This window comes from Xiphophorus maculatus, chromosome 8, assembly GCF_002775205.1.
Source record: "Xiphophorus maculatus strain JP 163 A chromosome 8, X_maculatus-5.0-male, whole genome shotgun sequence".
Taxonomy (NCBI): domain Eukaryota; kingdom Metazoa; phylum Chordata; class Actinopteri; order Cyprinodontiformes; family Poeciliidae; genus Xiphophorus; species Xiphophorus maculatus.
The window spans coordinates 7,555,905-7,844,262 of NC_036450.1; the positions used below are offsets into that span (position 1 = coordinate 7,555,905).

A 288,358-nucleotide genomic window follows, 5' to 3' on the forward strand; every position below is an offset into this window, starting at 1 on the left:
AACAGATCTGAAATCGAATCAGTGGAACATAGTAAATTACTGAAAATGTCATTTATTTCGGAATTTCAATTCAAAAAGGGAAACTCCTGTGTTAAGACACACATTTTGAAGTCAACCCTTTTTTCATACTCTGGGACATAACCTACTGAATTTAACTTTCTCAAAGAGATCAATGTCTAGGTTGGACTCTGCCAGAGACTCTTAATTCTCAGATTTACTGTTGTGTTTTGGATCATCCTCATTGTGCAGGATGTTCCAACAACATAGAAATCTAAAATCTGGAGATTGGACTTGATTTAACACAAATTCAAATCAGTTCAGAACCGCGGATAGTGATCGATCATTTTAACACTTTATCAATTTCAACTCAGAGCCTGAAGCCTGGTTGACTCGTTGAACCGAGCACGCAGCAGCGGGTGTCGCAGCACCACGTGCACCTCTGGATCTTTGTAACTCGGCGTGGATCGCGCGCGCCGCCGTTCACACAAACTGGGCGAGCTGGAAGATGCTCTTCCAGGCGGCTCCAATGCAAACCTTGACTAGGCCTGGGCCGGGGGCCCGCCACCCCAAAGTGCCCCCTGCAGCTCCACCCCTGGATTCATCTCTTTATCTCTCTCTCTCTCCCTGATAAATATTACTCTAGCCACAGCTGCTGTCCCTGGCTACTTCAAAAAAAGCACTTGTGGAACCATTAGCAACAACAAAAAAATCTCCATTCATCAGTTTTAAAGAAATGACGTTAAAGTTTTCTTCTGCTTTGAATTTTTTTTAAGAGGCTTCAGTTCACTTAAAACTATTTCACAAAATAAGATAGCACTTTGAAGAGCTTTTATTCACCTTTGTTCATCAGGTTCAGAGCAGTGTTGGTGTCAGGGTACAACTGTACAGCGGTTCAAGTGTTTCGGTTCTGGCAGACGTGGGGACTTTTCCTTGGCTCTGTCCTTCGGGACAGCAATAATTTACTAAAAAAACAAATAACAAAAAATAAGTACAAGGAATTTGTTATGGCCACTCTAAAGCATTATTTCTGCTGTTTTTGCACCTGTATATCACATCAAACAAGGGACTGAACATAGAGCCCTGAGTAACTCCGTAGGTGAACAGAAAAACTCCTGCCTACGAGATGTTATACATTAGGACAAATGCATCTTTAATTTCAGCAACAGGCTTAAATTATGACACCAACATTTTATGATCATAAGTGAAAAGCTGTCAAAAAGCCTAATAGTACAATGACAAAGCTTATTGAATAAATGTTAAAAAGAACACCATAAAACGATTCTTGGAAACTTTTAAGATGTTAGACATTAGAAAAAAACACTGAATAAAAAAGGTAGAAAGGTTTATTTTCAACATTTAAAATATGTACAGAAACAGATAAAAAAAACAACAAACGTTTAACATGTAACAACTTTTGGTCCTCAGAGCGAGATATAAATAGAGAACAACAAAGATTATGAGTCAGTGTCTTCTGAACTTGAGTTGGTGGAGGCACAATCTGACAAACTGCTGCTTGTGCTGACAGACTGAGAGGCACTTTTGCTGGTCTTCTCTGGAGAATGTAAAGGAAACAAAGCACCATCAAAATCTTATTATCAAATCATTCAAGAATAGCTTTGTGCCAATATGCTTTACTTACTTTGATATTTTTTGAATTTCTTGAACAGGCAGGTTCTGACATATTGCTCGAGCTTCCGCAGAGTGGACGGCTTCAGTAACTCAAAGTCGATCTCAATCTCATCCAGGTTATTGGTGCACATGGTGGGCTCCGACGCTTGAAGGATTTCGACCACGCGGGCCAGCTTCATGCCAGGAAGGCGATTGATGTCGAGGCTCAGCTGATGTTTTTCCTCATACGTCATCGGCAAGGCTTTATTGTCTGAATCCCGTCTTTCCTCGTGTGTAGCCGGCAAAGCTTTCTCTCTCAAATCCCAATCTTTGTTTTCTTTCAATGGATTCCTGAAATTAGATAAAGTACGAGTAAACTTGCATGTAATGTATAGAAACAGCACTAAGTCAATAATCATACCGAACTATAGGGTTTGAAGCACTTTTAGGTACATCCCCGCCATGTTCTTTCTGGTCATTCTCCTTCCGCAGGTTTGGGGTTTGAAAAACGGCTGCATGCTGTCCGTCAACGGTCTTTAGCTAGGCAGAAAAAACACCAGAACATTATTTTTATGTGGTGAAGCCTTTCTAATAAAGCTCCAAAACAATTAAAAGCACCAAGAAGCCAAAGATGTTGAAAAGAAGCGAAGAAAGAAATGCAGCCGTTTTCACACATGAACACCAGAGTTCTAGAGAATGTTCTGGCAGGTTTTGATTTAGACATTTTCTGTTAGGAACACTCTAGAAATGTGGTGGAATGGCAGAACACAACGCAAAAATACACTGAGGAAATCAGTGTATTTCCTCAGTGAATACACTGGGGAAATACACTCAGTGCTTTACTACAGCTCCTTCCTGGCAAAAAGCAAGCAGAGATCAACAAATCAGGAGAGCAGAAAGGAGATTGAAGCAGCCATTTTGTACTGGAAGCACGCTGGCTAACTTGCAGTAAACACTCTGCGAGATCTGCCATCTCACCCGCTGACATTCCAGACATTCAACTCAAACGAAAAATGTCTTGCAGGCGTCCAAAGCGGACGTTGTGGAAATTCATTGACACATATTTCACCAATCAGGAACATCTCTAGAACATTTAAGTGCACGTGTGAAAATGGCTCTGGGGCACATCTGCAAGGGAACGCAACACAGTTAACACATCAATATTTAGGTTACAAATAGCACCTTCCGTTCATTAGCACCCCTGGAGAAGATGTGGAGAACATATATTTTATTGCACTGATATGAAATTGTAACAAAAAATCTAACCGTTGATTTAATTGTATTTTAGTGCAGAAAATGTACTGATAAAATGTCTTTAAAACAAGTAGAACTAATAATCACCCTTGTCTATGGGCCTATTTCTTTAAACTACTCTGCAAAATGGATAAGAACACAACATTTCATGTCAATAAATAAATAAATAAATAGATGACTCCTCAAAGTCCATCGTCCAGGTGGGTTTTCATGAATATGTTTAGTGGAGGACACTCTGGGCAACTTTCTGTTTCAAACATCTTGGCATTATAAATTCCTTCACATTGTAAATAAAGCAATACAAAATGCAGCCACAAAAACAACACAGAATTGGTTTATCGGACAATAAAAGCACCGCATCATCTCTCAAATCTACTGTAAATCTCAGATTTGTCAGATGAGCATCTTTGATTTTCTGAAAAACAATTATTTTTTTCTTTCAGATGAAGCCCACCTGTTTTCGTGCCTCAGCAAACCGGGTGGAGTCCTCCACTGTTGACTCAGATCTGTCCAAACTAGCCGGACTGCTGATGGTGCAGCTGGGAGCGGTGACCCCCACTTGCTCATCTGGCATCTTAGCAAACCTCTGTTCGAACACTCCCTTCAAGCATCCATAAGCAAGCATGAAATGGAGAGAATTACTAAAAAAAATAATACAGTATTATAATTCGCAACACACCTGAAGCTTTCTGGCCATGTCGACCACAGTGTGATGGGAGGGGTTGTACTTGTAGCAATTGGAAAAAATTAAGCGGATATCTGCAGCGAACTGCTGCGCATCCTGGTACTCTCCTCCATCCATCTTTTTCTGCAGATGAACAGAAATCCTTTAAGTGATGCCAAGATTACACTTCAATCCACATAAAGGTAAAAAAAAAGTAGCTCTACTTTCACAGTGCTGAGATCCATTGGGTATTTGATGATGTCGTGGTAATCGTGAATCCCCAGAGCTTTAGCGTCTACAGGCCTGTAGAATGGCCAGGCGTAGGCGGAATGTTTTTTCGACAGCATCTCCTTCAGGATGTTGCTGCAGTACTTCAGCTGCTCCCTCAGTCCTCCATGTTCTGTGTTTGGGTTTGGAATGTCCCTTGCTTCAAAGTCGCTCTTGGTAGGAGTGGTTGCTCGGCCCGTGCCTTCAGGCCTCATCCTTTTTTCTGAAAGGAGCAGCAAAGGGTATTCACACCTCTTGAAATTTTTAGATTGTGTCAAACTACAATACAGACCAACACACAAATGTAGTGCAAGTAAACAAGAAAAAAACAAAAGAGAAAAACTAGAAAAACAAAATTTCTGAAGAAATTTAGCCGGGGCCTGCCAAGGCGCGCCCGTCGGGCTTGGGCCCGGCGTCGTCACGCCACAAATTGGCGTCGACGCTAAAGAACGCCGCAACGTAATCAGTGGCACGCGGAGAACCACAAGAACGTTAAGCGAGGCGGACGTGCACCATTCAGTACGATTTAAAATGTTGTCAAGGCTTTTATTTTGGAAGTTCTGTTAAACTTCATTTCAAAGGGCCAAACTAATCCCATGCGTAATAGTCCTTGGGTTAAAATAGTTATATAATGCTCAAAACACAAGTAGCTGATGTAAAAATATTCAAGGCTTTTATTTTGAAATTTTCAGTATGCTCCATTTTAAAGTTCCGAACTAATCCCATGTGTAACAGTGCTTTGGATGAAAAAGTCATATACGGCCAAAAAAAGCAATTACGTCATGTAAAATATTCAAGGCTTTTATTTTGAAATTTTCAGTATGCTTAATTTTAAAGTTCCAAACTAATCCCATGTGTAACAGTGCTTTGGATGAAAAAGTCACATAAAGCCAAAAACAGCAATTACCTGATGTAAAAATATTCAAGGCTTTTATTTTGAAATTATTATTATGCTCCATTTTAAAGTTCCGAACTAATCCCATGTGTAACATTGCTTTGGATGAAAAAGTCATATACGGCCAAAAAGAGCAATTACGTCATGTAAAATATTCAAGGCTTTTATTTTGAAATTTTCAGTATGCTTAATTTTAAAGTTCCAAAATAATCCCATGTGTAACAGTTACTGAGTTAAATCAGTTATATACAGCCCATAGCAGCGGGTAGTTCTAAAGGCCAGTTCTCAGTCCTGATCTGTTTCAACTGAGGATAGATAGAACTACAGCGATGCGAATTTGTAGTCCAAATCAGCAGCCAATAGCCTCTTGAGATCCGTTGCTATGGCAAATAATGGTCTCAGCAGGTGTGAGCTGTGAGTCATACATGCTCAAACACACAATTGTGTGTTTGAGCCAACACGGTTTACTGAAAAAAAGCATTGGAAACAAATCCTTCTTGTTCGGGAACCGTAATACATATTCGAAAAGCGTTTCGAGCGTATGAGAGGCCTATGTGTCTTCTGCGATAGTCCCGAGATTCATATCTGTACCTCACTCAGAGCATTTACAGTGATGAGAGAAAGAAATGTTGTGCCCAGATCTGAAATTCTATTCAAATACATGGGAGAGAGCCTCAGACAGCCTCAGAAAATCCTGTCGCATGACTTTGCTCTGAAGCACCGTGACAGAAAACCGTACGGTCTAGATAAATTTCGAAAACATTTTACCGGAGCAGACAGGCGTATCAATGTCAGGACCGATTGTGATACTAATCGTGCGATATTTGTGGGCGTGATGGCGATTTCAAAAATGATTTGGGCTGAAAAAGTTGTCTTCATCTCTCACTCTAAGCAGCCAGAGACGCACTCTAACTTTAGGAAAAATGAGAAACTTTGGGTCGCTTAGAGGCAAATTGTGGACAAACCGTAACTGGTATCGACGAGCCGTCTTCACTTTTGAAGAGATCACAGACGTATCTACAAAATGAAATTTGAATGGCATTTCTAGGTGAATTTGTGACGACACAGAAAATCCTCAAAAATAGGGTATTTCTAGGATTTTTCCCATTGACTTATAATGGGGTTTTTTTCGTAGTTTTTTGCGAATTATGTCGCCACGTTAAGCCCAAATCCCACCAGAAGTAATAGCTGGAATGGCGTGAATTTTCTGCAGGTTTTGATACCTCATTTGTAGGTGTGCACCAAGCGGTATGAGCCGCATTAACGGTTACGGAAGAAAAATAAAGAATAAAGAAACACTTTCTCCGACAATAGCAATAGGTTCCTGCCATTGCTTTGCATGGCAGGCCCCAATAAAAGATATGTAACCTCCTGGAAGTGCCAGGCCTCCGATGACAGAAACCGCTTATTAAAGTGGCACAAATAATTTTTGTATTATCTTGTGTGACCCCTGACCCTTCTGCAAATATTTTTTTTGGGGAAAAAAACATGATTTAAATGACATTAATGGAAATTTTCTTAAAAATCCCAAAGCTTCAGTTAAGAGTTGATATTTACAATTTGAGAAAAGACAATATGAGGATAGGCTGAATTTTTTTTTTTTGATGGTGAGGAAATATGCACTGGCTGTAAATTCTGATTGTTTGTCCTTGTGTGTTGGACTGTTCATATGTGGAATGGATGTTTGATTCATGTTTAGAAGATTAAACAGTTTTAGTCGTTTGAGATTCCAAGTTTGTTTGTTTTGATTCTGGTTTTTCCTGAAAGGAGGAAGGCTTGCTGTCAGTAGGACTTTTTGCTGTAACACACACGTTTGAGTCGCATCCTGACCGGACGATGTTTTAGATGTATTGTGAAGGTCTTGTGTGAATGAATGATACATTCTATTTGTACTCAAAAGGGTGGAAATCTAGAAATTTTACTTTAGACTCTGTATTTTATTATATGCATGTAATGGTTAATGATTAGGTAAAAATAGAGCAGAGTGTATGAAGGACATCAACAAATAGGTGCAAGTTGGGAGTCTTGCACCAGCTGTTGGAATGTACAGCTCATCTTGAGTGTGTGAGGAGAGAGAGGGGTGTTTTCAAGATCAACACACACTGGTATTGGTGCCAACAAGCAGACAGAGCTCTCATTGTTATACCAGGCCTTAATAAAAACTCTCAAAGATAAAGTGTTTGAATCTTATTAATTATTTAACAGAAAATTCTGAAAAAACCAATAAAATAAAGTGACGTTTATGATTATAATGTGACAGAATTTGAGTACGAATTATTTTGCAATGCGCTGTACGTCTCACCTCACATCAGCCGTTTGCAGAAGCGACTACATTACCTGGAGGGATGCTTTTTCTGCCTTTCCCTTTGCCTGCATGAGGAACAATCTCCTCCTCTTTCTGAGGCATCTGGGAAACTTTTTGCAAGAAAATCTTCTCCAAGGCAAGAGCCATCAGCACGATGTCATCGGTAGGCTGCACGGGAGGATTGAGAAAAATCAGTTAGGACTTAAATATCCAGGACTTTACCTTCTTTAAACCAAGAAGCTCCTAACCTTGTTATATATGTAACAGTTGGTAAACATGGTGTTGAAGTCTTGCAGGCATTCGCTTGAACTCCAGTAGTAGTTGTTCTCCAGGCGTTTCTTGATGGTGCCCAAGTCCATGGGAGATGTTATGATCTTATGATAGTCCTGTTGCAATAGAGGCGAGTTTGGATGTAAGAGACAGTCTGTCCGGGTATGACTGACAATGCAGGGCAGTTCTTATCTGGCAACAATGTGAGCTAAAAAAACAAACAAATAGATTACTCACTGGTAGCCCGAGACTGACTGCATCAACAGGCTGGTAAAACGGCCAAGCGAACTGGTGCCGCCACAGAGCTTTCACCACCACTTTCTCCATGTACTGCAGCTGGTTGGTCCGTCGGCCAGGCTTGTTGGGATCGGTCACCTCTGGAGGAGGGGGATTCACGGGCATTTTGGGATCTGGCTCAGCGTCGGAGGACATGATGCAGGTGAAACGGGGTTCGCCGTTATCTCGTTTTAGCCAGGTAGTGTGTGCCTTTCAGCTCAGTGGAGACTCCGAGGGAACGCCAGCCTGCTTCGTGCATATTTTTCATGCCACACAACCTGTTTATCAAACAGCAAACAGTTAGAACTGTGCACTTCTAACAACTCTGTGGTTTATTAAGACATCACAGTTGTCTGCCAGGGAATTGTAGAGGTTTTGTTATGCTTGCCTCTTCTCTTTTTGTTCATCTTATGTATGTTTGTTCAACAACTTTATGGCGTAATAACCTAAATTAACTGAAATAAATACTTGGAAGTATTTCAGTCTGTCTAACAAATTTGCATATTCTAAGACTAGCTTTCATTTAATGGAATTTGCTCAGTAAATTAGCTTATATAATCGTACAAAAACAAGGAAAAAAATTGGGAAATTAAATTTCGTTGCTTTAATAGAACAGATTTATGTACTCAATAAAATGCTAGGTCTTATTAAGCAGAAAAAAAAAACCTTAAGAAATATATTATTCCTTTTTGAACCCCAGTGCTCTAAACTTGACAATTTGGGCCATCAGGGCAAAATCACTGTTTTACAATGTTCAGCTTTATGGGATGGTATTTAGTGACGGGCTGTGTCATTACAATAGCATGAAAAACACCGAAAATGGTGGACGTTACAAAAAGAAACACGTTTTGAATGACTATCACTGGGATTTTAAAAAATAAATCTTAGTCTAAGTATTTTTAGTTTTATCGAACAAGTTCAAAGAAGAGTTTAACCAACAGTTACTGAAACGGTAAACTCGTTTACAGCAACAAACAGCACTGGATGCTGTCGAAATAATACAACGTATCCTTTATTGAATACTGCTAACTGTTGAACATTTTATAAGCGCTTTTTTCCCCCCCACAAAGTAAAAAAAAAAACAACAGCGGTAACACATTACAGCAACACTCGCTAGCTCAACTTGGCTAGCTGGTTTTCATAAAGTGCTACTAACTAGCGGGTTAAAGCGCCAACAAAACTCAAAAGCCCAGTATGGATCGGCAATAATCAAGTTTCACATAAACAAAGCCAACCTGGAGTAGCCTTTCTTTGTTTTGTGGTGGTCGACTTCTAGTTTAGCAAGTCTTGACGCCGAACCTTCGTGTTGTCATTTAACTACGCAAAAGTATCCTTTCCAACAACTGACCAGAAAAATAACGGTTGAACAAAAACTGAAGGGTTTGTGAACTCTTTTTTTTTTTTCTCGTGAGAGGGAGTTGAAGTGATCTTCTGAAGACTTTGTTTTTCTGAACAAAGAAAGTTATTACTGAAGGGAAATGAAATCAGAAAGCCGAACTGGATTTACTTCAGAGTGCAGGAGTGGGGTACCAACTGAAAACTAACTGACCAGTAGCTGACATGGCTGGAGCAGGAGTGGAGGGAGAGGCGTTCCTCTTCACACCGCCACCTGTTGAACCGGAGTGTCTAGAGCAGCGGTTCTCAAACACGGGGTCGGCTTCCCAGGGCGGGTCGTCAAAACACATGAATCAAGACTGGCCTGAGAGATTGTTTGCTGTTGATGTTAGTCTACAAGAAAAAAAAATATATATATATAAAACAAACATAAAAGTTGTGGGTAATGCATAAACCATTTGTGCACAGTGACCACTTGAGTATCCATTTGTCATGCTACGCATGCAGGCTATTAACGTTTCAAAATTGCACATAGTATGAATTAGCTACACATATTCAAATAAAACCATCTTGCACAAATAATCCTTTATCCCACTGCTGCTTCGTTTATCATTTTCTACCATTTTTGAAATGGGAGAAAGAACCGCAAAAGACCAATTTTATGTTGTTTTGTAGCAGAGACTTAGAGTGCCTGTGGACTCTATTTGATATTGTGTATCAGGGCTTGTGTCCTGATTCACACACTGCAAGGTGTTGACCACACTTACCTTCCCAGAAAGCCATTTTGTCAGGACTAAGCCCTCTCTGATATCCATTTAGCCGAGATGTGGCAGAGGGTGTGATGTGTCGAGGAGGTGAATCAACAGACTAAGTGAGATGTTAGGAGGTGTGGGTGTCGATTGGTTCAATAAATTAACCCTGTTTTCTCTCCGTTTTTTTCTCTCTCAGTTTTAGCTGTTCTTGTGTATCTTGGACGTGTTTGGCAGGGGGGGTTGGAATCTTGTGCTGGTGCTGCAACAGTGAAACTGTGCACAATCTGAGACCATCTGTCTCCACGTTCTTCTAAAACATTTTTTTGCGTTATAGTCATATGCATAATGGAGAATTTTTGTTTTGTTGATCAGGCACAACATAAACAGAACATTGTCTCTGGTTAGATTCAAATATCATAGATGGACTGGACACAAAACTGTATCAAAGTGTGAAACACCCATATTATTAAGTACTTAAATATCAAAATTAGACATAAAAAAACACAAGACAAACATATTTTTGCTTGAACGATAGTACAGAAGATAATGAATAGATTTATAAGATTAAATTATGAAATTGAACTTGGGACTTCTAACTAACAATATTGGAATTCTGACTTCTGTGGGATTCGTTTTTGTTTTTTCTGCTTGCAACTAAGAAGTTCTAAGTATAAATCTGTAACAATTAAAGTATTAGAGACCTTTTTTTTTACACAATTACTGAACCAAAACCCACTTATGTAATAGTTTCAAAATACATTTTTATCCAGTAACCAAATAACGGAGAATAACACAAGTTTACCAACACAGCAAAAATAACAGCGCTAAGGCACACTTTTGATCCTTGTAAGTTCCCGTACCTTCCCCTCGTAACGCGCTTGCGCAGAATCTTAGCAGACCACATTCCCCGCTTCTCCTTCTCCTCGCAGGTCCTCCCAGCTCAACGCAAACATTAAGAAGCGAGCTGCTTGGCTTAGCCGCTCAGCAGGGCCTTTTCCTTCACTGTGCGGGTTTTCCTCCCCTCTTTCTTACTTTCCGATGAAATAATATCTGACTGTGCAGCAGCATCAATCCTCGTGAGTATTAGCATAAAAGCAAAAGCTCATTGTTTGAATGGAAGATGGCCCCCCCTTCGTGGCTGCTGCTTGTCAACAGCGCAGCACGAAAAGGCCACTACTCGCTTTTTGTAAAAAATTGGTATTTTTTTTTGTCGGTTAATTTGTTTTAGTAAAACTTGGTTCACATTCTATGTAGCCGTCTTTGGAATACTATTTGTGTTTTGAGCGTTGAGCACCACAGAAACACAACTAAGCGATCCCGTCTTGCTCTTTGTTTAACGTTACTTTTCCACATTTTATTTGATTTCAGCGAACATGTATAAATCACCTCGTGTTTAAAAGTAACCTTAAACCCAACAAGATGGTTGTTAAGGTGTTTATACCTTTTCCCTTTCTCAAAATATTAACATTTTAACGTTAGTTAACTGAAGCTAGCTGCGCTAGCTAACTGTGGTGCAACGGTTGAGCTGCTACAGGTATTTATGAAGCAGTTGGCAACAGTAAGCAGCCACATTACTTCCCAATTAGATTTGTTATGACATATACTGAATACGGTAAGGACGTTTAAAGGTTAGAAATGCAGCTATGCTGGTAAAACTTTGAAGTAGTGTGTAAAAGTAGCTAATCGTTGTGCTAGCAAGCCGTTTAGTTGAGCACATCTTTTTAAAATCAGTAGCCTGCATGTTTGTTGTCAGAAGGCCGGTAGTTTAATTCCCTTTCTTTAGGACTGTCGGCAATTTCAGATGAAATATTTATGTTAGAACAAATTATGTCATTTGAAAGCTAATTTAAAAAGGCTTCATAAACAATCACGGTTGTTGTCTAGAAATTAAACAGTTACGGTGTTTTGGATGCAAAATAAATGATTAAGCACCCGATTGAAGACAAAAAAAAAAAAAAAATCAGTTGACATGCTCCCCAATTTACAATGAAACCCAAGTAGCCAAACATTTTAATGGGTTTATTGTTATGTAGAGTGACAACAATTAGAAACAGTGTCGTAATTTTCCATTTCTAGAGCTCATGTATTTACAAAGTTTTGGTATATTAGTATGTAAAACATGTTTCAGCAGTTGCACCGTATGCATAGAGTAGAATATTATATTGGCATTGCATTAGAATGTGTCCATTGGAACTCTGCTTTTCAATTACATATTTGGGCATTAAAATGGACTTTCACTGTCCTTTATGGCCATAATTTGCCACAGATTTTAGTGATTTCAGAAAGCCCAGGGAGAGTTAAATGTGAGCTATCATCACAATATTCCATCCATCCATTTTCTGGACACCCTTGTCCCTAGTGTGGTCGGGAGGGGTGCTGGTGCCTCCCTCCAGTGAACGTTTTGGGCGAGAGGCAGGGTTCACCCTGGACAGGTCGCCAGTCTGTCGCAGCATCACAATATTCAACATCAGGATTGCAATGTCATATTTTCTAATAAATGTTCTGCCCTCGTAGTTCCAGATCACAAAAGCTGGAGCAAATTACCTATCATCAAGCAAGAATGTCTAATTTTGATATATCTGCAGACAGTTGTCACACATATGTGAAGAATTCAACTTAAGTTGATTGAATTCCTGGTCCAAAAAATGTCAGATTCTGCTCAACAAGAAGTGGTCCAACTGATTGTGTCAAATCTTGGCTGTCCCATCTTGAGCAAGCATCAGGTGACAGTGGGGAGAAATTACCTCCTGATAACAGTTAAAAAAACCTCCCAGCAGAACCGGAACCACCATCCATCTGGACCTTCCAGAGGGATGAGAGGAACCTAAATGATAAGATCAGGAGGACTCCAAGTTTTGCTACTTTATTCACATCTTCTTAACCTTCTGAGTTTTATTAAGTATTTTTAAAGAACATTACATTGTCTAAGACATGCAGCATTTTTACTGTTCAGGACCTTAGAGTCTAAGGAAAGTTTGCCTCTGAAGCCTGTTTAGTCCAATCAGGTCTATAAATACTGAAAATCAAAGATAAAAGTCTGTGCTGTGTGTCTCAGATTATCATTTACTTTACCTGCTTGTTCTCTATTTCAGGTTAGCGTCAAATCAATGTTAGTGTCCTCACCATGGCAACAGAAGACAAGAAACCAGAAACTGACACTAAGCCTCCAGTGGTTCCATCAGCGTCTGCCAGCCAAAGCAAGGTCTGACGAATTAAAACGATCAATCCCGCTTCCTGTTTGTCTCTTCCCTGCAGACCGCCTGATCACTGTGGCTGCGCTGATCTTTTCTGCTGCTCTCGTTCACAGTCTGCGCCTGCGAAGCCAAACTACAGCCTGAAATTCACATTAGCAGGACACACCAAGGCCGTGTCGTCCGTCAAGTTCAGCCCGAGCGGAGAATGGCTCGCCAGCTCATGTGAGTCCATTAAACATCATTGTGATGCTAGTCTGACTCTGAATTCAATGTGATACTAATGCCAGTAAAGTATTGAAATGTTAATTTGTATAGAAATGCCCTTTAACGTAATGCTTCTACGCTCCATAGCAGACATTAACTTTTTTGACATTAACAGCAAAACTTTGATAATTTGCAAAGTTCTCTGAGCTTCAGATCTTGTCATTTCATCCTAGTTTCTTTTTTTTCCACCCAATATGTTACCACGGGAACAAATGAAAAACTTCCTTAATGCTATTGTAGCGATGATATCGAATAGCTAGACAGGCAGTCTGAGAAAACTGATTCAGTACAAGTCAGCAAAACCTTCAAAATAAGAGTCTCAAACTCTGATACATCAAGTTTCAAACAAAAATCACAAACTTTCATATGTTTGTTTGTGAACATGACATCTTTCACAATCAGACTGCCTCTGATCAACACTTCATGGAGACATTTTCACTTTAATTTGAAGTTGTGTTAAAGAATTAGTGCTCATATTGGAGCAAGACTTGTATGGAAATACAAGTGATTTAAATTGTGATATATCAGTAATATTAGTCCACACTAATATTTGGGTAGTAATAAGTAGAAAAGAAGCTCAAATAAATGAGGGAATTCCTAATAAATGAGGGAATCTACAAAACACAAAATAATAATTCATACACACTGTCAGTGCTGTTGGAAACCAAAATAATAGTGTTGTAAATGTCAGTATTAGTTATTAGAATAATAATCATTATTTCTGCGTCGTCTGTCTCCAGAGGTTTAGATGATTAAAGTGATTTCTGTTGATTATTTTTTTCCATGACCTGCAGCACAAATTTCTTACATAATACACATTTAGATAAGTTCCTTTTAGGTTAACGTTTCCGACGAAAGATTTTCAGTCCTCTGTTATAAAAATGGTCATCTGTAACTTACAGCCTTATTGTCCTGCTCTCAGCAGATGCGCCAACATTAGTGTTAAGGTTGTTTTCCAAACAGTCCTGACTGAGTTTCTGTGTCTGCTGCAGCTGCTGATAAACTCATAAAAATCTGGGGCGCGTACGATGGAAAGTTTGAGAAAACCATCTCTGGACACAAGCTGGTGAGTAGAACTGGACTTTCCGTCTGAGCGGGTTTGTCTTCAAAGCTTCGTTCGTGACGTTTGGTCCTACACCTGCAGGGCATCTCTGACGTGGCGTGGTCCTCGGACTCCAACCTGCTGGTGTCGGCGTCCGACGACAAAACCCTGAAAATCTGGGACGTCAACTCGGTAAGGCGGCTCAGACGGGCGGGAGGAAGCGTCAAACCCGCGGTGCTGGGATTAGCAGACGTGAGACTCTGAATATTTTCTTTTCAATCCAGGGAAAGTGCTTAAAAACCCTGAAGGGCCACAGCAACTACGTGTTCTGCTGCAACTTCAACCCGCAGTCCAACCTCATCGTGTCGGGATCGGTGAGTGCGCTCACAGCTCCTGGCAACAACACTCCATCAGAAACACGGAGCAGATGTTGGACTGCAGCCAGAGCTCTCTCCCATTAGCAGCAAAGCTTTAGTGACTGTGACTGAAACTCTCATCCGGTGTGTATGTGTTTTTTTTCCTTTTTCTTTTTGGCGTCTAGTTCGATGAGAGTGTGAGGATATGGGACGTGAAGACTGGGAAGTGTTTGAAAACACTGCCGGCTCACTCCGATCCCGTCTCTGCTGTGAGTTGGATTCTGTTTTTTCTTATTTATTCTGTTTGAAACAGGAAAACATGAAATCTGCTTAAATCTGCAGGTTCACTTCAACAGAGACGGATCTCTGATCGTGTCCAGTAGCTACGACGGACTCTGGTAAAACACTCCACTCTGAGATCCTGTTTTTATTTTATTTTATTTGTGTTTGTCTTGTTAACTAACAGTTTGGTTTATATTTCAGCCGAATCTGGGACACGGCATCGGGGCAGTGTTTAAAAACTCTCATCGGTAAGATCAGCCACTAAAAACAAAAGATGTAAACCAATAGACTTTTAACGTCGTCAAGAAGTTATTGTTCCAATTGATTCGATGACTGGATTCAAAAAGGGATTGTTGCACTTAGTGATGAGTTTTGACTTTAGAAAGTTAGGTGGAAGGAAAATGTGAGGCAGGGAAAAGGTACACAAGCAACAAATGTAGTGTGAAGCCATGAGAGGATTGTGAAGCAGAATATCTATATAGATATAGATTTTATACAAATTTATACATTTACTTACTGAAATGAACTTTTCAATGATTTCCTGATGCACCAATATAAAATATTATTCTGTTACGTGAATTATTCAACAGTAGACCTTAAAATCATTTCTAATATCGTCAGCAGTATAATAACCGACACATCCACCTGCAGCTGCTCCCTAATGAGAATCATAAATATCACAGAGATGAAATGAGAATCATCCAGACAGAAATCCTAACAGGTTCACATTTGTTTGCTAACGTTGCTCCTGCTTCTAACAGACGATGACAACCCTCCTGTGTCGTTTGTGAAGTTTTCTCCCAATGGGAAGTACATCCTGGCTGCTACTCTGGATAAGTGAGTGCTGCACATTTACAGAGCAAAGTTGTTTACAGACGCTGCTCACTCGGGTTGTGTGTGAGGCTCACCTGCAGAGGGCAGCACAACGCCACATGTAGCTGGACTGTGGAGTTTGTTTTACAGTTTGTGTTCATGGTTTGTCTTTGCAGCACGCTGAAGCTGTGGGACTACAGCAAAGGAAAGGTGAGAAAACATCTTTTTAAAAAACGATTGTTTTTTCTTTCTTTTTACCCGAGTCTGTCAAGTGTTTCCACCCAGTCTGTTTAAAAGAATGCCTTAGTTCTTCCTTTTTCAATCATTTGAAACAAGTGAAGCCGCCTGCTGTTTTCGTTCACAGTAGCAGTTCTGATCGTCTTCTGAATGTTTCTCATAATTTCAGTGCTTGAAGACGTACACAGGCCATAAGAACGAGAAGTACTGCATTTTTGCTAATTTCTCTGTCACCGGAGGGAAGGTAAGTCCCCGTCTCGTCTCGTCTCAGTCCGCTGGTGTTTCTCAGAGTTTGAACGATGCCGCGTGCGGCTAAACGTGACTCTCTGGCCGCTGTCCTGCAGTGGATTGTGTCCGGCTCTGAGGACAACATGGTTTACATCTGGAACCTGCAGACGAAGGAGATCGTGCAGAAACTGCAGGGCCACACAGGTACAGCACATGAGTTGTCTATTTTATTCCCTGCTGAGTTTGAAGTCTTTAGAAAAATCTTTATAAATGAAAAACGGGACTTAATAATTCCAAACTTGATTTATGTGTCATTAAAATTAATGCTTTTGATCAGTCAGGAAAACATTTTAATCCTAACTGGAAAAATATCCCCAAAGCATAATGCTTCCACCTTCGTATCGATTGATTACTTGCACATCATACCTTTGAAAAAATATTTTTTTCCCCCGTTTCTGCTCAGACGTCGTCATTTCGACCGCCTGCCACCCGACAGAGAACATCATCGCATCTGCTGCTTTAGAAAACGACAAAACCATCAAGCTATGGAAAAGCGACTGCTAATTCAGTTTTTGGGATATTTTTGGCCTATTCACCTTTCTATATAAATATATGTTGTTTTTTTTTCTACATTGTGTTGCAAGACAAGAGGACCTTTTTCGTTTTTTTTTTTTTTTTTAATGGAGCTCCGGATGGATGCAGAGAACTGTACCTGAAGTTCAGCAAGGAGTAGCAAACCCGTCAACCACACATCGGCTTCGCAGTGCAGATCTTCCTCACGTCTGAAGTGCGTCACGTTTATTCGTCTCCTTAAAGAAAGCAAGTAAATCGTGTTAAACCTTCAGCTGCTTCAGTATTTTTGACTCTGCCTCTCTGTTTTTAACAGCTTCTGTACAATAAATGTAATTGTTTCCAGGCTTGTTGTTCCTCGAATTCCTGTGTGACTGTAAAGAACCATTTAAATGAAGAGGGGATATTTACATTAACCTTCAGTCTTAATGAAATGGGGGAGAAAAAAAAAAAAAGCCGTATCAATATTGCATTTTTATCTTCCCTAAACGTCGGATCTTTGTGCCACTTTTTGTTTTTTTCAAAAAATGCCTCAGAAACTGAGTTTAACTTGGTGTGGAAAGTTAATTTTAAAACTTGTTTTAATATTTTATTTTAGCATAATTGTACGAGCAACCAGTCACAATTCTTGTGTTCCATTTGTACATATGAACTGATTTTTTTTTTTGTTTTGGGTTGCTTATGCTCTACTAGTACACACCTGTGTGAAAACAACAAGCAACATCCGATTTCTGTAGTTAATCTGGATTTCAGTGGAATACTTGTTTGCAGCTCTCAGATATAATCTGCAGCCTAATAAAGTTTTGTATGTTTCATGTTGTGTAAGTTGTTTTGGTACCTAAATGTGCATCAGTTAATTCTTTGTAAAGTTTTCTGTGTGTGCATGTGGAGTTGGATGGATCTCAAGGCTTACAGCCATATCTCTTTTCCAAATCAACGCAAACTTCACATTGGACATTTTCCTCCAGAACCCGTTACAGCTGTCATTTCATCTCATATAATAACAGATCCACTTTCATCAGTTTAAAGTTTTTTTTAATAACTTTTAGCTTCTTTTCATGAGAGAACATCAGAACAATCCACAAACATATGACAAAAAAAACCCAACAAAAGACAACCTTTTGTCTTCTTAAAAACAGAAAAATAAAAATATAACCATCAGAGATGTTCCCATCTTGCAGTGACAAGTTGAAAATGGCAAAATAAAAGGCGACACAGTTACCAAAGTGCCAAAGCGGACAATCCTTCCCTCCCACTCCCCACAAAAAAATTACACTTTCAGTCTGAAGCTGAGGAAGCTTTTCCACAAAACAGCCACAGAGAAGGAAAAGAACAGAGTAAATAAGCAGGGGATAAAATTACCTTTGTACAAAAATAGATCTTTTTCCCAAGTGATTTTTTTTTCTTCTTTTTTTTTTATAAACTAGAACATTTAACCGTTTATGCAACAAACAAAGCAGTGATTGTGTCACAAGCTCAGCTTTTCCTGATTACACGTTTTCAACATACATTTGCTAAGCAACATATACATTTAGGAGAGTTGAAATTGATTTTTTTTTTTTCATTTTTGCCTCTCCTGATTTTTTGAGGTCACAGAAAACGGCTTAAGCTGGTTTCTTTTGAGTTCAGAGCTGCTGCGCTTCTGCTGGTGGATTATTGTGTTTTTTTTAAATTTTATTTTGTTTTTAATAAAAGTTACAATCCAACCCTCCCCACCTGTATTTGTGATAATAAAAACACCTTTAAACTCCCACAGTTTAGGAAAATTCTGACTTTTTTTTTTTTTTATTTTCAGTTTTGGAATATTCAATGAGCAGATCTGCTGATATATATTTATAAATATATACAAATATACATATTAACAAAATATAGCTTTATGTTATAAAGCATCCGTTTAGGTTTTCATTCTATGTGGACAGTTATTTCCTCATCTTTTCCCACATCTATCAATTTCCTGCAGGGGACGTGAACTTTTTGCACGTCACACACTTTATATGGCTTTTGCACGATTGTTTCCAATCAGCCAGTAATGAAGAGGATGTTCATATATATATATATTTTTTTTTTAATATTTGGGAAACAAATCTTTGACAGTTTGAAATGAGTTTTTCTTGATTCAAATCAGAAAAATCTACAAAACACAGAGCATATTCTGCATCAGGAAAACCAACATGTTTTCCCAGAATATAAATACTGTAAACTGAGCCCAAGCTGGCAGGTAATACTGTCACCTGGATAGGTTGCACAAACACAAACCACCGTGCTTAAGTTCATCTTAGCAATAAACATCACGCTGATGGGTTAAACTGAAGTTATTGCTACTTTCTCATTGCTACTTTTCTGCTCGGCGCAGAGCATCTGTGACAATTAGAAAGCTGTGACAAAGTGCCTTCTGTTTGTCCACTTAAATACTTCTAGAAAACAATTTCAAGTAACGCTGCAGCGCTGCTTCTCATCCACCAGAGGGAGCGCACGGCACACAAATCACCACACTTTTTTTTTACTTCGACTCGAGGTAAATCCATCCAGCACATTTCATTTCTATCACATCTGACATTTCCGAGCTGGCTTTTCAACAGAAGGAATAACTGGAAACAATTTCACAAGATGGAGCAACATCCAACCCGAAATAGCGAGGAAAAAAGCAAACAAAAAAAAAAACAAACCCCAAACTGATTTAAGCACATTCTACCGTTGGTGATTTATGTATAAATTCTCTGTGGAGTCTCTGTGGGGCTACTGGAAAAGTATGGAAATTTCATAGTGCTTAAATATGTAATTATATGAGAAGGAAAGCTAGTAAAACATAAGAGAAAGGGAGCAATGAAAGCGGTCAATATCCGACAGCCTTCAGCTCATAGAGTTCTGTTTTTTTTCTTTTCTTTTGTACTCATTTCTTCTATATTTTACTTTTCACATTATACGTTCTGGGCAGTAAAGAGGGAACAGGGAATATTGGCGAGCTGTTCCAGCCAGCTTCTATATATGGGGCCCACATGGGTAAGTAATGAGCTGGAAAATGGGCCCCAAATCGGATTGTCACTGGGTTACATAACAACCCCATGTCAAATGCCTCCATAGGCTTTATGTAGGGACAAGATGTGATAATCAATTCAGACCGATTTTCTAAGAATTCATGTCAGAGCCAGCTGTGAGTCATATATGGTGCCCAGCTATAGTCCCCAAAACCAAAGTCCACTTAATACCAGCAGAGGAGATGCAAAAATGTATATGGGGCCCTTATCCAGTGGGGGGGGGGTCCAAACTTAGAAGCTATTTGATTTTTAACAAACTAAAATTTAATTTAGGTTCCATGAAGACATCAATTAGTTAACATACTATCGTTAGAACTGTTTGGAAGTTTTGAAATAGATTTAGTTAAAATTTTATTCTGCTATAAAATGACAATTTCTATTATTTTGTGCGTTGCAAAATGCTAGAAATAGCATCCATGAGGTGAAACGTGATTGCTGTCAAGAACCCAAGATTTGTTTGCTCGTGTTGCTTTTGAAGTCTCAGTCCAACGGTTGATAAAAACAGTCAATGCTTAGGTTTGTTCTCATTTACCGTTTCCAGACAATCAGGAGTCATGTGAATATGTTTGGTGCTTTTTAGTTTGCAAGAATTTCTATGGTGCATTCCATTCACCTTGAAAGGAGAAATTTTCATGGATATAAGAATTAGATCAGCCCTATCTACCCAACTGACTCTTAAAGCTTTTCAACTTCAAATGTGGAAACTTTGAATTCAGAGTAAAAACAGGACAGGCTTCTCTTTACATAAACGACAACCGTATTGAATTTTTAGGTTGGGATTAGTAATAAACCTCAGTTTCCGGGGTATAATCCTGAGCTTTTCCGGCAAAAAAACTCAGAAATTCTACATTTCAAGTAGAACCAAAGTGTCCCATTAGCTAACATTTAAGGCAAACTGTTTGTAATTCCTAGTTTAGCCAGTCGATTTATGCTTTGCTCCATTTTTCATAGAATCCAGAACTTATTAGGCACAAATAATTATGACATAATTTCTAACTTAACTGCTGTAGTAGCAAGTTAGAAACCAGTGGGATTTTTTTCCCCATACAAGACCAACCTAGCTACAAGTAGCAATAAAACCCCCAAATAATTCATTCCTGTGTCAGGCATTCAAGCAGTGAAGCCAAACATTGTACATTGTTATAAGTGATGCCAAATTATTTTTTAAGTGAAAAAATAAATGTTTAGCTAATTTCCTCCAACTTGGAATTTGGAAAATTTGACTTCCAAGCACAAATGGAACGCACCATTAGATGATTTCAACTAATATGCTGAGCCGCTAATGGCTAAAGCTAATCTTTTCAGCTAATGGTTTCCGCTACCAACTTAGTTTATCTGAAGGTGATTAAACCAGATTAAAGTGAGTATCTATTTCTGAATAATGGAGACCTCCACCTCCCAAACATTTACTCTCGTTAAGACGCTCTGCAGACAGTCTTTGGAAATGAACACTATGCATAGTTTTGCAGCAGCTTCAGCATTTAGAGAAAAGCAGGAAAGGGCAAAAAACAATAAAAGAATGCGGACACAAAACACGTTTACACATAAAGACCTTTAACATTTCAGTTCAACTTAAATGTCACTTGGTTGTCCAGAGAAGTGCACAGAGTGAATGTGTGTGTGTTCTTTTCAGGAGGAAAAGTACTGAGGCGTTCTTGAACGGGAGAGTGTCAAACTCCACCGCAGAGGTCGATCACATCAACATCCACTCTCCATCTAGAAACCCAATTACACTGTCATGAGGTTAAGTGCCAAGTAACAAACAAACAAACAATGGCTCTGCCACGACAAACTAGCTCTCCTCCCATATTCTCTAAATCCTACATGAGTGAATGGAAACAGAGGTATTTGTGCATTTCTGAAAATAAGGTCAATACTGTTGTAGCTTTCAGTACAGGTAGATATGAGGTGTTGGAAAGAAAGAAGTGATGCCTACTGCAACGAGCAGAGGGATTTCTGAGCGTGGAGGTGTGTCTGCCTGGCAGAAGTTAGCATGAAATGTGAGGCAGAGAGAGGACTATGAGGAGCTCAGAGTCTGACAGAATGATGACATTTCCTCTCGTGTGGGACTGTGTGTTGAGGCAAAAAAAAAAAAAAAAAAAAAAATTAAGTCTGAAAAAAGTTGACATGTTGTCCCTGCACCTGCTGGAGGCCTCCTGGAGCATCCAATGACGCTCAAGTCTCATAAAGCTAATTTACATCAGTTTACGGGCACAGAGAGTTACAGAGATTGTACTAAACAAGATTTTCCAAGTCATTCTGAGTACTTGAGGGTTGATTTGTGGACTGCTAAGACATCCTTCCCTAACGCCGCTCAGTGCTGGTACAGTAAGACATGGTTGGGTCTGTTGGAATTGGCCAGAGACCTGAGGTTTGTGAGAACTTGCCCTCTTGTTAAGCCACTTCTGAGTTCTACGCTGGCAAGCTCACTCTTCCAAAAAATAAACACCTGGTGCAAGAGCTGACATGTTCAGTCAGATTGAAGAGACAAGTTCCTTTGCGTTGATGTGTTGTTGTTGTTTTCCCCCCAAGCTGTCCAGTCCTAAAAAGCAAAAGCAGGCTCAGATCCCAGATTAAACATCCCAGAGGTTCCACAGAATGTGCGATTGTCCCGATCACAATGCCTGTGACATCGTCGCTGTTTTGCTGAGCACTGTGGGTGTTGAAAACCTGATCGTCTCTGCTGTTTCCTCGTCAGGGGGATCCGACAAGCAAAGACGAAAACCATGGCTCAGTATGTTTATGTCCTCGTTTCAGTCCTGTCCCGTCACTTACGTTGATGGTGTTTTATATATATATATATATAGATATTTTTTCTTATTTATAAATTTTACAAGGTATAAAAGAGACCCATATTCATGATGGATTCCTCATTTTGAAACACTTCAGAGAGATGGTGAACAGAGAAGATGGATGAGGGACAAAAGCAAGAAGGGAGATGTTCATTTTTGTTGTTTATTCTTTAAGTCTGCCCTTTTGTAGATGTTCTGGATCCAAGGCAGCTGGGGTGATGCATGTTGGGAGTTTAAGTGTGGGAGGAGGGTCCGGGGGGTCATGAGGGGTCACTCCTATTATGTCATTTGATGAGGAGCTTCTAGCATCTCCATGAGGAAGGTGTCAATAGGTGTGTCGCCAATCAGCTTGAAGAAGAAAAGGTGCTCCAAACACTTGAGCCCGATGGAGCGCAGCGCTGGTAACCGTAGCAACAGCTTAGCGAACCTGTTCAGAAATCGTACAAAAAAATATATACATGTTAATGGTTTGAATAAATGGTGAAATTAGGCTGCACTTTTTTTTTTACACAAGACCTTACATATTTCTTTCTTTTTGACTGAGATCAGCAGCTGGTTGTCGGCTACGGCGCACATTACATGCACCTCCATTTTGCTTTTCTATTTTAGTAATTAAACATGGAGAGCATTTTATTCTGAAACTATCAAAAGTAAATGTTATGCCTAGGTGTGCTTACACACATGGCTCTTGAGGTTTAGTACTGCAGGGATGGAGTGAGTCCAGGTGAGGGAGAAAAATGAAAGATATTGTTTTGTTTCCAACATATTTTTCTAATATTTTATCACAGGCAGAATGTCTTGCTTTAGTTCCACAGGGCTCCATTTTAGGTCCTGTGCCGTTTTCTCCACATACATTACCATTGTTTTACATCTTAAATAGTTTTCTGAGGATATCCAGATTTATTAACCTGAAATAAAAAAATAACTTGCATTGTCTTAACTCTAGATGCAGCTGGAAGTCTTTCTTACATGTCTGATTTAGATTCGACCTCTAAACTAAAACACCAGTTTAATTTTTTAATGGGCACAGAAAGAGAAATGTTAAAGCAAATTATGTAAAGCATTTTATTTTCTGAATATTACATTGTAGAGCAAAGAAAAATTATTAACAATATGACATTCTTGGACTTGGTGGTGTCTTGTTGGGATCCCTAAGCCTAAATAATTTGTACAAAAGTAGATAAGAAATTGCCAGCATTTTAATATAAATAATTAATTTAAAAGTGTTTTAATTATATTTGTGCACATGTTTTATAAATCTACAATCTACATATAAATTCTAAAAATTAGGTTTACCTGTTTGTGGGTGTTAAAAAGTGAACTAATAACATAGAAAACTAGTAAAGAACCACACATAAAGACTTTATGAAAGGAAGATGTCATCTACATAACATAGAACATATGATATTGTTTATGTGATTCTTTCACTGCTTTTTAATCTCACCTGCCTGGCTGCTCTGGGTATTTCTGTTTGCAGTAAGCCTCTAAAGACGCGTAGACTTTCTCTCTCAGAGCTTCCACCTCACCTGGGTTGGACAAACCTTTAGAGTCTGCAAACACACAAGAAGAAATAACCTGGGTTAGATCAGACCTCACTACAGTCAAAACGTCCTTTCCTCATTTTCTTACGTTCTTCTGAAGGTCGTGCCAAAAGTGGCAGTTGATTAAATAAATATTTATGTAAAAAAAAAAAAAAAAAAATTGAAAATACATGGAAATCCTTTAGGTTTACACATATATATATATATACAAACAAATATAGTTCAATTACATTTTGGGTTAATTTTATGATAAAACTCAAAATTGTCTCAATAATATTGTAGTCCCGTGTTTATTGTACTAAGTGGTAAATAATATTTATTATATAGACAAGAATATTGGTCTGCTGTTTGACCAATCAAATAATAGTGTGTAGTTGGATATTATTTCATGATATCAAACAAATACTAATAAAATTTAATGGTGAATCTTTTCATTTAACAATTTATTGCATATTTTAAGTTTACGTATTAAACAAATAAATACAATTTTTATTTATGTCTTTATTTAAACTATTATTGGATAGAGGAACGTTTGGCTCTCGAACATTAAAGCCTTGTGACCAAAAATATTATTACTAAAATAAGTGGTTCAATTTTTAACATTTTAAAATGAAATTGCAATGCAGGCTTCAAAAGAGCCTCAAAACTAAAATAACATAGAAAAGGACAATGAGTCGTGTCAACACGTTTTGTAATGATGCAGTGACAAACAACGTTTAGCTAATTAAGCTAATAATAACTGGGTTGTATTTATTTACTTTTACAAAGCACTGTAATTTTCCTGGATAGTTAGGATGTGACTTCCACATTAAGCTTTAACCCTCTGAGCTCAATCCAAACCCGCTCGGCCCGGTCCGGGTTAGTCCAATTAAGGCTGCGCTAATTTAGGCTCAACAGAAAGACACTGGGAAACAAACACGTCATTGATGGAACATTTCTGCTCGACAAAGGACTGTACTTTTAATAATGGCTGGACTAGTTCGCATGGTGTGGGAAAGGAATGACTGAGGGCCCCTTTTAGCGTCATCCCCCCTCTACGCCCACAACCCTTTGCGCCCTCAGATAGTCCGAATCTCGCAAACCGCTAATTAACAGGAATCAGGCAGCAAAGCAAACCGAGGCCAGTGAACCTGGATGTGGCTGGAACAAAATGTTGAGCATAAGGGGATCAGCGCGTCTGGGGTTAGCAGATCCACCGTGGCCCCTGGAGGGACCAGGGAGGCTCCAGTACTGAGCCATTTAACACCCTGACTCACATTAACAGGAAGCTTTGGTAAACATGGATAACATTTGGCTTGATAAGGTTTTGTGACACATGCCTCTGTAATAGGCTGAACCTCAAATCAGGAGGTTTTTTCCCCTCTTTGACACAAACTTTACAGGAAAATACAAAAGTAAACAATATAGGAGCTCCCATATGGGTCAAAATGAAGAAAAAAGATATCTAGGGTCTAAAATTGTTAAACAACATAATATTTGGATGAATGGATGAACAGAATATATAGATCCATATATTTTTGCAGTTTTCTTTATGGAGGATTTACTTCTTTCAGTATTTATAGGTAACTAGAAATAAACTCTAACCTCCAAACCTATACATTCATCCATAAGAAATGACACAAGCTCTAGAGATGAACTGGTGTTGTGTCTGCATACAGGAGGACTTGGAAAAAAAAAAAATCAGAAATCTTATCTCTAGGCTGTCCTAGCCGAGAATACTATTTATCTTTATCCATCAAAGTAACTCCTGAAGAACTCTTTGGAGCACCACTGTGTTCTAAAAGTTTATAGAAAACTTGACAAGTGGAGGATGAAATGAAAATAATGTTTGCTTGCACGGAAAACGAGCGGTGTACTTTCTGGGAAATAAGAAAGAGATGTTCTTTTGAAGGTACACAGTCTGAACTGAAATTTTTTTTTAAAAAAGTGCTTCGATAAACCTTCACAAAGTTGGTAGAACAATTCAAGAGCATGTTCAAATATCATAAAAACAGTCTGGCTTTTGGAAGCAAAATACAAAGAAATAATGGCAGACTCAAGACTTTTGGACAGCACTCAATATATGAATAAATACAGGGCTCCTGCGCCCTGTTATTACCCTCTTTAGAAGCATAACTGGGTTTTTTATGCTCCTCCTTTATAACCCTCACTTTGCAGACCTTTTTCAAAGCTCCTGCTGAAAGTGAAAGCTTGCTTATGATTGTCACCTGGGTTGAAAAGGACGATGGCTCGGAGGCAGCCCAGCTCAGTCTTATCCATCTGCATGTCTCTCATCTTTGACACCAGCTCTGTGAGCACCCTGAACACAAGAAAAGACAGGAGCAAGATGAGAATATATATATAAAATAAAGGCAGATCTGTGGTTTTTCAAAGACCAGAACTCCAGTTCAGTTTTTTTTTCTTGGCTACTGTTTTATGTCAAACAACCAAACAAGAACCAGAAAAGTTCACATCACAGAAAACCACTTGACTGTAATTGGTACATTTTTTTTTGCTGCTAACTTCATGTTAATTATCCAGACTGGTATATTAAAAATATGTTTTCAACCGCTAACCAGCTCACATCTGTTTAAAAATAAACGCACACGAACACGCTGCGAGGCACCGTTAGATGAGTGGAAAAGTTTACAACCCTACAGAGCAATTATATTTAGTTTGTGGTTTTCATGCAGAAAGAGCCGCAGAGTAAACACAAGCTGTAATCCAACACCAGCACACCCACTGTCTGTGTGTGACATCACAGGGTACTGTAGGTTTGCCCGAACTCCTCACCCCTCTCTGACTGGGTCACACCCTCGCCGTGCCGCCTGCTCTTATTTTCTCCTTTTCTTTCAGGCCCTCAGGATTGTTAAGTCAATTGTGACTCACTGCTAATTTAATTTGCTCCGAGGAGGAACGACAGAGCCAAAAGAGAGAAAAAAAAAAAGAGACTAAAGTGTGTAAGTTAATCAGTCTCTTCATTTGTATGGGCAAAGAGAGAGAAAGGAGTTGATAAGGAAGCATAATCTGTGCTCTGGATCTTAATACTTGCCACAGTTAATGCAGAGATGGAAAATGTCCTGTGGCTCAACAGCTGGCCTGTTGACAGCAGCTGTCTGTCCTCTGCTGGCTCCAGCTCACTGCTCATTTTCCTGATAAATAATCCCTAATGCTGATATGGATCGATAAAAAAAAAAAACTAAACGTCTGAACAACTCAGCAGATTAAACGCCGCCTTTCTGCAGCAAAGCATTGTCTTTTTGCAGAACCCGACCGCGTCCAAGTTTCAACTGTCTGATCCAAACGGCTACCATCAAGTGACATAAAATCGTTTAGGATGTTCAAGAAAAACCCAGGAACCATCAGGCTTTTTTCCCACACTTGAATTTTTCAATGCAGTCATTTATTACATCCACAAAAGAAACCAATCTGTCCTACATAGAAATAATAATCTCCCCTTTGTTAATTCCTGAATTAACTGTGCTTAACCAAGTCTTTTGGACAGTTGAACATGGTTTGATTACAGCCAGACCTGTTGAGTCAAGAAATCAGATAAATATAACCAGTCTGACAACATGAAGTGGGTTAAATGATCTCACCAACTAACCAACAACCACGCTTTGCTAAACAGTTCTGTACAACTAAATGTTTTGCAACACAGTGATGTTTAAAAGTGCTAAAAAACTCAATGTTTTCATCATCAATAATAAAATAAGTGAGTCAAATAACTCAGAGTAAATTAGGGGCGACAACACGACCTTGTGGAACACCACAGGTTTTAAATCAGTCTAGGTGGTGATTTGAAATTGAATTTTGCAAAAGAAATCCATAGCTCAACCAGATATGCCCACCCAATATTTTAATATTCAGATGAATAGCATGATCTGTAGAGTCAAACGCTGACCATATGGTCATTCTGGCTGTAGATTTTCTTGCATCCCTACATAGATTAGAGACGGAGGAGCACTGACTCAGTAGAGTGGCTTTTCCAAAAAGTAGACCAAAATTTCTCCAAGATATTAAAGTCATCATCTAAATCTGTTGTAGGAGTTTTAGTAATACTGTGGAGTTTAGACATGAGCCTACATTTTCTATGTGCTGGTGAATCAAAAATGTGTTAAAAAGGCCCAAAATCTATCAATTATTTGTAAATTCGAAAAATGATATATGTGTTGAAGTGGTTTCTGGGTTACTTGGGTTTCCATGGTTTAGTTATAAAAACTAGTAATTTCTGACATGTTTTGGAATACAAGATTCCCTCAGGGAGTCAAACAGAATGAAATGAACCACCAGCCCTTTTAAAGACAACAAGAGTCCACCAACAGATGTGCTCCATCTGAATTAAATCATCCATCAACAAGACTCCACCCCTAAAAATCTAACACATGAGTACCTCATTAAAAAGAACAGCAGTAGGAATCAACAGTGGTTTCAAGTTGAAGGCAAACCTTGATACAACAGGGATAAACTAAAACCAAAACTGCAGAAAAAGAAACTTATAAAAACGTAAAGCACACAAGCTTTATTTAGTCACTCATGAGAATGGGACAAACTTTAAATTGTGCACACAGTTCTGAACAAAACTGTACTTTGCACAAAAAGATATGTTTTATCTAAACATCTCACTTTTACTCCACTGCAGTCGGCAGTTTTTGATGCCGACTGAAAGCTCTAGTCATCTTAGCGATGATCTTACATGCTTAGCCTGGCTCTCCTTTGTACACTTCTCTAAATTCTTCTTGGCAGAAATGTTTGAAATAACTTAAACTGCGTGAATGATGTCTGTCAACAGCCTGGAATGTTTTTGTTTCTTTTGCTGTGTCACTCAATGATATTTAGAAGGTGTTCTAAAAGCTCAGTTGCGTTCTCATTTTAAAACGTTAACTCTTGTATTACATCGACCTACAAATCATGTGGTTAAAGATCTTCACTTGGGCTAGGTTTTTATTTTTCTGGAGCTCTCTTTTGCTCGATCATGTGACCATGTGTTGTTGAGGAAGAGTTTTAGTTGGCAGTTGCATCGTGGCTGGATTTGTTGTCTTCCTGAATCAGTTTTCATTTCCACTTATTGACTACTATTCAAAGAGTTGGTTATCTGTTTAAGGAATGTGTTTTATTCGAGATAATTCTTCCTTCCCTGTTTGGATAAGACAGCTATGGATGTTGATTCTGCAGTCAGGAATGTATATATTTGAAACTTTTCCACTTCTATTACTTCTGCTCAAGTTGTGATGCAGCAGAACACATGCCATGGTCTCATGCGATATCTCAAGACAGCCAGTCAGTTCTCTGCCACGCAATGTCAATAACAACCACCAGGGTGGTTCCTGCTATGCTCCAAACTTGGCTGTGACTGAACTTTGCATGGATTTTTTGACATTTTCTGAAGCAGCTCAGGGTTCTCTCTGAGAGCCCTGATGCACCCAGGTGTAAATATTTAATACAGTGGAGTTAATCAATAATTTCTGTGCTGCTTCACCCTCAGCGAAGCAACCCTGTGGTTTGCAGTCAATGTAATGTTTTCATTGAAGAACCAGAAATGTCATATGCTGTCAAAAAGATGAAATTACTTTACTCAAATGTACTTATAAAAGGCTGAAAACTTCACTTGGTTTTAAAAGCTAGTTAGCTGTACAGAAAGTGAAAAAAATGAACTTTGTCGACTCAGTCAAAAGAATTCTTGGAACCAACAAACTTTAGTCATCACAAAGATGCATCTCAAAAATTTAAATCTCATTGAAAAGTTAATTTATACTAGTAATTCATTTCAAAAAGTGAGACACTTTTTTTTTTAAAGATTATTCACACAGAGCGACACATTTTAAGCATTTGAAGATACTTTTGATGATCCTGCCTGTGGAAACTTCTGATTGGACCTCAAGCTATCCTCTCCTCTTTCCCCCCAGGCTCTGTGTGCAAATGAATTGCAAGCTTTGCTTCCATCAGAAAGATGACTTTGAACCATATATTATTATATTAAAAATATCTTTTAATTTCTGAAATGCTAAGATTTTGGATTTCACTAATTTTAGACAATATCGCTTTGTGCATAATGTGTCTTGGTTGACCCATTATGCAATTTCTCTAGATTTATAAACCAAAAAAGTAAGTCCAACTAACAGACTTTGTAGGAAATGAAAAATAGTAACATTGACCTGTCAAAGATGGCTCCCACTCCGGCACTATGGGCGCTGTTGCGATGCACGTGCAGCCCCGTCGCCAACAAAATCCCGTCCTTTACTGCGATGGAACGGTGCGAAAATGACGCAATGAGGAGTTCATTCCAACCTGAGATGAGGAGAGGGATCAAGGCAAAGGATAGTTTAAAAAAATACAAAGGAAAAGGTAAATCCAAGTACAAAAGTTCACACAGCGTTCAAGCAAAATTAAAACGACAACAAAGGCAGAATTCCAATGAATCAATTAAAGCCGAGCCGCAAAAACCCTGCAGCTCCCTCAAGCACAAGCATCAGGTTATCACTGAGACATTGGAATCATGCTTTCTAAGGAGACAAGCGTGTAAAAGGGATGAACTGCGCCTGCCATCACAATAAAGACAACAAGCTTGACGTGCCAAGGCAGGGGGTCTGACACGGGGGAGCGGCACAGACGAAAGACGCCGGCGGATGAGCGACAGGGTTCCTTTAACTGTTCTGCCTGGCAACAACTCGCCTCTTCTCCCTACAGTTGAGTTTGGCCATGAGAGGAGCCGTGATGCTTTTATCTGTGATACAGCAGAACTAAAGTGGTTATTTATAGAAAACCTGGGAGACGAGAAGAGACGAGCTCTGCAGAATAATATCTCACTCCAGTTTGGTGAAGTCTCTGCATCGTTATATGTGCGAAGGCTTGAGGAGCAAACATGGGAGGAGGGGATTTTTTTTTCCCGCCCGTTCGTTTTCTTATGGATGGAGAGATAACATAATGGTGTAATTTGGAGTGACAGGCAAAGAATGAAGGCAATGTGTTGCCATCCTACTTGTGACGTTGGCGAATGTAGCTGAAGTGACAGATGATTCACTCTGTACTCCACGTAGCTGCATCACTAATACTTAGCAGCTAGCTTATGTCATTTTCCACAAGATGCAAATGGCAACTGGAGGCCTGTCTCTTGATTTAGGTCACACAATCTGGGTTGGTAGAAACAGCTTTTAGCCCGCTTGAATAGGGATGCACTGAGTTAGAGCTATTGTCTTCTGTATCTATTTCTTAGGTTTTCTTAAAATCACACCAACAGAATAATAATAACTTTCAACCCAAAAAATAAACAAACTCCAAGCCAAACAGAGCATTTCAAAATTTTCCAGTTGAGAACCATAATCTCACACTTGAATCTAATCTTGGACCCTTTGTACTTGGTTGTAATGGGCTCCAGTGATTGATGAAGACTACAACTTGAAGATACAAACTGTACCCCGTCATGTGCGACAAGTAAGTCCAAGGTTCCTGAACCAGAGACGCTCCTCTCCAAGAATATGCCATGAGATTCTGTCTCTGAACATCACAACAAGATAGACGAGAACTGAGAGTTTGGACAGAGTCCAACTCACAGTGAAGTTCTAGTTTGCTGAGAATGTGGGAACAGCTTCTGATTTAATAATATTAGGACCAAATAGCTCTTAAAAGATAATGCATACACATACCGTTCACAGATCAGTAAAGATCACCCCACACCTCCTGTCAGTTGTGAATTTCCCTGAATCAGCGTCTGCTTAATGCAGATTGGAATTATTTTGTGCTGCTCGATGCACATTCCACATCTATCAAAGATCATTGTGTAAGCAAATTGCCACCATTTTTTCGTTAGAGTCTGAGCAACGTCCCACATTGATTTAGCTGTATATTTCATCATCATGTTGGTCATTCTGTGTGTAAGATCGACTGTCAAATTGGCCTCTTGCCCAATGACCCTGGAGATAGGCAACACCCCTACTGCAATATTGCACAATAAACCAGGGAGGTCCATCTAAATATTACAGCTATTGTTGGCAAAAATAGTAATATTTAAAGGAAATACAATTCACCACAGTCTGTCATATTTTTTTTTTTGAACTCCTGAACTCGTGCTAACATACCTGCTCGTAGCAGGATGACCTGGTCGTCCAGCGGCAGCTCCGAGAAGTGGGGAATCCTCTTGGCCCACTCCACCAGAGTAAAAAGCTGTTTGTCTGCTGCCTGACAGATATTTGTCACTGGGTCGTTGGGCTGCAGGAAAGCACACACACACGAGAAGAAGCACAAGCACAATGAATAGGTGTCATTTTGTGTGTGTGTGTTTTTGTTACTTTAGTGTGTTTTGGCCCAGAGCCTGATCTCGGGATACCTGTGAGCTACAAATCACCGTGCCTTCACACACATAATGACGGCAACATGAGTGCTACGCTGGGAGTGATAGCCTGTCAAAAGGAAGGCAAGCAGGAAGACAAAACAAACAGTGATTCTGTCCCAGCTTGTGGAGGAAATACCTGCAGAGAGCTGCTGGTGAAAAAACAAGCTTTGCTGAGCGAGCTCCATCTTTGGGGAGCTTTTAGCTGAAACACTATTGGAGAAGTAGAAGAGCTCAAGAGGGCCTTCGAGAGGCTCAACTGACACTTTACTACTAAACAACTCAGAGGGAGCTTTATTGCCAACCAGAAGGGGACTGTAAAATGTGCAACCTAAATTATGTGCATAACTCATACATATCTACCCCTAGTTATTCAGCTAAAAGAGGTTTCCAAGATCTCTTGTTTTACCCCATATAAAAAAAACAAATAAATTCAGGAACGGTGCCTATTTTAGTTTTTCCAGTGATTTAGGAGCTCAGAAGATTAACTAGAGTGTAATCATTAATGTGTGTTAAATGATAAAACTAAGCTCCCAGGATTGTGTTGTCTGTTACTGGATTGAGCTTACGGTGCCAAGAACAAGAACACTGATTAGTTTCTCTTTCTGATAAATAGTGCAGATGAACCAGAATAAAAGCCAGAATAATTTACTGATTTGACTTTATGGGACTCCACAGGCCTTGAGGAGATGTGATCATAAAAGCAGTAAAACAGAAAGATCTTACAGCTCTTAGAAAATGGGTTTTAAAGCCTGTCATCTCTTTCAGTCCCAAAACGTAACATTTGCAGTAATGTTGCTTAATCAAATGTCGCAGTGCACAGAATTTTCTAATTATGTCTAAAAATTTGGTCCTCCTTTTATTTAGGTCTACAATGAGTTCATGTTAGTAATTTACATTCACTAACAATATGAATAAAGGTCATGTCAATGGCATCCTAAGTATAGAAATTATAGAGCATTAAACTTTCATAAGTTTTAAACACAAGATCAATTTTCCTACAAGTAAAAAAAACTTCAGAATTAAACAGCTGTACATGTCAGCATTTTGTCAAGGAGACCTAAACTACCCACCTCAAATGAAAGGAAATTTCTAACTTCACCTCAAGTCAGTAACTAAATGTTTGAAACTCAAACACTGGTAGATCCAACAGGCCAATGAACCCAAACATACACAGGTGTTATAAACATGTCTGACAGAATTGCCAATAATACTTTATTTGACGAGGTGTGCATAAGACTGACATGACACTGTCATAAACATGAAGGAGTCTTTATGAATGTCAATGACTGTTGTTATGAAGTGTCATTCGGCAAATAATGATACTTTTAATGCAAAGTTGCTCTAAAAGTTGCATTGAAAGTCCATTAAAACTGCCAACTTTGCATTAAAGTGTCATTATTTACAAAATAATAACAGGTGTTGGTAGCGGATGGAAGTATTTTGAGCTTATTTTGCTTAAAGAAAATCTGCAGTAAATTCAAAATGTGTGCTCCCACTACTGGTTTCAAAATATAATTCATGCCCTTAATGATTAAATATAACCCCATACTGCCATTTTTATCACATTTTATTTTCAATGACACTTGGAAACTTTTTTAACCAGAAAGTACTCAGCATCCTAGAACTCTTAGAGAACATTTCAGCTACCTAAGGTCATGGAAACATTTCTTTTTGAAGAAGACAAAAAGAAAATCGTTCTTGTTTGCACCAAACCAACATCAAACACAGCTTCTCATACGGTGTTCCTGTGCTTTAGATTCAGAGGTACAATATCACGGTCCAATGGGAATCGCTGCAGAATACTAATGCAACACATGCATACTGTATGACTACTTTGCTAAGATGAAACTCCTTTTGGACATCCTGAACAATACTGTCAGTCTTTGACAAGAAGTTTACCATCATCCCAGGAGTCCAAACCACTGATATGCACATGTATAAACAGGCACACTTGTCTTTTTTTTGCATAAAATTAAGTCTAGTAAATATTCTTAAATGACGAGTCCCCGTGTGAACTCGCAGTCTGCTGAATAGAGTCAGTAACTTCTCCCCGACTTCCTAAACCAAATCCCACAGATCGATGCTAAAAGCTGGGAAGATCCTGACATCAACTGCTGCTCTCTAGAGAAGATTAGTTCAAGATGAAGGAGAAAACTCGAATCCTCTGTTCTTAATGTGCAGGCCAAAGGCGACCCAGTCCTCTTTTCCCCGTTCCACCCCAAACAGTCTAAGATTTGTGATGCCTGCAGAGCATTGCAGATGTCTATCTGAGATGAATTTGTGTATGTATATACATATATATATATATAGAGAGAATTTAAACCAGAAACAAAGCTTGAACTGTTCTTGAAACTAAAAGTTGTCTTATTTTCCCAGTGGGGCCACAGAGACAACTGGCGTCTTATGAATATTTCAGCATCTGATCTCCGTGGGAAACGATGGACGGCGCAGCTCTGAGCGACAGTTTTTGAGAGCTGCGTTTCCTCTCAGAAACACAAACAGATTGAGCTAATTCCTTCCAAAGGGCAGGCTGGGCGAAAAACAAAGAAAAAACAAAAAAAGGAGTAGAAGGGGGGCTCCGATGTGTGCCACCATCATGCCACCAACCCCCAGTCTCCTCCTCTTCTTCAATAGAATAAGAGTCCCGGGATTCTTGTTAGACACTACGGGTCTCATGAATGTTGTATGGATATCTTAGCCGTGTTTACACTGACCTTGTTTCTTTGCCTCCGTCGGAGGAGATGACAGGGGAGAGGAGCTTACACTTTCCTGAGACAATTTACGAGCATCGCGTTACTGTACTTACTGCTCGGGTCATGGAACAGTATTTGGGGTGTTATCAGTCTGCAGGAAAAGAATCTGCACTGAGCTGTGCCACTGTAACTGTAACTGTAACCTCACTGTATGGAAACACTTGACTGGAACTGCAGCCTGCCAAAAGTCCGAAGTGAAGGAGGAATTTGTGTGAAAGATATTTTCCCTGTGACCATAAACCGGCTGTGTTTGTTCTAGGCAAATCGAAGGACTTACAGCACACATGCGCTTCATCACCATCATCCCCACTACTTAAGAGAATTGCCAGGCTTGCATACTGTCCTATGAAATTTTCATCACTTGTGGAAGGGTGGAGAAAGATTTCCCTCTCAATTTTTCATTATTCCACTTGAACCAGACTTCACCAGTGTGACAAGAGGGAAAACTGAGCTGCAATGAAGATTGGTATGAAAAAAAAAATAGCTCATGTGCCATTTTTTTTTTTTATTTAAGGGCCATTGTTCTGTTGAAGAATGAAGTCTTTTAAACTGTCTAACATATTTTGTTAGATCATTTCTCTATAGTGGTCCATTTATCTCCCATTAACTCTGACCAGCTTCTCTCCCTCTTCTGAGGAAAAGCCTGGAAAAAGCATAATGCTGCCAACACCATATTTGCCCATTTTTGTCATGATTTTATTGATATTTACAAGTGGATGAATGTAAGAACATTCAGAAACTATGTGTTAATCTATTACATAAAATCCTGAAAAAAAGTCATGTTTTAGGTTGTTTTATGACAAACTGTGAAAGATTGCTAAGGGAATTAATGTTTTTGAGAGGTGCTTTTAAAAAACACTTCTGTATTATCCTTTAAATAAATGTGTGTACTGTAAGTATTACAAAGTCACAGCCTTGAAATATCAAAAATACCAAAAAATAAAAATAAGAGCCTCAGGTAGGACAGCGAATGATAGCTTTGTTTCCGTCTGCTGAGGAAGAGATCTCTCCTCTCCTCTCCTAGTGAAGGCATATTACTAACGCCTCTTTAACTCCTGTTCTAGGTCACCATGAGATAAACACACTTTCATTCAGCCAGACCAGACCCCAGCCATTAGACAGTGGCAGCAGCCTATTCACGGGGTACACCCATAACCCGGGCCCTGTGATTAATTATAGCATGGGGCAGCGACTCTCAATGGACACCGGCAGGGGGGGTTGGACGCGGACGTTATTCGGAAAGAAAGGGAAGCCCTGCTGGTCGGGCCGCCTGAATGCTGGAACTGTGCCAAAATTGTCGGCTCTACTTTAGTGAAAGGGTCAGCGCCCCCAAATCAGAGAAACAAAAATCAGGCTGTTTTCCTTGCCACCGTTACTTCCATGTTGTTAGCAGAGACATTGCATAACACATTGACAGGAGGATAACCTTGAACTAATGCAAAATGCTATGGTTTCATGCTGTTAAGCAATGCAATACAGATTATTGATGCTGTTTTTATTAAAATACAAAAACGCAACTACTTTTGCAGCTACAATGTCACATAATACTCAGAATTATATTATTGATTTATATGAATTTCCAAGAACAGATGCACATAAACAGTGTGTGAAACACAGAAACTAACAATGTGTGTAATGCAGAGTTAGCTATATTTAAAACCAAGGCTTAAGTCCTAATCCAGCCTCAAGTGCTGAGATGAAACTAAACACCAGAGTAAGCAGGCTATTTTTAAAGACATTAAGATTTATGAAATGTAAATAATGATGGAGGGAAGAAAAAAATATAAACACTAACTAAATTTGGTTAGAGTGGTGCTCCAGTATTTATGGGGGTTAAGTAGCACAATAGCTAAAAACTGAATATGCCAGCCAGTAAAGCGTTAGGTAGCATTGCACCTTTAGATTTAATGCTTTATGGACAAATCTGGGTTTCTTATGTAAATAGGTTTTCCACAGAAAAACTGGTGAATAGGTGAATCTGTGAATGTGGAACTTCTTAAGTAGCCTAAAAAGAATATTGTGCAGAGATTAATATACTCTGCTTTTGTTAAAAATGTGACATTAGGAGTCTAAGTGGACATGATTAATAACAGGGGGAGCATTATAGTGAAAACTTGCCATTTCTTATTAAACTGTAATATCAAATAATCCCATAGGAATTTGTTTAAACTTAAAAAGTATATACAACTTCTAGTTCTGGACAGCTTGCAAAAGTTTCTTTTATCCGTTCAGAAGTCCTCTTGTGTTGGCGCTGGGCAGGCAACAAACGCCGAGGGAGCCAGCATGACTGAGCGCAGACACACTCAGTGCATTACTGAGTTTTCACTGCCAGGCGCTCCCTTCTGAATCCTAACTCCTCCTCTTTCTCCCTTATGTCAACACTCATCTCCTACATTTCCATCTCCCCCCCAAAATAGTTCTCATTTACTCTCATAACATCCCTCACATTTCTACCTTTACTTCACAGGACATTTCCCTCCCTTCTGAAGCAGATAATTCCCAGAAGCCCTCCATGCCTCCCTCCCGCCTTCGGGTCCTTTGGTAAGCTGCAGCGCAGCTCCTCTGCTTCCCATGTTGCAACAGAATTCCAGAAAAAGCAGAGGCTTATGTGGGATGCTTTCAGGAACAGTCTGTCTGTTGCAATATTCATCACTCTTTAGTCTCCTCTGTGTCAGAGGCGGCCCAACTGATACTGGGAGCAGGAAGAATGAAACTCGCAGCTGAGTAAAGAAAGTGAACAGCTAAACCTGCGTTCTAAAGCAACCACATCCAACACCAGATAAAAAAAAAATCTAAAACAAAAACAAACACATTTGTAGCATATGAAATATTAACTATATACAAGTAACATTGCCAAAAAAAGCTATTTTCTCTCCTAAGTTTACTCGTTTTGCACTTAGTACAAGGCAAAACTAAAAAAGATCAGAACTATAAAAAGAAGAAATATTTTTTGAACATTTTGCCACAGATGGAAAAGCTCTTGATGATTCTAAAATACAAGTTACATCTTCAAGTTCATGCAGAATAGGATAAAATTATGGCATTGTGTAGAATCTATTTTTCACAGGCATGTGGGCTTAGAAATGCTTCTGTTTAAAGACTTTTACAAATATCCCTTATACTGTTTGAGTGGTTAAAAGAACGTAATGAAATATCAGATAAAGTGGCAGGACAGCATTATTATTCCAGAGTATAATATTGTAGTGTTGTCCACCCCCCACTTGTTGCTCTGCACTGTTGGTCATCTGGTTGAAAGAAGGACAGTCCACCGTTTCTGTGCTTCATCAGAAAGACAAATCCATACAGATAGTGTGAAAACTGAAGGGCCACCACCCATAATGTGGCTTTGAAACTACAGTCTGGGTCACCGAAACTCACTGAATTAAAAATAAAAGCAGAAATATCTAAATGGTCCAATAACAGCGGACATGATTCATCAAATGGGATAAAATTTATAAAAAACTCATTACATTGATTCTCAAGTTGTGGCATAAATAGACGTCAATGTTCAGGCTACTACTTGAGTGGTACTCATTAAATATTTGGGCCTCAACTATTCCCCAGATGAATACAAAGAAAATTGGCTAATGTAAAGATAACAAGCTCGACGGCCAAAAAGATGAGTAATTTGGCCTTGTTGATAATTACTTCAAAAACAAACTCCTCAAAAAGGAAATGAAGAGGGGACAATTTTAAGAATCCCTGCCATTAGAAACTAAAATAGACATACAGAGAACCAGGAAGTGCCACTGACAACTTAATTTGTGTCACATTTACCCCTGAAGTCAGAAACTAGATGTTGAAATGAGACCTAATCTAACTTAAGCAAGCAAGATCAAAAGGAAAACCATTAGAACATTTTATTCAGTGACCAGGCTACTTACTTTTAGCAATGCAAGCTAATAGCAGCACATCTCTTGACATTTTATACATGTTCACAAACAGAAGCTGCTACATGTATTTATGTGTGGGGATGATTTATTCTTATACAAACTCCCAGAAATGCAAATAAACTGTTTCTTACTGCAGATGGCAGCCTCTCTAAGGTCAGGATTAGTGACAAACATCCACCGTTGACTTGCTTTATTTTTGTTCAACTTGGAAGTTGGACATTTTGACATAAATCAAAAGAAAAAAAGCTCAAATGCTGTTGTAACGCCGTTTTAAAAAGCGTTACAACAATGCTTTCTTTGTGGTGAAACTTGTGGTTCACCACACTAAACCACAAGTTTAGTGTGGTGAATCTTGGAAAATGTAGTAGTTAATAAGTTGGCTATCTGATAATTGCTCCTGGAGGAGACTGCAGAAAGAATACAGAACAAGAATCCAGAATCTGATACCCGTACCTCGGACAAGCAGCTTCATGGTGGCTAAAACTTTCCATAGGAATAAACTCCATGCAGGAGTCTCTGCAGAAGTACAGGAACGAGTTGCTCCTCTCTCAATTCTTCACCTCTTAGACTCAGCCAGAGTTTCTACTTCAGCTACTGTACTTTCTCTGCGTTATTGAGTGACTTCTCAGTGCAGATAGAAAATGCCTAGAGGAGACATTGAAATGCAGCTTTTACCTCCTGCACTGCAAAGTCTACAGGAGCTGCACACATTACAATTTATTTCACTAAATTTGTAGAAAAATATGGTAATAAAACAGTGCACAACTAATATGGTTCCGGATTAAAGTAGTTTTTGTTCTGGCTCAAGAATGCAGAACAATAGTGCAGAATATTCTGCACAATAAAAAACCAATATGAGCTTTAGCGAGTGTTTATTCTATATCCTGAAACAAAACAACAAGCAAGTATTGAATATAACTTTACTCTAACTGATTATATGCTGTTGTAGCTTTGTGAAAACATGCTACCCTCTGATTTTAGTTAAAGATAAACAAATTGCACTTTTGCTTGAAAGTTTTGTGAAAATATAGTAAAATTGTGCTATTTTTTAATCAAGTTGATTATTCTCTGAGAATCTCATTATGTGAAAACACAGAAAAATAAAACGGAAGAAGCTTGAACTTTAACAGCTGTTTAGTTACTCTATCATTAAAGATTTGTCTTATTTCACCTATTTAGTTTTGCTAATAAGCTGGAACCTTTTTTCATTTTACCAGTACTATATTAGTAACAAAAACACACAATCTGATATCTAAATTTAGGGGTATTAAACAAGCAGAAGTAGAGAATAGTGGCCATTTCCAGCAGTAGGCCTGACGTGTTGGAAAAAGACACAGTTTGTTATCAGAGGAGAATCTGCGCTCACCGAGTTGGACGGCATCCCCAGGTTGGTCTCGATGTAGGTCTCGGTTTTGGGCTCCACCGCCTCCTCGGCCTCCAGGATCTTCTCCACGGGCATGTCCTCGTTCACGCAGCTGGTGGACTCCACCTCGTTCTCGTTCTTGTCCTTGGCTCTCTGGCGCTCCTCCTGGACGGCTGCATGTAACAAAACTGATTCCGTTCACTACTGCTGTTTACTGCTGACGTCAGCACCCACCCGACATGTTTTCAGTTGACGTAGCAGAACACCGTTTAGCTCCCGCATGAAACAGCTGACAGGTATTTGCAAAGCCAAACTTTTGATTAAAGCTGAGAGTTTTTGTCAAATTCAACAAACAGTCTTTTTTTTTTTTTAAAGTGTGCATTGACTTTAAAGGGGACCTTGGTCCTATAAAAGGATCAACAAAGCAGCGAAGAAACGTTCAGGGACTCCTTCCAGTTTCCACATCAAAGCAACCTGTTTTCCTCTGCTGTGCTCAATGACAAACAGCTATAGCCTTCTCCATACAAGTCCTTCATTCACACATAAATAATGCAAGGACTTTCACTTCTCCCTTACACCACAAATACAGTGCCTTTCAGCAGTATTCATATCACTTAACCGCGTCAAATTCCGACATATTTTTCTTAGAATTTCTGCACCGACTAACACAAAGTAACTGATTCACAGTTTTCACATTATTTAAAAAAAAAAAAAAAAGACAATCTGAAAAGTGTGGCATGCACTTGTTTTTAGACACCGAATCAATACCCTGCAGGACAACCTTTTGCTTTGGTTACAGCTGTAAATGTCATGGGGCGTGTCTCTACCAGATTTGTAAATAATGACATTTATGCCTTTTTATTTACTTAAACTGGAAGGACAGTCTCTGTAAAACATCAATTCTTAAGTTTTGCAACAGATTCCTAATTAGATTTAGGTCTGGCCCTTCTAACACATGATAATGTATTGATTAGATATTCCATTGAAACTCTAGTTGCATGTTTGTTTTTATTGCTGCCTAAAACACGTTTTCTTCAAGGATTGTTTTAGATTTAGCTCCTCCACCCATTTTCAAATCAACTTTAACTCTTGCACAGTATGATGCTGCCATTCCCATGAATCAGCATAGTGATGTTTTTTTTTTCTAAGAATGATCAGTTGTTTTAGTTTGCTGTTCATTTCATTTTTTGTTTGTCATAAAATAGCATTTTGAAGTTTTTGGCTGCAATGTGATCAAATGCAACAAAGTTCAGAAAGTTTTAGGAATATAAATACTTTTCCAAGATCCTATAAGTCCTTTCTCTCTTTCTTTAACAGCATAAAAACAATAAAAAGCTGGAGTAGAAATCAATGAGGACTTTGTCGTGCATAAAAAAAAAAGAGATATAAAGAAAACTGTTGATTTTGTCATCTGATTGACTCGGAGACAGGAAATGATTTTGTTGCTGGGCAGACAGACAGGCTCATAGCTGAGGCGGGAGAAACCGCATGTCCACCCTCGAGTGAAAAAGAAAAAAAAAATCAGTACAAGTATGTTTTTGCCTTTTCAGAAGGCTGTAATTTATTTAATCCGAGGCACCGTATATAAACGTTTAAACGAATTGTGGCTTTTAATTTCAATTGCGAATTAATAGAGCTTTTTTTTGTTAAGTGTTACATAAAGGAAGGTTTTTAGAAAGCTAATGTGAGCATCCAGGTCTGCACACACCCTTAAGACACACACATTACACACTGGGTGTGCAGGACGGCCTGTCTTCTTAAGTTTTCCCTGCTCTGGTTTCCATTTCAGGTTGAGAACTGGAGAGGCCTCGGCCTTGTTGTGAGGGAAAGGGAAGCAGAGGTTGTCAGAGGAGAAGGAGAAAGGGGCCCCAGTTTTGGAGAAACGGCTGTCTGGCAGTGGAGGTCAGCCCAAGGGTAGAATACTTGTGTTGGAGTCACACAGAGGTGAGGAGGGCTGAAATCATGTTAGCTTTATTCTCCCCTCTTCCCTCCTCCTCTGCTGTCCTGACTGGGAGCGCATAAATTCATTTAATCCTGTTTTTCTGTGGATTCGCTTAGCCTTTTGGGCTACTGCTGCTGCCTTGTTCGCTAACCACAGCCCTCGGGGTGCGGGGGAAAGGCGGTGGGGTGGGGGGAGGAGTGGCGGTGAGCGGGGAGTGAGGCAAGAGGTAGTAAACGATAATATCCTTGAAAGAAGTATGGAGCCCAACAATGACATAAACAAAAGCGTGAGGGAGGGGACAGGGGGCCAGGATAAGGTCAAGAAAAATGGAGAGAAATCTAAAATACTTTCTTTGAGCTAAACAAGCCCTAAATAAAGCTGCACTGATACAACACAATCATCGGTTTTTCTGCTTAGTTTCACACATGCCTTTAAAATAGGCCTTATTTTTAACAAACGTGCAAGTATTTTTGTCTAGTTTTTAGCACTAAAAACTAGACAAAGTATGAGACAGTATTATGCTGCCATTCCCATGTATCAGCATTTCAAGTGTACAAATATCTTTGCACACTTGAAATGAAACTAACTTACAAGTAACTTTTCAGAAAGATATAGGAGCTTATTTTAAGTTAATAATCCCTGATGGAAAAAGCACTAGCTCCAATGGTGGATTAGTTCACTTATAAAAATACACTTTTCCCATAGTATATGTGAAATAATCTACCAGTGGAACTAGTAATTTTTCGTCGAAATTAAGGAATTATTGACTTAAAGCAAGATCCTATGTAAAAATGACTTAGTTCTTAGTTGTGTCTCAAATGATCTATTTAAAAAAAAAAACTATTGAAATTGTAAAACAATTGTAACACCTGCATATATCCCAATTTTTATCCAGCCTTACTGTGGATCAAATTCATATGGAGCCATTATGAAAACTGTGAACAATTCCATCTGGGGGCTATTTGTCAGAAAAACTCTTACCCGCATGGATCCAACACGTAACTCTTGGGAAGGCAGCTGGAAAATTGCAGTAAAAAGAGAGTTCTTTTTATTTTGATATTTTACTTTCGATAACCATGTGTTATTTTCCTTCCACAACTATCTTTGTGTTGGTTTATCACATAAAATCACAATAAAATACAGTGGAGTTTATGATTTTAATGTGGCAAAATGTAAAAATTTGCAAGGCACTGTAATCTGCACTCTCCATTTAAAAACCTCTTTACCACAATGGAAAGATGAATTGATTTATTTGCTCAATGTGAGAAGGAGAGCTTAACAGCACTGCTGAGAGCACAAATATTTTTAACACCTTCATGGAGTGTTAAAATTCACACCTCGCTGCCTGTTTTTCTTCCCCTCACATAACAAAACTCTCCTGGTTTCAAGGCCCACTGTGGCCCAATCTCTGCCGTCTCCACAGTGAGGCTCAAATGTGATCGACCACCTCTGGGTTTAATCAAAGCTGTTCGCTGGGCAAGAGGGACAGGAGAGAGCAAAACGTCATCATCAAATTCCCGGGAGTTTTCTTTGTTCAGAAGATGCAACAGTGACTTGCAAAAATTACCATGGCGACAAATTTTGTTTTTATATGAGCAAGGTCTCATTCAAGGATAAATGTTTGCAGTTTTACTTAGATTTGCTTGTTCACTTGTGGTATGAGCATGGAGCAATGGTCCAAATTTATATCCACATAAACTGATGGATTTTGTGTCAAAAATGAGGGAAAAAGTGTTAACTGCTAGCTAATTCATAAAAACTATCAATTATAAATCTGCTGAACAATTGACAATATTAACCTGCTTATGTTTTCAGAAGTATAAATAATTAATTAAATAAAGACTCTTTATCATGTGTGTGACTAAATCACTAACTCGTTTTGAGAAACAGGAAAAAGTCTTTGCATGGCATACGTATTATTGCTAGTACCCTGAACAATACTTTTAAAATAAATGTAGCTATATAACTTTTTTTATATTGATTCATTCCTTTTTAAATTTTGATCAAGGTTTCTAGGAAGCTTAGCATTTCTTTTAGCCTTTGGACTCAAAGCTGGGTGAGGATACATACAGGTCAAACATCTTTTCTGTTCAACTAATAAGTAGTTTTCTCTTGGCACAAAGTGGATGATCTTTTTAAGCTTTTTTTAAATTCTTTTTTTTAGGTATTTTTAAAATTCATGCTACTGCAATGAAAAAAGAAGTTTGTTGAATAAATATTCTGCTTCAAAAAATTTTTTCAAACAAATTAAACATTCAGCTTAGATGAAAGACTGTGATCTCTTTCTGCTTCTGGAGGTGAAACCTAAATTAAATTAAAGAATGATTTCTGAAAAGAAAACACACTGATTGAAGCAGGTTTGTACAAGATGGGGGTTTTGTTTAAGCAGGACTTTATCCTCAACGGTATGTGCTGTACCTTCTCTCTTCATGCCCATGGCCAAGCACTTCTGGTAGCGGCAGTATTGACAGCGGTTCCTCTGGCGCTTATCGATAACACAGTTCTTGTTGTCACGGCAGGTGTAGGTCAAGTCCTTGCGAACGGTTCGTTTGAAGAAACCTTTGCAGCCTTCACAACTGTAGACACCATAGTGTTTTCCTGGAAACGGGAGAAGATGGAGGATGTTTGCCTTGGGTTTTAACAGGATGTTTCCTGGATTATGCTAAAGTGAGTCTCACATCAGATAAAATACAGTAGAAACAGCAATAAATTCAGGGCATGCATGAGATTATTATTCACTAAGTGAAGCAATGTAGCAAAAAAGTAAAGAAAATCAATATTCAGATGACTGGTATTACAGAGAATGGTAGAAATGACTTTTCCAATAATCTCTCCCATGTGCTGCTCTCTTTTTCACATTTTGTCACATTACAACCACAGAGTTTAATGTCTCTTATTGGGATTTTATAATAATAATAATAATAATAATACATTTTATTTGAAAGGCGCCTTTCTGGCACTCAAGGACACCGTACAGAGAACGAAAAATAGCAAAAACAATAAAATATAGCAATTAAAAATAGGTAGAATAAATACACAACAATGTATCTATATAAAATCTATATGTAAATCTATGTAAAAAATCTATATAAAAATCAAGCAAACCAATTGTGTCATGTTGAAAAGGCAGATCTAAAAAGGTGTGTTTTAAGTTCGGTTTTAAATTTAGGGAATGAATTTATGTTTCTAAGGTGAGGTGGTAATGAGTTCCAGAGTTGATGTCCTAGATCAACATGAAGAAAGGTGCAACAGTGAAGGAAAATCAAATATCAAACAAAAATCTGAGGATTGTGACATGCATACAAATTTAGCTCCCTTTTATTTGATACTCCTGAATAGAAATCCAGTGCCACCAATTTCTTTTTCCACTTTAAACAGAAAACTAACACTGACTGAACACACCAATCTTAAACTGAAACATGATGGTGGTAGCATCATGATGTGGTGGATGCTTTTTTTCTGCAGGGACATAAGAGCTAGAAAGAAATGGATAAAGGACCATTCTGAATAGAGCAGAACAAAAACATGCAGCCAGAGCTATAATAGACAAAATTTTAGTTTGAAGACTAAAAGCTCCTAGACTTAGAGTAACTGAGGAGCTGAATACATATACATGCCACACTTTTCAGATTTTTTATTTGCAAAACTAAACAAATAAATAAAATAAAATAAAAAACATGCACAGTCGATCCCCACCTATTCACAATTCATTATTTGTGCATTCAGCTATACCCTGAGTGAAGAACATCGGCACAATGCTGCATGACATGCTATAGGCCGGCGTGTGCAAACCAGCCAATCCAGGAGCTCCATTCTCTTTTTTCAGTTTTCTCTGTGTGTATTAATGAATATTAAAGTATATTTAGTGTTTGAACTATTAAAATAGGCAGCGTTCTTTGAAGGGATCTGAAGTACTTGTGTATTACAGATATTTGCAGACTGTTGTGGTTCCTAACTACCAAATTACATGTTGGACTAAGACACAAGTTCTCTCCAAAGTAAAGTAAAGGTTTGTGTCTGTAACATAAAAATACATGAAGATTACATCTGTTTTCCACCTTGGGTCAAAGCAGGCATCCTAATGCTCTCCACAGGTGCTTATTTATGTGACACACAGCTCTGAATAAGTAATTAAGACGAACTGCAGCACTCAAGTTGTGCTCAAAACACAAAAACAGCTGCTACCTAACAACCTGCTACTTACACTGAAGATATGGTGCTAATGCGCAGTCATGGCAGCAGCATATGGGAACTGTAGTTTGATAAGCATCTGATCATAATTATTTCTTTGTTCTATCAAAGTGAACAGACTCTTGAGTTTGTAGTTTATGTTGTGGTTGTGAAAGGAAACAAAGACTCACTGAGGACAGACTCCACCAGGACTCTGTTCTCATGTCGGCCTCTTGTTCCTAACAGCTACAGCTTTTGTTTTTTATGATGGATGGAGCCCGTTTTCCATCTTCAGTGTTGCTCAAACTGTTTGTTCAATATCTGCTGCTTAGACCACCAGAGAAGATAAATAAAGCCCTTGAGCAACACCAAATGAAGCATGACTTGCTATTTAACGCTGTTTTGATTCTCCCTCCTCCCCTATCGGGCAGAAGCAACTCCGATGACGCAGGATGACAACAAAATTCACCTAACCCCTAAAGGTTAAAAGCTTTTAACGCTCATCCCAGGGGAAAATGATTCAACAGACATCTATTTGTTTATGATGGAAAAGGAAAAATAAGAAATTGATTAAAGTTTTGACTGCAAAAACCTTTAGAGTTACTCATTCTTGAAAGTTGAAGCGGCTGAGTTAATTCTAGGTCAAATGATAACTCATGATCATCATAACTTTGAAAGGCAGATGCTTTGTTAAATAGCACTTTTAGCAATATCACTTTTCAAATCAGAGTAAATAATTTTGAAATATTAAAAGTGTAACCTATATTTTGCTGATTTACACTTTTTAAAGCCAAAGCAAAATTTAGGCCAAGTTTGTCAGAATTATGTCACGAAGTACAAAATGCAAAATTAATATGTTATTGTGTTTTGTATTTGACACTGAACAGTAATATATTTCTATTCGGTTCAATCTGTTTGTTTTCACCTCCAGCTGCACCTCTTCCCCACTAATAACATCAACGTTGTGCAGTTTCCCGCACATACAGTATTTCTCTATTTCAGTAGAAGTTGATGTGAGGTTTGGTTGCCTCATGATTTATGTTTGTTCTGAAGCACCTCCTTGCTGCAGCCTTCATGTGCTTTTCCCCCCAAAGTGTGGCCTGACTCTGGCTTTCCTACCACATAGCCGAGATTTCTGAAGAATTACGCTGACTGTTGTCCTTCCAGGAGGAGTCCCCCTGCAAGAAGCTGAAGTCTGTAGTTGTGCCAGAGTGGTCAGCGAGGTTGCTCTCTGCCGACGATCGTGTTTAGATCTCCTTCGGAGGTTTTTTAGTGCGGCTCCAAAAGGATTAAGCAAGATTTGGGATAGTCCGACTTCCTTTTAATTAGGCAATAATGAGAGACGATGTCATCCGAGCTGTTTACAGATTATTTCAAACCTTCCAGGGATCAACAGCTCATTATGATATAATGAGGGAGAGAGTGGGATAGAGTTTCTTTTCTGTTGATTTTGATGAGATCATAAAAACCCCAACAGGAGACCAATAAAAACAGATTTCAGGAGAGATATTATTATTGTTTTATGGGGATGTTTTGACCTTCACAAACATAGACTTTACAAATGTCAATAAAGAGAACTAAGCGTACAGTGCTATGAGCAAGCTTATTAATGAAGTTAAGTGAAAGGAAAAAGTCTCTATGCCTTTTGAATCTACTCTTACTGCTTGACTGGACTTTGTTTAACAATCCTCTCCAGGGCTTGGTTATGCCTGTTGCTTGTGCAAGTTTCTACTGTATTTTTTTCTTTTCACTCAATTTCTCACTAATGTGCTTGGATGCAACACTCTGCGACTTACCCTTGCTTTCTATCTTACCGTTAAAGATTGACGTCGGTTAGTTTCCATAAGAAAAACTTGTTTTTCTTAGCTAAAGTGACCATTTTGAAGATTTCGCTATGAATGCTTAAAATATAGCATTCTGTGTGTAATAAACATACAGAATATATTAAGAAATTTGTATTTTTTTGGAGAATAGTGGCCTTTATTTATGAGTAGCAGGGCAGGAAGTAGGGTAGCGAAATAACCCAGGGAATTGAACCCAGTGGTGTTCAATTCCCTGGGAATCGAACCCCAAATTCACTTTTTGAATGAAATGACTAATTGAACTTGTCAATAACATTCCAATTGACTGAGACACACCTGTGCTGTATCGATGGCCGTCCCGGTGTCGGTGCACTCACCTGAGGAGCGGTCGCCGCAGATGGCGCAGATGTGTTTGGTGAGCGACAGAGCCGTGCCTGAGGGCTGAGCGGGCACCTTCATCACGCCATTGAGGCCCAGCGGGGGCTTAATGTCCTCCGTGCTGCTGACCGAGTTCATTGGAGAGTTCAACTGAAACATCAACACACACAAACACACACGCCGACGGGTCACAAAACCAGACCCTCTGAACTCAAAACAGGCAATATTACACACTTCACTGCACAGCGGCTGCTAGATAGTTTCTGTGGAGTTAAATACATGTTACTTAAAGCAGACATTAGAATGAAGTTTGTCGTGTGGAGTATTAACCACTTGACCAAACTTAAGAAGAAAAAAAAAAAAAAGGAAATTATGTAAAGTGAATTATTAGCAGTCCCAGAAGTTTTCTTCCCTCCTCTTCGCTCCTGTTTTAGATCTAAATCTGGTGCGGCGGGGATGCTGCACCACTCAACCTCAGAAACTCTTTTATTCATGCCCCCTACAAGCCCCGCTGGCTCCAAAATGCTCAGTGCTAGCATAACTACCCTGCAAAATTTAACAGCACAGCGGAATAAAGAGGCAGAATTTGTTGCAGCAGCAGTGCAAACGGCAGCTTTTAAACACAACTTCAGCTGCTGCCTGATACCTTCTGTTTGAGAAATGTTCTCCCAAGGAGGCCTCTCTTTGCCTTCTGTTGAAACCGAAAAGCCAGGAGGGTCAAATTATTTCAACTGCCTAAACGTTGCTTCCAGAGAGGATAAATGTTGCATGGCCAGATGCATATACTTCACAATGACTAAATGCAGTTCATTAAACAAGCTAGCCAAAAGAACTACCTCATGACAAAATGAGAAATGTAAAAGTCTGCTAGTTCAGCACAAGTTGGCAAAGCAAATGAAAGCTATTTTATTAAATATATACATGTGGACAACAACTTTCTCAGCTTGAGAACACGCTCTGGGTGTAGGACAGAAAATCACAAGGGAAACCTGAAGAAACAAAAATTTCCTTCTTGGTTTTGGTTTCATACAAGATCTCTTCAGCCATGTTTATAATCATCTGACAGAGTATGGCAGCTACTAAATGAAACATTTTGTATCCCTGTCACGTAGATATATTGTAAAAAAGAAAAGAACATTTCTAGTATAAATAGGGGTAACATAGGTTGAATAATTATTTGTCAATTCTTTAGCTCCACATGTCACTTTTATATCCAGATTTGATTCTGCACCTCACTGCACACCTCTATATTTATTTGTACAAGATCTATGATTGATTGTTAGTCCATCCCAGACATCCTGAGACTGAAATAAGTCTGGACGAGATTAGCTTCACATTTCTTTGTTTTTGCAAGGAAAAGTTTTAAGAGCAGTTTGTGAATATAAATTTATGTTTGAGAACTTAAGAAATGTTTCCAAAGTAATCAAAAGCCCAAAATGTTCTCCATACAGGGCTATTAGATGAGCTGGAAATTTTTCATTTACTTTCTCATCTTATTAGGATAAATTGTGAAGGACCACTATTGTGAAGTAAAAGAACAAGCTAAATGTTACTCAATGTCATCTAAATGTGTCTTGAAGGAGTTGTAAAATCTCTAAGTGATACCAAAGCATTAAGTTTGCAGTGAAGATTATTTTTTGACCAAGATTCAAGATAAGAATGCAGTTCTACAGAGTTCAGAACAAAGTCTGGCAGAGAAAAGAGAAGCCAACTCATTCATCACAAATCATAGCAGGAGTTTGAAGGTGTGACCCAGAAAAGCTTTGAACTTAAAAAATATATCTTGTCTCGTTAAACTAATCAAGTGCCAAGAAACCAACTTGTCAAGTACAGGTTGTTAATCTATTAATCTAGTCAATTTAGAAAAAATGCATCAGGCAAGTTGTCAAACAAAACAGAAAACTTTATGCATTTGTTCCATTTACAGGTTTAGGGTGTTTTTTTAGCACTAGTGTATCTACCTCCATAATGCAATTCAGCAATTTTCATTAGACCTTCCAGCTACGGGTCAGAAAACTCCCTTACAGTAATACAGAACATTATGCTGCTGTTCTCACAGGGCTCCATGAGCTGCTGTGGCTCCAGGCCTCTTTTTTCATCTTTTTTTTAAAACTCCAACAGCCCAGAGTATGAGTCCTGCTTAACAGCATCGCTACGAAAAACGCAGCTTATGCAGTCCATCCATGAACAGAAATACTCCTGACCACAGTGCTCACCATCGGCTAAAATAGAAAAATTCAAAAATACAGATTTCTTTGCTTCCTTTCATCCATGTTTCTGTACGATTAAGCATGACATATGGAGTGTTACAGCAACTCCGGGAATATGAGCAGAATTTCAGACTGAAAGGGTTTGAATTACTGACAGATATTTCCCAGATGCATCCACAAAAATGGATGATTTCACTGCAACACAGGAATATCTTCAGGTCACGCTGTGTCATCACCTCCTGGTTTGATCTTCATGATTTATTTTTTCATAAGAACACAGAAAATGTTGCACACAATCAAGTATTAATGCTTTGAAAAAGATTTAAACTGAAAGAAAAAGTCAATTAGTAAAATAAGGGAAACCTTTTTTATGGTTTGTAGTTGAAAAGATCACAAATCACAAAATTGAATTAAAAAAATCTAACATAAATGGCCTACAAAATCTGACTTGGCAGTTGTTGAACAGTCAGTGACACCATTCATGAGGAGGGTAAGTCACATTAATGGCAATAGAAATAGTAATATTAATGGAAAGTTTAGTGGAAGGACAAAGTGGAGAAATCTCATGTCATCTGCTGCAGTTGGTCCAGAGTGTTTTACCAAAGTCAGCACAGGTAAATGCAAACCTGGTTCTTCCCCAAAACATCAGCAAAGTCACAGGTGTGTGCAATGATTCATGAGAACGTTGCCCTAATGAAGTTCTGTACAGTATAGATTTCAGTAAGTTGATATTTCAATATTATGTCATTTTTATTCACCTCCTCTAATATTATAATTATAAATATGTTCCTGTCATATGTTGAAAAAACACTTTTTGTTTAGAAAACCAAAGAAAATCAAGAAAAAAAGGGGGAAAATACCTTATCTGAACTATAAAAGCTGAAAACATGACATGACTGCACGTTCATTTACAGGATTACACACACACACACAAACACACTCACAGTATGAGGTCTTACCTCCCTCAAATGCCTGACTCTAGTTTTTTTTCCCCCCGTAGCGCAGCACTCGCAGAGCTGTCTCCTCGGCCGGGATTGTCTCTATCAAACCCTCTGTCTGCCTGACAGAAAAGATTCTGCCTCTCAGGCTATTTTCAGTAAACTTGCAACTCAATCCCAGCAAGACAGAGGCAGAAAGCCTGGGAGGGGTGGGCAAACTGGGGGCCGGGGGGGTTTCTTTCTCTATTGCCAATGGCAATAGAGACAAGGCAAGGGGATTAAAGTAGCTCAGGACCAGTACTGGAAATAGAATACACGAGCTCTCCCTTACAACACACACACAAACACACACCCCCACACACGCGATGCTTCATAGGGAGGTATATCAGCTGCAGGTGGAACTACGCTGCTCGGGGATACCCCAGCTACAATACTTTCCTCAGCACACAGGGTCAAAGGCTAATAGGAAGCCTTAGACTTAAACTTAATCAGAATATGGAAGAGGAACGATTCATTTCAAGGACTGAAATGTAGGACAGAAGATTTCCTGAGGAACAATGTACAGCGTGAGCGGCTGGAACGCTTCGTGTGCTGCAGGTGTTATGTAATGTGCCGTGAAGGACGTCTAACTGGTGCAGTTTCAGCTAGTGGGTGTTAAATTCGTCGCAGAACTGTTGCATTTGATTATATGTTCTGTGCTGGAACACGGAACGTCACATTAAACAAGATACATTATGAGTTTCCTGGGGGAAAAGCGGGTCCGTTCAACTGTTAGCATGCTAAGACACAGAGTGGAGGAGTCGTCCTTTGAGGCAACAGAGGACAAAAAAGAAAGAAGAGCTGAAACAGAAGAAGCCTCAGCCTAAGACGGGCTTAGAATGATTCAGAGTCAGAGCCACAATGGCACTTCAAACGGAGAAATCAACTCCTCATGTGGCTCTTCACCTGCTTTTTATTCAAGGGCACCTTGGTTAATGTAGAAGAACTTATCTTTAACTGTTTTCTTCTAAAAAGCTGTAATGGAACTCCTTCAAAAGGTTTTCCATTATGCAGCAGGAGCGGCATATCCAGGAATAGAGCACTCTACTTTACAATCCACTGTTACAGATCTCACTGCCCGCCACTGTATCACCAGCTGCAAGCTGCTTATCTTAAGTATGATTAATTTTTTGTAGCTTTAATTTACTTTTGCCTCAAGGCGTGAAGCTTTAAAAAAAACAAAAAATACATCCAAAAATAGAAAATGAAGTGCCAGGAAGTCAGCGGGCACTGTTCAAATCCCCTGTTGAAAGAAGGGAGAGGCCTAAATGGCAAACTCAGGAGAGGTGAGGACAGGGATCAGGTCGAGATCTCACCTCCAGATAACCCCGCTGCCCTTTCACCTCTGACACCTTGTGACGATTACTTCCTCCTAAAAGCAAACTTATCTGGACAGCTCCGTAAAGGACGGGAGGAGTGAGGAGGAACTTTCTTCTGCTCGATGCGGTGTGTGTTTGTGTGTGAGAGTCTTATCCGGACACATATCAGCAGAGATAGTGGATCAGGTTTCACACAGGGAGGCCTGTTAATGGACCCCTGACTAGCCTGTGAGCCTTCAGGGGATCGCAGTGAGACAAGCCTCTCTCTCCTGGGACCGTTTGAATATCAGACACCGGTTTGAACGCAAACGGCTCACCAAGAAACACGCAAAGGTTTGATTATCCGTGGAAACATTTACCCTGCATCTCTTTGTGGATGAACTTGCAGAATCAGAATGCAGGAAAGCTGTGTTTTAAACCTGCACTGACTTGGACATCAATCATGTTTGAAAACTGATTCCTTGGACAGTCTCTAGCTGCATTTCCATTAACCATGACATTTTGCAAATTAAACTTACAAAAAAAAATTTGCTTAATGGAAACATGACAATTTTGAGAAATAAAAAACATGTTTTTTGTTAAAAGTTTTTGTGCTAAGACAAGGTGGCTTTTCAGTTGTAAAAAAATAAATGTTTTAGCTAAATTTAAATGGAAACATTTTTTTTGCATCACACAAGTCACGTGATCAACACTGAATCAATACTGAATATATGTTATGTAACTGTTAACATATGTCGTTGCCATTTTTATCAAGTTGGACAACCTGATTCACATTTGATTTTAATTTAATTTCTTATTTAACGGAAACATCGCAATTGCGAAATTGCGTTTTTTCCATTTTAGCAGAAAAAGATTTACACACATTTGTAATGGAAATAAAACTGCTTACTTCACTCAACAAAATATGCAAACAAGGGAGTGAAGTTATTCAGCAACTTCTACAATAGTCAATAGCTACTTTTCCCACTGACGAGTTGGCACTGCATCAAACTCAAAGTCAGTGGCAGGCTGCAGATTTTCTCAAAACATCTGTAGCTTAGGTTTTCTTGGACACTGTGTATCATTTCCTCACAGCCATGTTACATTTTCAACTCAAATTTGATGGTAAGCAGAACAGAGTCCAGCCAAAACAAGCAGAAAAGAAAACTATTCCTGAATATGCAGTCAAAATGGCCATATCACAAATCCACCTTTTAGGAATCTCAATTTTTGGCGCCAAAAACCTGGTTTCCATGAAGGTAGAAGGTGCAAATGCAGCAGAAAATCTCTTGTCTAGGAAATTATCCGCATTAGTGAGGACTAAGTGAGCAAGTAATTATTTATCAACCATTAGCAAAATCCTTCTGTGGTTACATAAAAATTCCTTTAAAGCAATCCTTCATGTAAAAACTTCATGATTATTGTCGCAGGCTCTAATAAAACACAGTCTCGGTTCTCTCCTAGTGGCTTAGTAGTAGCAGACATGATTCCAGACAGCTCGGAGGTTTACAACTCGCCCCATGCTGTGCCACAACAGATAAAACGAAGCCCTACTGGCTCAGTTTAGATATATGTGTGTGTGTGAGAGAGAGAGTTGCTGTGGAGTTCTCTTGCTGCGGAAAAAAGGCGATTTTAGTGAGACTATCAGTGGCATAAAACAGCTGAACCTTATGGGGCAAAGTGGAAATATGCAGTGACTTTCAGCTGTTGTGTCACCTCAGCGTGGCAGCATCAGAGCGTGCGTTTTCTTCGCTGTTTTTAGTATTTGTGAGAGCGCACGCAGAGCTCGGGTGCATTTCAAACATGCGTTTGTATGTTTTTGTTGCGTGTGCACCCCAGCGTGTGATTTTATGTGTGCAAGCAGACATGACTGTAACACATACTCCTCCATGCGTGCGGCTGATTCTGTACTTTCAGGCTTCTGTGAGTACTGAAGAGGATATGATGTTTTATGTGGAACAGATCCTCACATGTGGGCAAATGTCACACTGCCCATTACAGAAAAACTTCACTGTGGCAACCTTATTCTAGCTGGTGTAAATAAGAGTTAAAATGCGTGATATCTTGCATCTTTCCCCCTAAACATATTGCATTGTACTGTGACCAAACATCTCTATGTTGATCAATGATCATTGTTTGACTCCCCTTATGGTTTAGTAAGGTGTAACTTGGTTCAAGTCATGCTTCAATTTTATTTTAAGACAGAAGAAGCGTTCTCTTTCAACCTTTCCTTTGTTTTTTTCTAATCAGCCGGTTGAGTATGAGGTGAAGTTCTTTGTGGGTTTTCTTTCTTGTAGTTTCTCTGAACATTGTCTGACTTTTTGATGAATTTGCTAAAACGTCCTGCCTGAGTGAATTAGTAGCAGTTTTAAATGTTTCTACTTAACACCATAACGTGTCTATAAATTGTCTTTATGGCCGTATAACCCTTCCCAGATTGACGTAAGGGAGACTCTGCTTCCTTAACATGATTACAGATGTCTTTCCTTCTTGACATTGTGCTAACACACTCATGCATGCATCAGTCCTGATTATGTATAATCACCTTGGTGACCATCAACTATTCAGTTTCTTGAATAAACAGTACTTGACTATTAGACATAGCTGTTTATAGCTAGTTATACTGGCAATTATTAAAACTAGTTTTCCATTACTGTAAATAGAATTGAAATATTATTCAAAAATGTCTGCTGTCTCCGAAATAATGCATGCAGACATAAACTTTTTAATGTATTCTGTCCAATTGTGCAAGAACTACATCCGAGCGATCCCTAAGGTGTTTTCCCAAATGTTGGTTTGCCTCCGTTTGCCAACATTTCCCATCCATCTGGCTGCGTGTGTGTGGGTGTGTATGTGTGTGTGTGTGCGTGTGTTGAGAAAACAGTTCAAAAGTTCAAACAAAGTCAGACTCTGGCAGTAGCTCTACTTATTTACATTTATTGTGAAACTATTTAGGACATGAATGTCATCTTTTATTAAAATCTTGAGATCTTGTAGCTCGTTTTTGGATCTAAAAGCCTTTTCAGCATAAAGATGAGATAAAGTCCAGGTATACATTTTCTGTATGTATGCAATCATCTGGTGATAGATCATATCTTTCTAAGTGTGCTCTGCTGTGCTACATGAGCATGAGCAGAGGCAATTTCTTTTGTCAAACTACACATAATCCAGTAATAATTCAAGGGGTATTTTTGTGTCAAACCACAACGGCGTTTAGGATTTATTTGATTAATTCCTTCCTGTCTGTCCCTGAGTAGATAATGGGGTGGGTAAATCCCCGTGCAAGTGATCCAGCTTTTAAAAGACTTCTTTACTTGAGTATTAAGGTGTCACACAGCCACTGTGTTCAATATTTAATGACTATTTCCACCTTGAAACTGAGAAGCAAACAGGTTTTTTCTGCCTTATTAGACCCTTAAACAAGCATGAAATGGGATAAAAAGAGACGGAGAACAGCAATCACACAGTCTGGTCTTTGCTGTGAGCTTATTGAGGTCCAGACAAGTTAAATGTCTTTCAAAGAATTAATTAACACCAGTCGCAAAGTCTAGTGCTGCGAGGGATTTGGTTCCTTTTTTGTTTTTAAAGGACAGAGGTCCAGAATTAAAACACCTATTGCCAATTCACTGACACCTACACACAGAATGTCATTGTTAAATTATTTTACTGGACGATAAATTGTCCCAGTAATTACTGTGATCAACAATAATGTTGTTTTGAAACCATTTTCAAGTAGTGTATTGATAATGGCATAATAATGCATGTTTGGCCCCTCACATTTTGTCGAGAACAGTTAACGTTAAAACTGGAAGGTATTTTGAATATCCAAAATAAAATACTACAACCAAAAACAATACATATAATGGGAATAAAAGCCACTTATAATCGAACATATCTATTGATTTTTTTTGTTAACAAAATTGCTGTAGCTTTTGATTTTGATTATTAATATTCAAAAGATATTAAATGCAGCTCAATCTGATTAATCATGCGATTAACTGATTTATTGCAACAAACACCCCACAATAATGCAGCTTTCCAACCAAAAGAGACCCAGACCACGTTCTGTACTTTGCATGTGAAGCTTTATCTACTAAACTTTTTCCTTCCTCTCAATTTTCCAACTTTGTGCAGCTATACAAATGACAAGAAATGTCTTTTTGTGGCAAACTCTCTCTGTAGATGGTGTCAGTGAGTCTCTGTTAGGACATCTGTCAAAATAGCAATCTTCTCTACACTGAAAAAAATAACTCTTTGGATGAACATAAAAAAAATTATGAAAAGTATTTCCACCTGATTACTTTGCTTTATTTCAGCACCATGTGATTCTGTTACTCCTATTTAGAGCAAATGTCAATAATAATAATAACAGAGATCAACAAGACATTGAAATAAAAGAAACATGGAAAAAATCCACTTACTAACTTCACCTTTCACATGTGGGAGAGTCGGTATTGTACTTCATAGACATGCCACGGTGTACATTTCATCCCACAGACAGTATTGTGTTGCAGTAAGATCACACCAATAGATGCAATTAACTCCAAAAGAGATTATTCCAAGCTCAAAATAAATGTGTTCCCCTGAGGCACTTCAACCGCAAAGCCATGCGCCTGCTTTCGTAGAACATTGTTTGAAACTTAAGACCAATGTCACTGTTTCTGTTGCCCTATAGATATGCACATGTTGGCATCTACTTTGAATTTCCAACACAAGTCAGAGCAAAACAACAAGTCCTGGAGTTTTCATATTAACGTTTTAGAAAACTTAGTTTCAGAATAATTTGAATTGACTAACTTGTAATCCTTTTCTCACATTGCAGCTTCATGTGGGATTCTATGCAAGCTCAACGTTTTATAAAAATATTTTAACAAGCTTCTTAATCACATTCATTTCTCTGGCCAATCTCCACTCCCCGTTTTTGTCTAAAATCTCTAAAAAGCATTTCTGAAACAAAAGTGAACCCGCCTGGTGTTTCAGTGCAGCTTCAAAGTGAATTACAGTATTAAAGCCGTTTGGTTCAAAAATATCTCACATTGTCACACAGTCTTGAGTGTATCATCAGGATCAGATAATGTAGTTTCAGTCATATCTATGTGACACATTGCATTTGTAAATATGAATGATGGATCTGTTAATAGCGTGAAGTATGGTGTTCTGCAGGACTCAGTTGTAGGTCCAGTTTGTTTTTTTTCTACACATCCTTCATTTTGGCAGTATAAAATGAAAATATGAGATCCATCGCTGACAGGATTAAATGAAACTTTTAAAGAATAAAGAACATCATCATTTACAGGTGTGCTTTAAAGACAAACCATGGAATGTCCATTAAACCAAAGTAATCAGTCTTTGGATGGCTTCTTCCTGTATCTTAATCCACCATGTTAAAATGCTTAATCATCCCAAACTCCCTCCTTTAATATATGATGGTAGGTTTCCTGCCTCCAGTGACCTCCAGTGAATGCACAAGTCAATTCAGCAGAGCACATTAGGGATGGGTTGGAACGGGAGATTTAGATCATGAATTTACAGTCGGTAAATCTGCAGCAACTGTATGATGTTATCTAAATCAGGGACAAAATCACTAAGATTGTTTGAAAAAGTGAAGAATTAGGACTGTTCTGAAGGTGAAAGAAGGTCCAACCCATTACTGGTAAACTGTACAGTATTTATGTCACCGAGAATACATTTTGGTTTTTATTTTATTATTGCTAGCTTTATGTTTTGTACATCAATCTACTATATTTGAATCCTTGTTTATTCTTTGTGTAAAGCACCGAGGATTACAATTATGCTTGAAAAGGGCAATTAAAATAAAGTTTTGTCAGGTTTCATTTCCAAATCAGGACGTACATTTTATCAAAACAAATAATTGAAAGCCAAAATAAAGCACTGGAAATGTGCTGTACTGTTTTCCTTTTTCACAAAGAAACCTATGTTTTGAGTCAAGGCCTTTGCTCTCCGTGCGTTCATGCATTTCAACGTCTTTACAGCAACAATTCCTACGTATATTTCAGACTAAAAGCCCTCTCTGGCAGGAACTTGAATTTTGTCCCAACAATGGGTGGAACGATTATAATATGGAACAGATGCAGCAGAGTCTACTTGTACTTCTCAAAATAAGGATTTGCGTCAAAGAGGAGCAAAGCTTCCCTAAACAATGACTTAAGTGCTGTGTGCTAAGTGCATGTAAACTGAACCATTACATTAGCTGCAGAAAGGAGTATTGGGGAAAAAATAATATTTTCGTCTGATTTTATTTGCTACCTGCAAAGAAGTTTTGCAAAAAAAAAAGATTTTCCAATATAAGGTTAATTGACATGAGAGACCCTTAATGGTTACTTAAGGAGCCTAAACAGAGTCCCTTTATGTGACATGGCAACCATGACATCATGCAGAGTGACCGCAATAGCCATCAAAACCTTAAGTAGTGGAATGGACTTCATGACTCCCATGCAGGAATAGACTGAGCTCCACTGATTTCATTCTTTTGAATATTTTCTGTTTTTGTCTCCTAGCGACTCCCGTCTGAACACGTTGCCCTTGGAGCTGGAACATGACATCACCGCCGCCGCTCATTTATAACTTATTAAGTGCGCGTTCCGTTTTCTTGTAAAACATTTACACCTTTTTTCTGCATCAGTGTTTATGTTGCGTCCAAATCCAGGCACAGTCATGCTTTGTATGTATTTTTCTTTTTTTTTAAAGGCAAACTGGGAAACTGAGAAACAACAGGGGCCCGTTGTTGGTTTAGGATCCTCGGGGAGATTTCAGAACCGAAGCGCAGAAGCCAAAGGGGTACTGGTTTAAGCCGCAAAATGGAAAGTTGGACCCTGCAGTGGTCTGATAATAAAGGACCCCTTTTTCAGCAAAAGACAACAGCCAGACAACTCCTGCTATTGTAAGTGGAAGTGTGAAATGTGTTCCAACCCCAACACATAATCCCTTCCAGCTGCACAAAAAAGTTGTGGCGTCTCTGATAGAGAAGGACGGTCTGTATTGTCGGTGTGTTGAACCCTAAGGACCAAACCGCTGAAGAGTCTGATCAGAAAGAGCCCTGTTGTGGCCTGTGAAGCCTTAAAACCACATGCTGAAGCTTGAATCCTGCAGATTTCCTTGTCCTTTACCTCCACAAACAAAGACCAGCCTTCAGAAAGCAAACTCACAGACCCTCCATGCATTTTGAGTGACAGTAAAACTCAGTCAACATGTGGCCTCTTTGCAAAAATATGTAGTTTCCTTTCTGATCTCCTTCATCAAAACCAAGGAGGCAACCAGAACGCAGTCATCAGCCATGAGAAACCTACAACGTTCTTCCTGAAAAGTTAAAAAGGACAGCTCAGGACAGATGAGAAGCATGGCTGTTTTAGATGTAAGAACTGACTGGTGAAAAAGGCTTTAGATGCGGTTTGGTTTCTGAAACATGCAAAACTACTGAAAGAACAGAACATTTAGTCATCTTATCCCTGCTTTCGTCAAGCAGTCTTGTGGATATTTGATGTTACGCCTCACTTATTTTTATTATTATCATATTTAGGGGAAAATAAAGCAGGTTCCTGTAAGAAATGGAGTGTTTTACTGTGATTTTAAACGCTATTACATGTTTTTGTACTTGGGGAAAAAAAGCACTTGATTGCAGTTCATGCTGAGAAGAAGCTTCTTGAGGGCAGGAAGAAGTAAAGGAGGGACGGTGCACAGCACGATATATGCCTGGTAAATCATCAAAATTAAAGTATATGCCTGTAAAATGTGTGTGGTTAGCAAAGGCAGGGCGGTTAAATACAGTAGAGGCTGAGCTGGGCAGTGACCTCGTTCCAGTTAAGTGCTCTTGAGAAAGGCTAGTCAGCCAAGTGTTAAGAGCAAGCGGCATACGCCGTCTGACTCAAATCACGTCTCATCAGAGGTGCCGCGCCTCACGACCACAGGGCAACACCACCGTTTTTAACCTCTGAGCCCATCCAACTGCTGATCTCCACCCTCCTGCAGCAGCAGTCAGAAGCTTACAGGGTCTCAGCTAAGCAAACAGGGACTGGTGAGCACCTGTAAAGCACGGGGGTCACGCAGGAAAAAGTGTAAAGATTTGAGTGAATTTGCCAAGGACCAAGTTTTGTTCTGTGAGGTGTTCCATATCTGCAGTGGTCAGTATCTATCAAAAGGTTTTGGTCTGTCAAAGGAACAACGATTAGAAGGAGTTTCTCAAATTCCTGAAGAGGTTAACGCTGCTTCTCATAGCTTCTCAACTGTCTGTCAAGTCAATCTACCATAAAGGACTGATTGATGAAGTGTGTTAGCACTGGTTGACCTTGTGGCTAGTTCCTCTAGATTCCCCAGAGAACACCAGATTCTTGGTCATCACTCTGATCAAGGCTTCTTCTTTGATTACTTAGACTAGTCAGGCACTCAGTTCTAGGGATGATCTCAGTTATTGCAGCTAAATGTCCAAAGTTCCTGTTACAGAAGCTGAAAATAATAATAATAATTAAAAAAAATATATATATTTTTCAACTAAAGATCAGGAATAACATACCATTTAAGTCTTGCTTTATTCCATCTCACAGAAGACTCAGAAAGGCGTTTCCTGTGTCGGTCCAACATGAGCGAAGAAAAATAAAAGGTACTACAAAAACTTTTCACCGGTGTCATCAACAAACTAATGCTCTCCCTACCATTACCACAACCAAGACACATTCCTCCCTTAAGAGTCCTTGAAGTACATACAGTACAGTTAGCAACCTTTAACTTTAAATAAAGAGATTTACAAAATATATTTTAAACATTAACCATGCTTTTCTTATCTTGTTTTTAAGGGAATATCTTAAATATTCAAAAGAAAATAAAGCTTGAGAGGTTGAAATCCCTCAGTGCAATAATGCTTGACATGCTACTGGCTGGAGTTTGCAAACCAGCCAATCCAAAAACGGCATTAATTTTCCTTGGTGATGATTGGAAGACCGCTAATATTAGCTTCTGTTTGAACGCTGGTACAGTTTCCACTGTGCATGTTTATGAATGTTAAGGTATATATGGTGTTTAAACTGTTAAAATAATTAGAGTTTTTAGAGAGTCTCAGGTATTTGTGTACTTTAGCTATTCATGGGTGGTAGCGACCTCTAACCCCACACATAGCGCGGGTCCATTGCACATACATTTTGCATTTAAGCCTCAGGCAAACATCATTAGGAAGCCTTAATCCGATCCCCAAAAGTCGTAGATCGGATGTTTCGAATTTTCTTTTGCGTACCACTGAAGGAACATCGCATACGCCTCCATCAGGGATTCAAATGAGACAGATAAACCCAAATTCACCCCTTTCCAAAACACTTCTAACCTGAAAGCCTAAAGTATGCTACTACAGTACATGAAGAGGAGCCCAAACAAACGTTCTGGGAATAAAAAGAAAAGAAGAATCAGAACGAAGAGGATGGGCAGAAGGACGGGAGCTTTCTAGCTATGAAAAATATCATCCGTTTTCATAAAGTGGCCCTAATCCCCTCCTAACTCTATTACATGTGGGACGCGTTCCTTATGAAGGTGCAGATGAGCTTAACAACAGAGAGAGAGAGAGGGAGGGAGGGAGCCCATCCCTAAATAGCAGCGCATTGTCTGGATTCTTTAACTCAATTATCAATAAACACAAAAAAGGTCTAGCGAATGCATTTTGTGGGGAGAAACAATTTTAATTTCAGATATGGGTCCAGACTGAAACTGGGACACTGGAGGCTTTGATGTCTTAATTGTGTATGTGTGTGTGTGCATGTGTGTGTTTCGGCGTGTCTGTGTGTGTATTGTTAATGCCAAGGAGCCTTTTTGATGGAAGACAAGAGACAGATCAGGAAAAAATGGGAAAATTGAAACGATGTGACAAAAAAAAAAGAAATAACGAAAAAGGCAAACGGGAGAAAGGAGCCCAGACAAAAAGAAAAAGAGAGAGAACCAGTGGGAGAAAGTGACATGGATGCTTTAGTAATAAAAGCGCAGAGCTGAAGCTGGTGTTTTTGAATAGGCCTTGATTGACTATGCCACGGGGTCAAAGCGGGGCCTCTGTGGAAAATTGTATAATGGTATACGCGTCTGAGTGTGCAAGTCTTAAGGGCCTCTGATTTGCACTTATGGGATGTTTGAGTGCAGTTTGTAAGAGATGAAACATGACCATTTTGTCTGCTTGGTTTACAGGGCAGCTGTGTTGGCCTGTGATTTAGGAAAACCATAGTGGTGGCTGCTAAACATCGATCTTTCTGGTTTCGCAAGGTGTAATTAAACTCAAAACAAGCTAAAGGCAAGTATTTTAAGAAAACATGCTTATTTGATGTGTTGCTGAAAGCTAACCCCGAAAGAAATATGGGTATTTTCCCCTGATCTTGACTTCTAACAAATTTTCCTTTTTGAAAAACCACAATTTATCAGAAATGTATAACTGAGAACAAAAGTGGTGAAATTAAAATGCATTTTTTCCACTTTGTACAAGTATTTTAGTTTTGAAATGGGCTTATCTAAATCTGCTTTGAAAGAGTATTGCAGTATTTTAAAAATGTAGAAACTAAAAGTAAAATATTTAGCTGTTCAAAACAATATTTCACTGTATTTTTCAAAAATCTAAGTTACATTTGATCACTTGTGACTCACAATACTAAATATACCCTGAGCACAGGTTTTATTGAAACACAGGTTGAAATATTTGTGAAAACACACAAAAAAGGAATTTTCCAGAAGTTTTGACATTGGGGCAATTTACACCAAGAGAGCTGTGAAAGATGCAATAGTTAATAAATTTCTATTTTCTCAATTTGTAATTGGAACAACTTCACATGATTCCTCCACTATTTTCTTTCTCTCCCGTCTCTCTTTTTTTCTTAGCATGTTTTAACAGCTTTATCCAGTGTTCAGCAAACTAAACATGATAAATATCATAAATCTTTTCATGTCAATATGTGTTCTAATGTTATTAAAAATTGTTGAAAGCTCTGTAAAAATGTTAGTCTTTGCTTGGCTGGTTCTGAAACATGAAGAGTCACTGTTCCCAAAATGTCTCAGTCACACTTATGTCATACTCGAATTTAAAGACAACCAATAAGTTTAAAGGAAAGCAAGGTTTACATAAGAAAATAACTAAATGAGCTGTTTTTGATTAGGTGGTTTTGGGTCACTTGTGCAGTCACCGTCAGAGACTCCAGAAACACTAAATAAAAACGTCTCATAAACAGACTGGCTAAAACCAAACAAGTAATCCTGCTGCAATTTCCTAACCCGGCCTCATCCAACAGAGCTGTTCTGGTCCAAAACTTGTGCCGAAATTAGATCTGGTTATTTTAGTTTCCAAAAAGCACAGTCCGGAACAAAGACCTGTTGTATGAAAGGTTGCTGTGTGGCTGTATATGAAGAAAAACTCTTTCCTAATGGTGTTTACGTGAAGACAAACTGAAATGAGCCAAATTACAAACATTAATTAGTGTTTATAGTAATAAAGCAAAATACAATTAGAGAGTAATGTTCTCCATTAACTGCAAATGACAATTTTCTAGGGCTAAAAAGGCTTAATAAATCCTGCACTTGCTATTATGATAAAGGAGCTTCCATCATTCTCATCAGCATCTAGAGCGCTGTTGCTTGAATGAGGTGCGGGCATCCACTGCAGTGGGACTCTAAGATGCCTAATATACATAATATGTTAGAGGTATGCAAAGTGGAAATTCATGACACAACCAAAAAATACTGCACTAGTAGTCGATAGCTATCCCAACAATGAGCACAATGCCCCCAAATTCATCTATCACTGAACTAAGACAATCTTTTTTAAACATTAATGGTCTGGTTAAAAAATGGTCAAAAAAATGCCATAATTGTGCCAAATACAAACTCAATAAAGATGAAGTAGGTGTGGACAGACGCGGTAAAATTTATACACCAAAACGTATTCTTAGAGTTTCGAGTTTAAAGTGCCTCATAGATCGGGTAAGAAGTCTCCATCACATTTATATACAAACATCTTAACAGTATGCAGCACTTCTATTATATAATGTAATAGTAATCCTTGAAGTATTTGATGTTTAATCACAACAAAACAAAACCAAACATTTATGTGACAGACCAACGCAAAGTAGAGAAGGATTTGGAAAGTGGAAGACAATGACTTGCAGAGGTACTTTTCATTGCATTGCAGCTACAGCTGCCAATGTCTTGTGGTATGTTTCTAGTTTCTCTGTTGGATCAGATTTAGAGTATTATCACAGATTATCAATGAATTGTTGAATTAATTCAACAATTCATGTTGTGTCAGAAGACAACTATGTCAAAGTGATGGCAAACTGTTTGAATTAAATGCCAAATAGAAGAATTTGATTTGTTTTGATGTGCCAAATTAAAGCTGCCTAAAACCATATACACACGCCACATTTTTTAGATCTTATCACAAAATCCCAATTCTGCTACACTGAAATTTGTGGTTAGAATGTCGCGTAATGTGGGAAAAGTTCAAAGTGTGTATTCGCAAAACACAGATTGTGTATGTCTGCCTGAGGCCTCACCTGTGGGCTGATGCTGGGGCCGTAGCCCATGCCAGGCGAGTTCATGGAGTGCGGCCCCATGGGTGAGCTAATGACTGAAAAGGGTGAGGTGAGGCCGTTCATTGGTGAACTCAGGGTGCTGATGGGAGAATGGAGAGAGCCAGAGGGTCCCATGGAGGTGGGGCTCAGCAAAGAGGGATGCATTCCACGATGGGAAGTAGGAGAGCCTAAAGGTGAGGAGGTCACCTGTCCTGAAGAATCTGGTCGGAAAAAAAAGAGAGAAGGATTATTAATGAATGTCAAAGAATCAACAGCATTTTTGTTTTGAGGTTTTATAAGCCCCACAGCTCCATAAATGTATATTTTCCCATGAAACCTTAATGATCTGTTTTCTAGAGCACCCTCAGAAGATAATTACAGCTTTTCTTGACCACAGCTGTTAGCACCAAAAGTCTAGCACATCTGCTAAAGTGTAAAAGCAGGTGTCAAATCTGGGCACTGTCCAGGAAAAAACGGACAATTTAGCAAAAAAAACAACAACAACAAAACAAAACACAAAAAAACCCACCTCAAACTATTTCAACAGGATTAGTTCAGAGAGGAAAAAAAGAGCTCAAGCTAACACGAGGGCCAAATGGGAATTGGCGGTGTCGACACAGTTGCTCTGCTGCTCTCTCTAGTTCTGTCCCTCAAACTTCAAAAGTGCTTCCCTCAGGAATGCAGGAGGTCAGCATGCAGAATAAACCTACTGTATAATGCATGTGGCCGATGAGTGGGGTAGTAAACTTGAGAGAACAGAAAAAAACATGACCTTGCAGCACAGCCCAGGAGAAAACCTGCAGCTGGGTTGTAAGTCACAGACGGCAATGAAGCTAAGGTCGTGTATGCAAGAGCTCATCTGACTTCAAAAACTAGACGTTTCTTTGACTTAGGTTTTACTGAGCTGTCATCACAGAGATCTAAGACAGACAGAAACATGAGCAAAGACACAGTGATGAGAGTTTTGGAACAGGGTTTCAATGCATGTTGATAGAAACGTTTTTCTCGTTTGCCTCTTTCGGTGCTGCAGTTCCCTGAACTACAATCTTTACTTCCATTCTCCATAAACTTTCTTAAAGCAATTTACTTGTAATGTTAATCTTGCAGAAAATTAAATATTTAATTTATTGATGTTTTGTTTAAATTTTGAGGTGTAATAACAACAACAATTACATTTTATTTGAGACATCCAGTGATGGTGAGAAATCTAATATTTTTCTGAAAAAGCTGCTCACATGCGAAACATTTTATTCAATTAGACGATAAAAAAAGAAACGATAATTTAAATGACACCACTTTTAATTCTTATATTATTTCACATAAGCCTTTTGATATGCAATTGACACTAGCCTACACTATTTAATCCCTCAATGATCAAGGCTGCCAGATTTGGTACATGTGTGCCACTGAAACAGAAACACATTTCCTTCAATATGGCTCCAATGATCCAAAAATAACAATGCTTAATCTGCTACATTATTTTGTCTGCACTGATGAGGTTAAACTCACCTTCTAGCAGACTTAAACTGAAAGTGAAACTGATAGCATTACCTATTTTCTGATTAATTTGATTCACAATCATCTGGTCACTTTGAGTTTATAACAGAGAACAATTTCTTCTTCAAATGGTCAATAAAATCTTGTATATTAACCCAAAAGTGACATACCCCACCCAGATGCAGCAGAACACTGTGAATTCCACATCCTTGACACAATACTAAAGCCGTATTCAGGACAAAAGCACAGGAAAAGTGACCCATGTACTTCAAAGTTGTTGCGGGACATAAGGCTTCAACGATTCCTCATGTTCAGAACTACGTTAACATGCTTTTTCAATATGCAGGCAGATGTGGAAAGAGGAAACAGCTACTCGCATGAAAATCTGAGTAATCTAAAACTGATAGTAGGAGATTTATAATGACCACTGGCAAAGAAAGCTGCAGCTGGTGCATCTGTGTCATAAACATATGGGTAGCATTTCTATCATACTCACATGTGTAATAATTTAGTGGCTTCTCCAGCTTCACTCACCAGAACAAAAGAAAAAAAAAATAACAGTGGATCTATCCTATGTCTCCTGCCTGATCCATGTGTCGTACGAATACATAGACACAATCACAATAAGTGGAAGAGAAAAAAAAACACATTCCTAATGGCTAACAACTGCTCTGCACATTCACAAATCAGTTCAGTCTGTAATCTCCAGACTGATACATCATGAATGTCTATCTATCTGATTACTTTTCTACTGTTTCTAGAATGTGCCCACCCACATAATTCCTGAAAAACATTAAATAAATAAATAAATTTGAAAAAAGGCTCTTCCTGAACCAGCAATTCCCACAGCTGTTCCTCCAACTGGGTTTTAATTCAGGCAGATAAAGCGAGCTGTGGTATTAGGGTTGCCAATTCACCATTGTACGGCTCAGCAGGAGATGGCGCGGGGGCGTGTGTGTGTGTGGGCGTGTGTGTGTGATGAGCTGGGGAGTGGGAGGGCTTAACTGACAGCAAGGCTCCACCTGAAGGGGGGATGACAGAGACGAGCTGGGAGGTAAAGCCGGCTGCTTATGTCTCTTTCTCTTCCATTCATCCTTTATGCTTTTCTTTTCTGTTTATTTCATTGATTAAAGAACTTTTCTGGGTGACATTATGTTACAATGTGATACAGTTTGGTGTGGATTATCTAGTTTGGTAAAACCTCCCAGTTCAGAAAGCTTTCTCAAAGCAAAATATGCTTGCATGCTCTTGTGTGTGTGTGTGTGTGTGTGTGTGTGTGTGTGTGTGTGTGTGTGTGTGCGTGTGTGCGTGCACGTTTGTGTGCTTTTGTCTTGTTAGAGATGGGTAAATGGTGTCGGATTACAGCTGGATATAAAGGACTCTGTCCTAATCCTTGAAAAGCCACACATTTTTTCTCATCTCCAAATTCCCCATTTTTTCTGAATGAAACATCCAGAGTTGTCCAGATATTTGTAGTATAAATACAAAGTTTATTCTGGATTAATGGCATATACTGTATATATATATATATATATATATATATATATATATATATATATATATATATATATATATATATATATATATATATACATTTTTTTTTTTTTTTTTTTTTTTTACAAAGGAAGGTTTTAAATATAGGACCGACATAAAAACAAGGATAGGATGGCTGGAATAATAGTGTAAAAGTATACAAAATGAACAAATAAATAAATGGATGGATGGAACAAAAACTTTCTTTGTATTACACTGGAACGCCCCGGCAAATATTTTTAGAAATTTTCATAGATTTCCAAATGGCAAAGAGACCTTCAAGTACATGATAATGAGCAAAAGAAAGGCTGAAAAGAAATGAAACTAGAACAACATGTGTAAAATAACCAAATACACAAGGGAAGTACAGCAGTAAAGAATTCAGTGAGGGGCAGAACGTTATAGGACTGACAAACTGTTCGTTCCTGCGTTTTTATCACATCTCGCAGAGTTGAGGACAGTCTCAAGAGCTCAACATTTCTGGCATCAATTTGCTTCATTTCACAAGCAGCATAAAATAAACAAACTTTCAAAGATTAGATAAAAGCTTAAGCAAATTAGTGAACATAGGCAGGACAGATAAGACTGCAGTAAAAGCATCTATAAATATGAGCAACATCTGCCCAAGTACTACAAGTGTCAGATAAAAAAAAAGCTGACTTAGGGTTAAATAGGAGCAGAAAAAGTCTTTGTCGCCTCTAGCTGCTGCCTGTCAATTGCTCCAAATTGCTTGGCACATTAAAGCAAAAGTGACAGCTACAAATAAGCAAATTAGGGCCCAATCTTCCTGGCAGGCACAGACAAGAGCTTCCCCTACTTATCGGCTCTCCTCTTCATTCAAGCATCTCCTGTTTCTAAACAATAGCTCCCTCCCTCTTGCCTTCCTTACTCTTTTGTTCTGTTTTTTGGATGTGATTACATGGAGGGAAACTGCCAGTTCAAGCGCTGGCTCTCGCAGGCTTATGTGTTTAGAATGTGATAAATGGATGATGCAGATGAGAGCAGTTAGTGAGATGAAAAAGAGAAAGCGTTCCACGTACAAACAGAATCGCGTGGCATTTCTTCCTGCGCCGGAAACAACTTGTTTACATTCTTCGGCTAGAGTGAAACTGATGTGATAGAGACTGATGACAACTTTCCAGAAAAATGACACTTGCACAAAGCTCTTCAGGTTTGTCTGGAATGAAACGGAAGGGATTGTCATGACACGGCATGAGTTTTACTGTAGAAACAAAAGAATGCCTGCAGATCACGAGTGTAGTATAAATTCTCCTTTCTAGAAATATTTTGAGCTTTGCTTGTCTAAACATAGCCGATAGCTTTGATATGTTGGTGGTGGATGTTGCAATCCTATTCATGTTGTAAAATGCACACAGTATGTGCTTTTCAAACTAGCCTTTGTGGCCAATCTGGCCCACAATAGTTGTGGTGGTTAGCTGTGAACAGCTAAATTCCACCATTCAAAACTACATATTTTAATTGTTCAAACACCTACTATGCCTTAATATGCATAAATACACACAGTGGAAACTATTTTACCGCTATCACAGAAGCTAATATCTACAATTTTCCTTATCTACACACAGTCAGGAAAAAAATGTCAGTCCAGGATTTGGAGCTACATTCCACAGGAACAATTATTATTGGCCATTACAAAAAAAGTAAGAAAAAGTCTCATGTGAATGTTGGCACATGGCCATGATGGCTAAACAACAAACATGTGGAACAAGATGCTCTAATGAGATAAGACAAAACTGTTGCAAGACTTCAAATGATCAATTCTGATGGAAATATGCAAAGAAAAATGAGTAACATCAGTCTGTCAGTATATTGCAGTGACAGATCCTAAAAGGGTTGCATCTCTATGCAGATGACACTTTTAAAATTTGTATTTGCAAAAACAACCCAACTATTGTAAAAAATCCTTTCAGTTAGTAGTTAGGTATTACCTTTTGTTGGTCTATTTCTCAAAATCCCAATGAAATACATTTAAAAAACAACATAAATAGTGAAACATTTGCAAAATTCTGTAATAAAGATAATTAGTTAAGTTAGATTTTCCTGCTAAAATATTTGCTCAATTGACCTCATCAGCACTAGAAAAAGAAAATAAATAATTGTTGATCATAATAAAAGACACAGACAGATTCTGCAGAACTCTGAAGAACCAAGCCTGAATTTTTTATCGAGCCCATAAGCTGGAGTTGTCTGTGCCATCAGCAAGGGAAAATGCATTATGAAAAGAAAGGATGCAAAAACCTTCTTATGGTAGTTTGAACTACCCTAAAAGCAGCAGAAAAAAAGAGTGTGTATCTTTAGCCTGCTTTTACAAATGACAAATGTAGCTCATAACAGCTAAATCTTCACTTTGCTTCTGGTGACTGAGTTTCTTTTCTTAATAAAAAAAAACCCCAAACATTTATAACCTTGAGCAGATACAATTGTTTCTTGCTTGAAGGCCAACTTCTCTTCCTCTGTTATCCAACTACTTGTGGAACAGCAGCGATTAGGTGGAGAATATGTGGGACACAGCAAAAAGAGAGAGAAAAAGAAGACAAAGGGAGAAAGCTCGCAAATCCCTGCAAATCACACACTTTGCATCCAGCTGCCTTTCTGAAACTGAGGCGCTTAAATCTTGATCAGTGGAATTGACCCTCTATAGGCAACGATCATAATGCTTTGCATTTGATTGAGGCTGATGCATACAGATTTAGGTTAATACCCCCCTGTCCAATCATCACATTCCTCTGAGACTCTGGGATTTTCACCAAAACGACACACATGCATATAAACATCCAGACGGGCTATATGAGGGTCCTCATACAGACAATTTGTTTTCTATACCTCCATGCAGAGGGGGTTTCAGAGCACAAAAAGTGAGATACCAGCCAAAACAACATTTTATGCACTGAGTTTGCTGTGCATCCATACAGTACTGTAACAGCAAAACTTCAGCTCTAACAGGAAGAAAACTTGATGAAAACCGCAATCTTTGTTTCTGTTACTGTTAATATTCACAGGGACATTTTAGGCGAGGCAGGTGAGTCACTTTTAGAAGCTTGCAGAGCAGAGCAGAACAGCGCAGCGCAGCACAGCACAGCACAGCCAGGATGAAACGTTAGTCATTAGCATTTCTCCGGATGTGTTCAGAGGAAGGGGAGAGAAGAAGGGAGGAGGAGAGGGAGGAAAGACGTGGCTAAAAAACCCAAGAGATTCAGTTTGTTGCATTAAAAAAAAAATGCTCAAAATAACACAATAGTCTGCGTAACAGCTTTATTTTCCAGAGTTTTTACTTCTGACGTCTGTATCACCATGACGACAACAGGCTGATATTTCAATCTACCCGCTCGGTTGGTGCTTGCTTAAAAAATTAGACCAATATTCATCACCTTGCCATCGTCAGCATCCAACTATGTGCAGAGTCAACATGTTGTGTGTGCATATCCATGTGTGCTCATTACTGGTAACCGTCCGTCTACTGTTTTGCACAGCATAAACAGACTAATCTGGTCCTTTCGGTGGAGATAGAAAGTGTAAATATCTGAGTCTGAAATGTTTACTCTGTGGATGGTGGGAGTGTGGAGGGAGTAATGATGGGAAAAAGGCGAACGAAAGGCAACAGGTGACGTGGGGCGTATTAATGAGGTGGAAGTGTGGAAAAAACAGGGTGAATATCTCATTTAAAAGATTGTGCAATCGCTTCACAAATGAATCAGGCCCACCATTTTAAAACACCTGCTACCAGTGTGTTGGCCCTTCTTCTTGCTGCCAAAACAGGCCTGACCTATTGAAGCATGAACTCTACTAGATCCTGCAAGTAGTGTTATTGTATTTGCCAACAAGCTGCAAGGTTAGAAAAGAAAACACCTATTTTTATTTTTATGTTTTTGAAACTTAGATGTTGCAGTAATTAAGAGAAACAGAAATCAGATGTAAGCAGCATCAGTAAGTGAGAACTTTACTGAATTAGAAATGATGTGACTACTGCATCTGTAAATGGAAATATTTGTGTTTTTCTCAAGTTATGTAATTAACTGGTAGGTAGAAAAAGCATTTGCAGATATGTTGAGTAGTGTCGTTTTTTTTATATTTAGATTGATCAATAATCATTAATTTTAGTTATTCTTTTTCAAATGTAAAATTTTAACCATTTACAAAAGGCTACTTGAAGGTAAAAAACATTATTGCATTTTAACTAATGTCAATAAAAACGTTTCCAAACATATCTACTTTTTGGCGCAAATTTGTTTGATGAATAAAAAAATAATATTTGATCAATAAAATTACATCCATGTTATTTTTCCTCCTCAGTGTCGGCCCACATTTATGCACAAAGAGCTTTGTGATGATTCAGTAAGCAGAGGGGAAATGAAAAGGGTCATTCAATAAATAATAATGACAGTTTTACTTCCTGTTTACACAAGTAAATGGCAATTTGAATCAATGGAACGTGGAATTAACTCTGTTTCAGAAAGAGTTTGATACAAATCGTACTTCTTTTCCCCACACATCCTGCTGTTTGTAAAAATTTCACTTCTAAATGAAAATAAAAGACAATACAGAACATGTAAAACCTGAACAGATGGAGAGAAATTGTAATGCAAACCGATGCATAAAGGAACCTTAGCGGATAAGGAGATAATAATGAGGTTTAAAAGAATTCACATGTAAGTCTTGGTGGAAACAAGGCCTTATGTTGTTATCTCTGCTTTAACACTCCATAAAAGAAAGAAAAATCAGCCTTCAAGTAAGGTCTTTCCATTTACATCAAATCCTCATTACAGTCAGAGAGGATTAAGAAAAGTGCACAAAGCCAGGTGATGAAGGTTGTAGGCGTTACTGTAATTCTTCCCATGATGAGATTTGATCAGGCATATCTTCCTGACAGCTCTAATCAAAAGTACCAAAGCCCCTTCAGGGTATCTGTCGCCGCCCCTATCTGCTGCCACTGTGAACCAACTTGTAGGCTAATAGAAAGAATGTGTGAGCAAACACATACAAAAGCCTTAATGTTGGATAAAAGACGGAAAAGAACCCAAACAGGCCACCCATCATTTCACAGTAGGTGGGCCACTAACAGCCATCATTTGATACACTGTGTTGATATAACCTGATTCTTTTTGCCTGCTGAAACAACTGCCCTAATTAAAGACTTAATTCCTTCCCTCCCATTGCTTTTTCTTTTACATTTTTCTGTCTCTTGTGGGCTTCCCCTTCTCTCTCTCTCTCTCCGTTTTATTTCCCTGCTTGCAGGCGGATGAAAGTGCCAGCCCTGAGCCATGTCTGTGCCCTCCGTGACTCTTAAGTGTCTGAACAGGCCATGGAGCCACGGCTCGCCGTGGCGCGGCGCCAGCTAAGCCAAAGATTACTGGCACTATTGCTAACTGTGAACTCGGCTGCCAACACTCTGATCTGTTGATATGGCCTAATTGTTCTCTTTAGCTCAGAGGTGATACACAAACTCTCCCTGGGTGCTCTGAGTCTCAGTCTGCACTGGATTATGGATAAAGCAACAAAAGATCTGGCTGAGCAAATTTTACTTTGCCAGAAAGACAAACATTACGGGGATGATCATTTATGCATGTAGTCAAGCTATGTTTGAATTTTCTTTTTTAATTTCTTTCAAAAATGAAACGTATTATGGGTTTCATCAGGTTCCTCCCATAACTTGGCCTGAAATACAGTCATGGGAAAACTAAAGCACATATTTGTTGCTTTTCATAGGAATTAAGAGCAAAAGAAGCAAGTTTCATAATGAAATGCAATTAAAAGTGTCTTTAAAAGAAAGTGTTGAGGCAGTTTGTTGGTCTGGAGGATACAGGTGTGCAGAAACACAATGCCAGGATGGTGAGAAATCAACAGAAACCCAGGAGAAGCGACTCCTGCTGAAACCATTAATCTGGAAAGGGTTATAAGGTCATTCTGTGTAAATCCAAAGTATCTCATTGTGAAAAACGTAATTCGAGTGACTCATTTTAAAAAATATTCCTTCCAAAGAATGGACATTCCCATAATCTCCAGCTCTGAGGTTTAGTTCAGGAGGAAAATTCAATGCATTTTTTTTTTGTAGCTACAGGATCAGGGGACTTTACAGTCATGGACTTGTATACTAAAATATTGTATTCATGGATAAAGCTTAAACTTAGCCATCAAGCCTCACCTTAAATAGCCTTAGGGATATGTCATGTTCTCTTCAAAGCACACCAATGACAATAGCCTGGTTTATTAGCACAGAAAACATACACCCTTTTCATGCTAGAAAGTGAGATGGTACGTCATGTAATGAATCTAAAATAGCCGAGAGACCAACCTACAAGTAGACAAAAAGAGAGGGAAATGCAGGATATGGATGAAAGACAGCCAACATGGTAAAATTATTACACTAGCTGTGCTTTGGTCAGCAGCTAATGTCCTGTGCAGTAACGCACAATGCAATGTGATCAAAGAGGTGGCATGAAGCCATAATTACCAGTCCAACCCGTGGAGCAGCTGTAAGAACAAGAAGATTATGTTGTAATTCTTCTTCTAAAAAAACCTGTGAGAAGACGGCATAGATTAGGGAGCAAGTGAACATTTTGTTCTGAAAACTGATCAGTCAGAAGCAGGGGATATGAGACGTGGAAATGGGATCAAAGGATCTGACAGGGGCTAAATTGTGATGGCAAACGCGGTTGCATTGATGCATCCTGGGAACGAGTTCTCCTAAAATGTCTTTCTGCATCCGGAAGGGCAGACAAAGAGCATCAGAACTCTTGCAAAACTGGAGCAAAAGTGAAGAAGGTGGCCTAAACAAAGGAATAACATTTTGTGTGCAAAAGAACAGAATAATTCAGAGTGACGCGTTTGGGAATGTTGTATGAAATCTTGGGTTTTACAGATTCTGTACTACCTCACTAAGAATTATTGTAGATTATGTACAATCTTTTGTCCCACACACCGTACACCGGTTAGTGTGGCCTCTGTCAGCATCAACATTTACAAAAATGGTTCCAAATTCCCCAGATCTTAATCCAATCTAACATCTGAGGAATGTAACGGCTAAACAAATGCAATTGATGGAGGTTCCCCCTTTCAATTTTAAAGGAACTCATTCTAACATCTTAGTGTCTGATACCACATCTGAGCTTCAGGGATCCAACAATGTCTATGTATTTTATGACAGCTAAAAGGGCAGCCAATCTGTATACAGTCTTAAAATAATAATAATAATAATAATAAAACAATTGCCTATATATATTTTGGAACTAGAACTGCAAGGCTGCAAGGAAGAGCTGCTACTTCATCAAGCTTCCGATTTGCTTGAGCTCAGAGACGGAAATCACAACACAAGCCCTTATCTGCTGTGCTCACTGCCAAAACACACTTGAAAGCACACAACCGAGCCTAAACATAAAGAGATAATAACATGAGCGAAAAACACAACCTTGAGTCCTTTCAGCAAGAGCGAGAAGCAATCTCATTTCTACTTTGGATTACTTTCACACTCTAATGCTGCCAGAAAGTTTAAGTTTGCCAGAATAATATTTCAATAGGCGACGGGGATGCACTCCATGTTTTAAGCACACATTAAATTAATTAGCAAAAAACAACTTTGTGAAGGACAAATATTATTACAGAAACACGCGACCTCTTTTAACTATGTGTTTTCAGAGTTAGGATTCTTTTAGAGATTAACAATGTCAATTATTGAAATGGAAACTAAATCATTGCTGCCCTCTGGTAACAACACAATGACGAATCTACCACTTAACCCACAGTTAAGAGACTGTGGTTATTTGGACACTTTTGTTTGTACAAGAAGTGAAAAACATTAAAATGTCTATGGTTATAAGCCTTAAAATCTCCAAATACCACAGCTTAGTAAGAGCACATTGTCCACTGGCAGCTTAGTTGATGCCTAAAATTCTGAGTTTAGAACTAACCACAGAATGAACTCTGGCCAAAAACTCAAATCTGCACAGTGAAACTTTTGATTCCATAACCATTCAATGTTGGTTCCACAAGGATCAATGTACCTCTTCTTTTTAACACACATCCTCTGTTATGATGCACAGTTAAACATTCACCTTGCAAATAATCTGATTGGAAATTTAATTGTTCAGGAAATTCCTAAATTTGAATGATAAACACAGTGTATTGTAGTCTGCTCTTCCGAAATGTCTTGTGTTTCTTTCTTTGAATCCAGTGTGAATTGAACGTTTTGAGAATACATAAAGCATAAACTAATGACTTTAGATTGTGATCTCAATGTTCAGAAACACATTTTATTTCATCACAAACTGTATTTTACCACCTCTAAAATGTATCCAAAATCAGATTCTTCTCAGTGCAACCTATCAAAAATTGATTAATGTTTTTACTGCACACTGGATTTTTATATGCAACTTGTATTCTTAATCTTTATACACTGTTTTTATTTGGTATTATCAATACCTTCAATTTAAAAAAATATTTTAAAATATACTGAGCTTATGATTGTTGTATGAAATGTTTTCGATAAATGAAGTCGATCTGTATGTTTGATCATGTGAAACGCTTGGAATGAGCGCAAAGTGAATGTTGGGCCTCTTCCACTGAAATCTAGGAACACAGTGAGAAGCACATACTGTATATTTAGATAGTCATTGCTGTCTAGTACAAACTTTCTCAGATTTTCATGTGATTTAGAACATGGCATCCATATTAGTTTCTGTCGGTTGAGACAAAAGGAGCTGCATGGATCACATTTAACTTTTGAAGAATCGTCAGAACCTTTCATCTTAAAAGGTTTGAACATATAACCTTCTTTCTTCCATTTTATCCCTTTTTTTACCATTAATTTTCAGTGAGTTGGTGGCCAGAAGGACCTGGCTGTTATCTCAGAACTTTCAACAAAACACCCCCTCTACTCTTCCCAATGGTGAACAGCCCTGAGATAAGGGCAGGGGGGGATAAACACAGATTGACCAATGGACGGGCACACTAAAGAAAAGACGGAGAGGTTCCTAGATGGCACAAAAAATGAGCAATGGAGGAAACAAGAGCAGAACGGGGAGGAGAAAGCTGGAGATCCTGGGGGGTTTTGGGAAGGGGATGAGACGAGAATGGGAAAGTATGTGCGTACGTGCCGCAGGAAGAGGCCTGCAAAAGCCGGGTGGAAATGCACGCGCCTCCATAAGAGCAGGGGGCTTACACATCCCATGGAGTGTGCGTACGCATGAGTGTGGTTGTCACTGGTGGAGTGTATTTTGGATCAGTGCACCAACTTGTAATAATAATAAAAAAGAAATCCTCCCAGGCAGAGGCGCAGGATCGGAGGCATGCCGAATCCAAGATAAGTAAACAAAATCAGGAAAATATAGTAGATCTGACTGATGAGACCAGACCTTACAGCTCCCACGCCTCCGTCCTTCCCTTCAGTTAGTCGACTCGACATGCAGCATTTTGCACATTTAGCTATTTTTTACATTAAATTCACAATCAAAAACTTTGTTCTATTTCCACTTAGTTTATAATTAAGAGACAAACATAAGCTAGTGTTGTTTACAAATTACAAATATAAATCTGAAAAATGTCAGATGCAATGTAGTCAGTCAAGTAGACTGGATGACTAGTAGATGTCTCATCAGATTCCTCCACCTGGATCTCTGCAGCTCCTCCAGACTTACACACACAATCCTTTTCAGATATCCATGTGGGAAAACAAATTAAAAAACACAATTTTGTTTTCAGTTCATAGCTATGTACAACTGAGTTGTTGCATCAAATACAATCTTGATAAATTCAGTGCTGTCTTTGGCTGTGCTATGCCACCATCTTTAGGTAGGGACTTTTTGGAGATATATTTTTTTAATCTTCTTGTGTATTTTCTGAGGGAAGTAATTCTGTTTGATTTAAAATGTCAGATGATTTTCAGGGTGTATTTACAGTAGATCAAACTGCTGCAATGCTAGCAGGGTACACTCTTTAGTGGGCTGGAGAGAGAAAATAAAGCACAAAGGTGGTTAACTGAGGCATTGTTTGGATCAGTGGGACCTTAAGTGGAGCTGGCATTAATGTGGAAGAGAGCCTGCAGATTTATTCGTCTTCATCTCTCCCTGGCACTTGTGCTCTCACATTTAATTTTCCCTCACTCTTCCTCTCTTCCACTCCTGTTTCCTTCAATTTCTTTCCACATCTTTCCCCTTGCCTTCCCTGTTCATCGAAGGGACTCCCCAGAGGTGGAGGATAATCCCAGTTCGGGTGCAGCGAGTCTTTCATGTTGGAGGAAGACACGCTGGCGTGAGCGCTGCCAGCTATCTCCCTCCACTCTACCGATACCTGCGGGTTCCGAAGCCTCGCAGCCTCTCTCCGCACGCTCCTTCTTACTCTGTTTGTGTTTTCCACACAGCTCTGTGTTCTCTTTAATTATGAAGACCGGTTGCTTCGCTTTGGTAAATGTGGCTGACAGCACATACAACAGAAAACACTGAGGGAGCCAGATCCGTCTCTGTTAAACAGAACCACTGACTGCTCTTACTCTGCTCTTCTGTATCCTCCTGATACTTTACAAGAACCCCAAAATTTTGTTTTTCGGGAGTTTGAGGCAGATCCTTGGGATGAAATAGAGACTGTTCTTAAGTGTTTGTTATTCTTGAGCACACAAGTGTAAATAAACATTTAAGGACATTGACATCAGCCATAGAATGCCCAAAACATGTAAGTTTAGTATGACTGTTGCAACATCTCATACTTTCAATCACAGTTGGTTATTTTAAAGTTCCCCATAGGTTGATTCACAATATAAAACAAAAGTTTAAAAACACTGAAACATATTTGTCAAACTCTGGCTGAAAAAAAGAAAATAAAATATAAAGAAAATATGCTATACTTTCAAACAAGATGCTACACTCACCTCTAAATGCTGGAAACTTGGAACTGATGTGGAACTGATGCAAGACTTATTTTCAAATTAAACAAGTGAATAATTTTCCGATTTAAAATGTATTTTCCAGATGGTCGCTTGTGTCTAAATAGCAAAAGACTCGCTCTTTACTAGCTCCCTCAATCCCAAAATGATTTCAGGTTTGCTAAACCTTTATTTCAGTTAAAAAACTAAAACAGGGAACATTTTCACAGGAAAAATCTGTTGTTCAATGCAAATAATATCCATCAATAATATCCACCTAATAATATTCTTCATTATTAGTTGTTCATACAGTCACGTGGAATCGTTTTTACATTTCACGTAAGAATGTAAGGCAGAAAAGTTACTTATTTTTCCACAGTCTCAGAAGTGAACAATGATCTCTCAGTACTATCAAAGGGTACATTGCTGCAGAAAGTGTTTTTTCCAGTGATGCAATGTTGTAAGACACATTTGTAGAGACATCTGCACTGGGAAAGTTATATTTTGGAAGCATTTTTTTTTCTCACTGGCATGGAAATACATATTTCTTTTGCTTGTACATCTTGCTGGTCTTGGATGGACACACGTATGTGTTGGGCTTGGCTGCAAGACAGAGCTCAAATAAAGTTGTGGTCATGATTGGCATTGACGGCCCCCTCTGCAGAAGAAGCAGGTGTTGTTCATTGGTTCACACCAATGTGACCATAGCTGCGGGGCTTTGCAATTGGCGGAGGGCAGACACCACCGCTCTGAGGAGGAAGCCACTGATGCCAGGCGTGTTTGTGGGCCGGGGTGAAAGGAAGGGAGAGTGAGTCTATGGGGGAGGGACACTGCGGAGAACAGACCACCTGGAACCCACGCCTCAAAGCCCTGGCCTGACAGAGTCAATCTGACCAACAGTGAACAGAAGACAGCCAGTCTGCTGACTTCCCCTCTCTTGCATTTTCACTGGCAGCTCTCCAAAAAACACATGCTGTCCAGCAAGACTTTCAAATAGGAACTTCAGCTCGGGATTTTCCACTAAGTCAAGGGGGATTTTTTTTGTCTTTGCAAAGCTATAAAGAGAAAGTACACTAAAATGCTTGAAAAAGAGCAAGAATAGAATCTGTATGTCCAGTTGTTGAAACACGAGCTGCTGTTAACTAGCCTAACATGTGGATATTTTGTATTCGCCACATCTGACAATGTCACAGCATCTAAAAAAATAATAAGCACAACATGTTGTATCCTTAGCAAGCCCAGAATGTGATGTTAACACCAGTATTTCACAGAAACCATATAGCATAATTGTATTAGTTTTTAAAGAACCTTTGCAGTGTGACAGGAAACAATCATGCTGTTGGAAGTCAACATGGATGATCATCCATTAATCAACCCTGAGCTTCCAACTAAGCCCTCTACACACTGAGGTTGGCCCGAGATGACCTGGGCAATCTGTCTCAGTCAAGTCTAGAAAAGACTTAACAGATATGGAGAAACAGGAGTTGTTCTTCACTTTAATCTTCTTTTCACTTCTAATCCCTTCCTTGTTTTTCTTGACTCTTCTGTCTCTTCTTTGCTTGACTAAAGTTGTATTTCCTGCCCCCATGACCTGGCGTCCTCCCCTTCAGGATCCCTCTGCCATGACTAACAGAGTTTCTTGTGGGTGAGGAGGGTGTGGAATTTACTTTTTGTTTTTTTTTTCTCCCCAAGCTGCCTCCTAGAATACTGTAACCAGAAGGGGTGTCGGAGAAGAGAAAACATCCAAATTCAAGAGAAAGACTCTGCCAAGTCAGCAAATTAATGGAAGGAGGTCACTAATGGATAACTCTCGCACACAAGCTCAACTCCCTTTTACCACACACATGCTCAAGTGTTTTTCCTGGGCCTTCATCCAAATGATAGGTAAAGCTCAGTAGCCTGGTTTTCCTCAGGGTGGCTGCTGAGAGCAGGCCTCCCTTTGCCACTGGGGGTATGAGAGCAGGACAAGACTCCGGCGGTCATTTGTTGCCCCGAGGATAAACCATAGATCTTTCATAAACACATGCAGGCATAATTAACTCACCAATTACACCAAGTGGTTAAGATGATGCTCAAAAGCATGCATTTTTGAAATGGATATATAGAAAAACAGATGTATATTTGCAATAGGAATAAGCATAAAAAAAAGCTAATTTCAATCGAAGTTCTCCATTTCAATCAACTCGGAGAAAACAATATTGTGCATAATCATGCTCAAATGAGTGCAAAAATGTGCTGCCCTAATATAATTAAGTTTTCAACTGACAAACTGGGCATAGTTCTCAAAAATAAAAATCTGCAACAAATCCTGGTTATTTTGCAAAAAATAATCAGATTTTTTACTCAAGGGTGCAATATTGTTGTCTGCTGAGTTTGAGCTGTAAAGCCAGGGCGTTACCCTAGTATATGTACCTGAGTTTTAGTTTGCCTTACATATGCAAACTAAAATGTTCTGATGTAAGAGTGTTCTCCATCCATGGAGGTCAGATCTTGGTGTACACTGCCTCTGGGCACTCGTGTTTTAATCATGTAAGTGTGTTAAGTAGACTGCCCTGAAACTAACAGTGATTACAGTCATCTTCAAATCTTGGGTTTCAGTCACAAATGTAAGACATTTTGCTTTCTAACAACAAATACTGAAAATGAACTTTTCATCAAAGAAAGTAAACATTATATTTGAGAACATAGGTATTGGGAAACATCAAAATGCTGCTACAGCTCAGTCCAAAAATGTGATTTTTGACATGTTTAAAATGCTAAAATAATCATAAATTCATCTGCAGGATTTATCAACTCGTTAAAGCTCTTACGAAATGTAACATTTTAAGATGATCTTATAGGTTTTCAACTGCCTTTATTTTAATTTCTCATAGGAACTGCACCTTCACAGCTTTTAGGGTTCACATGTTTCTCTTTTCTGTACAAAGTCAATAAAACAAGCTATTACTCAATTTTCTTATATTTTAAAACATAGAAACAAATGTTATTCAATTTTTTCCCCCCCAACAAAAGTGTCCCTGGCTCAATGTTTTGACCTTAGACGTGTCTCCTTCCCGGATACTCTTCCTGGAAGTCCCTCCTAGCTCAGCTACTTCCTGGGTGGAGTTACTGAAGAAAAAACTGGTGCTATTGATTTTGGTTTTTCTTTCCCATAGAAAGTACACCTAGTCTCGTGTTTCTATGTTCCACTCCATCTTTATCGTGGATGGATGCATTGAACTATTACTGTCATTAACTTTGAGAACCATCTTTGTTTGTGTACTGCAGATTGTGTGGCTGGCTTTGTGCTTCTGTATTTAGCTGCCATTTTGCTTGACTTTCCAATTTATGGTGTTACTGTTCAACATTATTGTGTACTGCCTTTGTCTTGTTTTTTTATGGAAAGTACTCATGGTCCACAGACACGCACCATATACCATTAGACTAAGCATACTCGGACTCATTCTTTCCACCTGCAAGTATGTGGAATTAAAATGGAAAACAATAAATAATTATTAATGCAATCGATGTAAATTCCAGAATCAAATCCAAATCCACAATTTCCCTCTGACTCTAAATGTAGTTTAGAGGTTGTATCAACAGTCTGGAATACATCGCCACCTGGCACCGAGCGCCATCCTGACACACTCGAGTGAAGCAGTCTGTGCACTGCGCGACAAGGCCTGACGCTGACTGATAGCTGGCTGGGGATCCTGAGGGGCATCGAGAGTTTAATCACCCATAACCGCAATTACAGACATACACGTCCGCCTCATAAAGCACTGAAACAAGATGAGCGCCTCCCTCCTCTCCTCCCTGCAGTGCGCATCAGCCAAATTCCACTAAAGCTCAAGGAGGAACGAGGGAGCCAAAGGCATAACCTCAGAGAGTGAGGGTGTGCGGGCGGGGAGGGGGGAGAAATCCCTACCTTGTGTGCTAAATTAGAGGGAGAATTGTGGCATATTAATTAGTGCTTTTAATACACTTATTAGCTTTCAAACAAGCCATTATGCACTCACAGTGTGGAGGAGTGCTGCAAGAGTGAACAGGTGTGTCGTGTTTCTGCAGGAGATATCTTAGGATCTTAAGGAGCCTTGAAATAAGAGATTCAAACGGACCGAGCTGCTGCATCAGTGAATGCACAAAAAGACAACATTAACATATCAAATACGTAAAGTCACACACACACTCATGTGCCTGAAGCGCATGCGTGGACGTGCATACGAGCACACAGTCCTAATGATCACATAAAAGCTCACAGTACACCGTAAGACAGGCCTTAGGATGGATTAAGATGCAAGCCTTTATCAGTAGGTTCCCACAATCCCCTGTAGAATATCTCATCTCTCTCTTGCTGTATCTTTTTTTCTTACTTCAACTCTTTCGATTCCCCCCCGCCATACCTCAGGGATAGTGCCGGGAGAAGGAAAGAGAAGAAGAAGAAGAAGGGAAGAGAAAGCAGGAGGGCAGCAGAAAATCTGAAAATAATAAAAAAAACCAAAAACATTTTGGAACAAGTTTGCTAATGGACTCGCTGTGGACACCAGATCACAACTCGGCTGTTAGACACCAAAGCAGCAAACAAGATCCAAAGCCACCCCTGGTCATGAGTCAAAGCCACAAAAGTGGCTTTCTGACAGGGAGATTAGCAACAGCAGGTGAGAGAGAAAGGGCTCCAAGGGTTAGCAGGTTAAATACAGAGGGCAGGCAGGATTATGAGGAAGGAATCACATGACTGAACTTTAAAACATTAACACTGACTTTTCAGAAAAAAAAGTATGTTTCTGTGCTGTCAGTTATCAAGTCATAAAGTCTCACAGATCACGTGCTTTGAAAAGAAACTAACACCACAAAAATCAAAACTGCTCCTCTTAAAACACAACTAAGCATTTCAGAATCACAATGAAACAACAGAACTGCAAAGTTCATAGACTTTAACAACCAACCTACAACTTTAACACATACAGTAAATAACCACTAAATTAAATATATTTACCTTTTTTAATTTAAGTACATGATTGGGAATAGGATGTAAAATGATCACATTTTTAATTTAGTCATAAAAGCATTTGTATTTAACATCTCCGATTCTATTTTATAGAACCATATTTCACAATTGAAATGGTTCAATTGTCTCCTTCATAGAGACTGAAATTAACTATTTACATGAATTTTCAAATCTTGTCATAAATTCCCAGTAGATTGAGGGCTTGACTTTGACTAGACCATTTGAACTCAGGAATATGCTTTGATCTGTATCTCTTGCTATTTGTTTGGGTTTATATCCATCTATCTTCTATTTAACTGATCAGAGTCTCTATCCCTGCTGATGAAGAGCATCTACACAGCAGGATCCTGCCACCAACATATTTCACATTATATCCAATATGTTCAGAGTAATGTGCAGTGTTAGAAAATATTTTGGTTACTCTTTGCATGTAATATAAACAGCTCCAATTGGATCTCACCTGATTAGAAAATCTTGTTCTTCATTTAAAACATTGTTGGCATTCATACACTAATGGCTTTCTTTATGCACTCTTTCATAAAGGCCAAACATGTGAAGCACACAACTTAAAGTTATCATGTCAACATATTCTCCCACATGACGCACCATGGATACTTTAGCCTAGTCTGTTAGATTAGGTTGCCATATTTCAGTAGGTTTAGAGTTGTGCTATACCTTTTTGTATTCCCAGATCATTAATTAAACAAAGTGTGAGGACGTCCTAGTGTTGTAAATACACACCCAGCATCCTGACACAGTTGTTCAAAAGCAACACTGGAACACACATCCAACTCAATATTCCTAGAGGGCCCATTTGCATCTTTTTGAGAGGGAGGTTTGAGTTCAGACGAGAAAGAAGCTTAACAGACAACCTTTGAGCCCTAGAGGTGACAGAGGGCAAGAGTATGGTCACAAGATTGATGCTGTAGGTGATTCATGGCGCTGCGGCTGCACTACAATGCCGCACACATAAATCTGAGCTTTCGCCAGAGGCCGAAAAAGTGCAACAAACAGGAGCTACAGAGGAAAATGTGTCTTTTTTTCCCACATTATCTCCACTTTCTCTCTGAAAACGTCAAAGATAAATGGCTCATCAACAGCATAGTCGCAAACAATGAAGGGTAATAGCTGGCCTTCAAATGAAAGCAATTTTTTTTTTAGTTCAGCTCGTTAGCTTGGTAGAAATGATATCTACAGGAATATGATGAAGTAATTACATATTACATGAATAAGTGGAAATGAGGACAGAAATTAAAATAAGGTTACTATGCATTAAGAAAATGCATAGTTTCTGATACATAATGCTACACCAAAAATGACATCATGGACTGATACCAATGTATCTTGCATCCCTAATAAAACACCCTCATACTCTAAGTCAGACAGCAGCATGCTTTTTCTACATACAAATTATCATCCCATTAATTAATCAGGAAGGGCTGAACTCACCCACATGTTCCTTTTCTTCAGATGGAGATCGAAGGAGAGAAGCTGCCTGCATCATTCAAACTGTTAAGTGCAGCTCAGTGTACAATAAAAACTACAAGACAAAACATCATAGATGCTGCACATCTATGTTGTCTTCTCATCAAACTGCATTTTATTGTGTTGTGGAAGAACACTTTGACAAACATCCCATGCCTAGAAAAAGCCTCGTCTTCTGCTTCACCACATGTGGCCTTTAAAAACTTCAGTTTTGACTGTTAGATTTCCCTTCATTTATTCAGTGAAATCTGTCCTGCCAGTGTTTCTGATGATGCACCACCAGTTATCTCGCAGTATTTGATCCAACATAGTCAGTAAACACTCCCCTGCTGGTCTTATTTTTCTTGCATGTCAGTTGATGTCTATTAGAGGATTTGTGTACTACTTTTTCTAATACTTTAATGTCACTCTAAGTGTTTGCCAGCAGACAACAGCTAAGCTTCAGGTCTAACATTCACATTGTCAGATGAAGTTTGAAAGGGACTAAAAACTCAGCCCAGGACACACGCTGAACACAAACCTAAAGAGCAACCATTACAATCAGGATATTATAATATAAAAACTAGCATATACACACCTTATGTCAAAAGCATGGCTACCTTTCTTAAAATTTGACTTGATTTGTTCATTATCAAGTAGTGGAACAACAATAAACAGGACTTGTTTAAAACATAAAGACAAATTTCAACAGTTTAAAATAATTTTTGAAATTAATTAAAAAATCAAAGTTGAACCCATAATCACATTGAGATACTAAGAAATATAATTAGGCTTTCCAGCTCTAGTAAAAAGACTGTAGAAAGCAGAACAATTTTTAGCTGCTTTGAAAATTTCATGCCCACATTTCTTTGGTATCTAATAATAGATAATATTTTAAAAGCCAGTTCTATAACTTATTATCAAGTCAAGCAAGATTTTGTGGAAATTTCTTGCATGTGCAAAAGTACATGCATACATTTGGAGATTAACATCCGGATTTGCCAAAGCTTCCAAACGTCTAACCTTTTAACATTCAGAGCATCCATCAGCAAGTCAGCATCCCAAAGTAATCAGCTGGGACTTCTTTTTAAACAGGCGATAAACATGACAATAACTCTACATAACTATATAATATCTTAAAAAATGTGAACTTTTGTTACGTTTGGAAAGGAGAACTTCATAGAAAATTTTCAAACAAAATATAGAGAGATTATATTTAGCAAAGTATTCTTTTTCTAACAGCTTAATCTTTGAATGATCAAACTTCCTTCATTAATAAAGACCTGATTGTTCAAAATTTTACCATAAGAGCACTTTACACTTTAGTGATTATTTCTAGAGTTAAATGGGGGCAGATTTTTTCCTTTGTGGATTTAGCTTGCATTTTTTGTGTTTGAGGCAGGCCCCAAATTCATTTTCAGAGCTAAGCTTAACTCGTTCTTTTTGATAAAGCTCAGTCTGTTTTACTGTCTGTTTTGTTTTTCCATTCAAGGTCCATCTGGTCAGATGACTCTGTGTTTAACTTTATCTTCTTCCTGGACAAAGCCACTTTAATAGCATTTACTGCCATAATCTGAGTATCATTATCTGAGTACTATCTACTGTCTGCTATACTTTGCTTCTTATGTGTCATATGAAATCTTCTGCACCAGGAGCCACTGATATATCAACTGTTCTTATTAACTCCATGCACAATCTTTGTTATTTTCACCCATGAAATATTCCTAGAGTGGTGCTCCTTTGCTTAACTCTATCTCTAATCTCTATTTTCTGGACAAAAGCCGCTGAAGAAACTACTACTGCCATTGACAAAGACATCAAAGGAGCTTTTGCTTCTGTTGACTGAGTACTCATTGTTTTTAAACTAATCCTGAATTCGGCCTTTCTCTGTTTAACTATTTCTCTCCCATTAATTCAACATGCTTTTTTCCCCATAAAAATACAAGCAGGTCCAGTATTTGTGGTTTTTACTTTTTTATGTCATTCCAATCTTCAGGTAGTAAAGGCAGACGGTTGTCTGTTCTAATACTCAATATTGCCTGAGTTATTTATGAATTTTTTTTGAAGGGATTGGTCTGTTTTCACTGTTGCCACGTTCTTACTCAGTTTAAAGGGTGGCTGCAAAGTCATAGACTCAATGCAGTTAGCTAGCTTTTGCCATTTCATGATGAACAGAATTGGAATGTGTTGTATTATGCATTGCATTGAATGAAATACACTTTAGGTTGAACTGGATTCTTTGTAGTTAGGTATGAATTAGGCCAACTGATTGTGAAAAGAGCTGGGAGGTGATATTTGTTTTCCAGAGCATTGGAACCAACGTAAATGAACTCAGATGAATTGATATGAAAAGTAAAACTTTCTCAAGCTAATGCAATCAAAATGTTTTAGACTTGTGTTACACTTCGTACTCATTGCGACTCCATGGTTGGGTAAAAAGAACAATTGCATAGTTTACATTTCCAACACGAACAGCTAGATAATAGTGGTCAAATCAAAGTGCAGGAGAGGCCAAATGAAAGACATGAATTTGTTATGCTTTCAGACAAGCTCCTGCTTTCTCTGCAATACTTGTATCAATATGAAGGACACACGAGGAGGTAAATGTGTGAACACCAACAGCTGTGTCATCAAGCTCGACTCACCTCATATATATTTTATCAGCACACAGATTTTTAGCTTTTTTTATTATTAAACTCCTCATCATATTTTCATCCAGATGAATCTTTTAAGGCCAGAGATCCATTTTACATGTCTCCCTTCTGACACATCAGCCTCTCAACTTGCTGTAGAAAGCTACTCGACATTATGCCAAAGCCACATGTACAAAGATGCTGAAAATATTTCACTATTAGCAGTATAAAAAAAGGCAGAGTACACACATCCACAGGTTGCATAAGGTTTCATGCATATCTATCTATCTATTGGCTTTGGGTTCTGCTGACTCAAAAGCAGAATGAGTTAAGATAAAAGATCAATCAGGTGTTTTTACAACCATTAAATCAGAGCAAAGTCAACTTCCCATCTCTCTTTTCCGATAGCGTCTAAACCACGATTACTCATGCAGAACAAAGAGTCGTAAACTGTGCTATAAACACTGTTTAAGCATGCTACTCAGCGAACAGGGTTATGATCATTATGTAACCTTCAGAGCTGCTGTGCTTAAGCATTATTTTCTCCCTCCCACACAATAAATGTGTCGAGTTCCCAAATAATGATTATGTGAACAGGTAAAGGAAAAAAAAAAACATCAGCAAATGCTTAATTACCACACAACGCCCTGGCACCATCAGTGATAATAGATCTGTTTGTTCTAGATTCTCCTTTAACCTCTGCAAGCAGATGGAGGCAGATAAACACAAAGAGCTCCAGTTGCATTGAACAAAACAACATCAAAACACACCATCCCATCCTCTGAGTGTTCTTCGGCTCTGGTTAATTGCATCTCCTTAAGGTGTCGTGTGCACACCCATCACAGTTAGAATGTGAGCACAAATGGACACTTCGTGTATGCATACATCACTCTCTCTCTCTGTTGCATGTGTATTTGACACTTGATAATGTCTGTCTGCTTGTCTTGTTTCATTTCAGGCATTGTGCCGTCCAGTAAAGTCTGAATAATTGGCTGAAAGCTGGTGTCGTATGAGAAGTCGACACCGCCAAGCCGGCCCGGGCCCATGTTGTGTAATCATCAGGCACCAAGGCACATGTGCCTGGTCCATGTATCACAGTACACAAAACAGATGGCAAGTGTGGGGTGTTAAATAAACACAAATACATGCTCATTATCAGCTTGGGTTACAGGCAGCTGCTGCTGTAGATGTTCAATCACATCCCAATGACCACATAGGAGGGAGGAAACCAAATCATGGAAAAGAAGCCAAAACAAGAGTCGCTTTGGATGCGGCAGTGTGATTACGACTGCTGCTTCTTTTACTCACTCAGCTGGGTTGTTAATGAATACAGCTGGCAAAGAGACAAAAAAAAAAAACACACAGTCTTTCAAATACAGAACAGGAAAAGGGGAAAGGAGCAAAGATAGCCCTCTACAGACTGGTGATGAGTTTTTTTCTTTTTGACATTAAGCTCTTGTCCTGGTGTACAGAGTACAGATCCAAACCTGATGAGCATATGTAGATCAGTACTCCATCCGTCCATCCATCCATCCATCCATTCAAAGTTGTGGAGGCAACAGATTCATGAGGGAACCATAGATATTCCTCTCCCCAACATTCTGGGGTATAAAGACTTTTCCAGGCTGGGCGGGATATACAGTATGTTCCCTATATATCCCATCAAGTTCTGGGTCGTTCCAGTAGGATGTGCCTTGAAAACCTCCAAATGGAGGCGCCAATGGGGGTGTCATGATTAGATACCCAAACCACTTCAACTGACTCCTTTCCTGATGGACATTTTAGTCCATTTTACTCTTAATCGTGATCCATGTCTCACGACCGTAGGTTGGAATCGGAACGTATACGGACCGGTAAATCGTGAGCTTTGCTTTTTGGCTCAACTTATTTTTTTTAGTATAGGCTGATATACACTCTAAATGTTTTGGGTCTTTCAAGGTGCTTTCGTGACTTTAAGTGCAAAACTGTCACATAAATGATTAACTCCCGGAGACTCAAGTGGGGGTCAAACAAGAACGGTGAGATGAAGAGAGAGGAAGAGTGTCCCATGGCATATTAAAGGTGTCAGAAAATAGAGAAAAAAGTCTGTTACTGCTACTAAAGCAGGTGATCTCATTAACATCACTATGGTTTATGACCTCCAAAACTATTCCTAAAGAAGTGTTTCACTTTTTGTCACGCAACACGTGCTTAGTTATTTTTTTGAAATTTTAGGTGATAGAGTACATTTGTAAAGTAGAAGGAAAGAGATGCACAATTTATTGCAAAAAGAAATCTTGCCACAGTGTGATGTGAAGAAAATCATCCACACAGCATGATTCTGTTACTGCCAGGTTTCATGGGGGGTACACGAGGTCAGTGTAATGTGAAGCCTCAATTTTATGTTACATGTCATGTTAAAGTTGCATGTCTCATCTTACGAGAGCACCTTCCTCCAACTGCATCCAGATGTGTCACAGAATACACATGCTGTGACTTGAACCATGCACTTTGTGTTGTGCCTTCACCTTGACATTGAAAATATGAAAACATGTAATGGGTGTGAATACCTTTGCAATGTACTGTACTTATTACGTAAGCAGATAATCATATTTAAAGAGAGCACACATTCTTTCATTGTTCACTCTTGCTCAGTGGGAGCATTGAAAGGCTTAACATTCCCAAGAAGTTATTTTGATCTTTTCATGCCATGTCATTATTGTGCCTCTTTCATTATCTGAAATATATTTGAGCAGAAAATCTTGAGTCATAAAGTTCTTGCTAAGTGAACCACCCCTTGAATCTTAAGCCATCTGCCAAATACTCATGAAAATGATGGTGTTTTGAACATTGACTCTACAGTCTAATGTCATCATCAACCCCCTCCATTACCCATTTCAAAATCTGTGATGCACAACCATGCTATCAATTAGCTCAATATCAGTGACTGTAATGGGCTTTTGGACACTATCCCCCTGTGGCATTTGTTGTGCTTTTCCCTCCTCCCCCGACAGTCCCTACTCCATCATAGTCATATTGACTGAGGTGGCAGCTTGGGCAGAAGCAAAAGGTCAGCTTTCTGCTATAGCTCCCCCACAATGCCCCTGGTCTCACCGCGCCCAGAGTGATGGTGGGCCAAAGTATGTTCAAGTTGATCAAATATTTCTAATTTATTACATGTACTATTACACTATTACACCTGGTAAGTTGCGACTTACCAGGTGGGGACAACACAGCAGCTACAATTTATGAATCCTTCAGCTCTCTTGTAAAAATACTATCCAATTTTGAATTAGCAAAAGTTCTATTTAAAATGTCTTAGGAAGTTGTGATTGATTGAGTGTCATTTACTAAATTTGCTAAATTGCTTTCAGTTTTGGGAAGCAGTGGTTCAAGACAGAATAGGACACCTCTTCAGTGAGTCGGTATAGCGTCAAATTGTAGCTGAGTGATTTTTTCAGAACAGAAAGCAGTGTGAATGTATGACATGACACTTCTTAAAAGCAATTGAACATATCAACAAATTAAGCATATTGTAAAACACTGAATACAAATAAAGGACAGTACAGTGGACCCAGTTATTCACACGGGCTAGGGAACAGAGCTAAAATTTGCAATTACTTGAGAACCCTTTAAAAATACTATCAGCTACCTATTGGAATAGTACAAACACCAAAAACACCTTAATGGGAATTATACACACAGGAAAACCATCCTAGTAGTCTTCTTGCTTTGCAAACATCAGCCAATAGCATATTAAGGAGCATTGTGCCCAGGTGTTTGTGTTTGTTTTTGAATACACACATATGCGCTACGAAAAAAAATCACAGAGGCAAATGGAAAATGGAAAATTTAAAGTTACATTCCACAGAAAAATCTGCGAGTAGGCAAATGCGCAAAAACTGAAATGTGAATAGGCAGGGTTCCACAGAATAACTCCTAAAAAGGTCCAAATCACCCTGCACCTTAAGGGTGATTGACAGGTGCAGTTTCCATCAATAATCTCTCTTCTCACTGAATTGAAACATATTGGCAACACCTTCCAGGTTAGTGGGCAGCAACAGATGTTGCTCTTCTAAGGTCATTGCTAATGTCTTTTCCACTGTGGCACTGTGTTAGCCCAAAGTATACTACCGACCAAAAACTGGCAAAACTTCTTTCAAAGAAGAAGTTCTCACTTGCTAATGAGCAGGGTTTGGTAGACAGAGGAGTCCATGTTCGACTCCATGACTCCAAGCTCTCTAGGTTTTGTGGCTACTGAACAAGCCTAAATGATTACCCTTTCATTAATTTGATTGACAGCTGGTACTTTCTGAGTCAAATTATTGATGTACATCTTTGTGATGATATTTGATGTTTTGAGATACCCCTCAAAATCCCTGATGCTTGACAGATCATCTACCGAGCAGTGTTGATGCAAATTTACCAATACTACTGTAGATAATGTGACCTAACTTGTTTTCCAACATGTCCGATGTAATACTATACTGCAGCAGATGTTCTCTTTGTTATCTGTAAGAAATGACTGTAATTACTCTTGCAGGTAAAACCTTTTCCCTGGCAGACAGGATGACTAAAAATGAGTGAAGCTGAAAGAACCCGGTTCCGGGCATCCTTCCAACAGCTGTAAAATTTCACTCCGGTCCTAAACAATTGTGTTCTTCACTTTTGAGCTCTGGAAGCCACTTGCATCTGAGCTGTTGTTATGTTTGCTTGGTAAAACAGGGTCTACAGCATAAGTGTTGTCACTGGGACCATGGTGCACATTCATCGAAGGGCGGTCGGCTTCGCAGTACAACGTTGAGTCCTGACAAGACATTTCCATTAGCCTCTGCATTACCATCACTCCCACCCTCGTTTCCTCCGCGCACCTCAAGGAGTGCCTCTCTGAGGAGAAAGCATGTGGGAGTTGCAAACACTTCCAGCTCTCACATCCCAGCATGTACTGGCCTGCATTAGCACACTCTGGTGGGCCTGTTGCTGTGCAGCTGAGGCATGCGATATTGGGAGGTTAGGAGTCCGCCACCCTGCGTCCACTCACCACACTCATGAGCACAAGACAAGGATCTTTGGCCCTTCGTCCTTTGCAATGTGCCTCTCAATTTCTAGGTTTGCCCTTTTTGGTCCTAGCACAAGGGCGGACCCAGTTTGAGCAGGGGTGGCAGGTGCTTTTCTCTGACCTTCCACTTCATGAGATCGGCAATGGTGACATTCGGATCAAGCGCTCTGCTGCAGTTTCTCCCTCCCCCCACCACCAAGCCTGCTATAATGCCAAGCGTGTCAAATCACTTTAGCATCAAAATACCAACAGCCGACCCTCCGCACTCACCACCCTTCCTCTATGCCTTAACATCCCTGACTGCCTGTGTTTTTCTCTCACCCTGCATCTCCCCCATTTGAAGCTGAAGGGACGCGTAAAGTCCGATGATGTGTAGCTGCCGTTCCCTTTCAGATTCCAACTGACGTGGAGAGAAACATCTAATGTTTGTGAGCAAAAGGATGAACTGGATCTACAGGCAGCAAGACAGAGTTTTGAGTTGGCTTTAAAGGACAGTTGTGGAGAAGTTTAAACTAGGGGTAAGTTATAAAATACCAAAGTTATGAACATCAGAGCTCTGTTCAGTCGAGCATCCAGGAATTTAAATAGCATGGTACAATGAAACGCGCTGATTTGACAAGTAAGGCAAGGAGGCCAAGGACAACTATTAATCATGTACTCCACAATTTTGGCCTTCGTGGAAATCAGGTGAGAAGAAAGGCATTGTTGAAAGAAACCCACAAGAAGTCCATTACAGCTTACTAGAAGCCATATAGTATGCGAATCATGTAAAGCACTTTGAACTTGAAATGTAATATGCGAATAAACTTGACTTGACTTGAACGAAAGGTGCTCTGGTCAGATTTTTTTGCATACTTGCAAAATGACATGCATGCAGAAAAACTAATCCACAATCCTTCTGGTTATCTTTCTGGTTATACAAGGTTCAGAGTTTGTAATTTTATACAAAAGCTTTAATTTTGGAAAAAAAGAAATCTCTGATCATGGTTTAAATTGAAATAAAGATTCAATCAGTAGGACAGTCACACCAACCATCAATGTCTACCTCCCTACCAAATACCAGCTTTAGAAAATGTCACGCCATCTCATTTTAACACCCACTGTCTCATTTCCTCATCTTTTAAGTATGAACATTTACACCCATTATTTGCTGTCCAAATCTTGGTATAATTGATATTTCTGTCTGACCTTGAGGATACGTAAATACATCCAAGCAATATATCACAGTCTCATTAAATGAAGCATTATTTTTCTCATTAGTGTCAAAAATATTTTAAAATCAATGATTATCCTTTTTCTGATAAGATAGCTTTTCAAAAACACTTATATCATTGACAAGAGGCAGAAGCCTAATGCAAGGTTTACAATATTAACTAAAAACCAGAGTGCATTCAGTTGGAAGAATTATGGAGTAGAAAAACAATATATATATATTCCAAAGAGGATTACTTTGAGATGTATGTATAATCAACAGTTCATCTTAACAGTTAACAGTGCATTTGGACAGTGTTTGTCCACCAGAGGTATGAAAAATGTTTTCAACTCATTCTAAAATTGTAACCATGGCCTTTTGCAGTTTGAAATATCTACAAAACTAAATGTGTTAGACAGTTTTCAATACTAAATCCTTCATTGTTTAGTGTTACCGGCATTAAAAACCACAAAACAATTGAGACTGGGGCAGAGGTTCACCTTTCCACAGGACAACCCTAAACATACAGCCAGAGCAAAAATAAAAGCTTATATCACAGAATTTCATCCTTTTTAATGACCCAAACTAAATAAAATTGAGAATTTGTAACAAGACCTGAAAAAAGAAAGTGCAATTATGCTTAATTTGTGACTACAGTAAAAAAAATTGTGATCCATAATTATGTATTACTTTGTGTCAGTCTATCATATAAAATTCCAAAGTTATGTAAAAAAAACAGAGGAAGGGAGAAATAGTCTTGTTTTTTTTTGTTTTTTTTTACAGCTAACAGAGGCTGGATATTTTGAGCAGAACAGCAGGAAATGCTTGTTTAATAAAAAAAGATTTATTGGACAAATAAATTATGAAAAATAATCTCTTCCTTTGGTTTGACCTTCTCTAAATATTTAGCCCTGCTGTTGTTTTTACACCAGATTCACAATCCAATGTTTTCTTTCAATCATCTTAGCAAACAAAGAAGACACAAAAGAGGAACCATAATGAATTGAAAGTTCTCAGAATCTGGACATGCTTGGCATTATTTCATTTTGTGAAAACATTTGAGTGAAATGCATTTATAATATTTATCCCAACCTTCAGCAAATTAATATGCATTCAGAGAGTTCAAGTGGCTTGCACAGAGCCATGCTTTCAACTCTTTCGCTTATCTGACGCCCATGTAGTCCTTTCACATCCTCCTGCTCCAGTGTTTATCAGTGTTTAGATGAGGCCAGTGTCCTTCAACACTTAGTCAGCTCCAGTGATGTAAACATGGTGCTTAGCATCAGGTCCAAGTAGCCCGAAAGGGTGCAGTGACACAGCAAGCTGTTTCTGGCGTTTTCTATCATCTGGGCTGAAGAACAGTCAGAGCCAGGAATGAGATATCTGGGTTGAGATCTACGTCCTTGTTTATATTCATGCCTTCGGTTAATTCCCCAGTACAGTCCAGCGGAACCCAGCCAGCTTCCGTGTGATTTACATGCCGTTCTGTGTTAGGCAACACAAGGCCTGCAGAACGAAAACTTGCTTATTCATGTTTAATTAATGTTTATTTAAAAATGCAGAATTTCTTTTTTTCCCCCCATATTTTTCTCCACAAGTCTCACATAGTGTGTCGTTTATCTCACTCAAGGGGTCGGGATAATCTGAAAACTCAGAGTACCGCTGGAATCTGTGCAACAATGCCAACTCACCTCATCTGTGCAAACTGCCTGTGAGAGAATATATTACAGCCTAAAAATACAACAGCAATAGTATTTAACACCAAGCTCTATCTGAGTAAAGGAAAACTGAACAATAAATATGTTTCATTCCTCCTCATAGTTCATTAGACGTTAAATTATGCTTTTCTCATGATGGTTTAAATTTAAAAGCTGCTGACTTTGCACTACTGAGGTTTACTCGTATCAACAGCCTCTGAAGAGCTTCGATCAAATCCCAACCCTTGTTTCTACCACCTTCATTTACATAGAGGAGATGATGATAACTGAGAGGCAGCAGAGATGTGACTGCTTCCTGTGAGCCTTTACTTCCCGCCCTCTGTCCCTGGTTGCCCGCTCTTCTGCCTCTCCGCTGGGACTGAGCTGCAACAATGAGGTAGCATTTCACTGTGATGCCGCTGCTGGGGGATTAAAGGCTCAGAGAGTTATCAAAGGCTTAGTCGCTCTGATTTCCAGTGACCCGCCATGGATGGCTGCCATAAGAGTGTACCAGCGCAGAGACCTCCACCTCTGCCAATGCGTCCCGGCTGCTGCGGTGGCAGCTGGCCTCCAGGGACCGTGTCATTTAGGGATATTCCACGGATGGGACAATTTGTATAAGTTTCCTACATGTTTGACAGAAGGCTCAAATGGAAAAATACAAGAGAGAAAACCAAAAATAGAGTAAAGATTCCGCAAATACATCTTGATTTTTTGAGACAACTCCATAGCATCCTGGATGTTTAGCCTGTGTTTGGAAAGTTTGTTCCCATTATGGGGAAATGCACTCAGACAGCAGTGTGGATATTTTGCTTCAACTTGTTTGCTTCCACTGATTTTTGTATCCACATCAGACACGTTTATCACATGGTGAGGAATCATGAACATATGTACGGTTCTTCACCAAATAACCACGGTACATAGACTGCAGCAACGACTCAGCTGCTCCACCACTGTGTTCTTTTGGGATGACTTAACATACCAAATGGACAACTTGGAGCAACATGAAACAAAATAAATGTAGGACCTGTGGCTGCCAAGCAAACCATTACTCCTCCACCACTGTGTCTGATAGTTGATATGGGACATTTTGACCTGATATTCTGTGTGGATTTTCTTCTGTGGATTTATTCTGTGCTTTATGGCCAAACATTTTCACCGAGGTCACATTGGCCCAAAGAACACTGCTCTAGGATTGTTGTGCCGTCAAATTTCCTTTTAGAGAAAATAGGTTTTATGCTGGCAGCCCTTCCTAAAAAGAAACTCTTGTTCAGTCTTTTTGTCTGTCATGAACTTTAACATGTTAATTGAGGATGTAAAGTTATAGAAGGAGCTTTTTGGGGCTTTTTTGTCATCTCTTGGAGAAATACACAGTCTAATCTTTGGTTAAATCTTCTTGACCACTGTTCCGTGTTTTCCAGTTGATTTATTATTTTTTTTGCACAGCCAGTTGTTTATGATTGCATCCTTTTTTCATTTCAACTTGTTACTTTCATCCAGTTTATAGTTATATGAAAACAAACTCGTGGTAAAAAATTACTAACCAAAACGTAAGCAGCCAATTAAAAGTGTTATCTTATCTGGACAAACTCCAGTTTGCTGTCTGAAAGTAAACTGCTCCGAAAGCCTCAGATTAGCACATTGCTGCTCGAGATAAGCGTCTCTAGTTGCACGTTAAAAATATCTCCTCTGTGTTGTGATGAATAGAGGCCAGCACAAGTAAACAGCAGCATGGTGTACTCCAGCATCTTTGGCTCCTGACCTAGCAGGAAGCAGCCTGGGAGAGCATGGACTCTGGCCACCCAATTATAGCGCAGGGAGCGAGGAGCACGCTGAGGATAATGAGGCCCCTCTACGTGACCCTCTTCACCTCTGCGGGACCCCGCGATGGGAAACATGAGGACCCACTTTAACCTGACGTCGGCCCCCTCCACTACCCACTGAACTGCTCTCTTTAGCTTCCTTCACACTCTTTTCACCCCAACTGCTGGTTTTAAACCCTGCTGCGTGACCACAAGGTCTACAAAACACACGCTGCTTCGCTCGGCAGGCCCACCACATGGCTTATTGTTGCACTGCTGATCCTAAAATGCTACACAGAAAAAAAGCTAAAAGAATTAGGGACATAAACATAAATTAAGAGCAAAAACTGGAGCTGTGTCACTACTCTTGTTTGCTGTTTAATCTGGCGAGCAAGAAAGGGTTCTTGCCAGGCATTGATGATGCCAGGATTTGTAAGGCAGTGAAATCCAGTAACTTAGAGAAGATATTATACCCCACAAATTTCTATGCATTTTATTGGGATTTAATGTGACAGGCTAACACAACGAGGGCCTAATTGTATATTGGAAGAAAAATGTTACATAGATTTCATTATTTTTATCCCTATACGAATCCGAAAATCCACCTTCCACTGCAATTACAGCAGCAAATCCTTTGGGGTAGATTGTTGCTAGCTCTGCACATCTGAAGGCTGACAATTTAAAACCTTTTTGCGATTACTCTTTCACATGCAGATTGGATAAAGTATCTGTATACAACAATATCCAAGTCTTGCCACAGATTCTCAGTTCGGTTATATGCTGAACTTTTGGTTTGTTTGAACTAAAGAATGTTCCATTATTTAAAGTACTTCACTCTAGCTATAGATACATGTTTAGGGTTGTTGTCATTTAGAAGGTGAAACTTCACTGCACTCTTTTGCTGCCTAGAATAGGATTTCATGCAGAATTGCCCTGTATTAATCCAACATGTACATTTCTTCTGCATGATTCAGTCAACTCATTGTAAACCCAGAGATAAATTTTTATCTTATTAACCTGAGGACCTTCATCTACATCTTCTTCCTTATAGTTCCTTGAGGCAAACGCCAGATAGAACTTAAGACTTTCATCCACAATGGGATTCTTTCCTTATTTCTGGATAATAGAAGTGATAGATGTTCTCTCAACAGAATTCCAACTAGTGTTCTGGATTTTATTTCAGAGTCATGGAGTGCAATGTTGCTGAATATAAAATTCTGTATTTTCTGACTTTTTAATCATTAAGTCTAAATCTTTATTAGTGGCAGTACTGAGATGTGAGTGCTTATTTGCTTTGGGTGTAATAGAGGCATTAGTAGAGAGTGAAAATGGACCGCATTGGTAAATGCTGTCAGATTAGTGTAGAACTGTTCGATAGACTTCAGATTCACATCTAAGATTCACTCCAACCCCCTTCTCTGCAGGCATGATTGGTCCTGTCATTTGGACCCTCCAAACACAGACCATATGTGAGCTCAGCCCTGGCAATCAGGCTGCATTGTGGAGCAGGCAGCTGAGTTCATCAGGAAAAAATTAGCCCGCCGCTCTGCAAGCCTTGCTCCTATTGGCCAGTCACGCGGCCCGCTCTGTTTGAGGGCACCCCAGACATTCCTGCGGATAATCTTTTCCATTCCTCCGCTCAGCTCGGTGAGGACAGACCAAATCACAGCACAAGGACTGCATTGTGAAGGCCCTGTTTTCAATGCCGTCTCTTTCTTTTTTACGCTTTTCCCCCTGCCTCACCTCATACACCACAATTCAAAGAAAAAAAAAAAAGTTAAAACAGCATTTTCCATCATAACTTATTTTTCTCATTAAAAGAGAGAACAAAAAAACACGGTAAAAGGTTGCCCTCTTTTTGAAATAATCCTAAAGAAAAGCTACCAACGCAACGTTTCTCACGATCCTTGTCCAGCAATAACTTGTTATTTGGGTGAGGGGCGGGAGGAGAACAATGTAAAAACCGCTGAAACCGGAGCCCAGCCACATCAGTGCATTGCCTGGAGTTCAGCAGATCGCGGATGAAAACGGTTCCCCCCCCAAACCCGAGTGAGGTTCGCTTCAGTTCCCAGAAAACCTCCTGCTTGGTCACCGCTACACGCCTCACAGCTCCCACAGCAGCTTGTCATTGTGGGTGCAGGCAGAGGTTGGAGGACAATCACACAATCTGGGGACACTGGTGGATTTACAGCAACACTTTCCATAATTAGACCCACGATTATTACAGACTATAAAGTTTAGAGAGGCTGTCCACTCTCTAAACCAAACAATTGCTTCTCTTTTTTTCTTCACTTGGCTGCCGAACATACCACTGAATTACTTCAACATCTCATGTGAGAACAAAAGCAACAAGACTGTGATAATAAATTTCATCAACCCTGAAAGTGCTCTCCTGTTCATTTGCCTTTGAGGCAGACAAAATAACCCAATCTGACTCGAAACTTAAACTCTTAAAACATCCCAAAACCTTTGACATACTTCAGCAAGACTATACACTTCTAAACCAGATGGTCTGGATTGTTCTGGAAACACATTCACCCTCACCACAAGCTGTGACAGTAAAATATGTTGCAATCAATCAAGATAACTGTGTAAAATGCAGAAAGATGGGGGCGAGGTTGGTGGAATAACTGTGTGCGCCTCATCATGCTGAAACTTGTCCATGAAAATGTATTCATCTGAGGAGAGGGGGTTTAATTTTACCTAAGATTAAAAAAAAATCTTACATCTTCCACTGGGGTACACAAATATATTTAAATCATGTCTTTCTTAAAATTAAAAAAGGAAAGTTAAATTAGGTAAATAAATAAATAACTGTCTTCAGGGATTGCTGCAGCAGATGGGAGCTGAGTCGCAGCTGAAGGCATATTTTTTTGCTACTGCTGCGTCTCGTCATGAATAGCAAAGATAGTCTGCTGTAAATTTCTCACGCAAAACTTTATGCAAGTAAGGGGTGTCAACTTTCAAAAGGTATGCTGTCATGGGAAAAGGAAAGTTTTCACAACTGTGAATGCGGTCATGGAGAAAACTTACAATAATCCAAGACCGAGGAGCTAGCAGAGCACCTTGAGCATCAATCACTTTCAGAAGCTGTAGAAGAAGTTTGACCGATTCTTCTGTACAATGAAGGTTCATTTCACTGGGGTTTGCGAGGATTCACTTATGTCTTATGTTCATTACATTTCAATCAAATTCAAAATAAATACATTTGCTTAAAATTCATTTTGTGTGTGGATCTACCTTTTGTCTGGATTTTGCATCCCCTTGATTCTTTTATTTTCAGTAATTCTGTTGTAGATTTGCAGCTGTATTTAGAAAAAGTTTGTAACTGATGACACACTTTGTGCCAAACCTCCGCTGTTAAACAAATGACCTTACATTTGGCAAAAGAAGACTTTGGTATACAGATGAATTCAAGTTTGTACCAATGGCTGCATTATGTCAAGCCCAAGCCCAAATCATTACTCTTCTACCACAGCGCTCGACAGCTGGAGTAAGTTGATTTAATTTTCTCCAGTCATGGACTTCATTAACTTTTAAAGCACTTTATGACTTTGTATCTGTGAACAGTGCTATATAAAAACAGTCCTGCTGCCATATTCTTTTCAGAAAAGATGTTTCTCCTTCAGCCCTTCCAAATCAGCCATGTGTTCATCTTCTTCTATTTGTCTTGTCAAAAACTTTAACATTCAATATGCACAGAGGGGCTTGTGGGGCCTAAAACTGCACTGCACAGTCTGACAAAGAGGTGAATTTACTCTGACGTCTATTCTTAGGAAGAATGAGCCGCTCTTATAAGTCTGTCATTTCCTATACAGGAACCAGAGCCAAGTCAGAGTACCACAGCAGAAATGAATCTCAACCTGCTCAACACCATCTGGGTGGGAGGGCAGTAAATGTATCTCACTGACTGAATATGCTCAGCGTCACGGTTTTTGTCATCTAACTATTTTCTAACTGATTAACTGTCCATATTTTATTAAATCTGAATCAAAAGGTAAAAATAAGTATTTTTGTTTGGATGCTAAAATTAGCTTCCATGTTGAATGAGACTCAATGGCTGAAAAAGAAAATTGTTGATATTTTCAAAATGAATTTCAAATATATTACAGCTACACATTTTCACCACAATAAAACTCTTGGCTTATTGCTATGATGGCTTGATTTCCATAAAATTAAAGTAACTGTAATTTACTTTCTTGTCTTGTGCTCCAAAGCAGCAATGGTCTAAGCATCAGTGGACATAATTTACATAAACAGTGATGCTGTGAAATATGAAAAGCAATTAAAAAATAGTCTTGAGTGAAGTTCTGGGGAGCAATTGTTTCAAATTAAAAGCAGAACTTCAAAATGTTTTGAATTTGAGAAAAATATTTGATGTTCAAGTATGATGGGCTTAACTTGTTTGGATATTGTCTTCTAGGAAGCATCAGTGGCTTATCTGAGGTTATTGCTGATATATTTCTTTCTTGTCGTTGTGCTACCAGGATCTTGCATGTTCCAGGTGGACAAACTACTAAATTTCCTGCCTTTTAAAAAGTGCCAATGCCGAATGTAATTATTTAATCAAGAGCATTTGATTAGTAAAGCCTTGCTGCTAGTTTCTCTAAAAATCTCTGGAAGGAATGTACGTAGATATTTTAAGAAGAAAGAAAATACTGCATTTTTCCCCCCAGCAAACAAACCTTTATTCCAAACATCAAACGTATTATGATAAAAACCACAAGAAGCCAAAGAAATGTCGTCCGGATTTGATCAGCGTAATTACATAAGTAGTTTAGGGATTTTTTCTGCTCTAAAAAAGTTCAGCTGTCACCCAGAATGATTTTTAATTTGCAAAGACCTGCAGGCAGTTTGATCCATACTTCAAACTCAAATGGAACTTATTCCATTGTTTTTACATGCACAGAATAAAATTTTTTGTTTGTGTATGTTTGCATTCTTCAAAAGACAAAAGATATGTTTAGTAATAAGCACCTGCAACCCATGAAGAAATTAAAAAATGAAGAATTCTGATCCAATTATGCCAATAAGAAGACTCTTAAAACACAGTAGGAAATAACTAAGCAAGATTGAAGTGTTTTATGTTTCTGGGAAATGGCTAAATACAACACAGGCATCAATTCAGATGCTATTAAAAACATTTGAACCAAAAAAAATATTTGTTTATGATGCTAAAATTAAAAAAATAAGTTGGTTTCTGGGGGTTTATAAGAAATTATTTGCTTCAGTGCTTTGAAGAGGTATTTACTCCATATTCTGTCACTTTACAAATACAAATATTTCTCAGACAACACAAAGTAATGAATAGTTACTAAATTGAAGGAAACTGCTGTATGTTTCTAAAATTTGTGTTTTGTATTCAACACGCCGCAGTCAACAGTTCGGAAAGCTAACCTTTGCTGCAGACTGTCTAATACTTTTGCACAACTACAGACTGAAACTTTTGCCCAAACAAATATAGAGCAAGATCAGTCAGACTGGAGGGAGATGATCTATGAAAATCAACTTTCAACTCTTGCACAGGTTCTAAATTTGACTTTGCTCTGAAATGTATTTATTCTGTCATTAGTTTTAACATTCGGGATGTGATCAGGATAATGTTCCACCACATATGCTAAAACAAATAAAACCTGACAAGACCAACTTCATTTACATGTTTGTAGGTGTCCTCTATATGGGATTCTCATGGGTTTCCTTTAACAACATCTTTCGTCCTCTTAATCATAAATCAGCTTTGTGGATTTCACAATAATTAGTACAATAATACATGTCAGAAGTTTCTCTCAACTAAACTGTGGACTTCTGCGGCTTCTCCAATTTAACTGTGGGCTGCTTCTGGTAATAACATCAGACTAGTTTTACGTGGGCGATCATTGTTTGATTGAGTTGTGCCATACTCTACATTTTAGACGACAGATGGAATAGGGCTCTCTAAAAGACAATGAGATCATTTTTTTTGACTATTTATAGACAATGTAGGTTTTGAAGACAATTTATAGCTCTTGAGTTTACTTACATGTAGAGGGATCAAAGTAAAGAGGACTGTCACAACTTCAAGATTTGTTATCTGTACAATATTCTAAATACCATGCATCATTTTCCAATTCCCAGCAATGAACTGTGTTGATCTACCACATAAAGTCCCAGTAAACTATGCTGAAGTTTGGGGTTGTATGTAAATAAATATGGAAAAGTTCAAGGGGCACGATTACTTTTGCAAAGCCGGGGAAATCCAAGTTCATGGTTAGAAAAAAAACAAAATCAAAAGAACAACATATAATCAAATGTTCCAATTGAGCTTTTTACAAGTTGAATTGCCTTTATCCGGCCATAGAAGTCATGCTTTCCTCACATGATGGCCAGCACAGCCAGCCTCAGCAACGATGCTGCAGATAGAGCTAGCCTCAGGGAAGGAATCTATCAGCATTAACAAGATGTTCCGCATAGCTTGGACCCCTATTCATTAGCCTTACACCAGAAAGAGCTCGGCTCAGGCTGGCCAGAGTGCTAGAAAGGAAGTGGGCGATCTCAAAACACCTCTATTACCTTGTCCATCAGTTCTCAGCACGCAAAGACAGGATTAATCATAAAAACAGACTGAGAGCTGCATTTGAGCGACGCCCACAGTCACATCTTTGACCGGAGGCAGTGACATGCGCATGAGTGTTTTTGCAGCATCAAGCAACAGTTTGCACCACATGAAAACTCCAGCAAGGAGTAAGAAACATATGGAAGTTTGTTGGAAACTTTCTGAATCATAAGCAAGTTATTTTTGACAAAACGCAGAACTGGACACAGCAAAATATTTTATGAAAGCAGAAAGACGAGAAGAAATTGCACTTTTGAATACTAGACAATGTTGTATACAGCATATTAGGACAATGTGTGCACTTTAATATAGCAAATGAATAAGATGAAATCCTCGTGTCTGACATTTTGTTTCCTCACATATCAAATAGGAAAAAAAGAAACAACAAACAGCAACAGCTTTGTTTCCACGGTTACCTGAGGATAGGCGACGCTGATGGAGGGGACAAACACCGCTGAAACATGAACACGCCTCAGACGAACGACCTCGTTGCATGGGGGGAGCCAATGAGCACTGGGGCTTCAAAAACCCTGCAACATATGAAAGGAAAATGCATTAGGAATTTATAAATAAGGACTAACATTTGATAGACAAATTAAAAAGAGACAAATAGTATTTTTTCAAAAAGTTGAGTGGAAGAAAAAAAGCGCAATAGAAAATATTCTACAATTAACTTGTCTGTGATGATTTGGCGAGCTATGCCATCTGCTTCTAGCAGTCCGCTCTTTTATTAAGCCCAATTTCAGAAAGTACACATTTTACATTTTCTTCAAGCTCCACTGTAAAAAGAAACTTTTTGGAAATGTTTTTTTTTTTCATTTTCTCAACAGTGTAAATACCTGGTTTAATGTTCACAGTATCACTGTATCTGATTGACCACTGCTCAGGAGGTTATCTTTTGAGAGTGCTGTGTCAAAGTATATAAATAGAAAATTCTGTGAAAGTAAAAGTATGGTTAAAAAAAAAAGGGGAAAAAAAAGAGGCTGCAAGCAACAGGTTTAACTTGAGAGGATTGAGAAGCAAACTTCAAGCCAACGCTTGAGGGAGATTCACAAGGTGTGAACTGCAGCTGGAGGCACTGCTTCAGGAGCTACCACACTCACAATCCTCTCACCTGAACCAGAGACAACATCTGAAGCACCTTATATACAGCTGAAGCCAGATTTCTTCATACTCCTGGCAGACTTTTTAATTTAACATGTTATTTCAGACTGTAATAACAATGTAATAATGTTTTGGAGCGGAGCTTCATGCTAACAGAGAATCTGAGGAAGAAGTTAAAGATTGAGATTTTCTAACCTCAAAGACTTGGAGCTGATCACCAAACAGAAAATGATCAAAATACCAACGGAAACATGCAAAAAGCTGCTCAGCAAATAAAAGAAGCATCATATTGTTATTATGCCAGTAGAGATTAGAGTAAAAGTCATTTCCAGCATGCCATTTTTTTAACAAAATGTAAAGATATTACATTTTTATACAATATATAACATTTAAATAAAACATACTTTATTAAATTGATACTCATTGTACAATTTTTTGAGAGCTGTCGACTAAAAACATATATATTGATTAAAATAACTTATCTAAATTTGCCTGGCTTATAAATATTCAATCAGGCTTAACAGCATGTATCTAAATGAACGCTGTGTAATTCCCTCATCACAATATCGTGTAAAAGTCTTTTGTTGAAATAAAATAAGACAGTAATGTAAAGTACTTCAGCAGAGCAGTGAATTCCACTTCATAAATCTCAATCCACATGCATTATACAAGCCAGAGAATAATAAAAAGTGATAAATACAATTCAAAGACATAACAGAACTGTCTGCCTCATTTCATCACATTTAGCTCCATGTAACATGTTTTTAATGGCAAGATAGGAGACATGCAACAGACGCGACATTAATCTATAAATTGAGTTTAAATTGAAATACTGAAATGAATTAACTTTTCAATTATATTCTAATAAATTGGGCTGCAGTTTATTAGAATATAGAGCTGGACTTCACCACGACCTTCATCTGCATTTGGATCAAAACTACTGAACAGTGTAACGAACCAACAGGATGATAATTAATGGTGGAGTGGTGGAAGGCAAAAGGCATTTGGGTACCACTATGAGTTGTGCTGCTCTGCGTGGGCAAAATGTCACAATAGAGGATGCCTGGAGGGGCTGGACCATGCCGTCTTACTGTCTGTCTCTGAGGTCATGGGGGTCACTCTCAATGGGGTGGTCATTATCTGGCACAATGAGGCAACTGTGGAGGCTGCAGCCCCTCCAGCCAAGCACTCACCGGTCATTTGGCAAAAAAGAGGGAACAAACAAACAAACTAAAAGAGACCTTTTTTCTTTTGTCAGTTCTTTATTTTTTATTGTAAACCTGCCAGTGGACTACAAAGGAAATTTAGCCCATGTGGCTAAATCTGGCATATTTAGATGCCTGTCTAGCACAAAACCAAAAAAAGAAGATATTGCAACAGTGTTTTGGAACCAAAAGGACCAAAAACAGATTCTGTATTCCCTACTTGATGATTCCTTAAACAAACTTTAAGTGACATATGAGAGGCATTTCGCTGACTGACATTGTAGCTTCTAGCAAAGCTCAAATTTATTTGTGCACTTTGAGATGCTCCGTTTTTATTGACTCGGGGGGGATCACGATGCAGCGACAAACTTATGAAAATTCTAACGTTATTCATTTCTTCTGAAGACCTTTGGATTTCCAGCAAACATCAGTAGAAGAAGCCGCCCTCCCGCTGCCTCTTCCCTCCTGCGTCACTCTGTTCAGAGCCCAATAAAGCTCTTTTATTTCCAGCATGAAAAACATGTCACTCCAGATGAGCTCAAAGAGTGACATTTAAAACAGGAAAAGGGATATTGAATTAGTTCCCCATCATAAGCTGTCTTGGATGCTGGTATGTTTTTAGCATGTTTGTGGTGGGTGCGCGAGCAAAAGCTGGTGTGCACGTGTGAAGTTATGCAGATGTGTGACCAGGGGAGATTTTATGTTTGATGCTTTTCTCTCAAAGCTTTGACAGAATCTGATGGAGCAAAGGCAAGCACGGACTGAGATCATTTCGAAAATCGCTAATTAAACTTAAGATGAAGAGAGACTTCAAAATATTACACAAGAAGCACAAATGATTTTCCTCAGATCATTTATCTTGTTGTGTACAAAGCACACAATTGTTATCAGATGTTGGTAAATATTAAAAACAAAATAAGTGTCTTTCAAATACAGTTTTATGGGTGTCGTTGAGAACAATGGCAACGTGGAGAGCCAAAACTGTGATGCTCTGACAGTTTATCTTAATAAATATGCACAATAACTTTAGAGCCTGGCTTGGGTTTCAAATACTCAAACAATTGGAATTGAGTTCAGAGGAGGATGTAATAATACATCCAGTTCCCAAACCAAAGCAGGACAAGATTTTAACTATATTTTTTTAGGAAAAATAAAATTTTTTGTTTCCACTAACTGGGCTTCAAAGGTTTGCAGTCAGCGTAGAATAATTCAATCTTGTCTGACTTCCTCAAGTACCGGAGTTTCTAAGCAATTAAACTGAAAAATACTTTCATTTTCCCAAAGGGAAACAAAATTTTATAATTTGTATCCTTCAAAGAGTTGTTGAAGATACCGATGGATGGCTGTGGGCAAATCTTCTGTAGCAGTCTCTGTCACTGCCGTTCTGAGGAAGCTTCTGACTGAAGTAACTCTGTTGTTGTAAAACAGTCATTTCATGAAGAATCCTTCTTTGCTTGAAAGCCCCAGAACAAAACCATCCTTCTTCATCTCTTTGCTTAGCTTTTTAAAGTCTGGTATTGATGTTGTTATATCACCTCAAAACTCAATCTGGAATGGTTTAATGATCTTCCTGACATAAAAAAAACAGTAAATACAGATCTAGAAAGAAAAACGAGTCTAGCATACACAAAAATGGTAACGACTTAAATAATGTGCTACAAATAAAAAGCTACGTAGACTGTGCATGTGCCTTCTTCCCAGGCTTTTGAGACAAAGAGTCTTTCAGAGTTATAACCGGAAAGTATTCCTCCATACCATGAGTCCAAGGGTAGCAGAAATGCCGTTTAAAAGTGAATTAGAGTAGGGAAAAAAGGTTTAATTTGCTTAACCACATTTTCTCCATCTTAGCCAAAAGCATCAACTTTTAAAGGAACAAAGTACAAACCATTTTGTATAAAGAGGTTGAAGGGCAAACAGTGACACATGCTCCAAGTTCTGAGCAATGTCACTGAACATTAAGGCATTAGCATATGAGCCAAGCCTCCCCAGTCAAGCTGCACTTTTCCAAAATCAGGAGTAAATTAAGGAGACAGCAGCCCCCCCCCCACCACCACCAAAAAAAGCCCCACACTCCAAGCTATCCACTGGAAAAATGTTCCCACGAGACATAGTTATGTTATAGTATGAAGTTGGATTTTTACCTAAAGCTGAGAGTGAGCAGAGGAAAGTGGGACAAATTAGTTTTAGAACATAATCTCAGCATCTGTTGAAAAAAAATAAATAAAAAAATAGAAACTTTATCCTTTGCTATTTTCAATGTAAACACACATCTCTGACTTAGATGAAAATTTTGTCGGTTGCAAATGATTCATTACTTGACTTAAAAAACAACCAATTCCAAGAAATATAATTACGAAGCTAATAAAACATTCAGCAACGTGACGGCTGAGAAAATATTTGGAAAACCGCAGATTTAGGAGGCACATATCCATCTTATTCTTTTGGCTGAACCCTGACTTATTTTCAGTTGTTTTACTTTTGTGGCCTCAGAGTAAACGATGAAAGCGGGTGGACATGCTTGTGCAGGTCGAGGATCTGCTGCCATGAGTGGTAAAGGTTGGTACATGTCTCGTCATTAAATCCCAGAGTTCATGCTGCATCGTCATGTCTTGGCTCGCATATTTGAGCAAGAATGTTTGATGTTGCTTTTCATTTCGAAACAGAAAGAAAGAGTAAAACTATTTAGGTCCTTTCAACTTTTCACATTGTGTTCCACAACACAAATTTCAATGTATTTCTGAGTCCTAATCATGCTATCAGTATAATCAGTGCACATCTATCTGCTGGTCTATCATTGGAATTAGAATAAAATATATAGACGTTTGTGAGTGTTACGGGACAAAACTAATACTTTTGCAAGGAACTCTATCTGCAAATGTTCAAACTTTTTGGTTGTTTGTTGCTTGCCTGCCTCAAACAGCCAAACTCCATTTTCTTTAAGACAGATCATAGACATTCAGGGTAATGTAAACATGCTGGAGGTTTCCTCATTAAATTTGGGCTGCAGACAAAATCACATATAGCATACACAGTCTGGTGTTAATGAAGGAGAGCCTAAAAGATGCTCTGCTAATGAAACTAGGGTTTTTATTGATAGACTCACTTGTAAAACAGAGCTTTAATGACAAGGTTCTAATTAAACATAGATGTGTAAATTTACCACAGCAACAAAACCAGCAGATGAGAACAGAAGTGAACCATGCTGATTTAGGGATATTTTTAAACTAGCAGGCTCACTTTGAAAAATCTAACAAAAATAAAGCACAATTTAAATTTCTGGTTACTGTTTGTTTTCCTTACTGCCCTGGTGATCAAGCCCAAGGTCAAAGTTCATCAGGGCCCTCACGGCATCTCCAAGGTGTAATAAAAAATAGTTTCCCTCACGGGAAACCAGGGTGTAAGACATTTGTAAAGTGCACAGAGGGATGGACCAGCAGAAGCCATTAATTGCTATACTTAACCATTGTGAATGCCATTCACCTTCAGCCATTTTCTAAAGTAGGCCTCAAAGGTCCACATGAGGAAAAGGAAACCATAAAAGACCCATCCCCACACACACCCATCCAGCAGCCTCCATTGTCTGTCCTCCACAGCAACCTTGAAGACTGTTGTTGTTAAATCGAGTGTTTTCTCTACATGTCTAAAATACTGTGTCCATCATAGTAGATTTTCTGTTTCATTGAAATAAAATATTCCCATTTGTGCAGTGCTTTGTTTATTTCAACTGAATATGAGGGAGTTTTAGATAAAGAAAAGGTAATTATCGAATTGGACCCAGTCCTTGAAAAACCTTGTACAAAATGAAAGCACATTTTAGTTATTCACTATTGATGACCCATCATAGCCCTGCTAAGAACCTCAATGTGCCCCTAATTAATATACACCATTGTTTGCATTTCTATCATCCATTTTAAAATGATTTCCATGCCTGTATGCTGCTGATGCAACTCTATTTTATTTGCAGTTTTATCTTTGAAGCTATCTGCACAATAAAACCCATTGTTTTCTAATCAAACACTAAACGTGCTGCATCCTGCTGTGATCCGCATTGCGAGCAGGGAAGGAATCTTTGACATTCCTGGGCATATGTGCTCCATCAGCAGATATATTTTTCTTCCCTCATAAAACTCAAATTCATTATAAAGAAGAGAAATCTACCTATAACGGTTTTATTTATCTCTTATGGAGCAAATATTGGACAACAACAAAGACAACTTTGATAACCTAGTTTAAAATAACAAAATACATATGTGTTGATCATTGTTTTATACAAAACACACCCTCCTTCGATTCATGCCTGTGTGTATTGAGGGCTAAGACTGTTTATGTTTCTTAAAAGATTATCCACGGTCTGAGATTTTTAAAAAAATGGGCTTGGTTTGAAATCTCATTGCATTTGTAGCACATTTGAGATTTGAGTACAAGGGCTTGTAACTGAAAAAAATAAAATAATTCGATACGACATTTTACACAGCAGAGTGGATTTCTTAGACGCACAATTTTCTCTGCCTTGAGGGCAACATCAGCTACCCGAGGGCTTCTTTAGTCCTAACGGAAGCATAAACAGACTGCAGAACCAGATGCCCAAAAAGACCTTGGCAGGAAGACAACATTTTCAGGTTCAGCCACAACAACCCAAACCTGTCTGCAAAATGTTCCTGAGCAAAATGACAACGATGCTGGCGCTTTGTCCTCGTCTGAAAGAAGGACAAAGGTGACTAAAATCTGCAGACAGGCGTCTGTTTCTCGAACTGTGCAGAACTGCCTGCTATTTAGGTCTCAAGTGGCAATAAAAAGTCAACTGGACAGTTTTACTGAATGACTTATTAAGCAACTCAAGTTTCTGCAAGACACAAAGCAAGGTACTTTGAAAGGAACAAGAGCACCTTTCTTTAACATTTCTGTCTGATTGTAATAGGTGTGTATTTTAACGGAGAGACAGGAGAGTAAACTGAGGTATACAATTCACAATGGCAAACATTAATGTTAAAGGTGGAACCTGTAAGTACTAGTTTTAAAACAATGAAAATGTTTAAGTTACCTATGTTTTGTGTGCTAATATTTAAGGCAAATAATTCTAATGCAGTCCAGATAACATTGTATGTGGGCTAAATTGAATATATATATTTTTTATTATTTCTGAAGTTATGCAGTGTTTCTGGACGAATTTAAATTTCTTATAAAGCTAAATAGCTCTCAAGTTATGAGCCCAATCAAAAATTAGCAATTAAATGCCAAGGGGAATTTCCTTTGTCGGATGAAAAAATAAGTATTAAAACAGTTATTTAATTTTTTTAAATGTTTTTGTACTACCAGCATTGGTAAAAAGTTTTATATTTCGGTTGGGGAGAAACTGCAACTGAAGTAAAATAATCCATTGTCTGGATTAAAAAGTACAAACCTGAAGCAAACTTTATCAGCTTTTGAAAACTGGAATTTATGGGAATATTTTTGGTATGTGGGAATTAAGTTCTGTTATTATCCAACTTAAAACTGGGAGCAAGTCACCAGAGCAGAAATGAAGAAAATCAAAAATAAAAGCCATGAATTTCTGACAAAATAGTGATTTTTGTTGTGGGGAAACCGAAAGCTGATTAGCATAGTGTCTTTGTTTGGCTATTCATGCGCTCATTATTGGTTTTGACCAATAAGTTGCACATTTGAAAGGAGGAGATACAGTATATTATTCTTTTTTTATTCCTTTGTGTTTGATTATTAGAATCCACAGCTTAGAATCCACACTTTCACAATCTGTTAATACCTCAAAATGTCTCCCATAAGATTTGCTCCTGGTTTTGTTGTGACTTTTCACTTTTTTTTTACTATCTCGTACCAAAAATGGAACCACAAAAACAATTCAAAAGCAGAGTTGATGTCTTCTGCCCTTTTCTAGCTGAACAATGCTATCTCTTTCCAAGAAAGACATATGATCCTGTTATACCATTTAATTTAACAACCTCACTACGCTTTATTTACGATAATATATTTTTAATCCTGAGCAGCAAAACATGTAAAAATCTTATTTCTAATGGCCTGCATGATAAGAAAGCTAATAAAAAGACAGCTTTGAAGTTTTCAGTTAAAAGGAAAAAAAAAAAAATATATATATATATATATATATATATATATATATATATATATATATATATATATATATATATATATATATACACTCTATATACACAGTTTCATACTGTAAGCATGTACCATGTTATGAAGAATACTAAATATAATTCTGACAAAACGGCTTGGCAAGATTTCTCTTGCTACTGTGGGTGTGAATAATCAACTCAACCACATGCAAAAATCTCGTTTTCTACACCCACATTTATGCCAAAACCAAACTCTTGGCTCCCTCAGACACTCAGTGCACCTGCATAGATATCAGCCACTAAGTAGATTTAGAGTCAGAAACTGCATTCAGGGACTAGTTCAGGCTAAACGGCAGATGGATGCGCTTTGGCAGTGGGTTTCATTACAACCTGTCTCTCAAATTCACCTTTCCCAAAAAAAAGATCAACTGCCATCACCTTGTCTTTCTCTCTCTGGATTGCATAAAACATGAAACTTCAACAGTCCTTTGCAGAGATCACACCAAAGCCCCAGTTCCTGATTATTTATAACAGTCATTTGTCTCTCTTGCTGTGACATGATGAAGCCAAAGGCAGCCCAACGGTGAGCAGCCACAGACAGACACGGGGGAGGAAGAAAAACTGAAAGAGTATGGTAAATGAGGTTAAAGGGGAAGAAAAGAAAGGGGCTGGTTCAAAGCCTACTTCTGCATGTCAGAACCTTTCTCCAGGGCAAATAGGAGAACAAGGGTCTCACTGCGGCCTGGCAGCCAGAGCTGCTCCTTGGGCAAATGACTCCTAATCAAATTTGTGTGATTTCTGGACTGTGAGGGTAAAAGAGGCTTCTTTCACCAAAGGGACAAGAAACATTTAACAATCTACTATCCCTCTGCTGATCTTTGCAGTAGCTGTTCACATGACGGACTATCTACCCACACCAACAGCCTTTGGCAAAACACACACTGGCCTCTCTCAGCTGTGAAATATTACCACCAGAAAGGGAGAGATAAAGCTTAGGTTTATGGGCTTCCTCAAATGGATCACGGGTGGATTTCGTCCACAGTTTTGCAACATTCACAGTGATTTGCAGTGTTCCAGAGCACTGCAAATCACAGTTTTTTTTCTGTTTGATAGATGGTTGCATTCTGATAGAAGAAATTCAATCGAGTAATTGCATTATCAAAGAACTTTAACTCGGCCACTGAGGGTAAAAGAAAAACTTGGATTTCCAATACACAGAGGAATGATCGTGAAGGGAAAGGAAGCTCTGAGGCCCAAAGAGTTTACGCGACCCATGTCCCACTCACTGCCCGCCTGGATCCCGGAGCACGTTTCCTGTTAGCCTGCTAAATTGACTACACACCCACGCTTCTGCCTCCACAGAGCCCCCCATTAACCTCATCCTCCCACACTGGCAAAGCACAGCTTGTGTTCATGCACTGAGGATGTAAACATGAAAATTGCTAAGTCAAAAAACAAAGGGAAGGACCTGTCCTGCCATCCATGTTTGATTTTGTTTTCTCTCTCATGAGCATGCTCTAAAACATCTGGTCAGATCCAGACAGCTGAGTCTGATGAAAGATACAATTCAAACCCGAATCACTTTGTGTCACAGATCTTTATGAAATCTTTGACTTACTCCTGCTCAAAGAAACATTTTTAATCAATTTCAGCTACTGTGAAGTAAATTTACATCAGGATAAAAACACCTGTTTTAAATAATTTCCTGAAATATTTAAAAGCTGCAAAACATTTTGTCAACCATCAACAGTGACATGTTCAGATATTATTAATTAACCACATTTGTTGGTAATCAGCTGTAAGTAGATTTAGGAAAATTAACTAAAATTGGCGGTTGTCAATGTGATTAAAGATTGTGCATACAAACTAATGCCTGGTTGTTATAAAATGTCCACTCTTTTCTGTGCTTAAAAAAGTCAGGTACAAAATCATTTGGAAATTTGTATGAACAAAAGAACCAAATTACATGAGGTACGAAATGCTAAAGAAACAAAACGACCAGCCAGCATCTGGAAAACGAGAGAACAGGAGTAGGAGAAATTGCGAAAAACAGTCTTGAAACAAGAAATTAGAGTCAAACTATACTACATAGTGAGTTTCCAAAGTTTTGATTTTGAGGGAACTATAGCTTAGTTGGTTCCACTACGACATGACTTTGGAGTAGCCTGGCAGTTCTTCTACCTGTCCCTCTCCAGTGTCTGCAGCCTTCACATTCAGTAAGACAGAAAGGCAAGGAATGCCTAAATGCAAAGAGAAGTGTGTGTAGCATGAGAGCAGAGGCTTGAAAACAGTTTCCCTTTTACATACAATTGTTTTAATTTTATTTGCTGATGCACTTATTCCACTGACCTGCAGAGACACATTTTCCTTTTAGTCAAATCACAATCTGCAGTTAAAAAATTTTTTTTTCTTCTTTTGTTTCAAACAGGTGAGAAGCCGGAACAAGCAAATGCTTTTCTTAAAACATGCCTTGAATAATAATAATAAAAAAGAATATCTTTGGCCTAAAACATCTCCACTCTACATTATGCAACATTTGCAATTATTGCAACTATTAAGCTAGAATTCTGTCTTTTTTCTCTGAAATTACCCCTGGTCCATGTTTCTTTTTGTCTTTTTCTTAGGAACTGGCACTATATAAACTGCACTGACTAGAATACAAAAAACAACAAAAAATCACATATCTAATATATAACATGTTCAGACTCAGATTTGCGCTGAGAATATCAGCGCAAATTTCCCATAAAATTCTTAAACTAAACTGAATTCACAAACTAGCCCAGTTTGTGTTCAAACATTCAAAATCCAATTCAGACCAAATTAAATTCAGATCCAAAAAAATCCATTCCAACAAAATCCAGACATTTAGTCAGATTGGGATCCAATCCGATTAAATTAAAATGAAATCACAAAATTGTATTCTTGAAAATAAAAATATAGTATGTTTGAGTCTCTTATGCTATATAAAAAAGATGAGCAGATCAAAAACACCTAACATGAGAGCATCTGGAACTGATTCCAGAATGGCCTAACACTGCAAATAAAAAATAAAACACAAAAAAGAATGTATTACTAAAGAACATATGAGGACATTTACAGGAAAACTGGTATGTATTTAGGTGCACGCTTTGGCTAAAATGCATTTCTCAGTCAGAACCATTAAATATGAATGCAGGATTTAAAAAAAAAAAAACAGCAATGCTGATTTCAACATGTTGACGGCAAAGCTCCATTAGGGAGTGGAGGAATCCAGGAGGGGAAAATATTGCTGTAATCTAGAGAAGGATTTCAAATCTACACTAAATTGATTGTGAAGCGTGAAGAAGTGATTCAATATCATTCCTTCACAGGGAGCTAAGCAGAAGTTGTCAGGGATTACAGAGCAAAGGGAAGGGCTGGAAAGCACATTTTAGCTTCCAGAATAAATTGAGACGACGGCGCTCTCAATCTGACTAAATGTTTCAGCTTCAGCATCGCTAGCAGTAGCTGTTGTAGCTTGAGACAAAACTTTTATATTTTGCAATAGGATATCCAGAATAGACTACTCCCGACTGTTTTCAATATTTCTTCCATTATAAACTACATCTATGGTGCAAAAGAAAAAGATTGGTTCTAATAATATTAAAGATTTTTAACTGATTTCCTAAACATCTCAATTTTGTTGATCTGGCGCTAATGTACATAAAGTTTCATAAATTTATAGAGTCAACAGAACTGCATTTCTGTTTATAAGCATAATATAGAGATGAATAATTTAGCTGATGATATTGAATCTCAATAAATGTAACATATGATGCAGTTTTGAAAAGCAAAACACTAATTAATCCTCTTGAGAACATCCAAGAACGCTCTGGATTCACACTATCCTTAGGTTTTCATGCAAGTTGCTTGAAATTATGAAATACTTCCACAGGTTGAACTTAGCAAAAACTTTCCAGTCAGCAGCAAAGTAATTGCTCCTAAGTGGACTAAGCCTGCAAAATGTACTTGTGATAATAGACTGCTATTACATCCCATTATTTTACTATATCTTAAAAATCTCAGAATAATTTTAGTAAATTCAGGTTTTTCTAACAAAAAGAACATTAATGCTAAAATTATGAGACAGCCTAACCACAAATGGTGAATAAAACCCATCTTAGTAAACATGCAGAGAAGAAAGCGGATTCCTCTGGTATTACTGAGAAACAGGGAACACTTTGTTCTCAGAGCTTTCACATAGAAAGTTTTTAGCATCCAGGCTAAATTATCGACTCGTGTCTGTAGTGACATAACAGTCTTTTGAAAAATTTCAGCTTCTATGCTGAAAGTAATTTAGACAGATACAAGCACAGAAAGTGTGCGCTGGCATGCAGAGTGTAGGAACAGTAAAATGTTTATTGCAAGAGGTTTGCTAATGAGTTACAGTGTATTCTGTAGCCTGAGAGAACGTCAGTGCACTCCAAGAACAGAGGGATGCCATCCATTCCAGGAGGCGCTCCACTTGTGGGTGTGCCAAGCTTGCTGCTAGTCTGAGATAAGCATCTAATTAATCATCTAAATCTGTGATTCTCAACCTGGGGGTCCTGGGGGTACGAAGCATCTCAGGGGGGCAAAGGCTTTAGGGACAAGAAGAAACTGTCTTCATCAAAAACTGTGGGAGCACACAGATTTGACTTTTAGAAGAATGTTTATTGAATTAGAAATATTTAAATAGTTAAAGATTATAGTTAGCAATTTTGTATTAACACTAGAAAGACGCATGTTTTAATCGAAATGGTGTTCTCTCTGGATTAATCAGTAAACCCAATAAGAAGACTCAACATGATGAACACGTGAAAACTAGTTAGCAACATATGATATAGACCTCAGAATAAAACCAGAGTAAACACTGATATACTTCTTTTTTTTTTTTTTAATTAGTCAAAAAGGGACGTCTAAACTTAAAAACAAATAGCCACTATCTACTTGGTTTTTAGATTATGTTTTAACAACCAAATCTCAAAGAAATATGTTTCATAAAGATTGTAAAACTATGTTTTACATACAATGACAGCTTGAGAACAGAGTTAAAAGGTGTGGTGTGAAGGTAAATACAGTCCTTACATAAAAGATCTTTTCTGTCACTTTGTTACCATCAAGTCTCCATAATCATTTAAAGTGAAGTAGAATCTGAAAATAACATTTTTAAGTTTGTGTACGGGCATTTATTTTTTTGAAAATAAAATAAATAAATAACTTATTTTTGTGTTGTAATATGTAATCCAACTGTAACTAATTTTATTACAGGTTTGATCAGTGTAAGGATTTTAGACAACAAATGAAGAGATGCTAGTAGAATGGTAAGATTAGCATGAGAGGACATTGCAATGTTTAATACAGTCATTACAAAGTCATATGCTTTTCTGTCTGTCAATTCATGCAAGCTGCTGTTAGCATGACTTCTTCATATGACTAGAAAATAACATTTTAACAAGATCAAGCCTCATGAGCTCATTATTCTCCCAGAAAAAGCACAACAATAAATCTAAATCAATTCTGAATGTGTTAAATATGCACTCACACACACCAAATGGTTTAAATTATGAGTTTATGTGAATCAATACTCTGACATCAGCACTAAAAGCAGTATGTTATGGGGAAAGATGATGGGATGACGTAAGATTTTACTAATAATGAATATTCTGTCACAAAAACCATTAAGTTGGTGTCCTTTGTCACTACAAAGCTATTAGATACATATTTCAAGATATTAGGACATCAAGAGGAAAAGACAAGTCCTTGGATCAGTTATAAGAAAGAAAACCAGCCAACATGGGGGAGACACAAATTGATAAGAATGAAATTAGAAACAGATGAGAGAGAGGAGAGTAATGCTTACAGATTGTGAAAGAGAAAAAAGGGGGAAAGTGAGAAAGAAGAGAGAGAGAAGCAAAGGGAGGCATAAAAACTAGGTCAAGTCACATGACTGGGATCGAAAGCAGGCAGGATTAAATATCCTACAGCATGTGGTCATTTACACAACAAATGTAGATTTCATTTTATGACTTATTTCTCTACCATGGGGTCTGAGGCCTGGCAGAGTGAGCACGATGCTACACTGCCTGGCTGGTTGGAGGCGACGCTTTTCACTGCGAACAAAAAAACAGAGTATTAAAGACTTGAGCGAGCTCTTCCCTCCGAGACAGGAAACAAAGCCGGAGCCAGGGATAGCATGGAAATGATCATAACAGGACGGGACATGGTTCCAGCGTCAGACAGCTTCCATTGTGACAGGCTAATGGCTGTAACATGCACTGCCCATTATGCTTGATAAATTCAGAGGAGAGTGAAATGTTAGGAAACAAAGATGTCATGGATTCTAACTCTGCATTTAAGGACACCAAACGTGTGCGGATATTTTTACGTCTACAGGCAACAAAGCGATTGAACATGCAATTATTTAAAAAACTCAAATTCAGGCCACTTGATGGTGACGTTAACAAAAGCAGTCTTATTGTGACTGAAAGCTTGCCTGGTGGAACATCAAACCTATTAGGGAGTCTAACAAACACTGTAATGTAGGGTGGCATGTCGTGAGAAGGGAAATGTCACTGGTGCCCCGTTATCCCCTGCTCTGCCACATCCAGAGAGGAAACTATGCCTGCCAATCAAGCCCTGGACTGCAGACTAAGCTGGTCATAAGCTAACTCAATCCCCCTGAAGCCCTGGATACTAAATACAAATCATTCATCCACATCTGTGTTGATTAGGGAGCAGCAAGCACAGAAATGAGCTCTACTGTCCATGAAAGATTTGGAAAGTGAAAATAGAATCTGGTGTTACAGTTACTGTTTGAATAAGTGAATCCGTAGCTAATCGGAGTGATAAAATGTTGTCAATCACCCCGATCAACAACTCTGAAAAATGATGCATCTGTCACTTTAAGTGAAAGTTCTCATAAGGAGACATCAAAATTAAAAACTATTTAGTGCATCTATGTATTGATCTACGTTTCACATCTGCCACAACAATTTTAAGTTATTTTTAGAAACTAGTTCTAGCTGTTAATGATACTCCACATGCTGTCAAAAGATAAAATAAAACATATGAGCTGGCACAGTTTTGTGTGCTTTTAGTCTCGACATTGATTAGTCTGTACACTGGAGAAAACCAACAAGAACAAAAACAAAACAAGAAGTACTCGCCAAGTTTTCTTTGGCTGGATGTAGCCAATTTGATTGCAGTGGTTTAGTTTTGATTGTGACAAATGTTACATCAAATCACCTTCAAATTAAAAAGTCTATAACCATTTCTAAAAATGGCCTTTGGGCTTTTGATGTGTGTTACTAAACAAAGCTCTAAAAAATTATATCCATCCATCCATCCATCCATCCATCCATCCATCCATCCATCCATCCATCCATCCATCCATCCAGCCCAAACTTTCCTCTGTCTGATTAAACCCGTGAAAATTAAGTATGTTTAAAAATGCATTTTGTATTCATTTTTACTTTCAATTTCCACACTGTTGCACAGAACTCTGGATGCAGTCACTGCCTTAAGGCGTTCCTGACCATTTGCTTTGGGCATATTTAAACAATAACTTCACTTTAAATCTATAGACTTTAATGATAACAAAGAAAGCTCTTTGCTTATCTTCAGAGATTTGTTTGAAGTTATGCAGAGTGAGAACACAGTCCCCCAGGCACAAAAAAAACAAAGCTGCAACAAGAAAAATCCGCTTTATCTTCATGTGGTGAAGAGATTCAGGTCAAAGGTTGAGCCACCTTTCCAAGGCTATCGAAATGTCAGAGCGCATGTCTACCTGCAGAAACCTCAAGATCTGATGGGCCAAGTCAAGCATAAGGCTGATCAGAAAATATTAAGTCTGCCTCCCAGGGTAAAGAAATAAAATTATATCTCAAATAACAATTACATACAGAGAGACAGTCCGTCAGAACAGTTTAGAGCTAAAAAGAGGTGAACGCTTTGAAAAAGCAGGATCCAAAGCAGCAACGTTAGTTTGGATCAAAAGATGGGCCACTGGACGAGCTAGAGGAAGGTCAGGCTGCAGGGCTGCACAGATCATCTGCATACACAATAACCTGAGGGCATGGAGAAAATGTCTTCCCGTTGTAGCTTACTCTAGAGGCCGTGTGCCTTACATGACCTCTGTGCTGACAGATTTAAAATTTAAAAGGAAGCAAAACCCATGTCAACATGTCATTTGGGGAGAAAATCCTGTCTGCATGCTATTGGATTGTACAGCCAAGTTCTGCCTGGAGTCTTTATGTGTGTGAGATTCATGTGTTTTATACAATTTACCCTCTTTTAATCAATTACATGCCGACACAGAAAAAGCCTCAGCGCACCTGCATAAAGAACTACGCTCTTTTAACAGAGGGGAGCTAGCACTGATCTGAGTTTACATAATCTAACACGTACAGTCAACTGTATCATCAACATCAGCATTCCTAGAAAGGAGCACAACTTGTCAGCTCAGCCAGGCAGAAAGATGTAGGCCAACTGCAGATCAACACGGGCAAGAGGAAAGAAAAAAAATCAAAGTCAAAATTTAGCTCCATATCTGCATGGAGACTGGGATAACTGACAAGGTATTTTCTGCAACATGCAGATAGCCAGACAATGAAAGAAAACAGATTCACGTCAAACAGGCCAGGATGCATTGTAATGAAACTGTTTGACATGTTCTCTTCAACTAATGAATTAAAGCTTCTTTTATTGCCTGACTTGTCTTCATTGAATTTCCCCATCTGTCTCTTCTTGCTACTTTCATTTAGCCCCTTCTGTTTGGGATCTCTTTTTCCCTGTCTTTGCTCTCTGTCTCTCGTTTCTCCCTATGATTGCTGGCCTGCTAGTGCACACCAGGGCTTTGGCAACCTCGGCATCAGAAAGCCCATCAGAAAACAGTGATGAATCTCTTTTGATCGACGTGGCCTACCACATTAAAACGTGCAGCTGGTCGCTCTGTAGTTCTACCGTACACGCTTGCTGCCTGCCAGCAACCCCATGAGGGGTCTCATCCAGGTTAGACAGAATGCTCCCTGAGCTCCTCTGAACCCTAAACACTAACAAACACGAGCTTTCTTTGGTAGAAAATGAACAGATACAACGCAATCTTGTGATCTTTGCAGTAGGGACAGACAAAAGCTTGCCTGTGCAGCTACACTATATCGTACTGTTACGTAGGTGGATGCAGCACAGCGGATGCTTAAATTTTATTATTATATCATTTAAAAGGCACTTTTCTCTGAGATTTCTTTTAATCGCATTTAATCATAGAGTGGGAGCCAGATATCCTGAGCTGTCTTAGTTATGCTGCTATGTGATCAGGCTGCTATACGACACACTGACCAGATTCCTTTATTCCGCTGTTTTCCAACCACGTTCCAGCTACGCATTATTTGAAATAATTGCTGCCATTAACTTTGGGTTCTGGCTCAGTCTTCTCTTTCTTTGAAGGAATGTCTAAACCCAATAATTCAGTGTTTATTTGTGTCTCTTCCCTAGACTGAGCCTCTTTTGGGGCTTTGGCTGACACTACCTTTTTGTATTCTTTGTTTTTCTTACTTGTAGAAGTTACAACTAATTTTGTGTATGCTAGTTGTGCTTCTATCCCAATAGAAAGGACCCCTGGTACAGCTTTTCTGTGTTTACTTGTGTCTACTTTCTGGACAGTCAGTCACAGACCTATTGTTGCCACTAACTTTGTATACTACCTTTGTTTTTCCTAATAATAAAAACTTCTCCAGGTACTGTGCTTGTGTTTAACTTAGTCTTTTTTTATCTAGACTGAACTATTGGCACAACTTATAAAAGAGAGTACACAAATTAATTGTGTGTACTCTCTTGTCATTTCCCATTGAAAGTACACCTTTCCTATGATTACATGCTTAGCTCTTTTGTTTCTTTTAAACAGAATGACACCTTTAGACCTGTTTTCTTCTGTTGATCTGTTCTTGCTGATCAAGGCAGATGACTGCTCATTCTAAGTCTCAATCTGGTTCTGCTGATAAAAGTAGTGTTTCCTTTCCAGTGTTGCCACTTGTTTGCTCAGGTTGAAGGAGTCCTATGTAGTCAGTGAGTCAATTCAACCGTTTTTACTCATTTGATATTATTCATTGATTGTACTGCATAATAATTTTGACTGAATTCGATTGTTTTGTTTTAAGTCTGACTACACAACTTGAGTGTATTGTAATAGAATTAATTTGACTCCTTCTGGATATGAATTGGACCTCGTAATGAATTTTCTTATGAATTTGCAATATACTGAATGTGTAGAAAGAAACTGAACTGAATTGAATTAAAGGGGACTCGTCTACATTTAAAAACAGAGTCTAGTCTTCATGCTTCGAGTTACAGGGCCCTGTGAGAAGAAAGTGCTGTATTTTCTTCTTTTCTCCCCCCAAGTTTTATGAGGGGTTGTGTTTGGCTCAGGTCTGGTCTGAGTCTGGATCCACAGCCGGTGCCCTCCCGCTCCTTTGCCACTTAATTAGCCAAACCTCGCACAAAGGGGAGTTGGTCACATGGGCCCAATTTGGTGCGCAATAAAGTCTGCGAGGGCTCAATATACATTACTTTGAGAGTATTTACGTGGCTGGCGCATTAAGGTAAGTGACTTTGAAGATGCAGAAAACGGGACAAAGAAGAAATAAAGATGGGGGGAGGCGGTGGCGGTGAGGAGGGAAAACGACTGAAATGAAAGGAGGGGACCCTAAAATTCCAGGGAATTTTTCCAGATGTTGCACAAATATTCTGCTGAGGCAATCCAGATGTGCTCACTGTTTATTCCCTCCTCCTGCTTGCTGTTCCAATGGCTTCTCTTTCTTTTCTACAACCTCTCCGCCCCTGTCTCCTTCAAGCAGCTCACATTAACTGTTCTCTGATAGTGCCTTTTAAGTGAAGGCTTTAATAGCCCCCAGGGCACCTCAGCATTCACGAGGATCCTGTAATAAACATCCACTCTCATTCTCTACAGCTGTTATAGGCGTGTGCATGTCTGGAAGAAAGACGAGCTAGGGTGGTTTTATTGGAACTTTGGATCAATTATCAATTAATTTTGTATCCAAAAAAAAAGAAAAAGCAAAAAGCTCCCCCCGTAGGAATGAGACAGAATGTGGAAGACTAGCTCAAGTGAAAACTAAACAAAAACATCCGTCCTACTTCCTTTTCCTATTGTTTTTGTTCCCCCGTTTCAATCATTTCTCCTCACCTCCAGACAAATGCTGTCATGTCTGCTGAAGCCGCTCCTCTCCCACAGAGGGTGACCCAGCCACAACCCCTGACCTCAACTCTCCCAGACAGCACAGTGACTCTCAACTGCACCACCATCCACCGCTCCACATATATCACTTCATCAAATCTAGCTGTCAGGGGGATTCTCATCAGATGACGGAAAGTCATTTTCGGCTCAGGTGCCGAAGCGAGTTGGCCGCTAATCGGCCTGTTGGATACTAAATCTCCTGCCGTCCAGTGACTCCCGACAGCTGATCAAAATTGAAGGCTGCCGTTCGCTGACACTGGAGCAGATCCAGCATGCTGTGGGGATGCTTTGCTACAGCAGGGGCAGATAAGCTGGTCAGAGTTGAGCTGAGTGGAGCTAAATACAGGGCAATTCTGGAAGAAAACCTGTTTGAGGCTGCAAAAGACTGGAGATTGGCACTTTTCAGCAGAGCAATGAACATAAACATATAGTCAGGGCTGCAGTAGGAACGATTTAGATGAAAGCATAGTTGTGTAAGAAGGGTCTTGTCAAAGTCCAGACCTAAATCCAGCTGTGAATCTGCAACAACGCTTGAAAATTAATTTTTGCAGATGTTCTGCATCTGAGTTCAAACAATTTTTCACAGAAAAAAAAATCGGTCTCTAAATGTGTAGAGCAGGAAAAGATACTTCTAAAAAGGCTTTCAGCAGTGATTGTAGTTCTGCAAAGTATTGATTCAGCATAGCTTAAAACAAATGCTTTTCAAACCTTAATTTGTAGAAATAAAACTAAACTAAACTAAAACTAACAATGTTTCCTTTCCAGTTCACATTGTATTTGTTCCTTTGTATTGGTGTATCACTCAGAACGCTGATAAGATATATTGATAGGTTGATTTTAATACTGGCAAGGGATTTTAAAGAGGTATGATTGATTTTTTGTTTTTTTAGTCGGATGCTGTATATTTATGCCAGGAACAAAGGAGGCGTTTTCATCTGCTCCTTTCTTGTAATTTGCATGTAAAAGATATGGCTACCTAACATCTTTTTCCACTGCTACAATCAGAACACTTAGCTTTCCTATCCAGGAAGTTAATTATTCATGACCAGTTTTTTTTTTTTTTTTTTAATTCTGACCAATCCTGAAAGAGAAACACGTTTTCACTCTTGAACTGTAACAAAACCCAGTTTGAGTTTCAGTTGAGTTTGAAAACTGCTATGAAGATATATTTTTTAAAACACTTTCTTACTACAACAACTAGTGACTTTCACTGACGGTTACCAGACAGGAAATGAGCGGACGGCGAAGTGGGAAGACATGCAGAAAATGTTTTCAAGGTCAGAAATCGAACTCAAGATTACAGCATCTGATGATCTTCCGATACACCAAGCGATGTTCCATAAAGTTATTTTTACCATAAGCAATTAATCCAAAAGCAACAGAGTAACAGAATTTAGATCCCTAGATTTTAAGATTTGATCTAAATATATGGCACCTTTCTCCTGTTTTCACTACTTTGCTAAAAGACAAAAAAAAAAAAAAAAAAAAGCTAACCTAAATGTGACACTTGAACTTGTCAGAGTCGTTTCTAAATGCTGTCAGCACTTTGGTATGTAGAACCGCATTGACGAAAACACAACCAGCACCTGCACGTCTGAGTGTCTCTATCTGAGTTTACCTGGCTGTTCAACTGTCTTCCCCAAAAACAGCCCATGTGTTGTGCTAAAATCTTAACAGTAGAAAGAACAAGAAGACATTATGCTTCACCGGAATTGAGATTTACGAATCTGCACTGAATGAATTTACATTTCTAGAGCACTTTTATCCCAAAAGCACTCTTTAAAAATCTATTTAACAGTATAGAAGAAAGTATTTTACCACATTAAAAGAAGTTAAGGGTTCTTAGCTTTCCTTTAAAAAAAAATCATTCTCACTAAAGACAAAAAAGAAAACTATATGTAGACAAAAGAATAAATATGCTGTTTTAGGTTTTATCCCTCTACTTTGTTGTATGTTTTATGCTGCAGTCTTTCCAGGTCATTCTTGGTGAAGAGGTTTTTAATCTATTATATTATTTCCTGGTTAAATAAACGATACATACATATTTCAAAGTGGTACAACACAATGCAAAACTTTTCGTATGTGACCTTCAAATTTTGTCAAGTTAAAGCCACAAATTTCAATGCATTTTATTAAGAATTTATATGATAGATCAAAACAAAGTATTGCTGTGTTGTGAGGTGAAAGTGACAGGTGCTTTTGAACATTTTTCACAAATAAGATTCTGGAAAGTGAGTTGTACATTTGTATTTGGCCCCCTGAGTTAATTTGTAGAAGCACATTTTGCTGAAATTAAAGCAATATTTTGGGTTATGTTTTGTTATGCTATGTTTTAGACATTATTATTTAGTCTTACCACAAATTTTTAAGTGATCTCAGCTCTGGACTTTGACTAGGTCATTGTATAACATGCTTTAACCAATACAATGTCATTACAGCACAGGCAGCATGTCTTTCACCATTGAGTTCCAACAGAATGTCCACCAAATTTTCCTGTATTTCGCTCAACCCATTTTCCCATCAATGTTGATCAGTTTCCCTGTTCCAGCACGATGCTGCCACCACCATATAAACCCATTGCAATGGTTAGTTCAGGATGGAGTGCTTTGCTACTTTTAGTGTTTTGGATGTTAGCTGAGTAGTTGTGATTTCTTGGTGTCCCATATATGACACATTCCCAATGTAATCTGTAATAAACCTCTGAGGCCTTCACAGGAAAGCTGTGTTTATACTCTGATAAAATACACAGAGGTGGACTTTACCAATTAGGCTGCCATCTGGCTGCACTGGATTTTATTTCAGATCAGGTTCAAAGACTAAATGCACGGCACACTTTTCAGCTTCTTCAAAATTCTTACAACCTCATCCATCTCTTTTACAGTGTTGGTCTTGAATGCACAATGATAATAAAACACAATGAGGTTTAGTGTTTTTATGAGACTTCATGTGTAAATGTTTAAATGGGTGTGTATCCGCTATCGCAAGGGGCTGCAAGGGCAAGTACAAAATCAGATGTACAAGTGTTGCAGTTGTGTAGATTTTCCAGATAGACGGCCCTTCCCCCTCTCTTCTCAGCATCCTTTACCCTCCGGCCATTGGGAACATTCCTGAAACCAGACGGTCACAGCAAGGTGTTTAACTATAGGTGACAAAGCCCTTTGGACTCCTGTACATGTGCATGCGTCTCTGTCTGTGTGTACATTTACAAACAGGTGTGTGTTTGTCTGCTGGCATGGGGGTGTCCGTGTGCGTGTGTATACTAAGGGGCTGAGAGGCCACAGTCTGGGCGGATGTACTAACACGCTAGACCTGCAGGCGTCAACAAATGGTTAATCGCTCTTTCACTACTGCAGGCAGAGCAAAAACCCACAGAGGAACTCTGTTATCTGACATGAGATCTTTTTCTCTGGTCTCAAACATGCATGGCAGTTAGTGAAAATACTTTGAAGACAACAAACTGTTAGACTGAAAAAGATGAAGTCTGTGTTTATAAAAGTAGAGCCAGCTTGCACTGATACTAATCCATCTGTCGGCATCTATGTATATCCTACATCTGATGAATAACCCAGAGTGTTTTATAGTTCCTCTGATACATTGTCTGTTTGTTATAATTACAGTCTTAGCATTTACCCCATGGAAATAAAAAAAACAAAACAAATGTGGTTATTCCATTGCAGCACGGACATCATTGAGAACTATAATGCAAAAGAGACTTTCTTTACATAAACTGAACATACAATATGGATTGCAAAAATTGTGTTTTTACTTAAACTCTATTAGGAGAGTCATATGAAGGCCTATACACACACATGCTTAACTGATGAACAAATGGAAGAAATTTGTCTTTGCTTTCAAGTGCATTTCCGATTGACCCATACTCTACAAAGGTTTGAAGTCATTTTTGAAGTCAAAAAACTCATGCAACAAAAAACAATGCATGAGGTTTTTTTCTGTCTTTGGGACATTACTGATAAATATCAGTGAGACCAGACCTTAAAAACTGTGTATGTAGAAAATAGCAGCGACAACAATAAAACAGGAAAATTACATAAAAGTAAAAACGTACAAGAAAATTGGTCACATGTAATGACCTATAAATGTAACAACTAATTATATCAACTGTTTATTCTATTAATTTTTTGAAGTATAATTTTGACTGATTATTTACTTATCAAGTGCATGAAAATTCTGAAACTGCTATATACAATCTGCACTGTCTCCGTTGTCACTCTAACTACAGAGCCATTATCGTATTCAAGACACTAAAGTAGGCTGCTGACGTTTCCTTGGAGACGCTTTTATGAGTAAGCCTTTGAAATTCAGCAACAAGTCTTGAGAAAAACTGAAATAATGTAATGAAATGACAAAACAGCATGGTAGTCATGTTACCTCAGGCAGCTTGGAAACTGCATGCTATTTGCACGCTGCAACATGAAACAAACCACCGTTTGAGTCTTTTGGAACTTAAAATGAAAACACACCAGGTCTGTTGCAACAAGGGAAGAGAAAGAATAGGATGCACAAGAATAGGATTACTAGTTCTCATATTAGCGTAACCAAATGCAATAAGATAAACAGTTTATGTTAATTTTGGCTTTGCTGTGCAAACACAAACTTAACAAAACCTTCATAAACACAATCTGAATGGGCGCTATTTCTCAAACTTTTAGAAAAAACAACAAAAGTTGGAAAAAAGTTATTCTGTTATCAGCATGAAGGTTAAAAAGTAGCATCTAATGTTTTCTGGTTCACCAATATACTGGCGAACAGAATTCTGTTTAAATTAAAACATGGCTGAGAAGTGAGGCTTGCAATGTTATGTGCAAATGTACTAAAAAATGTTTTGTATTGACCTGGAGCATATTTCTTTTAACTTGTACATCAAATCAAAGTGTTATTTTACACCAGGGTTTTAGTGCAGAACTCTACTTCCTGTGACACCACTTTAAAAATGTTGTGCATAAAGCAACATCAAAACAAAACAGCACTGGAGGCACAGACAAACCACAGTTTCTATGATTACTCAGCTTTTTGGGAACAGCTTCTCAGTTTTATCTCTGCACAGTTCAGCAGTGATGAGTTGAGCAACTTTCTTTTCCTGAAACTTAATTACTTATCGCACCATCTACTGAGGAATAAATATTGTGCCAATTCTTCTTTGTGAAATAACTCTGTTTCAGTTAGTTTGGACTGAGAATGTGAATGTCAACCGGATTTATGTCTGCTTTGATTATAACATGTATATGTTTCGCTTTTGCTTTGCGCTAGTTGAGGAAGAATAATTGCTGCAAAGCAGTGACTTGATGCAGAAGACTTGATCTCCATAGATAGGAAATAATGAACTGACATTTTTTTATTTTCTTTGCAAAGTCCCTTGAGACAACATCTGTATAGAATTGAAGCTACTGAAAAAAACTTAACTGAATTTAAAATGCTTTGCCCTGATGAAGAAAAGGATCCCCACAGTACGATGCATTCACCACCATGTTTCACAGTATGGGGTGTCCAGTGTGACACCCCATACTGTGAAACATTTTCCATATAAATTTATATAAACATTTTCCAATTTTTATATACTCTTTAGTTAGTTAGTTGACCTGAAAAGGCAGTTTGATGTACTGGATGAATTTAGGAGCTTTAAGGGGTTAAATACAAACTCATGTCATGCTTTTATATTTATTATTCCTGCACTACTTTCCGTTAGTCTATTACATGAAATCCACAGAGTTGTGTGATTGCAGTTGGATGAAAATGCAAAAAAGCAAGTGGTGCAAATATTTTTTGCAATAGATATTGATAAATAGATTTAAGAAAACAAGTTTGCAGCAGCCAGCCGTCTGAAGTGTAAAATTACAGACACTGAATCCGCCTCATGATATGAATCGAGGCATAAATAACAGTCAGCCTTCATCTCTCGAAACCTCTGTCTTCTGTTTACACTCAAACACTCATCCATTACCACACAGTCGCACGTGCACACTCAGAACACAACCGAAGTGCTGTGCATGCTGTGGGATTTCCATGGCCCGGTGCCCAGCAGTGCGTGAGAGACTCGTCCTCCCCTCCCATTGGCATCTGGCAAGGTGACAGACAACGGCAACAGCGGTGGTTACTGTGGTGGGTATGGAGGAGGGCGCGGGGGCACACCGGGACAGCTCCTCTAACTGTCGGTGACCTCAAAAAGAAGCTGTGGCGGAGCAGCGCGAAGCATGTTTCTAATTACCTCAATCGGCGTACGCCGTGGCAGATGCTGTTTACATGTACATGCACACGCATGATGTGTGAGCGTTAAAAAAGAGCAGGTAGGCTAATGTTTAAACACCTGGATATACAGTTTCATTAAAACAAGTTCACTGCAGGAGTTCAGAATCCAATCCTTTTGCTTCAAATGATCATGACGCTTCAGACACATTACAATCAAACATGCTAAACACGATCCACTGAAGCTTTGTTCCAATGAGACATATTTCAGGTAATAAATCAACAGAAATAATGAAAAAACGAACTGCCAATTACAAGCAAGAAAGCATGTACTTAAAGAAATATAATGAGAGAAAGAGCACAACTCATCTTTGATTCAGTTGATTCGTCATCTCTTCCAAGCAAATCAACATCAAAGCCAATGCGCTCATAACGCAGTTAATAAACACATCATGACTGCCCGAAAATTCAAAGAGAGTTGTTTTTTTATTTTCTGCTGAAAATATGCCAGCTGTAAGCTTGTGAAGATGAAGCAAGGGTTCATTTTCACAATAAAGCTTTTATTGCATGTGCTTTTTTTCCCACTGCCTTTTCACTGATGTGCTTACAAGCAGCGTTTAGATTCAAATGAAGAACAGGTCAAGAACCAGCTTTGTGGATTCAGTCAAAATTGTGCTTTTGTCTAGATTTTTATTCCAAACCATCAGAAAAATAAGGTAAAGATTACCATTCAAACTACCTTATCAAAGATGGAAAGATCCACCATGAAACTGAGAAACTTGCTGATATGTAGATGTGATACAACAAAAAAAGATTCCTATAACTGGGAAGTTAATTATTTCTATACTAATAGTATTGTATTGTTATGGGGAAGGGGTGGGCACTTGTGAGAGAATGCAGCCTCCTCCCAAGCTCTCTAATGGGCCCCTGCCCTGCCCCAACTCTGCCCACACTAGCACAGCAGAGACCGCGACTCGGGACCCCCCAGAGTTGCCCGGCAACGCCAGTGAGATGCCCCAGCAGGTCGCCCATTCCAAAGCTTTCTCATGCTGTGTAATTCTTTTGCTGCAGGAGGGACTGGTGCACTTCACAAACTGATGTTATCATGAAGAAAGACTGAATGACTAAATCTTGAAGCAAAATGTTCAAATATTGGCCTAGATGGGTCATAAAATTAGGCAATCTGGATCTCATTCATCAAGAAAATTTGTTGACATAACTGAAAAGGTGTGTGTGTGTGTGCATGTCTGTGTGAGCAAGGTGGGCTGCAAACCCAGCAAACTTACACCAGAAATGGGCCCAGATTATATTGTTAGAAGCTTGTGAGAGGATACCAAAAAGTTTCAAAGCCACACCATTTAAATGGCAATTCTACAAGACACTAAGGAAATATATCTAAACTAAACTAATTAGATCCAAAACGACCTAAAACAATCAATATTTCCAAATCTCCTTTATGGCGACATCCTTAGAATCTGTAATTTCAATGCAAAATTTAGAAAGAAAGAAAAATACTCCTACGAGTTTGATCCACACAAAGCACATATTCTAATTGATATTTTTAACTTCTGCTAATAAAAACATAATGTGAAAGACAAATAAAAATGTGTTTTTTAGGTGCGGCTTGTTTCCATAGTCAGAGAATAATTATGAGATATAATAGTGACTTTAGTACTCAAGTCAACTACTTTTTTCATGAAGCTTCTCTACCAACAACTCGTTACATTTTCCCACAGACTTTAACGAGGATGCAGAAGTTCACATTGAAGGTGCACTACTCAACATTCTCAGTCTCTGTGTTCTTTAGGGTTCTCGGCCAATCCTCCTCGTCTTATTCTGGGACGCAGGCAGAACAGAGAGCGGAGAGTTCTGGCAAGTGTAGGGGGCAAGCCAACCTTTCTCTCAATACGAATTATGAGTGTGATCTGCCCCAAATCCCTGCAGAGACTAAAGTTTCCACTTCAAAAGAGCGACTGTACGCATCCTGAATAATACCAGCCCACAAAAAAAGCCATTCAGACACTCAGAGGACCTTCAATAAACCCTGAAACCACAATGCTTAGATGATTTCCAATAACCGAGGAGGGAAAATGCTTAGAGAAACAACCAAGCTTCTGGCAAAAATTCAAATGAATTGAGTCCACAGGAATTAGGAACACGAACACAACAAGGTAACAATATTCCCAGCTTGAAGGATGGAAAATTGAATATTTACTGTTTTGGATTTTTGATATTCTAAATATTCTTTAGAGTCTCACAAAAGTTTTTATAATATCTGAACTTTTATTTTTAGCATTCTGACACGTTACAACTACAAACATCAATGTATTTAAATGGGATTTTATGTGATGGACTGGAAAGTAAAGCAATGACAAGCGGTCCCTTCAATCTGCATGATATGAGCAATCTTTTAGCAGGACAGCAACTCCAAGCATACTGCAAGAGATACCATTGAATGGTTTAAAATCACAAAATTCATTAAATTACAAATGCAAAAATTAGGGGGCGTGCCGTGGTGGCGTAGCGGACCCGACAATATTTGCCACATGTCTTCCCCCCTCTCCTTCCCTGTTTCCTGTCAGCCTACTGTCATATAAGGGACACTAGAGCCCACAAAAGACCCCCTAGAGGGGTAAAAAAAAAAAAGCAAAAATTAGTTTGAGATATTTTTTTTATCTGCTAAACAAAAAAAAAACATTTTTATATCACTAAAGATTTTAATTATAAAAATGGCAAATGTTTGCCATTTTTATATATCCAAATTCGTTTGGTCATCAGTTGTTTTATATTTTATATTATTATTTTACCCCTCCAGGGGGTCTTTTGTGGGCTCTAGTGTCCCTTATATGATAGTAGGCTGACAGGAAACGGGGAAAGACATGCGGCAAATGTCGTCGGGTCCGGGAGTCGAACCCGCGACGGCCGCGTCGAGGACTCAAGGCCTCCAAATATGGGTCGCGCTATCCCCTACGCCACCACGGCACGCCGTCAGTTGTTTTATATTTTGTTGGCAAAACTTTTTTAATCATTCTTGACTTGTGGTCAGCGGCCGAACAAAATCTCATGGGACACAAATGGTGCCTGGGCCACACATTGGACACCCCTGGTTTAAATAGAAGCATATTCATGAGTTAAAATGTTCCAATCAAAGTTCACACACAAGTCTATTTGAGAATCTATGGCAAGGCTTGATTCTGTGAACATTAGATGTTCACAGATGCTCTCCATCTAATGTGACTGAACTTGAACTATTTTGGAACAAAGATTAGATAAAATACTTGCAGCTGTAACGGCAACTAAACATGGTTCTGCAAATATTTGAATCAGTGAGGGATAAACACAAACAACTTTTTATGAAACAACATTTGGATAAAGAGAAATCTGCTCACTTCACAATTCCAAACTATGTTATGCTGGTCTAGCTAATAAAACCTCAATAAAATGCAATAAAATTTGTGCTTATAACATCAATGTTCATGGTGTATGTAAACCTTCGCAAAGTACTGTAAACAGAATATTTTTCTGCAAATCTCGCACATTTTTCACTCTTACACTAAACATGTCAATCACAGAGACTCACATGTTGTGAAACCTTCGAGTCAAAATGCACGTACTGTAAGTTGATAAGAACAAAGAGGTTAAAAAAAACAAAGGGAGACAAAAGAATAACAAGCTACTGTCTTGAAATAGTTTAAAAGGACTGAACGCCAAGAGCAAATTCTTAAAATGATCGAGCATGTGGGGGTGTAAAGGTCAAGGTGTGAGGTGCAGAGTTCAGTGCGGCCGTTATCAATAAAGACCTCCTGCCAGTGAGCAGCTCCTTAGACAAATAATTAACAAGCTTTTCGGTTCATTCTAGGATTTGTGCATCAGAATATCTCAGAGCACTTTTTCTGATTTATTCAACGTGCACAGCGTAAACATCTGTGAGCTGCAGTTCACACCAGCAGAATAATTTAAAGAGTAAAGACCTACCATTTCATCTAAAGTCAAATAAACTTCTCCTTAAAAAGTTTAAGTGGATGGATCACACACAGGTCTGAATGCTTGCACTGTTGCTATAACTGAGGGAAAAATGAATTTTTTCCTCATTTAGTTGGGATGCAACTGTGGGTGAGGGGTGGGAAAGTCCAGGGTGGGCACACAGACGGCAAGCAAGTTTTCTTTGACTTGCTTCAGTTAAAAGGCCTCATGGGTAAGATTGCGAGAGAAAAGAAAAAAAAAAACGTAGAAAAGAGAGGGAGAGAGCTGTCACTTTAAGCCATTAAGTCTCGCTATAAAACTCCTCCAATAAAAATGACAGCTGCAGCCCCCTTTTATTCCTCAAAAGGGGAGCAAAAGCTTCACATCGGGAACACAAAACTGGACGGCCGTAAAAGACAAACTTGGCCAAATGCTTTTGGCAGAGTAATTTTACCTCACACACACACACACATACCCCTACCTCCCGGCAGACACACAACCTCTCCCTGTATTACCTTTGTTCGTGAGTTATTGCCAGAGCAGGAATGCAGACCATAGAACCCCCCGCCCCTCCTTCTCCAGACTCACACAGCCGTGAATCCCACTTTCCCATTAAAGACCATGAACTTCATTGATTTTGGAAATGAGGGCTGGCTAGTTTATATGACTTAGGTAAGTTCGCGTGAACATAAAAGGCGCCGTGCTTCATAAAATGAAAAGAAATGAACACAGCTATTGCAGGTGAAAAAAAAATCAAGCCCTTCTTTAATAGTACTGAAGACTATTAAAAGCAGGCTTTACATTTTTTAAGCAATGGCAGAGAGTTAATTTCAATGTTTTGAAATGACTTAAGAAAAAAAGCAAATGTGTTGCAGTTATTCTTTATAGATAGGATAATCATTTTTAATGTCTATTTAAAAAACCTTGCTCAACTGATGTGCAATGTTTATTTCAGGCCAAAAGATTTTTAATTGGGGGAGAATGGATTCAGTCGTAGGATTAGCAGTAGCACAAAATATTAGGGCAGAGTGATGTATACTTCCAGGAAGTTTAAAAAAAAACAAAAAACATAATGACAAGCTGCAAATTTCCAAGCAATTGTCAATTAAATTAATTTTGCTAAGTTTTACAAGAACGTGAGTACCAAAGTGAGCAAAAGCACATTTTTCCCTAGCAGGTATTTTGAATACTCTGACCAGTGTCCATGTGAAGGCCCAAAACATGATGCTGCAACCAGCATGGTCAATGGCTTTTGTTTTTGCAATTTTCCATAAAGCTCAGTTGCTCTGTCTGCTTTCTTTCAAATGAACTGTAAATCTTAGCAGCTCTTCTGGAGCCTCCATGGGTCTCTTGGCTGCATTTGTGATAGTTGCTCTCCTTCTGTGGCCTCTAAGTCCGAGTGGTAAAATCAGCTCTTTGTCTTTTAGACTATTTATTTCTTTCCTGACAGACTGTTATCATCACTATCCTCCAATTTGCTTTGACTAAAGGACACATTCTCCTTTCAATGTCACCCCTCCTCTCTTTGTAGTTTAAAATCACGTGTGGAATAGTTTGGATCAGGCAATACAGTACATAATACTGAGCATCCGCTGCCAAAGCAGGGTGCGGTCAGCCAACAACCAATCTATAATTGTAAAACATGTCCGCTGTCGTTTCAGTCAGATGCATGTCAGAATTTAAAATGCAGCACAACTTTAGATAATTACGTCAAGCAAGTGGATAATCAATAGAGTAAAGGTCTTTGAGGATCGGGGTGTCCTTGAAGAGGCCAATTAAACAGCTGCAGCTCAAGTGGTCCCTTTAATGGAGAAATCTAAGACATAAATGATGATTTAAAGAGGAGAAGAATCACAATATAAAAGCTGCTGATAAAGCAGAGAAAGATTAGGTCCAACTCAGATGGAAAAGAGCTGAAATTTACACCAATCCCTTCAGTGTCAGGTAAGGCGTTTTCTGTCAGTTGGGCAAGTTTAGGTGCACGTTCAGACAGTCTGAAACTTGAATCAGCATCAGCGTGGACACACAATACAGCGCACCTGGAATAACAGCCTGTCAGTGTGTGCGACGCTGGCGGTTCAGTGTGTTTCTGGGAAGCCACAGAGAGGGGTGCTGGGGCAACACCGTCAGCAAGCAGAGGCTGTAACTGAAGGAAGCCGTGGCCGGAGTCTGTTTGCTCCCTGCGAATCCAGCCTCCCCCTCTGGTGCAAAGAGAACAGGCAGCTGATGAAATGCGTGAAGGTGTAACTCGACGCCCTTATGAGAAAGACACAATAACAGAGGGGGGCTCACCTGCAGCTCTGGGCTCAGCTTTGCCACAGAGGGACAAGGGTCTGCTCTGTTTACTTTGACTAACTTACAGTGGAACTGGGCATTAATGATTCACAGTGCCGTGTGCTTGTGTTCGCTCAAGCTGCAAACTCAAACAACCAATTAGTACAAATTAGAACCGATCTCAGACTATTGCATTTCCATTTTAAACTGCCTCCGTCCAATTCTTAGGAAGTTCTGCAGCTGCTTAAGGCTTTTAGCTTAGTTACACCCGATATCTCTGCACTGGCACGTTGTTCGGTAAAGAATTAGATTTAAGATTTTAGTCTGGACTGTTGAGGCTTGAGGCCCCTTATACATTTCTAAACTTCTGCAGCCCCCAACAGGACCCTGAGCTTGCTAGAGGCTAGAATGGTTGTGTTATGTAATTACCAGAATAATTTTCTACCTAATCATTAGATTAATCAAAACTAAAAACTCCTGTATTTTTTTTTTGTCTAAAAATATGCAACAAGCATAGATGCAACAGGAATAACTTTGATGCACTGCTTTTTAATCCACTTGCAATCAGATAAAAGTCGGGGATTGACCAGCAGAAGCTTCAACACAACTAAACTTAATTCTAACTTTTTCTTTATTTTTTTTCTCTTTGCATGTAATTGTATCGATGTGAAGCATCAAAAAAGTTACATGCAACAAATACATGCGTCGGAATCGAAAAAGGGAAATTATATTTAAAAAACGTTTAAGATCTGAGTAATAAAGCACCGGCAACGGCGCAAAAAACAAACAAAAAAAACCCCCACATCTTGCACAATGATCCATGCGAAGATTAACTGGATAATTCCGTCCATAAAAACCGTCCACATTTAAATTGAGCAATGTGCAGAGATAATTTTCGTGCAGCTGATCTGAGAATGGGGCTATCTATATCTGATCTCAAACTCTACTTTAAGTTAAAAAAAATCGCCTTTACATTACATTTAAATGCAACAACCGAAAACCCTGCAAAGCAGTATTTCCATTTAAATATGCCCTAATCATTACGACCTAAGAAATATTCAGCGCTCCGTTCAAGTTAGAGCTTCCCTTTCTGCAGCAAAGTTTAAATTGGTTGTGTCCAACAAGCTATAGCGCTGGAAACGAGGGAATATCTGCTGAAATTGTTGCAAATACAGTTAATGCGTTGTGTCAACAGTTAGTTCGAAAGTTTAAAGTTGAACCAAGTCGATTTTGATGCGGCGCACGCGACCTCTGCGCTCAGCCAACCTCGAGCGCTGTCAGTCCGTATCAAAGTAAAATGTCATCAACTCACACAGCAGCTAAGTAGTCAGCGAGTCAAGAATGTGTTTGTTTTAACTAAAAGCCTGCGGATTATGATGTTGTTTTTGATGTGTGAATTAAATACAGCTCGCGCGTTTGGCAACTCGCTCCACGCGCTGTCAAAAAAAAAAAACGGAGAGAAAAGGGGACAGCGCGAGGACACGTTTCGCGAGAAACCTCAGAGAAGAGCTGTTATAAAAACAAAACACCTCGCTCGTAAAACATTGAGGCGAACTTACCCAATGACAGGAACGGTTTGGTTTCCATGTCGGACTCGGAGGTTAGCTCATGCCAGCTGAGACGACCGCGTTCGGGGAGTTTTCTCACGGGCGGCTGCTGGAGCAAAGCGAACCGGACCTGGGCGCTGCTGCTCCGGCTTGCTGCTGCGGCGGCTCCTGTGGCTGCTGGGGGACCTCTCGGAGGAGAGCGGACTTGACTCTGAGCGGTAAAAGTGACAGCTTGGTGTCTGATGATAGTATCTGGAGATAACCTAATGTTTCTGCCTCTGTTTGCACACTCAGCTGCTGTTCTCTCTCTCTTTCTCTCTCTCTCTCTCGGTTGTACAACAACTCCAACTACTGGAACAGCGCAGCAGAAAGGGACCTGTGCAGGGGGTACTCACACCAACGCACGCCGCACTGCAGCGACGCAGGCAGATAGACATGAAAAGCTTGCTGCGATGTTTGGAATCAACATGGAAGAAAAGGAGCGCATCACGTACAGTTTTCTACATCACCCAGAGCCCCCTTCAGCTTTGCAGCAGCTACTTCTGTCTTGGTCTCCTGTGTTGAGTCAGACAGAATTGTTCAACTTATCTCTCACACAACTTCCAGAATCTGAAGTCGATTCGCATCTGCTCACGAGTGTTTTTATTCACTTTGATTAAGGATAAAAAAAAAAAATACATGAGCTACATTTATGCTTCTTTTCATACTTCTGTAATGCATCACATTACAGTTTACTCTAAAATGTTGACTGTATTGTGACATTACTCATTTAAGTTGGTCTATGATTTTAATATAGACCAACTTAAACAGTGCAGAATTGTCAGGGCAACTAAAAATCTGATAAAAGTGCACATTGTGCATTTCTGCTCACCCTTACTGTAGATCCTTCAAATGAAATTCACTGCAACAAATTGGTTCAGCACTTTGCAGAACCATATTTTGCTGCAAGCTCTTCACTTCTAAAGATAAACGTTTGGAAGTTCTTTGTTTTATAGTATAGCTAAAGTTCAATCAAATGGAATAGTGTCTGAACAGATTCCTGGTTGCATTTAGGTCTGAATGAATTTCCTTTGTTCATCGCCATTACATTGTAGCTTTGGCTTTATCTTTTGGGTCGTTGGCTCCCTGGAAGCATTTTTATAGCATCATTCTGTGCAACCTACAGTTTGTTTCATTCTGGATAATGTGAACTGTTAGCTCTCCAACAATAGTTGTCCTGAGCTCCTGAAACTCGGAGGAACTCCAGAGATCATGGGCAGTCTGAAGGCGGTCAGCTGAAGTGGAATTAAAGGCATCAGACTAAAGGGGCATCATTGCAAGTCACATTTTTCTGATTTTTATTTGTATAATAAAAATAATACCATGTTCTTGATTTATTATATAAAATCATAATAAGATGCACTACAAAGTGTGTTTTAACCTTTTGCTACAATAATTTAAAACGAGAAAGAGTTTGTCCTGATCCCTATTCTTAGATTTTGTCTTGAACCTCTTGGCAGTTTTACTGCATCACTAAAAATATTTTAACAATCATTAGATTATGCTATCTTTTGACATTTTTCAAATCTGGCCAATTTTTATTGCTCTGACTGATTGAACTTTATCTTCTGTGCTCATTTTGTTTGCTACTAAATTTGCAGAGCTGCATTGCTCACTCCTTTCTTTAGAGGACTGGTACTTATTTATTTTCCACATGTATTGTTTTGCCTCTGGAAATAAACTATTTCAGTTTTCAATACTTTATTTGGCTTATTTTATCCTGGCTTGGTTTATAGAGCAATGAGACTATATTTAAGGGTTTTTGGGGGCTATTACTAATTCATAGAGCTGAGGTTTCTTCAGTTGGGCGGTTTAGTTCTGAAGTTACTCACTCTCAGTTTGAGGTATTAGGAGGAGCAAAGCAATAACAAAATATGACTCAAATAATTTCCAAGACAAACAGGTAGTCCGTTTTAAACACAATTCTGTGAATGACTTGCTAACCTTCGCATGTTAGCACACTTGTCTGCCAGTGTGCATTGTCCCTGTCAAATTATGAAAGCAAAGTAAAGGTTTGCTGAAATTTCAAAGGGTTACAAAAAAAGTGAGACTGAGGAAATGTCTCGGAAATGACAAGCGCTTTTTTTCTCACTAACTAAGAGAAAAAGTCACCTCTTAGTGACTTTTTCTCAATCTTGAGTTGCTGTAGATAAGAACATGATGTGTTGATTTGAGATCATTCAGCCGACTTTAGGACATCAGGATGGTCACATGTTTGTTTTTATTCTGGGTTAACCAGCAGGCCTGTATGTGGCTGGTGAAATGTAATTTACGAATGTGGTTATCACAGTTATCCTCTCATAGAGGGCCATGTTACTTTGGAAAAGATTTTTCCCCCAATAAAAACTTGTTTTTATTGGAATGTAAAAGGGACATGACTTGATCCCAATCGATTACACATGTTCAGTAAAAAAACAATAACGAGAAACATCAAGACTGCACATTGGTCTAATGCTGTGAAAGGTACTCAAAGACAAACAACATACATTTATGAACAGATGCATGGCTGTGACTATGTTTTTGCCCCTTGCGATTTTCTTTTTGCTATTTTGTCACATGTTGATGCTCAGATTATACAAATGTCAAGATCCTTTCACTTCCACATCCGATTCTGGCTACATAAACTAGATGAAAGCAGAACATTCATTGTTCTCACAAAAAGACTTCACATAGAAGTTCTGCAGGTGATGTAAATGGCTGCTGCAGCCAGCCTCTAGGCCCCTGCTGTGATCTTGCTTTAACTAAGAACTCAAAGGTGTTCCCAACTTATACTGAGTTATGATGCATAATTAATGCAATGCATGACACATCTAAGATCAAAGGCAGTTGAGAAAAAAAAGAGCAAAATGAAGTCTAATGATTCAAAAGATATCAGAGTAAAATGTGTTTGCAGAGTTGCATATGCGCGAAGAAAACAATTCGTTCTTCGAGTGCTTCTTTCTTGGTTTTTGTTAAGACGTCTTAGATCTCTCTTCTCAAACACTTAAATCATCTTTTCACGATGATCCATTAGATTTAGCTGTATTTTGTGCTAACTTCAAATGACTTTTTGTCCTGAGCTCCTTTTCATAATGCAAGGCAGACATAACATGGTTCTTTTAAACACCTCAATCTGGACAGGTTCTCTCATCTTTCCGTTGGATTGAGCTATTAATCCTCGACTCAAGCCATGATTAATAGCAGTCCGACCCTTCACCTTCATCCACATAAATTCTCTTGAGGGTGTATTAGTTCCCTAACATTTTAGGGGCTTTAAAAGGCCCTGAGTCTACACTTACCTCTGAATCACAATATCTCTTGGCTCAGTTATGTCTTTTGTTTCTCAACTTTATGCAACGTTTTGGGGCCTCAGGGGATGAGAGACCCCCACTGTTACGCTACGCTTTGCTGTGGTTGCTTTGACAGCTCTCCTCTTCTCCCTTTTCCCCCTCTCTTAAAATGGGTGATAAATGGGACAAGGGCCTTTTGGTGTCCTTTGTGCCTAAACCATTCACAAGAAGCTCATTCGTAAAAGTTATCATGGCTTTGACAGTTATTCATTGGCTTTGACAATGGTTTTCAAAATTCAGGTATAGGTACAAATGTAGGACTATTTGAATAAATCATTAAGTCTTTTAAAGGGTGTACAGTTTCAGAAATGAAACTGTGCTTAATGTGCCCGTTTCTAAAACCATTAGCGCAATTAATGACTTAATACCTCAAAATCTTCTGAATTCTTTAGAACTTTCATCTAATTTGATGAGAAAATTGGGCATTGAAAAAATATGGTCAGCATTAAGGAGTACCAAAAGCATTCTGACATCATTAGGTCATTTGCATTGTCCACCCCTAAGGAAGGTCCCAGTCATCACATCCCGAGTTCACATTCCTTAACCTCCAGGGTCAGGGCTTTGTCTTGGGATAGCAGTGAGGCAACTTCCCCTGCGGAAATCAACACGAGCTGACACAGTAAATGCTGGAGACGAGCACAGAGGCAGGAAAGAGGAGCACCATGCGTGTAACAAATAGCTTCCCAAACACTCCTGTTGCTTCTAAACACCATGAGAACATGATATCGAACAGCTAGTTGTGGATTTATGAATTTCTGCTTTCAGGCTCAGAGTTAGAGCCATTACATTTTTCAAAGTTTTGTAAAGAAGAACGTCTGCCACTCAAACCGGAATCATTGGAAAATTAGTTTGTGGAATCTCTGAGATCAAACCTACGAAATGGAGGTTGGTTGATACAACTTGCTTTTTTCTTGTATCCAAAAATAAAAGATTTGTTTGGAGGGCACAAAGGTACGCTGATATAGCTTGACCAATGCATTAAGGTGGACTGTCTATATTGGTATTCATGAGGGTTAGGGATCTCAGCAGTCCGCCAGATAGATCAAATCTGAATACTTGAAGTATTCAAGTTGAGGTAACATCTGCAGTCTTCTCTCAGCTCTTGGTTGTACAGCCAGTCAGCAGCAAGAAAGAAAGAATGCCACTGCTGGATTGGCTGCTTTGCAATAATTTGTCCAGTATCACTTCATCTAAGCTTCTCAAGCTGCATCCTCTTAAAAACTATTAATGTTGAGCTACAATGTGAGTCTATGTAGCTTAATATGAAACAAAAGCAGAAGTACATGTCCACTGCTACCACAGAGTTTCAAACGATGTCATATACTATTTGTTAGTGTCTTTAAAAATGTGTTGAGTATGTCCAAACATAAAAAATTGAAAAATCTTGTCAAACATCATGTCTTGTCAGGAATATCTGATTGTGTTTCCACATCAGGTACTTTCTTCATGTTGCCATCTATTCTATTTCTCTTGCAGCAAACAGCCACCACAATATTTTACAGTTGGGATGGTGTTCCCAAGTGCACCAGTGTCCGTCTTTTTCAAACAAATGTAGCAACAGTCATTATGACCAAACAGTATTTCAGTTTCATCAGATTACAGAATATGTCTCCCAAAGGGAAAGTCTTTGCTCCTGTGTGCATTTGCAAACTGCAATCTGATTTCTTATGTTTCTTTTGCTGTGTTTGCTTCCTCCTTGCTGAGGGGTCTTTCAGCCCACCTTGGTATTGGACACGTCTTACTGTAAATAATGAAAGAGTCTTATGTGCTCTAGCCAGCATCTTGACAAGGTCTTTGGATTTGGTTCTGGGGTCAATTTGCACAATCAGCACATTCATCTCTGGGAGACAGGACCCGTCTCCTTCCTGAGCGAAGTGATGGTTGGACATTCGAACCATGTCTATACTTGCGTATAATTGTTTGAACAGATGAATGTGGCAACGTCAAGCATCTGAGAAGCACCACAATTCTCTCCCTAATATCTGGGCTTGTTTTATGTGACTTTCCCATCATATCACACAAGGAAGCAGTATTTTCCAGGTGTGGACTTAAACTACATTCACGGGTATGTCTCCAATAACTCAGATGTGTAAGCTCACCTATTAAGCCATGACATCATCATCTTGGGTTTTCCTCATTGTTTAATATAGTAATCATTTGACATGTATATTCAGAAATACGGACAGCTTATGACTGCCCAAACTAAATTCCCCCAAATGCAAGTGTTTAGGATATCCTTAGCAAGTGTGCAATCCCAGCACAGTCAGATTGTCTCGCAATTCTGGCTTTGTTGTGTAAATACACGCTCAACATACAACATGAATATCTTTCCTGAGTTTTCCTTGTGCGCAATGTTGGAGAACGTTCAATGCTTCCTTTTGCAGCCAAACAAAGCATTCCCACACAGCAGATTGTTGTGCAATAACATTGTTATGTTTTTTTTGAAACATTTTGAAGCTGGGCAACTGACTTCTTCTGAACTGCAACTCCATAGTAAGTTATACTATTTATATCAGCGCTCTTAGGCACTTACTATAATACCAAATTTGTGGATATGAAGAATACTCTGTGAGGAAACATAACATTAACCAAAAAAAGCTACATAGTTGGACTTTTTATACAGTGCAACACTATTGCACAGTAAAAGTATTGCAATTATTAGCAAAATTACTCAATTTTGCTGATGATTACTGTGATTTTCAGTGCTAAACGTGGTTTGGTGGGAGTGTAGGTAGAGAATCCGAACAAATTAGAAAGTTTGGTTTATTTTACACTAATTTGAATTGGGAACAAAAATCACTCCCTTAAAATATAAATGTCTTCACAGATATGCAGTTCCTTTGACTTTGTTTTAGCACATTAATTCTTTGTTTTGTGCATTTTTGTCATGAGATCAAGGCATTTCACAGATCCAAGTTTAAAAAGTGGCGCTGTATTTTCATAATTGAATGGAGCTTCCTTTACTAAGGACCCCAATCCATACTGAAGGCACCATCAACTATCTTTCTAACGTGCCATCTTGGACTTTCAATGCTGCCTCTGGCCAAAATGAGATTCCCTCGACACGAATAGTCAAAGCTCAGACATGCATCATTTTTTAATATCATATTAAAGTGAAATTGGCTACATTTAAAAAGACACAACAATAAATCTTGTCAGCTCTCGGCTTGGGCTGCTTTTATCACAGAGGGGCGAATTACCCTCCCTGAAGAGCATCATCTTCCTCCTAACAATCGAGTGAAGCATTATTGCAAGATGATGGAGCTACTGCTGCCGGGGCTGACAGATTGTGAGAGTGAATTATGGCTGTGTGGAGGGTTGAAGGTGTAGTCAAGCACTTGTATTTTTTTTATACAGCTTGATAAGCAGAGATGTCATCATTTCATTTATATTCATTTGCTTTTTTTTCTTCCAAGATCTTACTACAAGATTTGTATTGAACGCTACATCTGTTTTTCTTTCTCAAATAATATAATATGGAGGGTTATAAAGTGTCAGTCTTTTCCCCTTTAGTAATCTAACCCATCAACTGAAAATGTTTTCACCAGACTCTCTTCAGAGTTCAAAATGTTTAATCCAGCTCACTTCACCATCCACAAAACAGCTTCCATCTGACATGATACAGAGGGGGAAAAATGTCACTCATTTTTTCTTGCTTAGTTGCTTGGTTGGCTTCCGAATTTTAGCACCCTTCTCTACAGCAGGTGCATCTACAAGGTGTGCTGTCAACCTATCCAACCTACCTCCGAAAAGGAATTTAATGTAAAAGCAAATATCTTTTTGACAACACTTTAGTTTTGTTAAGAATTTATGGTTGAGATACCATGATCAAAGTTGAGAAATATGAAAGATTATAGAAGGAAAAATTACCGTAATGGAGGCCAGAAAACAAGCAAGTTGGTGCATAAGACAAAAGCAGTGATGGTAAAGTTTCATACTTAAATGGATGTTCAGAAGTTGCAGATTCATCCAGTAAGAAGGAGGAAATCAGCAGAAATTTCTGACTGTAGTACCATGGCGACTGCAACCTCATTGGATTTCAATGGTGAGCCAGCATGAGTATGATTTATGAACGGAGTCTGCACGACAAAGTCTCACTATTTTACACATAATCAGTCTGTATTTTACATGTACAACAAATGAATCTACAATTCAGTGGTGTAGCTGTCAAGACATTATCCTACCCTTTATGCCACACCACTAAAACTATACTTCCATTTATGTTGTTTTCTCACAGCATCACAAAGTTCGGCTATAAAAAGTCATGCAACACATGTGGTAGAAAAAATATGCACTACTTCATTTAGCTCAGCCACAGAGAAAAAGTTATACTTTTGTAACTAAACCTAGGTTTCCATTTGTTTCACAGTCGTGCAGCAACAAAATTGATGAAAAATCTGTCATTATCCGAGTTTACATCATGGAGTTCACCCACAATTATTGTAAAGATGATCATTGCCAGAAAAGTTTTTGCTATATTATTTTTCTGAATCAGTGATTATTATTTCATTTTTTCCATTCTAAAGCAGTTGTCATTTGGAAAGTCAGCCTTAAACATATATGCTTTAATATTCTTGAGCTGCAAATATTTTATGCAAGTTGCATATATTGAAAATGGTTCCCATTTACCATAATCCAAAAAATTATGAGGAAGAATATCTAAGCATGGAATATAACTATGCCGTCTAATGCTTTTTTTATTTGACCTCAAATCCTCAGAGAATCATGGATTTATTAGTCGATAGATTTATTTGATGTGATTTATTTTTTCTTTACAGTACAGAGAAAGGAGATAGTGTGACACAGTTGGACTTCAGATGGGTAAACACTCCCTGCTGAGGCCAGAGATCTTGTGTACACACAGGGCACAGCACACGCTCAGCGAATGGGGCCACACGGCTGCCACAAGGATGGATGGTCTAACCAGGCCAGAGTCCATGTGGGCACAGCAGTCAAAGTGTGACCAGAGACCACCCCCCTGTCTACTGAAACCATTAAGATCTAAAGAAAAGGCCAGTGTAGATTTTGGGGATTATTGTTCTACAACTGTTGCTTGTGCAGACCGAATGTTCACATTCACGGCCCACTTGCCGAGTGATCGTCTGACCACAAGGGAAGGGACTTGAGTCAGCGGCTCTTGAAAGCAACAGAGTAATTTCACTGAGAGGAACACTAGAGTGAAGTGGAGTAACAAGACACCTCTTCTGTGGCTTCCTGGTTGCTCACCAACTAGTGTTGACAGTCTCTTGCACACACGCTCTAGACCACAGCTAATAATAAACCTCTGAGTCAGAAAATGCGGATGCGATAGAAATAGTGGGTTTTCACTGGCCAAAATCAAAGTCCTTTTTTCTTGTGTCGAAAATGAGGTTTTTTGGTGTGCGAGACTCGGTCTCACCTCAGTGGATGAAGAAAATAGCAGTACAGTTGTTTTATATATAAAGTTCTCTAAATAAGCACTTTTTATTTGCTGCGAAAGTAAAAATGAATAAATGTTTCCTGCTATTTTACAAATGTAGCAGTTTTAGTCCACACAGCTCTGTGATATCACTTTGAGTGGTTTTTATTTTAGAGTATCGCTCCCAATATGTGAAGAGTTTGTATTGTGCCTTATCGTCTCCAACAAATGCATCTTGTTGCTATTTTTATTTGCAGCAACTCCCATTTTAATTAAAAATATAATTGGACTAAATTGGAATTCAGAGAATCACAGTGCATGTAATTGGATTTGAATATGTATCTGATTGTACACATTTTAAATTAAACCATGGATACCATATAAAATGTTATGTTTTACAATATGACAGGACAGAAGACATTACAATTAATGCTATATTAATACTCCGAAAGAAATAATAAAAAAAAAACTAAGGCACTTAGCAATATAGGTAGTCTACAAGTTAGATGTAATGCGAATAATTTGGACAATATTAAAATAATAACTTGAATTTTATATAAGTGAATATTTATTTGATTTCATTACCTTCTCTATTTTGGCCAAACAATGAAGATGAAAATGCTTTTCTGTGAATAAAATATGAACCAAGTTGTTACTTTTCTTAAGAACTAAACTGTCTAAAGAGAAGCTTGATTGTTTCATCATTAGTCATTGTTATTTTGAAATTCAAAAGTCCATTTTAGGCAACTTGCAAAGAACGATTCATTGTCCATTTTTGAACTGTCATAATTTTTAACCAGTGTCTATTTTATGATGTTGGGAAGAGACAGCATGATCTGTTTGCAAACATCTTATTTCATTGTCCAAACTTCTTTTTCTTGTGAGTTTTGTTCGGTAAAGAAAACTAAATTATTTGCATAATTTTGAACACATGACCATGGGCAACCTAGTGTGGTCTGTCATAATTCACCAAATACTGTAGATGTGCTGAAGATTTTGGCTGAAAAATAAAGCCATGAATAAGGACATAAATCTCTCATCCAAGAGCTGCTTTATCGGTTTGTCAGCAGGCTACTGGAGAGCCGCCCTTCCCTCACACTTTATCTGCCTGCGAACTGGCGGTGTTTGTGTTTGTGTATGCGAGTCTGTGTCTGAGCCACGCTCTCGCCGTGATTTACAGCTCCTCTCTGCTCTCCCCTCCTGTCTGCTGGTCAACTGCCACGGTGAAGGCAGCTACAAGGGACGGAGCGCCATAAATCTGGACACTTCCTACCACTGCCTCCCACTTCAAGGAGACGCCTGTCCCAAGCACGATTAACCCTTTTCCCCTCCGTCTGAACACAGTCGGCGACCTCCATCCTCTTCCCACCCCAACAAGGGGCCCATTAGAGGGGGAGAGGAGGCTCGGTTTCACACTTCAAATGCAAGGAAGCTTTTACATTTGACATTTTTCTTACTGCACAGGAAAAAGCTAATGAAGTCCAACATACACATTTGAAGTTGATTGTTGAAAAGCTTTCATTAGGGGATAAAAGGAACAAATTGTATTACAGGAAAAAGATTGGAGATGTGTGGTAATAAAATTTGTCTAAATAAACAGACTGGATTTGCTTTATGAAAGTACAAAAAAATCTAACAGCATTAAAGACATCCCTGACAGTATGCTAACAGCTAATCCTTTTTTCTCTGTCATGAAAGTGATATTCCGCTCCATGTAAGAGAATGTTTTCAAAAGGCTTTCAAAGCCACAAAAGCCTCGTTCTGTTTGAGTGAAGCAACAGTCCCAGCATGCCAATTTGTAAGGACGTTTTCATGCTGCTCGGGGGTTACAGTAGGAATTGAGACATCTTGTCATTGAGCTGCCTAAATACAGCTATGAAATATCAGATTAGAGGGCCGGTGCTTTTGACAGTAGAGACTGGGGCATCATCCTGAGGGCGCGTGTCCTAATGTAAAGCTTGCCCCTGCACAAGAAACACACACCCAAACAAACATTCTGCTTACCCACTTTCAAATATGCACAATCATGCACTGCAAAATGTGCCCTCTCAAACAGACACACACATACTCATTATTCATGGAGGACGGCTTACAGATGCTTGATCTCCTCACTGTCAGTCAGGCTTTTCATGTAGGGTTCCAGCTGAGGACACTCGTGGGACCGTTTTTGAAAAACTTTCTGTGGCTAATCAAGCCGTGCCATTCAAATTTCTTTTGAAGGCTGATGCAACAAAAGTGTACTGGATCTTTAAAGGAAAGCTCTGAATTATTCAGACCGGTGGAGTTCTTTACCTGAGAGCTGCAATAACTGCCTGTATTAGGTTGGGACTATGACAAAATGTATTTTTCACAATGTTTGAAGGAACTCACAATAAAAATCACAATATTTCTAGAATTGCTAACCACCAGACAGAATGATTATACAGTTGTCGACTGTCATTAGGGACGATGATGTGAGGGATTATGTCAGGGATGATAGGGGAAGCGCCAAAGAGCTAAACTTTGTCTAGGGAAAATAGTTTTCACATTGGTAGCTAGATACTTTATAGTGGTCAAAAACATAAAACATTGTATTTATCAATAAGTTGGGCTTCTTTGCGCAAAATTTATTCTGCACAGCATTTTTTTTTATCTTAGGAAAGTGCAGTTCATCGAGTTGTCCTGCGACATTCTGGTTCAGATCTTCGTCAGGCTGGGAATTTGTTGTGTCATTGGTTAATTTTAAGTGAGAGCAACCCATGATCACATGTGGTCTACCTCAGAGCTCCATCCTCATTAATCAACATCTATATGATCCTGTTAGCTTGAATCAAGGAGAACTGGGACTTTCCTCACAGCATCTATGCTGATGATATTCAACTTTATATTGGCCCACATGGCCCACTACAGATTTGCCTTCATTTTGTCGTACTGAATGAGTAGATGGGTCAAAATTTCTTCAGTTTAATTCAAAACAGACAAAAATCCCAGTTTTGTTTTGTCCTAAAAATGTAAAATTAAAAATCAGAACTCACCTGGACTCTCTTGGGGCTAAAGGTTTCTTTTAAAACTCTCATCACAATAAAACAATGCATGCTCCAAATTTATATACTAATGACATATACAAGGGTTTACATACTGTATATATACTGCTGCATTACGGCACTGGCATAAACATGCATCTAAGACTGCAATACATTATATTTAGAAATATTATAAACCTTGTACTGTGTTTGTCAATCTTCCAAATGTTTCCAACATGTTTGACTGATGCCACATCAACAAAGGAAATCCTCTATATGCAGCAAAACAGGACTGGGCTATATGCAGCAACCCACATAAACAAGTATGTAACTGAATGCAGTCAAAACAGTACACACTTCAACTGCAGCCACATAAATAAACATATGTGATTAATAGCATTTCCTTCTTGTATTATGATAAATAGTAAACTGCACAAATCACCTTTTTGTCTGGCCAAAATTTTGTTAAGTATTACAATTGATAAGGTGTGAATGTTTATTTAATACTTGATGCTTACTAAAAAATATATAAATATAATATAAATATAAATTATCCACGGAGACACAAGCTGCAATTTCTGTCCATACAGTTAAGGCCACAATTATTTGTCAAGCTTCACTTAAAAGATCGATTACCAATTTTGAAAAAAAAAATGTCATTGTATTTTTTTCAACAAGAAAAAATAATCAAAATGTTTCCACTTTATTTGCGATTAACAGCTTTGGCCCAGTGTATTCTCTATTATTTTTTTTATCTTTTTTTTTTACCTTGTGCCAAATTCTTCTTAGCTGCTTCCAACCAAACACCATCTGGTTATTTGCAGACAGATGTTGGAAGCTCAAAAAATTTTAATAAAGCAACTTTCTGTAATGTGATAGCCTTCCATTCCTGCTGAATCTGCTTGTCAAACTAACACCTCCACCACACACGAGACTGCGAAAAGTAAGCAGAGCATGAATAAACAGCTCAATATAGAGGTTTACTGGAACACATGATGATATGTTTTTAAATTATTTTAAGAACTATTCTTAGGGACTGGCTATTACTGACCGCCGCAGTAGGCTTTGCATTTTTACAAGGCTTTGACACAAGCAGGAATACGTACAGACTGCAAATATTTCCAGATATGACATATTCTATGGCAGATCTGCTACAATATTGTATCAGATCAACATCTGGACTTTTACTTCCTTTGATTGAGGAACTGTTCTGGTGTCACAAAGATATTTGCTGAAAAAAGATTTACACTAGAAAGAGCCCTGCATGCTCCAAATTCACCTCCCTCGTCACCTACATCTGAAAGCATGATGGGGTCATTATGCCATGATTACTGTAATGTCCTTAATGAAGTCCCCACTTCAGTAACAGCACCTGTTTAATCCACCTCCGGGGGCTTTTTGAGCAAGCAGATGGCTTTTTTTTTTGGATCGGAGAGAAAGAAATTAATAAATTGCAGAGTAACATTCTATGCAAAGCTCCTTTCACATGCATATTACAACATGCAGTGTTTAAGTTGGCAGAACAAAGCCGAGGAAGCTGTGTGAATCTTTATGAATCAATTTCTTCTGAAATGCTAACCTGAACATGCTTGCTGTTTGAACCAAATGTGCATAAAGTAGAAAATAGGTGAATAGAGTGCTAAAGTTGAAATGTAAACAATAAAGAAGGCTTTAAAGAGCAAATGTCTTCCACAAATATTAAAACTGTTTAGTGTAACAATACTGTGGTTTTAAGACAATGCTATCAAACCTAAATGGGTAAATTCCTCTTGATCATAACAAAATGTAAACAAATTAGCGGTTGGATTTTCAATATTTCATGCAGTTTGACATCATGTGACTGCAAAACAAGATGAACTTTTTCTCTTTTTTTTTTGCACGAATTCAAAAGTATATAGCGACAACTGGTGCAATGTTCTGTTCCATTATTGCTTTAAAAATAATGAACAATTCATTATTTTGGTTTATGCACAACACCATCTCCTTTAAGCCACTTGAAAACAACGTTTATTATTTAACTATATTGCAAAACTTTGATGAATATTTTACAGACATTGAATCAGAACCACTCTCATTTTCATTTTCATTTGACGATAATTTTATCGTCACCAACAATTATTTTTCTCTTTGAATGACTTTATTATGTCATGTTTATAAGTCCAGATTGCAAAAGTGCATCAAACGAATACCAAAAAAACCAAACCAAACACTCACTTGTGAAGATCCAGACAACTTAAACATCAAAGCATCCATCATCAGTCCGCTTGCTGGACAGATGCCTGCATGCTGTCAGTGCTGTCATTTACATCGCACCGCAGAGAGACAAAATCAAAGGGAGACACATCAAAAAGGTGCCAATTTTTTTTATAATTATTTCACGTCCGTCTTCACTGCCTCTCTACTTCAAATCATCCAGCTACAGATCAGATAAATGTTGCAAACTTTTACCGGCATTGAGGGTGAAGTTGTTAGGTTTTGCCCACTCTCTCCTCTTCTTGGGGAATCTGCCTCTTCATCCGAGCACACAGGAGTCAGCAGCCTGCTAACTTCATTGTGCAGATGGGGTCAGGGGCAGTTCAGATGGGGGGCTGTTTGGAGAGGGGAGCCTCTGTCGTGGCTATGCCCTGCGGTCAGTAAACCCTCACCCCAGTCCTGGCCTGTCCTTATCTTCAGTTTCTCCCAGTTCCTCCCCCTCAGGACCAGAGAGTCCTCGGAGGTCAGCAACCTATTTGTGAGGACACTTGGCTCATCGCGGGGGATGAGATACCCTTTACAATAGCCTTCGTCATCTGGACAGTGACTAATGAAGCCGTCTTTCTGACAAGTACTGATGAGCAGCCTCAGGCTGGTTTGGGATCCATTGCTCCGCTGCTAATGATACCAACTGTGGCTGTGATTCCCAAACTCCTGACAGTCCCCTAACCCTCTGACAAACTTCTAACGAGGGCCTAATCACTTGTAGTTTCTCGGGCCATGAACACATCAGCTTTTGTTTATTAATAAAACTCAGGTTCATAACGTCACCGACTGCAAATAGCTGCTGGCTCGTTTTAGGAACACTGGGTTCCCATAGCCTGATGCCTCGTTGGCATCAACACAAAGGCAGAAGATGAATGAGGTCGAAAGGCCTGATGGAACATTAACATGGATAGTTGGTCAGATGGGAGACGCAGCACTGTTTAAAGATAATTTTTTATCAAGGGCTCTCGGTACAAGAAAATATTTTTTCCTGGCTAATAAGAAACAATAAAAATAGCAAAAGAACGACTGTTTTACAGAGATCTGCCTAAGATTTAAATCATAGAAAACAAAAAGCCGTTTAAAAGGGACAGCCTGTAGGACAGCGGAGATACAAAGCTGTGCAGATTTCAGTCCTCCGCACCTTCATATCAGATGGAAAATTTACATTCATTTTATTCAAAAACTCCATGCTTAAATTATGCAATGTGATAGGTCATCCCTGACACTTGGAGTGGTTTTACTAGAAAAAAATAGGGGGATGCCAGGGAAAGGCGGAATATTAAGCTTAAATTCTCCAAATATTTTCTTATTTCTCTCAGATTCTCACATTTTTAGTGGCAATATTAGTAAAAACGTTTTTCATTAAGACAGGTTATTCATTGTGGGTTACATAAGACACTTAAAATAACTTAATCGTTTTTTTGCTGTGGCATTATTTCACACTGAAATGTTTTAGAAAAGTCCAACCTTTCTAGAATATATCTATCCAATGTGGAGAAATAAGTGCCTTTTTGTTTGTATATCAGAACTATGCACTAATTTGTGTTGGTCACATTAAATCAGCCTGAAGTATATCCATGTTTGCAATTTTATCATGAAGAAAATGTGAAAAAGTGCAGAGTATTCATGTCATCTCAAGGAACTCAAAGTCTCTGACTAAGTTAATTGTTTTTGCACAGAACTGAGGAGTACGCCCGAACGCAGCAGGTGAGCGCAGGAAGAAAAGCAGCAGACGGTGGGCTCCCTGGCTCACATGCACACTCCAAGTGTGATCATTGTGTAAAATCAAAGATATTCTCTCATGCCTGGTGTGGGGCTACAAGAGACTCAGGTTGGAAGTGACAAGAAAGGGAAGGAGATAAAAGAGTGTGTTTTTTTCCCCACCCTCTCTTTAGGAAATCAGATATATTTAGAAATAGGTGCATTACAGAATATAATCTCCAACACTAAAGAAGCAAAGAATGGAAATCCAGTCTTGGATTAATCACGTTATGAGAAACGAGAGGAGAGAAAAACAGGGAGGGCGACTCGGCCACAGATGGAACGCTCAAGTCCACTGCTGCTGAAATATTTACTGCAACGTCTGCACAGATGGTTCAATTATCACTTATCTCCAAGATTTACAGGCAGACCATTTGTCACTGAAACCAACTAACTACTTGTTTGTTTGCATTTCAGTCAGTTTGATATTTAAGAAGCTGCATTGACCTTCTGTACGTTGGTGCAGTGAAAGAAACGATGAGGACGGAAGCACCCGACAGTTTGGTGCAACCTCTAACCAGGTTGCACCAGAACCTGGTTAGAGTCCACAATACCACGTTCTCTAAGGATCTGGGTCTTTGCAGAAAAATCAGGGCCACAGACTAACAAATGTGCCACTCTTCATTAGTACTTGTGGCTTTTGGTATGAGGACAATTTTTTTTTATTTTTTTTATTTTAATATAATTGTTTATCAATTGATAGAGGCCAATTTGTCCGTACATACTGCAGAGCTAATGTGAAGAGTTCAGTAAGAAATAATTAATTATTTCATTATTTAATGGAAAGAGGCTCAGTTTATGCACGTTTTCTAAAATTCAATGCTTTCGAGGCCATTCTGCTCACATTCTGCCCCCTCCAGTTATATCTTCAGTGCTGAGTAGTATATGCAGCATTTGCTGAACTGACTGTAGCCTCTTTTGTTCCACTTTATTATATATATATATATATAATATTGTTCTTTCCTGTATAATGAAAAGAAATAAAAATTCAACAGAAAAGTAGAATGGGCCACTATTCTGGATAATAATAAGCATTTCTGGACACAAAATCTAATCATGTTTTCTGCTACCGGATTGAAACCAGAGCCACATGGCAGAATTTATCCTACTTTCCTCTTCCTGGTTAGACTTCAGAACAGGATACAATACAAGACAAACCTTGGGATTTTATTTTACTAAAAAAATATGTATATATATATAAAAATAAAAATGTATAGTTCAATGCCACACTGTTACGGCTTGATTAAACCGTAGCAGTGTGTGGACAGAATCTGAGTCTGCAGAAAGAATATAATTCTTTGAAAGCTGAGAGCATTGCAAAATCTCAAGTGAAGTGTGGCACAGAAAACATAAAGGATGTGCATTACTCGTGGAAAGAGGACAGCCCTGGATGTTAAGGTAGAAATAGCAAGCTGTCTCAATATGAACAACTGCACAACCTTCTGATAAAGACAGAAACGCAGGCACTTAGAAATCTGTTTTCATGTCTTTTCTATGTTCATTTTATTCCCAGTGGTGTGAATAAGTCATTAGCTCCTTACAGATTTTTTATTTTATTTTGCTTTTGTTTTCCTGTCACACTTAAATGTTCCAGATCATTAAACAAATTTTACCATCATCACGACAACCTGATCAGTTTTTAAATGGTCATTTCATTTGTTAATGTGGAAAAAAAAAGCTATTAACTGTGCAAATACTATTACTTGCACAGAGAACCAACAGGCTCTGCTCACAGACGTTTTAAATCACATTCGCTGTACTTCAGTATGTAAAGAAGTTGGGGAAAAACAGTCCGAAATTGCCTCTTCCATTCATTGCAACAACCTTCTCAGGTTATCCGAACAGAAGAATTTGAAATGCATATTAAGGACGATTGAAAAAGCGTCATGTTTTATGCTGGTTTCTCCTGCGTTTCCTTAAAATGTTTACCTCATGTCATGTTTGCATTCTGCTGATTTTAGTCTCCTTTAACAATATTGCTATATTTAACTTTTTAAATCTGATAATTTGATATTGTTCTTGAATATTTTCTTACATTAAAAAAAGTAAATTACTAATAAAGAAAAAAAAAGAAGAATAGGCTTCATTTTCATGTAATATTGATCCCTCAGACAAACAGTGATTACTAAATAAATAAATGTAAAAGTCTTTACAAAACATACATTGCATAGGAATTAAAAGGAGATGCAATCAGTCTGGATTAGTCATTTTAAAAGGAAAGAACATAAATCTTGAGTTCAGAAGGCACTGCGCATCCATCCTCTCCACTTTCCCTCCTCTGTTGACTAAATAGGATTGATCACTTATGCAGAGAAGGAGCCATTCATGCTGTGCTAAAGAGGTGACCATAACCCTGTCCATTTCATCAGCCCTCAGCCCAGCAGTCTGACAACAAGGCATGTCAGCGGCTTCTTGCATAAATCCCCTTCAGATGGATGTCCTGTCCACACCCATCTGCTCCTGTCCATTTTTTCCTGCAGGGAAAGAGGAGAAGGCTAGGACCTTGTTGTGTGCTGCCTCACTATATGGAAGCTAAACCTCCCACTCAGAGCCACACTGTTTGAGATGGCCAAAGAAAGTGCACTGGACAAGGAAAGGTAGCTTGTAAGGAGCGGATCATAGCAAACCCTGGCCCTCCCCGCCCCTGATGTTCAAAAACACATCAACAGAGACGCACGCCTCACAGTGCTGTGGGTTCTTCCACATGGGAATAAAGCATGGATTTTATGCATTTCATGCTCTATAGTCCGTGTGGATGATTACTTGAATTTGTGGTGCAGAAATTGTCTGCGCTCAAGCATCCTAAATCACACATAACGGTGACAGTTAAAGTCACAACAGCCAGATAGCAAACCTTCAAGGTTGGGTGTGTTTTTCTTTTTGAAAGCTTTAAAGGGGAACATCTGTCAGTTAAAGAACAGTTCTGGTTTTGAACTTTCACAGATGGACTTTGTTCTTACTCCTTAGAGTGTTTTGAATATACAAAAATATAAAAAATGCAGAACAAAAATACAAAGGAATGCTTTTTATACCAACTAAAGGAATGGTTAACCTTATACACATAAGATGCACTACACATATGAATCTTTTTGTAGCATTACAACTGCAAACTGTCTTTTTAGGAAGCCAGGTGATGGATCAAGTCAAAGTGAAATGATCATTTTCATTAAGAAACCAAACAAAAAGAAATATAATTCCAAAGTCTACATTTGTGTTTAATTCTCCCAAATATTTCAGAGAACCACCTTTTACTTCAGCATAATCTTTTTAAGACTTGCCATAGTTTTGCAATTGGATTTATGTCTGAGCTTTGACTGGGTCATTCTAACATATGAATATACTTAATCTAAGCCATTCCACTGTTGCTCTAGCTGTATGTTTATAGTCAATGTTCTTTTGAAAGGTCCTTGTCTTTTACTGTCTCAAAGCCAATAGCAGGTCAAGTAGGATTGCACCAAAGTATCTCAGCTTCCCAAGAAGCATTTTCCTTCAAAATATTTTAGAAATACTTTTTGTTACTATGATTAATGCTCTCAGGTTCGGTGGACAAACACCTTTTGTGGATTTGCAGTTGAACTAATTAGGTCACTTCGGAAAGCAGTTTGTTATAATAATGATCCTTTATGAGAAACAGAATGGCATACTTTTCTGGATTTTGTATTTCTACAAAATGTTGCAAAACCACGCATCTTTCGGCATCCACTCAATCATGCACAAGTGTGTTTTGGTCTATTGCATAAAATATAAAAGGAAAAGCAGAGTCCCTGCAGATACTTTACACTGAAGGCTTTCTACTCCGAGTTCTCCAGCTGGAGCACTGAATTATATCTTTGCTTTCCTGTTCCCTTTTGATAACAGTTTGTTCTCTGTGACTTTGAGGTAAATACTATGAAGGTAAAAGGACGCTGCAATCTGGAAAATGTTTCATGTGCTGTATTTCTCTCTCTGAGGTTGGCTTTGTGCATCTCCGACTGTCACCCAGCGGCATCTTGCGCCGATGCTTTTGTTATGAAAATGGGAGTGTGAAAAGGTTTCACTTGGGGTTACTGGAGTGGGCTCTGTTTATGTTTTTGTTCTGGCTTTGTACTTTTGTAGCTTCAGGTTGTTAGTTTCCTCCAGTTTGTGTCCCAGCCTGAATTAGGCAGACTCAAAGTCTCCTCACCCACCTCTTTCTGTCCGTTTTTGCATTCCTTTGTTTTCTGCTCACACCCATCTTTGCTTCGCTTCTTAGGAAATAACCTTCAAGTCCCATGGGAGCCTGGTGATAAAATCCTTCTCGGTCCAGGGATTCTGTGTAGATGGTATAACTCCGGGGGCTTCAGGCTTTGTTAGGAACTTCTTTCCTCCCTTACACCTCTGGTAGTCTGTGAAACTTTCTCTTTGCAAGTCTGCACCTATTGTATTCTTTTTGATATGGAGTCCACCTGTGTGTTTAATCGCAGTGTAAATCCAGCTGTTCTGTGAGGTTTGTTTGAGAATGCTAGTGAAAAAAACAAAACAAAAAAACACATCATGAAGACCATCACAGCAAACATGCCAGGGATATAGTTGTGGGGATGTTTATGGCAAAGTTAATGTCATAAAACAAAAGCCAGAGCTACAGTGTGGTGGTTTTTATAAAAAACTGACTCAGTTGTTGATCCAGATAAATACACTAGAGAATCTAAGGTAAGATTTGAAAATTAAAGATCCATCTTATCAGTCTGTGCTTGAGCTATTTTTGTTCTAAACATTTTTCTCCTACTTCACTACTAGTTTCTATAGATGTTTCAATTAAAATTTCAAGAAAATTAAGGTTTTTTATCTGTGTAAATGATACATCACTTTCAAAAACTATAATAACACTTAACTTTGGTGGTGTACTCCATGTTGATGGGGGGTGACAGCGCTCTGGGTTGCCAACTTCATCTTTATTTTAGAGAAGTGTTCACTTTTTCTTACCCCTTTTCAAGCAAAAACTTAGTGATAAGCATATCACTTTGTTCTCGGTTTTCCGTTTTCTTGTCTTACTGGTTACTTGTTTATTTTTTTTAAACTTGTTGAAAAAAATACAAAGAAAAATCCTGCTTGCAATAAAGTATTGTAATTTCGATAGCACTCATGACTTTCATACATTTTGCACGTTTTTGTTTTAGCAATTGATAGTTTTTGTCACAAATAAAACCAACATGGTGGCCCCTGTGGCTGTGCTGGTGTGTCTGTTTAATGGATATAATGGACCATTTACACTTTGTCTCAAATAACAGCAACACATTCACAGCACAAATGTCGAGTGGAAGTCAGCAGCAACAATAACAAAAGTAACGCCATCCTTAGACTTTTACTTATAATTGCATCATATTATTTACACAAGCAGATGCTCTGGTCAAAATTTGGTGTTTACTCATGTTTGTGTATCACCTTATTGCTCTACCCTAACCGTACAGAACCCTTGTCAAGTGTATGCAGAAAACTGTACAATCAGAGTGATGCATATAATTACACTTTCATTGTTTACGGTGTAATTCCACACCTCAGGGTTCGGTTGTTTGAGTTTCTGTTTTTTCCTGTTTATTGAATATAAATATTAAATGAGCTGAATTTATTTGCATGTTAGTTAATTTCATGCTTGAAGCCAAAATTTGTTCATTTTGCTTTTGGAGAATTAAATCCACCTTTTTACACATTTTGTTACTTTACAACCAAACGGTCCAGTGTATTTTGTTTCTATCTAGACCAAAACAGAGGAGAGCGTACTTCTTAAGTGAAAGGTCTCCAATTTCTGTTTGCCATGCAAAATAATTTGTGGAAACACTGTTTACTATCATTACGAAAACATTAAGGTCTGGACTTTGACTGGTCCATTCCAACACATGTTTTGACCCAGTATAAGTTTTAGGTTTCTATCTTAATCTGTTCTCCCATCAGTTCTGACCAGCTTCCTGTTCTCTCTGAAGAAAACCATCTCCACAGCATAATGCTGCCACTGCCATATTTCACAAACAGAGTGATGGGATGAAAATTATGTGTAATATTTTAAACTCATCCTACCACAGCACATTCTTCTACATGATTGCCATAATATGTTGGTTTTTAGCACATTGGGATAAGGATTTCTTAAGGCTTTTTTCTTGAATATTTTTCTCTTTTTACTCCTTTTACTCATTTAATGACGTCTCAAAACAATTGACTGCATTGTCTTTTAATTTGGATTATCAGAGTAAAGGAACTTGTATAACAAAAATCAATAAGCAAAAACCTGTTGGTCTGAAATACACAGGTTGTTATACAATGCACTAAACTAAAAGAGTATTTGGATGAAATCTAACACTTTTATGGTTATTCTCTGAAGTCAAATTGGAGCAAAGAAAACTTCCTGTTTGAGATTTTGCATCTAAAAAGGTCCAAAAAGTAAAAATGTTTCTTCTCTGTCTATAATTCTCTTTCCATGCACTTTCCCTCCTATAATGTCATAAGAGGTTTTGCATGTTGGCGATATGCTTCCACATATACAAAAACAGTAAGTTTAGGGCTTCTTGTAAATTTTTCCCCATATGACTTTTCCTTCTTCATACATATACTGTAAGTATGCATAAGTACAAGTATAAATCCTTTACTATCAAATTTTTGTTTGCCATATCAAGAGTTTTGTTGGAGGTCTGAGCTATAACAAGAAGGCTTTCCTCTGCTGGACTCATTTTTGTAGCAAGCCAGTTTACAAGAAAACATTACTTTTTTTTTCCATTCCCGCTCATCATTAACGTTGACTCTGTCAAAGTGAGCAATATAAAAGGAAAAATGAGAAACATTTTGTATGAAATGAGCTGTGAAGCACCATTTGAAAAATATTAGAACTAAAAAGCGTCTGCAACTTAACATAACCCTGACTACAAAGAGATGGTAATATTCCTCCGTAACCTCTTGATGTGCAAATAGACACCTGTTTGCTTACATGCTTGCCATATTAATTTAAAAGACGATTATACTTCTGTCTTTTTTACCTAAACAAGCTCAGGGACTTATTAAAGAGCTACAATTACAGAATTTTAAATTAATGTCAAATTGTTATCATACAAGATACATGCTTAAAAAGAGTAACAAGTACAGATTTGTTTTTTCCTGCCCCCTTATATATATATATATATATATATATATATATATATATATATATATATATATATATATGATATTGAGATATTGGCTATATATAGACATTTTTTTCTATCAGTACAATCATTTGATAACTTACAATTGATATAGAACAACCAGTTTTCATACTAATGGCTCAAAGCAGTTGTGTCACTGTGTCTTGCAGCAGACAGTCTGTTAGCCAAGTCTTTTAAATTTGGGCCAGCCATTTACCAAGCTCTGCATTTTTTGATGGAAAGTGTTAGAGTTAGAAATAAACCTTTTGCCGTTTCATTTTTCTTAGTTTGTTCTTTTATCAAGAATACAATGTGAAGATGAAAAATCTCCTTAATTTTTATTTTTGGTCAACTTCTTATAATATATTTATCCATAACCAGTGATTTTTCCTAATTACGGTACATTTCCACTGACTCAAAGATGGGCTTGTTTCCCATTTTATAGTGGTTGCTATACTGTTTGACCTCTTCACCCCATGTCCTCCTGCCCCCCTCCTTTCTTAACCCAGGAGTCCATCAAGCCAAGCAGAACAAAAACAAACAGCGAACACACATCATGACTAGAGCAGTGAGCATTGCCTGTCCCTTTACACGCAGCTGCCAGAAACACATCTAAAAATCTATACCCACATATTCCCAAAACTAAAAACCAAAATTCAAACCAAGAATGGTTTACACCAGCTATCAAAATCCTTTTGGGGAAATGATGGGAGCCATTTGCTTCACAGGATCTTCCAGTGTTATTCTAAAACTCTGTTGTCTTTCTGGAGCTCCAAACAGTATTTTTCAGAAGGCCATACACATGCAGTGTTGCACAGATAAACTTGAATTTATTTAATACCATTTGCAGATTAAAAAAAAAATCTTAGATCTGACCAATATTTGTAATCTGAGAACTGGGCAAGGATAAATCATGCAGCTGTGGAATATTAGAAAGAAAGCTATTGTTGGAAGAAAGCCATGAGGAGTCAAAACATACGTGTGGAAAAAGGTGGACATTAAAGACCATAATTCAGCTTTTGGCCGAAACTTTTGGGATGCTTTTGCTGGGATGAATAGCGGTGGAAATGTGATGAGAGATAATGTGAAGATGGATGGATGGAGCAAAAATACAGAGCAATCCTGGAAGGAAATCTGTTAGAAGTTGCAGGAGAACGGAGCACTTTCTGGCAGAGGAATTGCTCAACCACACACAATCAGAGCTTCAGTATGCATGTATTAGAATGAACTAGCCAAAATCAAGATTGTAGGTTGATTGATTGATTGAGAATCATAGTAAAAGATTAAAACTTTACAATAATGCTCTCCATTCAATTTTGAGCTTTTTTTCCACAATCAATATGCAAACTTCTTAGTGACTGCAAACCATGCAACCTAATTTTTTTTCATTTTATGGTCAGTTTATTTGTTTTGTTTTCTAGTAACAGAAAAAGCAGGAAAAGAGAAGCGGCACCAGTGCGGGTTTTGTAGGGCGCCATCATCACAGACAGCTGAAAACGTACTTTCAACTGTCTACGTCACAGCGACCCGAGTTAAACTCACAGGCTGTTGCACTTCTGCTGTGATTTATTCATCGTCGGTGTCATGGAGAGGTAATGAACAGGGGAAGAGCAGACCTGGTAGGATGTGAGTTTTCCTGGAAACTAAGTGTTTTCTTTTTCACCAAGCGCTCAGCTTATTTCCCTGCTCTGCTGTGTGAGAACACAGAAACTTTAAAAGCTCTCAGAGGTGCACTCTGCTGGTGCAGACGTCCACTATTAGCTGCCTGTACACCTTCCCTGCAATGGTAGAATGGCATACATTGGGATTCAGGGAATTAGACATGTTTTCACTTTCAGCTCTAAGTATAACTCGCAAAGTGTCTTTTTCTTGCCTATAAAATATTCAGTTTATTTTCTTGCCTTATAAAATCCCACAAACAGGGCTTAAAGAGCTCTTTGGGTGTGTTCACTGTTATCACTGGTGATTTACCAGAACAGCATATACCCTTTAAAACACACTAAACTAATTATTTTTTTGGGGGGGGGGTGTTCTGCTTTAAAAGAACAGGCACCAAGTGAGAAAACAGGAAGTTAGCCAGCTGAGTGGTTTCTTTCTTTTGTCTGCACTGCACTTTAACCCAGAGACGGAAATAGAGCTATGGAAAGTGTGACTTCTGCCACAGGAAAACAAAATGTTCAGAGCAAGTGAAATAGAGACAAAAAAAGGAAGTCTAGTTCTAGCAAAGAACATGTCTACATGCACCATTTTCCTCAAATAACACCAACAGCATTCTGAGAGAAGACTGACAGAGGGGTTTAAATAATAACTATTTACACGTCCAAACAGGCAGATCAGATTTCTTCCCTGTCCTGCCGGAGGACAGCTGAAGCAAAACCACTGTCTCCAGCTCACTGCGTGACTGCATGCTGTTGTGCAACAGTCGAACTCTTCGCGTTCTTGTATTTCCTCTGCCAGCTTGTTGTTTTAAATTTTTTTTTTAACAGTTTCAACATCCTGCACGCGGGGTGCCACGAGAGGCTGACACTGCTGTTCAACTGCTGCTTTGTTTACTGTGAAAACCGAAAACCTCGTGTTCGAAATGAGAAGGACAGAGCGGAGGAAATAAAACATCATCGGACATCATTTTTATTTATAGAAAACTCATTGTAGGCTGCTGAATGTAGATGGGAGAGTTTGGTGTGAAACATTAAGCTTAGGTCAAGTGGACTAATAATAGAGCATGGAGCTTACTGGAGAGTAGGGGTCAACAAAGGTCAGAGTTTCCAGTAAGCTATGCTTATTTAACTATAAACAAATCAGTTTGGTGAAAGAAACTGATTTATCTTACACTAAAGATAAATGATCTCTCAAGTGGTCCTGTTTGGCTATAAATAAGCTTTTATGGTGCTATGGAGAAGTCTCCACTCCTCTTAAACAGTTTCCCTTTTTTTTTTTCACTTGACAATCAAAACACAAAGTATCAAATAATCTTGAAGTAAAAGGAGAATGATACATGGTTTTCAAGTTCTTTACAAACGGAAGCAAATCTACTCCGATACCCCTAAATAGAATCAAATGAAACCATCAGGATTTAAAAATGTAAACATCACTTATAGAGTTCATCCGTGATTTATTTAGAATTAATGAAGAGGTTCTGTGAAGGCCTCTGAGGTTTGCTAGAGAACAAACGGAATCATGGAAACCAAGAAACACAACAGACAACTCAGGAAGACAGCTGTGGAGAAGTTTAAAACAGATTTAGATTATAAAACAATATCAAAAATGTCTTGGAGTGTTTAATGCACCATCTGAAAACAGAAACAGTATCACACAACCGCAAGCCTACAAAAAATGGCTGTTCAATGCACAGTCTATATTGTAGACTCTACCATGTTGACCTTTATTGTAGAGAGCACTTTTGAAAGAAAGCTAAAGGAGGTCCCACTTCCAGTTTGCTGTCAAACATGTTGAAGAAGATCATCTTGTCACACGTGACCAATTTTGAACACTTTGGTCTTCATATCAAACATTTTGTGTCGAGAAAAACTAACACTGCAAACCACCCTGGACAATGCCACTCTGAAACACGGCAGAGGTAGCATCATGCTTTTCTTCATCAGGGAGATGAAAGATATTTGGTGGGAAGATGCAGGGAGTTGAAATAAAAAAGAAAAGAAATGTTTGAGATATTTTGTAAAATAGAAATCTCAAAACTGGAAGAGAAATGTCCACAGAGTTGGAGAGGCTACTGAAGCAAAAATTAGTTTTACGTAGTACAGGTCAGAATACGAATCCCTGCTTTTGTATTTTTTTGGATGAGAAGTTAAACGCAATGTTATTTCCCTTCAATGTCAGACCTGCATCATATTTTGTGTTGCCTAGTTGCATAAAATCCTAATAAAATACACAAATTGTGTGGTTGTAAAGTGACAAAATGTGGAAAAGTTCAAAGGCTGTCATTACTTTAGGGAACTGTCTGAAAAGGTAGATTTTGTTTTATCCCAGAGTAAAAAACAACATAGAGAAGTTTTGCTGTCCATGTTAGCAGCAGATCATTTTACTGCATTTTTTTTTATTTTAGTACGATGCAAATTTTATTTTTTTTTGCTGATGATAAAACCAAACGATAAAAAGGATATGTGATGATAAAGTTTTGGCACTCCCAGAACTTCAGTTGCCTGTATTTTAGCTGTAAATGCATGAATTTTAGATGAAGTCCCTGAAGTACTTTCAGTGTGAAGATTTTATATTTCCTAAATAACTAGTTTCTAGGAAATATGGGAAGGGAGTAAAAATTGCACAGATGGAATATTCTTCATTAATGCAATAATGCAGCAGTAAAACATCATGTAGTTGAATGTTTCATTCAGTCTTGAGTGCTCTGTACATCATATAGTTTCAGTGAAATATTTCCACAAGCTGACATAGAATTTTGAATCGCAAATAGCAGTAACTGTTTGAAAGTTTTCATTTAAAACAGTTTAAGGGAGCAAAATATTTTTGTGAATCCATTTAGTGAGCAAATAGAGAAATTTAATGTACAGAATACATGATATAGTCATGTATTTAGAAAAGCTGAGTATTTACAATATAGGAACTTATTTCTTATTTCCTACATTTAACCTTAGATACAAACATTGTCTTTGAAATGTTCATCTAAAGTAAGGTTATTTTTGGTCCTTGAGAGCAATTAAATCACTTTCTTTTGCAGTAATAAAAAAAAAATTAGACTTCTCTAATTTCTCAGCACATAATATGTAAAGAGGTGCCTTATTTTTTTATGTAATATTATATTTTCTATATTCTATTAATTATTACATTTCAGCAATCACCCCTTTACTTGACAAATTAAACAAATTGATGTTTCTTGAAAGGTATAGCACAGAGCTAGATGAATAAAACAAAATAAAGAAATTCATTAAATAGAAGCTCAGACAAGCTCATGTGTGTCTGTTGAAAAGGAAGACAGATTAAATGATACAGAAAGCCTGTGTCCAGCTCGTTTCTTCTTCTGACCATTTGCTCTGTAAAGCCCCACTTCCAAACGCACACAGAACGGCTGACTCAGAAAGCCCTCCTCTAACTCCACTCCATCAAGAGAGTCTTCACAAAGCTTCTGACAAATTACATCATGTGATCACGATCGCACAAGCAGTCCAGCCCCCCGTCTCGTTGGAGGATCACATGATCTAATACTGAAGTGTTGCCATTGTGTGTCAAGGCATTGCCTGTCAGCGATAGCCATGTGGTTCTGTTGACTGAGGCCTCCGAGGAATGCCGATAAGGCTCGGCGGCATGATCCCGCTGAGATCGCGGGGCTCAGCACATGAGCGGAGATTCAGCAGAACATATGTGAAGTGGACTTGCCGCTGATTGAGGACTTGATATCCTCTGCTCTGGTCTTCATTAGACTGAGGAATGGGGGGAAGGCAGGGGGGTTTCTCTCAACAAGGATTGCATATTTTCTCAGCTAACTTTTTGTACTCATCACTGCATGCCTGGGGGGTATAAGGAGGGGGGGTCACAGACCATTTTTGACATCCAACATTTGTGTTGGATGTCAACACAAATGTCTGGATTCGTTATTTCCTTACCAATCATTTAGTGTCAGAAGGAACTGTATGCCTTTTTCGCACTCAGCTTGGGAAAATACCAGCTGTCTCATGCAATCTAATTCACAGCTAAGTGTTTTTTTCCCCCTTTTGTTAAATGGACACAATGGTTAAGTTTGAATGTTTTGATATTAATTGAATAAAATCAAAGGATTTCTGTTGAGGTACAAATGTTAACCTTAATCAAGTGTTCGGATACACATAACCCCAGTCCTTCTATATCTTACTGTAGGAAAATATTGAATTTTGTGTTCATTTGAACAGTTGATGCCAAGACATTTTGGTTTTTTTCCCCCCCTTTCTGTAATAACATCTAAACATTCCCACATTTTCTTGCATATTGTAAAAAGCAGCCTGAATGGCAGTCGTCACAGATAGGGTGTTATTGGTGATGACATGATCCAGTCCAATCGTGGTTTAAGGTCCTGAACTTGGTATTTATAACAACAACAAAAATTATTTTTGATGATTTTGAAGTATTGCATTAGAAGAGACTGGTGGAACTGGCAAAATTCAAAAAAGGAAAAGAAAGCTTGCTACAGAATTTATGAAGGGAAAGAAACACAATTACTGAATAATTCTGATGTAGCAAACTTTCCCCATCCACAAGTGATGGGCCTTGCCTTAATAGAGGCACAAAACTCAGGAAAACTGAAAGAGTCTTTCCCTCCGTACTGGAGGTTTGGTTTTTGAAAAATTTCCGAGATGTTTGGTTCATGTTAATTTTCAACCTCTAAATTTTGTTTCACAGCCATGCATACATAGTGTCAACATCTGACAAAAATCACACTTTGTGTAGCCTGGTTGGGTCGCTCCAAACCAGCAGATGTAAACGCGTTTAATTCACATCTTTTTTGTGACATTTTACAATCCGCATGACAATTGGTTGGAAACGTTAATAAATATTTTGGATGCATAGTTAATCTAATTACCTTAAAAGCATCGTGATTTTCCTAGAAAATGAGTAACACTTTGCTTCAGCTTTGTAAAATAGCCTTGAGATGATGAATTAAGATCGCTACAGCATAATGGAGCTCCATCAGTCCTTTTATTCCTCACTCTAAGCATATCAGAATAGGTATTCAGATGGATCACAGAATCTTTTTATGCATTAATTGCAGGAAACGAGCTGTTCAGAGTTTTTCCAAGAAAAACAAGATAGCAGAGGTTAATGTTCTAATTGCTGGTCCGCTGAATGTTGCAGGATAAAATAATCATCTCTTTCAGCAGGAGACGAGTGGAACAAAACAGACTAAAGGCAATGGCCTCAATGATGGCAATTATTCAAAAGAAAAAATGGCATTTTTAGGATAAATGCTCAAGGTTTTCTGAATTTCAGTCAGTAAAATTTTCAGTTTGGTGATTCAGGGTATTTTTTATTTCTGTCTTACTTCCTTATTGTCAAAGTTTGTACTTTCTGTATGATGGTACATATGGTATGTTATAAATGAGGTGTGCCATTAAGCAACTTGTTTCAGCAGGAGAAGAAAAAGGCAATGTGGTGTTAATGTACAACATATCCAATATTTATAGTTTGAGTGGTGGAACTGTGGATTATAAGTGGACTGTCTGCCATCTCAACCTATGGCTCATCATAGAGTGACTTACTCTGGATGTTATGCTGCAAGAAACATGAGCCTGTCATTATCTCATGTCCTCACACCCCATGCATAAAGTAATGTAAAGTAGAAAAACATGAAAAAAAGCTAGCTTTTTCCAATAGTTCTTTAAAAATTAAAAACATGTAAAAATTCTCAGGATATGAACACATTAATCTGAATGGAGGGAGACTGATGCATGCATTCAGCAGCAAACTGATGACCGAGTTATGGTTATAGAAACCATGCATCTCGGCCTTTATCAAGTCGTTTACTTAGTTACTTTTTACTGGAAAACAATTGAACAGATAAAATTCACATTCACAATCAGGCAACAACCTAGTCTTCTGCTTAAAAGTATATTCATCCTTGTTAAAATGTCAGGTTTTGTGTTATAATGAAAAAAGACTGATGGATAGTTTCAACACCTTTGCCAAAAATGATGTGATATTAATGTTGTGCAATTCAACAGAAAAACAAACAAATCTGGTTACATAAATTTGCACAACCCAAATCAAACTTGTTGGTTGAATACAGATAAGTTCAGATCTTTGTCTGCTGGGGGTGTGAATAGTTTGGGGCCTATTTCTGTTGTTGAATTTTAAAATTTCGGTGCTCTTCTCCTGACTGATACCTTTAAGACCCTTTTGTTCTTTTGCAAACTCTCTCTAAACTATGGATTTAGGCAAAATATGAAAATTAGCAACTCTCAAGAAAATTATATTATGGTATTTGAACTTGAACGTCTTGTAAACTGTTGCTAGAAAATTTGCCCAAAATCACAAAATTACTAAGAAGGAATGTGTTTAGAACTAATGCCTGTTGATGCACATAAAACACATACCAATGATAATATTGAAAATAATTCTCCACCACCTATGGATTGGAAATTTTTAAAACTATAGTTAATTTAGTAATTTCACAAATAAAAATGCATATCTGCTGTATTTTATATATTTGAATGAACAAACTATTCCATGTATAATCTTTTGGGTAGGGATTAAACAAATAATAGATTGTTAATATAAGTTTTAATCAGTTTAGGCAGGGTTTATTCCTGTTTCATTGGACACTCTATAATGGACTAGATATGCTACAGGAATATTATAGCATAATTTACACCACTGGTTTATTTTCAGAGGTAAATTGTTTAAACGTCATATTTTTGGCATCCTTTACGTTTTTCCTCCACCATTCTTTTCCATCCTTTTCAAGTGGATCATCAGTAGTTGATTATTTTTAGAGATATTGGCTTCAGCAGCTACCTTTTGTCTCACCAGCTCTGAAACATTTCTTGTTGTTGGGGAAAAACAGAACACATGAGGGAAAAAAGGCCAAACCTCAGTAAGCATGTTAAGTGCAGCCCATCATTGTATTGACTGACCAGGTAAAACTGGGTACATACTTCTTAGAATGGATCTTCTTATTGATTAAAGCCAGAAAATTCCTTGCAACCATGTGTGGAAATATATTAACAAGACAGGCAGCTGAAGCAGAAATTTTTCTCAAGTCTGCTGTATTTTCAACAATTCTTCACTGTTTTGTTGCATTAAGTGGAAAGCTGTAATAGTCATAATGTCCCTTGAATGTTTTTACATTTTGTCATATTACAAGCATATTTTACATGAGACTGACATAGAAAGTGAAGGGCTAAGATGCAAATGCAAAGATAGTTTATTTCATTTCTTAAAATTAGGAATTTTTAATGCACCCAGAGTGCAGACAGCTGGAGGAAACACTTTTAATCAAGGAACAAATGATCAGCTTTCAAAGCTTTTGTTGTTTGATATTAGACTTCTATTGTAATGCATAAAACAAAAGGACAAAGATATAAAAAAAAAAAGAATGTGCTTGGAAACACCCCCCCCTCCCCCCGTAATTTTGGCTTCAAAACAGCGGTCGCAAAAATTATCGTCCTGGGATCGAGTTCAAATGTTTCTTTATGTCAGAATTTTATCACGGCACTCCAAAATGACAGAAATTTAATTGGTGCCAGTAAAACAAAGCCAAGGCTGCCATAAATCTTTTTAGCTGCTGAGGGCCAAGTTGAAGTCCTGATTCCATTGACTGAGCAACTGTCCTTCCCTCTGGGTTTTTTCCCCCCTCTCGCCTTTGTTTGTCATCTGCTAGCGGAATGCTCCGTGACACCATTTGTCTCTATAACAAGTCGCAATGAGCAATGTGTTCAGTGGGCCCACCTGCAGGAGCCCCTGCACTGGTTGATGCTCACCATGGGCCTCCCAGGACTACCCACAGAGGAGGAGGCAATAAAGGCCTGGGGAAGGAGTCATAAATCTCCATAAACTTCAGCCAGCAGCTCTCCCCCACTTTCGCTGGCCACTCAGATGAAGCCCCTCCCCCTATGCGTCCCCCAGATGGACTCCAGAGGAAGCAAGGCGAGGTCTTGATTGTTTGCAACTGAACAGCCTCTGCTGAAAATCTGTCAGCAGTGACCGTTTCTGATGGCGCAACTTTGTGAGAATGATCAATAAATAAGGTTTTGGTTTGAAGACAAATCTGGCCTGAAGAGAACTTGCTTAAATACTCTGCAGAGCATCCATGTGTCATCCAATCAGCGGCCACATTTCAGAAAGAGAAAACGTTGAAAATAGCTGCGGATACTTGGCAGTCTCATGCTAATTTCATGATAATTCAAAAGCTAGAGTTATGAATTATTCACTTTCCTTCCTAATGCAGGAGAATATTTTCTCAGAGCGATGTATAAAACCTGAATGTTTTTCGCTGCTCTAAATGTGTAGAAAGAAGTCATCTGGTGATGAGTTTCAGGGGAAGAGGATCTGATCTCACTAATCAGGACGTGTGGCGGAAAGCATCCCTCTTAAGGAGGAAATGCCTGCTTCCTTTGTCTCTTACTCCTAAGGACAAAGTCCTCTGCAGAAGCTGCTGATGAATGGCTTCGTAGCTGCCACCTACAGACGTGCACATGTATGAGTTAATGTGTCGACCTGGTTTATGGCACATTCTTTGAATGTAGCACAGAACAGTAGACCATAGATTCATTATTAGTGAAGAAAAAACTCAAGAAAAGGAAAAGATAAGTGCATTGCATAACTTACATTAACAGAAAAGTGTAAAAGTCAAAGTGATAGGGCTTTGAGCTTCTACTTCTGAGGTAAAATGAAGTGAAGGCATCCAGTTGAATTTAATGGATGCTCTGAAATGTGAAAGCAGCAAAGTCCAAGTCAATTCTTAAGTCTTTGGGGTGAAAGTCCGAGTCACAGCGGCTGAAAGTCCACTCAGAAAAGTTGATGTCGCAACTACGATATCACATGAAAGCCAGACTACTCATGAACAAAGACCTTCATGTCTTGAAGTATTTGTTTATCATAATTTCCCTCACCATTATTTTAGGAAAAAGGGAGAATCTTTACAACATGGGAACATCGTTCTAACTGAAGTACGGCAGCATCAGGCTGTGTAGGTGTTTTGCTGAGGGAGGGACTTGTGCACGTTGCAAATACTGATGATAATGAGGAAAGAAAATCATCTGAAGATACTAAAGCAACATCTCAAGAAATCATCCTGTAAGCTAAACCTTGGAAAAAAGTTGAAAAATTTGCATGAGTTCAGCAGCCTAACCCATACTAAAAACCTGAGTAAGTAAGTTCTGTTCTCTTCCAAAGAAATGGACCGAAGTTCTAGTAAACTATTGTGGAAAGAAACATAAAATTGAGCCAAATTGTGCAGTTTAAACACAATTCAACCAACACTAAGAATATGCTTGTAAATTTCTGAATTTAAAGATATGTAAAAAAAAAAAAAAACTTCAAAAATTGCTCTCAATTCGACATGTAGCAAATAGAAAGAATTCTATTATGCTTACTCATGTAAAACAGGTACAGTTTAATCAGAGTCATTAGTGAAAAAAGTTATGCCTTTTTCTAAAATGAATGTGGATCTAATTTCTACTGTAAGAAGCAAACCCCAACAGTGGTAGTTTATGCAGCTTTAACAACTATTCATCTTTTAAAGGTTGACCAAATTCCAAATTTCTTTTTCTAGGTTTGCCAATTTTGTCCTTGATATTTTATGGTTTCATTTAATACTTCATAATTCAGTTTAAACACACAGACAAACTATATTCTTTTAAAGATATTTAAAAAGTTAAGTGAGTTACCAGTAAGTGCAGGTTTTATTTAGGCTATTAAAGTGTTCAAATAATAACCTGTTTTTCCATATATTATTTCTTTTAGACGACTTGAGCAGATGAGTTGTGTGGGAAATCCCTCAGCAGCAGATGCCGCTGACAGAGACATGAAAGGTGTCGACCTGATCTGCAAATTGTCTCTCATCTCCCTCTTCTACACAAACGAGCCTCTTATCCGGCTCAACTCGCCCACCAAGTTCTGACAGGAACAACAAAATGGCTGTTTGCTGGGGTGTGCACCCAAAACTTAAAGGTTCAACCTTTCACTGACCTGGAGACGCACCGTTTCTTTGCACCAGTGAAAAGCCCCATGTGGAGGTGGCGGCACAACTCATTCGATCCTTTACACCTCACTGTACTGCTCCCCCCACCAGCCCAACCCCCCGGCATCCCTTTTTCTCCTTTTTGCTGCCGTGAGATCACCTTACCGTGTCACCAGATTTCCCAAAGTCAAAGCGAGGACATGCTGCTCACCTTTTGACTTATTTACCTCTTGAACTGGGGAACAAATTCTCCTGAAAAGCAACTAAGACTGCCAGCTGTCATTCTCACCTCCCACTTATTAAAGACTGAAACCACATGCGGGGAGACGGTGTGCAGTTTAAAGAAAAAAAAAAGGAAAAAAAGGCAACCGCAGAGGAAAACCTGATAAGCATCAAGCTGTACTTGTAAAGCAGCTCATCTAACATTAATGGTGGAGTAATTGGTTTGTAACTGTAACACTTACTCGGCCATCAATAATGACCAGGGAAGAGAGTGTAGTGTTACTTGCTGAGGATAAGGGGCTATTGTGCCTGAGCCGAAGCCACAGGATCAGCTGAATGGGCCTACAGTTATGTCGGACAAATATTTATATAGTGTCATGTTGCTGGAGCAGTCTAACTAGAGGGGACAATAATGGGTAAGGTGATTGAAAAGTCAGATACACATGTACCACAGTTTTACTTTATCTAAGGATCTACTTTTGCATCCTCCGCTGATCAAAGGTAAGGAAATGGACTCCAAACACCTGGAGAGGATTTATTTTTGGAGGCAATGATTGAAATTAGTTCTTTGAGCCAACAGTTTGTTTACATTTGATCCCACAGAGGTTGAATAGCACACATTATGTGTTGATTTCTCAACAATAAGCTCCCAAACTTCCTCAAGGCAAGTTTATTTACTAGCATGATAGTAAATCAAGTCAGTTAAGAAAACAATTTATTCTCTAGCATGAAGTGGCACAGATATAGAAGAATAACTCAGTAGCCATGTCATAGAATAAAATAATCAGCATGTCTTCCACATTGTGATAATCAATCTGCAGGAAAAACAAATATACTTAGTAGATAAATTGTTCTCATATAAAGTAGAAAAAACAATGATGAATGAAAAAACATCTGTGGTAATAAAAATGTTTGAGTGTTTAAACCAGAGTTTTGGCATAAATCTGAAATAGAATCTGTGGGGGGACCCAAAGATTGAGGTAATGGCAGGTTTTTCAATTTCAAATATTTCAGGTTTCTTGCAAAATCTTTAATCTCCAGCATAGCAATTATACAAAACGTGCTCCAGCAATTATAAGAAGGGTTTCTGTAATGAGCAAAAAACTTTCAATTATAGAAATGGTTATGAATATTAAGGAGCTTAAATTATTTGATTGTTTTTTTAAATAAAGATTAATAACAAAACAGAGTATCAGCATTGAAAATATATTATTTTCTCCATTGTTTCATTAGAAATATAAAACTATCCTAAACTCTGTTGTATAAAGAACAGTGTTAGCAATATGGCTAATGTTAGCTGACCAATGTGCTGGGCTAGACAGCCTGCAGTGACAATCTACACGAAACTTGCAGACTGAAGTTTTAAGACTGTTAACTTCACATGAGTGATGGGTGGTGCTTCTTTCCTTCCCATTGAATAACTAATCATGTCTTTCATGACCAGAACATTCCTAAACAACCAAATTTATTTTAAGTCTGTTTTATTACTCTGATAATTAACCGAATCGTCTTCAACCCTTTCATTTCAGGTTTGGATCTATAAAGGGAAGAGTTTGTAGCTTGTTGTAATTTCTGCATCTGTAAGCTAAAATAAATATAGCACTTTTCTAAGAACATTGTAATGTGACAATAATCAAATGTACATCCAGGAATATTTATAATAAATTGCATTGATGCGCCACCAAACTACTAAAGCCTTAATTTGAGAATTTAAAAAAAGCATAAGTGTTCATACTTATGCAAGGCACTGTATGCATACCGTCCTGACAAAGCTGCAGCTTAGCATCCAATAAATTAGGATGTCGAAAAGCCTGAGAAAGTGTCCAACTTTCTTTCCTCCTTTGATGAAATGCAATAAGTATATATTTCTCCTTAAAAGAATGTGGGAAGGCGAATACGGCACCTCGGTTTATTGAGGTTAGATTGAGTTGCCCAAACAATTCTGTTAACATCCCTTGAGAGCCACAGCTGTCGGGGACCTCTCTTTGAACTCACAGCAGGAGATCTACGGCACCCCCTGGCCCTAAGCTGTCCTTTCTCTATCTCGACTTTGCATTTTGTAACTGTAGCTGGACGTAGACTTTTAAGAGGGCTCAAACCTCCCGGGGCAGCTGCACGGCTGGTAAACGGATCCACATCGGGCAGATCACCTGAGAACACCAGGGGTAGACCTCTGGAGAGCTGCTCATGTGTCCCACTGCCTGCTCCGTTTGCAAGAGATTGTAAAGAAAAATACGGTGAGGATCCATGAGACTGAGCAGAAGGAGAAACGTAACAAGACCTCTAACTTTAAGCCTGGCTCAATAATAATGATCGCAGACTGATCTGTGCGGTAGGAGTGATCTCACAGCACATTCTTTGGTAGAAGAAACGGCGATGAAGGCTAGCAGACTATGCAAAGAATATTACAACTTCTGCACCAAACAATGTACATAAGATATTCATACAGGCACTGTAGCACATAAAAAAAACTAAAATATTGCATCTAGTTTGATGTAAAAAATATGATGAAATAAAACAATGTATATATTTTTTATTCCTCAGTTTCCGGTGGTCCTGCTCCCTTCTCAGCTGAAACAGAAAAGTTTGTGTTTACAAATTATTTCATTCATATAGTGGAAAATAGCATCGGTGTTACTTTGGACGGCACTCTTTTCAAACGAACAAATAATTTGGCACCTAATAATCATCAAAGTATATTTGTTGATTATGCAATTGGATTTTAAAACAATACCAGCAAGATGAAATTATTGTGTTGTAAGACAGTGAAGAGGTAAAACATTTAGCCAATGCTGGGCTTAAATCAAAACCTAGTCAGCCGCACTAATCTACAGTCTGACTATACACGATTAATCATGGCTAAATTTGTAAACAGTGACCTTGCCTGTCAGTTGGTTAGAAATGACAACCGTTGAAGCAAAGACGGAATCTGATCTGTAACCGTTCCCATAAAAATACCAAAAGACAAAGGCAATAAATAAACTATGAAGCACCTTCTCTTATCAAGTGGATTCACAGGGTTTATCACATGTCCTTCACTTCACTATGCGGCCATTACCACTATTTATTTCATTCAGTTTTGAGTGGTATTTTTTCCGTTGCTGGTTGCTGTGGCTGTTGATACTCTTAGTATGATCAGTGGCAATTCACCTTATAACTAAGAAATTCTCAGTCAATTGTTGGCCTGGAGTTTCTCATAGTACATATTTTTTCTCAACATTCTTCCCAGACCCCAAAGGTGCATGCATGTTAGGTTAAGTAGGATTTCTGAATTAATCATAGCTAAAAGTGTAAGCGTGTTTTCTGTCTATCTGTGTTACCCTTGTGGCACCAAGGAACCAGGAACAAAGAGACAACATTATGGAGCTTTGTCTCTCCAAAGCTCCCAAGTTGTTCAACAGGGCAGAAAAATTTTAGCTTATGAATCATCTTCTGTGTCAAATGTTGAAGTGGTTAGGATTTCAATTACAGATGATATGAGGTAAGAAAATCATAAATGCAGGGTTTTTAAATAGTTACCAAGTTCAGAAAGTCATATCTGAATGCAGTACATGAGCTTAAACCTTGAATGTGGACAAGAGATCAATTCAAGTGTGTTTAGATTTTTCCAGACATTGCATTGGATATGAATAGATATTTGATTTAAAAAAACAAAACATGTTTTGCACCAAAAAGGCTGTTTTATAAATGGTGCACTGCAGCTAGTTACTGGCAGGATATTGTGCTAAATATATTTTTTTCCCCCCAGTCACCATTGATGACCAGCTTGAATCCAAATGCATTCACAAAAGTGAGACACATCCAGCCTCCTCTCAGCAGTGTTTGTCATAGTTTCCCAGAAACCCTGGGCTCCTAGTGTTTCTGAAAATCCATTAAAGTTGTTGATGGAGGTAAAGACCTGGCAATTTTCACTTAAGCTCTTTACGCAGAGCAAAAACAGGAACAACACAATTATCAGACGTTCACAATTTATTTACCGAAGCTGCAGGTAAGAATAAAATAAAAGGAAAAACTTTTCCTTCCATCTGCCTAGTTTAAATTAATTATATATATATTCTGTTACTCTGCTGTTGCATAAAGCATCCGTTGAAAATGAGTAATCCGTTGGGCGTTAGAAAATATGGATCAGTATTTTTCAATATGTTTGATACAACTTCATGCTTACACTTCCACATTGAGGATGTCACCAAAGACCAGAAATATTTTTGGCTGATTAAAGTTAAGTTCGATCATTAACATTATTACCAACTCAGCTCCTCAGGCACTTGGAAAGAGAGTTTTTCTTCATTTTAATTCACGATGTCAATATTTTGTATAAACACTTATTCTAATATTCATGTTTCTCCCGGGTGCTCGCGTCCTCGCGGACTAACTGTCTGCATGCTGGAGCATTCATGCACTTTGAGTGATGCAGTCATTCATCAACGTGACCCCGGGCCCTTACAGATGGAAGGCGAAGCAGGCTGCAGTCTGACTACGCTCAGGTCCACTCAGTGGGCTGTCAAAGCCTATCATCTTCATACACTTCAGCGATCAATACCTCACAGCATCCTGACAGAGTGAGTTAGTGCAACACACCCCTCTCTCTCAAGCCGTAACTGGAAAATCCACACAAAAAATTTGTAAAAAACATGATAAATAAGCATACTTATATCAATTTCCATCTCCTCTGTTTAGATCATGTTTGAAACAACATATAAAAGAGCTGACTTTGGGGTAATGAAGATATTTCTCAAACTTCAATTGTCTGGAACTCTGAATTCCCCAAATCCACACAAATGGAAAATGTTTTTTCTCTCCCGTGTTGAAAATGCAAGTAGGAATATTTTGCAAATGGAGCAAGTTCTTGCAGCAACGCTTGCTCAAAGACTGATTTATAACCTGGGACATAACTGCCTAAGGCTTTCCAAGAAAGTTTAGAAATAAAGCTCAACTTGTGAAACATTACCACAGTGTAAACAATAATCCCGTCTTCTCCACACAATTTATTCTCCCTTCACACTAGCAGAAGACAGCACTACAATAGTAAAAGTCAGTATGTATCCAACCCAGAGTTCAGTGGACTCTCCATTAACTATAATGACTTGTAAGAATTGGGACATGTAGAAAACTTCAATAGGGAGTCTGGGCAGTGATATTAAGGTGGTATGGGGCATGGAGGAGTGTGGCATCAGTGGATGCACATGCATTTTGTAGGACTCAGATTGACTGCAACCTCAATTATACTAGACTATACATTACTAGTAAATTATTGTAATGCTTGGGAAAAATAGACTCATTACCTCATACTGAGTAGGAGCAGAAGGAGAAGGGCCAAAACACAGGTCTCATGCATTGTAGTTTTTTTGGGGAAAAAAAAAAGTTAAGTCCTGACAAACTATTTAGGAATAAAGAGAAGGGAGGATGAGAATACACCAACGCCTGACTAACAGTTAATATATTTTGTAGCATAAATTCATATTAGTTGCAGTTAAATATCTTCAGGCTTACGAATCTTAGTTCAACTAGTTCATAAATTTCATTAAGATCTTTAAATTCTGATTAAGAAAATGACAATCGCCTCCTCAATTCTGAGGTCATGATCATCAACTGGAAAAAGGTGGAGTGTTTGGGAGTCAGTCCCTGCCTCAACCTAGAGCTCACATCTTGCTGCGACTTTCACGAGAAATAGATGGGAGTTCTCATGTTTGGATCATGATAGACTCAGAACCTACATACATGACGCTGCTAAGAGATTTCTCCATAGGTTGGCGGACTTTAGCTCAATAAATAGTGGAAGGAGCTCAATCATTTGGAGAAAAGCCATTGAAAAAGGCAATGGAGTTGGTTGCTGAATGCAGTCTGGTTGTGCTCTCGCTTTTGGGAGTTTTTCCAGAGGTTACTGAAGGGACCAGGTGCGCCATTTTGCTTTGGCTGGTGAGTGCTTGCATGGTTCAGCCGTTTTGATATGTACATACATTCGTCTCACAGCAAAACACACCTTAGATCACTTAACAGCAGTGGCCACAATGAACACACACACACTCTCTTGCTCGCCAGTGCACGCCTTCCCACACACCCCCTTTCATATACAGACAGTCTACACACTGGTGATGCACACCAGGTCTCATTTTGTATCATTATTGGCTGAACGCTGAAGATGGTTTTATTTACCACAATCTAATCACATTTCAGCACATTGTGAAGTTTGCAAGATGGCTTTTATACCAATGACAAAGGACCAGAAGTCGTCATTGTTGCTCTTGATTTGACAAATCAATAATAACTAAAAGCTGTCAAAAATCATTTTACTTCTGACAATTTATAGCTTTCATGGATGGACATGTCCATGTCTTTTTTTCAAAAAAAAAAAAAAAAACTTTTTAAAGAACCAAAAATTGTCAAACAAAGACCAGTCAGGATTTTTTGTTTGAACGATTTTTGAGCTGATGGAACATTTCTGCCTCAGATAAGCTCTCCAAATACCATCAAACCCATCATTTTAAAACGTATAGCATCAACTTCTCAGCAGGGTCCATCGGGGCAGAGCTGAACCCTTTCCACTCTGTTCGCTCTTTCACCAGAGTTGGAGTTTCATGTTGAGTAAATCAGTATTAGTGAAGTAGAACTTTGGCTGATCAATGGCTTCAGCTTTCTGATTAGATAGTGGCTTACAGGTCTGGGGAATATACTTTTTAACCAAGTGACATTAACATTATTGCTTAAAGAGAAACAGAAATCCAAGCAAAAGTGATAATTTGGTAAAAAAGTAGATAAAAGGAAAAAACGTCGCTGTTCTATTGGGATGTATATGAACATCATGGAACAAACTGGCCTCTGACCTACAGCACATTTATCCGGGGACTCCATATATATATATATATATATATATATATATATATATATATATATATATATATATATATATATATATATATATATTGAGCAATTTAAAGTAGTTGTGTTATTTTTAGTTTGTGCTGTCTAGCCTGCCATTATCCCACTATAGCCATTGCAACATGCATGGAGTGGCTGCATGCCAGGCCTTTCCAACACACAAATACTAACAGTGAGGCAGAGAACTTCCAAATAGATGCAGACAATCATGATTTCAAAATCAATAATCTTCTGTCCCACCTGACAAAAAGAAAACATAAAAAAACTCTAGAGCCTCTGTGAAAATAATAGTTCTTCATTTTGCCAAGTTTTAGGCCACAGTGTTGTGAAGTGCCTTCTTTCAGCTGTTGTTTTGCTTTAGATGTTGAAATAAAACAGTTGGTTTAAGAGTTTCCATATGTGCTCAAAACGTCGATCCTGCAGAGATCTGAGCATTTTACAGGGTTACAGTAAAAGCTGTGGATTAAAAACCTTATCTGAAGTTTTTTTTAAGTCTGTTGTGATAAAGGGACTTGCACACTAATATAGATCAAAAATAATCTTATGGTTACACTTTTCATTTGACCTTTCACCCAATGTAACTGTTCTGCAAGTCACTTAAACATTTCCTCACCATACTTTTAGTCAAATTTCAATCAGTGAAAGAGATCTCCAAAACATGAATGCTACTAATATAAAGAAAATACTTAAAACATTACATTATCATTACATTATAATGTAATGTCATGTTACATTATCATATTGCCAATGTAGTTAGCATGTCATGGAAGTCATAAGGCTGCCAATACAGCAACAGGTACTTTAGTCAGAGGCATCTTCAGATTGTTGCAAGACTAACAACTGCTAGAAACTCATCCTGCCTACAGCATGACCATCCACACAGACTCTGAAGATACTTGAATACGAGTTATGACAAAATTAAATTTCACATTTGGATTAATAGAGTATTTTTGAGTTGAATTAAGTCAGTCTTTTATTCTGTTGAGTGATGTTTGAAATGCTGAATGCAAAAAAACAGTCCCAGTCATAACATAATAATTTAGCTATAGTTAAATTTTGTTGATATTTTTGGTCTCTCCTGGGCTAAAGAGGAGAGTCTGGAGATATTTAGTGGAGCCAAACCTCAGAACCCATAAAGGCTTCTTAAATGAATGCACCGTCAGTTACACTGTCTTAGGTTACGACAAGATTTGAGGTTTTTTTTTTTAACTTTTTCCTCTCAACATCCGATTCCAAGTGAAGAATTCAATGCCAGAAAAAAACAAAGAAAAAAGAAAACACAATATTGCATGCCATTTTGGAGTTACCCAATGCAGAGAACCACTCTGAGAAAATGAGACGATTCCTTTTTCTTCTGAGGAGAAATGCAAGTCATATCTCTGTAAGCATAGTCACAAATACCAACTCTACAGTTCTGTGCCTGGCAAATAGAAAGCTAAAAGCAGGTGAATCTTAAGATAGACTTAAGACTTTATATGCATTTTCCTTTCATTCTCAGAATACCACATAGATTATAACCCATTGATGAAAACACTTCGATTCTTCCGAGACCAATTACCTCGATAAATTGTAATTTTCAGGATTGTCCATTGAAAGTTCCTCTTTTACTTTATAATACAAGTTGCTTTGTATTTTTGTTTGTTTGCATTTCCCTTCTTATTTAAATAAACAGAATATTTTTAGCATAAGGACTAAAATGCATTCTTGATTATAATTTGCTATAGTCAATGCAAATGTTCACTGCAGAAGTTTCAAAATGCTTAAATGCAGAATCTCTTTTCTCCTTGTATATGTAATACAAACGATGGGAAGAGTTTATCATTCACAGTTAAGAAAATGATACCAGTTGATTTTAATGGATTATGAGACTAATTAGTTTATAAACTTTGCGTGTCTCAGCTTTTCTTATATCCCCCAATTCCATTAATTTCATATTGAGCCAATTCACAACATGTCGTTTCACCTCGATTGAAATAAAAGACGTGAATTCAAATTAATCATAAAGACAGAACCCCATGCAACAGAACTGATTGAACAGAATCCATAGATGTCCAAGATAAAAACAAAACCTCCAGTGAAATGCCACCCATCATAATACAAAGCAGTTCTTTGACTCACCCGCACCAACATCTAGACAGAAAGGGTCCATAGTGAGCAGGCCGACAGATTCACAGATTTATCTCCTTCCTTGTCAGGTGCAAACTTCAAATCCAGCGAAGGCTATCTCAGACTGTTGCCTGACCAAACTACTTTCCTCCCTCTCCGTCCAACTCTTTGCAAAAGAATAGACAGTCCCCTGCTGAATATCAATCTGTTGAGAGGTCTCCATTCTCCGCATTAGGAAATCCTGGCTTTCTTCAGTTATAGGGCAGTTGAAAGAAAGCAGTTTAAGCTGAACTTTCTCATGCATGCGGGCACAGAGAACAATACTACTACAGCCACAGTTTTTGATTTTGAGTTGTTTTGACTATTTTGAAGGCTTCAACACCACTTTGTTTCGATTTTGGATTTGGCAGGGTACGTCGCTCAAGAACACAATCATAAATATTATCAGAACATGCAGATGGAGCTGTTCAAATAAATGTTATCAGGGAATAAATTTGCATTTTACACAACATTTCCTCACTAAAGATAGTATGGCTAATGGAATATTAAGCAGTTTAAATCATAAAATCAGAATTATATAGACAGAAACTGTTATTTGATGGGAGTCTGTAAGAAAATCTGAACATCAACATTGACTTTCAAAACTATTCATGCAACTTAAGTTGCAATCACATGTATGATAGATCATGATAAAATAGTCCAATATTATAAACTGGAAGGAAAAGGAGATTAGTCAATAAAACCTAGTGAACAAATGTTGACATTTTCAAATGTGAAGGAGGTGGCATCTTGCACAAAAGAAAAAAAAAATCCACAGCCTCCTCCAGACACAGCAACCATACATTCATTTTGTGCTCATCTCTTTGGTGATGTGCAGTTTTAGTTTCACCACCACAAAATGAGTTGCAAGTAGAACATAAATTTGAGTTTCAATCTCATCTCACCTGAACACTTTATCCCACATTTCCCCGTCTCCTGCATGACTTGGTGCAGGCTGAACACGAATGCCCCAGCCTGTCAGTTTTAGCTGTCTCATGTCTTTATAAATGTGAAGTTATGCTATACTTTTTTCCAATTTCAAAATGAACTAAAAACGGTACTCTGTGACATGCTGAAATGTTGGGCTATTTATAACAGTCTGAGTCATAATGATGCTTTTTAATGTTTATTTTTAAATCAAACGTCTAAAGACATGACCAGATTATATTACACAGGAAACTTCTGCAGTGCAATGTATTTACTTTTATTTAATGACATCAAGGGAAAGTGACTAGAATACATAATATGGCGCTTTTCAGGTTTTTATAAGTAAATGTTAGGATTTGAATTCTGCACTACTTTCAGGTGGTTTATTTCTTCAAATTCCAACAAAACACATTCATTTCTGGTGCTAAATTGATAAACAGGTACAAAGAGTTTCACAATGCACTGTAACTTTAAATACATAATATGTATGAATAAAGCAGTCATGCTACTCCCTCAAGAAAACTGTTACACAGTGAAAGGAGCATTGTTAGTCACATTTGCAGGCTTGTAAAGATCTATGGCATTCCATCACAAGAATTGTCACATAAGGTCATATCCACATGGGAGTGTCGTTTGACATCTGGACATGTTAAGGTTAGTAACACCGCCTCTGGACTAAATCAAGACAAGTCACACAATGTTTTACAAGTACATAGTTGAAAATAATTTACTTCTAATAATTTTTCCATCTGACACCAGACATGGAGTTTTGTGGGGTTTGTGTAACATTGTTCATTTAACATGCCATAATGCAGCATGCTGAAATGAGAAATGAAAAGATTCTTGGGAATAAAAGATAAAACTTGGGGGAATCCAAGTTAGAATCAGCTTTATAAACCAAAACTGTGCACAAATAAGAAAGTTGGTTTTGATTTCAAGCACTCACTGCGTAGAGAAAGCAGGTAACAATACTTAGAAATAAACCGACATGTAAAAGGAATAATACATTTAAACTGTACATTTGTGTGTACAGTGTTTTTTTTATATACAAGGAAAAGAAAAGCAGGTTTTGGTTTTGCATATATTCTTGTCATTACAGTAATTATGACAAAGTTCAAATTAGAATATAACAGAATTGGAGACAGCTCATTCAAAAGCCTACTGATCAGACCTAATGAAACCTAAAATATTTTGAGTTTTCTGGCTGTAATGTAACAAAATGTGACAAATTTTAAAGATTGTGAATATTTTTGTAAGTCTGCATACCTATTGTCTGATCTCTTGATCAACACATGGTATCCTTTAATCATCTTGCTTTATAAACATTATTTAATCATTTCAGGCTCAGTAATGATTTCCCTGGCAACAAGACAGTCAGATGTTTTATTTAGATTTCACTATAATAAATAAATAACCATGAATTAAAAGATTATATCTATACTGAGCGAAACTTAAAGCAACTTCCTTTGAGTAATTTTCCCTTTTCATTGGAAAGAATCAAACTGACTCTACTCATGTATAAAAGGAGGAAAAAACACAATAAAGTAGTTTTTGAAATGTATTGTTACTTCTAAGATGAAAACCAAGCTGTTTAATAACTTTAAACATTTTAAAATCTGTGTGCATAATCACTGTATATTAAATACCACATTTTAATAATCAACTAATATATTAAAATAGTAAAGAGGCTTTATTTTGCAGGCTCCATAACCCATTTCCCTTTTTTAAATGCCAAGGTGAAAGCTCAAATATCACAAGCCGCAGGCTTTAATGACTCAATTCATAACCACAAAGAATAATAATGATGCACTCTCTAACCCTCAATAGCTTAAAGTTTAGCATAGCGTATGAAGTGTCGAAACCTTTTCACGCTCACAACATCCACTTCCTGACCTGCCGTTTGACCTGCAGGTCACAACCTCTTCACACCAGCTCCGGGTAAATCTTCCCAGTCAGGTTTCTCAGAATGAGCTCAGTGAGGTAGAATAGCCTGCCTGTGGTTTCAGCAGCTGAGTCAGAGACTCAGGTGTGAGACACAAGTTTGACAAGATGAGGATGGCGGGAAATAAAAGCTGAGGTTGGTGGTTTTATGTTCTCCATGTGGACGAGTGATTAATCCTGAGTAGGACTCTATATGCCAGTCATTACAACAAAAAAAGTTAGGGTTAGAACAAGAGGTCTGCTCTGCTTTTAATTAAAATGTCTGGCCTAAAGGGATTCCCAACCACCGCTTGGAGCTCCGCACCACATGTGCAGTCCAGGAGGGGTGGGGGTGGGGGGTAGTTGGGTTGCATTAGGCAAAGCTGGGGGAGACATTCGAGACTGTTTAAACAAATCAGTGAAGAATATCAGTCACCAAAGACCCTGTGGGAGATTCTATTGGCTTGTTCCCCTGCTGCCGAGGCATTTGTCTCTTGGGAGACCGGTTTTTTTTGTTTTAAATTTATTTTATTTTATTTTTTTGCAAAAACTAGAGAAGTTTCCAGATTTCAAATACATGTGTTTCTTTCAGGATGAAAACATTTTGCAGTCACATCCACTGCACATTTATGCCGAACTTAAAGGCAGAATGCCATCAGGTATTTGGGAGACCTCTGACATGTGTGAGAGTGGAGGGCTGCACAAAGCCGTTCAGCAGAGATGGTTGTGTGAAACCCAGATGGTCAGATGTCATAAACATGGCCGAGGTTTCTGGCTCACATAAAGGGCACAGTGCTGGTGTTTTATTTCATTAGAGCTTCGGGGCACGAATGCATCCCCCCTCAGACTCTTAGGGAGGCTTTATGAGGATAAATAGGAAGACTGCTTCCACCTTGTTTGAAATATTTATTTAAGACAGTGTGCACCTACGAGGAGTTCCTGCAACCATGTGCACCAGGGGGAGCGGGATGGGGAAAATCAGGTGGCACTGAGCTCCTTGAGAGAGCGATCAGTTTAAAACTTCAGTCAAGCGGGCTGCAAAGTGTAGCAACCACATCTGTTTTCACTCAAAACTATCAGGGGCTGGCACTGCAGGCAGCTTGAGCCTGTTACTAAAGGCTTTCAGGGGCCTGCTGAGGGACGGTCCAGACGCAGTGATTTATCCACTCTCTGCCGAGTGGATGAGGACAGAGTGTGATGAATATAGACGTGGAATTCTAATCAGTCAGTCCTGCTGCAACACCTAGCCAGAAGGGATGATGAACTGAGCAGTTTCACTGCAATAAGGCGAAATTGTACTTCATGTTGAATTAGAGAAACAAGAAAACTGCACTGATTAATAATTAAATTGTCGTTACTTACAGGGTTGCTTAATTACAGTATGGATGTTGGAACCCCAGCATCCAATTTTTAAGCCTGCAAGTCCTGACAGTGTTTGAAATGAATGTACCAAGAAACAGCTACAGTGTCTTCAAAAATATTACCAGCCTTTAATTTTTTGTGCATTTTATATAGAGGATTGGTGATTTGATGCAACAACAAAAAATGTACTTAAATGGTAAGCTAAGGAGAATGGAGCAAAAAAAAAAAAAAAACAACCAACTGATTATGCATCAACTTCCCAAAAAACACAAGACATTGCAAACAGAAACTTGGTCGTCCTATAGTATAGGCATTATTATCTTTCCAACTCACAATTATGGTTTACTTTGTGTAAAACATAGAGTGTTTGTTTTTTAACATGATAATATTTCACAAGGTTTAAGAGGTACAAATCCTTATAGAAAACACATTAAATGTTTGTAAATAACATACTGGAGCATGTATGTCATGTATAAATTATGGAAGTGCAGATATCTCTATATCTGCCTTCCTCTATTCTGAAGTTGGGGGATAAATGTTTGACAGCTTGCATCTCAAACTAGTGAGACACAGTGCTGTAAAACTGTGATCATGTTTCTTTAATGTCCTTTAGTATCTGAATGTATAAAATGCCGGAGAAAAAACAAAACAAACAACAACAAAAAAAACTATTGAAGGTTACAGAAAGATCTGTCTAACTTGTGTGGCACCTCCAACCAAACTAAAATACCATCACATCATCTAAATTTCCTTTCTTCCTCCAGTTGGTGCTAAACTTAAACTTCAGCTAGTCTTCATTATGCCTAGATCTATACAGTGCTTGAATTACTAGGATGCAAATGACAATTTTTTCTTTTTTGCAAACAAACAATTAAACAGGTATGCCCAACTACTTAACCAAGCAAGACTAGCCAACAGTCGATTTAAGCTTTTTTTCTTTAAGGAAAAAATTCTGTTATGGTTCCATACATCATGGTTTAGGAACTTGACAGAAATGGTTGAAAGTTGTGGAAACTCCTAACAGTGGAGTTCTGAGAATTCCACCAGGCCGCGGTTTCCTTGTGTTGCTGCCACAGCCGGCTTTTAAATAATTTGGAAAGAGCCCTCTGGAAGCTGAATAATTCACCACAGCATGATGAGGTCTCTAGTCAGCTGGGTGTACCATTAGTAGGCTCAGTCCTAGACAGCTCTATTGCCTGACAGATCCAACAGAGAGATGGAGTGCTGGAGAGATCGGTGCATTTTGGTGGTGGTGGGGCAAGGGGCTCATCTTGTCCTCGCTCTGCCCACTTCAATTACATCAGCCACAAGGCCTCCGAAGAGAGGATGAAGAACCCCTTAGCCTCCATTCACCACACCCAACTATCATCCAGCTGTGGGGGCTACCTTAAAGGACCTTGCTTGTGGACATTTAACAAAAAAGGACAAAGTGTAGGACACTGCTTACTCGGTGTCTAATTTTTCCTCCATATCGAGGTATAAGTGAAAAACCTTACATCTCTCCACTTGATGGCCATCATTGAGCAGTTCCTCTCCAGGACAGGCTGGTGAAAGATGCTGCCCTGCATCATCACCTGTTTAGCTCATTTCAGCTCCCCGGGCAGAAGAAGCAATGACATGAATGGAAATAGAAGATCAAAAGCTGCTTGACTGTGACTAAAATCTACTTTCCTGTGAGGCATCAAAGCAAAATAGGATTTTCTGCTCAGAGGTATCAGCCTGCTCAGTGTTTCTCTCACATTCCAATTACCTGAGAACTGATGGCCACGGCACAAAAGGTGAAACCAGCACGGACCTGTCAGAAAGTTCTATCATGGAGTAGGAATTTCTTTTAAAAATGTATGACACATTCATTAATGCATATTTTCACCATGGTCAGCCTATCAGTTCCATATTGACCTTGCCTGTATTCCCAAGGCCTTTCTGTTCTACAGTGCAAAGATCCGTCAGCTCTTGGCTTGAGTGACAGAGTGCCCAGCCTTACCTTGTGCAGCCAGTGGGCCTAATTCATAACATCATCACCTTCACTTGGCCATGCCATGCCTCTTACAGGAGATGAATTTCTCCCTGCGAAGGACACCTCAGTAATGTACCTCATCTCAACCTCAAGATGGAACTCAATCATCTGTCCATTTTTGCCTGTTTTATATGATGCACACAGACACAGAGCAAAGAAGAAGAGGAAGGAAGAAAAAGTGTTTCTTCACATGAAGGAAAAAAAATTTTCTTATGCCATATGAATTGTCAAAAAAAAAAAGACTTATTTGAAGTTTGTGCAATCTCATATCTTGCTACATCTTTGATTTCATGTGCATCTTTGAATGCACCCTTGTTTTCTATTCTGTACAGATTAGGATAAAGAGTGTGAAACCTATTGTTTTGTGTCAGGAGTTGGTGTTCTGTCCCTTTGTTAGGATAGTTATGTCAGTAGCCCTGTTACACCCTGTGCACACCATTACCTAGGATGCTTTCTAGCACCAGGTAGCACTCTCTCTCTCAGAATTATACACCATGACACTTCCCTTAAAGGATTCTAATTTCTAAAAATCCCTGCCTAGAAAACCCCAAAGGACGTCAAGCGTCCTTTGAAAATGTTAGTTTCCATGTTAATTTTGCACAGACAAAAACCACTACAGAGCAGAGAAACAAAGTATTTTTCACCTGTGGCATGCACTCCGTATGCATGCCGAACAGACCAGGCACACAAAGCACTAGAAATCCTGCCGACCAATGACAATGTCCATCATCCCCCCTCCTGAGGGTACTATTACTTAATTAAGATGCATTCAAAATACATAGTAACTCATAATCTTACTGATTTTTAAAATTTTTATGCATTGAATATATTATTGTTGGTTACAGAGAAATAAACCAGGGTTTTGCCATTTTACACCACATGACTCCAGGTCATGTGGTGTAAAAGTCACAAATACCATCCATTAACTCAATGTTAATTGATCAGGTCAATTAACATTGAATCTGAAACAATTTCTCCTAAAAAAGATAAACCTAGAAGACTGAAACAAGCAAAACTCGGTTTTCCTCTCTTGAGTTGGGGACATTTGCATTATGTGAGGCGTGACTGCTGATGAGAAGTTAACATCTGCATCATTTAACATCAAAGGTCTGTTAATCTTTCATTTACCTCCAGGGAACATCATCAAGAGTACACCAAACCCTAATGAACTTATAATGAGGAACAAATAGCTCTCTAAAAGGTCTCGCTCCTACACTGCTTCCTGTGTCCACATACTCAGCTGAAAACACATCCACTCACTTACTGGTTCGGTATATTGTGATTAGTCCATCTGATAAAACCTAACTACTTTATTATATTTGATAAAATGAGACACATAATGACTTGCTGATTATAACTAGTAACAGTTTTGCCATCATAGACATGACAAACTACACACTGTTGGGAAAGTTCTTTCTAAAATCTCCCTACAATCAGCTGCTTTCCCAACACTGCAACATTGATTTTTAGCATATGGGGCAACAGACTTTCATAACATTTTGGACACTGACCAATTCAAGGCAGAGGGGGAAAAAGACAGAATGATGGCAACATGGAAACAATGAGACAGTGGAAAAGATATTGAACAATGAGGTCAATCAAAACTTTCCACAATATTCATTTCTATAAAAACAAAAAAGGATTTACAACCATTTAAGGACAATTTATCTCTAAGTGTTTGTTATTTACACCCACATTCTAAATACAACAGGTCTATGGTCTTGTGTGAAAATAGAACAGTACTGAAAAAGAAAAACACAGAAAACAGATCAATTGTAGGTAAGTGCAGAGTGGGTGGAGAAAGAACTACAACACATATTTTTTTTGCCCTACCATTGTTGTGACAGGGTCTACATGAGCACAAGTAAAATAATTCATTTCAGTGGAAGGTGATGTGTGGAATCAAAATTTAAGAGGAGGGCTAATTCACCAGGGTCCCAAATCCTTTCATACTGTGACTTTTTTATTTTTTTTTTATCTGGCAGGTTGAATATGAATGATGGTGGCAGCCCACGTTTCTTTTTGTTCCCAACTTTCTGGCTCTGGACAAATTAATGTATAATTAAGCCACTGCTTTTACCATGGTGAAGTGTTTCAACTTTTTGTCAGAATTCCAACTTCAGTGGGTGCTAATGTGTTTCTTACATTGAACCCTTAAAAATCTGACTTAACTTTCTGTAACAATAAGTCTTCATGTAGGGGAACTTTGTTTACTAAACCAATAATTATGCAAAATGTAAATCTGTTGGATCTCGTTTGATCCCTGTCTTTGACTACAAATAAGCTGTCTTTAGTTTTTATGTTTGAGAAAGGAAAAAGAAAACCCTATCAGAGGAAATTTACTTCACTAAAAGTAGCCCGACTGCATCTTATTTACACATTCAATGTCATAAGCCAAAGTCTTTAGACATATTTAAATAGACTTCTACGCAAGGACTGAAAGGCATTTTGGTGTGAAAACAAAAAAGTAAGACAAGGAAAAAACTTGATATTTCTGACAATAATATATGCAGCGAATTTCAATAATAAATAGTTTAAAATAAAGGTTTTAAAACGTTTACAATAAAACTTCAAATTATCCCAAGATCATAACTGGCACATACATTCTTGAAAACATGATCTAAATTCAGAAAGTATTTTGAAAAACAGTCTTCTGCCATAGTATAATCTGCTTCTAAGTAAATCTAAACAAACAAATTGTTCTAAATGGTGGGTTGGTAAATGGAACATTTTGTCATGGTGTCATAATGTAATTAAGGGAACTTTAGTTTGATTTCTTTTTTCCCCCAATGTTATAAGACAACTTCTTATTTTCCCTAATCTGGCCCCGTATTGTTAAGGGAAACCATTTGTGGGTTGAGTAGTATTTGGGCTGTATACATGAAAAACTTGCCAATTCTGTGTGCCAGTGCAAAACAATGCATTCTGCTCTTGGTTTTGTTTTTGGATTGGATGATTCAGGTTTCGAGAATCAATACATGTTGGCAATTTATTCTTTTAGTAAACAGGGGCCTCACTGGTGTGTGAAATAACCGTTCACAGCCACTGGAGGCTGGCACCTCCTGGAGCTTTTACCAAAACTGTAACAGCAAAGTCAAGAAAACAAAAACACAAATTTCCTTTTCTTACTAGGATGTCTTGTAAAACTGATTAAACAGAGCCTTTGGCTTGTATAATTTAAATGTATGTTACAAAACCTCATGGAAGGCAGGAAAGAAGGAATAGATAGCCTGTCAGTTGTAAACTGGTTTATGCAGGATATTTGTGCATCTGGGACTATGTAAAGAATTTGTTTGTGCACAAAGGAAATATACTTGGAAGAATCAGATTCATGTTTATGCAAAGTTCTCTTCTTCAAGTCATGTCAAGTTTTAGTATTCTAGGTTTTTTCCTCCAATGTTCCTATCACTGTCTCCTATTTTTCCATCATGTCTAACATACACAGCAATAACTGCATGTCTACAAAAACTGAAACACTATCTTCTGAACATATGGCAGCTAAATAACATAAGCAAAACATTGTGTAGAGGATTTTGCCTTAAGTCATGATTAGAGAAATCTTTGCATGGCTTTTTCCCAGCACTTGCCTTTTAAACCATTTTCCCTTCTACTAAACAGCTTCACATTGTAAGTGTAGTAACAAAATTAGGTGCTCATTGTTAAAGTCTTTAAAAAAATGCAGCAAAGTCCATATCATATAAAACATTTTCTTTTCAAATGCAGTCAGACTTACAGCTCAAAACTGCATTTATTTACATATGTTGAAGTGTTAACGAATAGAAAATATAAGATATCCAAGAACAACAGCAAATGTTGCTCAAGGTTGACCTTGTACGGCTGAACTCAGGCATGGATGCAAAACACAACAGGTAATTAAGACAAGCCTACTGATAGCAAAGTCTGAAAGTCTGCAGCTTGAATTTAAGTTTCTGAAGATTTATTTAGTGGTTTAGTCACTGAGGAGGAGGAAATAAAACAACTACTGCCACAAAAGAAGTCGAGTCTACTCTGCCTGCAATTCACCATAAGGGAAAATAAAAGCTTGTCACCAAATCTAAAAAAAACCCCAAAAAACTTCATTCCTAGAGGCAATAAGGTTTCTGCTCGATTTATGAACAACACCGTTATTCAGCAAATTACTTTGTACAAGTATAAATTTTCTCCACATATGCAATCTAAGTTTCACTTGTGAGAGTTTAACGAAGTGCAATTTTGATGAAAGAATCCTCAAAATTTGGAAATATGATCAGACTGCAGCTGCAACATGAATCTCCATCAGTCAGGCAAAGTAGGGAGAACAAGCTAGCAAGATATATTGGCTAATTTTTATGTAGATCACAGATTTGATGCAACTTTTGATTCATGATCTGTAGACAACAGATGCTTCATATCAACAGAAGACATGTAAAAATACAAGCTTGTGTTAAAAAAAAGAAAAATCTTACCTTATAAACTTTATGCTTACAGACAGCCACATTCCTCTCCTGGCCTGTCTTATTCTTGACTCTTCCATTGGTAGATGTGATGCTGGAGTATTCACCCTCAAACTTGTTTCTAAGCTTAATTCAAGTATCTAGTTATTTAGTAGTCAGATGGCCAAAAAGAAGGTGCTTACAAGGCAGAGATGACTTTTCTCATGAGTGAGAAGTTATGTACCATAAAATCTTTATTTACCAGAACCACACTACTGACTACTGAGATGTTAACAGAGATGTTTTTACTGGGAGAGTATAATTATTGGTATACTACTGGGAGGAACCAGGTGACTACTGCATGGAACCAGGTGCACTGATTGCTAATGAACATCAGGTGTGGCATGATGGAAACCAGTCCACTAAGGTACTCTGATTATTTGAATTTAAAAGTCATTAAGAGAACTGCAGAAATTAATTCATTTGTTAAAAAATAAAGATTCTTCTAAAAGTCTAAGCATCAAGATAATAATGCTTAGACTTAGCAAAAGAAATGGGACCATAATCCATATTATTTTGTATGTCCTTATGCTGTATGTATTACACCATGATTCTGAATAAACATTCTTAGCATATGTATGAAACACATGGTGAATTCAGTTTTCATTTAAGAGGTTTTTTTTTACTTGTGTATACAGCTATATTAGCTTAAAAGCATTTGAGCTTCTATCCAGGTAAATAATAGCAACCAGTTTTAGACTTGCTGAAGAAGTCGTTAACATTCTCTTTTTCCCACCTCCTCCAGTTTACAGTGACAGCTTCCCTCTTCTCATAACAAATGTTTGTTTTCCCAACAAATGCAGGCCAAATTGGTAGGGAAGTATACATCACCTCCCAGCCACACCAACCTCCCCCACCCACCTCCCCGCCTCTGGCAAATGGCCCCTGAAGAGCTGCTCTTACAAGCACTGGAATGAAATACATAAGGCATTATTCATATGAGACCCCAGGGTTCAGAGGCACTTTGGGAGGAGTGTGGATAATTAACAAAGAAGTCAGGAGAACGTCTGATAGAATGATGGGAGTTCGCTAACCTCCCTGGAACGCTTGCAAGTTGATCAAAATGTTGCTGCCAGGCTTCTGATGAAATCCTCCAACTTTTGACATGTGTCTCTAATTTAATGCAACTACTGTGTCTTCTGGGTTGTATTAATGTGTGATTTCTGACTTGCAGCGTCCTTCACAGACAGTCACCAGGCGATATCAGAGGACTTCTCTACCTTTATGTCGCTGGCAGGTCCCTGAGGTCCAGTGATCAGAGTCTGCTGCTGATTCCCCATAGAGAGATGAAAACAAAAGTGGCCAGGGTGTTCTGTTCGGTGGCCCCCAGACTCTGGAACGCTATTCCTCTGGGCTTGAGATCGATGGACTCTGAGGTCTCTTTCAAAAGTCAGACATAATATAGGATAGAAAAAGCATGCACACATTGTTTATTGTTCTTCAGATGTCACCACCCTGGTGTCCAAAGACGTCCAGGTTCCCAATAAATCTCCGAACAATGGCAGATAACTTAGCTTGAAGGCAATAAAATAAATCGTAATTTCAAAACATAAAAAAAAAAAAACTTTTCATCAGAGAGTGGTGCAGAAATTCTTTCTTAATCATAACAATATCCCAATAATTTGTAAGATAATTATACATATAAACAAAGTTCACGAACAACAATATAAAATAAATATTCGCTAAACTCACACAGAACAACTTTACCTTACAGGTTCCTTTGCTTCATGTATTAATTTTGCTTTTTAACATTTTTTCTTTCACTTCAATACAATTTCATTATTATCACAGCACTAGAAGAACATATTTTTTACAATAACACGCTAGAAAAGATAAAGAGAGGGGTTGTTCTACGTGTTTCTCTTTTAATGAAACAAAAGTTTTATAAATATTCTTGAAAAATACCATTCAACAGGAGGGGAAAATATTGAAGAGAGGCTGAAAATATGGAAGAGAAGCTGATGCTGACATCTCATATTCCACATATTTGCTGGAAGCCGGATTACTTGTTTCTTTTAATAATGACTTTCTTCTTGCCACTGACCCTTACATGTCGGATTTGTGAAATGCACAGTAAATAATTATCTCATCAACAGATTCGCACACCAGAGCAGCAGATCTTCTGGGCTCCTTCAGAGTTATTGTGGATCTTCTTAATGTTTTCCAATTAATGCTCTCCTTGTTTTACCAAATTACCAAAAAATAAATAAATAACATGAAAAAACTTGAAGTCTAATGGGACAATTACTGTGTAGAAAAAAATCAACTTCACCTACTTGTTCTTTGATATTCTGGGCATGACTCAATCCATTTCATATCTACAAAGGAAGAGGAAAAAATAAAGGAAGGGGAAGAAACCTTGTCCCTTGGTCCTTCATATTCATAGCATTAATTTGAATGAAAAATGTTTGTGTAGAGACACTTTTCCATTTATCACAGCAGTGAACAGGAGGACTGCAATACATACATACAGAGACAAAAGAAACATGGCAAAGCAAGTCTCAGTTGTACATCATATACCTGATTCAGCTGATATGATATGATTGATGGTATTAAGAATGGACGCAATGGAAAATAATAATCATTCAATATCTGACAGGCAAACACACAAACAGCTCAATTCATCCAGAGTGGAGGGCAATCAAATGTTATGCTTCTCTCTCAGCCCCTCTCTCTGAGTGACCTTCATTTTCTTTGGTTTAGAATGACCTCAGGAATTTAAATGCACGGAAAAATGTTTCTGTGGTATTGGAGGATTCAAATAAAGAGGTATATAAGGGAATTGCTGAAGGTTAAAAACAAGCACGTACTGCGATCGGAGCAGAAGGCCTTCAGAATTTTTTAAAAAGTTCACTCCCGATCATGAAAAAGGACTAACATCTTTCTTTACATCGTGAGATGCCAAACCTCTCATGGATATGCCACTCTATTTGATTAGAACTGATGTTTGTAGATCATGCAAACAACACTCTTATGTTGTGTCATGTTGCGCTAAACCAGGCTCTCCACATCTGGATGACCCTTTATTATCTCTGCATTACTGCCTCCCTCTGTTGTTTTTTTATGTTCTGCAGAGCCATCACTGTTCCAGTGCTCATAATGACTTCTTTCGTTTCATAATAGCTGGTCAACAGGTCAGAAAACATAAAAACCAAGCAGGAGGGATTGGTCTTCCTTTTAATGGCATACCGTATAGAAAAGGTGCATCTTTGTTAATGTAATGTCAATTAGAGGAACATAATGGAAGTGGGTGCTTTCTATGCGAGTCATTCGTGTCAGTCAAAGGTCAAATCTCAGTAGATGAGTATTTCTTTAATTTCCTCTCCTCTTTTTTTGCTGCTGGATTCTTGCAAATTCTTAAATAGATGTTTTTGGAGAGCTTGTATTTCTGGTTTATCGCAACAGACGCAGTTCATGCAGAGGTTAGCATGTTCATCTACTCATTTTGGGGGAGAGAACAGATTCAAATTATGCCAATAGAGGGAACAGACAAGGCTCCGCTTCCATCATGTCTGCTATTAAAACAAAGAGCCTGGAAAAAAAATGCAGAACTCTGGCTAATTAGTGCAAAGTAAATAAAATTAAACATGCAAAGTTTAGAAACAATATTTAAACTTGCTAGTTGGTGGCTGTTATCAAAAATCTTGTCTTTGAGATTAAAGTAAAACTCATAAAATCGTTTAATTTATTTGTTTACTGAGTTAGCTATGAGAAATCATGTATTGGATCTCTTTGCTACATTGTAACCACATTTTTTGATGTATTTTGCCAGAATTGTGTGTGACAGACCAACACGAAGTATTGCATAATAAAAATAAAACAACACATGGTTTTGAAAGGTGTCTGTAATCTAACTACAGCTCCAAATTTTTAGAGATATATTTTCTACTTTTTGCAAATAGAAAATTTACAAAATTGTCTATTTTTGCAAATAGAAATATGAGCAGCTCATTGTGGTTCAGACTGGGATCTTTCTCGGATTTATGCAGTTACCTGTGCTCTGTGTGTAAAGTTAAAAACATCTGCACACATGTGGTCAGGGATGTGAAGTGTTATCGGTCAAAATAACAGATGGCCTTTAGATTTTTCCGTCACCATTTTGAAAAACATAGAAACTCAGAAAATATTTGGTCAATGCGACCCCTGTTTGATAGTGACGCAAAGCAGATTCTTAGTAGGATTTAGATTGGAACTTTGACTGGGCCACACAAACACACAATATCGTTTAATGTAAAGCATCTCATTATACCTTCGTCTAGAGTCAACTTGCTGGAAGATGAAGGTCTTAAATCTTTTGTAGCTTCAAACTGGTTTTCTTTTAGGATCGTCCGGCATTCAGGTCTAACCATCTCCTCATCAAGCTGCTGGAATTGAAAGCTAAAGCGGTGGGTCGTGTTAGTTTGCCAGCAGATAGAGTTTTGCTTGTAAGTAAGAAAAGAAAATAATCAGAAGACCTTTCACTTGTTTGCTGTGTCTTCTGGTGGCTTGTAGAAAACAATAAACAAATTCTTTTGGCTCTCTTTACAGAATAGATTTCGTTTTGCCATATTTCTAGAGTGCACGGCTCATAGAGGGACAACTATGTACCGCATAGTCCTTCCACAAGCATGTGGAAGGAAAATGCATCGTTTTCCTTCCACTTTCCGATTATATACTACTCGTGTTGGTTTACTTCTTAAAATTCCCTTCAAATAAATGTAAGTTTGTGGTTGTAAAACAACACATGAACAGTTCAAGCAGCATGAATACTTGAGCAAGCGGCTCTTTCCCTTTCTTTCGCCGTCGTTTTATTTCCCTCACCCCTCCTCCACCGCATTCTGTCCGGCACACATGTGGTTTATGTGCTGATGGTGTGCAGACATCTCCGTGCAGCAGGAGGAGGCGTGTGGCGGAGGTGGGGGTACAAATCCCACTCGACTTAAATAACCAAATAAGTGGAATTTCTAAAAACAATGGTTTCCTGACTTGTCCACGACCCTTCACCTTATCATTTTGGGGTCACGGGGCCCTAAACTTGAACCCTGCTTACTTCAGAGCATTTGGCTCGCTGCCACCTCAGGTTAACCCCACATCCTGCAGCCTGCCGTAAGAGTTACAGGCCTGTCAGTCGTACAGCTGAGATAAGGCCTCCCACAGTACGGCTATTGCGTTTTATTTCCTCTCATTCCCTTCTTCTGATGTCTGGTCTGGCTTTCAAACACATGTGACATTATGTTGCATGAACTGAAATGGTTTGTTTTAAAACGTGCAGACTGAAAGTCCAACATGTGTGGGTAATTTTGCTCGGGGTTTAGCAGTTGATTGATGAGGAAAGCAGACACTTTATGCTTCCTTGAAAATCCAAGCAAACCAAGGTAATACATTTTGTAAGATTCTGCCACAGTCCATGTAATGTAAACATTTCTAATCTAAAATAAATATCAACACTAATCATGAGGAATTTACCTGCCTGGGTTTTAAACTTAGTAAAACTCAAATCAACTAAGCAGCCGGTTGCCTCAGAGAGCAATTAGCAAACAGAGTCCTACGGTCAGGGATGAAGTTGTGGAAATGTTGAAAGGTTGGGTTAATAAACAATGTCTCAAACTTTGGACATTATTTGTTCAGTTCACATTTCCAAAATGGGAACACTGACAGAAAACTAACCCTAAACAGATGATCTCCATAGTAAAGCTAGGTAGTGACAGCATTATGTTGGGGGAATGCTTTTGTTCAGCAGGGACATTGAAGCTGGTCAGAGTTAATAATTCCAAGAAAACCTGTTAGAATTTGCAAACAACTTGAGGCAAAGTTTTACCTTCTAACAGGTCAAGAAAACAAGAATTTTTTTTGATGCTCCATTTGATATGTTTCATATTTGTTCAATAGCTTTCTTCCCACTCATGCAGAAAGTGTCTTTTAAGAGCCACATTCAAAGAACCAATGAATTGCTTTGCATCGTTGCATTTAGTAAAATGTGTTGGATTGTTTTGGTGTGGTATAGCGCACATTTTTAACCGGATCTTCACATGAATGTGTTTTTTTTGTTTGTTTCCATGGTAACAACTGTTTTGATCAGGTATCCAATTGAAGAGTAGAATAATAGTGTCTCAGTGGGATCTCCTTTGTTTAATACAAACAAAAAAATACACAAATAATGAATATGAGAGGCCAGATTCATGCCTCCTCTCTGTGATGTACCAGTGCTAAAAAGCAGACCACTGTGCATCCAACGTGTAATCAAAAACAAACTCAATTTATATGTTAAGTTGTCAGATGACTGACTCTCTCTCTGATTTTAGAGAAATCAAGTTAACCTAACAGTTGTGTTATAGACAGCAGAAGGAAGCCGGAGTACCCAGAGTGAACCCCCGTATGCATGAGGAGAACATACAAACTCCAAACAAAAAATACCCTGAGGTGGGATTAGAACCTAAGACTTTACTGCTGCAAGGCAACAATGCAGCCAACTATGACAAACTTTTAATCATTCTTCATAAGTTTTTATAGAAATGAGGTTGGAACTATTCCAGGGGCTCAATGTTAGCCTGATTTATCTTGATTCATCAGCTCCATGTTAGCACATCAGCTCCACACCATAGCATACACAATGTCTCACTTTAGGTTTGTAAGCCTCATCTTGACTCCTCCAAGAATACTTTTTTATGTCGTGACTAAACAGATGGATTTTATTTTGGGGCATTAGAGCAAACAGGAGTGAATAAAAATGCCACCATGTGATGTAGGTTTTTAGTTTTAAAAAAAGATGAAGAAAATCATGTTATTGACTTAAGTTTCACAATTATCGTCAACCAAATTATTTCATTGCAACATTAGTTCAGACACTGAAGCAAAACACAGATAATACATCACATTTCTGCTAAAGAAAACCCAGTTTCTCTCTCCTCTACCATCTCTGTGAATGAAACAAAGAGGGGTTTGTGCATGAAGCTGTTTCACCGCCAAAGACAATAGAATGTGGAAGCTCTACCTGTCGACAAACTTCTTGGCGTGTGTAAATGTGCTTGGATCAGTTCAGGTAATATGATTAATGCATCTGTGGGCCTAACTGACTTTAATTAAAGGGCAAACACTGTAACGGGAATCTGGCTTGCGGGAACGTTGTTGAGAGAAAATCAAAGGGTTGGAACGACTCAGTGATGCAATCTGCGTGCAAAGAATGGTCCTACTGTACACTTTTTGGAGGGCATGAATTCACATGTTTCCCCACTCCGCACATTCATTCATCACACAAACTGGCTTCTGATTAACCTGTAAATCACAGATATATTGTCCAGATCTCAGGGCATCATCCTGTGTTTAGCGTAAGCAACTGTTCTTTCTAAGGAGATAGACCTGCTGTCTGTCCAATGTTCCTTCGAGCAAGAAAAACTACTCGTTAGAGCATGCTTAGGGTTTTAACAGGAAAGATTCACACTTACAAAGTAACATGCAGGCATACAATGTAGAGTGCAGAAAAACAACCCTATAAAGTGCAGTGCTGGGAATCTTAACCAAGATTTGTTTGACAGAGTTAACTTGGCAGGAGAGAATATTGCCTTGGAGTGAAAATGCTCCCCTGCGTCACAACATTTACCTCAAGCCATCATCAGGAAGACGAAGGCACAAAAGCAGGCAGTGTATGTCACTGTACAGGCTGTGCCCTGCTTTGTCACTTAAGACTACTAAAACAGGCAGTTGTGACAGTTGATGGGAAACACAGTGCAGCTAAGTGCACTGGAAACCTCCTAATATCCCGTCTTATGGTTTTCGCCCAGTTTCTGCAGCAGTGTTGAGCTGTCAGTAGTAAGTGTGGCGCCACAGGCTCACAGTCAGACGGCAACATTTGGGGAGCCTGTGTTGGAGAAGGGGCCGCATGGGAGGCTGGACAACAGTGTATGAGTGTATTAATACAAGCTTATAGAGCTGCTCTTATGATACAGTGCTGTGAGTGGAAAACATGAATGCTTTACTGGATGTTTTCTGCTGCAATAATTTAGACTTTTACTAAATGGTTATGAGGATTTGCATGATTGACATTCTGGTTGAAATGTTTCCAGCAGTCAGGTTTTACATAACATGTAACCTTTAAAAGATTTGATCTATTCATCAGTTCCATTTGTTCTCAAACATTGTAGCTGCCTTTCCATTATGCAAATCATTGTCAATATTCCACAAATTACAACCCCCGCCCCCACAATTTTTAAATTGCAGTGTTTATTAAATAAGAAGCACCATTAAAATCACACACGATAAGTTTACTCACGCTATAAGTCATAAAAAAAAACCCAAAACGTGATCATGTGACTCGTCAGATACAAAAAAAAGTGTTTGCAGTTTTGCTAAATAAACCAATTTCAATAAGGACAGAAAACCATGTCATCCATGTCTTAGACATTTGTTAGTGTCTCTTACCAGAGAATGATTAATGCTTTGTGCTGCTTTGTCTTGATGCAGGTTAATGCAACAGAATGCCTTTTTCAGAGTTAAAGTAAGAAAAAAAATCTCCTTAATATTTCAATTCATATCATTTGAACATGTACAATGGATTTTTTTTTCTTTTACTTCATCAATGATTGTCAGAATTCAGACTAAGTCTGGCATAAAAGCATACCGAAAGAATGACAAGAAGAACTCACCTCTACTTGTGTGGACCAATTCAATGGAATACTACAAATTAACTATCAAAATATTAGATTTCTAAACAAAACGTGTCATATTTAATAGCTTTTAATTTGATTTCACAAAGGATTTAACCTTTAAAACTAAAAATCCTAACGTCTAACCTTGGCAAAGAGAGCCATCTTTTAAGCATACATAGCATATTTTGAGTTTTTGTTCATGGGGGTGAAAGGTTACAAAAAAGGCTGTAGAGACGGAGTTTATAATGCAAATAAAAAAAGTATTTTCATATTAAAAAATTAAACAGGAGAAATAAGTTTGAGTAGTTTTTTCTATCAAGATTAACAGTTGTCTACAAAATTATTGCCACACAATATTTGACAACACATTAAATTGGGCTGCCAATGCGCAAAAATGTTTTTGAAAGTAATAAGTAGAAATGTAATTTATGGTAAATGCAATGCAGCACATCATTATTTTACCATCTAATAAAAAATTAGCAGCCAATGAAGAAATCTTCCGGATTTTTATTCTTGGCAATTTAATCTAAAAAAGACAAAACAGATTTTTTTTTCTGTTCCTTCTTTTTAGGTCTAGGGAAGTTCAGAAATTAAAAATGAAAAAGTTTTAATTATTGACATTTAAATTATACCAGGCATAAATGTCATAATTTTATCCAATCCACCTCATGTGCCTTCTCTTTCCAACAAAAGCAATAAAATACTGTTTGCAATATGTTTGTTTAATTTCACAAAATAAGTTAATTGTAATAAAAATGTCCACAGTTGTTCTTTTAGCCCCTATCTGGCTGAGGCAGGGCACAAATCTAAATTTTAACGACTCACTTGAAGAAAGGATAAACACCACTCAGCGTAATTATTGTGCAGAACTCACAGATTAAAATGAACACTGACGACTGAATGTCTAAGATGATACAATTCCGCCCTCTTGTGGAAGAATAATTCAGTAATAAAATTGATAGTTGGACATATTCTGAGTATTTCTACCTCTAAGCATGTTTACGCACTTAAACTACTAGTGAGATAAAATGAGTTTTTAATCCCTCGCTGAATTTTTCTTTTGTTTCTCAGAGTTCCTGCTTCCTTCCATGTAACCTCTCTGTTTCCTTCCTTTCAGTATGATGTCGCTGGCATCCTGTCTGCTAGTGGTCAAACAGGATTTATAATTAGGTTGCACTCCAATTTGTAAAGAGAGCATACTCTTAAGAGATTGGGTAAATTCTGGAAACGATTGTTTATGTTGTAACTTACTTAGTGCTATCAGAGTAAAGCAGCAGAATCTAAGGGTTCACGACCTTTTTCTGAATCTTCTTTGTGGAAAACTTGATATTTTCCCCTCCATTTCACAAATATCTCAAAAAACAAGACCCAACAAAGCTCCTCAGCTGCAGCTACTTATCACGGACAAATCCAGGAGACGGGAGAAAGAACAGAACTGCTATTAATTAATAAAATCAAATGTCTGATATTTCATGCTGACATATAATCTTGTATTTTAATTCCGGGGAAAAGAGAAATAACACTGTTTTTTGCTGATGAAGAGAAATCCTTACTCTTAATTTTCACAAAATTCACTCACTTTTTCTCTCCTTCATATTTAATCGTGCTAACAAGGGCTTCCAGACACATTTTAGCCAATTTCTACTAGAAACTACTACTGCTCTCTATATTTTATCTTTATATATATATATTAGATATGTGTGTGGGTGTGTGTGTGTCTTCATGTTCCAATCAGGCTCATTTTCTAGACTGACGGTGCCTTTTAAAATAACCTTTAAGCTGGTATTTAACACACTTTTCAATAGGTCATCTTTTCTGTATTAGGAATATAATATTCAAATTTTAAATGACGTCTTTAGAAAATTAATTAGAAAAATCATCATAATTAAGAGAGATAAAGGCTTTAAAGCATAATGTGTTTCACTGAGTGAATTAAGTGACAAGAACAAATAAAGTTTTTAATAATACTATAATTCATTGAATAGGTCCGAGCTTGAATTTGATGCAGAATCTGTGAAGGAAGCTAAAGATTAATATATTGGCAAGAAAGCTTAGAAACCTGTGGGATGTGAACTCAATTTACCTAGATTTTTTATGCTCTAATTTTTATTTGTTCTAGATTTTAAGCAGAAAATGGTCTTAAAAAGGTCAGAAAAGTCATAAATTTAACACTCTGCACCTTGCAGAGTACCTGCACACTACTATTTCACTACTATTTCTAATGTGTGAACCCAGAGATAGATACCAGGGCTTTTTTTAAACACATTGTTAAATTCTAATTTATTCACATTAAGAAAAACAAAATTAAAACATCTTTTTCTTTTCAAATCCTGCATAATACCAAGTTCTGCTTTTTTTTGTTCCTCTTCTCTTTTATCATGAATCATTTTCATATTTAAATTTGCTAAGTGTGTGTCAGGCAGACATATGGCATTAGAATAATTTAGTGCAGTTATTGCAAATTGTGCTTTTAACTCAACGCATGATGTTCAATTCCTTCCCTTTGCCATGTATTTTTAATGTCCCTCCAATCTAATTATACCTATCTTACAGCAAACATTTTGCACTGAAATCCTATTAAAAGCACAGGTGTATTACTCAGGATTTCATTGAGAGAATTACTTGCTTTGCACACATTCTGCAGAAAAAAAGCATGTGCTTTACTGGGACGCAGCGCTTATTGCACGACTGCTAGACTTACAATTTCTACTCAAAACGCTATGAGGACATGAATGCAAAGTGCAAGCGAAAGCCGGCTTAAAGAAAAGCAAAACTCAACACAATCACAGCGATGTCCCCAACGTGTATGTGTTGAGACAGGACTCTGTGAATAAGTTTTGCAGACATTTAAATGCTTTAACTGTTTATACTCATGAACACTTCCAAAAATTAGACCCAGCACTTCAATTAAGTTGAAAAGCAGAAGAAAAACATCAACACAAAATAACCTCACTAACTCTAGGTTGAACTGCTGCTTAACGTTGCTTAGCTGTTTGAGTCCATCTTTGCATAACATCCAGTTACTTCTCCCCTGAACTTCATATCCCTTTGATTTTCATTTACACTGCTGGCTCAGTGACTCTTTTTAGCTTCTTTTTTTCTGTACAGACCCTTTCAATGAATTACTACTGCCAGTAGCTTTGTGTCTTTATTATTTCTTTTCATCCAATTGAAAGTATCCAGGTTCTGTGTTCAACTGAATCTCTTTTCTGGATCTTACAAGCGAACGAGCGACTCCTGCCTAAAAAGCTTGGATACACTTTGCTTTTCATTCCCATAGAAAGTCCTCCTGGATGTGTAATTCTGTGTCTTCAGATGTAACTTCACTCATTTAGCTATAGATTTTTTCTCCCCATTATTACATTACAAAAATTTGACAGTTTCATGCTACTTGACAGATGATAAATGTATCAGTTTTATAGTCATATTTATTGTATTTCATTCACATAGTGTTAGTTAAAGTAAGCCCTGCCTTTTAATCCCTGATATACAAATACTAAAAGAAAAAGATATTGGCTGATAAATCAGTCAACAGTAACAGCAGGTGGCAGTGTTGTTCAGTCTTTGTTGCAACGATAGGAAGGACTGAAAACCTTCTGCCAGCCAGTAGATGGCAGTCTAGCCTCGTCACAACTCTACCTGGCTCAGTTTGAACACATTCCCAAGGATAAAGAGAACTCCAGCATCAAACTCATGGAGAAGGGACGATGGCATCAGGAGAACGATGTCCTGACCGGAGATGGCAGTCTTGCCTCGGTGTTGGTTCAGGGTGGTGTAGGCGGCGGGTCGGGGTGGAGAGGGAGCTGTTGGTGAGACGAATGACTGGAAAACGGTGAGTCGGAGGGATAAAATGGGAGTGGAGGTTGGAGGTTGCACAGAGAGGAAGGCTGTGTGAGCGACAGAGATTAAAGGGGCCGGGACACACGAGACGAGGGGGATATAGCCGCAGAGGACTGCTTTCATACAGATGAGGATGCAGTGAGGGATGTGTTGGGGGATATTTGTCTGCTCCCGCCAAGGCCTTGGAGCACTTTATTCTCGAGATTACACAGGAATTCAATTTAATTGCGCCATTAATGTCTTTTGATTACATTTTGGTTGGCGCACAATCATCCCCATAAAACCTCTGAGCTCTCTCTTCCACGTGGCACATGACTGCAAATGTGACAAATAGCAACTGTGTCCTCCTCAGCCCACTTGCTTTTTGGCTTTGCTTCCTTTTCATCCACTTTCGTGCAAAAATAATGCATACCCTATTGTGGACATTATGTGCAAAATGACAATAACAAGAAGCTAAAAGCAATCATAACTTGCTCAGCTTGTCTTCATGATGTGACTCGCATGAATTACTGTGCCGCTGGCATCTATTTCCTATCCAGGAATGCTGCATACTGGCAGTATTGTGCAATTAACCAAATGACCCCTTAATCATGTCATCTTGCTGTCTGCATATCACCGACAGAAACAGGCAAAATCTGACTGCTCATTTCAACCCATAACCCAAAGCAAAATATAATGGAAACCTAATGAAGTGTATTAAATGTCCCAATATTCTGTTCTCTTATGCCGGGGTGCCAGCTACTAAAACTGAGGTAGCATTGTGTTCAGCTCTCTGAAAAAAAACAGCAGCAACAACAACATAACACAGACAGCTTCATCAGTAGCTTCCCAGAGCTGCCAATGAATCTTCATGAAGCGAGCGCTAGCTGCTGTTCCCACATTCGAAGCAAAGTTTAACAATGGAAATAAGTGCACAGTGAAACAAGAAGTAGACTTCCAGTTTGTGTGCACCGTGTCCTAAAGCTGGTCATTAATTTTCATTAAATGCTGTCAGTAAGGACCATTAACCAGGCTGGAGAATAATCACCTCTCCGGAGTGCTGACCTGTTTATGGCACAGGTAAGGGTTAATAGAAGCCGACCACCTTTGTTACACAACAGCCACGCTGCAGACACCACCGCAGGAATTCACTAATTATTCACTTTCGTTCAGGACAATCCACTTTGCATCATCGACATGGAGCGGGGAAACACTTTACTGAAAGTGCAAACAATTATGCACACTAATTTCTGTGTACACGTGTGATGACATAATGAATGCAGCCGCGCTCTGGAGGGGGATTTTTTTTTTTGCTTATCATGCTGAAGTTCCACTAATCAAAGGCTCTTCAGAAAAGGGAAGATAATCATCAGCAGCTCAATTCCCACAAGTGATTAAATATTGCATGGTTCTCTTTAATTCATAATATATGAAACAGACAAAAAGGTCAGACCCACAACTCACTGAAAGGAACCATATAGAAGAGCTTCTGTAGGTAAAGGTAAAATAAACCTAATTAAGAAAGTGAAACAATGTTGAATAATTGATGTATTATGAAAAATGATTCTCTGCTGTCACCTAGTAAAGCCTTATGAATCTAAATGCTAAATCTCATTTGCTGCACCTTGATCTCTTGCAGCAGCAGGTTTCTGCTTTAACACCCATGTATATATACAGTATATCAACACCTTTCTGGATCCAAAAGGAAGAATAAAAAGTTAGCAACTTCAGATTCTTGTCTCACACCCAGCGTGGGTTTGACAGTCACTTTGACACAGGCTTTTGATAAAGGGCTGAAACGTACAAGCTAACCTTTTGCAGTCTTTATTTAAAATGTAGGCTTTCCATTATGGAGGTTTTGTATCAAAAAACTATATAATCACCTCTGTGTCTGAAGCCAACAATTTTTCTACCAGCCTTTGCAAATTCAGAGTAGAACTTTGAATGTCTCAAAGAATTTCAGCAAAAATCTTGAAAATGTTAGACACAAAATCCCTTTCAGGCCACAATAAGTTGCAATTTTATCCTGGCATCAAATAAAGCTGCAGCTGGAGAGTCATGTTACCACTGCCACAGGATGCATCATCCAAGCCAGATCCACTTCTCAGTGACAGAAATGCAGCATTTCAAGTCCACAGCAAAATTCGGTTACAACATCTGAAAAGAGAAAGGTAGTGAATACATATACAGCCTTAGTGACTAGCAGTTCCCCACAGGGATCTGAATCAATAGGATCTAATTCTGTGATAACAATGGCAGAGCTTCAACCATTTTGGGGAAACATTTATTCAATTTGGCACTTGTGTTTCACATGAAACATTTCTGGACCCTGGATAAACAGCGTTCTGTGTAAATAACAGACTTTTGTGAAAACACCATTAAATGCAAATGTGTAGAGGGCATAAAGGTTCCTACAATGCATTACAAATGAAAAGGATGCAATTTCAATGAAAGCATGAAGCTGCCACCAGGAAAATATCATACATGATATGAAAACTTCAATGTTTTAACGTTTCTTTTCATGTTCGAATAGCATAATTGCACATTATTGCAATAAATATGAATATTCATCACAAAGCAAAAAAAACATTCCACATTCTTACGTATTATATTGAAGTGATGTGATAATATATTCTAAAAACATGAACAGTGTATCACTTGAACAATCAAGTTGACATTAAAACACAATGTCTTCCATTGTTAGATGAGAAATGATGTCTACTTTATAACATAATGAAGTTGATGACGGTGCAGATAAGCGACTGAGAAAATGTCTACAGGAAATGAATAAGATCTATTTCATGTTTTGGTTGAGCCATGGAGGGACTTTGCTGTTTTTCAGAAGCTTCGGTGATGCTTTGATAACCACAGTTGCACTGAGAATGAACTTAAACTACATCGGAGCTGAACAGGAGGAGGAATAAGTCTGATTTCTCATTATGTCTAGATGTGCAAAGCTGGCAGAGACACACCTTAAATATCTTGCTGCTGTAACTGCAGTGACAGTTGGTTCCATAAAAATTGACTCAGGAAACTGATTACACAGGAAACTGATTACAAATGCATGCCACATCTTTCAAATATTCACTTGTAAAATTATATTGAGATGCATGGATGGTTTTCCTTTCATTTTATAATTTTGCTAGACTTTTAATTGGTCCCTTACCAGAGCTTTTAAGGAATGACATTGCTCCTGTAACTATGCGAGGTGTAAATCAGGTATATATTTATAAGTCTACAAAATCTGAATGCAATTTTTTTGGCCCTCATTGAAACAACTATTTGAAGATTAGAATATTTGTTCTCAAAAGTTACTTTCTTTGGTATTAAGTCATAAAAACATTTCAAATTTGCAAACAAGTTAATAGAGCAGCAGCCAAGTTAATAGAATGTACACAAGTACAGCGTGCCTGTCCATGTTTACCTTCTCTTACAGAGTCTTTCGCTGATGACAGTGCAGTCATCTCAAGCATCATGCAGACAATGTGTGGCACAACTCATGAACAGCATTATCAAGCAAGGAGAAGTCTGCCATCACCACAAACAAGCTATCATTACCAGCAATCAGCTCGTTTCTCCGAAAAACCTAAGGGCTAATTAGAATAATAGCCCACTTAAGGATCAGGATCTTTATAGTTGCACAAAGTCTGTGACAGGCTAAATGTGAAGGATTATGTTTGCTACTTTCTTCTCACTGTTCTGTGCGTGGATTCTGCTATGTGTACGTCATGCTCTCCGTATCATTTGGTGAGGGCTGGAAAAAAGGGATTTAGGATTAGACCATCTAAATCTGCTCCAAATCTGCCATATGGAGGCTATGTCTATCCATTATCCATCAATGTGTCAAACTGTGTGCAAGGGAGCAGCTGTCTATAGAAGGCCAGCCAATTGGTTTGATACAGGTGAAAAGTGATGTATGATTGCCTTAGCAAACCTATCAGTCAGTCTGCCAGAGGGCTTCGGCCAAGGGACACTGCAGCCACATCAGACCTTGATTCCTCCCCCCCTCCAATCTCTGAGGGTTTCACCTCACTGTTACTATCTTGATCTGGAATTCTTCCCCCACCTCTCCCATGTGGCCTCCCTGGCCTCAGTCCTTCTCTGAGCAAACCAATAAAGATACGCTAAGCAAGCTGAGGAGTCATGTCGCGCGAGCATTCACCAACAGTGGCAAACAGAAAAATGTGCCTGAAATACGTTTTTGTCTTCTGGGAGACAAAAAAGAGCAAAAAACACAAAGGACTGGTACCTGTTGGAGAGCACAAAGCGACCTTTGTAAAAATCTCATTAGACCACATGGGGCTGCGTAGATCCTCATTGTGTGTCAGCATGGGCGATCATGAGAAAAGGACAAAATTAAACCGGCATAAGAACACACTGCACATGAATTTATAATTGCATATGATACAAGAACTTTAGATCTGTGAACTTTATTCATTATACAGCACCTTGCACAAGTATTCATTATGCATCAGTTTACATTTCGTCAATTTGCAATCACAACATTTAACGTGTTGAACCGAGATTTTTGTGCCAGTGATGGGCACACAATACCCATCATTGTAAAGTGGAAGGAAAATAACACTTTCTGCATATAATAAATAAATAGTGGTGTGTATTTATATTCACCTTCCACGAGTCGATATTTGTGGAACCACCTCTTGTATCTCTAAAAGGTTCAAAGATTTAGAGACTGGAAATTCTGCTGATTCTTCTTAGCAAAATATTTCAAGCTCAGTCATTGGTTGGAGAGCTTTTCTTTAGAGCTTGTCAAACATTTTCAATGAATTAATGTGTGGTTGGGCCATTCTAAGTCATACTTTCATTCTATCTCTGGTTGTATACTTCAGTCTAAAGACTTTTGCAGACTTTTGCAGGCTTCCCCTGTCCTGCCAAAGGAAATGACATTTAATTAATGGTGTGATAGATTTTATTTAGAGGTGTCAAATACATGCACACACAATTTTACATTCTCTTTTTTATGATGAAATTTAAAAAGAAATAATATATTCTGTTACTTGAACTTCACAACCATGTGTTACTTTGTGTTGGTCCATCATATAAAACCCCAATAAAACACACAGAAAATTGAGGTCATAATGTGACAAAATCAACTGTGATTTAACCTAATTAGGCAGGACATATTGTTTCAATTATTCCAATAGTGATAAAGGTTTGTTTTGCCTGTAAACTGTAGTTTTAAATTTACTTTACTTTAATATACACCTCACACATTGAGGTTCAACAGTGACAGAAGTTTTCTTTGCTTATAGTCAGTGATTATTGAATAAATCAGTAAACTCTCAACTTACAAAGGCAAGAAACTTCATGGGCCTGTGTTTGCAACAAATTAAATATGGTCATACTGATTATGCTAGCTTATATTAAATCAAGGACACATGTTTTCATTTGTTAAAAAAACAATATTGAGTTGTTGTTCTTATCAATATGTCTGAAGGTGGAATTATTCTAAAGGACAACTCTCACTTGCAACTTGCAAATATATCAGATATTTGGAAAACTACATTTCCTGGCTGTTCTTTTTAGAACTGATTTTTAACATGGAATAAAGTCAGTGTAGTTTATTAAACATACAAGACATGGTTTCAATTAAATAAAACAATTACCAAGGCATTATTCAAATGTCTTTTGCTCTGTTGGGTTTCAGTGCAACAATATAAATCTCCTTTTACATATTTTATTGAGACTGTTATTTTTTTCCTCCCAATATTAACACTCATTGAGGTTGAATGCATTAGCAGTTTCAGCTTAAGAGTTTTACCATGGCATAAATCAGGGTCATAACTCAGTTTTATATTAATAGACTGAACATTTGCAGCTCATTTTAACACATCACCTCAATTATAAATTCAACATTTCTGGACTCTTTGGAAAGGAACACTGAGTGCATTTTAATTTGGACCAATTACAAAGCTCTCCACATTTACTGGCACCGTAATCTCACACTGCGGAAGAAAGTCCAGCCTTTAATTTCAGTAGATTGAGTAAATTGAGATAAAATTCTGCTTTGAACTAATAATTGTTTTTCTTTTCTTTTCATATATATATATATATATATATATATATATATATATATATATATATATATATATATATATATAAAGTTATATATATGGATTCAGAAACCTGATCTTCTGAATCCTGTTTACATCTCACAAACTGAAACAACAGCTGTCGTATTCCGATCGTCGACCAGAGGACAAAAGACAAAAACAGGATTCAGAACATCGGGTTTCAGAGGAAACTACTCCGTTTACACGATACTAGAAGTTCCTAATGCAGCTTTCTGGAGTTTAATTAATTAACTTGGGACCTTTGCTGCATGCATGTTAACTGCAAATAAGTGCTAATATTATACAATCTTAAAAAAAAGATTCATTTGGTGTTGCAAATTTTGTGATAAATTAATTTGAACTACGGAAAGTTCTATATTTATAGTACCAAGCAGGAAGACTGGAATTAACTAATCATATGATCAACATGGTAGAATACATAAACAGAATTTAAAAATGGATTGATTTTAGTGTTACACACAGCAGCAATTTCATTAACTTACAAGCCCAGGGGATGGAAATAAATTACATACCCATTCCTGATAAATTGAGGAAAATATGTTTTTAAAGTGCTCTTAGTCATTTTCTTCCTCATGTATAATGACTGACTTTCTCCTTGATGTATAATTGCAACAATTGTCGACTAAAGTAATGGGGATATTGCCGCAGCTGTTCAACTAATCAGCGTGGTTAAGTGCAAATCTGTGTCTTGTATGGTCCACTGTTTCATTCAGCAAAAAAAGCTATTCAACCTCTGACACTGAATCCCACTGAGCACACGTTTTTCTATCAAATTTAATGATTGTTGTTCCGGTTTTTCATGTTTTATGCTCCATGAGCTTGATTGGATCACACCTCTGTGGAAACAAACACATGCTTATCTTTTGTCAACGCTGTGAAATGAGCTCTCGTTTTACCCCAGCATGGTTCATCAAAGATGCCATTTCTCACCTAAAGCTCTGAATTTTTTATCTGTCTCAAGGGAAAAGTAAAGCAGCCAGGCCACAGAAATGTCTCTTTTTGTGTACATTGCATTTGTGTGTTGAACAAGATGTAATGACATTGTCTGCTAGTTGCCATGGTGCCAGAAAGAGACCATGGATCATTTTTGAGAGTTTGCTTTTGTATTCTTTGTCTATGTCTTCCTTCCCACAACCCCCTCTTTTCGTTCTTTGTGCTTACTTCCATCTCTTGTAAATGTGTTGCACCAAGCAGTAAACTTCTTTTTAGCTACTGCTAAGGTAAGCAGCAAAATACAGAGCTGGGACAAAGGCAAGTCAGAGGAATTGAATATATTCTACAATAAGAACAAGTTACTGCAGTAGCTTCTTTTGGGTATGCAGTGCAAGGCATTAGTTAAACAACAAGATAAACACGCTTGTTCCATTGTCATAGCAGCCTATCCCAGTCATAATAATGTGTTGTCTTTGTACTCAGACATTTTTCAAGTTCCCAGTAAATTCTTGTAATATGGGGAAAATTAAAAGTTGGAGTTTGTTTGCTGAGAAACTCTAGTTTAGAAACAAGTTTGGCAGTTGCTTGCATAAAAAAGTAAAATGTACTGAATAAACAAGTAGCACCATATGTTGCTTTTTTAAAGATATTCTTACTGCTTCTTGTTGATCCTGTCATGAATCTGGCAGCAATCAGAAGTTGGTTGTTTGGATGGCTTGTTTAAAAGGAAAGCTTCAAAAATCAAATTCTCTTTCAAAAACAACATTTTGTAAAGTAGGATTTGGTTACCTATGCATGATATTGCAATACATTGAGGATTTAGTTTAGTATGATCAAAATCTCAAAAATCTGTTATAGGACAAAGTTTTTTGTGTACAGTGTTGCTCCACCGATTCTTGAAGCAAAATATAGCTTTAAGCACCACTGCTTTTAAATACCAGCATATCCAGTTCTGGGTATAGTCCCCATCATCCTGCAATGCATGATTTACATTCTGTGAGTGATTGACCATATTTCACTGCGATCCTTGTCCATTACTACTCAGTCATTAACCGTGTTCACTTATGCCTGTCTAACTATCTCTGCCTGTGCTGTTCAGGAGAAAATCCCATTCCAGTCACAGCACAGGTGCCAGACCATGAGAAACTTCATGCAGACAAAATCCAGCATTTTCAAGTCAAGTCTTTGAGAACACGGTCCTGATTCCACCAGCCGAACCCCTACTCTTCACCTGCTAGTTATTCTTACACACTCTGATTTAATACATTTTCCATCAGTGTCTGACTTCTGACTCGTCTCCACATGCCAGATTTTTGAACCTGTCACAGAGTGAAGCCCTTGTAAACCGAACCTGGACCGTTTCTTTGACTGCTCTAAAATTTTTCTCTAAGTCCAATGTTACCAACCTGAGTGCATTCACTCATGTACAAAGTTTTACTTGTCTCTCTAGAGACTCCCGAGGAACATCCGCTCATGGGTCTCCCCTGAATTTTCCCTTCACATCTGGAAAAACCCCCAACAAGTAGATCAATTCTGATCTGGACAAGATTGTGCAGACCAGTCATATCTCAGTCACTCACTTCTAACTGCTCTATGTATCTTCAAAATACTTGTGGTTTAGATGAGAGATCCATGACCAGTGTAACATTGGACACATGGGCAATTTTGTTTGGGCCTTTATTGCGTTTAGGGATAGAGTAGATATAAAATATTTTCTCAGCACTTTTAAAATGCCCCATGTTTGAAAGTAAAACAAATATATAACTATCTATCATAAATATTTCCATCAATAATTGTAGAAAATGTTGAATAGTGTCATTACTAAAATTTAACACTTCTTTGTAATTAATAAAGGCCGAAATTGGCTAAGGAAACTGCCAAGAGCCTGACAGCAGCACTGCAAGGAGCTGCAAAAAATGTTTACATTAATGCTAGTGATGCTCTAATTGAGAAAAGTCTCCTGTATTATCAATATGTCTGGATTAAAGTATGAGGTTGAAGGACAGAAGGATTGTTTTGATGGGTTTATCATGTTTCTGTTACTTATATGACAAAGAGAGGCATGCAGACCTTATATAGTCACTAGGACAAATGTACATGAAAGTTTACTGGTGTCAATAAAACAGAATTTCACTATTGAGGTGTTTCCACTAAATAAGAAACTCAATAAAGACCATATGTGAATAAGTTTGTTGACTCGATAAATTCCCATCCTCCTACCACTTCCTGTAATCTTCATCTTTTCTGGCAGAAGTAACATCTGGTTGATGATTACACGGCGTGTGTGTTGCAAAGTATTTCCATTGCAGTTTTGTGAAATACACAAATTTCAATACAGACAAAAAATCATTTCACTATAGAGCAAAAACATTATCAAAAAATTTGAGTTTTTTCAACGTTGCTCTGTTTCCATTAAGCAAATTTATTTTCATCATTCTAATTTGTGCAATTTTATGGTCAATGGAAACACAGCTACTGTAGTTTACTTGGTTTTCTTTCCATCTCTATGGGATAAGCATGGTGCCAAAAAGGCACACAAAATGTTTTACCACATTTGTAAATGAAACATTGAGGCAATGGAGTTTGGTTTAAGAATGTCTGTTCTCAATATCAGTTATATTCTTGAATATTGTACTCTTGTTTTGTTTACTCTCATATCTTCAGCTGTTACTTCTGGGTTATTAACTTTTTCTAAATATTAAATAATTAATTTGTTTGTCAGACTATTTTCTGACCCACATTCCACTTTGAACTGTGCCGTGCATTCATTAAAAACCGGGAAAAAAAACAACAGTGCCGTTTCTTGGAATTGTTCTTCTGCTTGTAACAATGAACTGATTAGAACCTAAACTAGCTGAATGCCGTTTTCTTTCCTCGTCCTCTTTTTTCCAAAAAAACAAACCAAAGGTCATCATTAAATTTCAGTACCTCCAGCTAACTGAGAAACAATGACGACTTGGTCGACAGTGGGAGCTGTCAGACCTACGGGGTGTGTGACAAAGCAAGATGGAGGCCATGACAATCAATACTTCAGTTGGCATGAGGCAATAGGCATTAAATACTCCTCTTTCTACTCCCCTAGGAACACAGCAACATATAAATCAAAACCCAATCACCCATGCACTCCTCTTACACATTCACACACATCCTTGAGGCTATACACCAGCTGTCCACCAGGAACCATTTAGTTTTAATCTTAATTGACTCATTAATATAATTACTTAATATCCAGGTTTGTATGTTTTGAAGGACTTTAGTAAAGGTTAAAGGCATAAGGACAGTGCACAGTATGGATTATGCAGGGAGGATATTTGCCTCACTCTGTCCATGTGAGTGTATGAGAAGGGGTCTTGCAAATGACTGTTGACAGTGCAGGGGACATTCATCAAGAAAACAAGCCACATGAGCAAAGAGACCAGAGTTAGGGCTAAAATGAATCTCATAGAAACAAATCTAATCTAAGCACTGCCAGAGAACCCATTTATAACGTTAAGATCACAACATGCATCTTTAGAGAGGAGTTCAAGGGGGAGGGAAAAAAGACTAAGAGTCAGAGTCTGTGGAACACCAGCTGAATAAATAGGTGTCTCTCTTTGCTGTTTAAGTACAGCCTCTTGACGCATTATTGTTAAGGAAACAATATGAGAACATTACAAAGGAGTTATCTCAGCGTTAAAGGGCTTCCTGTCAATAAAGCTAGAAAATTTCTAGAGGTCTTAGTCTATTTATAAAACACAGCTTCATTCTTTCTGCACCAGCTACTCCCTAGGGGTAAGATGGTTGATATCAAGGAGTATCAGCATGCTCCGACAGCAACAGCAGGGGGGTCTCTGCCAGTAATGACTGAAAAAAGGGAAAAGCAAATCAAGCAATCCATAGAAATTTGTTACAACCTTTATTGATAACCTAAGGATAAAAAAAAGAAAAAAACAACAACTAATAGTTAAACAAGGTTTGCTGAAACAGTGATGTGTGGTAACTGGCACTGCCACTTATATGACTATTTCTTTTATACCTGTGTTTTGCTTTAATGATCAAATGTCTATTTTTCCTCAAAAGAAAAATATGTTTCTTTTGGTTTCTTATTTTTGTAGGAACAATTTTGGAAAAGCTGCTTTAAGTTACAGATGTTAAAAAAGATGGCACCTCTTCAGAATAGCTAGTATATCAAAATTGAACTGGAAGCAAACAAAATAAACCTCAGTTCAGTCAGTGGCTAAAATGTAACACAGAAGACTGCAACATGTCCATTTCATTTACGAATGACTTGAATTTAACTGTATGTAATTATCAGTTTGTCTTGGTAAATTTGACTCATTTAGATATTACGGCACGTTTAATATTTCCCAATTAAATGTGATTAAAACAAAATGAAGCAAAACTGATTTGGTCAGCTGCACATAAAAAAAAGAAAGGCACGGTCTGAGTCAAACATTAGTTGAAATGTTTCCATAAATACTTGTGCTGGGTAAAATGCTGCAAACAAACTTCTTTATTTTATAGAGTGCATTCACAGCAACTTAAAAAAAAAAAAAAGCATTATTTTTGCTCATCAGTAGCTGCTGGATGTCGTCTCTTCAGCTTGTCATTGTGCATGGTGCTTCTGTTTTTCTGGTTAAACTTGTTTATAGTCACCTAACTGGAAAACCTTCCATAATTTAGAAGACTCATTCCTTTAAAAACTTTATATAACCCAGCTCATTTAGTGATAAGTCAAATGTTTAGCTGCCATGTCTACAAACTACTAACTCCAGTCAGGGGGCTTCTCTTTACACATAACAGTTTGAAGGGAAATTGTTGTAACTTTTGCTTGGATGTTAAAGAAGAAAGTATAAATTCCTCAAAGTTAAGCATTGACAGAAAATATGCATCAATATATCAATGGATTATGTCAACAGCAGACCTAGCAGTAAGGTTTGATGGCTATACAGCATCAACACATAAACCTAGTAGTGTATCTAGAAACTGCAACTACTTCAAGCAGTGCCACAAAAATATTGCAAATTTGCCAATATGGATAAAACTATGTTTAAAAAACAGTGTATGAAAAGAGTACTTCCTGTTTTGACAGTCATACCTTTATGTAGTAGAGAGAATGCAGTGAGTGTAGATCAAAGATGTAAACAATCATTCTGAAATGATGACGGCTCAATTTTCTACCAAATCTCCTGAAACAAGCATATGTTGCTGAAATCAAAACTGTTTACACTGATAGTCACTGACAGAGGAGGAGAGCATTGCAACCTAACACACAAAACAACAAGACAGCACAGGCTGAAACTCAACAGGAAAAGGTTTTAGAAAGACTTCTGCATTAGAAAATGCTGGCAAAAGTGGTGGTATGTAACACAATAGTATAGAAAGAAAAACTTGATAGATATTATAAAGATTGTTTGATTCATGGAGTCTGCAGAATTAAAACTGATGAAAATTTTGCAGTTGCTACAACTAAATGTTATTCCACCCCCCAGGACTTTTGGGAAACATCTTCTGTGGACCAAGCAGATGAAAGTGAAACTTTTTGGGAGATATGGGGCCGTTAGATCTGGCATAAAGCTAACAGTATTTCAGGAAACAAGTACCATACCGACAATTAAACTGGCCTGAGGAATTAATGACTTGACAGAACCAGAATGTCCAGCCATGAGTTTAGAATGTGTGGCATGCTGTTACATGAGCTTTAACAGTTTGTTTATGCTCTGTTGTGGCCAATTTAAAACAATTCTGCAAGGAGTAGTGGCCTAAAATTCTTCATTTCTGATAATGACTGTCAGTTATCAGAAATGTTTCACATTTCTTCCACGGGAAACAAGATGAAAAAAATATTTTTAAAATGGGATTTTCTTAAAAAATTTTTTTACATGGGCCAGGTTGGATTTGATGGTTTTCATTTGAAAATTGCATATTGTATTTTCTCAGGTTGTCTTTGTTTGATATCTAGTAGAAGGCCTTAAATTGCACGTAGCAATAGAATATCACAGCTCTGTCTGAGCAAACTGTGAAACCTTAAATACACATTCACAAATATCCTGTATTGCAGCTAGTTTATTGGCCAAAAATAAATAATAAATAAATAAAAAATCTAATTGAGCTAAATAAAATGTAACAACATCTCTGTGGTTAAAGTGTTGCCCCATGTGACTCATACTGACAGAAAAAAAATGACTGACATCAACTGAAAAACTGTAAATACAAGCCGACAACAGATCCCTCTGGTCTGCACATTTATCAGTCATTTTAGATGCACTGTGCGAAGCTGATAATATTAAAAAACACTCTCACTCAAAGCACACTCTCTTGTGTATCTCTATCAAGCATAAAAATTGCGTTTTTGCCACTGAGGCAGAGAAACCAATTAAGAGAGGAAAGAGATTGAGGTGAGGTGCACAGAGGTTTTAAACAGTTATTATGTGCTTTAGAATTTAACTGCTGTGGATAAAAATAGAAATAAAATCTTTGAACTGTAACATTTAGTTTAAGCTTTGTAAATAGGGCAAGAAGTGTCGGGTTGAGGTTAAGTTGGAGTGTTAAATTTGAATGTGTTAATAAATTGTGTTTTGGCATTCATTAAACCCCAAATGGGTTAAAATACACAGCATAAAATGGTTGTACTGCATCAGTTAATCGCCTCCCTGGTTCTCATTTCATCCCCTGGGGTTTTCAGCTTTCAGTCAGATCCTTGAGTCAAGTTCTGTCAACCTGTTTTCATCGTGTTCTACCCGTGACTACTAGTTTTTGTTTCTGCTTTGGACTCTGTTTCTGTTAGCTTTTTTTTTTTGGTTAATTTCCACATTTATGTTTGTATTCCCCACCAGATCTCCAGAAAGCCAACACACATGACACCATGGGCACTGCTTTTTTCCTTTAGTATTCCTGGATTTGAAGATTCTCACTTCCTGTTTTGACAAATGTTTTTCACGGAATGTATTATTTATTATTATACTTCAAATCATTTCTTAAATGATTGGCTTATTTCATCCACCGTGTTTGGAAATGTGAAATCTTTCTTTTCATGTAGAAAAACAACTGTCAGTGAGAAAAGTAATAATACAAGGAAAAACAAAGCTTTCATTTCCAACTCAAAACTTTCATAAATTTTACATGTGCATGAACAACTTAGTAATAAAAAAATATTTTTTTTCTATAAAACTTCTATGCCATATAATTAAGCTACACTTAGAATATATATTAGAATGCATGTAGTGGCTCTCATGTTTGTCATAATTTCCTGAATTTTATATGTAAAAGTAATTTATAAATAGTTGACCTTTCTTGATGTCTCTTATTTAAGGGCTTATGTTTAATGTCATCCATTTATAGTGACAAGAAATAATATTCACACAAACTCGAGAATTTAAATTGAACTGATAATACACTGGAAATGTTTGAAAGATTTTACTTACATTCAGAAAGTAAAATATTTGAATTTATTACAAGAGATCGTTCTGATGAGATTTGTTTCTGCTGATTTTTTTAAGTCACTTTAGCTTAAAAATATATTTTTATCACAGAAATATTACACATTCACAACTATGGTTCCTTGTGCACTTTTTTTAAAACCAAACTTTTTTTTCCTTTTATCATATTTTCCATTAGCACTATATGAACAGCCATCTTCTTCAGAAACAACCTCTTTCTGTGGCTTAAGGTTATCAGAAAATTGGAACTCTACTTGTGAACGATGTCGATGGCTGTCTGCCTGACTGCTGTCAGGTCAGCAGTTTTCCCTGCTTTTAGCAGTAACCATCATCATCAGAGTTAAAAGAAATAAACACTTACATATATTTCACTGTGTGTGTAATGACTGAAGTAACCCAAACAGGTTTGATGCTTTTTCTTTTAGCTTACTGAGGAGTGTTTTGGGAATATTCTTCAATATTAAGCACAGCGGTTACATATGAATAAAAGAAAGAAATATAAATGGTCAAAATCTTCTTGCTGAAGAGGGAAGAGTAGCAAAATATTCATAAAAAAAGAAAATTCACAGGAAAAAAACTATCATAAGAAGCTAATTTAGCAATATTACCTCCAGTTGATCTGAGGTACCCTGATATGTTTTTTTTTTTCCTCAGGACTGGATGTTGCTGCAGGCAAATTGAATCAAACCCTTTTTTTTTCTTCTCATCCTATTCTCGAGTGATGAAAATTGGCAATCATGTAATAATCCACTTATGAGTGTGCAAGCTTGCTTCACAACGTACTCAGCAGTAGTTTTCACTTCACAGGCCGCGACCACCTAAGGCTGCTCCATCATGAGTTCTTCCAGGCCAGTCGTAGACCTCTCATCTCGGAGCTTCCTGTGTAATCCCAGATCAAAGGTCCCGGGGTAACCGGGAATGGATCCTGTGGTCTAACAAGTACACTCTCCCGGATGGGAGAAATGAAACCCATTTTTCTTTATCTTGCCTCTGCAGGTTAGCGCAGTCAGTGCACTAAAAGATAGAGCCTGTCATGATAGTGCAGGCCTTGCTCACAGCAGAACTCACAAGAATGTAGGCCACCATGTCTCCCAGGACGTTTGATGTCTGTTTTCAATTCCCTGTTTTCATGCTCCCCAGAGAAACGTCTGATAAGCAAAGGAGTTGTGAATGAGTGTGCAGGATCTTCCAATGAAGCCAATATACGTCCAACTTTCCCACTTTTTGAATTTATGCTTATGTCAGAGTCTTGTTTGACAGTTCCATCCATGTTGTTCAGTTATTTGGTTCTTGTTCTTTGAAGTTATTAAAGTGAACTTTTTTAGTTTTTTTAAGTCTGAAAATTAGGAGTCACTTTCTAATTTTTGACAAGTATGCCTGCCTAGTTTTTCTTTCAGTAAGGTCACCATGCATCAATGTGGCATGAAGGCCACTGTCCTACGTTGAGATACTTTTCATGTTCAGAAAATCAGTTTGAGATGTTTTAGGTTTTGAGATTTTGCTCAATGTCCTGAGATATGGAACGATTAGAACAGGATACACTGTTGTCCTAAAGGGTCAAAATGGTCAGCAAGTCAATAATCACTTTGTAAAGGACCCAAAATTGCCAAGAAGCACAATTCAGAGAAAGTATTTCACAGAGAAAGGTGGAAGTTACAAAGGGAGATCGGAGGATAAAAACATGGACAAGGGTTTTGTGTCAACGTTCCAAGCCTTTAAACAGAATGCTGAAGAGATCACAAGTGATAAAAGAGAGGAGGTGGACCAATAAATAAAAACCTGACAAAAAAAAATAGAGACCACAATAGGAAACATCACATGGAAAAAGACCAGACAGGCTCAATAATACATCAGTTCCTTTCTTCCCATGTTTTCTGGAGTCTCAAACAACAAACAAATATGAACTGAGGACATGATGATGACATCTCTTTGAAAGGATTTCAGTGAGAACGAACATGCACCAATCGGCATTTCAACATCAGTGTCTCCGCCGAAAGAAACACTGACGGTATGAAAACGTATGGATCATTTCCAAACTGTGGCTGTTTGTCGTTTTTTTTTCCCCCCCGGCTTCTTTCTTATTTTCTCATAGGAAGCAAACGGCTCGCTTTGTATAAAACTTCTCTCTATGTTTGAATGTTCCTTCCAATTTGTTTACAGAGTTCGACTCATTACAGAAGGGAACTATTTTCTACTTGACGTGGGCAGAATGCAGAGCCAAATTAGCACCCCTCCTGGAAATTTCACACTATAAAACATCTTCACCACAGCAGGTGGTATCACTTCCAGCAGGGTGCTAACAGTTTCCAAAGACACACTGTGAACCCTGGCACCACGAATAAATTGGAAACGAGATTGTAGCATGTCAAAGTGCCAATTTATCCAATAAATACAACGGCTAGTTTTCTTGATGCTGTACCGTACGCGAGCCAAGAATTATATTTTCATCTCATTTCCATGCATGGTTTGCTGAAGAAGAAAAATGTTGCAATGAACCTTCTTTTTGCTCAAAACAAACTTCTTGTTGGGAAAAAAAAAGCATATTTCTTACATAATGTTTTGAAATAACCTTTACACAAACCATACCATTTCATGTTTTTATATAGCACTTTGAGAAATAACACATGACTGAACAAAGTGCTAAAACAACAGGCAAAACAAAAAAAAACAAGCAAACAAAATTAAAAATTCATAACAGTGAGGTGTTTTACATTGAAGGAATTACCTTTCTCAACCTTTCTCAGTATCAATTTTAGTAAATTATATTTTTGGCTGTTGCCACAGTGAAAACATAATTTATACTTCTTTTGTCAATTCTGATGTTTTCAATATCATGGCAAAATTATAAAAAAACTTATCAAGCCTTTACTCTCCATCTCCATCCATGGGATATTAAGTTTTAGAAATTCTTAAGTTTATATGTACTTTGTTATAATTCAAATAAGGTGAAGATTTGTGAACATGGATTGCTCAGTCCATGTTGCTTCGGTGATAGCCACTAACTAACAGATAACAAGTAGAATTTGGGATTGCATTCTGTTACCACTATAAATGTTAAGTTAAAATCTGTTGTGAAGCTCTTCATTTTATTTTCTCTTCTACTCTAAAAGAGTGAGTTTCTTTGTAGCTGCCCGGTGCATGAAAACGCATTTCTGTTCATATGAAGTGACAAATGATTCTAAAAGGTTGCGATTAGCCTTTCACTTTCCATTTCCTCCTTACAAACTCTGAATGTCCCACCTGACACACTTTCACTTTACCAATCGATTTAGCCCTGCAGGTAGGATAAGAGTGCCATGGTGGCAGGATGAAGCCCTTCCTCAGGGATATGATCATGATTGCAGCTAAGACGGAGAAATTACACCTTGTTAAACAATTTGCAGTTCGGATGGCCTCCAGGCTCAGAAGGGGGCAGTTCTGATTGGAGGACGGACTGTTCAAATCCGCGGAACACCCAAGGAAAGTGAAAGGATAACACTTTTCCTCTGGTCAACACCCACGACTGAGAAAGGCTCCTAAAAGGATCTTACAGACTTTGAACGCCACGAGGCCCAAAACGAAACACAACTTTGTAACGTTGTCAGTGCTATCAATTTTGCTGAATGCTGTGGGAGTCGGTTTTAAAGACTCATGTCTGTGACTAATCATCCCTGTCCTTGGTCACAAATGCTCTTTTAGCCAAAATATGTTTAATTACTCTTGTATTCCCGACTGGTGAAGGACAACCAATAAATCAAGCCCTAAAACAGGACACTCTACAGAATGAATCACAGTAATTAGAACATACATCATGGTAAACTAGAAAATACTGTGGAATTCACTCGTTAAAGAAAACTCTTTGTTAAGAGTTACATGTGATTTGGACTGTAAAGGCAGTCTACATATTTAAAAAACGAAAGTACGTTCTGAACTGCTGTACACTATAAATGAACATAAAAAACAAGATCAGAGAGTTGCTGTGTAGCACACAAGCACTAACTACTGATAGAGAGAATAATCTAGTTGTGCTCTATAACAAATAATGACATTTTTCAATACTTGTAGATGCACAGTTTTTAATTTTCAAGGGCACTGAATGGTTCTAGTGGATTCTCAGTCTTTTATATGGGCAGTAAAATATTCTCAGCACTCCTCTTAATGGCAGTAGTTATTGTGAACGAAGAAAAAAGCAGGTTAGCATGAGGTATTCCTGCCATTTAAGTGCGCTTGTTTAATTAGAGCTCAGAAAAAGAGTCCCCACTGTGAGTTTCTGTCAGTAATGGCTTGTCCAGCTTCACTCATCTCCTCTGCTGTCATAAAGGTTCCCATGTAGACAGAATGGCAAAAGGTGACATACCATTAAAAATAGTAGAAAATGAACCACTTAAGTCATCCATTTTGAAGACTATTAGGAAAAATGTAATTATTCATGATTTTGTAAGAGGTTTCATTCGTTATGATGTTCAATCATTTAAAAAAAAAAATTGAAAGAAAAATCAAATTCTTTGTCAAGTTCTCTACAGTCCTTCAGATATAAAAGTAAAGCTGAAAAGCCAGGTTTAATTTTGTGCAATTGAAAAAAAAAAAAAAACAAAAAAGCTTTGATAGATTTCTGAGTATTTTTTCATGAAAAACAAATATGGTTTCATCATTTTCAAACATGCTATTTCCTTGATTCCTTTCATCTCATAAACCTTTGGACAAAGCGATTACTTTGATAAATTCCCTCTGCTCAGAAATCATGGGGACAACTGATTCTGAACTAGAAAGCAGTGTTTCAAACCTATAGAACAAATGCGTCTCAACCAATAACAAAAAACTCATTTCTCCTTTTGGATTGTATCAAGCTGTGAAGCAGAAGAAATATGGTTCTCCAAATCATTTCACTTTGGCCTCCTGGCAATGTCTTTTGTGTGACTTCCAGTGTGGTTCATTAATTTTGTGAGTTAATCTAGATATTCTCTCACTGATATACCTTCAGCTCTATGGCAACAGCAAAAAACACACTATGCTGTTAAAAGGGTGAAGGTTAACAACAAAGCCATCAGGTGAGCTAAAAGTAATGAACATAATGTTGTGTTTTGTGTTTATTCTTTTTCTCCAATGTTTTATACTTCCACAATGAAGTATAAAAAAGTTCAATAAGGTATTTTTAACTAGCAAGGGTAAAGCATCTGATTTAATATTTGAGTCTAGTGTTTTTATTTATCTTGTCATATATATATTACAATGAATGTTGATGATTATGTTAATGGAAAAGCAATAAAACTCTGGAGCAATCTGAAGCTAATGAAAAGCCCATTTTTTAGCTGATGTTTAGCACCCACCGACTGCATTACCTCATTGCCGTTTTTAGAATGCTTCAGGGATCATGTTTTATGTAGCATTTGTTTTTTTTTTATTTATTTATAAATATTTTCTATTAGCAATTCTGTTGAAAGTGCTTATAATATTTCAAATGAGATTTCTTTTCGAGCCCACATAGGGGAAAACGACTTGTTCTTTGTATTTAGAAGAAATGTTGCTGCTTTCAGAGCCTCTGGGGAGCTCTAATTCCAATAAGGAGCTTTTTTGTTGGAACAAATGCAGTAGTAGTACTGAATGGATCGCCTTAATTGCTCCCATAAGCAGGGTGCCACAGATCCAAATGTTCATTGTTAGTATGTAGGCCAAATCATCAGGCTACTCTACAGTAACTAACGTCTTGTTATTTTCACATTGTACTTTGAACCTCACCAGTGGATTTGCCCTCCGTTTAACCCTCAGCGCCTCATCTGCAACTCTTGAAGAACTTTCAAATCTTCTGAGCTACAATACAGATAATTTTTTTTTCTTCTAATTTTCTCCCACTGGTTGATGTTAACTATGATTATGCAAAACAGTATTTACACGACACATGGCTATTGAATTCAATATGCTAAGCCATTATCAGAACCGCATTGCATTAATTTCAGGAAGCATTTAATGAACTGTGGATGACAAAAATGAAAATTAATAATGAAATTATGGAAGGAGCACAGCCAGAAAACAATTAGTGCTTTTACAGAGCGTGGGAGAAACTTGGCAATACCTTAATAACAATGCCACAAAACTTTGGAGGAGGAGGCTCAGTAAGCACACCGCCAAGAGATTAATCATCCAAATCAACAACCCGGAAGTAGCCTCGCTGCTAAAAATATCGTAAATTAAACAGATGCTGCTGTAGCCCCGACAAATAAAGAGGAATCATCTTTGAAAAAGCATAAGCAGGGTCTACAAAAAATAAATACTTCTTTTAATGTATTTGCATCCAAATATCAAGGACAGCTTAAAATGTTCATTGACAAAAGAAAAGGGCTGTTTAGTAAAACAAGGATTAAAGACATTTGCATCAAGGTTGTGCTGTTTTGTAATCATTTTCAAGACACTTTATTCAACTCTACTTTGTCATTCCATACACTCTCATGTTTGCTACTAGTTGTATGCATGTGTAGTTCTGTTGCTGCTGAGTACTGGGAGACTAGGTTACATGCTCTCTGCTACAAAAAACAACAACAAACAAACAAATAATTGCTTGCATTTTAATTGGTTGGAGTGTGCTAGAAGGGGTTTGCACGGGGCACCATACCTGCAACAAACACAACAGTATGTATATTTATAGTTCAAGCTCACAAAGTTAATCATAGTTATTAATCATGATTAATCACAGTGCTAGAGTGTGATTAATCTGATTAAATTTTTAATCGATTGACAGCACACATTTTTTTAAAATCTATCCATCCTCTGAGCAACACAAAGTGAAAACAACTCAGATTTCATCAGCTTTTCACTCTAGTAATTCATAGTTTAAAATTTATTTGATGTTAATTTATATGAAAGCAGTTTACTTTTAGGTTATGCAAACTGTACTTGAGGAACTTAATCATGTCTTCTTTTTTTCACGAGTCCAAAGCAACACCACTGTTCTATAGCTTTTAGTCCACATTTATATATAATCCCCCTTTATTACTTAATTTGTACATTGTTGTATTTCACACCAGTGTACCATCTGTCAATCTCATAATGCACTGACTTTTAAAAAGCTATAATTTAGATGAAAGATTGAGAGGCACACAGCCAAGCAGAGCTCTTTTTCTCCAACAGCCTTTTGAAATCCAGTCAAGCAAAATCTCAGTTAATTAGAGGTGAACAAAGAGGAGGTAGTGACGGAATAACCCCGAGGTTGGCAGTGCATTTCTGCTTCTGGAAGAAACTATAACCTGTTGTGGGTGGCAATGCTTCTGCACTAAAAACAACATGATGGTGTTGGGAAAGTAGCTAATGTCTTGGATCATGAAATCAAATGCAAATTCACGCAGTTTTGTTCTTAGTTTGTTCACTAACAAGTTTTTACTTTTAGCCAATATAGAGCTTGTAAGAAAATTACAACAATAAGGCATTTGTCTAAAAAACTAGGTATTTTCACCTTGAACATCAAAGCTATACTTATACATTATCAGCTCAGCTTGTTTTCTTTCTACCTGTCTCCATCTTTTATTCATTTAAAACAATGCAATTTTCACATTTTTCTTTTTTAAAACAAATAGGTCCTCCAAAAGTAAGCAATATCTGCTGCTTTTCTGTGTATTTAGGTTGCTTAGGTTTCCACCATAAGTCCTTTCTTCTGCCCTTTCTTCCTGCAACTTCATAGAGTTGCCATAGAAATAATTAATGAAGAGCCTGATTGCATTTTCAGTGCACCACTTAGCTCATCCAGATGCAATGAACGACAACTATTCAAGTGAGGACTGAGCCTGGATTTCAGAAAGCACCGCTGCTTTTTCAAGTTGGAGTGAGTGACATGGATGAGTTCTTAAACTCCAGTGACCCACTTCAGCAGTACCTGCCCATGCCATAATTCTCTACCTAGTTTGACAGATGTCAGATTTATATGATTCGGAGCCCGGGGCTATCTTCTTGTTCCTTTTAAAGATACCTGATCCCATTCTTCTTTTTGGTTCCTTATTTCCAAAGAAGAAAACCAAGAACTTTAAAAAATATATGTTTAAGATTTGGTTTGGTGGATTATTTTGTTCAGGGTTGTTCTGCCTTGTTCCATTTTTCTTAAGCCTATATTAAACTTGTGTCTTTTGTGCCAACATCTTTATGGAGCTCATGATATATTAACACTGTATCAGAAGTTAACATGATGAGCATGTCTCTTGGGTACATTGCATCAGATGTAAAATCTATAGCAGTACATTAGAAGCATCAAATTATTGATTTGGTGAACTTGATTCCTTTCAGGTAAAGTAATATGTCGTTTACATCAGATTCATTCAAAAAAGCCACAACACAACAAAAGCTACAGCAGAAACATTTTAGCATAACTTTAACAACTGTGTTGTGTCTGTAGGTAGTCGTATTGCTGCTTCTGCTGTTGCGTTTTCGATTTTTTATTTTTTGTTGTTTGCACCCCTGTAATCCGAAACAAACTTCCAGAAAACTGCAATGATGCTGAAACAATGAGTTCCTTCAAATCAGGGCTAGAAACCCACTCGCTTAGAGTTGCCGTTGGTTATTAATAAGTGGAACAGCGATTTGATACATATTTGATGATGATTATTTTTGACGATTTTGATGATGACATTTTACAAATTATGTTTATAGTATGTAAAGCATGTTCAACTGCCTTCTTGCTAAAGTGTGCTGTCCAAATCAGCTTGACTTGACGAAACTGACACTTTTAACTCAAGATGTATGCAAAATATTTATGAGCTTATAGTGATACCAATATTTGTTTTTAAAATAACTAAATAATGAAAGTGCAGTAGTAAGATAGATAAAGCTATTATTTCAATGTTGTAATACAGTCTGGAACCTTCCATTCAGAAAAATCACTAAAGTCTTTATTGAGATATTTTCAAGGCACACAAAGGAGTAAAACTGACATTTTCCAACTGTGTTCCACTTTTGAGACCTGCATGGGACTGTCAAATTAAAACACATAGCTCTTTTAAAAAAAGTCACTCCATTTCATACCCTTGATGCAAACAGACAAGCTGTTCCAATGGAATTACTGCTCAAATGTCAAAGATGATAGTGTTTCCTCCACATAAATGGAAACATTACTGTTGGCTTTAAGGGGAATGAATTGTCAAAGTGACTGCTCTGAATCTCATCAAATGCTTGGCACTGCTCGCCTTCTGTTAAGGAGACGGGCTGTAAAGCAAAGCATTTTTGAAACGCATTACAAAGTGAAACCATCGGCTCGGTGTCTCCATTGTCTTCAGAATTATAAAAAAAAAAAAAAGAGAGAGAAGAAACAGAACTGAGCTACCTGAACTCCAAAGCAAACTTTCACCTACAATTTAGCTTTGAAGCGGAGGACATTTATCACAATCAACATCTCCAGTCCTCCACTACTTATTCACACATTACTTTAATTAGGAACTTATGAAAGGTCATTCCTCTTTCTCTGCTGTGTAAGAAAGTGCACTCCAAACATGAAAGAACTTAAAGAAATCACATTTATTCTCTCAGTTACTGAAAGTCACACTGTCATGAGAGGCCTGAAAAGGTGTTCAGCGTCTTTCTGTAATTTTGGACTCTACACAGTCTCTTCTGTTCCTACAAAGTACTCACCATAAGTTATTCTTTTCGATTATAATACATACACATAAATATAGAATAATGATGCATTCAATATCTTGTAGTGGATAAGTGAGGTATTAAGGCATAGGGTAACAACAACAAAGGAAAAAACAACAATAATAATTACATGATTTCCCCCGGTAAATGTGTTAAGTTCATGTTTCCCACAGTTTCAACTTTTTTAAAACTTTGAGATAGATCCTGCAGATTTATGCAGGTTCATGAGAAAAGCTATTTTCTTGTTGCTATTTCCTAACTCTTGAAGAGCAACACACATTTGTCTGACTCAGACGGCATGCTCCTTTGTATTTCCACTTTAAATGACTTGCTAAGAGAAATCAACACTGAAGTATAAATTAACTTATGTAAATAATATGAGTTTTGTATTAGATTACTGAAATAAATTGACTTGTCAATACTATTCTATTTTTCAAGATGCATTTACATGTTTAGTAGCATCATGAGATCTGAATTAAGTACATTTGATGCTAGGTTCTATTTATTATCAACAGAATGGATATTGTGAATGTCAAAGCTGGTTTCATTTAGGCATTAGCAGCGTTAGCAAGGCCAGGAGAACAATAGTAATATTATTCAATGTTTTCATTTCATTTGAACTTATTAATGTGATTTGATACTGTTATTACTGGCTTTTATATTCCTGGTGATAGTGTTGTTCTTCTTCCTTATTAACATTTTTTGTAATAGTCCAAACCACTGATGCCTAATAGGGCAATTTGCAGATACCAGCAAGCAAAAATAAGAGCTGATGTACCTACTGTGCATGGTAAATTTATTGCTCATTCCACTCCAAAGACAACAGTACACACTAACATTAGATTGAGCACAGCTGCCAATGTACTTCCTGGCTGTGGTAAGGACCCCGTTATTGCAGAGTCTTGGGCTCCATTTCTGATTAGCCTCATGGTGCTTGACATGTCAAGATGAAGTACGGCTTTCGGAAACTGTAGTGTTTCCTTGAGAGATGTAACAATAACTCACAAGATCTTTTGTTGGATTTCTGACTTGGTGTGCTCCAACCCATCTCAGGAAAAAAGCTGGCTATATGTTTTTCTTGTTTTTCAAAACACACTCCTGTAGACTCTGTGAGAAGCTATATCTGAAGGTGCAACTCAAGTAATTGGTTTTCATATGCTGCAACAATATAATATGCTACATAAAAAAAAGGTTAGGGATTTGTGCTTGATGTAAATGCTGACATGGCAGCATGATTTTAATTATGCTTCAATTGAACATTTTACCTTAACAGGAAAAGTTAAAAGGATCATATAATCTTGCTCTACCTGATTTTCCTTTTCATGCCACAATAAAATCTAAAATGAGTACTTGGTAACACTTTATTTGAAGGGCTGTAAGACCATAAGAGTGACATGACATTGTCATAACCATGACAAAACACCTTTCATGAACATGAAGAAGTCTTCATGAATGTTTATGACTTGTCATGAAGTGCCATTGACAGTTTTAATGGACTTTTAATGTAAGTCTTAACGGGACTTAGCATCAATTTTTTTTAAATTTATTTTCCCAAATTATGTTGACACTTCTTTTTGACACTTTAAATGGACTTAGTTCAACTTTTAGTGCAACATTGCATTAAAAGTGTCATTATTTACCAAATGACAACAGTCCTGGACATTCAAGAAGAATCCTTCATCTTCATGACAGGTATTATGTCACCCTTATGCACACCCCTTCAAATAAAGTGTTACTGAATATTGTTTCAGCAACATTAAGGAACAAACCTGAGCTCTATAATTAAATTAAGAACTTATTATAACTTATTAACTATTATAGCTGTGATTTTAATACAGCTTGCTGCTTGTTTGCGTAGAAATAAAAAAATACAATTATCACCACATATCTCACAAGTAACGAGGGGGATTGGAGGATTGGGGGGACACCGGGGTTCCAGTAACGGTTATTACAACTAAAGAGCAGAAGACCCAATGCAAGAACCTTCAGGTACAGTTTTACTTCCAACAACTAAAAACAATGCAGTCTAAGCATTACAACTGTTCTCTATTAATCAGTAATGTTCTTGATTTCATTGCATTAGCAGGATATTTTAGCTTTTATAACTTGCGGATCAAATTTGCCAAATATAAATATATATATTTTCGGGTTGAGAAACATGACTTACACTGTCAGAGTTTCAGTGTTGGGTAGCATAAAATCACAAGCAGATAATTTACAAAAAGAAACAATGATAATAATGAGGTAGAAAACACAATGCGATCAACTGCCTGTGAGGCAAAAATTAGGTGACATTGAGTTACGCTCTGTGGTATGTATGAAAAGCAAGACACAGTTTATTTTGTCTGAAGATTGCAAGATGAGCAGAATTGAATGACTTTCATAGAGGGTTCAAAGTTGGGTTACAGACGTCAAAGGCTTAAGGCAAAAAGGCTATTTATAGTTCTATTCTTTGAATGGAAAAGCTGATTAACTTGACATCTGAATTTATATCTTTAGGAAAAATGCATTGGCTTGTTGTCTATGGAAAAACAACGGCATGGTGTGTCATAGGCTTAGGGAATTATATGTTATTATAGGAGATGAGATGATCAGCCAAGACGTGTCTGACACTACAGAGGGAAATGGTACAGTATTATTGTGTTGCATGAATCCATCATCAAAAAGAGGAAGGGAAACAATATGAATCACATCCAATGACCTTTGAAGGTACATGACTAAGCCACATCACATCCAGAGAAATATATTAAAAACGATACCATGGTAAAATTCAGTCGAAAAGCGATCACATTACAAAAACCAACTAGAATTTCCCCATATTCACCAGAAATCTCACTGAAAATCCACATCCACACACCTTCCCCACATGTGCCTATATGTTCTGACAACATGGACAGCTATATGACTATTTCCTTACACAAAGCACCACCAGTCAAGGATTGGAAAATGATTGATGTGTCATGTCTAGATCTTGTTTGAGGATTCTTGCCTAACATGAGCCATTAGACAGAATCTCAGGTGCAGTCAAATACTGATGTAACATCACTCACCTGTAACTTGAAGACCCCTTTTGAAGACCCCTAATCTGGCAATCAAATTGAGGGTTATCTCGCTCCGTTGCTCTCCCGTCTAACTCAGTCAAGGACTTTGTCCGGTTATGTGAGAACTGTGAAGGAAGGCGAAAGAAGAATAAGGTGTAAATACCTGGGAGTCAGAGGAGATAGCTCTGCTTAATATCTTCTCATTAGTCGCATTGAGAATCCACAGACAGAGGGAGCACACCGTGTGCTGACACCCAATCAAATGCTCATTCATATCAAATGTCAAATCAAGGCTCAGAATTTGGGTTCTTCATCCTTTTAATATTATTATGGCCAGACTTGTCTCTGGCTCAAATAAGTGAATCCTCTTCACGTTGGACCTTTGCTGTCTTTGCCACTCTCAAAATGAGGTCATATTATCAATAAAAAAGAAATGAATAATATTATCTGCCAATATTAGACTTGTCTCATTTGGAGAGTTGATGGGGATGAAGGAGGAAGGAAAATAAAATCAACTCAAAGACATTTTCCAGCTCTTGGCTTGTTTGGAGCAAACTAAACAAAGCTATTCCTCATTAGGCTACTGTGTGCTTGAAACAGATTTATTTTCAACACATTAAAGAAACAAACACTTAAATTGAACGAAGACCCATGCTCAAACAAATAATTATAGAAACGGAGCTTGGAGTGAGGCATTGAGATCGAAAGGACGTAAAGTGCCTTGGAAAAGTGATTATCCATCAGCCATCTTGCACATTAAAACAGCAAACTTCACAGTGTTTTAAGGAGACTTTCCATGAAAGACAAAGTAGTGCATAACTGTGAAGTATGGAATATATTTGTATTTAACTATTGGTAATGGTACTTACTTACTTATTTGTAAAATACCTCTTGCTCAGTCAGATCAGATGGAGAGTCTTGCAAAGTCTTGCAACAGATTCCTAATTGAATTTGGTTCTGGACTCTCACCAGGCCATTTTAATGAAAGGGCTTCAATCTAAGATATCAGCTCTCTCTGTATGTTTAAGGACATTGGCCTTCCTCTGCTCTAATGTTTGTCTTCTGCAGGCTACAACAGCTTTTACTCCAGGATTGTTCATAATGTAGCTCTGTCCATCATCCCACTAACTCTAACCAGCTTGATGGTTAGCACGATGCTGTTTCTTCATCTTCCATGATGCTCACAAATGTTTTCCAACAAACTTCTAAGACTTTCACAGAACAGGTGGATTTATAGTGAAACTAAGTTACTTCTCAATTAATGCAAGTTGTGGGTATTTGGCAATGAGCTGTAACTGGTTCTAATAGACATAATTCAAGTCATTTTCTCCTTGATAAAGAGTGTATATCAAAACACCAGCTGCCACGCAGTGTCGTTTTATCTGTTATGCTGACTCGACTGATCTCTCCCTCAGATCCCCCGATGGGAAGGAATGGCCGGGTAGCAGAACGGACTGGGTGCATTCATTGCCACCATTATCATTTGAGTACAGCACTGCTGAGTCTGGAGCTCTGGTCCCCTGCTTGGATGGGAAATGAGCTGCCTGAAATTTGCCTGGCACTTTCCTGTCCTCCACCTAACTTCCCAGAATGCTCATGATAGAACACCATCTATCATGATCTTTGGACTTTCTGGATGGAATCTTTAAGAGTCTCCTGAAAGTGCTCAGCAACACAGCTGTACTGCATTTTTACCTGTTGTGTCTGATCCATGATGCTCTCAAGAAACACAGCAGGAAGTCGGTGGAGGAAGTCTCCAATACCATCTGCTCCTGTCTGCCAAACTGGCTCGGGCCTTTGTGGCAGATAAAAGGAAGTTATCACAGAAAGTTGTCTTGGGCATTGTGCCTGTTCGTGATGCAGTGTTTCTGGCAAGGCCTTTCAACTTAAGCAAGCTTTGGGGAAAACATCCTCTCTGCTGGAGGGAAAGTTCAAGTAAGTGTGTGAAAGCAATCAGAGGTTTGGTAATTGTCAACGTCAGCAGTCTCAAACCTACATGCCAAGAGTCTTTAAGAATAAATACACGTGACAGTTTCTACATTTAAGGGAAAAGTGGGGCTTCCCAAAATGCTTTGATTGTGGTTAGTGTGGGCCAAATCCATATTTATAAGTGACAGCCAAGCAACATTCTTTGCCCTCAGCAGGCTGTGCAAAGCACTAAATTGAATTATGCCACGCAGCTCTCGCTGACAGAATGCTGAATAAGTGAGAGGATCTGTATTTTAGAGAAATGCATGACTGGTGGCCCGCATACGCATCGGAATAAAAGTGATATGTTGGGTGGGGAACTCTCGTGCTATTTGACAGACACTACAGTTGCACAATAGAAGCTTTTTTAAAACCTGGACATGACAAAGAAACGGTTTTTCACTTCAGTCGGTTCAAGTCTCAGATTTAACGCATTAGAATTAATTTAGTCTTGAAGCTGTTGACTTGGGACCATTGTGAAAAAGTGCTGGCAGGCATCCAACAAGGATTATTGTAATGTGAATAAATACTTTATTTAGCCCACTTACTAATTTAGTCCAAACTTCACAGATTGAATTTCTTGTACCATGTGCGAAATAAATGAACCATTCCTTTGGGCTTTCTGTGTACTGGCCGTCTCTGAATTAAACTCTGAAACCATATTGCATTGTGAATTGTTCTACATAATTAATACCTGCCCCTCATAATTTATTAAGTCTGACAGAAAAAAAGAAGCTAAATGAGCAGAAATTATAACCAGGAAGAATCTTATTTCTTCTTTTTTTTTTTTGCATTGAAGAAAAACTTGCATTGTTTCTGGCATAGTTGCAAATCTCTTGACAGTTTTTTGGGTCTATTACACAGTTTGCATGACCTCAATGGAATTTTATTTGTTCTAACAGTTGTGCAGATTTCATTACAAGAATTCACAGAGTGTGGTTTGGTTGGAACACAGTGCAAGGATCTAAATAATGTAAGAGTGTAAAAACACTGGATAAAAATCAAAGCATGAGTCCGGCTGTGGATTGGCCTGTTTCGGACCAAGCCTTTTACTGAGGGAACCAAGCCAATGCAAAACATTTACATGGATGGATGGATGAAAAAAAATAGTTTTTTACTTTCTTCAAATTAAAATTTTTACATACCCTAAAATAAATATCCTCTTAGACGCTAAATAAAGCACATTGAATGATGTCATGGCTCTCCATGCATCTGATTTGGTTATTCACAACATTTGAGTTAATAGGAGAGACATCTGTGGCTGTATTTCAAGGCAACACTTCAAACATGCTGCTTCCGTTGTGTGACATCTTGAGTAAAGTTTAATGAAATTAATAAAGATAGCACAAAATTGAGCCATTCAGGTAGCCATGAAAAGGTCAAATAAGGGTTGCAGTTTGGCACGACAAAAAAATTTAATAAAAATCGGATTTGTGACACATTTGCCTGCTGTGTGAAAGTAGCCTTAGCAACACAGGTAGCACACATAGAGTTTGACTTAAATACTCAAAGGATCTATAAATAGGAAAGGGGAAAAAAAAAGTCTGGGACTAACAAACCCTAAGAGGAAAACAATTGTTCTAAACTCATGTCAGGAAGGAAAATGTTTTTGTATGTTCTTTTTTGCAGTGTATTTGAATACCTGGTTTAAGATGTTAATCAGAATCGACAAAAGCCTAATTTCTAAATCGGTTAAAAAGAAGATTCAACAACAGAACAAGTATTCTGTCTCAGTGGAAAACACTCAAGACACCTGTTCTCTATTTGCAGTAACATTATGATTTGTGTTGAGGTGCACTTAACCTGTCCTTCCTGCCCCATCATTTACTTGGGGTGTGTTTGTGTCTGTTTTGTTCCACTCTGTATTTTGGCACATTCAATCACTCTGAAGTTTCCTGTCTTGGCTCTATGGCCGGGTTTCAGGAGTGCCATCAGTATCCCGCAGCCATTCACATTTACTAACTGGCTACAATAACAGCGCTTTATTAATTTAATAGGTTACACAGTGCAAAAGCGCTACAGATACTTCATCAAAACCACTGGCCCGATGTTTAAAAATGGTCACTACTGTTGGTCCATTTGTTGGTTTGGTCTAACAAAAGGTGTCATGATGCAAGTTGTTCATTTGCCTTTAAAACAGTAATTCTTGGTCAACTCAACTAAATTCAAAAGCTCATAAAACTGCGTTCACATATTGAAAGAGCTATTGTAGAGTTTTATAGAGTATTGTTTACTGCAGCAAAAGCTCACCCAGCAATTCAACCAGAATAAAACAACATTTCAGTGACAAGCACATAGACAGATGGTTGACAATTAGCATAAACAGTATCATGCAATTACATTAAAACACTTCATATCTCCACTTGCCTCCCTATTAAAAATGTCCACACAGGTATCTACAGTTTTATTTTCTCTTGTCAAAATGTCATGTTGTATGAATGGCACTCTTTATTTTCTGAAACATGTCTCGGCTTTGTTTCACAGCTTTTCTTTTCATCCTGTAAATACAATTACGGAGTGGCAGCAGTGATTGGCAGGAATAGCATTAGTGACTGCAAACAAAAGAAGAGCTATTCATGTAGGAACACCCACAGAACTTGGGAAAACTCAGAGGCTGATGTGTCAGCCTTCTTGATATGGATGATGGAACTTTGAAAGAAGTCGACTCTTTTGGGAAAAAAAGAAGAAAAAAAAAAGGAAACATCTGAAAGACATGAAGGGCACAATTGTCTTTAATCGCATTTGAGTTGTTTTATCTGGTTAGGGTAAAGGCTTTGTCTGTGTGGCTGCGGGAGTTCTCTCCCGCTCTGCAAAGTGAAGTCAGTCAGTGTATCAAAGCTTTTTTAGATTGAGGGTGCTTGTTGTTTTCAGATTATTTCTTTATGTGGCTCCAATAATAAACTTAATAACTAGAAAGTATTCTATATAGAACGTAAATGGACTTGTAAATGAAGATGTTGTCTAGAAGCTGAACTCAAGGATGTTAAAGCAGGATAGGATTCCTGCTGCTGCGTTTTTCATCAATAAGCCAATTATTCTGAATATCTGAACATTTTACATGTGCATATAATTATTTTTCAATTTTTTTTTATAAATTTGCATTATTGTGAATTGAAGGGAAAATTCTGCTTAAAAAAGTGAAGTGTATTGTATAAATATTTATAACCCTTTACTTCATCTCTGAATAAAACCTAGCGCACCCGATGTAACCTACTCATAATGCGATCTACTGTATATTTGAGTAATTTAGATATAGCTTAAAAACTGCTATTTTTTAAAAGCCTTTGATGTTTACTAGAAAACATTAGTGAAGAAACAGTATTGTCCAAAAAACAATAATTGGACAATAATTGAATTGAAGAAGTTGCGGAGAAGCTTAAAGTTCATAAATATATCAAGCTTCTGACTGCTCAGGTTTGGTAATCTACCCTTTTCTTAAAGTCTGTTGTATAATTAACCTTTTTTTTCTTGTTTTTTTATTTCAAAAGTGTAGCTGTTAAACCACTTTACCTGTTTCCATTTCCATCTGTTTCAATTATAATTCTTGTTGTTTTTCTGAGCCGGTTACCAAAATGTGACAAAAATTCTGGGTGAGTGAACACTTCTATTTTAAACTGTGAGCTGGAAAGGCCTTTTAAATCACTATTTTCATATCTATTCATATTTAGTCTGCATTGCCTTTCCTAGACATTAAAAATGTTAAATGATCACTGACGTGAGAAAGAAAAAAACTGGCTTGATGAGTTTAACTTTACTTTTTTATGGCTTTTGAAACTACCCACCTGCAACCTCTGTGTGTCAGTCAAAACAGTTGCGTACTCAAGAACTTAACATAATTTGGTGTATTTTTACAGAAGACTGGAACAGATCCACAACCAGCCACCAATAAACCATGTTTCATGTTTATAAAATGGCAGGTCCCTGTTTCCCCCAACCTGTCAGAGCGAATCTTCTCTGTCTCTCATTTTATTTTCTTTCATTGTGGCCCTTTCAAAGCAAAAGTGACATGGACTGAGCTTGCCACTGGGTTCAGCTGTTAACCCTGTACTCCACAGTGGAGTCTTATGGAATATAACGCAACACTGGCAGGGTTTCTGCAATACAGAGAGGATAATATTTTTGACAAGTGGAAAAGCTCCCAGTTTGTATGCAGTGCTGTCAGCTGTGATGATGCATCTGTCTTGGACTAGCCCTACTGGTGAGGAAAAGAAGACAGACTGATGGCAGGAATGCTTGGCGTGCAGAAACCACTGTGATCTACAAAATTATCACTATCACAAAATTGATAAAAGACTTTATCAATACTGTGCTGTTCTGGTTTTTCACATTAGAGGGGGAAACTCCAGACTAATGATTTTAATTTTTGTCCATTTTTCTTTGCAGTGAGCTCATGTAGAGCGTTGTGAAAACATTTTTGAAGTCTGGGCTTAGATTCTCAAATTAATTTAGGGCTGTATTTTTTACTGGGTTATTTTAACAAAAGTTTATAATTTTGATTAGGTTTCTGATGCTCATATAGAGACAATTAAAAACAGCTTTAGGTGTTGTAGCACTTTGCCCTTTGTTTTGAAGCACAGTGGGTGCACTTCGTCTGCAAGGTTTTTATCCAACAAGAAAACAGATCGATGTGATTTGATTCCCTTTTGATGTCTGCAGTTTGATGTGGTCCAATATTATGCAATACAATATTCTGTAATATTATCTGCAAAGACAGATCAATACATACGTTTAGTCAGTTATGACACTTGCACTGCCTCTGTCTGGGTGTGTGCTTTTAAGCTATGGTGTAATTTAGATCTGCTTTAACTTAAAGTTGGGTACACAGCAGTAAACACATACACTCCTCAGCAGTTTCTTTAAAAAATAATTTGTATTCTAGTACAATGGCATGAGAAAACGCTGCTTTTATAAATAGCAGCATTTCCATTCTTTAAATTGGAAATTCAATTAAAAAAATTATTTAAAAAACTATTTTAAAGCTGACTGAAGAGATCTGAAGATTATTGTAACTCAATTACTATGTGAAATACGTAATATGAGTTAATGTTCTTAAGCTTTTTTTCTGATAACTGTAATTATTTTGATTATTATAAACAGCTAACAAAACCATAGGAAGTACTTATAATTAAAACAGTCAAATCTAATTCTGCAGATTTTGAGGTTATGAAATGCATGCAAGTTGTTCTAAGACAAACAGGTTAAATTTAAATGCAACTATGACATGCAATGTGAAAATAAACAATGTAAATTAAAATACATTCATTTGAGTTTAATCAGACAAAACTTAAATTTGGTTACATATTGATTATTACTTGATTATTTGAAGGTATATAATAATTGAATGCTCCAATCCCTCCTCTTCACCCAGTATGCTGTAGCAAGTCTTTAAAACTCATCACACCATTTTGTATCTTCTCTTGTGCTAGCATCTTGTGCTAAGACCCTCCTCCTGGCTCTGATTGGTTGCTCCTAACCATGCAGTGTATTTCTGCAGATATCAGTAGGACCACAGGGAGAAGTCAGAGATGCTTGATTTTTTCCTCCACAGATCATCTGTCTCAAAATATATTATGAGACAGATAAGGACAGTTTTAACAAATATTGTAAAAAAAAAACTCATAAGCATTACTGGCTCAGATCTAAAGGGGAGGTTTTATGCATTTTCTAGGCATATACTGTCATTTTATAGGACAATCAAGTAACTACCTTACAATTTCAAGTCTTGAAATTGTCCTGTCACTTTAAGAACTGACAGGAGCTTCTTAAAGAGTTTTTGTCATTCTGCCTTTAGCACATCATCACAACAGTCCCTTTACAGTATGCCATTTACTACCGTTCTTAGGAGTGCTGGACTGAGAAGCAGTCTGTATAATTAGCTCATTGGACTTCCAGTTTTAGCAGATGTTTGCTAATTGCTACTACTGCTAGTCTAGTGGAGTCATGTGTGGAGGGAACGGGGAAGGGGTGCCCTGTTAGGAGAATGTTCTGTTGGAGACTGCAGCTCCAAGGAGGAGTGTTTTGGAGCAGGCTTTATACGCACCCATGGATGGCTGCCAAGGGAGATTCAAGGATTTCTTCATGAAAGGATCAGAGTAACACTCCAGGTATGTTTTTGATGATGGAATAACATTATAGCACAGTATAAAGCTCAAGAAAAGTCAATTTTACATAATACCTCATCCATCACCACCCCTGCAGGTTAAACATCTGAAAAAAAGTCTCTGTTCAAAGTACTCATGCTGCTTTACTCATCTATAGTCTCCTCTTACAGCTGTTCTTTTAAAATTCTGTCTGACTTCATGAACAACATGAATTCTTACATTGTACATGAATGTAGTTGTTTTGTTCCTTACTCTGCGGTGGTCTTTGTTGCTGCTCTTTCTGCCTCGGGCCCTCAATGTTTGCAAGGAGGAGAAAATCCCTCTGCACTCTTTTCCAATCAAGAACCATTTTGTCTTTGCCTCTTGACATTGAGAAAGACCTTTCATTAGACGGCTAGATCATTAGGCGTTGCGTTCATTACATAATTAAAATCTCTCCTTGTTATGTGGAAGGGTTTAAAAAGCCGATATTAATAACAAACAAACCATTGGCATCAAAGACATCATTTAGACAAATTATGTTCGATTCAATTCATTTGGGCCATAAAGGTGGTGTGGCACCCATATGATTAGGATGTTTGAAAAATACTGAATTCCTTGAGTAGTCCTAATCTATCTAATTGCTAGGCAACACCGCCCTGTTGGTATTAGCAGTCTGCTGCCTGCTCAAAACAAATCTTGACAGTAAGTTACATATATTCATATGTATGGCAGTCTATTGACAATAATGTTATATAATGCAAGAAATAGGACTATTCATCACACCATTTTGTATCTTCTCGTTATGGGAGGAGTTAATCTGTTTCACAGTAACATTTACACTCACTGCCGCTGTTTTGATTTTTACAATTGTTTATGCTGAATTAGACAGGTTTGCTCTGCACATTATAATGCCTTAAATCTCTTGGATCTGAGACATTTAGCCAGCATTTGAAATGTTATGTTTTTAAAGGATTATTTGTATAGCTTCAGTATTAAAGAAAATGCCAATGATCCAGTGTTGAAATAGAATCTCCAAGAAAACATACATTTTCTCAGATAGAAGTATCATCTTTCTGAAAGTATGTCCATGTACTACATAGTATATGCACTCAATTCTTGGTAAGGGTGCTTTTTACATCAATTGCTGCATCAGAGCATTGTGGCATTGATGCGATCACCTTGAGGCTCTTGTAATTTTCTGAGAAACTGAATTCTGAGTATTCATTAGCTGTAGGGTATCATCATCATCAAATTAACAGAAACAAGAACTTGAGCTAAATCACTCTGTATCTAATGAGTTTATTTAATATGGAAGTCTTGCTTTTTACTGAAGCAAATTAACTTTTTAAAAATATTCATATTTATTGCAATTTACCAAAATATGTCACCAAAGGGTCATAGCGTTCTGATGTTATGTCATGTGACTCATCGTAAGTAATTATCCCTTAAATTTCCAACTTTATTCAGTACTTTTAAGGATTAAACATTGACTATTAATACAATAATTAAAACTATGTTGTGGTTTATTTTCTGTTGTGGGATACCACACTAAAAATGTATTATATCTCTTAGGAGTCCATAAGCCAAGATCCTTAGCCCTATTGTCACTCTTAGGTCAAATGAGAGGGAAGTTATCTTCCAATGCAGCTGAAAATCAATGAAAATATAATTTATATGTTACCTGGCAGACTGAGGGACTCCTGTCATGTTTTTCCAAATCTATGGGTCCTAACTGTCAAATAAACAGGGGGAGAAGACATCCATGGAAGATTCACATATTGTTATTTTAAATTAGTTTTCAAGGGCTTCTGACAAGTACATGCATGTGTGTGAGTGCATGTTTTATAATTCATAAGCTTTGTGGATAATTCATAAAGACTGCTTTGGATAGATGTGTCAAGGTTTTCTTTAGACATACACAGATAAATTGTGAAAAGATAAGTTAACTGTCACAATTTTATGGATAGAGAGACTACCAGATGTTTTCCTGTTAGTATAACACATCAGTTATTTATAATTGCATTTGCGTTAATAAACAATTTAAAACATATCCTGAGCTGCAAGCAAAACTGTCCATGTTTATGGAGAAGGCAAACAGCCATTTTGCATTCTTTAGTTATGACTTTTACATGTTCGTTTCTACATGCTGCTGCTGCTCAGAAACATCACTGCAGGTTATTTTGTGAGCATTGTCTGAACAATTTTGTGAGCAGCAGCACAAGAGGTGGGACGAATTTTTTCGTTCTATGCATAAGTGAATGAACAGAATGGATGAACCCAATTTAGACTGTGTGGGATTCTGTTCATGCAGGTGAGTGCAACAACAACTCAGATAGATTCAACTGTCTGCAGAGGAGAATGTCAACAACCACTACACTTACGACCAGTGTAGTGGTGGGTAGCTTCCATTTCTGCTTTAAAACGACTGACATTTCAGCAGAGACCATACAATTCTCCATACACAGTAGTATTGGCTACCTTTAAAATCATTTTGTCTGTTTCAGAATTGTTTTTGTTGACATGCTTTGTTGACAGCACCATTCAATATCATTTTAGGCTGGCTTCTCCAAGTGAAAGTTTACATTTAAAATGTATGAATAAATTGGATGAGTGTATCTTTAATTAGTTTTTTTAAGGCAAGCCTCATTCAAGATTTTATGGGGTGTCAAACATGGCCAGCTGAGACAAAAAAATAATAAAGAAATAAGTCACTGACCTTCATCTCAAGTGCTATGACAAAAACCCTGAACTGCACATCATCCTGTGATGTTGCTTTTCTTCGGCAGAGACAGGTGATCTGGTCAGACTTGATGGAGCTAAATGAGTAACAATCAAGAAAGCAAACCTGTTAGTGGCTGCAACAGATTCCAGAATGGGGCAGAGGCTCCCCTTCCAGCAGGATAACACCTCCGAACAAACAGCCATAGTTTAGATCAAAACAAATCACAGGATAGCATGGCCTATTCAAAGATCAGACCTTGGTAACTGATGTTTAAGGATGCTATCGATTTAGTCTGACTGAGCTTGTGCTATTTTGTAAAGAAAAATAACTGTCTAGATTTGCAAAACTGGTAAGGACCAGACTTTCAGCTGAATCTGGAGTGAGTGATGGTTAAAGTTTGTAGAGAACAGTTTCAGGATGCTGCCCGTGCCTTTGGTTCCATTGTGAAGGGTGAAAATTGCATTGAATTCATTTATATTGGACTGTCTTAAATTTATTTTCATATTTAATTAAATTGTAGGTATGAAAACACTTGCTAAAGATAACTCTATTTAATAAGAATGCCTGATAAAGATAAAATGTCAGAAACCTTTGACTATCACTTTGTGAAATGTGCAAAGCATAACACTCTCCTCATCATGCTAACCAGTTGTTCTATGATATTACCCCTGCGAAAACACATTTTGACTTCAAAACAGTGAAAGCAATTATTGAATAGCCCTCATTGGCCTCTGATCTGAACACTGAAGTGAAGTGCTAGTGCAAGGCAAGAAGTAAACTCTCAATGAAGCACTTCTTTTTTTCTTCTTCTTCTAGAAGCAATGCCAAATATCAGGTTAAAAAATATGACATATTGATTTGTGGTAAAAGCTTTAGAAACCTATGTAGGTCATATCCACTGTCCTCTACTTCAGAGTATGCAGCTTTAACACAACCTTTTGTGAATAGAAACTGAGTCTGATATCTGTTTTTGCCCCTGGGACAAAAGCAGAAAAGACCACAGCCAAACTGTGTCCTAAAAAGACTCATCCATCTTTCCAACGAAAGCTACTCTAATGAGCTAGCATTCATAGCTTCTTTGATGCCTTTAGAATCTTTGATAGAGCATAATAATGGCTCAGAGGCCCTTTCAGAAGCTTTTTCTAAAGTCTCAGTAAAGAAGATATGTTTTTTTTTACTCCATGACCCACTAAATTCTCCTTTTGCAACTTTAAGAACGCTTTCAACACATCCCACTTCCTTAAAACTGAAATTTAACCAACATCCGGATGTTGCTCAGTCCTAATCTCTCCCCTCTGATGTTGAGGCATTCATACATCATTTGTGAACTTGATGTTTACAGCGTTTTGTGCTATTAGGAGTGTGTAAATCGGAGCAGTTGTTTTATTACCCAGAGAGATGGAGAGCTTATTTTCACTTTTTTTAGTGTTAACATGCTGCGTTGGGAATGCCTTTTTTAGAATTGAGCTCCCACTAGAAGAGTGGAAAAAGCCGTGGAGCATTTCTCTAGTGCCTTGCAGTGATGTTTTCAAAGGTAAGATTGTCATAATGACCATAATTTTCCATGAATAACAATGCCATTTCTTTTTTCAAATAATTCAACCTGCCGAGTATTCAAATATCATACAAACTCATGACCTTTCTGAATTTCTGAATATTTCAGTAAAAGCATCCCAATTATGTTTTGATATCTAACATATTTTTAATAAACCTGTAATTTTTTATTGAATTAAGCCTTATTAAAAATAATATAAAAGCCTTTTCCACAGTTACCATAAAGATTTTTAATATGATAAGTACATTTTCCTTTTCTCCAAATGTTTTACCAAGCAGGATTTATTAGATTTTTGGTAGGAAATTTCCAGTCTGTGCCATCTAATGTTAGGCATTTGCCATCCCCCTCTGGTACTACCTCAACGTTTACAAAATAAATGCCACGTATCCAGTGTGCAAATTTCAGCTGAATTCAAAAATATTCTATTGACCCAAAATTGAAATTAAATGTTGTTTCAACTCAAATTGTACAAATTTCTTCAAAGACTCGATTTGATGGTGACGGCTATGTGTAGGAATGATCTCATGCAACACATAATGTTTGATACAACTAAATTAAAAACAACAGAAGCAACAACAGCAATTGTATTTTTCTTTTAACCAAAATTGGTAAATTATTCAAGCAAATTTAAAGGCTGAAATTGTAAAATGGTTTCAGAAAACAGTCTTGGTTATAATAATATTAGTTCAGAGGCTTCACAGAACATTGGTTAAATGTGCTCATTTTCAGTATCATTAACAGCAGAAGCAAGCATTTTCAGCAGATTATAGACATAATTGTCAGAAAATTAACATACCTACATTAATTGGTCCAAATCTTGGTGATCTCATAGCTGTGACATGTACGTGTGCTCTAGAAACTGGCTTGATTTGTTTCTAGAGCACACGCAATAATACAAAAGATACAAAATGCTAGACTTTCAAATTCAAATGCTCAACAAGTTACAACATCATGCAGTTTATATTTGTGAAATATTCAAATAAAAGAAACATAAATTGAATCTGATGTTATGAATATATTTTCAAATCATGATCATGACCTACCTCTTAGTACCAAGTATTCATCTAATTTTATTTTCCTCCAAAATAAGACGGAATGCTAACAGATGGGCTATTTGGGAGAAACAGAGGGTAGGCAGTCATGACCTTATCACAACCCCCAATTTTAGAAACCACAGATGTAATTGCTCCCTGAAAATGATGTATATCTGAAAAGATGCTATGTCTGAAAGGGTTTGATGTTCATAATGATTTTTTCTCAACTTGCAATTACTTGACATTATGAAAATTCCTATATTTCTGTGTGCTTTATTAATTTCCGTTATGCTCTGTCAGATTTTAGAGTTTTCATCTGCCCAGTAATTTTATTAGGAATCCTGGGTTTCTCCTTGTCTAAATGGAGATTTCCATGCCCCTTCAAATTTTTTTTCCAGGGGTTCATTCTCCCCTATGTCTCGTAATTAAGTCGGTATATGAGCCGGAAAAGCTAAGCTCTCCTGAAATAAACCCTGAGAATTCTTCACCATCTGCTCCCATCCTCCCCTCCCAGCTACACCGCCTCCTAACAGAACAGCCATCATCAGGAATACATCACAGGCAAGATGAAGGAACTGACCATCAAAGAAAATCACATTTCCAACTACACAGTCTTGCACATGTTGTGAAATATGACGCTGCTATTAGGAGATTTTTCTTTTATTATTAATACGTCCTGAATAGTATTACTGAGGGCTCCTGAATTAGTTAAAATCGAGCAGTCTGGTCTCACTCAATTATTTTGTACCATGATAATTAAGTTAAATGTAAACTCAAAAGGGGGAGTATGATCAAATTGAAGAATAGGTATGCTGGAGATCATTTCTGGTCTGTTCATGGACTTATATTCAGTGGCATAAATACAAATTTGACCAAGTTATTTTGGGTGATGCAGATGCAGAATTTTTATTGTAAGTTTATTTTAGCAGAGGAAGACAACATATTAGCAAAAAATAAAAATCCAGAAATATATATGCAACTTTTAATAGGGTTTATAAAATGATCAGCAGAAAGGAGTCTTTGAGCTCCCACCAGCCAGCAGGCTGTCTGACCTTTGCAGACCACTTATGTGCCCCTGAATCCTGTCACTTTAACAACATAATTCAAGTTTCTATGTGTATTAAAGACAACTACCACAAAAATCTCTTTTTTCCAACAGAAACTCACCTCCAACCTGAGCAATGCCAGCCCCTCTCACTAATCTTTGACAACAGTTTTGCCAGATTTGAAGAATGTGGGGAGCTGTCAAAGGATCTCAAGGCTGTGGACCGAACCTGCCAGTGAATGCCAGTAAGATCCAAAGAAGGCTTACAAAAATTTGATGTGGTCATCCATCCATCCAACCATCCATCTACTGTTTATAGCCACTTACTTTTGTAGGGCGGATGGTGCCCATCTCCAGCGGTCAATGAGTGAAAGGTGGGATACACCCTGGACAGGTTGCCAATCAATCACAAGGCAACAAAGACAAGCAATCATGCACACATGCAATCGCAACTAAAAACAATTTAGACAATGTTCTTATTTGTTGAGATGTACCTGTATGCCCAAGTGAAATCTTTGTAGATAGTCCGTATCACTCAATGTCTGTTCTCTTCGTTACTCTTCTCTTCCACTTTGTCTTTTCTGGTAAAATGGTTCAGAGGCCGAAAGCAAGGTATGAATAAATGGGCTGTCTCTTGCGTAATTGGAAGCGTTCACTGATTAATGACTTAGTGGAAGCAGGCATCAGAGGCAGCGCCTCCCGTTGAGACGGCGGATTGTGTGTGTAACCAGCTGAATGGCACACACTGCCATTCTTCTCATGGCGCGAGCTTGTCAGGCTGCTTCAAAATCAGTTTGCTTAACACGAAACAATCATTTCAGCCACAGTTGACTCATAGGAATTAAAATGCCTGCACATGTTTCATCAGCGGCAATGTTTTCCATTGGAAGATGGATGTTAGGATACCGATGATTCTCCAAAAGGCATTTAGATCTGCAAGGGCGCTCTAATGGCATACTAATCTGTTTTTTTTTTAATGAAGGTAGATTTGGGGACTTCTTTAAAAAAATGGGAAGTGTCAGTTTTAGTTGGTATACCAAACATAAAAAGGATTAAATCACAATTTTTTTCACAATGTTTCTTCAGGTATTCAGACTTTCATCTGTATACCTGATAGCGAATACTATCAGGCATAGAACCTCTCTTTGTACAAACTCCTTTTAATATTTTATTATAAATAAATTCCATCTTATCTGCTTGACCCTGTAGTTCTTTTTTTATCTCAAAAAGAAGGGTTTTCTTAATGAGGCAGTCCCCTCAGCAACCAAGCTCCTCTTTAATAGCAGATCACAGTTGGAGTTCAAACAGTCAACCTTCCTACCTTTAATACTGGACATAAACTTTTCTATTAAATAAATTATGGTTTTAAACATTATCCTCCAAAACAGAAACAAAACACTGAAAAACTGGAATTCAGCGAAGAGTGGGGTTTATGAAAACTTTGGAAAGAGCAAGCATCACCAAATTTCTAGACATGCACGTCACAGAGGACCTGACTGCCATAGAAAAACATTTTCAGTCGGAGGCTTCTTCAAATTTACTGTAATACAGACCACTACAGTAGATCCTTCCTACCCACAGCCCACTAACTCTTTGAAGAATCTTGAATAATTTCAGTTACAACAACTTTCAATTTCCCTTTGGGCTCAGTAAAAGTTTTTTTTGAATTGAATTGAATTCTGACACCTATCAAGGGAGGATGATACCAGCAGACTTAGAGATCTAGCTCGTGTCTCCTGCCAGAATTGACAATAACATCTGATCAGACTTGACTGGATGAGATGGAGGAAGCACTCCATTAATTCTGGTTTGTGTTACCACCCAGCCCATACAGTTCCTCTAGGATTCATTTCTAGTGCACAGTGTTAACCTTCAAGTGTTTATTGGAAAGCATGTGTCTATTGTCAACCTCCAGATAAGCAGACATACTGTAGATAAGCAAAGTTCAAGTTCTTCACAATAAAACTTTAAGTCAGTTTGTTGTGCCTTAGTCTGAGTTTTCTCAATAGCAGGGATATATGTCCTCAAACTAAGATATTAACATTAGTCCTACTGAACTTTTCTACATTTTGTGCACTGCAACCAGAAACTTAAATGCGTTTTATTGGAATAAAAGAAATACTTATAAAATGTGTTCAACTTTGTGGTGATGAATATGTTTGAAAAGCAATGTATTTACAGGATTATTGACTGTAGTGTGCATCCAAATGTTTTTGCTTGGCAGCCCAGAGCTGTTGGAGAGACATTAAACATGACAAATCTGTGAACAAGAGTGGAGGAGTGAAGTGCCTCTCCACCCACGAAAAGGAAAAGTAAGTTACATTGGCTGCAGAAAACAAAGCTATAAAACTCTCTCTCAAATATCCTGTCCACTCATTAAGATCTCAAAAATTGTCAGCTTGTGAAATAAAGGTCACTGAATATCTTGCTCAGAGTTGATAAATAGAGAAATAGTTGTTAGACAATTTATAAGCAGAAATTACACAGCTGGAATTATTGGGTAATTTACTTTAATTATGAAAATAATTAATAATAATTAATTAATAATAAAAATAATTAACTTCAGAGAAGTTCTTCAAATAACTTCTCTGTTATCCTGTTAAATGAGGCTGTAGGAGCATTTTAGTAATTTTAGGTTCTGAACCAACACCCACTTACCTCAAGAGGCCAATTAGACATCAACTTTAATTATGGAATATTTTCTAATGGCTAAGTACGTAGCCAGAGCTAATCTAATGTCAATACATTATGGTCTCCCTTCAAAGTTTTCTAATTTTTTAGCTTTGTTATATAACCCTCTTAGTGCAATGAGTATCATCGGAACAAAGTAAAATGTTGCAATCGTTTATTTTTTTTTACCTAAACATTTATACAAATAGATTTTTATTCTGGGTGTAAATGGGGAGCCCATGGTGGTCAAGGACATACGACAACTTTCACAGTCTGCATACATTTTGAAGAGATTGAAGTAGACAGACAGTTCAGACATGTTTCAGGAAATGTTTGTTTCATGACTAAAAGACTGGAGGTCACATTCTTAACAACAGTCCTGCAAATTGTTGTGAAACTAAGAACTTCACAGAGTTATAAAGATCAGAAACACCCCCACTTTCCTTCACAATATCTTCTCTTGTCTTTCCTATTTTTAAAGAGGGACTTTTGAAGGTGCTGGTGCCTTTGGTGCTAATCAGCTAATGATTTAGCTTTAGGATTTTTATTAATGAAGAAAATGACTCACTTTGCAGTAAGAGATTATGCTACAATGCTACCATAAAATGTCAGTTGATGAAGTTCAGGTTTTTTATACATCTTTGTCTGAACTGTCAATAAGTGTGGATGACCCCCCCCAAACTAAATCTAATATGCAGTAATTCAATAAATGAATTTTGCATGAACCTGGCACTTCGGGATTTTTTAAGGGACTGTTACAACCATCTCCCAAAGAAAATGTGTGTGTACTGAATAACTATTTGAAGGCAAGATTATATTGCCTGTTACCCGTCTGCTTGACGTCACAATCTCTGTTTACACTGCATGTTTCTGACAGTGATTCAATTGTGTTTGCATACATTCATCTGTCTTCAGGTTTTCATGTTTCTGCCAAACTGACTAAGAATCTGTCAGCACACCTGGAGCTCTCAGGATGATCAGTTTCTTTAAACTTAATACAACCATGGTTTCTTATTCACTGTCTGCCAGAGCATTGAGTCAGCCAGTGCGGTAAACATTAAGCATCTTTTGGCCTTTACTGTGAAATTACTTCTAGTATATCTGTTTTTTTTTAAGGTGGATATATTTGTATTTCGTTGTAGAGGAGAGCCACACAGAAAAATATATTTGTTGCCAGCAACCTGCTCTCCGCAGCTCAAATATGACAACAACCTCCTCCCCAGAATATTAAAGTTTATTTGAAAAGAGCTTATACACAAAGGATAATACAAAGTGAAAATTGCTCTACAGAAAAATATAAGAAAACTACATTGACAAAAAACAATGGATAAAAATGTAGAAAATGTTAGAATTGAAGAAAATATAATGGAAAGACAGTAAATAGTGATAATTGGGAAAGAAACATATCAAACAGATCTTTATCTTGCTTTTGTTATTGTGACAAATACCTCGCACATTATAATTTTTTGGCAATTTTACTGTTTAAAGCCAGGTGTGACAAAGATGTCACAGTGATTTTCTCCTAAATTGTTCAATATTATTTTGTTAAAAGAAATATGTTCCAATTAGCTTAGATGTTGCCTAGGAGATGAATCTGAAGAGTTGAGTTTTGTCGTCGTTGCTGACCTGACATGCATCTATTTTTGGAAATGATGTCATCACGACACAATCTCACACTGTCACACGACTACAGTGGGAGGTTGAATAGACAACCTTTTGGGGTATTATGGATTAAATTTGAGAAGGAAGTGAATGTAGCACACCATGTATGTTAAATTGATGCCACTGTGGATTTATAAGCAACATCAAAACATTGCACAGACCAGTGTCATTCCAGCAGCGTTAGCTCTCACATTCTCTTATCACGTGTTTGGTCCTATGCCACCTTTCTTCTTTGAAATGTTACATGCTACAGACCTCATCTGGTCCACGTACCGCTATCACCTTCCTCTGGTTAAGTATCATTTCTCGTCTGACACCAAAACTGGAGATGCATGTCTGTGTGACTCTGAAGGTGGCGAGACTGTCAGTCATGCTAATGTTTGCGGACAGCTATGTGTGTGTCTCTTAGCCATTTCCTGTGTGCTGGGGCATCCAGACATCGGCAGCTGTCTGATTCAGTTCCAGTCCCTGGAGCTCAGAGAGGACCTGACACTGTGCCTCCCTGACACAGAAACCTTCCACATCCATGGTTGCTCTCCGGCCCTAGAAACAAAGAAATCAAGACATGCCACCGGTGGAAGGTCACGGTGAATACCCCCTTCATCACTCAGAGCTAATCTAATGTTCACTCTGGCATAACTGATGACCGATGTAATTGACATTGCATAACTAATCATACATATTCAACAGAGGCTGATGATAGTTTCCTAGTAGATGAGCTGAAGACTTAGAAAGTCTCAAGTCTCAACACTAGAAAAGGTGACCTGCAGCTCATCTAATCTAAATAGGGGAAATGACACTTAAAATTCATGGGGACAATCTATGCAGTTTGTTCTAAGTTTTTTTTTTTTTATCCACCAAGGAGAAAGAGGATGTTGGCAAATTGAAAATAATTGTGGTGATTACTGAACATCTGTAATCTTAGAAGCATTTAGGTCAAGGGGAAAAGTAATTCTTTGAAGGCCAACTGTTGCTCCCACCATATTCATTCTCCATCAGTTCTAATAAAGGTGTCTGAAATATTTCACTGATTCAACTCAACGCTAACAAAACTGTATCTTCCCCCACCCCCTCCTAAAACAAAGAAGAAGAAAAACCCAATAAAGGTATGCTCTGTTCTAGAAAAAAAAACAGATGAGTATCAAACACATCTGGATAGGGTTACATTGTCATATCTAAGGTTTTGGAAGTCCAGAAAACCTGAGTGAGAGCCACAAATAAAGACAACACACAACCTAACAAGGGACAGATGACCTACCAAAATTCCTTCAACAGCACATGCCAATTCATCCGGGAGGTCACTAAAGAATCCGAAGAATCACATCTAAAGCACTGCAGGCCTCAAAGACTTCAGTTAAGGTCAGTTAAGGTCAGTGATCATGGTTCATCAATTAGAAGGAGATTAGACAAAAATAGCATTCATTGAAGTGTTTCCAGGTTGAAAACACTGCTAACAAAACAACCACACATGTCCATCTCACATTTTCCCAAGTATATTTTATATAACCTGTTGTCTGACTTGCAAAAAGAGATGTTTTATTTGGAACATGTTCATCTTTTCATGTCTGGTGTGAAATCAACTTGGCATTTGATGCAAAAGAAGATCACAGAGATAGTCAAACATAGTGACTATCTAGGCCATGCAAAGCCTGGGACTTCTTTGGATGACTCTATATGATTGACAGAAGGATAATTTCTGCTTTCAACTGGACTTTGGCAAGAGGCAAATTGTTGCAACTGGATGACTAGGTTAGAACCTCCCCAAAACTGCAGTTTTTGTGGGCATTTCTCAGTACACAGTGGTCAGTGTCTATCAAACATGGCTCAAGGGAGAAACTGGTGACAGGATCATTAGCAGCCGAGGATCAATAACGGATGTAAGAAATGAAGACTGCTTGGTGTGGTCTGATACAATTCCACAACTAAAATTCCCGATTACGTTCATTCTAGTTCTGATAGAAAATGAACAGAATACAACGTTGCTCACAGTTCATTGTAAATGAGAATATGCAGAGTACCTAGAGAGCAGTCAGAATACTGTTGTCGAGCCATCTCCATTGTTAAAAATGTCCGCATGGGCTTTTAAGCCTCAAAGCTGGACGACAGAGCAATGGAACAGAGAGGCTTGGTCTGATGAATCACATTTTCCTTTAAGCCTTATGGATGACCTGCATGGCTCCAGGATGTACCATGGAAAAAAGGAAAGCTGACAGAGGCAGTAGCCCCATTCATAAATACTTCAAGCTTGGACTTAGGAGGTGAGGTGGCGGATTAGCTGACTTGTGCCAGGGTAACTGCAGCCTGAGTGTGTAATGTAGCAATTACAGATGATCTGTGCACCCAGCTGGTTTGGGGATTGGGATAAAAATACGCAGAGGTGTATTTGATAGACATAAATTCTAGTTGTGAATAGACATTGGGTGGTTGCACTGAAATGCAGCAAGACAGAATACATCTTGGACTTTGACAAAGGGTAGTTACTTGATTAGTAAACTATGAATAGACCAGGCAACTCAGAGAGCTGATTATCTTTATGATGGAGCTGTTTTGTGGCAGACTGTAGTGTAATGTGTTAATTTTATGCTTGAAAACCCTAGCTTCTGTTACACATGAGGATATTACTTTAAGAAGGAACAACTAGGTGTTTTTCCTGATTAGTGTACTTTTGCACAAAACATATATTACTAGCGTGTCCAATCCCATTACAAATTGATTTTACATAGAAATCCAAATTAATTTGTTTGTCAGGTTTGATGACATACCTTCAGTTTTGTGTCTCAGAAGGTTCCTTGAACTTTGTCGACTCTCGTAAGTGCAGAATTAAGTGAAAGAATGGAATGAAAGAAACACAGATGTATTATCTACTATTTCTACTCCTAATTGTTAGGTATTTCACATGAATTAAACATTACAAGCCTCACACATTATTTCAAATTTCCTTGGATCGTTAGATCCTAAAATCTAAAAACTACTTACTTCAGCTTCAGAGTGTCTGCATAGTAACTCAACTATGCAGACACTCTGAGTACTCTTCTTTTTTTCCCTCCCTTCCTTCAAAGTTTGGCTGAGGTTTGCTTTGCTGGCATCATCCATCCAGCCTCTGTAAATACATGGGTATATTGATTGAAAACAGTCAGAGTGAGGACTCATCTCTTGATCTTTCTGCCGCTCTCCTATGCAGTATTTCCCCCTCTGCAGTCAGGTCGTTAATCTTCCCGTTATTGGAGAAACGCACTGACATCTCTCCATAAAATGGCACTTAATTTATGCATTATTTATGCCTCATTTATGTGCTCAAGTCCTCAAACTATTTATCAAATGTCCCCTCTTATGTCAAAACATGGAAATTGAGTGCAGTTATTCATGATAGGTGCAGCAAACACATCAGTGGACAGGAAGTCACATGGGACCTCCGCTTACTGTCACAAGAAAGCCACTCAGGCTGTGTGGCAGGAAGGGATTCGCACCATTGCAACATGTGTTTCCATATGGTTTAGCATCCCTGTAAACAGCCTTCTTTGTAATTAGTGTCTTTGTCCTTTGTTTTCTTCAAAGTCTCTACTTTGTTGCTGTTATTATTCTAGTCTGTGAGCAGAGGTTTTCTTGACAAATCACTCAAACAGTTGATCCTCTCAAATAGCCCTGACTCTGACTGTAGAGCTACTGTCTAACAAGCCAGAAAGCGATATTACTATCTTTTTAACCCCAAACGTTGCCCCACACCCAGCCCCCATACCTTCCTCTGAGAGAATGGTGTGTCACTCTTCACAGAGCACCCAGACGCTCTCACCTTTACTGCCACTGCAGCTACGCATCACCAGCTAGCAGCTCCCTGGAAACCCAAACCTCCAGGTAACCTCTGCAACGTCAGCTGTCGCTTCCTTACTGTCAGCCTGAATTGAGCTCAGACAGAAATACCGTTTTTGACAGGTTTCACTTTGGTTTCGCATTCTTTGGGCTGATATGCTGCTGAAATTTCTGCTCTGAAGATGTTTGGGGTAAAAGTCATCAATTTGTTTTGAATGCTTTTGGTTTTCATATAATGGAGGGTTTCTGAGGGGTTGTTTATTCTAGACATTGCATATTTTAGATACTTAAGCACACTTTGTTGACATTGGTTAATACGAAAAGAATTTTTTTTAAATGCATCTTTTTTATTTAAAAAAAGAAGAAGCAGAAAAGGCACAATCGAAACATGCTTACTTGGCACTACGTGGAAAAATAATTGCCCCAAGAAACTAATAATTGACTTTACTTGATGGCAGCTTCCATCAAGTGTTTGTGGTCATTTGTCTTTTTCATTGCTGTAGATGAATTTTTGACCCACTTTTTTCTGAATTGATTTGATTTAGCCATAGTAGAATTTTTTGAGCAGAACAGCTTGATTAATTACCACAGCTATTCATCAGATTTAGGTTTGGCCTTTGACTTTTTGACAATAAAACATTTATTTGGTTCTTTTCGAGCTAACAGAGATGGTCCTGGTGGAGTCCTTTGGACTACTGTCCTGCTGCATACATACTGCAAGGTCAGGGATTTCTTTCCCTTTTATTAATGCCATTTTTGCGATGTTTCTTTCTTTTGTTTGTAAATCTTAACTGTTCAAAATGAAGTCTGATGATGGTCTGGGGCTCAGTGGCTAAAGGTAAAAAGAAATTAAGTACCTTGTCAAACTGCAGACATGAATCTAATTAGATTGTTGTTGGGCACGGGCAAAAAGGGTTTCACAAAGTACAAAAACTCTCCAAGAGCTGAATGAAACCCTTCCTGGAAAGCAGAGTAGGCCAAAATTCATTCACAGCAAAGTAAAAGAGTCATTATCACAAAAGCTTGACAACGGTTGCTGCTGCCAACGGTGTTAAACCAGGTATTACATTTATGGGAAATTACCGTTTCCACATATTGCCAGGTTGTTTTGGATAGGTAAATAAAATCAGTAAATGAAACCATGCATTTTGTCCTTTTGGGTTTAGTCAAACTATCTTTATCTGATAAAAAATGGTTGACCTGAAACCTTTAAGTGTGGCTAAAGCAAATCAGTAACTCTGTAAAAGGGTTTTGCATAATGTTTTGCATGTGTGACAAAAAGTTCTGTTTTCTGTCATCTGAACAGATTACCTTCTTCCACAAGTGAATGTCTCTTCTGCATGGCTTGTGGCAACTCATAAGTGACATTTCTCATGGCTTTTTTCTTCTTTCCAAGTCAGATGTAAGAAGTGCACAACTGATAGTTGTTCTATCATCACAGACTGTCCCACCTGACCTATAGACCTTTGCAGCTTATCCAGCTTTACCATGGGTCTTTAGACAGCTTCACTGGCTCTGCTTCTAGTCTCAGATTTGCATTTGTGTATGCTCTGTTTTCAGATGATAAGTAGAACACTGCAAAATGAGATGTTCAAAGCTTTGAAAGATGTTTTATATCCCTAACCTGGCTTTAAACTCCTCCAAAACTTTATCCCCGCCCTGTCTGGTGTGTTCCTTAGTCTCAGGGATGCTGTTTGTTCACTAATGTGCAGAGGAGTGTACTTTGGGTAAAATTCTCACCACAAATGTGGCTTTTTTAAATTTATTTTTCGTTAGACAGACAACCATTTTTAATGACTCCAAACTATCCCTCACTTATTGAACATACTTGATCGTCCATAGGGTTAACTGATCTGGAGTAAGGCCACAAATTCCCTCTCATCCCTCAAAGCAAGAATCAATGGGAAGCATTTAAATTAGCCATTTTATTCATGCAGCTGCTGCATCTTACATAAACCACAGCAGATGCAGGGACACTCACGGCTTTAGAACAGGATAAAAACAGCATGAAGAGGAAGGGATGTAAGGACATTAATGTTTCACTTTTTGCAGCAAAATGCATCTGTTTTTGATTAGTTTTAACAGTTATGAATGATGACAGCTGTTTATGTTGCATGCCACATGTTTTCATGGGTGTAACATGCAGCAAAGTCAAGCTTTCTTCCACCAGTATAATAATGTCTTGATACAAAACATATTTATAAAATTTAAATGCAGCATGAGAGGTTCTAAAACACAATGATGTTTGATATATTAGGCTTCATCATTTTCATATTGATCCAGGAAACACTTAAACTGGTGCAGTAGCCTGGAGCAGGTGATTTAGAAGATGGAGAGTCCAGAACAGAGACTGCTCTTAGGAGTGTGAGTAATTAACATCTAAGATTTATATTTCGGTTCCATTTTGGTTTAAAAACAGTACAACATCCAAAAATGCATGAAAAAAGAAAGAAAATACAGTTATTGCACAGCTACATTTTGCACCATAGATGTGGAGAATTCTGACTAATTTGAAATGCTTTGCAATTTCAAAGAAAACAGGACTGCGATGGTGTGCATCTAGTATCAGGACATAAATATTCAAACCATGTAGCGTAAGCAATTAAGAGCAAGTTTGAATCTGACTGAAGTTTCAATTTCTCTATCATAATTAAATGCTGGTAGGTTAATGTCAGCAGTTGCCTGCGGACATTTACAGCTGAGATACTAAGGCCTGAATTATCAGACTCCAGCATATCTGACTTCTTTTTGTAATTTGCTTAGTTGCTTTTACTTCAATTTATGTCTTAATTTCTGCTGGATTTATTTTGCCTTCTGCTGATCTGTGACATGCATGGCCTGATGAGTTTCTCTCATGCAATATTCATTTTAAAGACTCTTTTTTTTTTTTAATTATCATGTGACCACGAAAGTCATATTCTTATCGGTCAATCTAAAGGAGGCATTATGGGGTAAATACACAAGCACATGAGTATTGATATTAATTGAGTGATTCTACATCTTATCACATTACAGCCACAATGTATTTTTACTGGGATTTCATGTCACTTGCCATTGCAAATAAAAGAAATTTCAACTGTGGTTTGCATATATATTCATTTTCCCTATACAAAAATGCAGTGCAACAATCTGACTGAGTTCAAGCTGTTATGTAAAAAAACAAAACAAAAAAAAAAACAGTTGTGATTGTATTTGAAGCAAAAGGTGGATTGACAAAGTACTGACTAAGAATGTTGAACACAGATTCACACCAACACCAGGTATCATTTTCCATTCATTTCACAATTAGGAGCTACTTTGTTTTTGTACATAGAACCCAATCAGGATACATTCAAGTTTGTTGGAACATGACAAAATTTGAAAATGTCCAAGGAGTGATCAACATTTTAGCAAGGTGTAGCAAAACTAAGCCAGCAAAATAGTTTAACTCATGCGAAGAATTACCTAGTGCATAAATAAAAAATGGGGCACAAAGGCACAATAACAGATAGCAAAATGTAATGACCAAACAGAAAAAAAGAGTGAATACTGTACGTTTGCTGGGGTAGCAGTAATGACACGCGAGAAGCAGTGGCAAGAGAAAAGCCCTTGAGTGTTGGTTTTGCTATAAATTTATCATGAAGTGTCTTCTTGATGAAAGCGAGGAGAAATACGGCTGGATTAAATGTGCCTGTGCCCTCTGGCCTTGCACCTGTTTATTAATTCACATTACTTTTTAATGCCTCATAGTAAATAATGTATTGGAATTGTGACAATATGCAACTTGGCCATTACCTGCAGGCAATCAGATTGATGGCACAGCCCTGCCCAGGCCTTGGCCCCTTGATGACAACATTAAGCAGTAAATTTAAGCTTACATGCTAACAATGAGAATTTATGGCTTAGGTAAATCAGTGGTTAGAACGCTATGAAACGTAGGACAGTGAAATGGACATGTAATTCACCACAATGAAGTGTGGAGGATTTCACAGTTCCTATAATTGTTTTGCAGGGTACCACACAATTTCTTCCTTGAATCTGCAGTTTGTGAGGAGATGGTTATCACTGAAAGGACATTTTTTGCACTAAAAGCATGGGAAACAATTTTTTTCTGTCACAAAAACTTAACCTATGACCTATCAGCTCAAAATTGAATAAAGCTGGTCATCTGATAGAAAAACAACTCATTTTGCCTTAAGAAATGCCTATTTTTCTGCCATGGATTCAATAGTGTTAGAAATGTTTCTCAGAGATTTTGATCCATATTGCAACATTGGAGAAACCAATTTGAGATGATATGGTGCATTATCCTGCTGGAAGTAGCTTTTAGGAGGAGAGTACACTGTGATCATCAACTGAAAAGTCAGCAGCAACGTTCAGGTTGGCTGTAGTCAGGGTACTAAGGAAAGTGTACTGAGAAAATATCCCATATATTATTATACCACCACAAGCAGCTTGAACCGTTGCTACAAGCAAAGATGGATCAATCATTTCATGCTGTTTGCACCTAATTCTGAATGTTGCAGCAGAAACAGAGACTTACTGCACCAGGAAACAATTTTCCAAATTGTTATTGTCCACCTTTGGTGAGTCTAAAGGAATTACACTCTGTTTTCTGTTCTCAGGTGAAAGGAGTGGCATATGCTTCAAGGTTTATTGTGTTCCGCTTTCAGTGATGATATTCCACAAACCCAAGCTGTAATGCGAGATTGTTCAAGCCTCTGTTGCTTTTCTATAATCTAAATTCAGTCTGTAGATTTTTATCTAGCCCCTGGCATTACAAGGCATTTTCCCCCACTGATTTCCTGCTTGCTGGATATCTCTCTTGCTTAGACCATTACCTGTTAGACATGGAGGAGGGTTCCCTATGACCATACCAGTAAATCACCAGCTACAGAAATAGTCAGATCAGCTTCCTTGGTACTAACAACCATAGTCTCTTAAATTCATTTCCCCCCATTCTTATCAGTTTTCTAGCTTCAGCAAGCTGTCTTTACAGACTAGACACATTGTTATAAAGTGATTGCCCAATCCGCCCAATAAAATGGTCCATATTTCATCTCTTTGAGGAGGAAACATGCAATATTTGTTATTTTGACTGTAAAAATGACTAGGATCACATAGACTTCACATTGTCAGCACCGAATAAATATTAAACAGTCATTGATAGTTTCATAGCTAGAAGACATCTTGTTCAAATGGTTTATTTTGCCATTGAACAAACTTTTTGATGCATCTGTGCTCAAAAAGTATTTACTTTTTTATTTCCACCTCACCAACCTTTTCACGTCTTCTTGTTCAACAGTCAGTCAGAACCATCCTTTTATATCATTCCAGGCTCTAAAAAGCTGACACAGCTCTGGCCTAATCTCAAACTCAAGGTTTCAGTACGGTCGACCAGAAATCAGTCACATTGCAGTGGCTACCTGCATTTCTTGTTTACAGTCTTTGGCTGTGAGTGGCTTCTCTAATTCCTTTCTGCATTCCATTGTGTAATTGTGCATTGCATTTCATAAATCGACTGCATGCTCAGAGGTCTAATGAAAGGTAATTAGTTACCATGCTTGTATAGGGATATGCATACTCATAAAGTAGAGCTTGTATTTACCAACTGTTGTTCTTGAGCAAAAAAATTTACTCCACCTCTAAAAAAAATATGGTATTTGATTAAAGTTTCTATTTATATTCTGCTCAGATAGAGATTCAAATAAGAGTTCCAACATTGACTTGAAAGTGCCTCAGTATCTTTTAAGGTGGGTGTTACTTTGCAAGAAAAGGTGCCAAGTGAGGGCTGGTATTAAATTTAATATGGAATATTAAAGTGGGATGCCACTTCGAAAGAAAAGACAGGCCGGCATGCATTTAATATAAAACCCCTGTAAATGTGTCAGTAAAAGTGTGAGAGGAAAACTGACATGCACCACTGATGCGTGGGCTGCCTTGGCAATGAGCGTTAAGCCACTGCACTCAGCACTAGGAAAAACACAGGGATCTGGTGTATATATATGTATTCATACTGTGGGCATCAAGGCAGGCTGGCAGGGGTTAGTCAAAGCATCTGTTGTCAGTGTGTAATGAGTGTCTCCCCCCTTTCCTCTTCCACAGTCTTATCATTACCAGTGTTTAATTAGAAACATCCTACCCTGCTTAATGCTCTGGCTGCTGACAGCCAGGTTGGGAGGGGAGGCCTTGACGCAACACAGACAGAAAGAGCATCCCAGATAAACAATGTGGGGCAGAGCAGAGAGGAGCGAGAACACGACCTCTGCAAGTGGTAAGGCATCTCTGATGCCACATGATGGCAGTGGACCAGCTCCTGAGAAAATCAGAGGAACACACACACACACACTACTTAGGTTGTAGGTGGGTGTCTACATGGGAAAAAGGGGAAGAAAAAAAGTAAACTCGTTCTGCTTAAATATATTATTTATAATAAAACCAACAGTTTCACAAAACTGTCTAGTCTACTTTAAATGGTTGTGAGGCTTCACTTATGTAACATGTTTTTCTTCCACATCTGTCATGGTCTCTCACCATTTACATATTCCATTTTTAAATATTTATCTTTTCCGGCTGCTTTTAAAGCAAATCACGCATGGTAAGATCTTCTATTATATTCTCTTGAATCTGTTTTTATCAATGCTTTTATTTATCTGAACTTGAGAAACCAACCCTTTTGAAATTTGTTCTTGGTTAATGTACTTTTCTCTTTGCTCTATCTTCAGTATCAACCTTATACGCTTTAGCCTTGCTTTCTTCAAAACACTAAGACATGATATAGAATTTTCAAATTGTTAGAAAATTTGGATTAAAAAAAAAAGAAATTCAATAAACAGCATGAAACAACTTTAAAAAAATCACTGAACAGCAGCCTTACCTTCATTTCAGCTCATATTTCTGCATGGCTACCTCTCAATAAAATTTCAATGGCAGATGGCAGTTTTTATTATCCAAGTCTTCCATCAAGCTTCATTATTCAGCCAGAGTTTTATTTACACACAACAATTTTCCACTTTGTTGCTTACTTTTTCTTATAAGCCGTCAGTTACAATGCCACATTGGACTAAACAGTATTTATAATGGACTTTTGAGATTTTGTTGTACTTTTTGAAGAGTTATTAGAAGCCAGTATCTTTTTTTGATCATTATTCTAACAATCACTGTTTGGAAAAAAAGAGAACATTTCCAACAAGAGTCAGTATCTTTTAAGGATAAAAGCTAGAAGAGTCAGTCCCAAAGCGCTTTGCTTTCATCTTACAACCATTTAATCTCAAAAGACACATACCGATCCACTGTGTGAACTTTTTCAAATTTGGTAATTTTGCAACTGCGAATACTAACAGAAAGCAATGCATAACATTGCAAAGAAAATATCATGTTTTTTTATAAAATGCTTTAGCAAAGAATATACAAAGTGTGGCTCTCAATCATACTTCGCCCAGTAAACATTGCTCTGAACACACCATCTCTAACATTAAGCATGGTGGAGGCAGCATTATACTGTGGGGTGTGGATTTTTTCTCTTTCAGCAGGAATTATAACATAGTTGATGGCAATTCAGATGGCGCTAAATACAGCAGAATCAAAAATCAAAATTAGGGAAGACTTGTCTTGGTTCAAAAGTGTGTTTTTTGAAACTCACACTACAAATAAGAACACTCCATGCAGCAACTGGATGAAGGAAAAGTAAAATGGTGCTGAAACAACAAAAAAAAAATGACAGAAAAAAATTTGCTGTTAAAACTAACATTTGGGGTTGGTTGAAGTTTCATTTTCTGTATTTTAGGTATTTACTCTTACTGAGTTTACTACTTAAGATTGTCAGTGATATATTTCTGTCTCTTCGAACTGCAACCATTGTGGCAATCAAAAACCCAACAGTGCATTTTCTGAACATCCATGTTTACAGCTAACTCAGCTCTGTAACAATGGAGAAAATATGAGGTAAGACAGAAACAATGATGCCTTTTAATTTTTTTAAGATCTTGTAGATTCTCGAGGCCTTTATTTGACAATTGAGGACTAAGGCCTCCATACAAGGGTCGCACTTTACCCCTGCACCACCCTGCGCTACAGGAATGCCTTTTATAAATGTGCTTCATCAGTGACCTACCCCTGTTCTTTATGCCTCATTATCAGCTGAAAGATGACACACTGAAAAGTCGATCGAAACCCTCTGATGTTACCAGATTAACTTGAATGATTTTAATAATTCAGTGATCCATAAATGTGGATAGGTTTTTTTATTGTTGTACTATGATGACAAACAATCTATATTAGATTGCACCCCGAGGAAACTTTCAGTGTTTATGTCTGGCAAAGACAAAAAAACAGGGTCAAGATCATGTACCCTGACAAATTGCCTCTCTTTTTATAACACCCCATCTGGTAAGCAGCAGAATATTGATAGTTTGATCATCTACTTTAAAGTTGCCCCCCTTGACCTCTTCCCCAGCTCCCTTGACATGCCTCACTCCTTGAGGACAGTTAAAGAAGTGCTGAGTCAAGCAGGCGTTGGAGGTAACAAATGTTTCTCCATTGATGTTGTGCAGATGATTTACAAGCCCAGTTAAGTGGGGAGGTCTGTCAGGCAGGGGACTGGATGTAAGAGAGTGAGTGAGTGATGGAGTGTTCATGTTGTGAAAGCAGACTTAGTTCAGAAGCATTGGAAATTAATCACTGCTAAATCAGTTTTTCGCAAAAAGTTATTTAAAAATCAAGTTTGTCACATTTTTTTGCAAAGATGCTCTTACTGCAATATAATAGCTGCTTTCGAATAGTAATAAATAATGCATGACATTGGTTGCACTGAAGGAATATTTAGAAAATAAATGTCCTAACAGTTCATTCTCGTCTGACTGGATGGTTGGGAAGAGAAGTGATTGCTATAGAGTCAACATAACACTAAACTAACCTTCCACCAAAGCAGTCTGGAAAATATTAATTTAATTTGGTAAAAGAATCAGAGAAGATGTGTTAAACTATAAAGTAAAAAATACAGGGTCCTGTGTCCTTTGGAGACAGGACCAGGTGCCATGTTCTAACCATGTTCCAACCAGGACCATGTTCTAACCAGGACTAGTCGCCATGGTTAGAACATGGTTAGATTATTGGATGTCTCATTTGATGTCTCATTGGATGGATGGATAGATGGAAGTTCATTATAATGTTTTAAAGCCCTTTCTTACATTTAACATCAAAGTGTTTTTTATTATGGAAAAATGCAAATCTACAAGTCTTCAAAGTTTGCTTTAGCATTACAAGTTTTACAAATTGTCAAAGGGCACATTATTTTTTTTATGGGTACACTGAAGAAAAACAAAAGCAATACACTAGGTTTTCTATTCCACAGGAATGTAGAATGTATGATCGAATGCCCACTTTTTATACAGTTTTGTTTGGGTGAGCTGACGCGTCATTAGTGCAGAAACACAGCTTTTGAAATATAGCAGGGTAGATCATTCTCATTGGCTATGAGCTTTGCTTATCCTCGCTTCAGGTAACACGCTTGCTGGCACACACTCTGTGACACTATTTTAAACAACTTTTCTCATTTCATTATTTTCAAGTGCTATTGTTTTGACAGAGCACGTGCACATGTAGAGGCCTGATGCACACATGATGTGAAAGCACAGAAAACATATGTGGATCTTTTTCTGTGTAAAGATTAGCATCTATGAAAAAGTTCAGCAATATCCACACCTTATGTTCACTTCATGCGACAGACTGGTGACCTGTACAGGGTGAACCCCGCCTCATGCCCGGAACGTTAGCTGGGGATAGGCACCAGCACCTCCTGACCCCACTAGGGACAAGAGCCATAATGTCTCTAAGACAAAGATGGATATGCGATCATCTATCCAAGCAGTCAGCCAATGAAACATGCACAGCATCAGTGCTAGCCAATGCAAACATGCCAATAGGGTGGACAAACCCTATAAAAGGTGGGTGCAAAAGAGGAACCTTTGGTTGGATCCTCCAGGCAGCTTCGAGCCAAGATCGAGATGGACAAAGAATTCTGCAGCTGAAGAAGATCCAGGGCCACAGAGCCGAAGACTGTCCTGCGCATGGGGACCAACCCGTCAGCCCCGCAACATGTGGCTTCAAATAGCACTTCTCTCAACAGCTGGGTTCAGTCCCCAAAGACAAAGATGAAGACAAAAGCAAATGCAAAGGCAAAGACAAAGACCAAGGCAAGGAAGAAGAACTGGTGCCCTCCTTCCATGAGGTCGGTTCATCTACATCTCAACGGACCAGAAAGATTGTGAAACAAGATGAAGGGAGCTTCAGAGCCGCAAGACAAGAAGCTGAGGAACGCTACACTCATGACGAAGTCACCCTAAGACCCGAGACCTGCCGAGACCTAAATCAGTACTCTTCCTGCCAGTACCCAAGTCCTGTGTGACCTCACCATCCATGCAGAGACGAAAGCTCATCAGACCTACAGAGATCCTTGCCTTCGTTGATCAACCTCCTCCTCCTGCTGCAACACCTTCTTCATCATCAGGCCAGTTCTGGGGTTCAAAACGCCATACTCCGTTCATCTCAAAGGTTCCCTTTTTAGTTCTCAGTGTCAACATTAGGGAAAGATATGATAGATAAGATGATGGATTTAACTTATTTGATTATTTCTGTTACTGAATTAAGCTGTACTGACCCTTGCAAAAATGCCTTACTAATAAAATATTTAGCATAAAGAAATTCTAAAAGACATTCAATTAATGAGTCAATCCCAGCAGATTTAGGAAACTCATTTCACCCGTTAGAAGGAGAGCTGTTGGCACATCTCCCCTCTCAGAAGAGGAAGTAGAGAGTGAGAGAGTAGAGAGAGAAGGGGGCGGGGGTGTTGCACATCGACAATTCCTATTCACAAAAACACTTTAACTCAATATGAATGCAGGTGTTCTGTGAAGACTTTAGATGTTTGTTAGAGAACATCCCTGAACATCACAGCTGTGGAGAAGCTTCAAAGATCCACAGGTCACGTTCAATTTCTAACAGGAAAGCAAACCCACATGTACACCAAGGCATACAATTAAAATATTTATGTAACTGGTTGTCTAAATTTTCAGAACAAATAGAACTTGAATAAATTCAAACCTATCTAAGTACATCTTTAAAGACTTTATAAAACCATAGGACACCAGGACATAATACAAAATGCTTTCCTAAACCTTGGCACTGCATGATTACCATTCAGTGCCACTAAAGAGTCAGGATAAAAGTACAACTACTGGCTCTAGTTTTAAAGGTTTCAACAAGAGCATGACTAAGTATCATGCATAATCATTCTCAGTTCCAGGATATAGACTTCAGAGATAAATGAAACACATCATAAGGAGCCACCAGCACTTGTTCCCCATTTACTGTCATACTCTATTGCACAAATAACATGGCATTTATCTTGCATATAATAGTGCCAATGATGATTCTGAACACCACTAAAGACACCCCAAATATCACCAGTGGTAACTGTGCCACAATTGGGAAATCATATATTTAGATTAAAGCATTTTCATGTATGACTGGTCCAAAAGCCCAAACCTAAATCCAACCAAAAATAGTTGAAAATGGATGTAAGCATGTTGAAAAGAACATGCTTACAGATGTTCTGGTTTCAGTCTCAGCTTGTGTTATTTTCAAAGAAGAATGGGGAATAATTTACGCCTGTAGATGTGCAGTTGGTGGAGACGTACGCCAATACACTTGCAGCTTTATAGACTAATGATGGAAGAATACAAATTCATGCAACTTTTTCTTTTACTCCACAGGTATGCACCACTTTGTGTCACTCTAGCATATGAAATCCAGACAAATACATTACTTCTTGTTGATTGCCTGCCACTTTAAGGATGTTGCACAGAATTGTCCCCATTGTGAGATTTCATTCCATTCTATATCATAATTAATGTAAATAGGTTTTTGACCGAAAAGATAAAGATATGAAGACACAAATCCCTGTACTCCCTTATTACTACACCTTAAAAAGACAAACTAACTAGGAGTTTTAAATAAAATCCCAGTGAAGCAGAGGTTTGCTTAGTCATGTTAGCAGAGTCCCCAAGCCCCATTTGATTGATATAGAAACTGATATATATTTTTCTTGACATTTTTTTTGCTATGTTAGCTCATTACTCCCACCACTTCTTTTTTGCTGGTGGTAGAGAAATTAACTTCCCAAAGGTGCTTTAGGCAAGGTCTTCTTCACAAGCTCATTTCTCCTCCGTTTAAATGAAGTCAGCACTGCGTTACACTAATTTACAATCACACAGGACATCAATGAATGTGGTTAAAGACAATGAATAGGTCAGGTTTCAAAAGGACATGAGGATGTACAAAATTCAATAGCATTTACCACATATACACAAGAGACTTAGAGCTACTACAAACAAGCCTTTTAGTTAGTAAAAAGAGGTTTAAACATATACATTTTAAATAAATAAATTAAAAAAATCTAAAAACTATTTTTTCTTTTCATGAAGAATTTCATAAATGATTGTTATTTTAAAATATTATAGCAATCTTAATTTTGTTTGTTGATTTGAGTGCAGATTATGTGTTTAAATAATCCAGACCTACTGACAACCACAACACAGATGTTACAAAGCCAGATGTAACTGTGTAAATTCAACTAACATATTAAATACACAAATATACCACCCACAATTACCAGCTTCCCTGGTGAAGATTTTTTAAAAGCCTTAAAACAGATTGTTGCTATGGGGACACAGAGGCTCCAGTGTGAGACTCTCTGATGCTGTTCTTGTCAGTCAGTCACACTATGAATTGCTTTAAACTTTAAATATTGTCGTCACTGCAGCAGCAAGCTGTTTTTCAATCACTGAAAACTCATTATCTTTGTTTCCTTCACTGTCTAGATGAATCCTACAAAGGAACCCAACCCATAATACTGAAATACAATTTGTGTCAAAACCTCAGCTTATGTAACAAATAAACAGCAATGCTGACAGCAGATCATGTAGAGTTTTAAGGTTAAAGAAATAACAAATGTAGTTATGCCCTTTTATGATAAGTAGTCACTTTAAATGGATGACATCTTTATGCAAGACATATTCCCTTTGGTAATGAAAAGTTCATACCTGACAACTTCTGTCCAAATACTACTAAATCTTACTTTGCATATGCAAACCTTATTCATTGTTTTTTGTTTTGTTTTTGTGACATGCATCTTTGTTTTGGTTGTGGTTACTTTTTAAAGCCAACATTTAGATATTGGTTGTTTACCACCTCCATTTGCAACCGCTGAATTACTGCACAAAGGCCATTACAAGACATCATGTGTGATCACGAACGGGGACATGGGAGATTAATCACAACGAAATGGGATAAAAAGGTCTCAGCGTCCAGCTGCACATGCGATTCTGTCTGCACATTTTGAAAGAAAACTAAAAACCATCAATCACTTTCATCCCAATAAAATCATACTATAATAATTTTTTCAAAGACAGCTTCAAAGAAACCCGCAGTGTTCTGTTGGAGCGAGAAAAAAACACTGCATTCTTCTGCTGTGCTCGCAGAAAAATGACAAATGACTTTCAGTGAGCATGTTTAAATTTGTCTGAAGACACTGACAGCATTGTATCTGAACATGGGCTTTATTTAAAACGCCTAACGCCATCGACCTTTTTGCATATGCATTGTAACTGAAGATGAACTAATGACTGCTTGTTAAATATTCCCTAAATTTCTCCTGACAAGATAATTAATGAGGTAATTATGATCAGGAGTGCAAAATCATCATAAAATCCTGTTAATTTTCATAGTTCTCTTTGTCTGTCCTTTATTGTCTTTCTGTATTTCACATACAAACATTATTTCCCTGGAGCTTCAACCTTCTTGCAGACCACAAATTCATTATATGAAAAAGAATCAAACCGAAAGCAGACGGGATGCTGAGCAACACGAGGCCCATTTTCATGTCACCTCCCTTATGGTAGTGAGCAAGAAACAGCAGATTTTTCAAGTAATGCACAGGTTTATCTTAGTAAATCAGAATGGTATTTTTATTGACAAAATTCCAAGGAAAAGGTGAGGCTCGCCTACATTTATAATACATAGATTATATAAAGTGGGCTTTTTCATGGTTGTGACTTCCAGCTATTAAAAACAGAGAAATAGAGCTTGCCAGAAAATATAAACATTGCATCAGACCAATCCAACACCTAGGCTATAACATCATATTCCTTCTCGTGGGCAACACATAAACCAGAGTAAACAAAAAAATGTCTTCCCTAGAATAACAAAAGTACCATGTAATCAATAGTCCAACATAGCTTATCAGGTTATAGTAAAATTTGAATTTCATTTGGACACTAAGGTCCCAAAGTATGTAGGAAGACTGGAGATACTCGCAATCTAAGATGCCTGAGGTCCAGTGAGACTAATGATTTGGGATAATATGACATCTGCTGCTGTTGGTCCAAAGTGTGTAATCAAGTCCAATGTCACTGTCACTTTCAGAAAATTTCTAGAGCATTTATGCATCCCGTTGGAGTTCATTTAAATTTACAGCAGAACGTGGTAACTGCATATACAGCAAAAAGTAACAATGCCTAGTTTCATGACCACTGTATCACTGCGCTTGACTGGTCCACAAACTCACCTGACCAAAACCCCACAGAGAACCTATGGAGTATTGTCAGGAGGAAGATGAGAGGCTGATCACCCACATTTAATGCAACATTAATGCAGTAATTCATGCATAAAGAATACTGACAAAGGACTGAATGCATATACTGTGCAAGGACACACTCACTAAGCTGACGTTTCCGCATTCAAGATAAATTTTTTTTATTAGTATGTTATAAAATACTCTTAGGTAATATTTTTAATTTTAATTAGCTGTGGGCGTCGTCATCAAAATAAATACTTTCTTCAAGTACATCACTCTGTGTGTGTGTGTGATATACTACATCCAAAGTAGAGGATGGCAAAGTGTGTGTGTGTAATGATATAATATGGGTTTTACATATAAAGTGCAAGATTTAAGCTTAGATTAAAGATCTGCCCAAAAGCTATAAGTATGTGTAATGTGTTACAGTTACTACAGCCAAGCAGAAATAAGAGTGAGGGAGGAGCAGAAAGCAGTTCTAAGTGAAAGAGACAAAAGAGCATTCCAAATAAGACCAGAACTATTTATTGTAAATATCAAGACTTTACCCCATTTCTGACCAAATAGTGAAGTCCAAATATGTCCCAACAACATTAAATATACAGACAGAAATTAAATACTTTTGTTGGATTGTGTTTTGGTAAATACACACACACATTATATATATTGGGACCCTAAACAATGCTGTTTATATTAAACTAAAGTATGTTAAATAGGGTCTTAATGTGTACTTAATGACATCCTCATTCCTTCCCTGATTGTGTAACAAAAGTTACTTTGCCACAAAAATAAAATTATGTTCAATTTATGTAAGATGGAAATGTGTCATGAATAAGTCAGGAAAGACCAAAAGAACATAATAGACCTAAACGTATCCATATCTACAGTCAAAACCATAATTAAAACTTTAAGACTGGAACTGTGACAAACAAGGCTTGCCAAAGCAGCAAAGTTTACCTTGCCATTACTCACAAAGTAGAGGATGGCAAAGAAAAGAAAAATCCAAAGCTCACTGTTGGAGAGCAGCAGCAAAATCTTAGGTATAAAGCTTTTTGACCTGCATCTGTGTTTTTAGACTGCAAATTATTGACTATTTCTTATCCAAACACGATTTTAGTCCAAGTGGTAATTATCATAACTTCTGCTCAGTCAACTGTGTGCCAGTCCTCTACAGTACCCTGAAAACATGTCTTTGTTTGACTGTATTTACAGTCTATGTTTCTTCTGTGTAATTGTGCTATCAGCTGGATGCACTCAACTCCCCACAGCAAAGACTAAAGTTTGTTCCTTTTGTCCAACGTAGCTTCCTTCTGCTTCAAGTTGTTTATTTCCCTCTCCAGGATATCTGTAGGCACAGTCTTCACTGGCATCTGTGTGTGCAAATGATGTAACATGTGATTTGTTTCCCTTGTTGGGGAAAGAAAACTTGTAACTAGTGGTAGACTGGGGTCCAGATGGCACCCAGGTTAGACTGTTTACTGACAGATACTTTGAAGTAAATTTTGCTCAGTCTTTTCCGGAGATGGCTGCAACGGGACGGGTTTAAAATAAGAGAAGTTGCATTGGCAATTTTATTCTTCTTCATAAAGAACTGAATCACGTAAAAAAAAAAAAAAATGCTGCATGGGATACATTTAAACTAATAGTAGTAAGACAAGATTCCATTCATCTTACTGTCAAAACGATCATACAAAATGAAGGTAATTTCTACTTACTGATGCTGCCTCCACCATGTTTCAATGAGCGCAACTTACGTACCGCACTGATGTTATGCCTAACTGAAAATGTTATGAAGAAGATCCAAAAGCATCACGTACATGGATATGGAGAGGTATGTCAGTGTGTAAGAGGTTCAACATTAGCCTCTTAGATGTTTGTCTTGTTAATGCTTTCTTTGCCTTGGCCAGTTTAGGAGGATGACCGGGCAATGCAAAGGCAGCGGTTGTGCAGCTAGTGCAAACTCTCAGATGATTTTCAGAGGATTTCTTTAAAATATTGTTTGACAACCCGACTCTGCCTTAAACTTTCACACAACTTTATCCCTTTATCCCTGACCTGTCTGCTGTATTCCTTGGTCTTCATGATTTTGTTTGCTCAGTTATCTTCTTTAACAAATCTTTCAAAGAGCAGCTGAAGTTATACTCAGATAAAATTACACAAAAGCGGATTGTATTTACAAATTAAATACCTTCTGAGGTTAATTGGTTTATGCTGGATTTTATTTTTGAATATCAGAGTAAAATGTACTCAGAACAAATTAAGGCAAAACGTTTTTTATCTTATTCAAAAATAAGACGTAAACATTCAGGGGGTATGAACAGTTTAATGAGTTACTGTATGTGGACCTTCAATGTTAAAAAACCTAACAAATGAAATGTTTAATTTAGATTTTATTTACTCAAAATTTCTACTGTTATGTGTATAAAGCAATGAAATACTCAAGCTTTTTATTGCGTTCACTCTGTTAAAGAGGTTCTGAATATTAAGTTTTCATCATGAAGTTAAGACAAAGTTCACAATGAGTTTTCAAAGACCAAAACAGCAAAAAGTATGATGCCAAAAGAAATAAGCAAGAAACAGAAGAATGTATGTGTGAGAAATTAATGTGCGAGGCTGCACACAAGACTTCACCTGTAAGTGAATGTGAGTGCCGGAAGGCAGCAGAAATGCAGCATGTTGGAAAAATGAGTAAATTATGGATGCAGAAAGGTACAAACGGAACATGTGGTGAAGTTGGAGTTAATGGAGCTTGTAGACTTTGCTAAATTCCTGCCTGTGGAATTCTTAATTATAGTCACAAACACAGGGATGAGTCCATTACTGCCTTGTTGAGCTCTGCATCCTCCAATAGATTTTTGATGTGACTTGGAAGAAACACCCGAGTTATCCTTTTGTGCCTTTGAAAGTTTATGTAAGGATGATTTAAAAAAGGCCCCAAAGACATAAGCACATCATGTTCACTTTATCTCTTATGACAGGCACATAAAAATTTGTATCTATATGAATATAAATATGCATTTATATACTTTTTTTCATTAGCCAAACAATTAAAAAATCCTGGATAGCATCTTGTCAGACCTACTTGTTCCACCTAAATAGCCCTGACATGTTCTGTGTTTTGGGGTTTCTGGAGATGATGAGTTGGCAGTGGGTCTTTTGGATAATGTATCTTGTATTTTTTATTTATTTATTCCGGAGGTACCACTGTGTATTGGGCTTGTTCCATCTCAACCGGAGCAGATGCTTGATCTGATTAAGGTGCGGGCCATTCTGAATCCTTGAGACGCCTTCGGCTTTATGTTTTTCTGAGTCATTTGTGAGCAGTTCTCCCAGACCATTGCTGTTTGCATTCTGAGTTTTTTGAGAAAGGTTAGCTCTTGATTATAACTTAGAAGGCCAAAATCTTTATGCGACTGCAAATTTCTACAAAATGAATATTATTAGTTATGTTACTTTTCATAAGGTGTGATATTGTTTTTTGCTATTTTTTCTCTTAAAGAAAAACAAACAACAACAAAAAAAACAATAGCAACCCGTTATTTAAGCAACAGAACCCCAAATAATTTTTTCAACATCACACTGGCAGTATGGAGAATTTCACAGTTTAAAAAAATTACAATAAATATTTGTTTTAAGCTAGATTTAATCTAATATATTTTGACATGAAAATGTATTTAAATTTGTTGAGTTCAATAAAATTGTATGCCATGGATCCAAAGAATAGTCTATGAAGTAATTAAATAGAAAACACAGAGAGTAGAACATAAAGAATCTTAACGCAAAGGAATTAACTTCTACGAAACACCATTTAATGACAATAATCAACAATACAAAAGACCAAGTCCGAACCAAAAACACAAAGACCCACTTAATAGAATAAAAAGTGAATCAAGTGTTTATATATTTGAGCCTGTATGCTTAATTTTGACCTACTGCAGATTTAGAGATAATGTACTATAAATTCAAACTTCTTATTAAATTTGTCTTGTTATCCTTCAGTGTTTGATAATCGAAAGTGTAGAAGTGACTATTAAGTTAAAAATTAACAATCGTTAATTTGTTAATTTTTCACAGTTGAAATTTTAGAGCATAGTTAAAATCTTAATATCTCCAGTTCTTAATCTTATTGTTTGTGTACCATCTGTAAATAACGGACGAGTGCAATTTATCTTTATTTCACAAATGGAGCAGTTTAATAAAAGACATAAATGAACAGAAGAAAACCGTATTCATGTTGTGTATTAAATTGCAACGTTATTAATTTGCTATAATGAAAACTACTTCTTAAAGATTACAATAAATGCAAAATATGTTTTAATCTATTTTCTGTTCCATAAACAGCTTGAAAATTTGCACAAAAAACACAAACAAAATGGTCCTTTCGCATTCAGATTTGCCTGTGAGATCCTTTGTATCTCTCATAAGGATATCACACCATTAAGTTTCATTTGCTCAGAGGCAAGTGCACAGGTAATTGCAAAATGATGATCATGTTGTTTTCCCCTCACATTCAGTGAATTAAGGAAGAAATTTTCAAACATCATCATAAGTCTTCTTGTTTCCCCTGAGAAGGCAGAGCCCTGAGAAGATGGATGGCAGGAAAAACGGAGGCGATGAAACAGTGGATAGGGATTGGAGGGATGGTGGTGAGATCCACTAACCGTCCTGCTGTTTCTCCTCATGTGGCCCTTACAGCTTCATGATAAAGAGGTGTGTCCACAATGAGCTAATTAAAAGGAAACGCTAACATCATTTTGTTGCGGCCATATTTACGGACAGATGAGGCTCAATAAACCAAGCTAAGAAATTGGATTCTGTTCGCCTCTTATGTCATAAAGTAAGACAACCTCGTTTGGAGTTACTGCATGCTGGTGACTCAGCTCAACCGCACTCCTCAGAGTATTGTTTTTTGGTTGGAGCTTTTAACATTGCACATCTATCATCTTTTATTTGGGTCTTAAATCAGAACTGTTGATTTTATTTTACCACCGTAATTTAATATAAAAATCAACTGAGCTTAGTGAGCCTCATAAACAAACTTTCTAGGCTGTTTGCTGAAGTATCCATACCCTTTGAACAATTTTCCCCATTTGTTTACAACCACAAACGTGATTGTATGTTATTGAGATTTAATGTTACAGAGCAATAGAAAGAACCTCATATTTGTGAGTCAGACTTTACCTTTTACCACTCTCCACAAGAAATTAGAGTGCAGGAGTTTATAGGGGCGATAATTAACCACTGACAACACATGTAAACACACACGTATAAAAGTAATAGAAAAGGTATTCAGACCACCACAAACACATGTGTGTGTATATATATATATATATATATATATATATATATATATATATATATATATATATATATATATATATATATATATATACATATGCCTGTTAGAAAAAGTCTTCAAATTGGTCATAACTTTAAATATTGATGCGTTAAATACTAAATGCAAACTTGTCTTTTTAATGATAATAACAACTAAATGTTTAAATTTTACATTACAGACCATAATACACAAAATTTGCCCAAAGTCACTATAGTGTCTAGCCTGTGACTGGAAATTATTATTAGTGCTCTGCTGTCAGGTTCATACTTGGACACACCTAGTCAAAATGGTGTCCATCAGTGAGCAGTCTCCACTGCTTTACTTTCTCTCACAGAGTTACGTGGACCAAAACAATGTCTTCATTTTCAATGTACAAAAAAAAAAAAAAAAGATTTTATCTGCTCATAATTTCCCAGAAGTTGCAGCCTTTGGCTGCATGCAGTTCAACTATTTCCGTGTCCACTCTATTAGGTAAAAAAATACTCTCCATCTCTGTGGATATGGTCTCAGTGCCAATGGTGAGAAATGGATTTATGATTAATTTGAAAATGTCCTCCATGACATTTCCTGAAAAAAAAAAACAAAAAAAAAAAAACGATTCAATTCTTCTTTACCCAGATGAACACTGGGGAAAGGATTAATATTGCTCACATTCTCTACCAGAGTTTTGAAGTTTGGGAAGCATGACAGTCTCTCCTTTCTCCGTTGTGTGGTTCACAAACCCACTTTGGCTTTGAATGCATCAGCAGGACTAATTGTGCCCCAATCCTTTGTCTTTGCCCAGAAGGTTAGAATTTGGCTCATTTAATATCCCCATCAGATTTGTAAGAAAGACCAAATCAAGTAGTCATGCCTCATCTAGCAGTTCTGCATGATTCTCATGTCCTGCTCCCAAGATTTATTGAATCACTGGCAGAAGTTCAACAAAGCACTGTAACCCTCTAACTCAGTGATCCCCAACCCCGGTCCGCGGACCAGTACCAGTCCGAGGACCAATTGGTACCGGGCCCCACAAGAAATAATTAGATATTTGCTGGCATAACATGTCCCAAGCAGGCAGACTGCTCTGTCCTTTACCAAAATGAATAAAAACTCTGTAGCTTGATTTTATGTTGGTAATGTGATCCGATTGAACACAGCAAGACATTCAGATATTGTGAGCCAATCAAACATGGCAACAGTAGAGTGACACAATATAAACAAATTGACTGAATAGGAAAAAAACTTCAATAACCTAACTTCTTATAGGTAAAATGATATATTATTTCCCTACATTGCTCTGAGATCCTCTTTGATTAATAGAGATCAACAAGTCAATCGCAATTAACAGGTCAGTGACCCCAGCTTTATGAAATAGTCTACATGGTAGTTTCTAGTAAATTTTAAATAAGGCTTTAAGAAATGCAAGCAAACTTAGACAGATAGTAAACTGTTATGTAGATATCTGCTCAGATTTTAGGGTTGTTGGAGCTATGCTGGGTAAAGTGAGCACATTAAATTTCCCACTGAGAAGAATCTTGATCTGGAAATTGTTCTATTGTAAAAAAAAAAGTGCGAGCGCGTGAGACTGATGTGTCAATCAGTGTGCAGCGTGCACACACATTCACTTAGTTTTGAGAAAAGCCACAATCAGACAGGAGCTGTGAAAACACCTGTGTGGGAGGACCACGGGGGTATGCGTCCTTCAAGGTGAAATAACAGTTTCAGTTCTGCTGGAAACAAAAAAGAGAGCAATATATCTGCAGGGGGTTGACAGAGTTTTTGATCAATAGCGGGGACCCGGCAAACAGTCAAGTGTTTGCCGAGAGTCCTTGTTTTCAGGAACAATTTCCTGCCTACGCTTTGTTTTGAAGTGAATTTCTGAGTCCCACAGGGAGAATGTTTACTCCAAATGGTGGAGAAAATGCTTTGCACGTATCAATATTTTACACCTTCTGGACAAAATTCAGAGTGATTAAGTGAAGCAAAATTCTTTATCGAAAGGTACATAGCATTGTCTTTAGAGATTCTGAGTAGTTAGAAAGAGCTTGTTTCTTCCAGGTTTCACAAATTGAAAATGTGTTCAAGATAACCAACCTTGACCAACACACTCTATTCACAGTTGCTTGTAAAAGTATTCACACCCATTACATTGTTTGATATTTTGTCACATTGAAACCACAAACATATGAATGTGTAATTATACATTTATGTCAAAGAATGACACAAAAGTGGTATGTAATTGTAAAGTAGAAAGAAAACATTTTTTTTGTTTGTTTTTACAAATAACCTGACCTGACCTATCTGGTGTGTTCCTTGGACTTCCTGATGCTGTTTGCTCCCCAGTATTATCTTTACCAATCTCTGATGCTGTCATAGAGCAGTAGTATTTGTACTTAATTGTAATTGCATTATTTAACTTGGACTTTATTTAGTCATTAGAAGTCATCAGGCAACTTCTGAAAGCATTTAGTTGCACTCAAAGAAAAGGGATGGTGAATTTTTTTAGAGACTGCATTGTCAGTTTTTTATTTGTAAAAATGTCTGAATCGTATAATTTTCTTTCTACTTTAGAATTGTTTAGCACTTTGTTTTGTTCTTCCAATGAAATATATTTATGTTTGTGGTAGTAATGGATACGGCAATGCAGCTAATATGAAAGCTAACAATAAGCTACTTAGATGAAACCTCACTGGTCAGGCTGTCACAAGTGAGAGGGCTGACAGTTTGGAAATAAAAGAGCAGGCATAGAGGGAAGTGCAGAGAGAGATAGTGCAGTACAGAGGAAAGGGAAGTATGAGTAGGTGCTACGGTAAGATTGTAATACTGAATGCTACATTGTTGTATAGTTGCTTTATATGAAGAGCAACCTATAATCGACGTGATCCATCCTGTTTAAACTGCAATAACAGGACAGCCAGACAACAGTAGTGAAAACAAGATTTCAAGCAACTCCATATAAGGAGAAATGTTCTACGTTGTACATAATGTGATCGTGCCTAATGATGCCCAAATGCCGTTTCACACTTGCTCACTAAGAAAGACAGTGGAACACAAAGGGCTCCTGATGTTGCTCCCATAAATCATATTCCTCCAGGTCTGGATTTAAGAGTTGAGCCGATTCTAAAATCCATTTTGATTTCTAAGGTGGCACAAAGCAATAAATCATTAAGCGCCCTCCCTTTTGCATCCTTTTAAAGAGCAGTGAACACCGGCTCGTAAATCTCCCATGACTTTCCCGTCCTCCCTCCCCTCTGTCTTGCTTAAAACAAAACCCATACCCGTCCTCGCTCAAGCATGAGTCAGCCAGGAATTTTCAGTTTTTTGATGCCTGTGGAACAGTGGTGATGTCAGACAAGAAAAATACATCATGTCTGAATTAAAATAAATTCAAAAATACATTAAGAAAAATGAATATCAGCCATCTAAAATGGGTCACAAAGGCATTGGTCAGCGTTTGGGACTACAGCGAACCACATTTAAAATCTTTTCCACAAAGAGAAAATGTGCAACAGTGACTGGATGTCATACCTAAATTACTCCATGACTGAATTGGTGTCACATCAAGAAGTTTACAAAAGAACATGTGAAGAACCACAGGCCCCAGCTTCATTTGTAAAAGTCAGTATTATGGATTAAACTCAACAAAGGCATACAGTGGGCATCCCTGGGAGACTTCCGAGGCCAAAACCACTGGCGACCAAAGAGAACACAATGGCCCATCACACTTTTCCCAAGACACCCAAAGACCTTTGCTGAAATATTCTGTTGAGTGATAAAACAAGACCAGAACTCCTATCAAGGGTCAACTAGAGTTTGCCAAAAGGCATGTGGGACTCCATGGTCAAGTGAAAGACAGTTCTTTGGTCTGGTGAGAAATGGAGCCTTTTGGGCATCAGACAAGCTGCTATGTTTAACAGACATCAAACCCTGGGCTGTTTTATGAACAAAACCATTAAGCTGTAAACTGTTTTTGTATTTACTGACTCATGTCTTTGTAACTGGCTCATGTCTGGTTATGATCAAACAGCAACAGTGTATTTGAACAGGTTATTTGAAATAATGGGGGCATGTTTGGTTGATCAGTTGTGATGCCCCGGGGGGTCACCACAAATGTTTAATCACATAGCAACAGGTTGCAATATAAAACAGTGACATTTTGTGCTGTTTTTAACTGGTGGTAGAAGCTTGTATTTATATTTCTCTCCTTTTTTGTAACAGAAACACGTTACTAGCTTGATTTCTGTGCCACTTGAGGGCAATGAATCTACAAGGATACAAGTCTGGTCTCCCTGTGAAGCGCAGAAAAGTGTGTAATAAACATGATTTATATCCTTAGACTTGTTCATTTTTAAGAAACAGGGCCCGTTCTCCATAAATTGCTAAGTGCTCTGACTCTAAGCAGGTGAAAAACATGGTCTGCAGGAAACCTTTTTGGTGGATGGTTTTTAGACTGTTTGTATGTCCAATTTTCTCTATGTTCAAGTAATAGAAGTACATGACATCAGGGTAAAAAATTGCATCCTAATTGTTAATTGCTAAAAATTTCCCAAAGCAACACAGGCTTAGCAAGCTTTAGGAAATAAGTAAGAACTGAGATTGAAAGCACCAAGTTAAACGCACCTTCTAAAAACAAAGAGCTATAATTAGCAAGTATAATGTCCTTCAGCAGGAGACAAGGTATCTAAAACTCACCCCATTTGCCAGACCTGCAATTCCAGAAAACTTTATGCATAAGATATTTGTCACGATCTTAATTATTAAGGTGGCTACAATTGTCACTGGACTTAAAGAGTTAACTGAAAGATCTTAGTAAAGGACTGCAATTGTAACACTTTCATTATATGTTCAAGCACTACTTTCACCAAATGTCTGTAATAAAATATATAGCTTGATAGAAAACCACTTTTTTACAATCAGGTGTTTGTAGCAGCAAACACCTGATAATAAAGGTGGTATATTTTAAGGCATACTGATTGATTAAAGTTCTAGCCTTAACCTTGATTCGTGGACACATGGCTCTCAAAAGTGTACAGACGTCTGTCAAAATATTATTTGATGTGTCGATCCATCCATCTAGTTTTTTTTTTCTGCTTTTCCAAAATCTGTTCACAGGTGTAACAGGTCCAGGAGGGAAATCCAGAAATTAATCTAAAAACTTTCCAGCTCATTCAGGAAAAATCACACGGTAAGGCAGGCCAAAAGGCTTGTTTAGATCCTTGTAAATGGAATGGGTGTGCCCATAAGCATGAGTAGAAGTATCTCTAATCTGTCTTTCAATCTAACACTGCATTCCATCATCATTCTTGAACTAAATGCTAATATGCTTAATCTGTCCCACTTGAGGCAGAGACTAACCCCTGACTCAGAGAGCAAACCATGTCCTTATACTTAGAGGACGTGGCTCTAATCCTACCCACTTCACAGAAAAAAAAATTGAAGGTAGCTGCTGTAAGACAACAACAAAATATACCTATTTTCCAGAACTACGCCTTGAGTTCATGTCCATGAATACCAAAAACAGGATTGGTCACAAGGAGCTGTTTTAGTTCACACACGCACATTTTCTGACCTCTCATTCAGTCTAGTATGTCTCTATGCTTTAAACAGTAGGTATGTGCAAATGATATTTTAATAGTGAATATGTGCAGTTTTAGTCTTGGAAGTGTGTGTGTGCATGGGTCTGTAGGGGTGTGTATTTACTTCCTTGGCACCACCCACAAAACACCTTAAGACATGCAACATTTTTACCAAGAATTTACAATACTACTATGAATGTAAGTAACATTTTATAAACACTGGTGTTGGTTGAAACTGTGTCAGATAGAGAAAAAATATAATTATGCAAAGGACCTAAATTAGCACAGAGAATTTCATAGGTGAGGTGTTAAAAACGAGGCAATTTATGTGTGAAAAAACACAACACAGCATGAACCAACAACTGGAACTAACTTGAAGGCCTGGCTTCATTTGTAATATATGTTTAATATAATAAGATTAGAAAATAAACATTCAAAAGCAATAATAATGTTCCAAAGCCCAATTTATAAGAGCTTTACCGCCTTAAGGTATATCTTTTTATACAGAGCTTTTGGATCATTTGGGATGCAAGTGGAATGTCAATGCAAAAGGTGTGTCCTGCCAACCGTGACCCTTACAGACGACTATAAGCAGGATCAGACGTGAAGCCATACGTGTAATGTGGGTTAAAAGTCCTGCATATGATTCTTTTTCAAAAAAAGTAACTCACTCTCTGTTCTCATGTCTCAACCAGAGACACAATCCCCCTAGTGAATTAGTGCGAACAGTCTAAAACTCAAATAAGAACTGGTACCATGTAACAGTCTCTCTTGGGGAACCCTAAAAACTGAGTCATATCAACTAGGTACAGGTAGAAAAAGGGCTGTAAAAGTCAGGGTTATTACAGTGTTAGTATATGACGTAAAGAGGTACTTTTGAGCTCTGTCAGTGCCTACTGATTGTTGGCATCAAACATCTGTAATGTGATCTCCAGCCATGACAAACAACTATGGATTTTTCTGACATCTTGACAAATTCCATTTCAAATCTGAGATGCCATATCTACCACAGATATGCACAGAAACTATTTTCACTGTTAAGGATTCTCTCACTCTGCTGCTTGAAATAAAACACGTCAGGGACCCTGTCTTCCAGTTGTTTGAGTCTTTGGACATATTCAAAGTCTCTGTATAGAACACTGAATTCTCAAGTTAAGATAGAGAGAAGATAAGTAGGTATAGAAAATTGATGAATTGCGCAGTAACACCTCTAAAAACATAAAATGCGTTGTTTCACAGAATAGAATAAATTTGTCCTCCTTTTTATTTAGGCAAAACATTTTAGGCAAATGTTAGCTGAGGCTGTTGTAAGCTTACAGAAATGAACAGAACACTGATAATTTCATAACAAAATTAAATCCGTGAGAAGTTCAACAAATGCCAACAGCAGCTGCACCTTAATGTTAGCATTAAGAAAAAAAACAAAAAAAACACAATGGTCAATCTCGACAGCAATAACAAAGGCTCTCTGCTTGATTTTGACATTTTATATAATAGCGTTTGTTTTTTTCCTCCAACCACCTGCTGATACAAAGGAAATTTGAGCGGTTGTGATCTCTTTTGCACATTTGTGAGGTGTGTGTAGTAAGCTGGTTGTACTAACTGCCTTGTTGTCTTTATTATGGTACTGAATCTCACTTTGTTACATCTGAAACCTGACAAATTTTACAAAAATCATTTTTCAAGTTTTTTTTTTTTTTCTTTTTGTAAATGTCCGTGGGATTCCATGGTTTCCGATCCGTGCCATTATGTTCATTTTTGACATGAAATCCTTCTCTTTCTAATGACTGTTGTTGGACTGTGAAAGAAAAAGAGTACGAGCAGTGAAAGCTCAACAGAGAGGTTCAGTATTTAAGAGACTCACACTATCAAAATGCACATCACTGAGTAAGCTAAATGTTTCATTTGTTTCTCCGTGCTCACTCTGATGGTTGCACTCAGAGTAACTCCGTCTCATATCTGACCTTCTTTTTCCTGTCTAAAGCCAAAGCTTGTAACAAACTGAAAATTCAACAGTGTCTTAATGTCACTCATCTGTTAAGGTGGAGGGTCATGTCTTGGAATGTTTGCAGTTCTGGCGTGATTTACATTTATGAATGCCAGATTAACAAGCATAAGATATTAAACGCTTGGAAGATTGATATCTGTCTTCCCGTATGTTATTTGGTCCTCGTGTTTTAATTGTGTAATAAATTTCTGTAGCAACCCACTGAGGCCTTGACTAATCAACTACCTTTATGAAGTGATTCATTTACAGAGCAGCAAACTGTTCACTAACTTAAGCAATACAATTTTTTTGCTTCAATACAGAAAATCATTTTGAACCTGAAATGCTAGAATTTCCTCATAACCATCCATCTTCATTTGAAAGTATGCAGTGGATCAACAAGAGATACATAGGTCTAAATATGCAAGTAATATTATCTAAGAAATAAATGTGTTAAAGGAAGCGATACAAAACAAAATGATTAATAATCAAAAGGACCGGAACAAGTTTTTTTTTTGTTTTTTTTCAATGAAAACAGAGCAAAGCTTAAAAGCAATATAGCAAGGTTAAGATGCTTTTGGTTTCAGAACCTGACAAAAGTTTGAATTTCTGCAAAGTCGAGGTAGAAATGAAGCAGCACAGCTGCCAGGGTGCACACAAGGACACCGATGTGAAATTAATTAGCCAGTTTTATCTGCACTTAACCTGCCGAGATGTTTCACAAAGGTGATACTTTTTAAAATATTGTTTTGGTTATCTTCTACTAAGTCACAGTGGATCTTTCAAATTTATTCTACTGTGTGAATATATAAAATCCTTGATGAAGTTTAGCTTTCATTTAAAGAATTCACACTTTACTTTTGATAAAGCCTAACTTAATAGAAATGAGTGATTTTGTTCCGTACGCCATTTCGCATAAGCAAATTGAATATTTCTTATCTCTTCATGCATGTGTGCCATGTCCAATCCATCAAACATCAAAACACTCAACGTTTGCATACAAAGTATTTTTTATTGCCATCACAAAAATCCATACAGCACACTGGGCAGTTTGAGAAATTTAACAGACACTGTAGATATGCTTAACAAGTCAATTCTAAGAGGGAGGTTATATTCTCATGCAGTGTGTAGAGAGCTTGTTCATATCTTGCAGCCAGTTACATGATATATAGCTGGATAAGTCTGATAAAATTCTTTTTTTTCTTTAAGAGGAAAATAATTTTAACCCTCAGGCTTTTCACTCTGATGTGTGTTTATTAACTTATGAAAGTACTTACTAATGCTTAACAGCTTAGACTAGAAATTAGCTACTGGTTGAATCTTTCAGGGAGCAATGCACTTCTTCCCTCAGATGATGAATTTTCTTGTGAATGATCTCCAACACCTAAGTAAACATAAACTTGTTTAGGCATAGAGGTGTTTTTTTTCCCTTGATAGCCTTTATACTATTGTGACAAAGTAGCCATTTGCAACTATGTCAAAGCTAGAAAATTTAAAAAGCATGTTTAAAATTAATGTACGTAGACGTTTCTTTTCCTTGTAGAGAGCTTGAGAACTGAATATGAGTGAAGCATTCAGTTTAGCTCACGAGAAATAGTCGAATTCTCTGGTGAGTTGGAGCTCTACTTTTGTTAGACCAGAAATAAAGCCCAAACTCCAATGAGGATTTGATTCACGCTGAGCAAGCAGACAAAAGAACTTGCCCTAAAGATAAAAAAGTGTTGGATTCAGATCCATTTTGAATAAAGGGCTTTGATTTCACAGAATTTCACAGCTTGAATGGATTTCAAAGGATAGAGGTCTACGTCCATGCAGATCGGTTGTTGCTCTACTTTTTTTCTGAATAATTTCTGCAAGACCGAAAAGAGCAGATTATTCTGATATATTAGTAAATAATACAAAATATTTCTAAGATAACCATCAATTCAGTTAATATTTTTAGCTTTTTCTAAGAGAAAAAGCAGCAAAAAAAGCAATATAAGCACACTTGCATTATGTTGTACTAAGTTGAAGATCATATAAACACAGGTTACTAATCTGTTATTGTGAACTGTCTACCTTGAACCCAGTTTCTGTTTGGATTTGACAGTGAATCACGCAATTATAATATATCAGTTCTGCTTCTTAATCTTTTCTTTGCATGTTTGGAACTTTGTTAAAACACATCTTCACAACTTTGAGGGGACAGATCAGATCCAGAAAGCCTTATTAAAATATATCCTAACTGCCTAGAGTTTCTTAACACAATTTGTGATTTTACTCTACTCAAAGACAAAGATTCATACAATGTTCCCTGATACCTCACCTGTGTGAGGAATGTGAGGTTGTTCAAAACCTTGCTTACAGCACAGCCTGGTTTTTCCCCCTTTCACTTGGATCACCTTCAGTAGCTTTTCTACCAGGCCAATCAGCGAAAAAGGAGAAGTTGTGAACTCTGATGTCGGTTTTCTGCTGTTTTAGAGTTTCAGTCTGCTTGTAGTTTTAGCAATGGCAGTGGAGGAAGTGAACAATGGTTTTAAAAAAGATACCATTTGATTGAAGCAATGCTTTCTTTAGACTTTGTAAATTTTGAGATCAGAAAGCAGAGACTCTGGAGATAAAAAGATTCAAGTTAACAGGTTTGGTATGTGCTACAGACGGATGAAGTACTCTCCAGAGAGACGCCTGCACTGACTTTGAGCTTAACAGAACATGGCAGACTGACACCAACAGATGAAATGACTCCTCAAATAAGATATCTTTAAGGTCATTGTCACTCACATGGAATTATGAGATAAATGTTTGGATCAGATAAGTATAAATGTTTAGCAATTTTATTGCTAAACATAGAAAAACAAAAAGACGTGCACAATTCTACAATGTTTACATATTGTATTATACCAGATACTAGAACTTGATTGTTTAAAACCATTACTCCTGTAGATAAAAAGTGTTTTGTCAGATGAATCATGCGAGTTCTAAATCTCTGTTATATCTTTCTCAGCAGTAGGAGATGAAGCAGAATGTATCGAAGGTGTGTTGAATCCTTTATAATGTTGATGGCTTTTGTGATGCAGCAGGAGCTGTAGAGTTCTTCCAGGGTGTGGAGGTGCTAGCTGATCAATTTCTCTGCTGACCAGATAAGTCTCTGGACGGCCTTCCTCTCTGATGCTGTGCAGCTGCTCAACTACATAGTCAGTCAGTCATCACTGAGTGTGGAATCTAAACACTGACCCTCAAACAACTTGGATTATGTGCCTCTCCACTCATGCTTAAGACTCTGGGACCCAGCGTAATACACAATCTCCTTTTATCTGAAAAGATGAAAAACAAAATGAAATTCTGAGAAATATGCAAAGTTATGTGATTGTTCTGGAATGGTAAGATTCATTGTTATGACAGAGTTTTGGTTTATATATATGAGTAATTTAGAGTATTGTTAAGTAGTTTGATATTGCTTATATCACATAATATCCAGACTGGTGACTTTGCCAAATTGACCAAGGTGGATTTGAAACACTGAACATATTATTTGTTTATAGGGTTACCCAGCAAACTCCACATTAAGGAAATGACTGGTACACTTACTCCCTGGATATGCTTAATTGAAACTGAAAAATACGCTAGGCAGGAATCATAACAGATGGTGTGCTATCAGTAATTTGAAATGGAACTATAATGTGTTTCCAAAGCCCATATGATGTAACTGATGTATAACATCAGAAGAAACAGCTTGTGATTTTTCAAGAGGTGTTATCTGCGGTTATGAGTACAACCCTGCAATATGAGAATAAAGATACGCACATGTAAGAAAAGGATGTCGCCAATATTAGTCAAATGTTTGTGATATACATTTCATGCATTTCTATTTTATATATAAAGTATTGCTTGTCAAGCATGAGTCAAGATCTAAGACACAACAAAAAATAAAATACAATACAGAAAGAAATAAAATGAATAATTATAGAGCATTACAACTGAACGACTAATATTGCTGACTGACGCCGCAGGTCTTTGTTAAGATCTGGATTTATGTATGTCTTGGTAAATTGGTATTGTCTTAAGTTCAGCAGATTTTAAACAACATGGCTCTGGGGTGTTTCCTCTATCACTACTAACAGTTTTCATTTTGGCCTAGGAACATAAACCTACCTAAACACAAACAGATTATGATCTAGGTACTTGGGACAAAAGCATAAACACTATTGGTAATACCAACAAAGCAAACATTTAAAAAGGTGCTGCAGTATTTTTAAGATGACACTTTAAAATATGAGTTGGGTCACATTTTCATGCTAAGCACAGACAGAGTTTCCACTTTATTTTACTTATTTATAGTGTTTCCCCATTCTCAAGTACTTTTTTAATGCGTTTACAAATGACTAGATGAGGCATCGGCAACCACAGATATAAAAGCAGCTACATTAAATCCATGTCAAGAAACATTCCTTCACGAGTATAGTTTTATCATTTGGAAGTTTCTCCAAAGACTAATTAATTATATATTTATTAATGATTAAATGTCTTAAAACTAATATCAATAATCCATAAAGTCTGAATACCGAATGCCAGATTATCTTTCCTGCTCTTTTCTGTGTATGTCATGTTTGCTCATGCTATTTATTGACATGATGGGACCATGCATGCTTTAATAAATTGTTCTCATCATATACCAGCATTAATAAAATAACAACAAACAAGTATTTGTTTAACTACATTTACTACAATACAAATCTGTACAAATTGTGACCTCAACTCTTGGTTGAGCATAGCATTTCTTACTGGGTTAGTTAAACAGTGAGTTTAAGAACTACAAGTGCAATACAGTCTCAAACCAACAGTCGATACAATCATTAATATGCTGTTTCTGTAATGCAATATGTGCAAGACATATGCACTAATCAGAAGACTATTGTTTGAGAGAGGAAGGAGTGATGACTATGTTCAGGCAGTAAAACAGTCTTTATGGAGACAACAAGGGAACGTATATATGTTTAATTTGGCTGTGAATTTTAACTTCAAGCTTGGTTTCTTGTTTCCCAGGGAACACAAGTCAGCTACATTGAGTGAAACAGGCCTTTTTCTCTGTTGGCAGGAGCGGGTCTTTTAATCATTTAAACCGACAGTGGGGCAAATTCATTTTTATCAAGGTTGCACTTCAGAAAAAAAGATGTATTCGCCAAGGGTCAGCATGATAAATGCCGAATGAAATATCTTTAGTCTTGTCTGTAGTCAGATTATATATTCACATAACCTGTTCGTTTTAAAATAAGAAGTTCAACTTGGATTATTGGACTCAACTTGTACCACTGGATTTTTTATTAGGTATAAAACATGATGTTCAGTCAGACACCAAAATCCCTTCAGTTTGTACGTGAAACTAAAAATACAGAGACAGATTTGAGAGCTTGGCTTGGATGTCCAAAAATAACATGGTGTGATTTTATGTGAATTGGGATACCTTTGATTAGTGGTTTATTGTCCATAGTGTATTGTCTTTAATAGAAGAAAGGCTCGACTTTCAGTGTTTGTAGGGTTTTAAAATCGCTGGGTAAAATTTTCCATAACACCGTATAGCTCTTTCACCAAACTGTTGCTCTATGCTGCCAGTCAGATGGCTTAAAGCAGGCTGCAAAACGTCTTTGCCATATTCTAGTTTTGGAAAAATATTCTGTCAAAATAAAGAATATAGGGAATTACTTTATGGAAATTTAGTAAGCAGCATGCTATCTGTTTAGCAGTAGAAAATTGGCTTTCACTTATGAGCAGACTAGCAAAGAGCACCTGAAAACAACTTTTGTATTTAGTGGGTGTTTT

General features: G+C 37.9%; 3 protein-coding genes across 6 annotated transcripts; 1 reads left to right on the plus strand and 2 right to left on the minus strand.

Annotated features, from left to right (window-relative positions):
* Nucleotides 1–813: 813 nt before the first annotated feature.
* Nucleotides 814–9,120, minus strand: LOC102237319 (bromodomain-containing protein 3-like). The gene is made up of 10 exons (XM_023337762.1): nt 8,775–9,120; nt 7,501–7,817; nt 7,242–7,379; nt 7,026–7,161; nt 3,751–4,016; nt 3,542–3,670; nt 3,317–3,463; nt 2,030–2,148; nt 1,640–1,959; nt 814–1,552 (listed from the first exon to the last, which is right to left on the minus strand). Exons 2-10 carry the CDS (start codon nt 7,693–7,695, stop codon nt 1,455–1,457), a joined length of 1,548 nt encoding a protein of 515 aa, XP_023193530.1. The 5' UTR covers nt 7,696–7,817; nt 8,775–9,120; the 3' UTR covers nt 814–1,454.
* Nucleotides 9,121–10,507: 1,387 nt separating this feature from the next.
* On the plus strand, nt 10,508–17,067 carry wdr5 (WD repeat domain 5). The gene is made up of 14 exons (XM_005799676.3): nt 10,508–10,702; nt 12,719–12,828; nt 12,934–13,042; nt 14,077–14,150; nt 14,229–14,318; nt 14,411–14,500; nt 14,668–14,751; nt 14,825–14,880; nt 14,966–15,012; nt 15,526–15,601; nt 15,754–15,787; nt 15,984–16,058; nt 16,159–16,246; nt 16,506–17,067. Exons 2-14 carry the CDS (start codon nt 12,751–12,753, stop codon nt 16,604–16,606), a joined length of 1,002 nt encoding a protein of 333 aa, XP_005799733.1. The 5' UTR covers nt 10,508–10,702; nt 12,719–12,750; the 3' UTR covers nt 16,607–17,067.
* On the minus strand, nt 16,705–138,877 carry rxra (retinoid X receptor alpha). Of its 4 annotated transcripts, none has more exons than XM_023338032.1 (11): nt 138,562–138,877; nt 105,332–105,445; nt 65,596–65,834; nt 48,589–48,739; nt 44,658–44,837; nt 40,301–40,485; nt 32,035–32,164; nt 30,115–30,247; nt 26,188–26,279; nt 23,884–23,989; nt 16,705–22,866 (listed from the first exon to the last, which is right to left on the minus strand). In XM_023338032.1, the coding sequence occupies exons 1-11, from the start codon at nt 138,587–138,589 to the stop codon at nt 22,719–22,721; spliced, it is 1,506 nt and encodes a 501-aa protein (XP_023193800.1). In that variant the 5' UTR covers nt 138,590–138,877; the 3' UTR covers nt 16,705–22,718. The 4 variants fall into 4 exon arrangements, with proteins under 4 accessions (XP_023193800.1, XP_023193799.1, XP_005799731.2 ...); XM_023338031.1 differs by having other exon boundaries at nt 48,589–48,748; XM_005799674.2 differs by having other exon boundaries at nt 40,301–40,470; nt 138,562–138,876.
* Between the last annotated feature and the right edge of the window lie 149,481 nt (nt 138,878–288,358).

What these genes read in the sequence shown, in the direction of transcription:
- LOC102237319 (XM_023337762.1), bottom strand. Translation starts at nt 7,695, where the DNA reads ATGTCCTCCGACGCTGAGCCAGATCCCAAAATGCCCGTGAATCCCCCT. An exon ending in CAGTCAGTCTCGGGCTACCA is followed by an intron (nt 7,380 to 7,500) that starts GTGAGTAATCTA and finishes CTATTGCAACAG; the next exon opens with GACTATCATAAGATCATAAC. An exon ending in CAGAAAAAGCATCCCTCCAG is followed by an intron (nt 4,017 to 7,025) that starts GTAATGTAGTCG and finishes TGCTCCTTTCAG; the next exon opens with AAAAAAGGATGAGGCCTGAA.
- rxra (XM_023338031.1), bottom strand. Translation starts at nt 138,589, where the DNA reads ATGGAAACCAAACCGTTCCTGTCATTGG. An exon ending in GCCCCAGCATCAGCCCACAG is followed by an intron (nt 48,749 to 65,595) that starts GTGAGGCCTCAG and finishes TTGTGTGTGTTG; the next exon opens with ATGTTTCAGTTGAACTCTCC. An exon ending in CATCGTCCTTTTCAACCCAG is followed by an intron (nt 23,990 to 26,187) that starts GTGACAATCATA and finishes GTGTGTTTGCAG; the next exon opens with ACTCTAAAGGTTTGTCCAAC.
- wdr5 (XM_005799676.3), top strand. Translation starts at nt 12,751, where the DNA reads ATGGCAACAGAAGACAAGAAACCAGAAACTGACACTAAGCCTCCAGTG. An exon ending in CGTCTGCCAGCCAAAGCAAG is followed by an intron (nt 12,829 to 12,933) that starts GTCTGACGAATT and finishes TCTCGTTCACAG; the next exon opens with TCTGCGCCTGCGAAGCCAAA. An exon ending in AGTAGCTACGACGGACTCTG is followed by an intron (nt 14,881 to 14,965) that starts GTAAAACACTCC and finishes TTTATATTTCAG; the next exon opens with CCGAATCTGGGACACGGCAT.